Source organism: Oreochromis aureus, linkage group 2 (genome assembly GCF_013358895.1).
Source record: "Oreochromis aureus strain Israel breed Guangdong linkage group 2, ZZ_aureus, whole genome shotgun sequence".
Lineage (NCBI taxonomy): Eukaryota > Metazoa > Chordata > Actinopteri > Cichliformes > Cichlidae > Oreochromis > Oreochromis aureus.
This window is the reverse complement of record NC_052943.1, coordinates 21,245,195-21,533,552: the sequence shown is the minus strand read 5'-3', so window position 1 is coordinate 21,533,552 and position 288,358 is coordinate 21,245,195. Positions and strand designations below refer to the sequence as shown.

Genomic DNA, 288,358 nt, shown 5'->3' with positions numbered 1-288,358 from the left:
ATAGAATTACTCATGGAGAGCAAACTGAACTGCATGTATGTGTGAAACACTTGTGGTTTCGTGTTATTCCACTCTCGCCGCTTAGACCAGTATCAAATGCTTTGTCTCTGTATCAGCTGCAAACCCTAAACACAGCATGAAGATTGGTTTTCCACCTCCAGACTTTTTTTTATTTATTTTTTGGTCTTATCTAAGTTGACTGAGCGTAAATTTTTCATTAGAGCCATTCAACACATTTACCTGTAGGAGCAGCTGAGAATAATTACAATTCGCTGGTCAGGTTGGCACATAAGCACACACAGGAGGGAAATTAAACAGCAGCTGCTTAGAAACAGGAGAGCGTAGCTGACTCACTGTCACCATACCTGCACCATTTTGCCTGCCAGTTAAAAGATTTGGAAAAACACTCAACCAAGTGGCAAGGTGCACTATTGAAAGAAAAATCACCTTTTTAGCCTTTATTTATTTCCAATTTATTTTCTTAAAATTATGCTTTGCTGTGTAAGTGATAATGTTGTTGCTGGAGTGGACAGTTTGTATGTAGCAGCCTTAGCTGCTGTAAGAAATGGTTAAAGACTGAAAAAGGAGAATAAAAGACAGTGATGTAGCCACAAGCTAGCTATATATATATATATATATATATATATATATATATATATATATATATATATATATATATATATATATATATATATATATATATATATATATATATATATATATATATATATATATATATATATATATATATATATATATATATATATATATATATATATATATATATTCATGCATATGTTTATGCATCTGCGTGTGGGAAATGCTCTTCTTAGGGTAAAATGAGCATGTTCTAAAACGTGAAGGTTTTTATATACAGTATATAGAGTATACAAAACATATCCATATGCATATAAAGTACCTGTGTAATATGTGTGTGTCTCTGTGTGTAGTTTGTAGTATGGCGGTCTCACCTCAAGTCTGAACCCAGTGTAGCCGCTTGGAGGGTTGGGCATTTATGAAGGAATTCTGTAATTTTCAAAACTGTGGTTTGAGTTTCACTCTTTTTAACAAGCTGGTTTGGGCACTGATAATGGAAAACGGCTGCAGAGAGAGGGAGCGAGAAGGAGAGCAAAGGAGCGGGAGAGAGAGGCTTTTGGCAGCCTTTTCACTCACTTCCCATTTCTCAAAATATGCTTTTGCAGTTTTCTCTTTGGGGACTTTATCATTTCTGGGCTATTTAGACAACAACCTTGAGACTGCAGAAGGAAAAGTTACAGAAACAGATATAAGAGGGCATGTAAACCCATCAATCCCACTAAGCCCTCTGAACATGGTATCAGAGTCTTAACCCCAAAAGCACAGCAAAGAAAAACCTAGCGTACAATCTGAAAACATCTTTCATTATTTACAAGAAGGTGTTTAACTGGGATGAATCCCTTAAAACAAGGTTTAAACATGAATTTATTTTCCATAAAACATAAAAATAACAAGAACAGCTTCCTAGCCATCTCCCAGATGTGACCTTTGAATTCCTTATTAATTAACACCGGTAACAACTAGTATAATGAAATCAATGATTTCTTACATTGTAACCAGAGCAAATGCAAAATTTACTCAATTCTGAACCCTGACTGTGTGAAAGCCACGGATAATAAATCGCCCTATTGCTCAGTTTTCAGTTAATAATGGCATCAAACATGAACTGTTGTTGAAAATTTGCATTTAAAGTCGAATATATTCCCATCAGCCACACATTAGAACCACTGATGGGTAAAGTGAGTAATATTGATTAGCTTGTTACACTGGCAACTGTCAAGGGGTGTGATGTATTAGGCAGTAAGTGAAGACTCAATTTTTGAAGTTGTTGTTTTTGGAAGCAGGAGAAATGGACAAGTGGCAGGGACTGAAGTGACTCTGACAAGCGGAAATTCTGATGGCTATAGATGACCAGATTAGATCATCTCCTTAACAGCAGGTTTTTGGAGTGTTCTTCATCTGGTTGTTAGCAGAAAGTTATCCCTGGAAGGAAAAACAGTGAACTGGAGTTAATGTTGCATTTGGGAAGTGATTATATCAGAAATGCTGGTTATGAGAAAATCATGTCAAAGACACACATTGCATTGTTATAGCTAAACATAGAGCTGCATAATTCCATGATAATGCCTCAAGATGACTAAAACCACCTACAAGTGGGTACCAGATCTTAATCATAGAATGATGGAACTGGTCTGATGCTTTTTAGCATTTCTTATGATAAAGAAATGGAGCTACAACAGAGCGTTGTCTTCAGGTAGAGGACAGTCTATAATCAAAGTATTCTAGAGTCAAACGTGAGGCCATTTCTCCAACATCTAAAGTTTTGCCAAAAATAGGTCACGCTACAGGAAAGTGATCACAAACACAGCAGAACAGCAGAAAAAGAAAATAATCAAAGTGCAGCAATGGCCCAGTCAAAGTCCAGATCTCAACCTGACTAAAACACTGTGTGCGTAACTGAATGAATTGAAGCAAAGTTTTAAAGAAGAGAGGAACAAAAGTCCTCTATAATAATATGAGAGATGGATACAGTCATACAGAAAATTTTTATTTCACGTTATCACTGCCTGGGGTGATTATACAAGCTACTGTATCATGGGCTGGCTAGTCTTTCACAAGACTGTATAAAGTCCTGTCCTGCGTCACATTACATTGCCATTACAATAGATTGGAGGCACACAGGGTCACTCTAAACTGTCACCACCAATGTAATCCTGCATAAGAAGTGCTAATTGTCCCAAAATAGAAATGATCCTTTAAGCAGCATTTTCTCTCCTCTTCTCTTTTTTCTTTGTAGAGAAAATCTTGAACAGCGACAGTTTGCAGCCCTCTGAGGTTAAATGGTTCTATTCATTTTCATTTCTAAACACCGAGCAGTACCAAAGGATGTGGACTGGTGTAATTAGAAATGCGCTTTGTTGTCCCTTTAATGATGCCCAGCATGCCGTCGCAAGGTACTTGAGTACAAATCTCAATGCAGCAAGATGAGTGGTTAAATACCTGGAAATGTACAAAACAAGGATTTTCAGGGGGTTTACGCTGTAGATAAATGAAAATCTTAAATAACAAACCCTGCTTAATGAGACCATTACCACAGGACGCAGCTCTCATCTTTTAAAGTATCTTTATAAAAAGCAAGTCTATTTATTTAGAGTTATAAAAAAAACTTATTTCTTAATGGAATTTGATAAACTTTCAATTGGTCCTGTGATATGAAGTAGTATCAGAAATGCTGCATATTTGTCTTCTTCTTCTTAGTAGTAGTAGTAGTAGTAGTACTAGTTGTAATGCTACGTCTATAATCCAGCTACTCAAAATCCCACTGCTACCATGGTCCTGTACTGGAAATGTTGATCCTGCTGTTATTAATTCACTGCAGTCCACAAGAAATAAAAATGGCTTCTATGAAGTTACAGATAGTAGAAGAAATGCTTGTTTCACAAAAAGAACAGTATACATGGAAACAAAAGCTGTTTTTCCAAGCAGAGCTACTGTTTCAACATCTGGATGCCAGCTAGCGCTTACATTGCCACACACTCACTCTACACACACTGGTCCAAGCGGCCAAAGGGGCCTGTTAATCTACCAAGAGATATTTAACCCCCCCAGACGGGGAGAATATAAAGAGCGTAATGTAATGGATCCAGCTGTAAAAGCACACAATGATACAGAAGAAAATACACCAGAACTTTGCATAACTCATTGTGACTGTAATCTGACCTGAGAGTGGACAGTTTCAGGGTCAGGGCTGGCCACAGTGACAGCATCAGTCATAGACTGTAAAGGACTGTATGGAATTTCTTAATGAAAATGATCTATTGAGCGGTGTTTGCTGCCCACAATGAAATTGAAGGATTTGTTTTGTTTCATGTGTTTAAATTTGGTGATTTTTCATTCGTATAGATTAAAATCAAGCAGCTCTTTTATAATGCTTTCACAATAACCCAACATGTACCGTTTTTATGTATGACCCGAGGATGGCTGGACACGTGAAGCCCAAGGAGGAACATTCAGGAAATTTAATTTTCAGTTAATCCAACCTGCAAAAACTGTGGGAGAAAACCAAAGCAGAAAACCCACACGGTCACAGGCAGATCATGCAAACTCCACGGGCCAGACCCAGGAAGGAAACGACAGTGCCAATCACCCACTTTCATGGCTTTGTAAAATAGTTTGAACTGTATAAATTTCAAAATATTTTGAAATTCTCAAAACCCCCATTTAGCATAAGAAAAAGAAGCCAGAGCTGTCAGAAATGGTTTCTGTTGAGCATTTAGCCTTTAACCTCTTTTCAGCCAACTCAAAGTAGCTTTGCTGTATTTATGATCAGCGTGCCGGTGGCCAACTACAACATGTAGAGAATGAGGAAAGGCTCTGACTGCATATACAGTACAATATTTTACATGCCAGCTGTGCCTGTGTGGGCCACTAGTGCAGCCACAGCTAGTAGCATTTAGCACTTTTAGTGCTGCTGTAAATAGTCTGCGTGTCCATGTGTGCGTGGTGCTGGTGGCTTTCTGACGTGTTGTTTGTAGCGTTTTTCTCTACCTTCCATTAACTATTAAGTTTTCATAGGAGCTGTATTATTAAGTCTATTTCTCACCTCCTCACACTCTGAGGTAATGCAGAGCAAAGAAGGCTTTTACAAGCACTTAACACTAATGTTTCACTATTGCTGTAGTCATGAGCTCATGTTCTTAGCCCCCCCCCCAGGTTTCACACTTAGTCCATATATATCTCACTTTGTCTCACTCCCTCTGCCCTCTTAAAGATGTTGAACTTTGTTACCACCTTGGGGTGTATAGTTTACAAGCCATCACATACTCTGATTTGTAAATGTCTTGATAGTTTGTTATTTAGTGTCAGAAATATTTTCAGGTGCTTTTAAGGCTACACTGGAACAATGTAATATGTGCTGGTTGCAACCTGGCTGAAAAGAATGTGATAAAACCAGGGTGGCTAGACATAGTCTTAGGATGCTGTTAACTTGTTTGCTTAAATGAAGTAAATAAACCAAAGACTAGTACGAAACGCAGCAAAAACCCTATCACGGGTCTGGCAGGGCTGCTTTATGGAGTCCTGAACCCCATCTGCTCAGGTGTACTGCATCCTAAATTAGGTCAACGCCACCCACTAATTATCCAAAAGAGGCTAGACACAGGCCACAAGGAAAACAAGGTCAGCCCTGTGGCTGTCACAGGGCTTAATTATCATGCATATTTATGCTAAAAATTACTTGGGATATTTCAGTTTCTGCAATTTGTTTTTTTTCTTACACCATCAGCTTTTCATGCTTTTTTTTCCTTTTTTTTCACTTTTCTGCTCTTAGTTGCTTTGCCACTACCACATTTGGCTATGTAAATAAAAAAAACTGCAAATGTAATATCCTTTTAAAAATATCCATGTATAAAAAAAGAAAGAAAGAAAGAAATAATTTTAACATTTTAAATTCCCTGCTCTTCTACTAGTTTTATTAATTTTAGACTTAAGTAACATTGTTGATAAGTTGAAACTCACCATCTTCAACACTGATATCATTCTTCCCAAACTCTTGGGACCTTGGAGTTTAACCTTTATAAGAACATGTTTAGGCATAGGTCCTGTTCTGGGATATTTTAATCCCTAATTTACATTTTTGGCTAAATTTCCGGGGAAAATTGTCTTCCAAAAGTTTGAAAGGCAATGATGAGATTTTTGAATCTGGACTTTAAAAATGTTTCTAATGATCTATTATTCATTGCCAGTGCTGGTTACTTAACCGTACTTGCATTATATGATCTTATTGCTGCATTTGACACAGTGGATCATGAAATACTGATTTCCCAACTTCAGCGATTTATTGGTTTCCCTCTAGCCCTGCAGTGTATCACACTGGTCTATTTTTGGGCTCTATTCTGTTTTCAGCTACTCATTAGATCGATATTTTAAAAGCATAATAGTGTCTGCTGATGATATGCATCTTAATCTAGCTCTAAAACCAGATACTGACACCTCAGTAAACTCCTTAAAATGTTGTTCAACTGAAATTAAAACTTGGCTTTTGCAGAATTTCTACACAATGGGAATAAAACTGAAATCCAGTTATTATTGTCAGGCCACTCAATATTACTTTGTTTCTTAGTTAGAAGTTTTGATTCTGTTTTGAAATTAGATTTGCACATTAAATCCATTGTCAGAGCTAGCTTCGTAGCCCTAAGTACCTGTCAATCACTTTTATGCCCCTTCTCAAATGCTTAGGTTGGGGTTAGGGGTCAGCTGTCCAGCAGCTGCTAATAGTTCCAGGTACCAGAACGGCTTCGACAGCCAATCAGCCGTTTGCAGTCACAGCTCTAAAACTCTGGAACAGCCTCCCCCTCCAGATCAGGTTGTCTGCTTCATTAACAGTCTTCAAATCTCAACCTTTACCTTTTCATTTGACTTTTAAAAAAATTTTCAGCTGTCGTTCTGTAAACACCATGGGTTGATATTTTTAATTATTTATAATTATGTATTTAGTTATGTTCACTTACTGTCTTGTAATTTTACTTTGTTAATTGTTTGTTTGATTGTTGTGCAGCACTTTGATCAATATCTGTTGGACTTAAATGTGCTTTATGAATAAACATGACTTGACCCCAAAACAAAACAGCAAAAAAGCCACAACAAAATCCAAGAAATATATGGTGAAAGTAAAAACAGGAAAAAACTACAGGGGCACTCAGATATCAGGTAAAACGATATTTTAAGTTTTCGTCAAGCAAAAAAACAAAACAAAACAAAAAAAAACAGATCGATGTGGAGTAACACTAAGTCATGAGTAAATACAAGATATTCTTGTACGATAAATATCTGGAGAACCAACAAACTCATGAACACAAGACTTTTACCAAGGATGTTTGGGGTCATGTTAGCATTATTGTTTTCCTTCTTGTCATTTTTGCTTTCCAATGATGTTTGGTTGTCTTTATGCTACAAAACTACTTGGTTAATTTTAGAAAAAGATTTGGGTTTGGATACTTTGATCACACATTAGAATCTTCTTAATTATTTGGTTATTTGGATCGTAAGTTAAGGAGCATCAGTAATGACACTCGTCTCCTTAAACAACAGCATAAAAAATAATCGGTAAATTCTTTGTTCCTCGATTTTTGTCTCTTTTCCAGACGAAGACAAAAGTCACAGACCCTCGATGGGACCGGGAGTTACCTTGTGTTTGTCCACCTGTAAATCAGAGTCAGGGGTTAAAGTTATCAGTCGGGCTTAACAGGCTGTATTTATTGGCTGTCAGTGTTTCTACAGGACCACAGGAATTCCACCAAATTACTGCATGTATGACTTACTGCCTAATACTCTCTACACTTGCACACTTGCGAGTTCACACATGAAAGTATATAAATGTAGGTGAAGTCACACGCATGAATCCACGCAGAGAGACATTAATTTTTATACTGTTTACCATTCCTGCAAAGACTTAATCAGTAGATTTACAGGCTCCCTCGGCCTGTATGTATTTCAGCATTCTCCTTTTATATTAGATTCAGGTTTCTGTTATAGGTTACACTGTTTTTATAGGCCAATTTAAATCTAGTGAGGTGCCCCCTGTTACTGCTTCAGCAAGTCCAGCCTGGTACAGCTTGTTTATATTAAAACGTTTTTCTTTCACTCCTAATGACAGAAAACTGTACAACTAAGACCTGCTGCTGCTGCTCCACTCAAACAACAAGATCTATCAGTGTGTAGAAGCATTACAACATTTACTTTAATAGCAGTCAACACTATGATTTCATGGTGAAAAATTCAGCCAGCTTTTCCCAGCTTTTCAGTACACACGTGTGTCCCGGCACCAAAGGTTTCCCATTATGTCAGGTGCTCTTTGTACAGAACATAATTTTTTTTATGCTGTCGGAAATGTGACAACATGAATCCGTTTTGAATTAAGTCCGTTGTGCAACGGAAGGTTACAACATAAAAATTACCTTATTGCATTTCATTGCTTTATTAAAAAGCGTGACCCTGCGGCCTGATGTGTTGGCTACGTCCTCACTTTCTCACCCTCATGAAAAGATCTTTTATGAAGCGCAACATCTTGCTTCCTTCCTTCAGTTTATTAAAAAACCTTCTTTCATCAACTGTGAGGCTGTTTTGTAAGAACTCACACCTTAAAATGATGAAATGTCTTTGACATAATAAAATGTACAAATCTAAGCAGGATGGAAATTATGTTCTCCCTGCTTTTGCAGAACAAATAATAATAATAATACATTTAACTATTATTGCTTAAGATAAGAAAACACAGCCTAATAATAACCTATCAAAACACCATCATCAAATCTATCCCTATCCCTGCCCAAATACTGTTGGTAAAATTCCTGGTTTGGATAGAAGCTTGGGAATATTGCTACAAAACCATTTTTGCTATAAGCTCAATGCTTCCTACTCTGCTCAGCGCTTGAGGATTTTGATGTCCTTGTGAAGTGAGGTAAAACATAAAGCCGTTTTAAAGCTTGTTGTGGAAGAACTGGTCTCTGTTGAGACCTGACCTCAAACCATTCAGTTCCATTTTGATGAATTGGAAAGCCAACTAGGAGCCGGGTCTTATTGCCCAGCATCAGTGCCCGACCTCACTGATGTTTTTGGACCCATATGAGGGAAAATTCCAGCAGCCAGGTTCCTAAATTTTGCGGAAAGCCTTCCTGGAAGGATGAATGGGGTACCTTTTATTTATACCCGTGGTTTTGGAATAGTATCTTCAAAAGTTTCATGTATTCAGATGTAATGTTCAGGTGTCTACACACTATTGGCCATGTAGCGTATGTGTACACTACATGGTGAAACATGTTGAAACTGATTTTCCTTCCTAGTTTTGGATTTATTTACCTGTTACCTATTTTATGAAAGCTTCCTTTGTACTGTTAAATAATTTTTTTAAAAAAAAGGCATGAATGACATGATGCTTCACAGCCTTCCCATCTTTTTTTTTTTTTTACCTCCGATCCTCATCTTTGCACAATCGTGTACAAAAACAAACACACCCAAAGCTCCTGCATCTCACTGAAACACAATGTTAGAAAACACCCAGAACCAGCTCTGTGGTTAGATGAACATCCCTTCCCTGATATAATCCCTATTTTCTCAGAGATCAGCTTCCTTAACGCCACACCTCTTACAATGGAGCTCCTGTCTGAGGCACCACAGGTCATCACTACAGTGATAGTTCCCAAGCAACAACAATGAAAACATCCCCTTTCTCTGATGGTAAAGGTGTAGTGAACCCAGCAAATCACACGATAGCATCTGCATAAACACAAACATGCATTGTAGTGCCATAAAGATAAGAGAGAAAGGTTAGACCACCAGCTACTAGTGTTGAACTTTTGTAGCAGAGAAAAGACTTTGCATGGGCGTTTTGGCACATTAGGAAAGAGATGGATAATGACAAAATATTTAGAACAGGATTATTACTGAATGTTTTGTTTCCTCTTTTCTTTAGCAATGACCGTAGTACAAAAGAAATGTACCAGCGAATATTTGATTCTGATAAAAAAATTAAAAAAGGCAATTTGTGGTTCAGGCTTAAGGTAGCCTACAACTCTGCAGTTATTACAACTTTAATCATACGCAAAAACAGCAAAAATAAAAGTACTTGTAGTACTGTTTGTTTCCAAGTCTCCGAGTCTCTCCTGGACAGATGGACCACCAGAAGATATTCCCTCAGTTGTAGTTTTGATGATGGTGATGATCTGTTCTTTCCAAAACACTCCAAAATCTACACACGACCCAGCATATGATTCATGTACTTTTTAAATTTAGGGAAAAAGAGTGGAGATACTCCAAAATAGCATATTGTTGGCTGCTGTTGATGATAATTCATTGTTACTGGGTTTTTAAAAGCCGAGCAGCCTCTCAGGGAACACACGCACTCTGATAACCCAAACAGATGACAGACTGATGAAGATAAAGAAGCTTGCACAGTTACTGATAACATATACACGAAAGCTCAAAAGGATCCCGAAAAATATCAGTGCATTTGTTGTGTTTCCATAGCAACTGTTTGTTTTAACCATAAATGAACGCAAGGACTGAATATTATTAGGTTAGCGCTACATGTGCTAATATCTTGTATTGTCATTCTGTTTTAATATTTTACTAAATGTCTTTTCCTGATGTACTCAAATTAAAAGTTTAATACTTATTGAAACAGAGCAGCGTGTTCACAAGCACCAGATATGGAAGCAAATGCAGCTTCATCCAGTTAACTTAGACACACCCCTCCTCGATCTTCCATTATCTTAGTTCAAAACTAAATGATAATACAAGTCCTTCTTGATGTTAGGTGTCCCAGCCTTATCCTGTTTAGTGTTGAAACATCAAAGTCCTGAATATAACATAACAAAAATAAAACCTTAAATTAATACCACAAAATGGTTCTTATTACTTATGAAGCTTTTCAACCTTTTCTCTTCTGTCAAGTATAAACTTCCACAGTAAACAGTGTCCCTTTTCTCACGAGAATGCAGGATGTAACACATATAGTGGGAGAACATGAATGAACCTGCTTCTGTGCTGTAGGTACAACCAAGTGCCCACTAGACAGTTGAGCCAACAGCTTTGAGCAACCCACACTTTGGCATGGCCATTATTGGAGCTTTATCGACCTCCCACTGTGAAAGACATTCCTATACGCTGTAAATGTTCTCACTCTTGATTATTATAACTGCCTTCTGACATACCTGAATTGTCAGAGCAAATTATTACTCTGGCTTATGGTGGAAATTGCATTTGGTGTTCTGACAAAGCAATGACTACTGGGTGGTTGGCCTTAGAAAGAAATCATTTGACACCACCAAAAAAATCCAAAGCATAACTCTTACTTTTGACTTCACAGTTGGTAAGTAATATGTAGGGGTTGGCAAAAGTTGGCCGTTAGTTTGAAGCTCCAGACCTGCGTGCTTTGAGAGATCTGTGACAAATGGTCATATCAACAAAAGCCATATCCCTGCAGAGTTACTCAGACATTCAGAAAAAACATTCAGAAAAACACTGATTTTCGAATATTCAGGGTTTTGGTTGGATGTACTGAAAGACACTACAAGCCAGAAACGTAGAGTGAATATACAATGTCTGGTTAAACAAAATCATGCTTTCTGCCTTTTAAGTCTCCTTCTCTCCGTGGCGGGGTTTCCACATGTTTCTCTTTGAATATGTGAGGAATCTTGCAGCAACTATTTAAAAACAAAACTTTTTAAAGCTATAAAATATAATTTAAGCAGTTTTTCTTTTATTCAGTCATTCAGTCCTCATTTCATTTTATTAATTTTAAGTTTAAGGCCACTCTATTAGGTTGTTGTGATATGGTTGTTGGTTCCAGATGGGTTTGTCTTTGTGTTTCAGGAACTGCTGATCTGCTGGGATTTTTCCCACACAACCATCGCTAGAGTTTACAAAGGATAGGTCAAAAAAAGTGAAAACATTTAGACAGCGGTAGTTCTCTGGGAAAATAAAATGCCTTGTTGATGCCAGAGATCCACAAGGGTTTCAAGCTAATAGAAAGGCAACAGTAACTCATATAATCACTCATAACAATGAAGGTATGCACAAGACCATTGCTTGAAGCAGACGGGCTACACCAGCAGAGGACCATACCAGGTGTCACTACTGCTAGGAACAGGAAACTGGTGACATTTGGTTCAGGTAGGTTCAGAATGTGGAATGCACAACATGAAATCATGGACTCATTCTGCCTTTGGCTGGTGGTGGTAGCATAATCGTGTGAGGATATTTGGCACACTTTTAGTATTGTTTGACCACAGTGTATCCATCCTATGATGTCCCTGTCACAAAGCTCAAATTATATCAAAGTAGTTTATTGAAAACGACACTGAGTTCACTGAACTAGTAGCAGCCAAATCTGCAGAAAGACAGTTCTGAATGCAAAAAGGGGTTCAACCTGGCAAGGTGTGCCTAATGAATTGACTGGCGAATGTATTTAACTCAAAAGGTGACAACACCAATTTATGCCTATTGCTTCGCCAGTTTATGTTACATGACTTCACTGATTGCCATTCTTTTTTCTAACAGCCCTCATTCTCCTCACTCCTTTCATCATTCCTCTTTTTTCTCCTTTTCCTTCCTCCACACGAGTTCAAACAATTTCTTCTGCTTCCCACTTTTCCTGATTTTTCCCTTACCTTGTTGCACTCTTACTGTTATGGTTCTTGACATCGTTGCAACTATTCCCGACATTACATCATGTTCTTTTGTTTTCTCATGTGTAATACCTCACGCAGTCATGCTGCTGCTTTGATCACGGTGTTGTGACATTTCACGTTTTTTTAATAAATGCATCTATTCTCTTACACTAACCTTTCTTCTCCTCCTGCTTCATTAGACTTTGGAATAACTGTTGTTGCGGCAGTGCTGGCGGTTGTGCAATTAAACTTGTGTATTTTAATGGCCAAATGCTTCATGAACCATTTGTTTATATTACCTCAACTCTCACAAAGCATGAATTTGGCATGCAAAACTTCCCTAACTAATTAGACCAAATGTTACCCTCGGCAATGCATTTTGGATTAGCAGGGCCTCCAAGGAAAAGCTATGACATACTGCATTCTTGGATTTATGTTATTGCTGTTGTTCTAATTGGGCTAAATCTGGTTAAAAAAAATCTTTTAAAGTGTATCCACCCTGCCGCTGGAACTCTGAGTGCTTACATATGAAGGTAATCTGTTGTTTTTTCTTTGATGGTGACAATCAGTGGAAAGCAATGCGACCAGGGAGAAAGAGTGAGAGGGGGAAAAGAGAGGGAGGGAAAATGATGATGAAGGACTGCTCAATAAGGTTTAAGAGTAGAGAGAAATAATACAAAACAGAAGAAATAAACTGATCGAGTGGATTTCAGAAGAATGTTTTTATGTTTTGAACAGGTTCGTCAGTTTTTGAAATTGACTCTGGGTTGATTATTATGCTTTGTATTCTCTTTATTTCTGTTTTGTGCTGCACACAGAAATAATTTTGCACTCCAGCAGAAATATCGGAGCAGAGAGGCTGATAAAATGAGAGAGAGGGGAAAAAAGGGTGGAATTTGAGCTCATGTGTTACTATAATCTGCATCTCCAGTTAGGTAAATACATCTGTACAGAGTCTTATTCTTTCTTTGTTGCCAGTAATCTGTGACACCTGACAAAAAACATAAAGAGAAAAGTAATTGGAACAGGAAAAGAGGAAAGAAAAATGTAACATGAGCCGATGATTATATGTGTAATCTGAATATGTAGCATATGGCGCACAAGCAGGTCTCCTTCTTTATGCACCAGCAGCTGCTCATACATTTAATCATTTAATGTTCCTCCTGTTTCATGTTAAATTATGCACATTTGTTGTGCATTTACATGCATGCTTTGTGCCCGCAAACACACACAGGCAAACAAATGAATTATACTCAATTTTCTTTCCTTTAATGAAGCATAGACATATGGACTGTGTTTTCCTCTCTTGGTAAGATTTGTTGCTGATGAGCCACTAAAAGCAAACAAATCTTACAGCGTCATCTCCTGCCTCATTCTTGTGGGCATGCCAACAATAACCAGGATTACATTTTAGCTAACATCATGTAAATAATAAACTGACCACTGTCTCTGTCAACCCACATGACCTGGAGAAAGGCATGGTTTCCACTTTATCTGATCTTAGTGGGCAAAGTGCCTTCTACATCTTCATTTCTCTGTTTTTCTGTGAATAAGCCTTTGTGGGATTGTTAACATCTTTCATGTTCCCTCTTTTTTGGGCTGGAACTTTTCTATCCCCTAAAAAAATTAAATTATAGACAGTTAACTGCAGCATTGTAGTATGTAGAATGAGTCTTCAGTAAGTGTTTTTATATTTTTGATATGAACTTGTGATTTTTAAAGATTTTGGATTTGGATATTCCTGAATTGCAACTATCAGACATGTAATTTACAAAACTCCCACATCATTTAAATATACAAATGGATTAAAATGACTAATATGGCCATGAGGATCAGAGATGGCAGGGTGAAGAGGGTCAAGTTGGCTTGGATGCAAACTTGTAAGCCTCTAGGTGTTGAAGAACCCTCCGAGGGAATTTCAGTGAGGCAACCTGCCTCACTGTTGTTCTTGTATTGAGAAAAAGAGAATGAAAAACAGAGTTTGGCGTGAGGGTTGTGACAACTGAGACAAATGGGACAGAAAAGGATTAGACAAGCCTATACAACTGTTTAAACAGGAAATCTAATTAGGGTGAGATGTGGTCTTGTTCCTGAATCTAAGTTAATCTAAGTTATAACTTCATAAAATGAAAGCTGAAACTCTGTTGTATTTTTTTATAATTCATAATCATAATCAGCTGATGTTAAAGTGGTCTATAAATTAATTTTTTTGCACGGACACAAGGAAAAGAACATGAAGAGTGCATAAATGTGTACCTAAGACAGAGACATCTATCTGATGCTGCCAACGTGACATTGATTCTTTGCAAACATCTGCAAAGACAGCACACTAACACAAAGCTAGCAGAGGAGAAACCTGAATGATATTAAAGCCCTGACCAAGCTGCAAGAGCCTTCAACGGGTAACAAATCAGTGATGAGAAGTCGGGGTTTTAAGCCCTGTAGCTTCTACTTGTACCTGTGCAGGAGAATCACTGTGCAGATCAACCTAAAGCTCTTTTTGGGATCGTTTTCAGCTTTGCAGCTGGCCCATGTGTTTATGGAAAAAAGATTAAAAGAAAGATCCAGTGTGTCACAGTTTACATTATTTTTGAATTATCTTCTGCTTCTTTGATTATTATTACTTTAATGTACTGAGTAAGTCAGATTGCCAGCATGGATAATCTATATCTTCTTTCTTCCATTCTTTCTAAAGGGACATGCGGCACAAGAGAAGATTGGTATTTTCTTAGACATCTAGTCCTCTGTTGTGTATGGCGGAAACAGACAGAGTATTTCTATTAAATACTAAATTTCCTCTTTCATCGCAGTGGCTGTGTGGTCTCTGTTAGCATCTAATCCAAAACCTACCACAAACAAATCCGGTAATTATAATGTGATAAGAGATGTTACGGGAACATGTTCTCCACTACCGGCTCCTAATGGGCAGCTGTAACTTCTACAAACATGTTGGTTGTTGTATCAAGAATATGATAAGTTCTTTGGTGTACCAGATATTTTCCGAGATACTGGTGTAAACTTACCTCTCTAATATATGTGAGTCATGTTGTATAACTGGTGGTTGGGTGGTCAGGAATCTCCCTGTAGGAAATATCTGATATTTGATAAATGTGGCAGAAATCCGGGTTCATATCTGGTTGTTTCCTCTCATCATTCCTTTCTTTAAATTAAAGTACATCATTAAATGATCTCTTTTAGTATATTTTCCTCTATGCCTTTCTTTGCTTTCAATATTAATTTTCCTGGATGTACGTGGCCCTCAGAGATATTATTTCTAACTAGTGAGCTTCACAGTTTTTGCTGTTTGTTGGCTTGTTGTCTTCCTCCGTTCTGTTTATCACTGCCAATCAGATTGTAGGCTGTGGAGTGAAGTACCAGCATTAATGATTCCAGTAATGCTTTGCACAGTTTCTTGTGAAATGTAGTGAGAAGTCTCATTTTCTTGGATACACAAACGCTTAAATATAGTGTCTAATGCCCATGAGAGGAACTGGAAGAACATTTCCTGCAAGCTGATTATATCACTTTCTGACATAATCAGTAGCAGAACTCAAAACAATACATCCTGGGCAATTTAGTCCTTTGCATGTTGTTGTATAAACTATTTACTGCATCAATTCACTTGCTTTGAATGTTATCAACCAGTTAAAGGACCACTATCAGCTAATGCTTTACTTTAGACAAGCTACACACACTAGTAGGCCACTAGGGGAGATAAACACATTGTAAACAAAGTTGCGGTTTTGACTGAAAATTGTAATTTTAAAGTGTAATTTTAGTATTTAAACCTAACCAAATAATGAGGGTTGATTGGGAGTACAGTCCTTATATCCTCTATAGTCACCCATAACCATTATTTAATGAGATGATAACAGAGGCGGAGGACCCCTACTAGCTATTTCTATGGTAGTAATAACTACTCATAGTGACCACTTTATGGGCTGATTCCCTTTGGAGGAGGTGGTTCAAACCTAATCAAAGTATAGTTTTGAAGTATATAAGCTCTTTTCCAGTTCTCTCCAATGTATTTGTTTTTAGAGGTATTTTTTTAACACTTCATCTACAAATTTTGTGTCGCTAACTGGGGATTTATGATTCCACAGGAAATTTACACCGTAGCCACATCATAACCGCAAAACCTCTCTGAAATCCTGCACAGCAGCCTACGGCGTAACCGGTCATGCACGTCCCTTGAAATGTAGCTACATGTATGGTCGATACGGCCTGCAAGTATTGTGATTGGCCTGTTCAATAGCCTTGATTCTTCTTGAGCACTTTCAGCTGCTTTTATCGCGATCACATGTCCGCTCTATAACTAGGGCGGATGTTGTTTCTATTCCTCAGACGTCTAAATCGTGCCTAAGCCCTAAGGATCTAAAGCTCCTCTAAGTGACAGGTCTCGCCGCTACATAAGCAAGTTTATTTTTTTTCTGATTTTTCAATTTCCAGGGCTGTAAGCTGTGATTTTTACTTGTTTTTGTAATAAGCACTTCACAGAATTATTCCGATTGCAGACAGACCATCATGCGATAACCACAGATGTAACCTGGAACGACTTCGCAAGCCAGACATTTAAACTAAAATCTGAGCTAAACAACACAATTTCAGACAAAAACAGAAGCAGCTGCGTTAAAACATAATCATATCAGGAAACATAGCAGACAAGTGTGTGGGGGGAGAAACCTGTTTATTGTGTACTTCACACCAAAATGAATGTATACAGGAATGAGCACACGGTGTGTGCATGATGCATTAGTTGGTGGTATGTGTGGGCTTTTGGTTTGACTTTTAGTGATTCAGCATGGATACAAAGCAGAAACATTGGCTTCCTATGTGGTCTATATCACTCAACACATGAAGAAATAGATTGGAACTTCATGTCTACACACGGACACTGAATCGTGTTATTTCTATAGACTAAATATGTTTTTGCATCTGTGCTTTCACTCTTATTTGTATATATCATACGTGTGCGAATGTGTACGCCTGCATTGTGGAGGGTCTAAGCCTCATTTATGTGTGCATTTGAATGAAAACCTCCCTTCTAAACAATCAAAGAGACACGGTGTGTTGATAAAACTTTGAAATCAAGCCAAAATAATAGAGAGGGGAGAAAAAGCTTTTAAATAATTTCGACTACGACGGAGACATTAGTCATTCAGACATCAGTGCACATTAAATCTTACTTTGGGAGAGGAGGGCAAAGGAGCCATCGTTCTTAAAAACATTTCCCTGTACAAATGTTATGACAGTCATGTCATTCTTCACATATTTCTAACACTGCAATAAGCCTTAAATATTCTGTCTTGACGAAGATAATCTGTTGGTTTAAGTTTTTGATTACGTGCTTAAATTTACAACAGCTTTGACCTTTCTCGCTGCAGTGACTTCTGTATCTTGCCTGTTTACCTTTACTATTCCAACGCTTCTCTGTTTTTCACCCTGCTCATCTCATCCCTCCTCTGTTTTTTTACCTCTGCCTCCTCAGTAAATCACTCCCACATTTTGTTCATCCTTTAACTGTTTTTTAAATCATCTTCATTTTTCTCTCAAGGGTTCATTTCTTCAGCTGCCTTTTTGCTACATTCTCACTGAAAATTTTATCTGGTTTTTTTCCCAACCAATTTTTCCCATTAACATAAATGGAGTTGGCGTGACTAAAGAAGGAAAATATTGGAGGAAATACAAAGCAAAAAAAGCCCCCAAAACATTTAGAGACAAATGCTGAGATGAAACAGGAAGGAAGGGCAGGATGAGCAGGAGAAATGAAGATGAATTTTAAAATAGAGAAACATAGAGACACACACAGAGAAATGAGGCTCGCTAGAGAAGACAGATGTGAAGATAATTTCTCCTGGGATAAAGGGAGGCAATCTGTTATAATCAGAACTGTAGATATTTAGAAGAAGGTTGGAATTAAAGGTATTAAACAAATGTTATTGAGAAAGACAAGCACTTGAGTGGATGCAGAAAAAGATACACAAGTATATAGACAAAAAGAAAAAGGGCAAAACCCACAAAGACAAAAGCAAAAAAAACTAATTAATCAGAGAACAGTGAAACTTTTTTGATCCTTCCCAGGCTGCGGCAAGTCTCCCAGTAATCTGAGGACTTGATGGAGAACACTTCATTTGATGGGTGTAATGCTAGCCTCTGTGACCTCCCAAAGCACTTAATGAGGAAATGACCGCCACACTCTGGGTAATTTGTGCCAATTAACTGCTATGGCAACCACTGATGTAAGGGTATCCGCTGTCCTTTAATCAGGCTGCGGGACTCATCTCAGGTAATGCTGAGAAACGTGAGAATTTATGTACACACACTGACTCATAAAACCACACACAGGCATACTTTCTGTTACAGTTGGCATTACTTAAACAGCCTTTCTGCGGCAAAGCAGACCGATGAACGTAGATTTCCCGTGGCCCAGGTCAAGTTTTCCAGTTGTCCTGGGTAACAATGAACCTCTTAAACAAAAATCTCGTTTTACGACAACCTGGGCCTTTCTTTTAGTTTTCAGCACCTCTTAATGGTTGCAAGAACATCTCTGTAACAAATGCACCGAATTTCAGTGGGGAGTTGTCCAGGGATGATGCCTTATGTAGGCTTTTCCTGTAGGCGAGTAGCTCATTTTATTAGAATTTGAAGAAAGCATCAAAAAGTTATTTAGATTTGTCATAGAATGAGTAAAACGTTTGACCAGGTTGTAGCATTAAAGGGAAGCTGATGCAATTTTCAGGTTAATTAAGATTCCTCCTCTTCTGCTCCATGAACATTCATAAATAATTGAAGAGATATTTCAGGCTGAAACAATCCCATCCATAAAACTCACAGAGGCTTGAAACACCTCACACCAGCCTGATTATAGCTATACGATAGATAATAAGACAGACAAGAGCAAAAATGATTGGACAGTAAGCGAACCATATGACCATAAAAAATTCCTATGCCCAGCTAAAATGTGATGCTCGGCATATAGCACGAGGGTTAGAGTTATTCCACATTTTATACTGGATGTTGGGAAGATTGCGTCTCTGCAACCAAACCCACCAGGGATGCCATGAGTAAGTTCCTTACTCTACAATTTACTGTCGAAACCCAGATTTCATGATTTACAATTCAAAAATCATTAGAAAATTATAGAACAGTAATTCCATAAACAACCAATGCCTTGGAAAAATCTGTGAAGTATATAAACAGCTTGGTTTCCTTATGCTGAAATGAAAAAGGGCTGCAAGCTGTAATATAAGAGCTGTTTTGCTGTGCAAATATTACACCACTGCAATTATTCAAAATGACAGTTAAAACCTCTTGGAACAAGTTGCTGCTGTTATCAAGGGCTGTTACTGGCTCATTACCTTCTTTTTACTTTTCAAAACACATTCAGATGGCACAGGAAGCAACGGGGTTTATAGGAAATGTGGTCTTAATTTTGAGAAACAAAAAAATGTTACAAGTAGCACCTTTAATAACCTTTATGAGCGCCAATTTAACACCATTGTTCTTACACAGTAAAGCCTAGCCATGTGGTTTGTAGCTGGAAGGACACCAGCTTCAATTCACATATTCACTGGGGAAATCTGGCTCAGGAAATAATCAGAAATGCCCTCATTCTTTATGATATTAAGATGAGAAAGGCAGGTAAACTCTAGCAGTATGCAGTGAAGCTGAATACTTGCTGTAAGATGAGGACTGCGGTTGCGGGATCTGTCGTACGAGCTTGAAAAAGAGACTGCGTGTTCAGCAAGCTTTCCCTGAATAAATAAAGGTTAAAAACAAAGTCCACATCCCAGTGTTTCCACCCCACCCCTGACTCATCTCTGCTGGGGTTAGTTGTCCTTGTCAGCTTGCCTGGTGTCTGTTTGGTGGCGTAAAGGGAAAGCAGGCTGGCAATTCAGCAGTTTTGGCTGCTGCATCCCTCCTCTCTTCCTCCTCGTCTTCCACTCTTGAGCTTTCCACATGGTTTTCATTTTCTGTGAAAGCCACAAGGACAAAAATCAGTCCATCTATGGAAGTCCACGATTGCAACAAATATGTTTTTTCTTCTGTGTTTAGGCTGTTTTTTTAGTTTCTAATCCACTACTGACAGATATTTAACAGACAGAGAAAAAGAGACCCCTAAGGTTGTTCCTGTCTGGGTTTATCTCCTCTGTGCTTCTGTCCATTGTAGCAGAGGGGAAGTGGTTTGTGCAGTGTGGGCCATGGTGGCTACAAACACCAGAGACAGACAGATAATTATACTGTCAGACTGGGGAAATCCTCCAATTGTGTAATGCCTGCGTGTATGCAGACACATTCTCTCTAATCTGTTAATTGTTTTTTAGTGATATAATTTATCTGTGTTTTACTTGATGAAAAGCAACATTTTCACACTCAAATCAAGTTTGAACAAACACTTTGAATCCTTGTAACCTGCTCTTGACTCTGGTCTTTGTAGCGCTTCAGACAGACATTGGCTAAATCCCAACAGGCTGGATTTCCCGGGGAGAACTCAGACGTTGAACCGCACTCATGCTAAACACTAGAAGGATGAGCGCTATGCCTCAGAAGAAATGTCCAAGACAAGCTCCCACGAGACTTTCTGGAGCTGTGCATAATTTATGTGGCTTTTCAGCACATGACAGTCAGTGCTTGACCAGACTGGGTGGCACTGTGAGAATAACTACGAGGAACACTTCAGTGCTCTATTGCGACACTCTAGGGACAGTTTGCTTGCATTGAATCCAGTGGTTACATGTCTTCATTAGTATAAAAACAATGTTTATAATATTTTATAATGTTTGTTATGTTTATTGTTATGTAAAAGTGAACATATAATTTAAACCACAAGACAGTGGGTGAGGAAACGTGGGAACAATCAATAATAGCCTAATGTGCCTCAGGCGCTTAATAGTGAACGAGAAGTTTTATTGTTTATTGTCTAACAAAAGACTGGCCACTTAACTTACATAAGATGTGTGCAGCTGTAAAAACATGAAATTAGGAGTCGCTGTGAAGCACAAGAATGCTGAGCAAAAAAACCTTTTTGCTTCGATTTTAATGTAGAACAATTTTAAATTCTCCAAATGATTATACGACTTGGTCTAAATACAAATTCAGACACCCGGAGGCAAAATATTAACTCTTAACCCATCTCACAGAGATTTTTTTCATATGTTTATGTATGATTTTGAATTCAATTTAAACATATTACCCTCAGAAAACTAAAAATGGTAAATCAGTTGGATGAGGGTAGCATTCTGCCCAGAAGCATTTTCTTCCATGAATAAAAATCTAATACTCCACACAGTTAATAGGTTAAATCCCTCAACAATTAAGAGTTGAGCAACAAAAAAAAATCAACCTTTAAATAATTTTGAATATTTTTGTGTTTTTTGTGCTTCTTTGCTGTCTAAACCCTAAATAAGTAAAGCAGCGGTAATATTGTTATTCTGGTTAAGGCTGTGAAATGAAAGTTGTTGAACTATCTAATCTCAGCTGTCATTTGTGTATCTAACGCCCAGAAATGCATTTTTTTTGCCAAGCAATACTCAGCTCTAAACAATCGTCTCCTGTCAGCTTGATCAAACATTGGCAGGAAAACACGAAGTAGGGAGTTGGTACTTTCAGTCCTTACAGCCAGACTCAGTTAGCGAAAAGACAGAAAAAAAAAATCAGGTTATGAATAATAACAAAGCAACGAGGACAGAAGCAAAATAAAAATAATTAAGGACAAGGGTTTATTGTCCATTATAGTTTAATCAAACAGTTGGTCAGTCATCTGCAGCATGCCATGTTTTCATATCTCATATCTGCCCTCTGACTGGTTCTTAACATCCTCAACCTCTAGGCAACCACAATGACAAGGTGACTGCACAGGTCACCTGGTCAGAGACAACCTTTCTTTAAATAACTGCAGTCTGACTTGCAACAGACTTGATTCAAATGGTTGTATGAGTAAATGTGTGCATTTGTGTCTGTGTGTGTGTCTGTGTGTGTAATGAAAGCCAAGCTTTTTGATAGATTTTTCACAGTAACCCCGATATTATCCCAAACAGATTGCATGTAATTTCCAGCTTAACCTCATCCTATCACAAACTGATAGCAGACGGATGGATAGGGACTCTGTCTTATAGCTGTTTTATCGTTGAGTTGATGCACCAAAATCGCTCCACTGGCTGACTGGCAGGGGTTGCGGACCTCGTCCCTGTTTTTGAAGCACTCACTCGATAGCCACAAGTTCATCATGCATTGTTGCAATCCTTTTGGTTGTGCCATGGTCTCCAACAACTATGACTTTAGCATAAGATGAAACAAGTCTTCTTTATGCAGCCAATCAAAGAGAATAACATTTTTTTGAAAAACAATTTAACCTCAGTCAGAGCTCCAACCACAGACAAACTGATAGTCATAAATCCTTTCAGCATTTGTTTCAGAATAACTGAAAGTATTTGCATTCACTGGGAAAGACAAGTAATGAGGAACTGGAGCAAACGCTAATCAAAAGCACCTAATATGTGTTGGCATAATAAAGTCATTACATTTTCTTATCAGCTTTGCTGCAAATGACAAAGACATTTACTGCTTAAATGCTTTACACAAATATAAACAGATGCGACAGAGATTCAGTCTTATATGTTGCCTTTTGTTTTAGAGCATTTTATTTTTGAGCAGTGTTATTTCAATTATCAAAAGCTATATAAATATAATCTATAAAACTGGTTGTTTTAACAAGATTTTGCTTTTTTAAATCTTTACAAAAATAAAATATACCTAATAATAAAACATTTTATGTAATTTTGTGGCATACTTTACAATTTATAACTCAATAAAAGTAATACAGTCACATTAAATTTTTTTTAATCAACATGCTATGCTGAGGTGCAAATCTACAGTCAAGGTAATGTTTACTTGGCATGAGATGAGCCTGGTTTGTTTTTACTCATACTTTTGGGAAAAATATTCAAAAGCTTTGATGCAAAATATAATGGAGGAGTGTTCTGTTGGAATGCCAAATAATTTGCATATTTTTCTCATTGTTTGAGGGCTAAAGAAACCATGCAAACAGAACCCAACAAGCACTGACAATGGCTCCACTTAAAGCTACCAACCCTCTGCCTGAAGACTCCCATTGTGCATTATCATGTGTGGTTAGCAGGTCTTTGCCCAATTCATGTGCTATGCATGGCTCTGTTGAAGCTTATCTCTTGTATTTATCCAGCACTGATCCACTGTAGCTCTGCCTGGAAGCTGTTGCCTAGTCAGGAATTCAGGGTTGTGACAAGGTTTACGTTGGCTGAACTGCCTGAAACTAGAGCTCAGCCTTGCAATGCAGTCAAATAAATCATCTAAAGAGAGGGATGGTGCACAGAAAGACAAACAAATAGCTTTTTTACAAAACAGTTTTTCCAGGGACAGCTTTATTTCTAAGAGACAGAGCGAGCGGAGCAGAGAGAGACAACGTTACAGATGAGCAGAAAGCGATACGGCAGGGTTTAAAGATGCTACATACATGTCAGTCAGGTACTCTCTAAGTTCATTTATAGAAAAGGCCTTCATTGAAGATTACATTCCTAAGTATCATTATGTGGTTTGTGGTTTCATTCATAGCCTTAAGCTGTACAGCACCAGAAAGACACCCAATCTTAACTCTGTTTAAACAACGGTAGATTTTCTCAGAATCAACAACTGCTGGGGGTCGGAAGGAACAACGGAGACAAACAGAAAAACAGATGAAGAAACATAGAAGAGAGGGGACCAGGAGCGAATCTGAGATGCTGATGTGGCTTCACAAAAATCACACTGAGGCACTTTGTGCATCTATCAAATAACAAGAAATGAAAAATGAAAAAAGTAAGAGGGACTGACGGACGAGAGAAGGAAAACTGAGGTGAAGACTGAAGATGAGAAGGAGGAGGAAAAAGCAAAGCGTTGTGAATAATGCAGCACAATGAGAGGGTTATTGGAGCAAATTGCTTCTCTCTTTTCCAATCACATTCAGCATGAAAGAATCTGTTCCCTCTGGACAGCAGCCATCAAGAGCACAATGCGGACATCAGAAATGCTCTCCCTTTCCTCAGCAGTCGTTGTCAACATGTTCATATTACAGAGTTCTGACTGTAGAACAAGTCATAAGAACAAGAACAAGTACAACAATACTGTGTTATACAACTCAGGTTCAGATGTATGTCAGCCTTGCTTAAAACACAGAGCACTAAACTGTTTTGCTAGCTTTGTTACTGGAGAACCATAATTGCTGCTTGGATCTCTGTGGCATCACTGTGACATCTACAGCACAGAAGGTTACGCTGCATGGCTGGGCATACAAAAAGAGGGAGGTTTGACCCCAGCGCCCTGCTCTCCAGATGTTGCTCGGTTGAGGCTTCTAACCCTCTTGGTTGTAGCAAAACACTGGGTTTAAATATGGAAAAAAATGCAAATGCGCAGAGCTTGGTATTGGTTTCAGTTCCTTTAGGTCAACAAACAGATGCAGGCAGAAACTAAACCAAAACACTTCAGGGATGGGTGTTATCAATCATCATTTTTCACGGCCGTCTTACTTCTTCTTACTACAATACACAACTCCTTTATGAATGTCTTGCCCTGTCCTCTGCCACTGCTAATGACACTATAATTCTATTAATTTAAGAACATCTTACTACAACAACTGTAGCGTATGCTTATAGATATGTCTGTATCTCCTCATTCAAAAGTGTACTAATCTGAACCAAACTTTGTATGAGCATTCTCATGAATACAGCAACTGTTAAATTATTTATGTTTTTAAAAAATGTTATAACGTCAATTCCCAATTGGCGTAATTTCTAGGTGATTATCACTGGCCATACGAACACAACAGTTTTCCACATCAACATTCAACCCAAGGTTTACAGAGGTTTACAAATTAGGCTTTGCTTGTTTTTAAAAGTAAACAGAAAAATAATGAATAAATCAATACAATGTAAAAATGATAATAGGTTTAAGCTAGTGATGTTACCAAGTCAACTGTCTGTGTCCTGACTCTGACTGCCCTCAACTTCACCTCAACAGTGTCACAGCCGGGTCACTTGGTCATGGCTGCTCGGTCACATCATGCCCCCGCTGGCACCAGGCAGTTACTTGCCATGCCTGGTGGCTAACTGAAATGATGTTGTATAGATGTATTACCAAAGTGAGAAATTTATTAAAACACAGAGATGCTACATTCAGTTTTCTTTCTCCTTTTACCACAACCATCTGAGAACAAAACATGCCGGAGTAGTAGCAGCAGAGATCTTGTTTCTCTGCTGTTCATTCCTTTATTGTTTTTTTTTCTGGTCTCATCTGTACAGAAACTTAAACTTTTCTCTAATAAAGACATTCATTTAAATTTAAACACCCAAGATTAGTGTTTAGCCCTCTTGAAATATTTCATTTGAAATTTTAATAGAATTAAACACATATACATAACCACATCACCAGAAAATGCAATTTCAATGAACTTGGTAACACAGCCCAGAGATATATAGATTATTGACTAGATATCTGTTCTGGGTGGACTCCTTATGCAATGTACCTGTGAGATTTTTTTTTTTTCCAATAAAGGGTGGACAGTAAAAACCTATAAAAACTGAAGTGTGAGGAGACATTTCTAAGAAAGGTTTTCCTTCCAGAAGGTGAACTTTAATTCAAGCCCCGAGGCTGTGTAGTTCTGTCCAGTTAGTTCTCAACTATAGTTAAACAAAGTCTGATTTTCTAAGAAACATCCGCTGATGAGGGTCCAGAGAGACAAAGATGGACAGTCTGACTATTCCCAAACATGGTTCACTCCACACCCAATTTGGAAGTGATCTGACCATCTGTACTGATAGAATCCAGCTACAATGTGTTCTGACCCATTTTAAATAAAGCAAGAACCGGAAAGAGTAATTGGTCAAATAATTAAACCACAGTAACTAAAACACTGTACAGATGTTCTCAGCACATATCTCTATAAAACTTATATAAAACCATATCACAGTTGCTAACACTATCATTACACTTTTTCCAAATAGCACTGTCTAGATTTTTTTGCTTCACAAAATAAGTGAACTTGGCTTTAACGTGTGAACATTTGTTTTTTTTAGGTTGAATGTACATTTTTTTCTCTGTCCATCTACAGAGAATAAACATAATAGTCTCCTGGTTAATGTGAATACATGAGTGTTATGACTGAGACTAATTTCGCAATTACAGACTCACAGAAATCCTGGTCTCCGACCACAAATGCACTTCCTCTGTGTTTTTTTTTCTCCTTTTTCTTATTTTAATCATATCACTCCCTCCTCCAAGCCAAGTTCTTTCTCCCTTATTTTCTTTTTGTTCTATATGAAAAACAACTGTAACATTTAGATGTTTTTTACACTGGACTCCAGGGTCTATAACACACATTTACAAACATACATGCACTCAGTCGATACTTTGTTAGGTACACTTTCCTTTTACTTCCAGAACTGTATTAATTATTCGTGACAGAGATTCAATAAGGTGTTGGAGATTTGTCTGTACGGACATGACAGCATCACACAGTTGCTGCAGATTTGGAAACTGCACATCTGTAATGTGTCCTCCCAGTAAACCACATCCCAAAGATGCTCTTTTGAATTGCGTTCTGGTGGTTGTGGAGGGCATTTCAGTGCAGTGAACTCCCTGTCATGTTCAGAAACTATTGTGAAATTAACTGAACTTGTAATGCATGCAATCCTGCAGGCCATAATGAGATAGCAATGGTCAGCAACAATACTCAAGGCTTCATGTCACAGTCTTAACATCTTCATGTCTCATAATCAGACAGCATTGCTCCAACCTTCTATTGTCCAATTTTGGTGAGCCTGTGTGAATTGTAGCTGCAGTTTCCTGTTCTTTCCTGTACTGGAGTGGTCTTCTGCTACTGCAGCTGCAGGTGTTGTACATTTGGAGACAGTTGTTTCTATGCCTTGGTTGTAATGAGTGGTTACATGAAGCAGTCTGACCATTCTCCCTGACCTTAGGCTTCAAGAAATCCCATTCACTGGATATTTTCTCTTTTTGGACCAGTCTCTGTAAACCCTAGAGATGGTTGTGAGGGAAAATCCTTGTAGATCTGTAGTTTCTGGGATACTCAGACCCACACACATCTGGCACCAAGAACCATGCCATGTTCACAGTCACCTAAATCACCTTTCTTCACGATTCTGATGGTTTGTTTGAGTTCGGCAGGTTGTCTTGACCATGTCTGCATGTCTAAATAGTTTGCGTTGCACGTGATTGGCTCATTAGATAGCTGCATTAATGAACAGTTGAACAGATGTATCTAAAGAAGTGGCGAGTGTTTAAGTCACCGCTATTAGTCACTTCTTCTGTGTTTATTCTAAGCTCCTCTGAGCTTCACATCTGGTCCAGACTAGCTCAATTCAGGACCTTTCTGAACAACAACAACAACAACAACTTTCTGAACTCTTGGAAATGAGATTTTTAATCTCAATGAGATTTTTACCTGGATAAATAAAGGACTAATAATAACAGGACAAAATAAAACAATCTGAGATAAAGTATTGGGCTCTTCAGCTCACGGCTTAATCATTGGATTTTCTGGATTTCTTCTTCCACCAGAGGAAATGGTGTTCAAACAGCTATTCAAAGTAATTGATTCTTGCCCCAGGAATGTATAGTAGTATTAGAGAACATGAAAAAGATTTTAAAAATACTGAATCTTTAATATTTTTAAACAAAATAAAATGGTAATACAAAAATTAGTTCCCTTTAATCTATAGTGAAATACACTGGCGGTATAAAAGCTGCAAAAGTTTTACTTTTTCATTCCTGTTACATTGGAATAAAAAGTCATTGTGATAAGTAGTTGCTACTATGTTACGCTAAGTGTGTGTGCAGATCCATTCATGGCTCTCTTTTCCTTTTTTTAATTGGTACCAACAGACTGTCCAAAGCACAAAACATTCTACTCAATTAAATGTCATTACATGCGTGTAACTAATAAAAGTTAATAGAAAGTGTGATTAACTCAGTGTGCAACAGGACTCTGACTGTGGTTGGAGTCTGACTGAGCTGTAAACTCAATTCAAGGTCATGCTTTGCAGGCAGTGTTTTAGTGGAATCTGAATGTGGGTTGAGAGTCTGCGCAGCGACTAAAAACACTATTTATTTGGAATTGCTGATTTTTCCTCTAAGAAACTGGCTGATCAATTAATCAAACAAATTAGTTTGTTCTGGATCACAGATTGCTTTGGTTCTTGGCTGACACGATGATCACACAATCCTGAGATTTGCTAATAGTAATTTTCTTCACTTTACTGCCTCAAAACTCTCTTTACAAAGTCTGACATTACTGCGCTTGTAACGCCAAGTTTTTCCCATTATGTGCACAGAGTGTAATATAAAAAACTGTGCTGTACATCTGGGTAAATGCTGCATCAATAAGAACAAGAGCCATCTAGGCTTATGTGTTATTACTGGTGTAAAAATATTGTAAGTTCAGCGAAGAAAGTTCAAGTAGGTGAAGGGAAAAAAATCACTTTATTCCACAAGTGTTGCATTAAATTCACTGTGTAACTCTGGGTGGAAATGAGGCTTACAAGAGCTTCGGCCTCTGCTGTCACAGGAGACTACCGTGGAGCCAGAGTGCATTTAGCGTTTCTTTTTTTTCCTCTTTTTCTGCTTTCTTTTCACGCCATTTCTCCTCCTAACTCAAACCATTCCACCTTGGCTGCTGGCTACCAGAGAACAGAGGTCGTTAATTGTGCTCTATTATTATAGGAACTCGCTGCGCACATACGTGCACAGATGGAAGAAAGGGGGCAAACACACATACACGGAAAAGTGCGTGTAGGCATATGCATTTAACCCACTCACACACAAACATGCGGCAGAGTGATAGTAAATGAAATACTAAGTGTTGGGTATCCAGGAGTGAAAGCAGGAAGAAGGTCTTAAAACTCTTGTCTCCTGAGCATCCTAAAATTCATTTATTGACTTTAATTCTGTGTTTGTCTGTGTGAGAACAGGAAAATATGCATATATAAATATTTTTTTCCTGCGCAGTGTGTTCTGGCATTGTTCATGTGCCCATGACAGCATTTAGTTATAAAATATGTACCAGAAGAGCTTGGTATTGTTTGAGGGCTAAACAAAATGTTTCCCCTAGGATCATGGTATTGACTGAAGAGCCTGGAAGGGTAGCTAAATTACAGAGAACACTAGACAGGCCTCATCCTGGGGTGTAAAATTATTCTGAAAACAAATGATGTAGCAACATTTTGCGTATTATGAACCCGCAAGCATATGGCTGCAGCCTCAAGGAAAGTGCCTACAGTTCATTTATTAGAGTATGAAGAAAGCTTTTCCTGCATGAAACCACAGTGTTTTCACTTTTAAATAAATAACCTTATTTGTTTCCCAACAACAGCGCGCACATTTCCAAGCAGCACTCGCAGGCAAGCTGATCATTAAATTTTAAATTTACACAAACACACACACATATATTACATTATGCCTCACATTTTCACAGATTTGCAGTTTCACACTTGCTAACCCACCAGACTAAAATACCGTCACTACGCCCCACACAGTGCCGCAGTTTCCGTTATTAAGGGAGGGGGCAGTGGATTACAGAGACCGGTAATCCACCACATCTGAGCAGGCAGGGGCTCCTGGGCAGTACCAGTAGTGTTGATTATGATCTGACTCTCCTGTTCGCTGCTAACTAGAAGCATACCTGATACAGAGGAGGCACTTCAGCCACCAACTCTTGATCGGAGACATTAAAAACCTGGTAATACTTGTCTTCTAAATGATGTGATCACAAACACAAGAATGAAAAAAAGCATCTAATTAAACATCAGTTTCCACAAACATGCACCAGAAAAGCATAAAATTAAAAAAATCCACACAGTTTTATGTGCCAGATTTATACAGTTGCAGTTCAGCAACTGCATCTCGATTCTCTCGGGCAATCATTGTGAATTTCGGGATCTGATTATAAAAACATTTCGACAAACAAATATTTCGACATCCCACTTGCTCTCATTATTTTATTCTTCTCCCGTGGTTGTATTTAATTAAATGTCCCGCCACACTGCTTCTTCCCACACCTTCTTCTTGTTTACATTCTATGTCCTGCATGATGTCTGCAAACATGACTGTGTTTTTTTTTATGGAAGAGAAAACAAATGTCTGCTATCACCTCCGTGCAGCCGCTGTGATAACAAACATTTCTCTACAGTTTATTTGCAAGAATATGAGTTGTGTTAAAGTTTTTTTTTCTTTTTTTAAAAAACACAGACACAATTTTCATTATACACAAGAATAATATGTTCCTACCGGGCAGTTTTTGCCTCACATGAAACAAGGAAATAATAAGTTTTTGTTTACGCTGTTTTTCAACCATTTCCCACAGTATTTCAACGCTCTGCAGAAAGCATCGCTATCTTTAGTTCAGTCTCAAACAAAACAAAAAAACTCACAAACCATGAAGGCATTGCTTTAAACATAACAAATATTTGTATATTTTGTTCATTTCAGATTGAGAAATATCACATGATCATCAATTACAAGCAAGCAGTGGTGATCTGGGGGACTTTTCTCCCCCTGGACTCTTAGTTGCAATACAATGGCACTAAAGGAGCAGTTCTTCATTTTGGAAACTATGCTAATCTATGCTAAGCAGGCAGCCTTCACAGCACAAGGTCCAGATTTCTAGAAGGTTTTTCCATTTCACACATAATAAGGTGATTCTCCCCATTTCTTTAGATGGAATAAACTTAAATAAAATTCAGCAAGACCTACCGTAGGTGCTGCAGGCTTACCGTGTCTTACCTGCAGGCTTGCACTGTCCATTTCACAATTTTGCTTTTTGTTTTAGTGCCTTTGTGCATTACTTTTGTCACAGTGTAATAATAGGCTTTAAGCTCATCCACCAAGCATTAAACAGATTTATCTACACACTTGATGACAAATCTAAAAAAACAACAACCAAACTTTAGTTTTATGACCGCACAGACAACTATGCAGTACATTTAAAATCTCTCTTATCTGTAACCAAGGTCATATGATACTTCATGGGGAGGTAAATATCCCCTGCTGGGTGGTTTCATCTCATGGAAGTTTTTAAAATTCATCTACCCATGACATGTGAGTCAGTTTTCTAGCTGTGGCAGAAATCAAATCTTATCTTCACTTAAAGACTACCCCCTTGCCTAAATGCTTTGCTTTAAACTTGGTTGATCTGATGGGATAGCAAAGGGAGAGCTGAGGTAAATCGGTGGATATAGGTCAGGGAATTGTGTTTATCTGGCTAAAAATGTCATTATAACTGTGCTATAGAAGAAACTACTTTCAGCTACTTTCAGCTTAATCACAAGGGGTTGCCACAGCAGGTAACTCTGGATGTTTGGTTTGACAGATTTTTACACTAGATGCCCTTCCTGTTGCAACTTCCAAAGGATTTCTGTCTCCTCTCAGAATCTAACCACAGATCTTTCACTTGGTAGGTGAATATGTAAACCACTACACTGTAATGGCTCTACAGACTTAAGGGAAAAAAACCTTCCATCCTTTTTCTTCTTCTGCACTTCTAATTCAGGGTTGCTGGAGCCTACTGTCACAGGACAAAAGTTTTTTTTTGTTTTTTTTAATTGAAGGACTTCTTGGTCTGCATATTTCTATTTCAGACCTGAGCCACGGCCTTGTCTTCCTTGACAATACAGCAGTGACAAACATGTCACTTTAGGCAGTCATGGTGTTGGCCTTGAACACCAAGTCCTTCAAACTTATAATATTGAAGAACTTCAACCAAATGCAAACAGTAATACCCCATGTTAGAGTCAAATGCTTTCTCCACCCATCTATCCACCCCGAGCTCACTGATAAGTTGTTATTTAATAATTTCTGTAGTTAACTTTATTCTTTGCTTTTAGCCCTTTCCAAGGCACTAGGTGCAGCACGCAGCCACTGTAACGGCATCAACTTTAATGATTTGACTTAGCGAGAGAAACTGGAGCTCCTAGAGGAAACCCACACAAGCCCCACCCTGGCCAAGGTTTGAACCCAGGGCACCCTCTTGCTGTAAGGCAACACTACTAACCACCAAGCTGTGGCTCTGCAACACCATCACCACTCTTCATTCTTTGTTCCCATCATTACTGGTATAGACACCAAATGTGCTGTAACTTGAACATAAAGGTCGTTTTTAAGGGCTTCTTCTTAATAAGTATTATCTTATGGCTGTATCACTTGTTTGATGCCTGCATAACTAATGATAACCTGCTTGAACAAACAACCTTTGGGTTTATGCATAATGTGAGGACAGTCTCCTAATGTCTGGAGCTCAATTAGTTATGAGATTATGAGTCTTATGAGATTGCTTTTCAGTTTCCTCTGTTTCACTTATTAAAACAGGATAATTGTACTCTGCAGGTTAGAAACACAGTAATAAAAGTGTGTAGTAGTTTCACTAAGACATCTAATTCCTCCACCCTTTAAACATATTACAGTAACATAACCAAACAGAGACACACTTTCCAATTCTGGGCTAATTTAGTTTTATTATTTCATGGGGAATTCCCCTTCATTTTTGTGCAAGACTGTCTGAATATAATCAAACACAGCAATGCCTGCAGTTGTACCATGGCCACTGTAATTACTTGTTTCTTTTTGGCTTGCAATGCTGTTATAAAATTGTATGTCAGTGCACCCTGAAATCATTCCAGTGAAAAACTGTTTTAAATCAGTGGAAAAGACATAATCCAAGAGTTTGATTTACTTCAAGTTTTACTTGTAAAAATGATGATAAGTCGAGCACATAATATTATTTCTTTGGTACGGTGCCAAATTATGAGAACAATAACACACTTTGAAATGCCATGATACTGAAAGGTGACATTTCCAGGGTTGGAAACTTGAAGTCTTTGCTGTTTGGAGTCATTGTAGGAAATGTGGTATTTAACACGGCTGGCATAGTGATGCATTACCACTGTTGCTTCATAGCAAGCTGGGTCCTACTTGGTGTTTGTATTTTCTCCCTTTTCCTGTTTGGGTTTCCTCCCTTAGTGTGAAGACATGCATAGATGTAAGTTTGGATGCCAGAGTGTGTGGTCTTGTGATGGGAATATCAACCTGTCTTGGTTGTACTTGGTTGACTGCCCTATATCAGCTGGAATAGATTTGATTCCCTCTCTGACCCTAAGCTGGAGAACTTGCTTAGACAAAAGTCTGTTGTATGTATACAATGCTATTTGCCATCATTGTATTTTCCCACTATCCAGTAAATGCTCATATTTTTTTCAGCTAATGGAGTCTCAGAACCCAGCCTGAGAAAACCCTGCTGACATCTTCAATGTTATTTTTTATTTTTTTCCCAGGAGAAACAACTCTTGGAAAGATTTTGTTATGATAAATTGCGGATATATAGCAGTCATGGTATCCAAGAAGGTAGGAGAAGCCATTTATTTTTAAATGGTTTAGCTCACTGATCTGGTCTCCCATGCGGCATAAAGCTAAACTCCTGGATGCCACAGTAAGTACATTCTTTGATTTAGCTAACTGGTAGGATAAAAAAAAACTATAACAATTCTTTATTTTTATTAGGGGACCACAGGGTTTCTTTGACGTACCTTTGATGGGTCCCTAGACTGGAGAGGGATGAAACACATCCACCAGTAGTGACATGAACATACTCAACTGGCAGTTTTATCCACACAGACAGAGTTATCTTACATAAAAGAGTCAAGGCTTTGTTTTAGGTTATCAAGATATTAAGTTTTATAAATGGTTCTGTTACGTGTGGCTCTTGAACCATGGTATAACCAAGTGCAGGTGGCACTAGCACTCAGACACATGTGACAGTAAGGTAAATGTGTTTAAATATAAAAATCAGGGAGTACACATGGGCCATAGAAGGTGAGGCGGCACTAAAAACACACATACGCACCTTCCTTTGCTTTCAGTGCACATCTGAAAGTAATTCTTGGTGTGTGTGTGTGTGTGTGTGTTGTAAGAAGCTTGTTGGATTCCAGGACGACCCCCCCTTACCAGGATGGTGAAGAAAAGGGGAAGAAGGGTGGGTGGTGGTAGTAGTGGCGGGGATGGTGGAGGTAGGTAAGCGTTTTGGGAAACGTCGAGGGAACAGCAATTAAAATCCCCTTTTCTCTGTCCTTTTGATGGAATTCCCAGTAGAGTCAAGTCAAAGCGGGATTAATCAGCAGCCCTCGTCCCCCTGAAACTTCAATCCGTGCTTTCTCTCGTTCTTTCTTTTCTCCTTTTTTCTCTCTTTCTTTACAAGTGTGTGTCATTTCCTCATTAATATCCTGGGAAAGGAAATTGAGGGCTCAGGCAAAGCAGTGTAAACTTTTTTCCTTCTCTACTCCTAAATAATTTTAACAAATGTGTGGCTGAAACTGTGAAGAGCTGGGCTTCCTCTGCTTGCCTCAGTAAACTAATGCAAAGATTATCACAGAGCCGAGCCTAAATAGTCATTTGTAGAAAATGTTAGAGCGTCTGTGTGAACCCGACAATGATTTGTGTGTGTATACGTGATAAAGACTTGTGTGCTTGCACACGGGCATGCGCCAGCCCTCTGACTCTTCCCCCTGTATTTGAATGGCCTTGTTATCAATGTAAGCCATGCATTGTATTACAACCTGTAATTTAGTTTACATTGTGCTTAGGGAGGCAGTAAATTACATGGGTTTCTGCTCAAAATGAATAGCCGGCCCACTTCACATTTGAGACAAATGTCTTTACTTTTGCTACTCCGTGCAGATTTTTTTGCTAACAGTGCTCTGAAACATATAATTTTGTCCCAAACTCCTGGCTTTTAAAAGCAAAGTCGAGTGAAATCTAATAAGCCGCTCTCTGAAGGGCCTTTCTCTTGCTCTGTCAGATGAATGCTTGTTATTTAGCTATTCCCGCTTACTTTTTGGATAATATTTCTGCTTTCGAGCCCTTTCACACTCATCCCCTCCATCTGTCTTTCACTCTCTCACTCTAAAACAAACATACCAACAACCCCGGGGAAAACACTGTTTGGACGTGCATCCATTTCATCACTTCCAATAATCGAGTATGTGACTCACACACTTCCACTGATCTTTAACTGTATCAGTTAAATTTTGCCATGAGAAAAAGAGACTGCTAATACACAGTTTTACTTTCTTATTAACTTGCACTTTGGGAAACATCATGTTCATTCCAAACACAAAGGAGTGCAACATCTGGAAGAGAAATACAAAAGTAAAAGAAGTTTTATGCTTCGAAGTCATTTAATACCTAAATATGTAAATGAAATAGTAATAATAATAATAATAATAACAAGGTAATTTATCACCCCGAACCAAAAACTTTGCTTATCACCTTAAAACTTACTGACTGATTAATAGAAATGTATTTAAGGTTGTACAGTGTCTAGAGATTTTCTGTATATTTAACTCATTGCATGCCAATTAATTTGGCTGCTTTCATGTTCCTACAAGAATAGCAATACTAATTTATCATCAGTTACTCCAAATATTAATACTAGCAGAAGCTTTTGTTCAGTTATCTAAACTTTTAGCACATTTGCACCCAAATTTCACTAAGTCTGAGCATGCTGTCAGTCTTTGAACGGTTGCAGCTGTTTCTGGAAAATTACAAGCATAGGACTGAAATGCTTTGAGTTTTTCTCTTAGTTATTTGGCCTTTTTTGATTAGGTTTTTATTTATATCTTATGTATTTTTATTTTTTAGTTCCAATGTATAGCACTTTGTGCCAGCTGTGGTTGTTTTAAAGTCCTTTATAAATAAAGATGGATGGATGTAACAGCATGTTTCAGCGCGCACAAAAATGGCCCAAAATAAACAACAGGATAAATTGATTCTCGAACTGTTCGACTGAAATAGTCACATTGTGATGATGTGTGTTGAAAGAGGGAGGCACACAAACAGGGAGAAGTGAGATACTCTTTTCAGTTTGACATAAATTTAAAAAACAGGGACAAGAGCACCAGAGTACAATTATATGAGCAAAAACGGACAATCCTGGGTGCCAAATGGAGACTATCTGGCATGGTGCAAGGGATCAGCCCTTGTGTGAAAATGGCTTTAAGTATGTACTGTGGCCCACAGCCTTTTTGGAAAATCCCATATATTTCCAGGACTGTGAACTGACCTTTGGCACAAGACTAGCTCTTTCTTCTTTGTATTTCCTGCCTACATTAACTGTAAGATAAAGCAAACAAGGATAAAAAAATTGACCACAAAACATTGCTTTTTGTCCACAAACCTCAAACTCTTTAAAACTACTGCCAAACATTTTTATCCTCCAATCAACATACTTACTCTGGCTGAAATCTGCCTCACCAGTCACCTCACCTCACATTTACTTTTGCAACTCTGGATTATCCTCTTCATCCTCCCATCCCTCTTTCAAACCTCCCCTCGTCCCTTGATCCACCTCTCAGACTTGTGTATGCATGATCCTCTCAGACATTTAAATCCTCTCTTTCTTATTCCTCCCTCCTGTGTGCTATAATTTCATCTCTATTTTGACTTTATCTGATCACTGCTATCCCTCGTTCAATCTCCCACATCCCCTCCCCGTCACTCTTTTCATTCCTCCATTCACCCTTCCAATTCTACCCCGGCTTTTCTACCTCTCACTTTTAACACAATTCATCTCCTTGTTCTATCCTCACGAAGCCCCCCCCCCCCCATATGGATTTTTCTCTGTTGTTTTCTCCATCTATCGGTCTAATCTAATTTATTTCGAAAGCATTACCAAGGAAACTACTTTGTGAAAGTTGTCTTACAGATTAACACATGACATATTTTCATTCATTCCTCCATCCTTTTCAAAATCTTTCCATCAATCCAGTCATTCATCCATCCGCGTCTCCTCATTGTTTCACACGAAATATTTCCCCGCCTCAATGAGTGCAGGTGCTTTCCATTACATCCACACATATACGGCACATACAGTACGAGCGCACACACAAACTTTGAAGTGCTGGGCTTCATCAGATCCAAACCACAGGAAGGGAGATGGCGGATCAGAGATAAGCAAGCAGCGTGGAGCCGTTCATGTTCACTTGTGTGTGTGTCCTGCCATGGGAGACTCCTGGTGAGTTGGTCTTGCCGTTTACCAGCAGGCTTGTTGCTTTGATGTTATGACTTCAGCATCTCAGGATCATTGGAGTGAAAAAAAAGTCCTAGTTAGACTTATTTCATTAGAGATCAGTCACTTTATTATTTCAAACAAAAACGGAAATCATGTTTAAATTTCCCAAAACATAAAGCACATAGAAAAATGTAAAACTTTCATGCTTTCAACCAAAAGTTGACCTCTTTTCTAACTTCAAAGACTTGGCTGTGAGTGTTATCAGAGTAAATGCTTACATCAGGTCGGGTCATGAAGCTACGCTGGGGCAGTTATAGTAAAAGCAGTCTTTACATAGATGACATCGGAAGTACTGTAAAAGCATTTGTCCAGTAGTTAATTGTTCTCTCTCTGTACTGTTGAAAGCACTAATTAAAATGATTATGATATTTAAATGGGGCAAGCAGTTAGACTTGGACACATTTAGTTTCAAGTATCAAGTCAAATGTCTCAGATTTAAACTCTGTCTCAGCAGCTGTGGTATATTGATTGAAATCTTGGTGGTTTTGTCTACAGCCTGTCATTTTCACTTGTCACTACATAACTGCTTGGTTGCTCAACTGCCATCTGTATTTGTCCACATTGATGAAAGATGGGAACAATTAACTGTCTTAGAATAAACTATGTGCAGTAAATGAAAGTATAAAGTATGAAGTACTGTTGAGGTGGCATGTATAACGCTTTTTTCTATTTTGCAGCAAGTGCTAGAGGTAGTTGAGGCCTATCAGAAAAAGAAATTGTGACGTTTTGATATCAAAGTCAAAAAATGTGTACTTCAATTTCAAGCTCACAAAAGTGTTGGAAATCAGCCCGATCAACATCTAATTTTGTTGAAGGTGACCTTTGCCCTGCCCCCATTCTCCATTCCAGAAATGGCTGGAGGATATTCACAGAGGAACAAGGGTCAGACATCAAACTCGTATTCACACCTGGGAGGTGCCCAGTTCAAGTGTAATCTTGTAGTGTTGACCACAGAGCAGCTCCCCTGGAGCACCCTTGGGTTCAGTGTTTCGCTTTAGGGCAATTACATTTTGTTCAGGGGTAGAAAACAGCTTTTTTTCATGAGGGAGAACAAAGAATTGTCCTTTCCTGAATCTCTGTCCTCACCTGAATACTTCTGCTGAGTGTTTGACAGTGTCCTGGGACTGAAAACTATCAAATGTTGGTTTTTACACACTTTACTTTAACCAGACAACTAGGGCTGTCTTCCACTTTCCTCTGTAAACCTCTGTGAACATCCTTTGAGACAGAAATCCAACAACGTGCTGGAAACATTCCTCAGAGATTTTGTCCACACTGACATCACTGTGTCACACGGCTGCTGCAGATTTGTCGCCTATACATCCATGATGCAAACCTCCTCTTTTTCCACAATTACTCTGTCACATCAAGACCTGGTGACTGTGGAGGCTACATGAATACAGTAAACTCACTGCCATTTTCAAGAAACCAGATTGAGAAGATTTCCGCTTTGTGACACGGTGCACGTGTTGTGTGTTCTGCATAAACTGAGATCAAAAGCAGTCTGGCCATTTAACTCTGACCACAGACATCATCACAGTATTTTCACCAATAGAACTCCCACAGAACCATTTTCCGTAAACCCTAGAAATGGTTGTGTGGGAAAATTCCAATCCAATCAGCAGCTTCTAAAATTCCTCAGATCAGCCCGCCTGGCACCAACAACCATGCACATTCAAAGACGCTAAAATCACCTTTCTTCCCCATTCTGATGCTCTTGTCTTCAAGAACATGTGGAGATGTGTCTCGTTCTTCAGCAGGTCGTTTTGACCATGTTTTATACCCGAGTTACAAGAAGCTGAACAGATGTACCTAATGAAGTGGCTGTGAGGAAGTTTACTGTTAGAGTTCTGACTAACATCAGGAACTTACTCAACCTGCATTTTTTAACATTTTAACATTCAACAGTACAAATAAAGGTCAAGCTGAATGGCATTATATTTTGTCATGATTCAAACAATGTAAACTATTTTAATATGCCATTACCACCACAGCAATTGAAGTAATAGAAGCAGTCGCTCCCTACTTAAGAATAAGAGTGGCCACATAGCAAAATTGTGTGTTTTTTTTGTCATCTACAATAAGAGCACATTGAACAAATATTTGTAATATTATGATTAATTTTGATTTTGAATATAATTTAATATATATATATTTAATATATATATATATATATTTCAGACTACCATGAGGAAATCTCCTGGCAGAGATGAAAGGAAGCACACACACTGAGGTATGCACCTCTCATACCAGGCAGAAAGCCTGCATGTTTGTAATCATATCTTAATAAATGGAACAGATAGCATCACAGGTAGAGCACTGGGGGTGGAAATGAGATGCTGATAGGGTAATAGTATTACCCTAGATTCTGTAACGCACACACACCCACAGTCAAACACACATATTCCCCCACACCTGTGATGGTATTCCCCCAGTGGATCAGGTAACATGCAGTAAATTAGCCAGTGATCCATGCTGGCAGTTGAACGGGGTAAAGTCAGCTCAAATTTGTGTCAGAGCATTTAACAAGTGCCTACTTTCATTAAAGGTTTCTCTCTTCTGAAATGATTTCTTATGGTTTTCGTGCCCTGTGTGGCCTGTTTATGATTAAATGTCCTGTATCATAATTATTCTTTTATTGTAAAATATTCAGAACTTATGGTAGTTTTATGATATTTTTTAATAATGACAGATATCAGCTAAGCTTAATTCACTGTGAGTTTAAAAAAATTAAGACTTGATTCTTTTTCTTTTTTCAGTCAAAGGACCTTAAAAGTTGAAAGTGTTTCTCTTGTATCACACCGACATTTGTGTGTATAAGCACACACACAAAACATACACAGACACACACAGGCGCATACTCTCCCCAGCTTTGGCTTTTATATCCCACCGCGATTTATGCCTGTTTTGATTGGCCTTCAGAGCAGAGTCAGCCGGGTTTAGAAGTGGCGAAGAGGAATGTGTCCACACCAAGCACGCACTCACACACGCATGCACGCACACGTTTTTGCATCACCTTCATATCTCTAAAAACATACACCCACACTTTGCAAAAACAGACCCGTTCTTTCTATTTTCCTGTGACACAGGCGCAGACTGAAACATATCTGAATGAAACGCAGGCACTGACGCTCACTTCCACACACCAGGCAGGAATGTGTTGTTGTTATACGGTGTAGTTCTGGAACTGCTCGTTACTCAGCACCTCCACACTGATAAGACTACAGCTATCAGATAGAGAAGAATGTAGACACAAACCAAAGGAAAGTGCAGAGATGGATGGAGGGAGGACAGACAGGGAGAAAGTAGAGAGTGAGGGAGATAGGAAGTAGAAGGACTGTTCAGTCCTGTCTTTTTACTTCCTGGGCAGATAAGTTTATGTAGATTTTAAACTGAAAACCTTTGAGCTATGCTAACATCTGACTCAAGAAAGCGCAAATACAATCAAAGTGCTAATGAGATTTTCACGGTGAGAAGATTTAAGTTGATCTATTGGTCTTTTGGCTGAGCTATTGCCAAATTTGAGCTACTATTCAAAATAAATGACTGCACCACATTTCTCAAATGTCAGATTTCAAACTCTAAATATATGGTTTCAGAGACAAAGACAGATTAATAACACTTTGGCATAATTTCATTAATGACTCCATACAGGTGTGTAAATCTACTGTGACAGGAGATAGAATGATGTTGAACATCAATATCAGTATTGAAAGTCGAGCTATCTCATGCTGAATCGCATCTTGGCTCTCTTATTTGCAACTCTGATGCAGGTTTCTGTGTATGCAGTCATCACAACAAATGATTTTTTTAAACTTTATCACAGAAAATTACTTATTTTTAAATGTGTATTTACTTTCATATTCAGTGAAAGAATAGTTACAATAATGCTTAATGTCTGGTAAATTGTTTGATGGCTTTTATAGATCAAATGCATCAATATCACAAATAATATTGTTGTTACTTAGTAATGAAACCACATTTTGTGACATTGCCCAACTCTGCTGTGTGCTGTCAGATGGTTATTTATAGACCTTATTAGACATCTGGCATCCAATCAATCTAGCGTCTCCCTTCCCTGCCTCCTCCTACAATTTATCCTTTCATCCCCCTTCCCTCTCTCCCTTCATTTGTATCGTGACCTCTGACCATTCCTTGTTAGGGCGGAAAAGGAAGAGGTTAACCTCTGCACTGAATACACACACGCTCAAACACATGCACACTATTTTAGTGTAATAGAGCCTTTAGAAAGGTTCCTTGAGGAGTGTAGGTTTACAAATCAACATCTAAATAATTAGCTTTCACTTCAAATTAAGTGAAGATGGCACAGGCTTCTGCAACACACTTTAAATTATATAGCATATAATACATATAATGATATGCACAGAAATAGCTAGTTGTATATAGCTTCAATTAAGGCATTATTGGAACTTCATCCTCATTGTCAGATCAATTAAAAGTTGCTAAGTTAAACATATTTAAAGCCTTAAGGATATGGACACATTTTAAATGGTTGAACACTTTATGTCTGTCTTGTCCATTTGTCGTCTTGATCTTTTGTTTACTCAGCTCTGTTTTTCCTGTTAGACAAAGGATTCTGTGTCTCTGTGTGTGTTTGTGTGTAGGAGGCTTTTTAGTGACTGTGGCTACCGCACTCACTGTGAATAGAAATATTTTAGTTGGTTATTTGCCACTCAGAAAATAACTTTATGTATATCTCTCTTTCTTACTTTCCCCTTGCATGTTTTTCTCTCTTTTATCTCCATCTGATTTTTAACCTCTCTTAAAGAACACATTCATACATCCCATTGACATAAATGTTGGACCAAGTGCTAAAAAAATAATAAAACAATAAAGAATTAACAAACTGAGTTTTAGTCCTTGGGCAGCATTTCTGCCAACAGTGAGGAAATGGCTAATGTGTCTAATGTTTGTGGCTGTTACACATAAATGTGAGCACTCATGGAGACCTTTTTCCTGCTGTACTGTCTGCAGACAAATGCTGTTGTGCCTGTCAGTAAATAGCTTAGGGCTGTGGTACAGCATACTTACACACACATATGCAAGGGGTCAGCTGTGCAGATGTGCTGCTGCTCAATCAGTAGTTTAATCACAGAGGTTAGAGTTTAATGACTTATTATTACTGAACCTTAAATCACACAAACACATGGCTGCCCAGCCATTATAGGTGGTGTATGTGTGTACTGTACATGCAGATCTACAGCAAATAACAAATTGCTCTACAGAACTGTGCGGCTTTTCTAAGTGTTTCCAGGTCTTGTGTTTCAAGAAATGCACAAAGGCGAGATGTTGTGGCCTAATTACTCAAAATAGAGAAATATTTCCTCTATACTTTTGAAATGCATATCACACACTAAAAGAAGGAAAGTCAGGTTTTCTTTCAATATTTCTGAAAGAGTAAAATACACTGTAAGAGTATCACTAACTCAGTCTGTCCACAGACATTTGGATCTCCCTGAGCAAAATAGTCCTTCTAACACACAACTAGGGTTTCAGTTTGATGGCGTGTGTCTCTGCGCATGATTGTGTGCATCAGTGTGATGTTCTAGAAAATAACACCATCAATCAAACACAACACGGAAAGCAGCAAGAGAAGAAATATCTTCACAATGAAACAAAGGTGGTGAAGCAACATATGGCATTATTTAACTGCACTTTGAGAAACACAAGCGTGTGTGCTTAAGAAAAGAGCTGTGCATTATTTAACTTTATTCAGCTTTAAGCTGTGGACTTTATGGGGACAATGGTCTATTAGAGGCCCTGGAAACTTTTTCTTGACTTTCATCATAACGTACAGTCCAGTCAGAAAAATTAGTAAGAGTTACTGTTAAGCTGAATCGGGCTAATGGGAACAGATAGTTTAAATTAGGACTCAAGTAGGTGTGGTAGGTTCAAGGTTAAAATATGAGTTAATGTAGCACATTTAAAGTAAAAGAACCACAGGAGGAGAGTTAAAATGAAGTCACATCAAAGATAAAACTAATCAGTGAGTAGTAGAAAATATTATCCTGTAGTATATTTAACTGGATATTGTGTGCGGATGCCTAGGTGAGGAAAAAATATAATATTTAAAAGTAACTCTGAATCACACAATGTGCCTTTGATATGTTGGAGGTGGATGTGCCCAGTCCAACAATCAACTCTTCTTATTCGGAAATTAAACTAAAGCCTAAAAGAGCATTCACCCAGGGAGAAAGTGGTGCAGCCAAAGATCATGGAAGTCAACAAATTATAATAATACGCACCAAACTATAAACATAATAATTTGGGGTATTGTGAACTGGTTGGTTAACTAAATTAATCTTTATTTTAAGGGTAGCAGTTAAACTACTTTTCATAGAGTGCACATAGACGATGAACGTATATGTGATGAAACCCACTGATCTGCAGACTCCTTTTAGGAAGTCTCAACCAGCATCCTTTCATTGTTGCCGTCTTGATGTTTTGAAACCACGTGAGAGCTGGATTGCATGTTGAAACTGAGGCATGCTGCATGTTGTTTTGGGTAAGGAACTTGTTAGTCAGTGAGCATCCCTTCGTTTGGCCTCCTTTTTGACTTGAAGAAGAACAAAATGAACTTCGTGCAGTTTTGAAAATGGCTTGAAACTAGTGACTAACCACATGAATTAATCAGGTCCTCTAGTGACCAACTACACAGTGATGAACAATGTTCAGATCCCTTTATATGTGAATGATGTATACGTGTTTATCCTGTAGGAATTTAAGAAAGCAAGTAAAGCCTTAACACCTTCCCTGCAAGAGTACTGCAACAGTACTGTTTTAAACTTATGAATCACTCGACATCTCAGAATAACTTCATTCTATGAATAGGGGAAAGTTTGATTTTTAATATATTTTTCAATTATATGAAAGCACAGAATATTTCTTTATTAGTGCACATTGCGTTAAGTATGTTCTAAAGTAAAACAAAAACTGAAGATGGATACAATTGAGGCTGGCGTTAGACTAGCTGTCCTAGAGTGAGAGCTTAAGTTACTCCTGAAGTAGTTAGATGAAAAGACGAGGATAAATGAGGGATCTCTTGGTCAGGGTTTTCCCTACCCCAGCTAGGAAAAAAAACTCGCATGTGGTCCATTGTGGGTACACACGAGCATAATCATGCATGTGAGTGTTCAAAGCGACATGGGGATGTTATGATAGCCCCCTTCGAAAGTTGGCTTTCTCTTCTCTCGCCCTCCATCTCTCTCTCACACACACAAAGGAAGTGTGTACACAGTGTATGTGGAGATAATAGCTTTGCAGGGGCCACAGCAGAGCTCAGCCAAAGATCTGTCTGGCTAAAAGATCCATTAAACCACACGTTCTCTTGCACACACACACATATGAGGATGTACTTCATCACAGGCATGAAAAAAAAATGTTAAATTAGGCCCACACATCACCTACATTAATACCCATGGGCACTCACACAGCATTGTAGCATGAACCATTAATATGCCATCAGATATCAGACCAGTTAAATTGATGGGGCCCAGTGTGAAGAGAAGCCCAAATTTTCCACCAATTATTCTCTAATCTATCGAAAGCTGAGGAGGTGGAAGAGAGGAGAAGAGAAAATGAAAAGTCATGTGAGGAGAAGCGAAAAGCGAGAAAGGGCAGGAAGTGAATATCCCAGTATTTGCAACATTATAAATTAACTTGAATGTATTAACTATGATCAATACTTTAAAAAATGCTGTCCTTAATTTGTTATTTATTTATTTTATTACATGTTGTTAGGTAAAATATTATGATAAAGTCAGAATAATCTAGAGTCACTACTTCGGGCTTATTTTTACTTTTTATACCACTAATACGCAACTACGTTCATCTCATGGCATTTTTATATTGCAAGTTAAAGACGCTACAATAATAGAGAGAAAACAGACAATTGGCCCTTTCACATAGGAAGCGACATGTTTATTATGGAAAGAACAATTAAAGTGTATTAAAGTTGACAACGTTGAGAAGATGTTACTCATATTTCCTTAAATCTAACCAAACGACCTTCCATGAGCAAGCACTTGGCATTGGAATATTTTGTCTTTTGCATGTGCTGTTGGGTTAAAAAAAAAAGGGAAATTTCATGTGGCAGCACAATATTAATGCATACTTGTTTACCTCTCTGAGCATGGATGCGTGAAGCTGTTGCTTTCCACACAAAGAACCACAAAAAGATGCTAATTAGTAGCACATTGTTTTGCAGACCATAAAAACGAAAACATTGGTACAAGAGAAATGAAGAGGGAATTACATAGAAAGAAAGATGATGGGCATTTGTGAAGGAAAACAGAAATATATGAGGGATGTGGTGAGACTCAATGACTTGAAGAGAAAGAAAGGAAGTTTTGAGATTAAGAAGCAGGCAGAATGAGACGCAGGGTTGAAAAGGGCACCAAAGGAATGGCAAGAGAAAGAGTGAGAAAAGAAAGACAAAATGGAAGAAAGAGTGGCCCTAGTTATGTGGTGTGAGAAGTTCAGCGGCAGCCAACTCCATTCACTTTTGAAATGCTTAATGTCTCATTTTGTCAGGCACTCTGGATGTTTTTGGTTTTTCCGCTTCATGCACTACAGCGGGGACTCCAGGAGAAAATGCTTAAGAAGGGCTCATGAATCAAAGGTCCTGAACAAAATTTTAAACCCTCAACCTCAAAAGTTAATGACATGCATCTTAGCGCAGAGAGCCCAAACAAAGCCTTCAGAGAGTGGTTTCATAAGCATTGGTTTGTCCTAGGAAAAATAAGATAGTATCTCCTTCATTTTGAGTGTTTCAGTGTGTTGTTTTTCTGATGGTTGATTGTTATTTATTTGTTCACACAGCTCTTGTTGCCTTCAGCGACAGGACAATTTCCATTGAGTAACAATGGTAATCATAGAAGGTCAACCCAATTAACATGTATGTAGCATTTTCAATGGGGGACAAGTCTGAATTGCATGTGTCACTTTAACGGAATCGCACATGCATAATAGGGTTGTGATTTTCTCTCAGGGTCTCTGTGAGTTTCTCAGCTCATTATAAACATGCATTAGATAGTTACCTATGATGCATTTTTGCTGTTCCTAGTCCAGGAAACTTCGCTCTGTTGAAAGGTATGCCCAAGGGCAAGTGTAAACTATCACTCACTGCAGCATCGGGCAGTGCACGCACCAATGCTGTGTTGGAGTCCGTGCCACAACTCCGTCGTTTCCATCATAAAAAGATTCATTTTGGTGACAAAAAACTGGCTCAATAAAACTGTTGGGCTCGATGTTGGAGCCATTGACGTCAGTGGCAATGGATGAGGCTTCCACAAGAAGTTCATCAATTATTGGAGGATGCAGTCCACAGATTCTGTCCACTGTGATTTTCTTTCCATTGAAATTACTCTAAATTCTGCTAGTAACACTGTTTAATAACAGGATCTCAGACCTATCAAAATGTGGGCTGGTTTTCAAAAGACACCAAGGCAGAACTGGCGCTGAACCAGTATTGGCACTGTGTTGGTAACACACACACACACACACACACATAGAACCAGCTCTTCATCACAATGAGGGAGAGACCAGACATTAGACTTAACTGGATTCATGTTGACACTTGGTGCCACAAATGCAACAAGTCTTTACACACGGCCTTCGGAGGACCCGGCCCACGTAGACTGCGAAGGCCGGGTCCTCAGGAGGATGCAGCCTATGAATTTGGACACCCCCTTAGTTGTCACTTATAAGATGCTTTGAGTTTCACTTCCTCCCCTGTCTCGTTACCTTGAATGTCTGCACCTGTGTGTCTTCCCCAGCTGTGTCTACTTCCCCTAATTAGCCTGTGTGTATTTAAAGTACGGTCTTCCCTTTGTTCCTTATCAGAGCATCTGTTCCTTGTGTGTGTGTGTGTGTGTGTGTGTGTGTGTGTGTGTGTGTGTGTGTGTGTGTGTGTGTGTGTGTGTGTGTGTGTGTGTGTGTGTGTGTGTGTGTGTGTGTGTGTGTGTGTGTGTGTGTGTGTGTGTGTGTGTGTGTGTGTGTGTGTGTGTGTGTGTGTGTTCCCTGTCACTTGGATTCTGTTCGGGTTTCCTCTTTATTGAATTTTGTATTTTAAACTGTTTTCAAACCACAATTATAAACACTCTTTGTTAAAGGTTGAGTCTGCATTTGGGTCCAAGACCTGTGGTTTGACAAAAATTGTGTATGTCACTGTAACTGTCAGCACTTTTGTTTGCCTGAAGGAAGTTGAGGAGTATTAAGGTAAAACGTTCTATGTTTCCAGTTGTTCCCTGTTTCTATTATCATGTTTAAGTTGTCATTATTTGTCTGTGATTATATCTTGTTTTATCTTAAAGTTTTGTTTTCGTTTTGTTTTGGGTTTTTTGGGTTTTTCATGTCATTTTCCTGCTTTCCCTCCTTGATTCCTCTTCTCAGCTTCTCCAATCGTACCACCCACCAGATATGAGTGTTTTAACATGTTTTAATGCTTTGTCTTATTCTATTTAATCTGAAAAAAAGTCAGTGATCACTGTTGGCCACTCCTGGTTTTCATCACTATTCATTTTAAAGCTCAGTTTTTAAAACCTTACGATGTAACTACAGCCCAGCCCATGCAGCAGTAAATTAATGACTAACCTCGTATTGTGGATGGATTATCTCAGTTGTTCTCCTGACTGAAGTTTGGTCCATTTAGAGGATTCTGCCATGTGATTACATTTGTCGTTAAACATCGGGAACCCTTGCGTTCACTTTTACCGAATGGAAAAAAGTTGGCGTTCATCCTCCAGCTTCACTATGTTTATAATGTGCTAACCATAGCCATGTAGCTAGCCACCATGTAGAACATCATCATATACCAGCTAGTCAGCAATCAAGGAGGGAAAGCAATAACCCTACAAACATCACTGTTTAGTTTTGTCTTCATTTATGTCTGAAGCGATATCACAGCTGTACGTTTTAATTTTTCAGAAATCTCTCAGTCAGAACACAGTATATTATGTTTGGGTGGAAATTAGTGAGCTAACTTCTAACTCCATTAAATTTCATAAATTCTGTTTTCGTGGATGCCTGGATGTTAATTAAACTAAATTGTTACGCCTGGTAGAGCAGCCACACTGATCATTTTATTAAAGATGAAAGAATTTAGACAGTTAACTCTCAGTGATGTTGCAGTGTTCATTTGACTTTGGGACCTGAAGAGTTTGGACCCGGAAATGGCTAATGATGTCAAACTTAAAGACCAGATAGCCCAACTACTGCTGTATTTTATTTATTTATTTTAATCTAGGGTATAACAGTGCTTATGACTTTTTTTTTATATTAAGGGCTATAGTGCATGGCACTGTGACAAGATATCATACCTGTTAAACACACACTGAAACAGTGAAGGTCAGAAAGTTTGATTATATTGAGTAACGAAAACAAGATGTGGATAAATGTGACAAACTGTTTAGAGTCCTCCTCCTTCCTTGGTTTGCTTAGCCACTCTGTCAGACACTGTGTCTTATATGGTGAACATAAAAATACTTAGCAAAGGATGTGCCTGTGCATCATCCATGATTGCTCCCAATGCGAGCCTTCTGTCTCTTTCCTTCAGATGCTTGTAAGGGATTGAGACATTCTTCATCTCAGTGTACTGATATTGACTTCTGGATCACAGGTAGGAGGACAAAAGAGGGGGAAAAAGGAACAATGATGAAATGAAATCAGAAAAGCCCAGTGTCTATCTCATTAGTTTAATTTGGATTTAAGTTTTTTTTTTTTCTGTTATTATACACCCTTGTCTCTTTTTACCTGTGTTTCATCATTAATCTGCTCAGTAAATGTAATATAGTCTTGCCTATCAACTTCTGTGTTGTCAGATCATCTGTTGGTTCTGTGCGTTCCTCATTCTTGTACCTTTTTTGTTGAACACTGTTTTATTTTACTTTTTGATCAGCCAATACACCCTTGTTTTTTAGACTTTTAACAAATGCCAGCACAAGACAGGTCAAAAAATCTGTTTTATTTATTTAAATGTATTGAATTTCCTTAGCCTTGTTAGATTAAGAATTTAATAACTGCTGTCACAGGTAATTAAAGATTGTTAGCAGTTTTAAATGTACTATAAAACGCCATTACCATCTCAGCCCCATCTAAGCTGAAAGCACAGTGGTGTGTTGCTGAAATCCAGAGGCAATTGTTACAGATTTCATGTTAATTTACCACGCCTTAGGTCTGTTAGCTCTGCAGCACCAACATCTTTCACCAGTATTGATGACTTTACTAAACTAATGACCAATCAGAACAAGAAATGAATAGTTTTATTTCCCATTTTTCTGTTTTGTAGGCTCAGCCTCTAAACTTTTCTTTGGTTTGGTTTGCCATCCTCATTTTCTGTTGATGGAAAGGGCTCTGTGTGTGTGTGTGTGTGTGTGTGTGTGTGTGTGTGTGTGTGTGTGTGTGTGTGTGTGTGTGTGTGTGTGTGTGTGTGTGTGTGTCTGTGTGTGTGTGTCTGTGTATGTGTACCTTATTGTCACAAGAGTAAATGGATGCACGTGTGGATACATGTGGTTAGGAAATTTAGTGTTGATACTCTTTTTGTTTAGATTATGCTGAATTTAAGGGTCATAAGTCATTGTCATACTTACATCCCAAAATTTGAAAGTGGGTATTTTGCTAGGACAGGCGACTGACTCTGAGGTTTCTCTGTGCAGAGGCTTGGCTTACTTTCTTTAACAGAATGCTCACTACTGTGCCCTTTTGGGTACATCCAGCAAGGAGGAAACCTCTGTGTAGGCCCAGGAAACTCTGTCGGGATTTGGTTTCCCTGTATGCCAGAGGGCACCTGGGGGAGCCCCAGGAGGTGCCTGAATTAGTCACTACAAAGCTCCACTGCTCTAATGACGCAAAGCTCACTTTCAAAGCAGCTTCTTTTCTTGACATCCCAATCCTGCACCCACACCCTAGATAGGGGTATTAATATTGCATAATGAAGTGTTCATACAACAGTGGTAGGGTCCAATATCCCCAGTCTTGAGCAGAAAGACTGATGATGATGTTTTCCACCTCAGTAAATCTATTAATGCAAGTTTCTGCAAGGCACTGAAAAAATAGATGACTAACTGTGAATCAGGCTGTTTCTGGAACTGAACAAATACCAAAAAGCAAACCATTAAAATTTAAATTAGATATGGGATGGATTTCTAAAAGCTTTGGGGAATTTTTGAAAAACCTTCACAGTAGATTTGTTTACAGAGAATTAATCAAATATTAAACTAGTCACAAGTCTCCCTTTTGCTCCCACTGGCAGGAAAACGGATGTTTTAATTAGAGTGAGACTTAGAATGAGATATTGAATTGCTCAGTTTGAGACCTAAGTATTACAATATTTATGAACTCCCCACTGCTAATTAAAGACTGAGACACTGCTGAGAAAAAGCTAGTCAGATTTTTTTTTTTTGGAGATTTGGAGGAAATTTCTCAGAATGCACTGGATTAATTTAGACAACACTGATTCAATTAGAAATGAAATTATTTTATAACTGCAATTGATGATAATCCACCTTTATTTCCTTCTACCAATAGAGGGCAGCAGCACTACTGCAACACTCTGCAAGTCTTCATACTTTATCTGCTCTGAAAACTCTTTTAGCCTTAGTCCTGCTGTCTGCACCAAGAGCTGTGTGTAAGTCTGTGTAGTGATGAAGAGTAGTTGGACTATTAGCAAGAGCTTTAACTTTTGCCTGTGGCCACTAAGTGTTTAACTCACCTTAAATCCATACTTATTAATATTGAGCTGATTATATGTATAAATGCATTACCTGTCACAAAAAGCCTCGTTCCCCCCAGTCATTGTACACTGTGTGGATTTTCCAACACCATAACAGATAAGTTCAGCTTAATTAAATGTGATCAACTATGACTGAGCTGTCATCCAGCATTTTTGTCATATGCTACTTGTTAAAGCATCTATCAATGAAGTTGACACACAACAGACTCCCGCAGGATGATGCATGAGAAATATGGCTGAAAAAAAAAAACGCGCCTCAAAACCAAAACATGATAGCAAGTTCATTAAGTTGATAAATGGGCTATAAAAATAAAAGAAGAGCTGCTGAGAAATCAGCTAAAATGAGTACGCTGCTTCCGTGGATAGAGTTTACAGACTTGGGGAAGATAAAGGACGAATGAAAGTTTGTAGAGCTTTCCGACTCTCCTGACATCAACAGAGAGAGAGAGAGAGAGAGAGGGAGGGAGAGGGAACGAGGATTTTGGGGGAAAGAAACCTAAATACAAATCTGTCTGCGTCTCTCACTCTCACAATCGCCAGGCGAACCAGTCTGTGTTGCGCCACTGCGCTTTCAACTTTTTTTTGTGTGTGTGTGTGATTATAACTCCTTTACTACTCTCACTTTTTACTCCCTGGCAGGGATGTTCCTTGGAAGGAGGTTACACCCCAGCTGAATATTCTCACCTTGGAAGGTTTAGAAGCTAGGCTCATAAGTTCTCGGAGAGTTTGGGAATGGAGAACATTTGGGGAAACTTTTACGCATTTAGCTGAGTGACGCACGAATAGATATTTAAATTTTTTATCTAGCGTGTCATATCTACGTTGTTATTGTCTTCTTCGTCACTGCCAAAGGGATGTTTTAAGTAGACTCGTAGTTACCGAGTCTCTGGAGAGAAGTTTTCTGAATTCGTGCAACAGCGAACTTAATTTGATTTCGGCTTGCATTTTTCTTTCTTTTTTCCAAAAATTCTGCCACAGAAAAAACGTCCTCTTCAACTTACACAGGATCCGCACTTCTACGGTGTCTCCTTCACCCCCCGCGGATTTTCAATTAACGTCTGTTGGAAGTAATTTCGGTGGATTGCTATAATGCCTCCGACCACGCCGGAGAAGCGCACCGCGCTCTGCCGGGTTTGGGCTCTAGCTTTCGCTCTGCTGGTGTGCGCTACATCGGTGAATGGATGCCCACATAAGTGTAGCTGCTCCGGATCTCATGTGGACTGCCAGGGTCTGGGTTTGAAGACTGTGCCCAAAGGAATACCGAGGAATGCCGAGCGCCTGTAAGAGCAGTTGTTTTATTCAACTTATCTGTAATTACATCCATTTAGCCAAAGTTGATCATAGAGGGCACTCTGACCTTATTATTCACCTTTTCTAACCTTTGCATTACTCCGATGCTCCGCAATGTTGGGATAGTGCATTTTAAACTTAACATGCTCTGTAGGAAGACTGCACGTTTTCGCAGATTTTTCTTACAAACGAACAAAATATTCCCGCTCACTTGATATTTGGACATATCAAACTATGTCTGAACACATTTTTAAAAAACATCTCGAAAACTTAGTCGTGCATTCTTAAACTTTCATCACTTGCACATAACGGTACTTATTTCTTACAGCAGGCTACTGTAATAGCATCCATGTACATCAACATCCCATTTAGTTTAATATATTCATGTTTTTATATTATCTTATAAACCCCCGTCCTGTATGTAAAACTCTCTATTTCTGGTACTTTTTATCTTTCTTTGTTGCCATGATTAGTACTCAGGCTATATAAAGTTGGGACATAACTTTTATATAAAAGTGGATAAAGTTGTTTTTTTTGTTTGTTTTTGTTTTAAGCGGATGACTGGCTTTATGTGGCTTTTAAAAATCGTAAGGAAACTATTGCTATTAAAAATCCTGTCAGCATATTACTCAAAGGGTACATCTTACTGTGAAAAGCTGCAATACCTTTAATTTAAAATACTGCTATTTTATTCTAGCTTAATATATTGCATACACAAAAGTGACCTAAAATCACCTGCGACCCCCAATGAACAGAGGTGGTTGAGGAAACAGTCATGAAGTATCTTTTAGAGAAAGCTTTTGAGTTTTTAAACGGGTCAAAAAAATGTGAGAAAATTGCCTTAAATCACTTTAAATTGTATTCTTTCACATGCCTGGGTAAGACTTTCCAGAGTTTTGTAGAATATGAGTAAAACCGGACTAGATCCTCAGTGTTTTTCACTTCAAGAACTACTGGTTCTTTCTTTCTTTATTCTTAGCCTGGGTGAGAGTTTAAAATCATATTCATTCAGGGACAGAACTCTGACAGGCACTGCTGCCACCTCCAGCTTGATCTTGACACGTATACATCAGCGCAGCCACACACATGCACTCACAAACACACACCTTTGCTGTTAAGGTATGGAAGTGATTATGCATGACAACAGAGCAGCCAAAAGCCCTGCAGGGGATCAACAACAGACCTAACCTGAGACAACAAACACAATCAGTAGGCTGCTGAGGAAAGTGGGGGGTCATGTTTGTGAATATGTGTGTGTGTGTGTGTGTGTGTGTGTGTGTGTGTGTGTGTGTGTGTGTGTGTGTGTGTGTGTGTGTGTGTTTGTGGATGTGGGGGGTACTGGTGGATATGAACATGTGATTAGCATGTGTGTGTGTGCAGATTTTTGCTTGGCTGAGTTGTTTCATATGTTTGTGCCTGCGTGTTTGCACTGGCTGGTGTGATTGCTTTTCGTGTGTGTGTGTGTGTGTGTGTGTGTGTGTGTGTGTGTGTGTGTGTGTATGTATGAGTGTTAACAATGAACCCCCATACCTCTACTATTCCATAGGGCTGTTGTGACCTCCTAGGACCTGTTGGCTTTTGCACAGTAATCCCCCGAAGACATTTAGACCCAAGAAAAATAAATAATTAGAGCAGGTTGTGATGGGGAGGTGGGATAACGGGGTCTTCTGCGTCTCCCTGGGGTCCCCAGGGTGGAATATTTGGGGTAGCAGCGCCCCCTCCCTCCCTTTTCAGTCCAGAAACTCTGTGTTTATGTTTCTCTGATTTATCCAGGTCAGTGTTTCAGATGTGACTTTGGCCAAGAGTTGCTCTTTGCCTCCCTCTTTTTCTACCTTCATCTCATTCTCCCTCTGCAGATATATTTTAGGGAGTCTGAGTTGGGAAACATTAAAATGGATGAGATTCTGGTCCTAAAGGTTACAACAGACACTTTGTTTTAGGAGAGATGAGCATTATTGCCCTAAGCAGGGATTTGAGTTTGACAGTTGCGATAAAGTTCATGTGGACAACAGATTCTTGTAACAAAAAAAGTTAACTTCTAAGTAAAAGTTGTAAATTTCAAAAAGTTTCTCAACTATAATTGAATACTTCCACACTTCACCACTGACACATTTACAGATTGCAAAAGCCTAAGGTGTTGATTTCCATTGGCAGAGATTCTTTAAGACTATAAGTTTTTATTTTTCATCCATATTTCAAGACTTTCTGGGCTTTCTCTATGGTATGCTAACACACTCGTCATTGTGGCTTGACATTATGGTATAACAGACTTTTTCATGGCGGCAAAAACTGGCAATAAACTTGAGGTGAAGTGAAAAGTCACAATTAGGCATAAAAGTCCTTAGGATTTGGGTTAAAAAAAGAACTTTATGAATTGTTCATGCTTAAAAGAGTTTAACTGATAATTTTAAAATGAAATGGACCATATACATTTAAATCAACTCCCATCATCCTAGTGTAGAATATAGTTTTATAACTATATTAACTTTGCTTCTGTCACACTTACTATGGCCAGCACTGTCAATATCCCATTTTAGATACTGTCTTTAATTCTTTCCTCTATCATCAATAAATTGGTTAAAGAGTACACAGGATTTCAGTTTGCCAAGATTTTCTTTCTTTGGCTACAGTCCTAGTAGTTAACTGTGTAATGTTAACTTGGTAGAACACATTTTAACAATGGTTCTTAAGGTTTCAACCATCGGCATAACTTTATGCGGAACTTTGGGGGGGTCAAGATCTCTGTCTAAATAAATAAATAAATCTGGGTAAATTCCCAGATGATTAAACATGCAACTATTTTGCTAGTAATAACTAAAATGAGTAAAGAAAATCAACAGCCTACTTATGCAAGATAATTCATTATTTTATTGGTGGGGTTATATTGGTTGGGTCTGATTATTGGGGGGGTCATATCCCCCCTAACCCCCCTGGAAATTACGCCCATGGTTTCAACATTGCTTTAAATATTGTAGCATGGAAATCCTCCATCTTTTTTCTGATTTTAAAGTTTTCTTGTCATTCTCGCTGAAATATTAGAAAATATAATGTGTTGTATCTGTTACCTCACGACACTAGAACATGCATCAAGGCCGCAAAACATGTAGCATTTAATTAAGGCGAGGCTTTGACCTTATCTTTCCAGGAAAATGTTTTTCAACTTCTACATTGCCGCACCCTCTATAGACACATGTATCGAATCAAAGTAATTTAGAAAGATTTCTCAAAGGGTTATGAAACCAAATGTAAAAATTCACAGCAGAGTAAAGCAGAAGTACGTGACACATTGAATTAAGAGGATTTCATGATATACTGCCACATTATATAACACTGAAACATTTCACAGTGGTAAATTTCCTGAGGAACGGTGGGTGCCTGGAGTGAAGAAAATCAGTCAAGATGCACTGTAAAGCATGAAAGCACTGTAACGCTCATGTAGCTTTCAGAATATGCCCCCACTTACCCTTTTTATTACACATAGTGCAAAAGTTTGAATCTAGTTTCTTTCTGCTACATGTGAAAACGAGGAAGCAAGAGCCACAGTCCACCTGTCATAACCACAGAATCAATCTCTTTAAAAGCCTAGTCTTCCTCACTATTGTAAACATTTGGAAAGGTTAACGAGAGAAAAACTGTGGTGGCCCCAACTGTTCACTTAACAGACACACTCACATGCTGCCAGCCTCAAAGATTACCTCGGGCCAGTCAATTCCGTAATGTTCTACTTGGAAAGCCACTTGAGGCCTCATTTGCATCTAATTTGAGTGGAGGGTTTTTGGGGGTGGCTTAACAGGCTTAACGAGGTTGGGTAAAGTGAATTGAAACATAAGAACGGCTTTTCTCTCTCGGGTTCGGTTCACACCTGCCCTACAGGGTCTGCATAGACACACATACAAAAAAGCACAAACACTTTTTTTTTAAGATTCAAATTCCAAACTGTTGCCTCAACTGCTGTGAAATGTGGGAGAATCAAATGCCGTAAACTCCAAAGGGAGCTTCCAATCGCTTGAGCTGCAGTTTGGTTTTTTTCTGCATGTGTTTGTGCAAGCTTTGCATGTTTTAATTTTGTCAGAATGTGCATGTGTGCATGATTGCATCCTCATATATGCACTGTGTTTGTAGTTGAATGGCAGCAAGTTTCCTCAGCCAGCTTTGCACAAGCTAAATTTGAGTTTAACAGTCTAGTTTTCTGTTCCCTCGCTAACACCACTTTAAGTAAATTTTGGCAAGATTTGTACAGGCAACACCTTCTGTGCTTTCTCTCTTCTCAGCTAGCTCTTTCTCCCCTTCTGCTCTTTAATTTCCCTTCCCCTCCAAGCTTTTTATCTTTATCCCACCTTTGTTTTTTCTCCTACATCTCTCGCTCTTTCTGCCCAACTTCTTTTCTTCTCTACTTTTCCTTTGCTTCACTCCTCAGTTCCACCACTTTTTTTCTGACCTCCACCTCCCCCTCCGACACACGCACTCACACACACCATCAGTTTGCCAGCAGCATCTCTCCAATAGAGTTTTCACAACCCCCATTTCCCCTCAACGTGCCAACCTACTGTACCACAGAGCGCATAACAGTAGGATCCCTGCTGCTGCTGCTGCTGAGTGTGTTTGTGTGGACACACACACTTTAGCCGCTGCTTCTGGCTCTTATCAAAGCTTAGTGTTGATTGGCCAGTGGACGCTCTAACCACCACACCCTCGGCTATGAAACGGCATTTCATGGTGGGGCTGGAATTTTGTGTGTGTGTGCGAGATCTCTGAATACTTTGGTTCTATCCTGCGCATGGAGCAGACCAGCTAATTTGTGCTGACATAGTTCTAGTTCCCTAAATTTAGAATAATTTGATTGGATCAATCTGCAGTGACTAAAGTACTGTGGTGTAGACTTCCCAGCTACTTTTGGCTCTGTCTTGAATATTTATCTGACATCATTGCAAATAACAGTGTTTTGTATACAGCTGCTAGCCCCACCCAAAGAGTCTGATAATGTTAAGTTCAAAATGTGTTCCAACAGTTTTGATGTGTTCCATGAATCTGAAGTTGTACTGCTTTTGTTTTATGGGAACCAGGAAACTAATTATGATGTTTGTGCAATATTTCTGCATATAAATGAACACAGCCTTTGGTAACTGTTGAACAAAAGCCATCGTTAAGTGAAGACCGTTCTTTACTGTTATCGTGGGTATGATGATGATGTAATTTGTCTGAAGAGCAGCCGAGTGTTATTGCAATAGCAGACAGGGCTAAACTCAGAAGTAAAAACCACAGTGAGCTTGCTGTTTTCCAACAGCCTCTTAATGTCACGCCTATCATCCATGGCCATCTTGTGGTAATCACTTTGTGCCCTTCTAACTATGTTTGATTCAGTTATGGTATGCCAAATGGCACAAGTGAGGCTAACCAACATTTAGGCTCCATTTCTAGGTCAGTGGGTGATATTCTTTTCCTCAAGTTTCTCCAGCATGCGGGCACATGACCTTTCTATGTAATTACTTTAAGCCTGTCAAAGAGGGAGCCAGCTGGCGTTGATAGTGGGCACTGCCCTTCTGGGAAATGGATCAAGCCGGATGCTACATTAAAACATACAGACATATTCAAATGTAACGAACAAATAAAACACACAGAGGTGCACATATTGGAGTGTACTGCACTTGTGAGGGCTCTTACTAGCTACAGTAGGCTCTTACTCTAACCTTAATCATCAATACTAGAAAATCCAGTTTTGAACACAAAGTTAATCCTAAAACCTTATTGTTGAAATGTGCGTTTCTTTTTTTGCTTTATTCTCAGCACATTACATACTGTATCAAATTATGCCAAATGATTGCTGAGATGGATGAACATTGTTTCCTGGGAATATAAAAAAAGCTTCTATGATGACTCAGGGGTGGTCAGTCCATTTTCTTTCACATGAGAAACTGGTACTGATATGAAGGACAGAGCCAAGAAGCTTATAAAGAGATAAAATTAATATTAAGCAGACTTGAGTTCCACTTGCTGAAACAGTCCCAGTTTCTCATGTGACCCTTTGGGAAAATTAATTACCTACCCCTGGACAAGCCATCAATAACTAACACATTTCATTTGGAGTATAAAATGGAAGAGAACATGCTTTAAAATCCTTCTTAACCAAGCTGGACCAGAAAAGGTCTGTTAACTGTGATGGATGTGAACAGCGTGGGTGTTTATTTCACAGTTTGCTTTCATTTCCACTTGAAAGCAAGTTTTGTTAACCTGGGGGTTGCTTTAACACCTGTGTGATTAATTGACAGCTTGTATTTTCTTCTTCTTTTTGCAGTACTAATGTCTTAGGTGACCTCAGTAATTAACTTGTGGTACTATTACAGAAGAATCATGATTTGATGGTGACTGAAAAAAATAGGCTGTATGTGATTTTCTTTTAATCTTCAAACAGCTATTTGATGCAGTAAGAACCAGCCGAAATGTCCTCGGTGTTAAAGTCCCAAAACGGGTCCTCACAAACTTAGCGCAAGAGAACACGCAGGCATGAAAAGGTACATAATTTAAATGAAATGCATATTCATGAAGCACATAAGAATCTAGCCTGCAGTCCCACACATACAGTGCACACTCATCATTAGGCAGGCACCAGCTCACACAGTTCACTCTCATGCATTCACCAGAAATAACATGAAACTGGTTAGATGGAAACTTTGACATATAATGAGAGAGAGAGAGAATTTGTGTCACATAGAAACAACCCAGAGTCACGAATGACCTTCTGTGACTTTCTGCTGAATGAGAAGTCCTCAACTTGGAGGACTTCAGAGTGTGTGTCATACTATAACACTAGTATAGATTTGTGTGTGTGTGTGTGTCTATGCAGTGAGCTTGGAGTTGTTTGATGTTAACAAGCTATGCCACTGTTTTGTTAGGCCACTGTCACCAAAGCAACATATTATTTCCCTTCTGCAGGGACTTTATTTTCTCAGTGTGGGTTTCTGTGTGTACTCCTTCACTACACCTGTGTATATACATTTTTATGTAGTTATCTGTGGGTATGTGGCAGAGTAATAGAGTGACTTCCACCACAGTGTTCAGTTTGCAGGCCACTGCTTAGATAGACTAGTTATGTGAGTCTGCAAGCTTATGGAGAAACGGGTCACTGCACTGTGTATGCATGCATCAGTGTGTTTCTGTGTCTCTCTGTCTCTGTCATTCATGTCCTCTTTCAATCTCTCATTCATCCTAATCTCATTTTCTTATTTTCTTGTTCACTCATTCTCATTTTTTTTCTGACTTGGACCCCATTGAGGAAGCAGCAGGGCTTGTTCTTGTCAAGTGGCCTCTCAGCAGCCAAATTACCCCTCCACCCGCACCCCAGCCCATTCACTTACAGTACAGCAGTAGTAAATCTAGACAAAAGCAATGCAACCCTATAAACTCCTGCAAAGAAAAGAGCTAACCAAATACAGGGCTGGTTTACAGCCCCTTTGGCTTGTGACTCTAAAAGAAAGGGATGCTTTCAGGCGTCTCCCTAATGTGGTCAAGCCTGTGTGGTTAACAGCGACACCAAACTATGAAATTTCTCGAGGTGGATCAGTATTAAGATAGAATATAGACTATGAAGGAAGGGGAAATAAATTGGGACTGACAGAAAACAAACCAATTGATGATGGAACACACAAGGAGATGCATTACTCTCTCAGATTTCAACAAAATCTAATCAGTCTGGGGTATTAAATGTGAAAGCTGCATAACAAACAATTTAAAAGACTGAGACATGAATAGGAGAGAAATGTGGTGTAAGAGATGAAGATGACTTTAAGGGGAAAAACAAATCCAATAAAGCTAAATCAGAATGAAGCAGTGTTAAAAAAGAAACCCCCCCCCAAAATGAAAGCACGGATTAGATAGGAGGGAGATGTATTTTGCATCATTCAGACAGGATTCCCCTTTATGGAGTGAAAGCGAGTGTCCTTCAGTAAACAAAATATTTAACTGACTAATGGCTCTTTTATCTCCGGTCTCTCTGCCCTTGTTTGTACCTTTGTTCTCTTTTCTGGTGCTCTTCTTTCATTATTTAGTTTCACTTGGCATTCCTAGAATTCAGCAGATTGCACAGCTCTAAAAAAAGCATATTTATTTGTACAGAGAAGGATTACCCAAATATGGGTTAGCAGGCATAACTTAAAACTGCTATCAAAATTTCCCCATACTTCTGAGAAGTATACACAGCCAGCAGAGTCTAATAAGCCCCTTTTCCATTAGTACCTACTCAGATCGACTCGTCACGGATCGCCACGACTCGACTTCTATTTGTGGTTGTCCTCATCACAACGCATCCGAGTGTCCCGTGACGTAATTAATACCCTACAAGAAAGGTGGACGTCGAAGAAAGAATATACCTGCTGCTCTGTCTCTGGCTTTTCATCAGACTCGGGGAACATGGCGTTGTTTTTGTAGCCATTTTCCTCATTCCCTGGTTTTTAAAAATGGCGGTTTTAATTTTCGTGAATGAGATGCTCTCGTGAATCATCAAGTGACGCCACTGACCAGCCAATCGGTGACATGCAGTCAGATGATGTCACATTTTAGTAGCTGCTCGGATCTCTTGGAACCCTAAGCGAGCGGGTACTAAAAAAGTACCAGGTACTATGACCTAATGGAAAACCCTGAAAACCTTGGCGAACCGTGTCGAGTCAATCCGAGTAGGTTCTAATGGAAAAGGGGCTATAGTGATGTCTTGCTCTAGCTGCAGGAAACCTATTGTAGCAGACAAACTTTTGATTTCTTGGACAACCAAACAACAAACACTTGATGCAACGACTGTAGTTATGGATTTAACAAAGAGACACATAGAAAAGATGTGAAATATATATAGAGATCTAATGATTAAGGCAGATGGAATGCGAAGCACTGTACTTGGGACAAATGGAGCAAACCAATGAGATACACTTACAGATGTACAGTACAGGCTTTTGATCATAAGTTAAAAAAAAGCTTTCAAAGCAGAGCCAGAATTTTAGAAAGTTAAGGAATTAAATACTAATTAGCCTCCTCTGTTATTTTTCTATATATTTTTTAAATTTACAGCGTTTTTAAACAGATAAATTAGGCTTCAGTGCTTTTGCTGACAGATATAAAACAACGCTCATGCTGACATATTGAATCTTTTTATTTCTCTGTTTGCCTGAAAGCACAGCCTTTAAACAACCTGCCTTGTGTAATTGTAAAAAGAACTTGATCTCAGCGCTCTCAAAGGTACTGTAGCTTGCGTTTGCACTCATTACTTACTTTTTTTTTTTTTAATTGTGTGTATATGAGAATGAAGAATATGTGAATGCCTGGAAAACTCTTGAGTGATGATTGTTGTATATCCCCGAGAGCAGCTTTGTAACAGGAGACGGTTCATTGCCTATTATCATCACTATGACAAAGATTCAAAACAGCAGTAAATGGTTGCACAGGGGACCAAATGTTCCACAAACTCCCCAAGATTTCCAAAACTCTGAGTTTTTTGCAAACTGTTGTAGGTAATATACAGACCATGTGTAGGCCGGTGTTGATCAGGTTTTTCTTTTGAAAGCTTGCCATGGCTAGATCTCTCAATTGTGTTACTGACTCTATGTTGTACATGTAATAAGTTAAAGAGGAATTCCTCATAGTGAGCACACTGCATAAATGAAACAGTTAAACAGCACACACGCATCTATCATTTTGCCAAGCATATTGAAGATCTGGACCATATAGGTGCTCCAATTAGCTGCTGCATGATAGTTGATTTTTTTCCTTTATTATCTAAGATATTGCACGATCCCTGTTACTCTCTTGATTACTGTTGGGCTAAGTCTGTTTCTCATTCTTGTTAATTATATACTCTTGACTGTATTTGGTGTGTTTAATTTGCTCTACTGGCACATGCACCAGTCTATGTGTGTTGATCCAGTTTCCTATTATACGCAAAGATTATACCTTACTTTTGGTCTAAATCTATTTATGGCATCTAAATTTCTTCCTCATATGCTACCACTGAATTTATTTTTCACTACTGCTTTCACAGTTCCACAAAGGCTTCTAGTAAAGTCTGCATAGGCCAATTAATCTTCCCCCTTTATTTGGTGTACGTTTCACTTGCTACATAAATGTGCTCCTTAAAAGTGAGAGCAGAAGAGAGCACTTAAAGCTGCCTTAGTTTGCATTGGCCAAATGTAATATCTAAACATTTGAAGTGGATGGATTTCAGCTATAGCAGAGCCAATTTCAAAGCGGCATGACACCTGGCCTGAGTGTGGCGAGCACAGAGCTTAGAGGAAAAGGAAGAGAGCAATTAGGATTCCTTGTGTAAGTGGTAGATTTAGAGAATGAAATTGAGCATATCTATCTATGAGTGAGAAGGAGAGTAAAAATGGAGGAATGAGAAAGTGAAGCGGCACAAGAGCTTTTGGAAAATAACATGAGATTAGCACAGGAAGTGAATGCATTTGGAAATGAGGTGTGGGACAGAGGTCAACAAAGGATGAAAGTGAGTGAAAGAATGGAGGGAGAGAACGATAACTATGGTAAGCACAACAAACATGTAATGCTTTATGGAGGGAGAGGAAAAAAGGGGAAAGAGGAAATGTCACAGTGTCCGAGACTGATAAAACAGAGAGAGGAAACTTTAGTGCTTTATCTTTATTCCCTATTGTCCCAGATAGAGGGGAAAAAGAGGACAGAGTTCAAGAAAACAAAAACAAGACAGACAGAGATACAGGGTCAAGGTGAGAAAAAGAAGCACAGCTAATTAGCCAACAACCAGACATGTCAAAACATTTAAGCTCAACACTGAACTCTGCTAATCTTTTACCACAGTGGCGTTTTTTCATTTATTAGTATTTTGGAAGTCGCCTGATATTTCATTTTTTAACATTCCTTTCTAAAAGTTTTCTCTCTGATTTTTCTCATTGCCAATGGTGTAGCCAACCAATAACATTGTCCTGAAGGCAAATCAGTCCTGCTGCCACCTCCACCTCACACACACTATGCATTTGTCACCGTAAAGTCAACCCGTGTGTCACCCTAAGGCAGTCAGACTGTAAAGTTCACTTCTCAGTGGTCTAGAGTGAGATGTGGTGGGGGCTGTCTCTGCCTGTGTGTGCATGTCTTTGTTGAATGGGATATTAATTCCCTGGACACCTGCTGTTTGCATTCTTGTCTTATCCCCTAGTCGCAAACACACACACACATGCTTGCACGGCTTATTTCTGCCTGTAATGGAAACAACGGTTAGGGCTTTTGTGCTAACGTATTTCATTAGTAGTCTGAATGCTGGTCAGTTAACTGTTGATGCTAAGTTAAGCTTTACTGCCAGGTGGGCTGTACACCTAAGCTTTAACAGACCAGGTGCATGAGAATGGCAGCCTCATCAGCTTTCGTCACAGTTTCTTTGTCTTTGCTTTGTTCTTAATGAATTCTCTGTGCACACATTTACTGATTCCAAGGAGCTAAGTGAATAGATTTACTAACTCATGTAAAAATACTGTGGGTAGTGCATTTTATTTATTATTTCTTTAAGTTTTTGAAGTGTACCAGTATCACCATTTAGTTATAATGAACAGAATTCTTTTATGAAAGAGGGAATTATTGTTTATTTAATATTATGCTAGGTATTACTGGTTGTCTTACCTCCTAACAATGCTGTGCTTTTTTCACAGCTTTTTCCGATGACATCACTGCCAAGCAGTGTGCTGTGCATCCAAGATTTTCATTTAATTTCATGCCACATGTCTGTGTGTTTTTATGGCAGCGGTGTAGACTCCACAGTTTTTAGGCAGTGAGGTTTGATGGGATTCTGCCATTGTGCTGTACCTGGAACTGTATACTCAATAATTGCTTAACTGCAAAGCAATCTCCTTAGTAAGAGCAGAAGTTTCCACTGTGAACATAAGAAAGATGGAGATAAGGATTGAGAGATTAGAGAGAGAGAGAAAAAAGAAAATAAGGGTAGGAAAATTGTAGCCAAGTGTAAAAGAGTGAGAGATTGAGATAAAAGAGGAGAGATTAGGGATGGAGAGGAAAAACAGATGAAGGTGAAGAAAAAGTGTTTAGTCAACTGTGAAACAGTGAAAGATAAGACGTGAAAGATTGAGACAGGGGGAGACGAGAGGGAGATTACTGAGAAAGAGAAAAGTGGAGAGTAAGGCTGGGAACGCTGGGTAAAGCTGGCTGTGAAGGACTGACAGACGGACATTAGAGAGCAATGATCGAAGAGAGATTTGAGATAGATGAGGAGGAGGATGGAGCGTAAATAGAAAACTGAAAGATTGTAACCAAGGGTAAGCTATAGATTCACTAAACACTTCATTAGGTACACTTTTTCATTATTGTGGTGGACCTCTTTTTGCCTTCCGAGCTGCCTTTGCTCTTCATGCCATACATTCAACACGGTGCGGGTGAGTGTGGAGTCCTTTTGTGTAGAGTGAACTTATTGTCATATTCAAGAAACTAGTTTGAGGTGATTCAAGAGAAACAGTTTTACTTACAAGTGCATGTTTGGTGCACCTGTTTGACATGGTGTGCTGTCCTGCTGGAATCAGCCATCAGACATGGGTCATAAAGGGAGGGACAGGGATGGTCAGCCACATTACTCCCATATCATTACACAACCATCAGCAGTCTGAACCATTAGTAGAATAAGGTTAACCCGTGTGAGAATTTTAGTCACGGTTTCCTGTTCTCAGGTGACAGGAAAGTGGCAACTAGTGTGGCCCATCAACCCATCCCACTTGTCACTTAGGCTGGTCTTATCTTACTGTCTGAAAGATAAGGGGAGATAGCAGAGGGTACAGCCAGATTTATGGTCAAGCAGTGGTAGCGCATTCGCTGTCCTTTCCACTCAGGGGATGCCCATCTGCCTACAGTTAGCTCTTGTCAGATGGAGGCAGTGTAAAAAGCATGTGGTACACCCAGTCTGTAGGCTACTCTTACTTGTGCTGTTGTTGGTCCATCAGCCGGCTGTGGAGAAGAGAATTTTTTGGTTTTTTTAAAGCTTCTTTTAAGGTTTTTTTTCACTGCTCTCCCATTGCCGGTGAACCTCGCTGTTACCCTCTTCTCTATTCCAGCCCACTCAACCAGTAAACATTTGTCAGATACTTATGTCATCCGCTTCCAATGATGCGCAGTCAATATCTTGGAGGACTTCGCAGGGCTAGGGTGAAAACCTCTCACCCTTCTGTACAGCCAGACTATAAAACCAGCTTCAGACAGAGAGGAGAGGAAGGACAGAGGTAGTGTGGTGGAGTAACAGACATGAACAAGAAAAACTGTTTATTTCTGAAGCAAATCAGCTCTTTCCTCATTTTCAAATTAATAAATCAAACCTCTATTGAGTTTTTCTCCACTTCCAAGAAGGCTTATAATTGTCAGTGCCTTGCATTTCAAGGAACTGGCAAAGCCAAAAACTTGGAAAGCTTGTGACAAGAACCAGCAGCATATAGTCTGGATAGTGAAGCAGCTCACTGTCAAAATGTTATCTGGTGTCTCGAATGTCTCGAATGAAATGTTAAGATGGATGAGACTCGGCATCAACGTGAAACTTCATTCTGGTTTCTTTGTCTTTCTCAGTTCATTGCTTTAGTGAGCTATACATAAATGCAGAAGTATTATACCTGAGCAGATGTAAGTGTTCAAACAGAGGAGTCTTGATTGTTTATGTCAAGCTCATTTCTCAATATGTCAGTTTATTGTCGGAAAGCAAAAGTTAATTTTAGCAAGAAATGTGGGCTGCACTCAAACCAGAGACGTTGTCAATAAAATAGTGGTTGCTTCCAAACCCCTGGGCATCTGACAGACGATGAATGATTTAAAATCTATTTTAAACATGCAGTGTTATATCGTCCCACAAAACTATACAGTACACAGCTTCATTATTGTTTACCTTCAATCAACTATTTATTATTATTTATTGTTCGTTTTCCTGATCATGTGGTGGCCGTTTTGTTCCAGCAGTCACGAACAACATTGCCACAGTAACATTTTGGTCTTCACCAACACCTGAGTAAAACAATTTGGTTGTTTCTGTGCTAAATGCTCTTAAGCATTCATCACCTAAACATCTACTTTGTCTTTTTTGCTTTTCATTTTATGCCATTAAGTGCTGACGTGTTTTATAAACACATTATTGTGGAAAAAAAGGCATGTCTGGAAAAGAGGCGGATGGCAGGGGTGAGAATGAACTGAAACATTTGCGGCTGTAAATCAAATCCACTGAGTTGAGTTTCTACAATTCTCTGCAGGAGTTTTTAACTTTTCATTAGAAACGCTCCCCCGCCTAAACCACACAAACCTTTTTCTAGTAGTTTGAATGGACTTTTTCCTGCTGTGTGCCATTTATGAGAAAGAATATCTGTGGAAAATATTTGACGTTCTTGTGTGAAAATATTGTGTGATCATGTGCGATATTGCCATCTGATCTATTGTTTGGATAAAATATTCACATTCAAACCCTTTTTAGGGTTTCATATTTTTGAATGTAAACACAAGTGCGTGACAGGGATCTCATTTCTTGTTGCTTATGATTTAAGCCAGCTTTCCTACACTTCATCTGACGTGCCGGGTTGGATCAGTCATTTTTGTGACATCCCACTGCTACATATGAGATATTGTAGTTATTCATTACTCTGGAGCCCTTTCAAGAACACCCTGTTGGACCAAGGACCCCATTTTGGGCTTTGGAGGACTGGTCTGGGCTATAGCAACCCTCTCTGTCACAAGCTGGGGAATGGCTCTTATTAGTGGCCCTTGCTATGTCAGCTTGGGGAAGCCTTTTGAAACCTAATATCGTCTTAAATCAGATTTATAAATGTTTAGGTGTATTATGAAAAACACACATGCTGCCTGCGTTGGCAAAACCTAGTGCTATTTGTGTGTGTGTGTGTGCGCATGTGTCTATGGTTCTGAGAGCGAGTGAAAGCTTTGGAGGAGTTCTGTGTGTGAAATAAGAGAGAAAATTGTGTGAGTGTTGTCTGTCTGTGCCCTTTCTTTCTGTGTGTGCGTTTGTTTTTTGTTTTTTTTTGTTTTTTTCCTTGCCCTAATTCCTGCAGTGCGACAGCGTTTCAATAAACATCAAACCCGTATAAAGGGAACCAGTCTATACACACATACACTCAGGCAGTCAGTTCATATTGCAGTATGTATACATTGTGCACCCATAGTTAAAACTGATTGAATGACAGTCAGGAAACATGATAAGCTTTTAAACTGTGATAATGGAAAGAGAAAAAAAAATTTAATTGAAAAATTTGTTTTCCAGTAAGCAATTGTGCATCAGAACAGAAGTTTCTCAGTGCTTGGTTTGCTTGTGTTTGTATTTGTATGCATGTGTGTGGGCCTATATGCTGTGGAGCATTCTCATGCCCTGTCCTTTTGCCACTTGGTGGGCGCTTGTTTGCTTTCACAGTTGTGTTAAAGTTACATTATACTCACAACTGAATGTATTTTTGACTGAATAAGTCATTTTTATCCTCTGTTTTTCTAGGGATTTGAATAAAAACAACATCACCAGAATCACTAAAGTGGACTTTTCTGGCCTCAAGAACCTCAGGATTCTGTAAGTTTCTTTCCTTTTTTCAATTAAATTTTTAGTCAGTAAAACATTAGGCTTTGCTCACATTCCCTCCAATTTATTTGAGGACTTTAACTTATTTTAAATCAATCAGGATGTATGAAAATGTATTATTCAGATTGCAGTTACCTGAAGTATTTTGTTATGTGCTGAAATCTTCTTGATGTTGCTTCTTTGAGCTGTATGTGAGAATACAAATGTCTGATTACACATTAAACAGTGCCTTTGTACTGGCTAGCTGTGCCACTAGTTCCCCAGTACACAGTCTGTATAATGTCTGATTGCACCCATGCGAGAACAGAGCAGGTAATTGTCTAGTGAACTTAGAGCGGGCCAGTGGGAATTATGCATCCTGACTTCTGTATACTCTACCCAGGCAGCCGCTTGCCTAAACTAACCTAAATTTTTCTAGCAGAACCCTCTGAAGCTGACTATCTCCTCTTATGTGCTGCATGCAAGGAACCAGCACTTCCAGATAGTTGCCATCATTAAGTCACTTTACTTTTTCCTTCTTAGGTACTAAGTTGGCTAATAAGTTGAATCTACCAGATACAGTACCATCAGGTCTTTTAATCTGTCCTCTCTTTAATACCTAATTGTGACTTGTATTTGTTTCTTTACAAGGAATCCCATTAACAAAAAAGTTCCATGCTGTAGCAATTAAGCAAATGGTATATTTACCTAATGGGCCCGTATATGGCTATAGGGGGAAACAAGTCTCTATAAAATAAAGTTTCCCATCCTAATGAGGGCATTTAGAACAAGAGTGTACAAGTGTACTATCCAAGGAGTTGAATTTTGCAATTACTGAATATTTACAAGGTTAAATAATAGAGTAATGGTGAGCTGACATGCCAGCAACAAGCAGCATGACTTCCATTTACTATACAAGCAGCACAACAGCGAGATGTTGACCTGGTACGGATACGATGATGGGAAACTAAGTGAAGCAATTCATACTGAAAGAGTTACTCACTGTTCCTATGAAAAAAGAGAGATTTCAAATTCGACTCTCAAGTCTTTCTGAATAATTCTGGGGAATGTTGACTTTTGCAATTCTGGGAAAACCAAAGCCGAAATTTCAAAGTAGTAGCATGATTGCTTAGAGGTAGGCAAACAAGCGAATTTGAATCATATCTATTAAACTGAAGCACAAAAATGATACAGATTAATTCAAAAATACTGCTGGTCTTAAAACAATACTCACTCATATGTAACAGAAGTTTTTTGTTATGTACACACTGACTAAAAACTAGATTGCCTGTAGAGCATTAGGGATGTGCAGCCTGAACCAATTTCATGTGCATCACTGGAGATTTCAACCGTTCTGATATTTTATCTATTCGGAAATGATCTTGTTTCTGGTGCATGAAAAAGGGAGCTAAAACATCTAAACCACTCTGGCCACCATTACAATTACCAAACACTGAACAGGTCCCTGTTGACGTATGAAAAACTTTAAAGTATAAAGTGTATATATTGTATTTTTTGCCTTTCTGGCTTATCATATCTAAATAACTACACTTAGTCCAGATTGACTGCTCACGTTCTCTCAGTTGTCCTAATTAAGTTCAAGGGCTCTCTCGCTCCTTTTCCATAAGCGGCTGAAATCAGTGTGTATGTGAGAACTTTAATAACTATAATCACCGCTGGCTGCATGCAGCTTCCCTCCACACTCTGTTTTAACCAAACCAGCAGATAAAAATACACTCCCAGTACAAATCCACTAAGGAATGGAAACGAGTTTCTACATGTGTGAGTGTTTGCGCTTGTATTGGCATCTGTTTATTCATATTCCTAAATATAGGACCAAAGTGGAGTTTGGAACGTATGTCAGTCATTGGGTCAGGATTCATCTGTGCTCGAGTTTTCTTTAAGTAAAACACAGAAAAATTAAAAATGTAAGTGTTTGCATTCTGCATGCATGAAACAGGGTTAGAAGGACCCACAGAAAAAGGCAGTGTATATGTGTGTGAGTTGAGTGTGGCAAGCCAGCAAGTCGTTTCATGTGGTTTGTGATAAACTGCTGTGACATTTCTCCTCTCTAAATCTCTGAAAGAAATTGGGAGGAGACGGCTTGGGAAAGAGGAGATGGTCGGGAGAAAGCACACTTTCAGAGACATACATATTCTAGTATTTTGGATCCTACAGCACACATGGTCACCAAAAATTGTCTTATCTTTGCTTTAATAGGTATCGCTGTTATATACCACAACCCAATCTCATTCGTTCTCTCTCACAGACAAACATAAGTGCCTAGTTCTGAGATTCCAGTCATTTCAGCCATATGTGCCTCCTATGGGAGAACTTGTTTAAAGCCGCTAACATTTTTCCCAGGGTAGGTTACAGAAAAAAACCAGTATAACTCCTAAATACCCCTGCTTACATCTGAGCTGTAATTACCGATAATTTGTCCTGCAGAAGGACTTGTCTGCCCTCATGTAATCTCAATTCTGTTTAAAAACATCCAAACAGCTAAGCGATCTGTTTTTGCATTCGCACCACCAAAGACCACAGGGTGCATAAAAGAAAAATCTCGTAATTAGACTGATTTGCGACGCTTCAAACCTTCCAAATCAATCGATCACACGGCGTGCTGTTTTCCGATTAAACATGTAATATTGTTTTCTGTTCATGCGAAAACATCGAATTTGATTCAGGGGTTTGGATATTCTTTAAATTTGCACAACACAGCTTGCCTCTGCATGCACGCTACGTGAACAACACTTAGCCTAATATCTTTGGCAACCTCACTTTGCAAGATTTCTTCCAGATTGTGGCGAAATTGAGTAATTCCAAACAAATTTAGATGTAGGTGAAAACTTGTACTTGATATTGAACGCTTGGCCGGGGAAATTCAGTGTGGTTTCACCCATTGTGTGTGTAAATAATAAGTGAAGTTAATATCCCCTGAAGTATTTCCTTATTTCCTTCAGAGGCCGAGTTCTCGCAGTTTGCTATAAGGTAGCGTGACATCATTGTTCTTTTTATAACCGTTGACTGAAGTTAGAGTTATTAGACACTCCAGTCCCCACACACATGAATTCAATTCTTGTTTGCTCTCTTTTTTCCCCCCATCGTTCTCCAATGTCTCTGTGGATGACTAATGCTTGATACAGACCAATATAAAAACAATACCTCATCTGAGCGATATGCCAGCATTGACTCCCCGCACCATGTGTTTGGCTTAACATCCACGGCCTTTCTAAACTTCATTCAATAAATCAGCGTGCGGTTGATCTCTCATTTGGACAAATAAACTTTGATAGTTATTCAGAGTTATGCGTTGATTTAGCTTTCCCTGGAGTACACAGGAAATGCTTTTCTATAAGGACAGAAACAAAAAAAAAAACAAAAAAAACACTGCTATCCTGGAATGAACATGCTGGATTAATCTTGGCTTGATTGTAAATTATGATTGATGCCGGAGTCAGAAATGTGCACATGCTTATGTGTGTGTTTGGGAATTCTTGCTACCAGCGCATAACTCCCTACCTGCGTTAAACGATTCCACACATACCCTATCATATGTGTTTGGGGTGTTTCTGTTTAGAAACTGATTCAGAATACTCAATAGCTGGAGCTATTTTTTTTAATCTATTTCAGTTAACAGCAAATATTACTGATGATTTTTTGGAAAACATTTATATAAATCAAAAAATGCTTCCTGTAACCAAGAGTTATTTTTCCTGGAAAATGTTTTGTTATACAAAATGAACAATATTGTGAGAATAAGCCAATTACCATCTCTTGGTGCGCCAGTGCTTCGAAAGTGTTTCAAGATGCTCTGACTTTTTTATTTATATGTTTACATACTTTATATACATGAATGTGCGAGCGCATTTGTCTGAGTCTGTTATCTTTCATCCAAGTCCAACATATCTCTGTGTCTCTGTGTAGAGTCAGTATGACAGGCCATGGATTAATGCCTGGATATGTAAACGTTTTGTTTGAAAGAATATTTAAAGAAGAGGCGTGCCAAAACAATTCAAAGTCCACATGTTAGGCCAGACAGGACTCTTTTTGAGATGACTTCTTTTGTCTTTGGTTGTCTCTCACTTGATCCAGCTTGTCACTCTACATCTTGCTGTTTATATCTGGCTTGTATCTTCCTTTCACTTTTCTCCACCTTTGCTTTTCAATGTTTTTCCCCCCCTTGTTTTTTTTTCTTCCTCACATCATCCACTTTTTTCCCCCTTCAGCTTCTTCCTCCCTGTCTTCCTCTCAGGACATGTCACTCCTAACATCCTCAGACAGAAAATATAAACACACATATCAGTTGAGATGTTTTCTCTCTATTTCTCTATCCCATCTGGAAAACCTTAGTTTGCCCCCAAAACATGACAACACTGAGAAAGCAATGAAGGGGAGATATGGGTTACACTGAAAGCACCGCAGAAACGACTTAAGCGAAATGGAGAAGATATCAACGGAAGAATGGGAAAGAGATGGTTTGTTAATTGTTTATTTTGGAGTGGTAGGTTGTAACATTTGTGAAATACTTTGAGTCACAAAATGTTTGTTTCATGCCAGATTCATGTGTTCAGTGCACTGATTGCTTGTTTATGTAACCGCTTTTTTAATAGTGCAAGTGTCTGTCGAGTTGTTTGCGCTGGCCAGAAAAATAAATTTATCTGCTGTTTCTGGCTGGAGATGGACATTCCCAATTCCATGAGTGCCTCACAATTTGATATTTAAATTGAATCATTTTAAAGACATGCCTAATGAAACTGTGCAAAGTTACTGACGTAAAGATCGGCACTTGGGATTTTTCCTGCCTTGTCATGATCACAAAGAGTCACAGAGTATATTTACTTGTGTTGCTTTTGCATTTTTAAAGTTACAAAAATAACTACAACATATTTTCTTTCTGTTTCCTTGCCTGTCGCCACAGTCATCTTGAGGACAACCAAATCACTGTTATCGAGAGAGGAGCCTTTCAAGACCTAAGACTGCTTGAGAGACTGTAAGTATGCCATTATACACTGCTTCCTATAGTGCATATGTGAAAAGAGGTACCATACTGCAAGGTAAATAGGTATTTTATGCATGCAAAGAGCCCCATCATAATAATGTGATCTGTCACAAAACTTTTTTGCTGCTTTTCCACTTTGACAACATTGTACACACCTTTGATTTACTGCTCCTTCCTTGCTGTTCTGTGCAGCATATTCACTGACAGAGACTTCACCTGATTGATATCCAAGTCCACTTCACACACTACCTAGGAATGTGTGTATCTGTCAACTCACACCAAGGCTTTAGTAAACAGAATCAGGGTGTTAGTGTACAACACAACACTTCCCACACATACACACCTGCATGTTTATGAGTCCTCGTTAGAGCGATGATGGGAAGACAGGTTCCAGAAAGAGGATTCCTTTAGGTGAGACAAAGACAGAATGACACAATTTGAGTGTTAGATGATTTTTTTAGGAGCGGCATCCTCATAAAAAAATATTGTGTACAGCAATTCTAAACCCAAGAACGGGCTTTGTAATGAATGTTGAATTCATAAGCTGAATATTTCTTCATTCAATTTATTTCGCCATTGATGCAATTTTATTTGCTATCTGAACACTGTTAATTTGTCATTATCTTCTTTCAAATTGCTTTTGCAGTCTGAAAAAGAATGCCACCACATTATTTATTTTGATTAACAAATGTGTGTCTGTTGTAAAACCATTCATTAGAGTAAGAATGGGAAGGAAGTCTGTTTGCACAACCAAAATTTACTTCACACATGGATGGTGTTTTTCGGTATACATGCTGCAGAGTGGAGAAGAGAGATAAAACCGTTAGATCACTGCAGCTGTCAGCGGAGCTCTCCTAAAATCCAGATATGCTGAGCGACAGAGACGTGTATATCTTCCCTCTAAATGGAGATCACACATATGATGTGAAAGCAGAAGGTCACTGCCCACTTTAATGTTAAAAGGCTCTTTAATGCAGTATGTCAGGAAGGGTGAGAGGTTACAGATGAGGGGGAGGGAGGATGTTGGGAGTCTTAACAGTTGTGTGCCGGAACTCACATAGACAGCATTTAATTTATCTGAGACATTTCAACATAGGTTTTTATGCCATTTTAGTCTATTTATTAAATCAGAACCTATTAAAATAAATGATAAAATTAAATATCTAAGCTTGTTTGAGGATGACATTTGTTCTCCAAAATGAATCTTTCTAAAGAGGGGAAAAAACTGCTGCAGTAGATTAACGGTAATAACAAGGGCCTGCATTTTTTACTTTACTGATAGTAAAATGGTTTTTAAAATGCTTCCTTGACAGGGTCTCTGATGTTGTGTCTGCCAGGGTGAAAGGTCAGGGGTGAGAGGCCCTGACGCTGAGTCCATGTGATTTATGGAGTCACAATGTGAAAAACATGGGGCTTATTTTGTCATCCCCTTGGGTCAGAGCATTCATAAAGACTGAAATGCCAGAATTCATAGCCATTTGTGCTTTACTCAGTTATAAATGACGGATATTTTGCAAAATAAACGGCATTTGTTAAGAGGTGTCGTTTCAAATTATTTCTTTTGTTCTTTATTTGAGAAAAAAAGCCCTGCTCATTATGATTAGTAAGGTTTAGTCTCCAAACTCTTTCGTTTTTTCTGTGATTCTGAGTAATAGGAATAATTTGCCAAAACATAAAATATGAATGCCACAGACATGTGGTTTGGTGTCATTTCAAAGGTTCTAAGTAGGAAGAAAACCTCATCATTAATGCTTAAAAATACACAAAGAATTATTCTCTTGAAACTATATCTGTGCTCTGAGCAAATGTCCTTTAATGACTCGTAGCTGTAATAGTAGCTGTGCTGTACTCACATACTAGCAGGTATTTTCTACCTTATTTATTTCAGGTGGTGGGCATCTTCGTTTTTTGGACTGAATTATTCTTCCCATTGGTGTACACAGGAGTGAAAGCCACTATCTTATTATCATTATCACAGGGTTAAAAGGTTGGTGTCTGTGTCTTCTCCAGCACAGATCCTACTTTGTGACCCTGCGACCCTCCACCCTTCTTTTCTTTCCTTTTTCCCTTCCACGCCTCGTTTCTCAGTCTAATGCTTTGGTAGCCTGATAACACTTTCACTCCCTCAGCTTACACTGTCTTCATTTATCTCTACTTTAGCCAACCCCACCTTTCGTGGCACACATGCATACACAAGGAAACATCTTTTACCCTAACATGCCTCGTTCTGCTACTGTCTTTTTGTTCATCTACCTGAATTCTTCCACTCTCCTCTTTATGGCTTTTGTAATTTAAAGTCATGTGTTTATCTAATTTTCCACTGAAAATACTAAAATAAGGAATGCTATTTTGTATATAAAGTGTGACTAAAAAGGTTTTTATCCCACAATAGTCGAGAAGACGCAATTAGAGAGTTTTGCAAAAGATTGCAGAGATTATAAAACCATCCACAGGTGGCAATAATCAAACATATGAGCAACGATGTGGTTAAAATTGGAATGTAAAAAGATTCTGTATGCGAGAGCAACACATATAGATGATCATAATTATGTGGGTGCCTTTAACTTGTTTTTATTTCTTGTTATTACTTTTCCCTTGGTCATAAATCTCTGTAGAGGTAAAATTTTTCTGTGTAAATGCATATGTTGAAGTCTTTGGTCACATTTATTATATTTTAAACAAATATGTATAGCGTTTTAATTACCTTGTGGTTGCATCCCGGTGTTTAATATGAGGCGCCAGACACGATAAAAATGAATAAAATGCTAGGATTTCTTTCCCCTCTTGCCTCCCCACTCTTTGTTGCGGTCATGTTTTTTTTTTCTTTTTCTTTTTTCTCAGAGGCAAATATATTTGTCTCATTTTCTTTGCATTCCCTCGCATCCATTCAAATGGATTAGTTTTGGCAATCCCACTCCAGAAATTTTATAACAACTGTGAGTCCTTATATTGAGAAAATGACTGTTATTTTTCTTACTGATAAATTCAAAAACTGCAGCAAAAAAGTACTGCGGTAAGACGGTACTGAACAGGCCAGCCATAATAGTGTAGGACACAATAGTTTGTAGGATTTCAGAGCAGTTTGCAGTTCTGATGTACCCAACTAGTGTAAATTTAACACAGCAGTATAAATCCTCTGTAAGTTTGTAACTTTATGAAACACTAAAACATGCTTGTAGCCCAAAATTGGTCCATCTCACACTATTAGGTTAAAGCATATGCAGTGATGATATATTGCTAATGGACTTTAAGGAGTCTAGAAACTGATGACCTGTATACACAAACCATAGTGTGATAACCTCTAGGCCACGATCACAGGAAGTCAGAGGCTTTTCCATGAGTTTAAACTTGCTGACCTTTAAGGTCATTCAGTCAGCTGTGTGGTGATTGTTCAGTCAACACAAAAGCACGGATGCGACTGATTTATTAGACAATGTTTTTGCCCTTTTTCTCTTCCCAGTGACATGTTTTCCTTCATTTTCCTTCTTCTATTTCTCCCTGCAGTCGACTGAACAGAAACAAGCTCCAGTTTCTTCCAGAGCTTCTCTTCCAGTCCAATCCCAAACTAGGACGACTGTGAGTACACTTTGATTTTCTTTTTTTTCTTCTCCCCATTCATGATCTCTCTCTGACTCTCCTCCGTCATTCTGTTTCCCCTTTTGTGCCGCTTTTGATGTGTTACGTGATCCATTTGAAAACACGACCATGGTGTCAGAAGTTTTATCCTGGTTGAGGGTTCAGGTCTCGCGCCAGGTGACACAGTGCCGCTCTGTGCTCCTGTCGAGAGTTGAAAAAGGCAGTGAGTGTCAGATGTGTGCGTTTGTGTGAGTATGCTTGATTTTAAGAGGTGAAAGTGTGCCTGGAGTGAATGTTTTGCTTGGACTCGTGTGGAATTTTTATTCAGGAATATTGAGTTTTCCCAGAGTTTCAGAGTGTAAGAGCAGGTCATACTGATGCAGCAAAGCCTCCCACTTGTCCTCCTCCTCTCTCGTTTTCATCTCACATTCCCAGACATACTCTCTTTGTTTTAGTCCCATTGGTGCATCCATGCCGTCTCCCCATCTGTGCTCTTTCTTTCCACTCAGGTTGTCAGGTTCTCTATTTGTTTTATCCTCAGAGAGGATAGTCAGCTTAGGTTGAAGGTTGAAACACCTTCTAAACTTTATAGCTGTTTACATTGGGCTTCTTTCAAGAGAACTTGGAGTTAGAGCGTGTGTGTGTGTGTGTGTGTGTGTGGGTGCATGCCTGAATTTAATTGTGTGTATAAGTATTATTGGGTACGTCTATAAGTTTGTATACCCTACTGGATATTTTTTTGTGTTACATGTGTCATATTGATGCTGCGTTTCAACATATCAAGTTTATGTGTGTTCAGCATGTGTGTGCATGCCTATGGTGAGAGGTGTTAGGATAACAAATACCAGCGCTAGGACATTAATCTTCTCACTTCTCTCATTCTCTTTTATAATGTTTCCATGAGGCAGAACACATTGGAAGCTACTGTAACAGTTCTTTGTTCAAAAGATTCTTGTGCGTTTTCTTTCCATGTTTTTTCACCTTTTTGAAGTGTAGGTTGACCAAAATGCAGAAATTAATACTCCAAAATCACAAATTCGCTGGCGAGAACTGAAATGTAGATTGAAAAGTTTTGAGCTCCCTCCGTCACGGAGAATGGCAGCTATAGTCAGCTTAGGTTTGCAACACTTAAAGCGGATTTGAGCAGCGAGCCAGAGCCATTCCAGTGTCACAACATCAACATGTCCAAAGAAATGTCAAAAATTACATTTTTTTTTTTCCACGAAATAAATTAAATGTACTTTTCCAGTGCATATATTCACATCCTCATACTTCCAAAGCTTTGCTGAAAGTATCTTGGGCTGGCACCGGAGAAGTGGATTGTGTTGCAGGAAAGTTTCTGTGGACATTTTATGACATTTTGATTTGTTGGTCCACTATTCAAACCCTTTCTTCCATAACCGCTGTGACTCAAAGAAATGTTACAAGCTTTTGCAGCAACCTATCAACCTACAGGCAGCAACTATTTAATACTCAAAAATGGATTCCTGAAAGTTGAGCTTTATAAGGAGATTTACTTGCTGTTTACAATCTGAAAGACTGGAATAAACATTACGTGCACAGTACATCCTGACTTCTGTCCACTGCAGGCTTCTGCCACTGTTAACATAGGTATTAATTAATATACTGCTATCTATTCAGCTTAAATCAATGCTTATTTATCATAAGAACGTTTGTTCTATACTACCTTGTTTAGAATAAAAGTGATTTATAATGTTGTCAGTTTCAGTTTTCCTCCTACTTTCTCACCGTGATATATTTTGTTGGACGGACATATTTTGTGTTTCATATTTTTGTGGTGATGTGTGATATATTGCTGAGGCAGAGTAGACTGCTAAATTGTCATCTATGTTAGCTGTGGCTTCCAGGATCACACACAGTTAAAAGTCCTCATAAACGCCAGGGACACACACAGTGACAGATGCAAATGGAGACGAATACAAATATTCCATCACACGCACATTTTCACATGGCATTTTTTTTCAACCCTTTTTCCTTTTTCTTTGTGAATGACAGTCTTATTTCCTCCACCTCCTGGCTTACAACTATATAAAACCCCTAATTGCTCTCGAAAGCTATTATTTATCACCGGTCGAATATGGATCCCTATAGAGCTCTCAGACAACTCAGGAGAGTGGAAAGGGTGAAAGTGTTCCAAACTTAACATTATAAATCTCATGTTCTTTATATCCCTACTTTGCCATCAGCACAATCTAAATTACAGTGTCTGGAGTTTCCTCCGGCACTTTTTTTCTTTCCACTTTTCCTCTTTTTTTAGTGCTTTTTCTCCCATCCTCACTGTGTTTTCTAAGGAAGTGGTGGTAATGTAAGCACCAAGGTATGTAGAAGAGAGCGTGTGTATAAGAGGGAAGGGCAAAAAGAGGAAGAAATGTAGGTAGAATTATGGGATAGAGAGAAAGTCAAATGGTGGGAGACTTGCAGAGAGAGTAACAGCAGGAGAGTAAGGAGGAGGAGACAAGGAGGTTTGCTGGTGGCTTTCTGGTTTGGGTTCGTAACCTTCCTCTCTGTCAGCCTTGGTTAGATATTAAATGATGGCAGTGTGATAGGAATTACCTCTTAACCCTCCTATTAAAGCTCTGTGGTCTGAGGTTTGGAAAAGGGAGGAGTTGGAAGGAGCTGGACTAGCATTAAGTGAAAATAGCCATGGGTTAGACGCTTTTGCTCTTGAGGAGGGTGCAGGGGTTCGGATAAGAGGTATCAGACTGGATAATAGTTTTTAGTCTAGTCTTTAATCCTGCAAGACTATGAATCAATCGAAGTGGTTGTCTCTTAATGGAAACTTTTCTAATTTAGCCTTAAGTGCTGTTGCTGAGTGCCTGACAAAGACGGATGGACAACACGTATAACGGAGGTCATGAGAAGGGAGGGAGATGGATGGATGAAGGGATGCTGGTGGAAGATAAAGGTTTCTTGTAGATGGATGAAGGAAGTGGAGTCTGTGGTCCCGCTAGGTGCTTGGTAGGGGGGAGAGAAAACATAAATGGGAAGGGTGAGATGGATCGTGGACTGGAGTCTGTGGGTTTCAGTGTGTGCAGTCTGTGGTTGTTTCCCCCCACAGTTTGCAGAGACTGCGGTCTCACAGCACATGCACACAGACACACACGGTTGCACATAGTAAGCTCGAGCTTATTTGCGAAGAGTGTAATGAATTTTTGGTTTGAAATATAACGTATTGATGATATCTCAAATGGAAAAATGAAAGCTACTGGTTACAGGGCTTTTGTGCCTCAGTGCACATTGCACTGAGTCAGGGAGGTTTACTTTGTTAAGTGACTTGATGGCTGTTGGTCTCCTGTCTAATAATGCTGACCCAGACTGAGCCTCATCCTGTTATCTTCGCTTTCTCCTCTGGGAGTTTGTGTGTGTGTGTGTGTGTCTGCATGCTTGTTTAGTGCATAAAAAGGACTTGAATTAGCTCTGGCTCACAGCCCATGTTACTCATGAAGCAACAGGATCTCTCCCCCCCTGCCATTTAAGCAGCTCAGGTTACATTTCATTGGTTTGCATAAGGCAGAAGATGAAAAATGAGAGTAATGTTATACTAAAGAGATATTTCCCGTTTTCTTCATGAATAAATCCCTAGAGCCTCAGATGCTGAGTATTTCACAGTGTTGAAGGTGATCTTTGACCATGTTTCAACACTTATGGGCTGTGAAATACTGTAGAAGCTTTGCAAATTTTAATGTAGCTCCTGCCATATAATGGATATTACAGAGTTAGTCAGCAGACTATAAATCTCTTCTGCTTGTGCTATTTCTAAACAGTATTTTTGGACACAGTGTGGCAAAGCTAAAGTACATAAATTACATCACTTTATCACATAAGCAACCAGAAAAGATGTGCTGTAAAATGAATGTTCACTGCAAATTTACAAAGACAAGATTGCATTAAATTTGTGTCTGCAATAAAACAAAAATGACTCAAGCAAGAAATAAACTAAAGATTTAGCTGGGGATAGAATCTAACTGTCAGATTATAGTCGGTTAGCATGCGTCAATATGAAGCTTGTAGTGATTATCTTTCATTCCAGTGTTATAGATTGTTTGCAATACACCTAAACAAAAACAGATAAATATAGTAACACACTACACATCCAGGTAAAATCCCAGATGCAGTGTTAAGCAGCTTCATTCTGCTCTCTGCTGACGGAGCACTGCTGCTGGGCTCCGTCATTCTCCTTACTGCACCCCATAAACTGCATTACAGCAGGATATCGGCAGCCAAACATTCAGACTAAAAGGATCTTTTGGAGGCTTAATAGAAAGAAGGAAATTTAGTTTACGTCCAGAGGGAGGCCGGTAAGGAATTTTATCCAATCCATTTGTCCTTCAGAATGCTTCATCCCTACATGTTCACTGAGTGTTTACCAATTTGCATTACAAAAATACCTATAAAGGTTTATAGGTATAGGTTTAGCTAAACACGAGGGGGGAAACCTGCGGCTGTGGAAGAGTAAAATTCAGTGAAGCAAGATTAAAAGAGAAAAAAATCACCCGGATGACTCTAATGATCAACAAATCATGGCATGGAAGGTTCCCACTTTAAATCCCTGCACTGATGACTGGATGGTAATGAGATATTTTCTTCAGCACCATTAGGTTACTCTTGTGTGAAGCAGTTTACCTCCAAATGCTTCAGTGATTCTCCCAGATGTGAAAGTGTGGTCTTAACTCTCCACAGTTACTGTAAATACAATATATGAGTTAAGCCAGGGGAAAAGACGCTGCAGAGAGGGAAGAATGAGAACGGGAGGGAAGGCTGGAAAGAGCAGGGGGTCATTCGAGATGTCTTTTCCTCCTAATTAAGTTAATGGAGAAAGACGAGGAGCCTGCCTTTAATCTTGGCTAATTGTCCATTTAGAGGCGACTGCCATAGTTTACCTGCTGGAATGTTATGGTTAGTGTTACAGGAAGTGGATGAACCTTGTGTCCAGTGATTGGCTACGACAGACTGGGCCTCACTGGCGATTGGTTGGAACGATATGGAAGGGTGAGAGGTGAATATAAACAGTCTGTACTTACATGTGTCTCCTCTTTTTGGTTATTATCTCATTCACTTATTGACTTTATTCCTCTGTCTTTTTTTTAGTGTGCTCTGTTGCTGTTAGGGTTAGGGTTAGAAATACTGAACAAGCAGCTTTGATGTTTCTTTTGCTCTCTGGGAGTATACGATTGTTTTCGTGTCACTAGGCTCCAGGCCTTTTGTTTGGTTTTCACGCCACTGTGTGCTGGTGAGAAACAAATAAGTCTCAGATATATAAACACATAGACGCACACACAAATCCATCTCTCTCACGCCACCTCTCCTGCTGATTTAGAGCGCTGGACATAGAAGTGTGTACTCTGGTCAGTCTGTGTGTGTCAGACTTTATACTGAACCACAGACCCATGACAGAACTTCCTAATAATTAAACATGACCCACATGTACAAACCGTGGTATGTAGCTGGACCACAAAGCTTGTAGGACCTGACACACAACTAAACACCAGGGCCAATATTCACCAGTAAAATGCATGTGCATTTCTAACATGTACATCAAGCTACCTTTATATTTTGATGAAATCCTTTTTGAAGCAATTGGCACAAAAGCAAAAAAGCAGAGGATGTTCTTGGATAAAGCAGCACCTGGAGGCTCATAGGCCCCGGGAAAGAGCTGCACCACTGGGCCCATGCTGGTATTCACTGGTATTCAGGGAAGGAAAGGCTTTTACTGAGGGAACCTGACCAGAGCTCTTCTAAAATAGGTCTGCTTTTAGTGGCTTGTGTCTGTGTGTGTGTGTTTCCCACAGCCCAGACGGCAGTGCGATTTTGTCCCAAGACATATTTAGATAAATACACACTGCTGTGATACTGAAAACCGAAAGAGAGAGAGAGAGAGGGAGAGAGAGAGAGAGAGAGAGAGGGGATGATAGTGGGATAATTTGGGAGATTTGGTTACATGAGGAGAATTTACGATAATTCTTTCATCCTTTCTCTGTTAACAATACTTTCTAATTTGATGCACTCAGCGTGTTTGCATGTAGCTAAGTAAATGGTTGTGTTACTGTTGGCTTACTGTAGCAAACTGCTTTAAATAAAATCTCACCAGGAAATTATATTTTTGTTTTTGGTTCACCATTTCTGGTGCACATACTCATACACATGGCTGGGTCTGTCATTTCTTGTATGTGTTTAATCTTTGTTTCACCTTCGTGCTCATGCTACCTTATGTTGAGAACTGTCAGGCTTTAGGATTTCCTACATAGAGAATGAACATATGAACAACTTTATATTGTTTGTATTTTAAACTTTTCCTAAATTGAACAAAAACTACTTAAAAATAAAAATAGAAGAATGATTTTGATCTCCAAATTCATTTTTTTGTTCATAATATTTCACTCCATTGTACAAGTGTTTATATTCATATAAAGTCTCTGACACCAATTCTTAATCATGCAGTTCAAATGCATAAAGTGTTTAAGTTTGGTTCTCTTGCTGTGAAAGCGCTGGAAAGGCCAAGTCATAAAGTGTGTGTGTGTCTAAGCCTATGTGTATTTTCCTTTGCAGACGTGTGAATAAAATAAGCCAGAGTGTGTCTTAGTGGGGCAGAATGCACCATCCAGGCGGTCTTAAAGTTCACAGCAGCAACACCTTTTCCTTGTAGCTGCCTACTTCAGCAGCTTGCCAGTTAGCTAGCATGCTGCAGGGCCAGAACCTATGAAAAGTTCGTGGGAGGTTGTGTGGTTGTTGACTTTTTCTTTCTTTAAGTTTTTACATAGCAACACATTTTATATGTTTGTACTAAAATAGCACAGGGACTGCATGTGGTAGTAATTTCACCATGCAAATAAAGATGATTTGATGGGGGATGTAACAGTGGAGCAGCTAGTAAACTTGGATAAAGATAACTGGTTTTCCCTTTGACCTCCTTACTCTTACAGAGGAATGGTATGCAGCCACATACTACATATTCATTGAGCTCACTTGTCTTGTATGTCAGCGTGTAGGGTAAAGCATATGCTCGTGTTTACAGTCTAGGTGTTAGTTAATATGCATGTAGGGATGGGAATGGAGAACCGCTTCTTGTAGAAACTGGGTCCCAGTAGTCCAGTTCTTTGGATTTGTTAGTCTCGATCCCGCTTCGTGCACTCCCACTACAATCAGCTGATTTCAGTTCCCGTGTCAGAGGAGGAAAATAGCGAGGTGTACTAAAGCATGATATGGACATTTATTTTTATTGCACAAAAGGAGAGATAAATGGCAAAGTGGAAAACCGCATCCAGGAAAGAAACAACCGCTTTATGCCGCTAACACAACTTCGGTTCTTTGCCAGCATCTGCCAAGACAGCTTGCTACCGCTAAGCTAGCCAAGAACCCAGAGTGAAAGCTGCCGACCCCAGCAGCCAGACCCTGAACTTGAACAGGTAACAAGCAGATGCAGTCAGGCTGCCTCCTTTTCCACCTGTTCATGTTTCTAAAGCAGAATCACTGTGGGGATCACTTTTTTGTGCTCGTTTTCATCTTTGCTTTGTGTGGTCAGCTTTGTTTTCTGCTAATGGAGAGACGTGTGCCTTCATTGAGGATTTGTGTTGGTGTGTGGGGTTGTGGCCCCAGGTTTATATTGTTGAATGGTGACTATGAGAAGTGTCTTTTAGCTATTTTACAGAGTAACATGAAAGTAATGTAAAGAGTAGTATAACAAATTACTTTTTCCTGTGAGTAATTAAGTAGCATACTGCATTACTTTTCTGCATTACTTTTAAGAAAGGTGTTCTGTATAATTATGGCTTTTTTGTATAATGACTCCAACACTGACCACAACAAAGAGGGGAAATACCTCAACAAACATGCACAAACATGTGACGCACAGCATGGAATTAATTTCATTTCTTCATTGCTGCTTAGAAACGGTGGTGACTCTCAAAACAGAGCCAATGAGAATCCAGTGACAATCCATAAGTAATCGAATCAATGAGTGATGTCCATAATGGGATTGGAATCAACTTGACCTGAGCTAAATATGGCAACACAGGATAGTAATTTATGTGACTGCATATTTGCTTATATGTTCGTATATGTCCTATTTTCCCGTGTGTGTGTGTGTGTGTGTGTGTGTGTGTGTGTGTGTGTGTGCGTGCGTGTGTGTTGCTCTGTCAATCTGTACTTGCATTTAAGTAGAGGCAAACTTGATATAAGCCCAAATACACTCACACAGTGTTTGTTTTATCCTAATTTAGGTTTACATGAGAGCACTAATCTAAAACAGACTTGGCTCACTGGAACGATGGAGGAGGATGACAAGGAGATGAAGGAAGAAGGGGAGAAGATAGGAAGAGCAGCAGGGGCACATGATAGAGAACAGGAATTATATGTTTAGTGGGAAAAACACAGGACTGGGTAACAGGTGAAGATGGTCGAGTGAGACATAGCAAGGTTGAGGAAAGTAAAAATGGAATGAGACAGAGATTAGGGTAGCTGGAGGAGAAAATAGGGCTGTAGATACTCTCTCTGAATAGGCGCTTTAAGAAAATAGAAGCTTTTGTTGATTGTTGACCTGCTTTTTCCCCCCTTCTTACAGCAAGGACTAATGATCTGGCTCTGATTTGAGATGCTTTATTTTTCCTAAAGGATATTTTAAAAACCTGGCAACTAACTTCTGGCCTTTTCTCTCTCTCTCTCTCTCTCTGTATGTGTATGATTGTGTGTGTGTGTGTGTGCGTTTGTGTGTTATAGGGTGGGTTTTTGTAGTAAAAGCACAATGGAGTTGTATACACCCGGCACTTCATTACTGACAAAAGACAAACCACTAAACAAATATAATTCCCTCCCATAATTACATTCATGTGTATAAGCTGATAAAAAGGACAGATTCTTTCCTCAGCACTGTTCACTGCTGCATTTTTTTTTAGTGAAACTCCAGACTTCTTTTTTTTCAAACATTTTTACATGGCTTCCAGGGCAACACAGTAATATAAATGGGTACAAAGACAGGCTCATGCTGTAAAGGTCAAACTGAAATTCTGTGATGATTACTACAGAGGAAATAAAAAGTGCAGCAGTAATAAATAATCTTCTCGTAGTTTAGAGTACGATTATCCCATGAAAGATTTTTTTCACATTTTTGAACAGGTTTCTTGGTGTTAGCTTGTGTTTTAGAGATGTCATGGTTTTAGTTAATGTTACGCTATTAATCATGTCATACGAACATCTCATTATAACTATCTGATTTCAAAATAAATCTCGCAAAGTGTTATAGCAGCTGAAACCTGACCTGCAGAGTAACTGTTGTTGTAGAGTTACGGTGATGTCATTTGAGGGTGTCTGTCTTTAATCTTCTCCTAAATTCTGGGAAAAACGGTTTCCAGGTTATTTACTGTAATCTGACAGGTGGGGGGAGTTAGTCGGTGTAAATTGAAGCTCCAGCCTTAGTGTGGGGCCCAAAAAAGTGATGAAATATCTCAGTGTGTGATTACACGTGCCTGCAAAAAGATACTAAGCAACTTAAGATTCACCACTGCTTTGTGGGCTGAATTCTGTGCTACAGGTTTAAAGTTGGTAAGCAACAAGACGCAAATAAGATTTTTAATTTAAGCCCACTTTCAGTAATCAATAATAATATAGAACGTGATGTGACTTTTATGAAGTGAGGTAGAAAGCAATCATGTGATGGATGGCTGTGTGGGCCTGCTTGACTTTAAAGCAGGTCACTTGAGTTTATGGCCTGTCACAGATCTGGGAATAATGGTTTCCTCAACTATAAGCTTTACCTAATAATAAATGCAGAAATGCTGCAGAACACAAAATCTTTGTTGCGAATGTTAAATAAAAATAAGAAAATGCTATAATCTACTGTCTCCTGGCTCGCAGTTGTGCTGTCTGAAAACATGCAGCTGTCAACAAAACAACCAAATTATTAAATCACTGTGGTCATAAGGCTTTACATTTTAGTTCATATTATAGAACCTAAGAGTGTTTCATTATAAGAAATGAATAAATATTGAGATCATTATTTTTGATTGGATTTCTGGAAGTCTTCCCTCATGTCACTGTTTGCCGGTCTAACTCTGTAATAGCAACAAAATGAAAATTCCATATATGGAAATTCAAGCCCGCTCAGTTTTCTTGAATGTTAATCCCACGTGAGTAAAAAATTGATACTTTGTGCTATTAAACCTCTTCAGACACCTTGACATACTGCAAACACAGTGTGCAAAGTGATTAACATCAGGATTTTGTGAATCGGAGTGGGTGAGAACGTCTGAGTTTGTGCGCGCGCGCGCGTGTGTAACATTTCACTTTGTGGGAGGTCTGCATAGCTCTTGCTTTCTTTGTTGATCATTTTTATGGCTACATATGTAGAACTATATGTGGAACTGGCTAATGTCTCTCACACAGACACACACACACCTGCAGACACATGGATGTATCTCGAGAGTTATGCTTTCTGTATATGGGCTCACAAATGAATGTTTGAACACGTGTGTCTTTTAGTTAGACTTGTGATTTATTCTGTTTAAGTGAGGTCTGATTGTTACAAATGAGCCAAAACTGTTAGTATTGCTCTGGTATAATCAGAGTTATACACACGCACACATATGCACAGAATGGCCCAGAAACGCTGGAGATATACACATTGACCCACACACTTTGGAGACGCGAGTAAACACAAATCTCTTCATCTGTCTTGCTGTCACACAAACATGGTCATTCAGTGACTAAGAGCTTTGTAAGGTGGTGTTTCACAACTGAATGCCAAAAGAAGAAAAAGATTTTTGTCCTAATGTAAATCCCCAAACTGTATTTAGAGTATGAAAAAATCACCAAATTAAGCAAATTTGCTCGGCAAAATAAAAAATGAATAAACACCAGCATTTACAATGTATTTACAAATTGTGAAGTCCTTCTGTTGCAGATTTTATCTACAAGAAAACCATACACACAGTAACTAAAGCCAGAGAAACATTTTGGAAGTAATTACTTAACTACAGTGTCATACAGTGACCTGCGTTGTGTGATTAACTCAAGGTTTGTCTGGTTGTCATTATGTTATTGTGTCGTAACATGCTGGCTATAGTGAGCTAAATAACTCTGGAAGGTTTAACATCATCCATGTATGACTGCAGATGATTCAATAGCAAAAATAACAAACATAAGCTGCTACATGCAACATTTTGTCATCAGTAAATCTTAACCATACTGAGGCTGAAACATTTGAATAAACACAGCAAACAAGAATCCTGCCAAGACGATTGGCAGCCACAACCCATCCTCAGAACTGAATTGTTTGCCACCTTTTTGATTTTGTTAGAGATGTGTTAAATTGCTTTATTATACAGAACTAGAACATGGTGCTGCTGCCCTTCACTGCAGATTAAAGTTTTCAGCACTTCAGAATACACTGAGTTTGATGAATCACTTTCACCCCTTTAAATATTATCATTTGTTTACATTTCCATGGTGGCTATACAAAGCCATTTCAACATTTGGCATTATAGAAAATGTTTTATGTGCACATTTCAATTTTAACCTTGTACTGCAGTTACATAAAAATTATGGTACAGCCTTTAACAGTTTGGGTTACCGGTTGCCTTGATTTTGCTTATATTTCTACACAGCAATAGTGAAGCATATTCTTTTACAGATGTGTATTCCCCAACAGGTTGATGAGTGCATGCTGGTTGTAGCTGGCAGCCTCTTGGAAAGAGGGTACTGTACTAAAAACCTCCTTGTGATCGATTTGGTAGCTAGTTTGCATGAAAGACACAATTTGTCTGCAAACCGTCTCCAACTACTGGCTGAGCAGGATTGAAACTCTGAAAAGTTTGCCTGGAATTGCAACTGGAAAAGGGAACTGGCTTCACAGTAAAAGTTGGAACTTTTGAAATGTGTAAGGCACAGTGTTGGTCAAGTAATTAGTTACTAATTACTGATTATTTCTCCAAGAAATTAATCCATTACTTTACTGATTACTTATTTTCAAAAGTAATGAGTTACTTTATTACTTAGTTACTTTTTAAAAACATGACACACAGCCAGAATACGTAATAAAGCAATAGACCTTTCAGTCCAATTCTATGTTTTTCTGCGTAATCCATCATGTAAAATGGAATCAAATGAAAAAGTCTCTTTTCAAAACTTGATTTATGAGTTTTAATCTTTTAACTTCATGCACGTTGCATCAAGCAAAAATGAAATTATATGCAACAGTCTTTGGCTTGAAATTTGTTTAACATGAATTTCATATTCCTGTGGCAGCGTGCTAGGTGCTTGCTCAGATTTGAAGTTGTAGAAAGAAGTTTTCTTCTCATGCAGAGTGTACAGCGGACATGTTTTTGTCACTTTTTAACGAATTAAACTGAAAGTAATGTCAGTACTTCCACGCTTTGGACGCTACATGGTCGTACTCATTATCCATCGTTGATCTACACACATCTGTTGCTACCATGGATGTTGCACGCTCATACGTCATTGTCATGAGACACTCTCACAAACAAAATCACGGTTTAGTAACGCAGCATGCTTACGGGAAAGTAACAGTAATCAAATTTCTTTCTTTCAATAGCAATCCCTTACTTTACTCATTACTTGAAAATAGTAATCGGATTACAGTAACATATTACTTGTAATGCATTGCTGCCCATTACCGGATAAGGCACAACTTTTACTTTGAAGGTGAATGGTCTCCATTTCTGGGCTGCACTGGCCACAGCAGCCCCCAGCAACCACAAGCCAAGTGGTTCAGTGTAAGCATTTTTCCCTGGTAACAGTTCTTTAGGCCTCTGTGACCCAGGTCTTACACTGCGGATTACGTAATGTACGGTTTTACTGCTGTACTGCAAGGGGTCATCTCTATGTTTTATATCATTCATAGTAATTACAATAAGGAAAAAATAAGATGCTTTTGAAAGCTGTTTAGTAGAGTTTTTGTGCAGATTTTTGAAAAAAGAGGGAAGAGGGAGAAAGCTTAGACAATGAATGACACAACATTTTAGATTTAGATTACATGGAACAGCACCAGAGCTACGAACAGTCTGACTGTGAGACAGAGGAGAGGGAAAAGAAGATATAGCAAATGAACGACTCAGCAGAAACAGAGAGAGAAAGAGAGTGAGAGAATGAGCGGGAGAGAGAGAGAGAGAGAGACAACCACATGAATGGGGTAAGTGGAGATTTAACCAGACCTCGTCTAAATGCAGAACACCACAAAGCCACTTTAAAACCTGTACAGATATATTTATACATCACATACAAACGCTCACAGCAAACACTGTGGACTTGAAAACACACTGAGATTATGAGCAGATAGCGCACGGGATAGACAGCCCCTTTAGTCGGGTTCAAACATGGTTTTTCAGGTGTCATTATGGAACTTTAAAATGGACCTTGATTTGTTCGATTTACTTTTACCTTAAACATTTACTCCTACATTTACATTGTTTACAAATATTATAATTGCGCCTCAACTCATGTTAGCAGTGATGCATTTGAAGCTATGTTTATAGCCAAATCTGTATCCAAATCTACAGTTACGCCTAAACAAAGGCATACTTCAACAGGACAATGAATGAAAAGCCAGCTCAGTGGGAGCATGTAAGAAGTGCTTATTTTTAGGTTTAGAAAGATAATTAAAGATCCTAAAAAGGCCATGACAGTTTGTGTATGTTGCTCAAATCATGTTACAAACAGCGGGGCTTATCTTGTTTGTGTTGAACATTCTTCTCACGGCTTAAAACGCTTACAGACGTCATCGTGTGTTGTCAGTGTGTGCATGTGTAAGACAGAAAAAGATTAGAAAAGGAAGGAGGAGCACATCTTTCTTTCTATGAAAGAAAGATATTAGGTGTTTGTTTATGCCTGTATCAACTAAACAAAGGGAACAGGAATGTGCATTTTTGTGTTTAAACATAGAAATATGAAACCATGAAAAAAGTCCAAGCAGCCTTCCTTTCTTTTCATGTCTTTTCTTCCCTTTTCTTCTTTGCTTTGTTTTGCCTTTTCACCCTTGGGTTTAACATTTGACATCAGAGAGAGGCTAATACTATGCAGACTTTGGATAACCTGTCAGGTGTTTGTTCGTCTGAGGGGCATTTGCTTTTTTGTATGTGTAGAATTTATGTATAGGTGTGCTTTTTTAGTGAGTATTTGTAACTATCACCAGGATCCAAACAGGAATGTGTCTTCCTCAGGTATCAGAAGTTTTCTTGTTACTTTTGAATATCTTCTTCAAGGAAGCTCAATATGAACTGAAATGTTAAACATAGTCAGCTGACAAATGAAAAGCGGGTATCTGAGAGATGGGAAAGGTAATAGAAATAAAATAAATCCTTAGAAATTAAAGTAAAAACAAGCACTTTTTGCTCAGAGGCAAAGAAAGAGAGAATGTATGCTCTGCCGCACACATCGTTCTCTGTAAAATTGTCATCCTGAATTTTGGTCACTTTTACAAGCACAGCGTCACGCTCGTGGTGTAGCCCCATGGCTGTGTGTTTCAGAATGCCTGTGATACGTTTCTGTTTCAATCAAAGACAATAGGCTCCAGTGGCTTGCCCGCAAATTTGTAGCTTCGCTTTATAAGGCCACCGAGCCACCACATCCCCTCCAGTATGAAACAATAGACCTGCTTCACATCCAGCATAGATTAGCTGTTGATTACTTTGCTTTTATACTACTTTTGCAAAGCTGCTATATAAGCTTTTGAAATCCTGCAGGGAATACAAAGAGAAAAGGACAGTATTTCTCAAGTTTAGATTCAGTGATGTTGCATGCATACACACAAAGTTAGGCTAAAACTCAAATATCAGCATGCTGTTAGCTATAATTATAGCATCACGCTTAGGGTAAATTGTATAAGCTTGCATGCATTTACACAAAGTTAGACTAAAACTCTAAGCAAATATCAGCATGATGTTAGCTGTAATTATAGCATCACCCTTAGGGTAAATTGTACACTCTGGACATGCTACACCACGGTACTGAGATACATCATGTACCAAGTTTTGCAAAAGTTGAGTTGCTGATTAGGTAAAAGCACATGGTCAAGAGGTGGATACATAAAACAATGGATACATTTTATATAATCAAATAATGTGTTAGAGAGGGTTTCTTTCTTTCTTTTTTTTAACTCAGTCAATCATTCTGTTCACCTCAAGCACAGACCAGACTGTTCGTTATATTTTGGATTAAATAAAAACCTTGTACAGTCATTACCCAAGCTTGAAACAAGCACAAGTTTAGTGCCCTGTTAATGAAATGTGTAGATTTTGATGATCAGGGGAAACACTGACTTCTGTGGCAGCAAATGGTAATTGCAGGATTCCTGTGCATTCATTTCTGATGAGCCATTAACCTAGAGTGGTGAATATTACTGGAACACACAATTAATCATCATAATCATCAAATGCTCCACAGCTGGCAATCCAGGGTTACATTAAAAACAAAACGAAGAACACAATGTTAGCAAAGTTTGTACCATTAGGATGTGGAAGCAAATCAAAGAAAGCTGTACTTCCCCACACCAAACTAATACTTAAAACAGTTGAAAACATATAAGTGTCGAGGCAAAGTGTTACAGCTTGAGAAGATGCTATCTCTTTTCATCAAAATGTATAACAAGAGGCTTAACCTCTGCTGAAATGAATTGACTCTGCTTAAGATCAAAACCTCGAGCGATGACAACTAAGCTAACACAGCCTATGTCAAACAAGTGCCACAGAATAAGACACAGCTGTCAGCATTTGGCTGTAAGATATACTCCAGCCACTGAGCAGTTGTTGATGACCAAAGAGCAGCTTAGCCAGTAGCCAGCCTATCCATGCAGAGATAAAGCTTGTTCTCTGCCCAGACTGAAGGAGTTCAAGTTGAGAAAGTTGGAGGAGCTGATTGGAGGAGGTCTAATTCATGGATCCAGGAGGCAAGTAACTGAAAAGAAATATCTAGCTTGCAAAACAAGCAAACCAAAGTCTAAAAACTGCTGTATACAAAACTGCTAGCATCACAAGAAAAAGGAGAAAAGAAGAACAGGAATCAAAGGTAGCAGATGGGTTTCTGAAAGCAGCTAGGTTGTGCAGTGGGTTACCACATGCGCACACACCTCTGTCTGTTGGGAACGCAGTTGAATCAAAAACGAATGGAGACAGAATCTGTAGGAGAGAAAGAAAAATAAATTTCAAATGCCAGCAGGAGATGATACTGATGACAGAAGGATGTTTGATGTATGGAAAAGTTTGTCTCCACCGCTGAACATCAATAAACTGCCGTCTGCAGTAACCAATACTGACAAAAGAGAAATAAACTGTGGAGATAGAGACACATTCCGAGAGAGGGAGGAAGAGGGGGAACAAAATTAACGGAACAGAAACAAAGACGGGCAGGGAAAAGAAAGGGAGGGGAGAAGGGCAGCAAAAAAAAGAGGGAGAGAAAGATGAGAAGAAAATGACAAGAAAGGAGAGGCGAGATGAAAGAGGGAGAGGCTCGAGCCAGGCAGCGAGAGAGAGAGACATTTACATTCAAAAACCATGCTATGTAACATATCCTAAACTCAGATAAAACACATCAAAACTCATTTAAAGTTTAAAAGTTGTATGTTGCAAGTTCATAGTCAGGCTTGGAAACCTATACATGACTTTAAATTTATGCCTTGTCCTTTGTGTATAGCGTTAATGTACTGTGCTGCTTATTTAGAACTAAAAAAAAAATCTTATCGGGGGCATTCATAAGATTTTCCTTCTCTTTCAAATGCTTTATAATTTCCTAAACAAACCCAGCATAGCAGGTGATGTCCTCCTTTTAATCTGACTTTGAACAAAAATAATATTCATATGATGACAAGTTATACAGAGGACATAAGGCATTCATAATTAAACACACACACACAACAAAAACACAACAGGAGGAAAAAGAACTAAGTGACTTAAAAAAACTGAATAAGAGCACGTGATAGCCAAAAACACACAGACCAAAAGAAATAATCATGCCGAGATGAGACACATGCTGTTGTGGGGCATAGAAGAAATGACAGAGTGAGCTTGTGAGGCGCGACACTGAGATAGAGAGGAACCCAAGAGAGAAATTATGAGACGGCATCAGTTAGTATCAGAGAGAGACCAAGCTAAATAAATGGCCACAGGCATCAAGTGGTGCCGAGCGCTACTGAAGTCCACACTACCCACTGCCTGGTGGTCACTTTCATGTGGTCACTTAAAGATGATGTCACCCGGCAGCTCCGTGGCTGTGCACTGCCCTGCTGCAACATTCTCAGCTCTTCACTCTTCTGGCTTTATAAAAGAACTAATAGGCTTAACCGCATCAGATTTGTTCAACTAAAGGGATTCGGTAGCACCCGAAGGTGCTATGTGTCTTTAGCATCAATTAGTGGTATGTAACATAAACCCATGTGACCATCAAAGTGCAAAGCTGGCATTTTCCTCCATATATATCTTCTGATTTTGGAAAGGATCTTTAATATTCCTGCTATATTGAGATGCTGAAATTGGAGGCATAAGTTGCATGTTACATGATAAAAATTTCGTAAGCAGACAACTGATCAACCTAAACAACTGTCGTGGTCATCCAGTTGTCAGTCACATGCCAGTTTTATGACACTGTTTGGGAAGCAAAAATCTTCTGACACTTTGTGTGCAGACACAGCATCTGTTCTTTACAAGCTGTCGGACGCTGCTGATGAACTGTTGGCTGACAAGTGCATGAACATGTCTGTCTAAACACACACATAAATACACACATGCATATAAACGTGTTCATGTCACCTCACTGACAAGGTGCTCACTGATCCTCCTGTCTTTTATGCATGTGTTTGATCGTGTTGCTCCGCAATGCCCCGTGCCAGCCGAAAACGAAACATGTGTTAGTTTGTCTGGGAGATTACGCATGCATTCATAGCCAATGATATCACTCCACAAAGTCAGTTTACATCATGTTTACTGACGGCAACCGTACTCAACAGCCATTTTAATAAAAATGGCCATTGTTTAATGCGTAAAATTTTACAGCAGTCTTGAGCTTAACTTTATTTTATTGGGCTACTTATGCACTCGAGATCTAAAACTGTAATGTCTGCAATTAAGTTTTTATATATAATTATTGTAACTGGTAGTCGGTTTCGCTCTCTTTCTTGTCTCTTATTTTTGCCCTCTCTCTGACATATCTGACATTTCTTTCATATTTGCTGTGAGTGAATCAAGTCTGAGTCACACAGACATGTGGCTTTCATTAGACCGTCTTTGTAGTGTTATTAAGATGACCAGACGCACATACGTGGACACGTGCCCACAAATACACAGACAGGGGAACATATGGATGTACATCCTTTGGAGTCTGCAGCGCACGTGGTCATAGTTTTATGAAGGGGGTTCAGACGCTGTTGTCAGGATAAACTTTAATGTGTGTGTGTGTTATGTTAAGTTATTTTCTCGTCATTGAGCAAGCAATATATAAATAGGGAAAAGACAGAATTGTGCAGGCAGTAAGCTTTCTGCTTGATTAGTTTTACTTGATTTTCTGTTTTCTTACAAAAGCAGAATAATATAAAATGGACCTAAAAGGCGAAATCTTAAGATATTTGTTCATGATCTCGTAAATCTGTTCTCAGAACACAGTTTCTTCTTCCTTGTGGCTGCTGGAGGTTAAGATGGCTAAAACTTCTCTTTTGGGAGTTTTTCGAATCTTATTAGTGTACTAATTTATTATTTATGGTAGCTGTATTTATTTTATTGTTTGTTGGTTATGTTTCCTCCCTTTAATTCATAAGTAGTGATTGGAGAAAAACATAGATGAAAGGAGGAATCAGACTGTTGCATCAGTGTGAAAACTTTAAACTGTTTTGTTTATAATTGCTAAAGCCACCCAAACTCCAGCAGCACGGTGGCACGGTGGTTAGCACTGTTGCCGCACAGCAAGAAGGTCCTGAGTTCAATTCCACCATCAGGCCGGGGTCTTTCTGTGTGGAGTTTGCATGTTCTCCCCGTGTTTGCGTGGGTTCCCTCCGGGTACTCCGGCTTCCTCCCACCGTCCAAAGACATGCAGTTTGAGGGGATAGGTTAATTGGATAATCCAAATTGTCACTAGGTGTGAATGTGTGAGTGAATGTGAGCGTGAATGGTTTGTCGTCCCTGTGTGTTGGCCCTGCGACAGACTGGCGACCTGTCCAGGGTGTACCCCGCCTCTCGCCCTATGACAGCTGGGATAGGCTCCAGCGCCCCCCGCGACCCTGGAAAGGATAAGCGGAAGCGAATGGATGGATGGATGGAATGGATGATTGGAGAAAAACATAGATGAAAGGAGGAATCAGACTGTTGCATCAGTGTGAAAACTTTAAACTGTTTTGTTTATAATTGCTAAAGCCACCCAAACTCCAGCTGTCATAGGGCAAAAAGCATGGTATACCCAGGGCACCAGTGTGTCACAGTGCAAAACAGAGAGACAGACAACATTCACACCTATGGCCAATTTAGAATCACTAATTAACCTAAACCACATGCGACTGTGGAAAGAAGCCAGAGTATCCATGAGAGAACCCATGAACATGCAAACTCCACACAGACAGGTCCCAGTCGGATGGAGGTTTAAAACTCAGGAACTTCTTTCTAGGAGGCAACATTTGTAACCACCACCCACTGCGTTGCTCTGGCTAGAGGCTAAGTTAAATTTCAGCATCATTTCATGAAAACTTCACAGGCTCCATTTGTCAATTTCAGCAGCTGTAGAGTGGCTACTGATTGGGAACTGAGACGAAAATGTTTTGTTAGTTGCTTTTCCACTTTTGTCAGGCTCATATCACGGTCAGTGTGCACCAACACTGACCTTACCTTGACCCAATCAAACAATCAAATCGCACACGCCTAAAATCACCAGACTGCAGCACAGATTGTCATTGTTGTTTGATAAAGTCAACAGTGATAACCAGACAAGGGCAGAAAATCAAGAGGCGTCACTGACGTCACCGACTCTCAAACACAAAGGATTGTGGGAAGCACAGAGGCGGGAACGCTGTCGTCTCCGAGAGCCCACAAAGATGCCAGAGATTTGTGTGTAAATATTTGTGTGCATCATATTTTGTGCCGTCTGTGTGTGCGCGCTTTCTTTGCTTGTGTTGAACAATTTCATGTGCAAATCTGATGACATGAAATAATGTCATGAAAGGCGAACATAGCTATGCTCTGAAGCTGTTCTGATTTTAATTAGCGCTGTCTCGTTAACACACAGACTCGTGCGCACACACAGTTACACACTTCTTCCTGGAACACTGCAGACCTACCACACTCATACATGGATTATGTTTTAAGTGACGGGAATGAGGCTTTGAACACACACACAGATGCACACTTGGGGGTCCCGATACCCGCTTTCTTTGAAAGTGTTCCCAGTTCTATAGTGGCACATGTACATGTACTGTATGTATCCGCGCGTGTGTATGCTATGGTCTTTATATGTGTGTTCCATTCTCATCATCTAAAACATATCAGGGTGTCTAATTACAGGCTTGTAGTCGGCCAATAACATCTTCTGGAGCCAACTGCAGTGTCTAAGTACCCAATTTAGAAAACCAAACAGTGTGCTTTAGCACAGAAGTCACGATCATCACTGTTTTACTTCATCCCCTTTAGTTTAGTTTCGTTGTTTCCTTTCACTTAAGCTAATTTGTCTTCTGCTTTTTAGCTAAAATTTGCTAACTGCTTATAGATTACGACTCAGGATTTGTTACCTCACAGATTTTCTGGGTTCAAGCTGAGTGTGGTCATGTGTTTTCTCAGGAGGTGCTTCAGTGTCCTCCCACAGTCAAGAGACATGCTTGTTAGGATGATAAGCCATTGGTGTGGATATGAACATAAATTTTGTCTTAGTCTGCTGGACTGGGTGGACAGAAGAATAAATTAATAAAAGAACATTAAGCTTGACAATTATGCACTTAGTATGGGTCTCCTGTTTGAGACGGGTGCTTTTCTATTCTGATTTTGCAAAATGGTATTTGTTTTCAGTATATAATGTAATAGTAAGATATGAAAGAAAACAGTATGCTGATTTAATTACTGCAGTGTCGTCTTAATGTCCCTGTAACCTTTTCCTATTTGCAGTGTGACAAACTTAATTTACAGGGGGATGTTTGTGTGTGTGTGTGAAGACGAAAACCAAAATGAGAGCACCAGAAAATGAGAGACAAGAGAAAACAGAGGGCCGAAAGATAAATGGCAGAATGTGGTGAGGGAATAGAGAAATGAGTCTGAGAGACAGAGAAAGTAAGTCGACAATCAACACTAACATAAATCACATCCTACTCTTCTTTTTCTACTCCCTCTCCTTTACTCGCAGATATCTGCTGTCAAAATCCGACATCCTGTGGAGGCGCTGGTCACCTCCTAAACTATGTTGTCCTGACATTTCCAGAGTTATAGATCATGCTGGAAATACAGTCACACTCACAAAAGCATGTCGTTCGAAATATATTACCTTAAAACAGGAGGTGATTCATCATTGTGGTCATGAAGGAGGCTTTTACTCGAGATCTGAGTATTATTACGTGCACATACTGCTTTGCCATCAGCCTGAATGCTGACAGCTCTGAAAAACCTTATTTTTTTTCAGCACTTGTTCTACACCCCAGCACAGATACAATCCTTTCGGTTGTCTCCTCTGAGATTTTTGGGATAATTGGAGTTCCTTCCAGTCAATTGTCTGTCTGTCCAGTTCAAGAGGTTGAGTCTTTGTGTCCGACAGCATTACAGCTCTGTCAGTGAGTTTTTATGAGTGCTTGTCTTGTTCCAAGTCCGGCTCCCATTCCTCTGTGACTAGTACAAATTTTAATCAGAGGTATAAAAACCATGCATGTTTGTGTCAGACTGAAAAATATTGCCACCACTGCTCCTTTGCTCTAATGACTTCCTAACTGTAAGCAGTTTGACTGTCACTGCTGAGTACCATTCATTTGTCTAGAGAGACTATTAGTGACTATTGTAAACAAGGACATGTGTTTTCATGTTGTTTTTAACCAATGGAATAAAAGAGAGCTTGGAATGCCACTTATCACAAATACTAGTTCTTTTCATGTATCCCTTGAATAAACATAATCTAAAGTTTAGATCTGGTAAACTGGAAAATCGGTGGCTTTCTTCTGTTTGTTTAGATTCTGAATATGACCATTAGTGGCACTAGCCTTGAGTTACTCTGTTAATCATGCTTTCTGTTTGAAGATAACTGTAGTAGCAAATTCTTAAAAAAAAGAGAAATCTCTGGATTTATACAAAAAAGGCCTTGCCACTAAATGGTTCACTTTGAGGTTTAATACACTTAATGGGCAATAAAAGGAATGGTTCTCTTCCCCGCTGATAATCCCTCTTTTTCTCTAAAGTGTTTCCTTTTCTTTCTTCTACTTTAAATCACTTCTACCACACACACACACTCTCTGCAGACACACTATGCACACAGTTACAGACCTTCTATTAATCACCAGTCTAATTCTGGAGGTAGATGTAGTAATAATAGCAGTTTCAGCTTTTTGGCCGTGCTCCGCTGGTAAATAGACCATTCTGCCTTTCCGGAAAAGCCTTCGAGATGAAAGACTCCTCGAGGAGCCACGCTAATGAAATTTGCTGAGTGAAAACTGAACTGGGAGGAAAGGCCCTGTACCTGCAAACGCGCACACACATATACATGGAAGTAAGATCCTTGTAGGTAAGCAGGCATGCAGATGTACACACAGAACATAGGTTTTCATTCAGACATATCGTGACACGCATGTATGCACACACAGACACACCTGACTGTAGGGTTGAGGGAGTTCCCTCACTCAGTGTCTTCAATGGGTCACTGAACACTAGCCATGCAAAGACAGGTATAGGCTCCCAGTCTTTTCTGCTGAGTGTTTTTGGGCAGACATTGTTAAAACAGTCCCTCGAGACCTGCCTGTTTTTGTTGAGACTCCATAAGTTCGATCATTATATTTGTGAGTTAAGACTTGGTATCATATTCGCCTGAAATATATGTAAGTCAGTATACTGTTCTCCAAAATGATGGAAACTGTGTGTGTGTGTGTGCAGTTAGTGTAGTCACTCATTAACAGAGCTTTAAATGCATCCCTTAATTAGCCTTCAGCCTAATTGGCCTAATCACAACTCTCACAACTTCAGCTGTGGCAACAGTTGCCATGGCAGCGCAGTCAACACTGCCAGATACAGTATCTGGTGTTTTATTTGTTTACTTCACTAAGAAAACTCAAAGGAAAAATGGCACGGCATTTGCCTGAAAATTAGGAAAATTCACATAAAAGTTTAGGTTGCAGAAATATGTTTATCCACAAGGGCTACTTCAACCTTAAAAACACAGACAGCGTTGCATTCTCTTTTGTTTAAACACTTGTGTCATGTTTCTTCTGTAGTTGTAGTTGTGTATTATTGAAGAATCAGATTCCACCACTAATTGTATACTATGCAAGAGCACTTGCCCAATCATTTCCGGCTGTTTTCCTTACTAAAACTATAATTTACCTAAAATAATCTCCCCGTGGTTCCTAAACAGGTACACTGATATTTGCGGGGTTATCGTTTTTGAGCATTGCTTTTAAAGGTTTAGGTCAACCATAAATGTATCAGTGCGGGTGTTCTGTCATTTTCTCTCAGTGTTCTCTGTGGACTGCTGTTATTTTCCAGCGCTTGAGTTTGACCTTTTCAGCAAGCAGTTTTGGATTTTAAATCGTAGTAGATTTCTGTGTGAGATTCTGACACATTTAATTCTTTCCTGGTGGTGGAAGAAAGGTCAGAAAACTGATCTTCTCGCTCATACACATACGTTCCAGCATTGCTTTCTATGAGAGAACTTTGCAAAAACATCCTGCTGTTTCCTCACAGCCTCATGTGGTTTCCTTGACTAAACCTAACAGAGCAAAAGAGGGTAAGGTGTTCATGAAAACTGGTCATGGTCTCAGATGGGGGGTAGAAATGGCGAGTGGTTAAAGGTCAAGAGCAGACAGCAGTGCAGATGGCAGGAAGGTAACATATGACTCCCTGGTTTCAAGACTGACCCAAAAAGCTATTAAGTGGTGTTTGCCTACTTACCTGACAGGGGTGACAGACACAGGAGTGTGTGTGTGTGTGTGATGGGTCAAGTTTTTAGTAAGCTGGGGCTGTTCAGCTATTGTGTCTAAGCGCTCCTCCAGATCTATAAGGTTATTTAACTTTAACATGCATGTGCACATATGTGTATACCTGAGTCTATAATGGAGTTGACTGCACTTACAGGTCTGGGCACTGAGACAAGGGTTATTGCTTAATTTCTGAACCCTGAAACAGCTTGTCATCTCATTTCGTCAGTTCTTTTTTCCCCTCTCTTCCCCCTTCATTCGTTATCCTCCCTTACGCATTCCTTTCTTCAACTTCCATCATAACCTAGAAATGTTTTCCCACTTTTTTTGCACTAGCCTTATTCTCAGCGAAGTTTAAAGTTTGTCCAATAAACAATTATGAATGCATCTCAAACATAAGTATCTAGTTTGCTTTGTTAGTGTATGTCAAAGGCTAACATGCACTGACTTATCCATGTTTATTAGTTAAGATGTGACCTCATTATGGTCATAGAGATAGTTTTGCATTGTACAGCTTAAATTATGTTAGATACAACTGCTGAAATCACTCAATGATAGCTTTACCTGAACATGTGCTTCTAAATCTATAGTCGCTTCATGTCTTTTCCATTAATTATGTATTCTTTCCTCTCTCTCCCCTCATCCAGTCTCCACAGACAGCCAGAAACTCATTTCTTCTGACATTTGTTTTCAATCTAAAGCACCGTCCTTACTTTTCCACTCTGTGGACCTGTAATAATAGAATTAACCTATGTGCAGGAGTAGACCACAAGAGAATATCCCTCTGTCGGTTTTCTATCCTCCTGTCCTTGCCGGTGCTCCTCTTCTTGGTTTAGCTCATGGGTTATTTCTCTCTGTTTCTCACTTCAATTTATTAGGCAGTTTTTAACGCTGCTGACGAATCTCACACTGAAAAAAAGGCCATGTTGGATTTACTTGATTCAATAGTGGACATCGGTTGCACACAAATGTTTTGCTTTGGCAGAAACTTAAACAATTGAGTTCAATCAACACAACTTTTTCATATTCAATAAACCTGTGCATTTTGTGTTCATAAAACGCGATTGAAACATGTTTAGATAAAGTAAGTTGAGCTCTTGGAATATTTTAATCCTTCACAATTTTGTCATTTTATTTCAACAGTATTCAATAACTTTTACCCCAATACTACTTGGTACTTAAATACTACATGTTCTCTTCATATTATATAATGTTCAACAAAGTCTAGATCCTGGTTACCATAAAAATTGAATGGATGTACAGCAACTACCATCCTCCCCTTTATCCTGGTTGCAGGGGAGCTGGGAAATAACCCTGAAGTGATAGGTTACAAGGCAGGGTACACCCTGGACAACTCATAAGTCTATCACAAACAACCATTTGCACTTACATTGACAGGTAATTTAGAATCACCAATTAACCTAACTCTAACAACTGCATGACTTTTAACTGTGGGAAGAAACCAGAATACCCAGAGAGAAACCAGTGCAAACTAGCCAGACTGTGGATTTGAACCCAGGATCTTCTTACTGTGAAGCAACAGCACTAACCACCATGCCACCAATCCAGACTTAACAAAAGTAGGAAAGCTATGATTTCAAGGCTTGATGCAGAATTTGTTTATACGTTTTAGTCCTTGACAGGTTAAACCACAGTAAATAGCAATAGCATACACGTGGTGTGTGTATAATTGTCTGCCTCTTATAACTCCAGTGATTTTCCTGCAGTTTGACATCTCGTGCGATCTTGTGAATTTCATGAGTTCAGCAACTAACCACTCTTACTAGATTGTATCATGTCATCTCAACAAGAACAAATTAAGTTGTTGAATTTCATACAGATCCTTCATGATTTAATTACGTTTATAGAAACATGATATTATTGTGTTTAAATTACAAGTTAGACTTTTTTAATGTAACAACCACCCAATTTCTTCGATTTGACTGAGATGGATGCCTTCCTGAAACCACGATCCAAAGCGTACGAGACTGAAAGTTATTGACTTACTTCATTCGAACATGATATGAACAATTTAATCTAGCCTCTCTGCCTATCATGTAGTTTCTACACTATATAGTTACACTTAACTTTAAAGCATGAGGCACTTATGTTAAATACACGCAAGATGTTTACGTAAATCCAAGAGTTGGCCAATCCCTTTTTTTCAGTGCATTTAATAAATCAAGGACATGAAATAAGTAATTATTACTAAAATAAGTGGTTGAGTTTTTCCAGCTTTAATTGATCCTGTATTTATAAAATAACAGAATGTCTTTGCTGACATTAAGCTGTAATGTAAAATGCATCCAGTATTGAAAGGCTGCTAGTTATATTAATTGCATAATTTTAAACTTTGTGGAAGATGTACTTGCATCTTAGAAAAATGCCTTTGATTTCCCCCCCATCTACTACTGCTGCCCCTCTGTTTAAGCCTTCAGTATTAAAAGAAAAGGACACGACTTTTAGATCTTCCTTCACTTTTATCTTTTGTATTTCCTCCTCTCTTCAATCTGGCTCTGTCCTTTCCCCTTTGTCTTTTCTTGGGCGTGTGCAAAAGATGCTAGTTTGAGCATTTTCATGTACCTCTTAAGGTATTTCAGCAGTGACATGCCATCTTTATGAAGAATGGGAGAACTTTTGGTGTTTTGTGTTCTCTTTTTTTAAAACATAGATTTCAATCAGTAGTTTTTTTTTCTTTAAAGTTGTATTTCATTATCCAGTTCGAAAAATGGGACTTACAGTTCCTATACCTTTGCTCTATAATCACTCTGTCACTCACTGGTTGCTCATAAAGTGGCTCCAGCTTGTAACGTTGTGAGTGTGGCTTCTCTTCCCATCACCTTTAAGTTCCTGTTTCCAAATCTCAAGTCAACTGTCCAAGTTCATCGACATAGCAGATGTGAAATCTGTTTTATCTTGGAAGAGGTTCCAGCACAGAAATATCATCAATTATCCTCCAGCCTTTCATCAGATGACCTCTCTCATTTCTGCGGTGCCTGACAGAGCAGCGTTGCGGTCTCTGTGTACGTGTATGTATTTGCCTGCGTACATGTCCGCCTGTATTTGTACTCAGCTTCGCATTGAGGTCTTTTTTGTGTGTTTGTAAATGCACATTTGTGTGTCAGCAAATGCATCTGTGCATGCGCAGTCTACGTGTATTTAATTTAGAACAAGCTCCGTCTATTTATATTTTTTTCCAGTTTGATCCTGCCGTCATAGATTAATGTGTCATTTCTTCAAGTCATTTAAAACCGTTAGAAAGAAATGAGCACTTTTCCCTGTGGCTGACCAGCACATTAACAGCACAGCAGGAGACTCTTAGCCCCCTCTAACACAACACGTCTGGTAAGCTCATTTGCAGAGCTGCTATTAGCATATGCAAGCAGTTGATTGAGTAATAAACCAGACACGGAGACTGATGTCAAAACCCTATTCTTGGAATGATTTTATTGTAAAGTGTTTAACTATTATTAAAAGTTAAATGGATTTTTTTTTCCTGGCTCTTCTTTTCCTAGGACACCGGTAGTTCACTTATCTTTGTAGTTTTTGAAATCAGAAGGAAAATCAAGTCACAGCCCTAAAATTCCAGGTATAGCAATGGTTATGTCATACCATTTATTCATTGGACTACATTATACATTACACACCAAACTTAGCAGACACATCTAGTAATAATAGACTTTTCATCTCTTATCTCATTTGAAATCTCCCACAAAGCATTTCTTAAATGTGATATGCTTTTGGTTATTTCAAGCTTGGGGTGCTTAATAAAAAAGGAATTTTTCCAAGTTAATAAGGGTAAACTTAAGAGTTTCCACCTTGATCATCAAGTGTCTACATTTCTGTTCTTATTTAGGGGCATTTTCCCTTCATTCAGGTAAATGTTCTGTTTAATTCAATAAAGGACTAATGAGCCGACTCTTTGCAGAGCCAGTGTCTGTCTGTGTGATTAAAGCAGCGGATTCTTTATTGGAGCAAAGGAAAAGACTTGTTGTGGCCAAGAAATGGGGTTTAGAACCCTCTGCAGTGATTAAGTTGGTATTAAGTTTGTAATAGGACCATGAAAGTGTGTGTGTGTGTGTGTGTGTGTGTGTGTGTGTGTGTGTGTGTGTGTGTGTGTGTGTGTGTGTGTGTGTGTGTGTGTGTGTGCGCTACCCAATGCTTAACCCCACCAACAATGCATTTTTGAGGGTGGGTGTGGAGATGGAATTTCTAGTTAGAGGCCTTATTTAAAAAAACAAAACAAAAACCCACTATGGTCATTTTAAGGGAAGACGATCTGTATATCTGTCTGTTTGTTGTTTTTTTTCGGGTATCTGACCATCTATTCAGTAGATGTCTCACACTTTCACATGTGATCTTCTTGCATGTTTTTGCCTAAATGCACATCTGTGTGTGTGCACTGATGTTGTCAGGAAGTTGGTTCGTGAGGTATTGTTTATGACTGTGGAATGAGAATAGAACAAAACAAGAAAATAACACAGTTTGCATCAGTGTGTTTGTGCCTCTGTGCGCGCTTGTGTTTGTGTGTATTTTCTGGCAGGCTCACCACTGGGCCAGATGGAGAGAGTTTTCTGTCTGCCCTCTCTCTCCCAGTGTCTCTTTCTTTCTTGCTCTTTCTCCTTTCTCTCTAATCATAGTTTTCCTTTAGCTGTAAATAGGCAGGTTGGGAAATCTATATGCACACACACACACACACACTCTGCTTGCCGTTGCTGCTGGCTTCATGTAGCATTTTTCAACCTCCCACGCTCATATAATGTGAAGGCAAAGCATGCACATACTCAAAACGCACACACTCACAGAGTCGGCTCATCATACGCTTGGCCTTTTACTCACCCATGATCAGAGCAAGACACACACTCACACAGACTCAAACCACATAGAGAGTACAGAGAGGAGCCGATCACCCACAGCTTCCTCTTTTTACTATCCACTAAACTGAAATTACACACATACACATAGACTCTGCACAGGCAACTGGGATTTTGAGAGAAAAAAGGGGGGTAACAGTGGACCTAAGATTTGTAGTCTGTAGATGTAATGTTTCATGTCTGATGTAATTATTTACAAAAATATATAATTTGAGACACCTGGCAGCAGGAGAACTTTCTCCTTTTGGTGAATATATTAATGACACAGAATTGTTCAACCCCTAACTAAAATCTGAAAATGCAGCACACACACATCATCAGTAAAAGGAAGAAAAAGTTGATGCTACTGGTGTGCGTTTCTCTAAAAGCTGCTCCTAGCCATCAATCTACAGCCCTCAATTATTTCCACCTCCCACTGGTTGTGGTAAACTTGTACATTAATAATTTAAGCATCTTTGTGTGGTCTGATGCTGGATATTTTTTGTGTGTGTCACGATTACAAAGATGCTGGAATGGGTAAAGTTATATTCGGTCCATAGTTGCAAACAAAAACACTCAGTGAAAACGTGTAAGCTGCGATCAGTAAACAAACGTCACACACAAACCTCTGTAAATACCATACAGGGAAGGAGGCACACGGCTTCATTTACTGGGATCAACAGCAAACCTTAATAAATATGTGAAAATTATTCAGCTCTGTCAGAAGTTTTACAGCATCGGTGAATGTATGTTTTAATTGTGACAAATGGAGTGAATGATGGGGTTAGAGCTGATCTTACTTAGGAGTGTGGCCGTTCCTCTTTATTCATGCCACTGCATCCACAAACCTGTGCCAAAAATTTCTTCACTGCCTGCATCAGTGTCTGTATAGCCTGTCTAATGGCAAGTCAGACAGCAGTCCCGGTGTATAACTCCAATCCGGTTTCACACACTGCAGAAAAATCCCCGAGTGATGCACACATCCCATCCCGGTTTTATCACTCCCTCGATGCATCAAAGTCCATTAAAGATGCCAGTATTTCCGAGTAAGGGGTGATTTGTTGATACTGTCAGTATGATCAGTAATGCTACTTTGAAGCTTGATAATAAAGTTTGAATAAAACAAACTTTGCTTTCAGTTTCACTCCATTTGGCACAACAAATAGTTTTTAGTCATTAAACCTGCCTGTCTTGATCTGTATGTCTGTTTTTAGTGCTAATGAACATAATTGGGCAAATTTTCTCATCATAATGGATAGGACTGTTTGGCCAGGCTGTACTTTCTAGTCCGTGACATCAAAGTTAAATGCGTTTCATCATGTCCATTTTGCTGCTATTTTTAAAGTTAATAAATCAAAACTGATGGAACTGAATGTTACAGTCCTGGGAAAATAAAATCTCTGAGTCCTGTACTTCTCCAGAGAATTAAAAAGAAAAAATCTTTTGGACGTTATCTGAATTCTGTCTGTCTGTCTCTGTCTAGTTATTGGGTCTAACCCTCCTTAGAAATGTCTTGTTCTTCAGTTTGTTTAAAAGCTTTCAGCCCTTCACATAGAGAGTTTATTTCATTTAGCCTGGAGGGCCTCTGTTCGTCCGTGTACACACACTCACTTTCATTTGACTCTTTTCCTTTTTGTTGTTTCTTTCACACCATCCAACCCACACGGCTCCCTTTTGTCCGTAGACGGCCCTTTTTCACCAACCGATTTCATTTCATTTGTTGGTAACTACAGAGCTAAGGTCCCACAATAACAATTTCTCAACTCGAACAATTTCTCACTGTATGTGTGTGTGTTTTAATATAGTACACATTGAAGGGTTGGCATTATTTTAGAGAATATGTGAGTGTATGCATGTGTTTAAACCAAATGGTGTTTACATGTATAATATAAATACAATTAGAGAATTTCATGAGCATATTTTGTCATGCATTTGACATCAACTCAACCACACAGTGTTTTCTACACAGTGATGACAGCTTGCACGGCTTATTTTATCTATATTTCTGCATATTTTATGTTGTGTATCTTGTCATGTTAGGCTTAAATCCTAATATATTAGCTAAATATGGTAATAAAGAGCAAGATATATTCAATTAATACAATTTTTATTTTAAAAAATCATCTTTTAGAGTGATAACAATTTTTAAATCTTTCCTGATTAAATATTAAACAGTTTAAAAAATGCAACTCATGAAAAACCAACTTTGTTTGATTGCTGTGTCTGTATATATGTGTGTGTGTGAGTGAAGGCTTCTGTGTTTGTTTCTGGCTGTGTGTACTCGTGTATTTGTGTGTGTGTGTGCGTGGGTAGCAGCTGTGTCCGCCTGGCCTAGAGTGAATGGGTGTCCTCTTTAAGCTTCTCTAAAGACTGACAACAACACGACTGCTAAACGACTGGGAAAACTAAGTACCTCCATTCTCTGTCATTCTTCTATTCTCTTCGCCTCCCATTCCCTCTGTCGCAGTGTTTGGTTTTCGGCAGAAGGACTGCAAGCTGCCACCAGCTCTGTTTGAGTTCCCTCAACTTTTAATGAGCAACGAGGGAAGCTGCTTTCTTTCCTTTTCTTTTTTTTTTTTACAGACTAGCCCCTATACTACTTTCCGTCCGTCTGTCTTACTTTCACCTTCATTCACCACATTTCTCTTTCCTCCCATCTCTCCCTCTTTGCTTGCTCTTGTTATCTATCCACCGTTTCTTTGTTTGTTCTTCTCCCCTCCATTTGTGGCTGCCAGCTGAAAGCTTTACTGTATTTACCAGCTTAGTTTCCTAATCTCAGTACAAACTACTATCGCTAATGAGTTTCTCACTGTATGCACTATGGGTGGCAAGGATGCAAGAAAGTCAGAAAGGAAGACAAAGACAGAATGAAAGAGAATGGACAAGCTTTTCATTTGATACAGTTGAACAGTGTGTGGAAAAGGAGAGCATTTTTTTTGCACAGAGCAGGTAGAAAGAAAAAGATAGCACAGCAGGTAGTTGGTGCCCAGTCATGCATGTCCCACAAAGTGTGTGTGTGTGTGTGTGTGTGTGTGTGTGTGTGTGTGTGTGTGTGTGTGTGTGTGTGTGTGTGTATTTCGGAGACCCTGTGACCTCAGGTGCCCTGCAGGTGTGTGCTTGTGCGTAACGGGGGGCAGGAATGTTTTAGACACACATGCACTCACACACACTCTGGGAAATCCTCATCAGCTGCATTCCTTGCTGCTTTGGCGGGGGGAGGGAGAATAGTGGATAAAGAAGCGGTCTGTAAAAGATGGAGAGAAGGTTTAAGAGAAAGGAGGACCCTGTGATGCACTGAAATAGGTGGACAGATACAGTACAGACATTTGTTTTATGATGGTGTTAAACAAGTTGACTTTCAAAAAGGATGCAAAAGCTTAAATTAGTCTTGAATTTTCCCCACTTGTCATGATGGTCTTTCACAAACGCTCAAAAATTACAGTTGTTTTACTCATGAAATTTGCAGTTTAATTACTAGAAACATTGAAAGCATGTGAGAAAACTTGCAGAAAAAAGGAGTAAAGATGTGGATGAGTGAGTAGAAAAGAAGTGCAAGAAAACTCAACAGGGAGTGAAATGGAGGGGAAATGAGAGAATCAATTGAAAGGGGGATGAGTGCTGCTTATTTCCGCTTCCTTCCTCATGGTTCCCCGTCCTGTCTGTCAGCCTTTTCATTAAGAGCTAACAGGTGCCATCTTTCAATAAATGCGCTCTGTCTGAAAGTCTCTCTGCATGAGTATGTGCAAGTGTGTGTTTTGTATGAGCTCACTCTTCCATTCTACGGATCTTCATGTCTGCATGAACTATGCACACATGCTTGTTGTGTCAGTATATCCATACACGAAAGGAGAAATGATGAGAACAAGATTGGCAAACAAAGGAGTTGTACTGTACAACTAAAATGTGAAACTGCTTTAATTGAAAGGAAGTAGAATACAGAGATGGAAAAGTCTACCCCCCTTTTTTTTTAATTGTTACATTCAAGATAGTCAGCACTAAATGCAACACTAACCCACCAATATGTAGCCACACATCTGAAAGCATATTGATTTGCTCTCCTGATATTTAGACTGTAGTATTGATATTTTAACCTTTGCGTACTCCTGATATTTTAATCAGGAATAGAAGCCACTAAATGTAACATTTAAGATGTTTTCTTGTTTTTTGTTTTTAAATTTATGTAGAACTATTAGAGACTGAAAGTGAGAAAATATGCCCACCTATGGTTTCTGTTTTTCCACATTTTTGTCTGGGTGTTCTACAGGGAACCTAAAGTCATTAGAGAAGTTCGAGCTTGTTAGATTTCGCTTTCGTGTGAGATGTGTGACCCTTTCTCATACACAGTCACAGCAAAATGCGCACACATGCACATGCATACGCCCACAAAAAGCTAAAGACTTCAAAGGCATCTCAGAAATGCCAATCATGTTACCCTTTGTAACCCCTTCTGCTATATCTCTCTGTCTTCCTTTGTGTCTCTTTGGCTACATTTCCATCTAGCTGTCAAGTGAATTTCATGCCACAGACTGAATGTTCCACTAAACAGACTTTTTATTTATACTTTTGGTAAATGAAATACTTTATATTAACTACTTAACTGTATTAAACATACCATAAAAACATAAAAATCTAAACATAATAAATATAAAGGATATATATATATATATTTATAAACTTACTATATTACTATATTTGCTATGAAAACTTTTTTACTAAGCAGTTGTTTGGTTTGAGCATATCCACTATTTCATCATAAACCATTTGTTTCTCACCGCTTGGTGAATTAGCTCAGTATTTATTTGTCTTTGCTCTTAAGTTGGAGCTTTAGCTGCTCAAAGCTTAACTATTTACACTAAATCAGTGCTACATTGGAGATTCATGTGGGAATCCCGTATATTCATGAAAATAAATCCTCGCCAGTTTGTAGCTGAACTGAAACCTGAACCATCTGAAAGTGAATTTTTACTTGGACACATCACCCTGAGTTTGCTTCTGCTCACAAAGAAGCCCACAGCTTATCTTTCACTCTTGCATGGTGAAGACGACAGAAAGAGACTTTGTTATTCTGCTGTTGTGCGGGCTCTTTTGTATGTATCACGCATTCAGGGATACACCTGCACCAAGCCATCTCTGAAGGCTAGGTGTCAGCGCATCTCCATAGCACTGGAAGTGAGGGTTTGCATGTACATGACACATGCACACACACACGAACACACGCTCAGGCACAGAACTGTATAGATATATGGATAGAAAAGCTTCACACGTTCCAACCTCTGAGAAGAGAAAAGAGTTGTATTTACTTAGTGCCACACTTCTGTGTATGTGCATGTGTGAGTGTGTGAGCAAGAATAGGAAGGTGTTGTGTGTGACTGTGAGCATGCTTGCATGTTTAACTTTCCCGTACTTTGTGGTCCCAAAAGGGGCTTTGATATAAATCTTTCGGACAGAAACAGGCCAGAGCAAGCGTGATGATGTGGGAGGCTGTGGCGTAGTTTACTTTCACTACAGTTTACTGTCGCCAGGACTTGGATATCTGTTTGTATCAGTGTGTATAATAATTTTATCCAGTTGGACAGAAATAACAGAAATGTAAATATGACCATGTGTGCCAATATATTTGTCCCTGGTGATTCATTTTAGTAGAGGTTAGAGGTCTTTGCTGGCAGATTATAATGAAAGTTGTACTGTTGGCATATTACCTTGTTCAACTAAGCCACCATCATCGAAACAGTTACCTGTGGAGAATACACTCAAAACTTGGAATAGCTTGGGTACGTTTTCTTACAAGCTTTGTGTAAGCTTTGAAATTGCATAACATACTTGTAAATTTTGGACCCTCTTGAGTATAATTGATACCATAATACTACATTTTTTAAAACCAAATAGCCAATTTATGTCTTCTAGCCAGTATGCAATTAAAGTAAACTGTACTGAATTCACAAACCAAATTATCGCTTCATTTTTCAGTTCTACTCTTAACCATATTTGATTTTTTTTTACACATACACTTCTTTCTCCTCTCACTTCTCTCTTATTTCCACACTCATTTAATTTTCTCAGTTTTTATCTCACTTTCTTACTGTAATTGTCTTTATTTTGTAACTAAGGACAGCCTTTTTAATAGTATGTGCATATAGATAGCTTATTACTGTTAACTAGAGGCATTAACACCTAGGTGATGTATAGGTATCTGATAAATGCATAAATAAATCAGTAGCTCTAAGAAAACTTAATTTAACCAGATTGCCTTGCAAATTTGTGTTCCGGACCATTAGTTTCTTATTGGATGAGTTTGGAGGCTTTCATGTCTTTCTGAAGAGATCTGATCAAAGTAGTTGTATGGTGAATCATGTTAAGCCAATGAAGGGGTTTTAAACTTTAAAATCATCGGGCAGTCAGGAAAGGACAGTGCATGATATTCAGAAATAAAGGTGATAAAACTGGGAGGGGAATTCACCTCACACATGCTGAATAGCCACATGAGACGAGTGCTATTTTCTTTCTACTGGTTTTGTTTCCGGCTTCCTCTTTTTTTTTTCTCCTTCCCACACACACACATATGCACACGCTGACCTAACTACTGGCAGACCTGCTCCCATTAGATTAGTAATGATTTGTTGCTCTCAGATCCAGGACTGTCAAGCTCCGACAGTTGGAAGGTGGATGGTGTATGACAGCCAATTCTTAAACAAAAATTGCAGCTACACTGCAAATCTTTGGCATGGGAATTAACTGGTAGATGAGGAAAAAACATATCCCAAGTTACTTAGTTAGAATGGAAGGCTAAGGTGCAGATGTTGGGGTAAACACCAACCCCCAGGGCAATTTTAGCCTCTAAGTACACGGATAATAACACAGCCGTCTGACAGACTAATCTTTTTAAAAAGGGAATTCAAGCCAAAAATCACAACAAATAGAAAATAAGAATAGTATGCTTTAAATTAAAGCAGCTGTCTAGAAAAAGCCAATTAAAAAGGTGACAGTTTGGGGAAATTAATAATTTCTTTTTCTTTTGTTATCTTTAATACGCAATGTATTTAATATTTATTTGTTATTGTGTTTTTTTCTTTAAATTTCAGATTTCAGAAGATTGAATTTCAAATTTCAATCTTTTTGCTCAAACTTATTAGAAATCACCAAAATTTATTATTTTGCATTTGGGGATAACAACGTACAAAATAGTACTCAAGTTTCAGAAAACAACAACATATCAGGTACAAGCATTTCTATAAAATGTATTACACACTCATTATCAGTATGGCCAGGTTTACATTTCCAGCTACAAACACTAGCAGAGAGATTACTGTAATCCCAGTATATGAATTGGTTTCTTAGGCCTGCAACCACATTAGTATTGACTGTGAAGTCCAGTGGCACTTCATAAATTGTCTAGGAAATAAAGGTTTGTTATTGGAAACAGGATTAGTTGGGAGCTTTTGTCTACTACACTTCCTGATTTAAGGCACACACGCACGCATACACACATCTTAACCTGTGTAAGGCTGACGGAGGTTGTAGGTTAGCATTTTAATTGATTAGCATCCGCAGCTCTGTAATTAAACTGGTAATAAATCTGCTTCCCGGTTAATGAGAATGGCTGAATGTGACAGCTGAATCTCGCTCACAAACCCACACACTTCTCGGCAGTGGTCTCTCCCTCTCCTTTGACCTTTCACCTGAACTGATGCCGACACCAGCATACCTCGGTGTCACAGAGATGACCCGTCGTTACCACAGTGCCCTGGGCGGTGCACCAATCACAGCTCAGAGTAAGATTCCACTCAAGACGGATGTTTAAACCCTGTAATAACAGCCTGCCCAGCTAATTTATGATTGGTTGATTGGACCGCTGGGGCTCGGATAGAGCTGACGCACTGGGTCAACTGATCTATCCATCGTTCCAAACTGCTTTTTGTCTCTTCCCGTAAGACGCATTAAGTTCTGCTGCCAGGAACGACAGCTGATTTTTTTTTTTTTTTAATTGTATAGTTTTTGTGTCACTGTAGAAAGCTCTTCATCATCATTTAATCAGTCTTCTGTTCTAAATAATTTTAAATGAGTCTATTACGAAGGTCTTTAAGAATATCTGTTGCCAGAAAAGTTTTTAGTTTGGCAGTTTTCTAGCTGAACAGCCTCCATCAATGTCTCTGTCCTTTTAAATGCCTGTTTTCTACTTTCCCGATTATGTGGTTATACTTAAAATTATAGGTTTGGAAGTGATTTAATCCTAATTGATTTCTTTAGCACTTCCAAAATTCTGTCTTGAAAGCTTGCAGACATTACGCCAGAAGACACTGTTATCTCTCATGTACCATATACTGATTGCTTTTTGATAGATTTTCTGTCAGGAAAAGTGGACAGAAATGCGGTACGAGTCCTTTACGAGCTTGCTGGTGCATAAACCAGACTTGCCTGTCACAAAGCCCTACGTTGTTTTTCGCTCCAACTCCTCGTTCCCTCTGACAGGTTTTGAAATCTCATGTCGGGTTTACTTCGTCCGCTTTTGTGAAAACTTGTAATTTCAGCTGAACTGCGTCAAGATACTGAAGCGAACCAGCAATAGAACAATTGTCAAGTCACTTAAAGGTGATATTTTCCTTGCTTTTGCAGTTGCCGTAAGACATGGCAGGTTTATAGTTTTTTATTTTAACACAATATGGGCTCACAGCTTTAAGAAACATGTGGCAGAGTGTGTGCCAGGGAAAACAGAAACAAAGAGTAGAGTGGAAGGAAGGAAAAGAGCCCTGATTTAAAATATTTTTCAGGCCTTCCTTTCCCAGAATTTTGCAAGAACTGTTACTGCTGCATTCAGAGGAGCCACTTGAAGATCATTGTGTTCAACAAGTGGATTTAATACAGGTTTGAAAGACTGAACTTAGGTATGGGAGCACAATGCCTCCTTAGATTACTGCAAGACACACACACACACACATAGGATGACAACTCAAGCAACTCAGATGAAGGTTTTTAAAGGAAGAGGAAATGTCAGTCAACAGTAGGATTTAGAGACTCTCACAAGGATAAAGTCCTCTCCTCTTTCGTGTCCTTCTTAATCACATCTCTTTATCACTATGCCGCCTTCTGTTGCTCCTGTGCAGTTAATCTATCAGTTTTTCCTTTTCCTTCCTTTCCTCTAATGATTTCACACTCTTTCTTTTTAATCTTACATTTTTATCTGCCTTTCTGGGCTTTCCTTCTTAAAGATTTGTTTAATGATCAAACCTTCCTTCAACCCCGCTCTCTGTTCTGTCACTTCTTTCTTGGATTTCTCTGTGTAAGATTTCACTTCTCCGCCTTTCCCTCAGTGCAAACATTGTTGATGTTGGGCCTCGCACACTTCTGTTGCACAGCTTGTCAGTGGATGACAAATGACTGTGTGTAATGCTTCTTTTCACTTTTCAGGCAAACATGCATTAATAGTATCACTCTGTCACTTTTGTTGGCGTGGCAAGGTTCAAGCAATTACTTATGTTGGCAAAGAGTCTGAAGGCAAATGTCATCATCGTACCCATTATAGCACCAATCGGAACACAGCCAAGGCACGAATCAAGGCCAACTTTTAAACATTCAGCCGTTACCGGCTATTGACCTTCACAATAGATGGACCACCACTGTAGGTCACTTAGTTACATTTGAAAATGTCAGAATTGAGTAAAGATGTATACAGTATAATTTCCTGTTTAATAAAACAAGGAAAGCTTTGTAATGCTATCAATCCACTAGAACTTTGTGTTTTGGTGGTTCTCTCACTCGCTTGCTGACCACTTAGCCGTTTCAGGGTCACAGGGTGTGTGAAAACTTGAAAAACAGAATTATTATTTTAATTGTTAAAGTCATGTTCAGACCTTTCCTGTCTTAATCATGTTCACTTTTACTTAAACTGAACCTGTTATGTGTATGCAGTCTGTAGATCCATGTTTTCCCCCCTTTTGTCTCCTGATTATATGATGGCAAGAAGTTTCGCCTCCGACTCCTTTGTTATGATTCCTCAGGTTTTAGAAGTTGAAGGGGTTGTTGGAGGAAGAGGCAGGGTTAAAAGGGAGGATGAGATCAGCTAGATAAAAGTACCTGACATGGTGGGGACACTTCTAGACAGGCGAATTCTTAGCATTCCCCAGTGCTGCATTAAAAACAAGCACACATATGCGCACAGATACAAGCACACACACAGTATGTACAAAGAATGACAGGTAGGCTTCCATAATCACCACAACAGATGTGTCTCTGGGATATCTTGGATATATTGGATATTTGGCCCAACTGGAAAACTTTCACCCCTGTCATGCTGGTTTCTGGCCTAGCCCTTCACTTGCTCTTCCTCTAACTGTGTTCTGCTTTTTGTTTCTATTTCACTGTTAAACTGTCTTTTTTTCTTTGTTCTCGTGCTTCTCAACATGTCAGCAAGAAAATGTTTGCACCTGAATGCCCTAATGCACCGTCAATATTCAGATGTCACAATATATGTCACACAATCAAACTCATACAAACACAAAATGAGCTTGATGAGTTCTGGTTTAGAAATTAAATTTCCTAAAAAACTTTTTACTTTTTACCTTTTTTGTCTTCCATTATATACAGTTTTCCCCACATTTTTTCTCAACTCATAGACTTTTAGCTAGTATTTTGTTTTTTAACATAGGAGATTAAACTATTTTTAAATCCAACAGGGCGCCTTCGCCAGAAATATACCTGGGTGTCCGGGCTTTTCTCGTAGGAACTATAAATTGTAGTTTTGAAATGTTCTATACAAATAACGTTACAGACATTGCTTTACAAAATTCATGAAATTATTTTAGCAAAAAAATGCAAAATTATCAAGTTTTTATGATTTAAGGCAGCTCTGTACGGAAGAGGATTAGGGCCACTGGAAAAAAAAAAGTGGGCACATCATCTTTTTTTTCTTCTTTTCCTGAATTCTGAGAAAAAAGTCAGAATTCTGAGAAAAAAGTCAGAATTCTGACTTTTTCTGGAAAAGAAGAAAAAAAAGATGTGTCCACTTTCTTTCTTTTTTTTTTCCCAGTGGCCCTAATCCTCTTCCGTAGCTCTGTCTATAACTAAAGAACAACCAGTTTCAAACTGGCCCGCAGAAATTGACATAATGCAGTTTTAATTTTAGACCATGTCCAGAGTTATACACTAATATGTTATTATAAAGGGTAACCTCTTAAAGTGTATATAAGTGATTTTTATGTTGTAATAGATATCTAGATGATGTTGACACTGTGGGAACAAATTATGACAAAGCAAGAAATTGTTATTCAGGTAATCTGGTAAATGGTAAACCAGTTTAAATAATTTAATAAATGAGAGAACCAGTTGATATTACTCTGTAGCAATGTAATTGTGTTTCTTAGTACCAAAGGTTCTGGTCAGCAGAGATATCATTTTAGTAGTAAGTAACTCTGTGGCTATTACACAGTGGATCTAATAATGCAGTGAACATGTGTGTTTCCCATTTGCAGCTTTTACTGCTGACGTTTTCAGATGTGTTACAGGAAAATCATATCCACTTATTTCTTTTTAACTCCTGACTAGTGTTTTAACAGTCTACTTCAGACAGAGAAGACAGATCCACTTCCACTGTGGCATGAATATTGAAACAGATTAATGATGTTGATGTAATTACTCCCACCGGTTGTCATCATACATTCAATATAGTCAAGAATGAGAAAGAGAGGTAGAAAGTGTGAGGAAGAGAGCGATTTCATAGATTACCACTTTAATTCACACCAGGACAATTTCCGCTTGATGATAACACTCATCCAGTGTCTCAACCAATAAAGAAACACGGACAGAGATGAAGAGACTAATAAAATCACTCACTTTACCACTATTGCGCTTTATTGTATCTTTAATTAACAGAGCTCAACTTTAGGCGGGAGGCTCAATTACTGAAGAAAGCTATCTAAAAAGCTATCACTGCACAGTCACACGAAAAGATCAAATCTTCGTGAGCTACTTCAACACACATACACACAAACGGTAGTGCGAATATGCAGCATTTACCAGACAAAGTTGCAACTTAATCTGCTCTGTTTATATTCATGAGCGTAAATGCATGTGTGTAAACAGATACACCAGCAGCGATGCAGAAAAACGCAAACCACACCCACATAATTCGGATTTTTCTAATGTTCATATTTGCAAAAGAATGTAAATATGATACGGCCTCGAACATGCACGCACTCACACAAACATACACATTCCAGCCACCCATTAAAGCTTGTGTTGGTTAGCATAGGAATTTGCATTAGTGTGTATTTGCTTTTTGTTCAGCATATTCTAAGTAAAGGCATCCTCTTTATGTGTGATTTTGTGTTTGGGTAGTATGGAATGAAGGATACAATTTCAACCATGTTTTTGTGCCTGCCTATTTGTGTGTGTGAAAGAGTATGATTGTGTAGTAGGCTGGCAATAAAGCCCAAAACACCTTGGCGTCTTTTCATGCTTCTCGTACCTTTTTCCTCCCATCTTCTGATCCTCCTCCTCCTCCTCATCTCTCTTTCTCTTCTTCTCTACCCACTGCCATTGTCTTTCTCTAAACACCTTGTCATTCCCTCACTTCTCACCAGCTGCTACTTGTTCACACTCTGATCCTCTGTGCTGCTTACACACTCACACACACAGATGTATGCAGACACGTGCACGTATCTACACTGATGTAGTACGGGGAAGCTTATACAGAGCATATAGACATGGCTGCTGGCTGATTTGTAGCCTGTTAGGGTCTAAAACAGAGACAGCTCTCTTTGCTGTACACATCCACACAACATCCATTGTACACATGCTTATACTCATACGGACAGATTTGAAAGACTTGTACATATATAGAACCATATGATCTCACGCACACACACCCGTGCACACGCTCATTTTCGACTGTTGGTCCAGAGCCAATCACATATTTCCTTTGGTTTGGATTTGGTAAAAAGGCTGCTGGGACATTTTGCTGGATAATGGCTGCTCTCATTTCCTCCCTCTCCATCTCTCCATCTCTCTTTTCTTTACACTCATCCCGCTCTCTCTCTCGCCCTCTCTCTTTTTGCGTATGGTTTTAGTTTTCATCTCCCTTCTCCTTGGGGCATGCAAGCTGCCCAAACTTTTTGTGCGGTCTGTTTTCAAGAATTGCGTCTGTGTGTGTATATCTCCATGTTTGCATGCAAGTGAGACATTTACTTCCTGTTTGAAAGAAATATTGTGGATGTGTTTGATTAAGAAAGAGTGAGGAAATGGGAGCAAGAAAAAGATAAAGAGAGGTAAGCTCTGTGAGGTCTTCCATATTAGTCCCACTAACCGGTCTGGTTGTGAAACAAGCCAGTTCACTAATCTGACATCTCTTTGGGGAATACGCTCTTTCTTTTTATCTCTCGTCTCTCCATCCCCTCCATCGGCTTTCTCTCAAATTTCCTTCTGTAAAAATGTAGAAATGCCTCATGAATGTGTATGGAAAAATGAGAAACATATGGCTTCTTTAGAGAAACTCAACCACCTCCCCACTGAACGCAAATGTTGGCTTTAGGGTGTAACACATACTCACAGACCCACACCAGTACCCACTGACATACTTGGGCACACACAAGGAATATATGCGTACTCTGTACAGTATATACCCTAGTATATACGCAGTATTACATCTGCTTACATGACACACACTCTTTTTAAAAAGTTTTGACTATGTACAGTAACAAACACAAATGCATGCACAAGCGCACACACAGTCACACACAGTGACGGCATGTTTTATAGTTCCATAAGTTGTGCAGTAATAGGAGTTAAGGTGCTAATATATGTGCTGTGTTTTAACATAAATATCACCTTAGCACCTACAGAGAGTATCATGAAACATGTGAGTGTGCGTATGGGTGTACGTATCCGGTTTTATTGCACAAGTGAGGACCTTATTATTAGCTTTTTAAAGATACTTTTGTAGATCTTTTGTCTGGCGATAAGGGTCCAGGGATTCAGAAAAACCATAAAATCAATCTGCATGTAGCCTTTTTTTATGAGTGGATATTAACACTCCTTCTTGCAGGACTCAGCAGCCTTTATTGACCTCTGACCTTGTACAGGATCAGAGACCTTTGCAACTCCTTTGGCTTCACTCTTGAGTGCTACAGTGACCTCAGTTCAGAACTCACATATAAACTTGTTCCTCATACAGCATAGCGAAATCCATGGATTTGACAATAATACCGCTATACTTGCTCTGCTCCATGTCATTCCTAATGAGGGATTTAATCCGTCTTAGCCCACCAGCAACAAATGAAAAGAGACAACGTTTTGCCATATCAAGTCAAACCTTAATCCAAGGAGATAAGGAAATAAACAAAAGGAAGATGATCCTGGATTGTGGAGGGGAATCCTTTAATCCTTTGCACTCATGCTCACATCCTTTAAAACATTATTTTGTCTCTCATCCAGTTCGCCTTGGATCCATGTGATTATGAACTGTGGGGTGTAGTCCAGTGGGTGTGTCAGTGCTGAGTCTCTTCTAAACACACACACACCCACAGAGACACACACATATTTTTGATTTTTTTTATATATAGATATATATATATACACACACAAATATAGTTACTAACTTCTTTGTTAAAGCATTGAGTTTAATTATGTTTAAAACTTAGAAAAAGAACATTAACATCTATTTAACTTAACTTTTCAGGTCTATTTATCATCACCTACAAATGTGCTTGCTATACATATATTCAGTCTCGCAAACAAACACCAGCTCTGTGTCATCACCATGCATTTTCCCCCCAAAATGACATGTTTTTAAAAGTGATTGGAAAAAATTCACATCCACATTAACACCTACGTTTTCTGCAAATCTACATTCAATATATACAGTTTAAATGTATAAAACGATGTGAAAAGGGAGACAGTTCATTGAATGTGCTCTCTGTCTTTTAGTTTCAGAACTTGAGGAGGAAAAAGCATTAGTATTACTTTACACCCAGCATTGGTTGCTTTAGTGGTTTCCGGCAGGTTCTGATGATCCTGACACCTTGAGCATTCTCCCTCTTTGATGAGGGATTCCTGTGGACATCAGGGCAACTATTGCTCAAGGGGAGAACACACATACAGGAAGACAAATTTAAACACATACCACACCACAGTCCTGGACGCACTTAGAAATGGATAGCTCTAGGGGCACGACACATACAGGGAAACATTCAGACACACAGAGGACATGTCTAGGCAGGGAGCAGAGCAGATGGAAGCCGACTTTGATTGCTCTGTTGACCTCTGACCTCAAGGTGAAAAGGTACCAAAAGGGCTGAGAAAGACAAACACACACACATGCATAAACACACTTTTGTGCAGATACACATATATACAAACTCTCTTTTTTACACACACACACCCTTCAGTATTTTGCAGGAAAGTTTAGCTGCCTACTGTGTGGAGGTGAGGGTCACTACCAGCTGGTTTCACTTTGATGTAGAGATAGGGAGAATGCAACTGTCACAATCTATCATTGGCTGATTACAACAGTTAAACATAATAATGTGAATCATGGACCAAGTTGTCTGGCATTGAAGACTGGTCAAACTTGTAACAGGAAAAACATATTTATTAGTAGTGTCGTTTTCAGAAGAACAGTTTAAAGTATTCCCATTAAAAGGTTTAATAGGTACCACTGGGATTTTCCTACTAGGTGACTTTTTGGCTTGAAGCAAGAAATTCAAGCAAATTTGCAAAATTAAAGAAGCAGTTGTGGGAGAAATTAAACTTTTAGTCTTGAATACGTACCAAGCTCCCATGACTCTAGATCATCCATTTCCTGCCTTCTAATGATTGCTATATATCTCTTCATTAAAACCTCATTAGCTACTTTTTCACTGTCCATGTCCTCCAGTTTGTAACAGGATTTCTGTTAGAAATCTGAATAACTTGAGGTATTTTCTTACATTTAACATAGCTTATTCAACACCATAGGGAACAATACAGAGAATGACTGTTATTGAGTGGTCCTCATAAAGAGTAAGCTGATATTTATCAATCTAGTAGAAACTGGTATTGATACTAATATTACAAGTTTGGTTGAAAATCAAACAAAAAAACAAAAAAAATCAATCAGAACAGAAGCAGCTGAACCAGAGATTTTCTGACTTTAAGTATGAAAAGCAGAAAACTGTTTTTAAACCAGTGTTTGTTATGGTTTGAAATCAGAAACGCACAAGAGGAGAGACTGGTGGAACACCATCTCGTCAGTCTTGCTTAAACCTTTAAATTAATTGTTTCCATGAGAGAGATTTTCTTCTCAGGAAAAGATCCGTAAGCCATTGATTTGATTGGATCAAGGCACTGAACTGGTTTTAAATTTAAATGAGTCCAAAGTATTCAAAAACAATGGGTGAAAATGATGTTGAATATTCTTACACATATGTTTCTGAAATGAATACAAACTGTGTGTTTCTGAAAATACTGAGAACAGGCAGAAGGCAAGGAAATGATTTGAAGTTTTCTCCCTTGCTGACAAGAACAATCTCATCGTGTGAAGTGATTGAAAAAATATGCTCGTTCTTGTTAAATATGCAAAGTATTCACCCTTTCCTTGACACGTATACACAAACACACGCCACAGTTTACTGCCTGCCCTTATAAAAGCTGTTTTTATACCTTCACCCGGATCTGATTCAGAAGGTGTGTCATGTCCACGGACCAACTCCTCTACGAGCTGCACATGGCTGTTGTTTACCAGCAGAGGCCCATTAAATTCTTCTTATAAAAGTTGAGCGCCTCTTTTCATCCCTCTCCATTTCGATAAGTAGCCAACATCAAACGGAAACGGAGGTGACTTTATGACCCACGGCGTGACCCGACAGACACACGAAGCTGTCTGGACTGTGATGAGTTGCTGTCTGTGTGTAGTGGTAGTTTGACTATGTGTTATTGATGGAGGGATCCTCTAACTTACTGCAGCTGTGACCAGAGCAGCATCAGCCACCCCTAAGCTCTGTCTTCATTAAGAGTTTGATTTATGTAGAAATCCAAAAGAACACAGATTTACTTTTCATGCTAAATGAAGCTGAAATTTCCTAAAGTTAAAAAAAACTTTTGTGGTTTACCCTTTCATGCCTGTTCATTTGGCATTTACCGTGACTAAACAATACAGATGTTCCTACAAACTTTGCTTTGACAGTGAATTCAGGTTTCACCTACTGCTCTACCTGGGGATGTTCAACTTTCAAAATTACACTTGCTACAAAAAGAAAAGGTCTTTTACTTTTCTCTCCATCAGTGAGTTTACAGTCCTTTATCTGCGAAGTGGTTAAACTCTCTACTTAAATCCTGTGTGGACTCAGAAACTCAGACTACATGTTGGTGTAATCTTAGCACAGTACGTGTGTCAGTAAGTGTGGACGTCTTTCAGCAGCCCTGCCCTGCAGCAAGGCGAGTCTGATTAGGTTTTTACAGTCAAACTCTCTCCATACTCTGTTATTAGTGTCATTTTGCTAATGTTTGACTAAAAATACCCATAGGAGTGTACTATTAAAACACAGCAGGGCAGTGTTAATTGTCTTGAAACACTAAACCCTATTCTCCCTCACTCGGTCTTCGCTGTCAGTCACTCGTGCCCTTTCACTCACTCTCTAATACTTCGGACTTGTTCTCTGCCATGTCACACAGACTTTTTCTGAAATCTCTCCTTGTCTGCCTCTCGTGAGTCCTATTACAAGATGCTATCAAGCTCTAGCTGAACGTGTCCCTCTGCTGCCTAATGGTTGAGAGACGCACACACACAGATGCACACACATAGAAACATGAGCTTGAATGGTGTGAGTGTGTATCTACACCGAGTTAATTACGATATATTTTGGGAGGGATTTCTGTATGAATCATACCACTGACTTTAAGCAAGCTGGCCATCATTATTATTGTTGTTATTATTATTATTAGCTCTATGTTAGACCATCAGAAACACGTGTTTGGGCTGGATGCCAAGGAAAAGAAATTTCCATGACAACATGCTGCCCCAGTCTGTGCTAACTGTGGCTGTGTGTGGCTTGGGTGCGTATTTGGCTAGGAAGCTTTGGTCAGTAGTTGGTGGAATCTATTAATTTACTATGAGAGCACAACTTTACCAAAGTTTATGTTGCCATGGGCTGATGTCATTTTATTTTATGTTGAGGGATGAATATAAATACCCGTAAAAATAACACTGACAGTCCCTTTTTATGCTGCTCATGTGTCCCTAAAATTAAGATACACATGAGGACAGCATGCTCATATGTGTCTGTGGATATGATCTTCCATATCTGGTACATATTTTTTTCGTGTGTGTGTGTGTTCTGTCCGTGGAGGTGTATGGGGTAGAGGGTGGAGAACTTTTGATGACACACACAGTGTACACAGCTGTGCTCCAGATGTACTCTGCAGAGTCACGTCTGACTCCCATTTGTTGTCTTTACGGATGGTGAACATCGGCACCCGTCTCATCCAACACTGCTGACCAGTGGACTCCCCGACCCCTCAGTTTGTCTTCTGATCAATCAAAGTGTAGACCATGCCATCTATAGCCAATTAATACACAACAAAACGGTTGTAAAAGCTCAGAAGGAATACCTTTCACCTTTAAAAACCTATTTGTCAAAATCTATAAGTCATAAAGATGTTTTAAAATGACACCTGTTGCCTATAAGTGCAATAAAGTGCAGTATTTTATTAATTTTTCTACTATAGATAGAGCTGTTTATGTCAATGGATTGTGGCATCTGCTTTTAACTGTGGTGTTACCACACACACACTCTCTCACACACACACACACACACACACACACACACACACACACACACACACACACACACACACACACACACACACACACACACACAAAACAACCCAAACGAAACAACCATATTTCTGTTTATAGTAGGTGTGCAGTGTGCATACCAAGTGCATTTTATTCCTCAAGAAAATAATGAAAGACATTTTTTGTCAGACATCCACCTACATAAATTACAACCATATTTACATCTGCTGCAGTAGTTTTCTTTGTCCCTGAATGTCTTACACAGTCTGTCAATGCTACAGTCACAGTCAGACTGTGGCACGACCAAGCTTACTGCAACTGTGTGCAGTAAACTTGTATTGTAGTTACCTTTCAAATGGTTGCTTTGAATTCAAGGACCAGGTCTATGACAACTCTGTCAGTGTTGTCTTTGGACTGAATGGGCTCAAGTGGCAATGCATCCTATTTGTGAATATGCGATGATTAACTGTGATCTAACCAGAATCCAACTAGTTGGCAACTACCTGAGTCGAGTCCTCTATTGCATCAGTACATGCCACAGACAAATTGCTCTCATGTACACAGACTAACTGATGACAGATTGATTATAATGTGTTGGTAATCTGTCTGTGTTTATAAATTAGATGGAAATTATTTGCAAACCTTCTCCAATCTGTCAGAGATTGGTTGCGGTGACCAGACGGTGATAGTTCAGAGACGGGCCACCTCCCACCTGTGCAATTGTGCAAAAGGCCACCTACAGGCTGAAGGTGTCACATGCTTCTGGGCGACCAGTAGGCTGAAACAACTTGATTGGTCACTCACAGCAAAAAGGCACAGGCAACCACTAGTTTTTCTAGTTGCAAGGAGATTGCTTTGCTGTGTTTACTCTATTACGACTGAGCCATTACATTTCACAGTGCTGTAGGGTCGCCATCTGCTGATTAGGGAAAATCCACATCTGCAGAAATCACAGTGCATCTAGAATGCGCATAAATAAATTGGTTTATGTACGTGTGTATTATTACAGCACAGAATAAATGTCTTTCGAAAATTTCCAGCCTTCTGAGAGTGAATTTAGCTGTCATGCACAGGGATGATATGATGGGTCACAAGGTTCTTTTAGAGGTCAGTCTTCTGCTTTACTAGAGCACTGGCCCACCCGTTGAACCCGTCTGTCTCTCCACCTATCCATCTGCCTTTCCCCCCAATTTTCTCTCTTTATCTGACTGATTGAGCTGTATGTAACCTAACACCCATCTGTTTTGTGTAGGCAGTTAAAAACCAATACGGCCCAAATTAAGCTGCTTCACGCTATGTCTGACTGGTATACTGAGCACATGGACCAGTGTGAAATGGCCCAGAATCAATGTCTTGCGTAGGATGTTAAATACCGACTTTCCTTCATGCTGTGTCACAGTTAGAAAAAGACTCCACTAGATACCATTAGCGTGTGATTGCACAGAAATGACACACACACACAATTCACTCTAATATTCATATTGAAGCACCGTCTTCCAGTGGTGTATGTCTATATATAAGGCAAATAAGATTCCCATTTGTCATAAACCAATTTTTTAAGCATGTGGCAAGTTGTCAATGCTTTTGATAGTTGCTCCATAGTGTAGCAGTGAAAAGGATCCCTGGTTCAAGACTTGAAGCAGATAGATATCTCTAGGAAAGCGTTGTCAGTAAGGATATCCAAGTGAAAGAATCTGTATGTTAATGGCAATTGTTACTATTTCATTTGAATAGGAAGAAAAGAAACAGAAATGCTGTTGGCATTTTGTAATTCAACAGCTTTTGTAGTATCCACAATGGTCAGAAATGTGTTGAGCGCTATCTGTTGATCATGCATTATTTGTGTACCATTCATTGAGTTTTCATGCCAAGCCCTTTCTTTTCTTGACAAGTGTGTTTGTATTGTTTTTAATTGTCACTTGGGTTACTTATCAAGATAGTAAAGGTCTTGTTCTGGTTTCATGCCTTATCCAGTAGATTAATATTTGCAACATATATGTTTTTGTTTTCACAAGCCCCCAACTTCATCTCTCTCCCTCTGTTTCTTCTGAGTCACTTTGTCTTCATCTGTCTTTCTCTCTAAGGCAACTTTCTCGTCTGGTAGTGATCATACATGCTGATCGTTTCAAAACCAGCAGAACTAATGCATAGCAGAACAAGAGCTGTGATGTCGATAGAGGAAAAAAAACACAGAGACCGAAAGAGTCAAAGACAGGGAGTTAATAACAGAGAAAGCAGGATACAGGAAGATTTGAGAGAGATTGTGTGTTGAGGTAATTCATTGCCTAAAGAAAACAGGCGGGTGTTACAAAGGAAATAATAAAACAATGACTGTAATAATCCAAATATTTGTCTGCTTGGAGGAAAAGGTTGAGCAAGTGTGATTGTTGCACTATAAGTGGGCCATTGGGTTTTTATTTCATGTGCCAGACAACAGATGGGACCGTGCTGTACGCTAATGTCTATCCGTAAAACAACTACAGAGCCTTTTCTTTGTACATTTATCAACATTATGATAAAGCATGCTCTAATGTACCGTTGCTGTGAATTGCTCCTCTGTTAAATTCGACATCTTACTCCATCCATTCACTCACTCTTCCAGCTGTTAGTCGTCTTTTTCAACCATTTGTATTCTGCAGGGGAGTTGATATGCATTATCTCTCAATCATTCACTCCTCTATCATCATCCCATCCGCAAAACACACCACACAGCTAAACCAGTCTTCATTTATCATATCCTCCACATACGTTTCTTGTTTTCCTCCTGATACTCATTTATCTGCCCATTCAAAAGTCTTTTTATCTTCCTACATTTTTCTCTCTGTTCTCTCTGATGTCTTCCAGTTGTGTTTGTGTCAGGACACCTCAAAACCTTTTAAAACCAAGATTTAGTGTTGGAATACTATTAATCAGAGAAGTATACCTCGTTGATTCACTGCAGGCTTCACCTGTCCTGAAATGTAAAATAAGAAATCCATATAAACAAAGGATACACAGTATAAACAAAGCATCTTCATAATGCTAACACAATAGCATATAATCAGAGTTGCAGTTTCCTCATTTTAATAGCTTTGCCAAGTATGTGTATAAACTCAAACAGTTCTAAGTAAGTTCAAAAATAGTAGCTGTTGCCCACCAGCTGTCTCCTCCAACTCTGACACAATTTGCACAGTTCAGTTGGCGGCATTTGAAGTCCATGAAGAAGATGAGTACAGAGGAACAGTACTTCTACTGTTAGCTAGCATTTTGGGGGGGGTGTTGTACATTTACACAAATATGAAAAACATCTTGGTTGAATTTTGATCTTCAAAAAACGTTTTCAGTTTGATTTAACTTCTACAAAAAGCTCTGTCCAGATAATGTGTTTTGACTTCTGTTTGAGTGAGAGCATTAAAAGGTCCTATTCCCAGGTGCAGTTTTAGCAGTTTTAAAGAAAATGTTAAGGTTATATTGTTATGAAAATAAACTGAAATTTCTACTGAGGAAATGTTACATAAATGACTGTAAATTTTAGTGCCAGTGTAGAATTGGCAGTTTTAATGTTGGAATGTGAATAAAATGACATGTAGTAAGAATTCTGCTGATATATTTCTATGCCTCTATCTGTACCACCACTTCTATCTACTGTTAGATAATCCGTTTGACAATAATCATCCAAAATCAGCTGTGTCCTTTTATCCCCCCGGACCTATTTCCAGGCATCCTCCTCTTTCTTCTTCATGTATTAATATCTAGCTGTTTTCCATTAGAGCTGCTGTGATAAAGTGGTGAGGCCTGACTCTCTTGGCTTTTAGCAAAGGTAATACAATAGGACAATGACTAGCACATGTTGACAAAGACTGGGGAGAGTCAGAAAGAAAGACAAAGGGCAAAGGGGTGGAAAGTGAAGGAAGAGTAAAGTCAAGATTCTTATCAGGCAGTAAAGAAGAAGAGTCAGAAAGGGAGGATGAGAAAATGATCAGATTCAAAGAGATGACGAGATGTTGAAAGTTGATATCACTCGTTCATATTGCCTTGCTGTAGAAATAGTTTCACTGTTGTAAAAAGTCAGTTATGCATACCAGAAGGGCAGGTTTTCATTCATTTCTGCATTCTTTACTTGCCACATATCTGTCTTGCTTTATGTATCAGCCTCTGCTTTGTTTCAGTTGTGAATTCAATTTAGTAATTGTTATACTGACATGAAAGAAAACCCTATTTCTGTTCATTTTGTCTGCCTATCTGTACTGTTTTCTTCATTTTTACTTTCTAGAACTATTCTTGCCTTGCCTTCTTGATCTTAGTTCTCCCGTTTTTGGTCTTTTCCTTTGGAGTGTCAGCCTGATGACCATTGACATATCAATCATCATGGCTTTGTTCTCGTCCTTTTAACCTGACCTTTTTTGTGTGTGCATGTGCATGTTCATAGGTGCGTATGTAGGTACATGGATGTGTAAAAATATTAACACGTCACCACACTCCCCACACTGCTGTACATTGATGGTGATTAGTAGCAGGTGTTGGCTCTCAATTCAAAAACACTTACAGAGTCACACACAGACATACGCACACACACTTATGCTTGTACATGATAGCTGTGATTTATGGGACTGAGACCCCTGGGTTGCTGGAACAACATGGTCTCGCCCTCGAAGATAACATACAGAACATGCACATGCATGTAATGCACACATATGGCATAAACACAGATGGATACATACATGTACATGGTGCATTTTTGTCTGACATAGCTGGCTCCTTTCAGTCCAGAGGTGAGATCAGACATTAAAGGTCTTGTGATGAAAACAGTCCTCATGGAAACTACGCTTATTCATCTTCAGGAGATACTGGCCCTTCACTGCAACTTTTCTGGCCTGTTAAGGCACCTGAAATAGCATTTCTGGACTGAGCAGACATATTTTAGAGCCAAACTCACTTTCAGAAAATGGCTTGTGGCAGGATCATTAATCCTTTAATCTTCAGACAGTTGGAAAAGAGACCAAAATTGCCCATAATGTGCTCATGTATGGCATGATTTAATACAAAGAAGTCCAGTGAGGAGAATTCTCCGAATAGTATCAATGATCGTGGTGAAGTATTTTACGCGGGTGCTTTATTCACCCGTGCTTTAACACATTGTCTGTCACTGTATGAATGAATACGGATGTAGGCTTGTTGAGCCTTGTTGTGCAAGAGTACAAGCGACTCTCTAAAAACAGTTCTCATCAATGTTACAGATCAATACCACTTGTAAGGTTTTTATTCTATTTTGTTCCGTCATTTCTTGTCACCTTTGACCTGAATACATTTTCACACTTCTTATTTTGTCGTTGAATGCTTTAACTAGAAGGTTTATCAGGAAAGGAGGTAGAAATTAATACATTTTACCTCAATCGAGTTCTTTTAGAACTTCTTCTTTCTATTTTTGAATATTTAAATAAATACTCCAGACACCTATGTCTGTTGACTTAAGGCTAATGTTTGTCTGTAACAGCTTGTTACAACATTGAATGAGAATGACAAAAATTTAGTAGATCTTTGGAAAGTTGGCTAAATAATATTTGACTCTCTGTAGCTTTTTTTTCCTGCCTGACTGCAGGCATAAACGTGTTTAGTCTCAGAAGACGGTATTCTGTTGTGCTCAACAAAGACCTTAGTAAAAACAACACCGCTTTTCAGCTAGACAGGGTCAGTAAGTAAACTAATCTGGCTCTTGAAAAATGTGTTGTTGGTATAAAACTGAAAGGCGTAGTATTTTTGTAGCTGGTCTTATTGTCAGTATGATTGTTGATTTATTTGTAATGAGAGGTGGAGAGTTTATCAGAACAAGTGTGCTCAGAAGTCTAATCACTGCTCCCAAGTTGTTCTGGTATTTTTGAGACAGCTGCACTAAACTAAACTGAACTCAATGAGAGTTATCAGTGGTAGGAAGGTGGGGATTGGTTAATACAGACAGGCAAATTAGGCTTTACTGTGAGCAATCGGTTTCTAGAGACCACAGTAATAATTATTTCATTGATATGTACAGAGGTAAATATATTTTCTGTTCTTCTGCAGATCCTGCAGATCAACAGATTTCAGCAATAGTTTGTCATGTTTATCTACTGATCTCACACAGGCCCCAACCATTCCAAACAGAGCAACTCATAACTGAGAACTCACTTCAAAAACAAATCGATTCTGCTTTAGCTCCATCTCGGTGATCGGAAGTACAATTTCCAACAAGAAACACATTTGTGAAGTCTGCATAGACTCAACAGTTTTGTTTTAGTTAGCAGATTACGGGCTTCTTTGTTTTTGCCCGCCAGTTTGTATTACTCTTAGAAAGCGGGTCAGTATTCAAATAAACTGTTTGCATCTTTGTATATAAATTCATGGCTTGTTAGTGGATCACCAGCCAATTTTTCCACTTCCGCTGGTCCACTTTTGCAATAGCAACATCATGCTAATTGTAAATCTTTTACTCTGGCCAAAGTAAGTCAGACTAACACAAGGCATCAACGAATCAGACTGCAGTGTGAACTAAAACAAATTGTTCAATATTAATTAAGATAATACTAAATGTGTTGGTGATTTTTTTTTCTGAGATTAGCAAAACTAATTAATTTTCATCTAACTTTTTTTTTTTTGCTACTGATACAACCAAATTTCCCCTTGTGGGACAATTAAAGGATTATTCTATTCTATTCTATTCTATTCTATTCTATTCTATTCTATTCTAACTCATTTGCATTTGATGTTGAGCAGCACTTCAGAGGATTTCTTAACACTAGAATGCAAGCTTACTTATAGGGAGAGAAAGAAAACATAAAAAGAAAGAGAGTTAAACCCTGGAGTCCTTTCAGTGAGTTCCAGTCTGCCGAGCTACAGACAGACCATTAGTACTACTGTCAGTACTAATTACACCCCATAGACATCAAACTACTCTCCAATTCTCTTTGTCCCGACTTTCTACACATGCAAACTCTCCTCAGTTTGCCTGTTTTCCTGCTTCTTTTTCTGTATCTTCTTGTTACCTGCTGCCTCTGTTTATCCGTGGCTCTCCACAGGATTCAGAACAGCACAGTTTGAGGCTGAAGTTTGAATTTTTTCCTTCCTACTAATTCGTGTGTTTCATTTTTTCCCCTGTTTTGTTTTCTTCATTTCTATTCCAATGTTCTGTATCTGTTTCGTTCATCAATAAAATATGTTCATTAATTCCCTTATTATGAATTTTGAAAGACAATGCACAACAAAAACAGTCGCGCTGCATGAAAAAAAATTATTCATGCAATGTACCACACACATGCTTTAGTATTCAGTCAGTGCAGTAGAACAACTTCACTTTATGATTATTTTTTGTTTCTGTTGAACAATTTTAGCATAAATTACCTTGATATGAAGGCACAAGATATGAGTTACCATGGCATTGGTTACAATTTATAGATTAAGCTCAAGAGCGAGCCAACAAATAAAAACAAACAAACAAAAAAAACAGAAGGAATCACAGAACACGAGTCTTGAATGGAAATGTGGTTTAAAAGGTGACCTGACATACAATTTAACTTGCTCTGAGCAGCCACCTATGATAGGACGCTTTAGAGATTATGGTTTATATGTTTTATACATGTAAACCATCCAGGGCACCAATGCTTGTCCAGTGCTGCTTCTTTGCATTATACCGTAGTTATGATGACTTTTTGCCATACAGCTGTGCTATATCCCATAATATTGATGCTAAAAGTTGTCCACAGTAAAGAACAACCCTGAGCAGCAAACAAGATTTTGTTTTTAAGCTGTGTCAGATAGAGTGGGTGTACATTTTTTACAGCTTCAATGTGTTTTCAGCTCTGGAAGTTTTGCATTGTTAGCTTCTGTACTTAAGAAGCATCAAGGGATCAAAAATTTCTACCCCGACACACTTCAGAGGCATGTGACTCTTGCATTTTACATGATTTGAAGGTAGAACTTTGCGTGGCTTCATTAAACAGCCTCAAATTAGTTTTCAGCTCATTCTGAGGTGGTCGGGTGGGACCGTCTGTAAATTTTAATGATTTTATATGAAATGACCCAAGAAGAAGCAAAGCTTAAGGTTATGTGTGTGTTCACTTACCACACACATAATAATAAAAACTGCTTTCTAAAAGGTCAGCTGTGTGTATGTAAATGAGGTAAAACAATATTTATGCTTCAACTTGATTAACTATCATTGTCTACTTTTAATGAGCCATGGCGTTTCACAAATTATTTACATTTTAAACAAATATCTTCAAAGTAATGATATCTATCCATCATTGCTAAAGAGCAGTATATCTTTAATGGATTGTCACATTTAGCACATATTGCTAAATCAATCATTAAAATGAAGAATGACTAGAGTAGAGAGAGTTAAACTAGAAAGGAGGATTGAAATGGAGGTAATTATCTTTAAAAAGAAAACTGACAAATGATATGGGTATAAAGAACGGTTTTGCAACACTGACATTTTGGCTGTGAAAAGTCAAATTTAACTTCAGGATTTGCAGGCAGCAGCTCTGCATAAATGGATGCCCACAAACCTCAAATAACTGAAGCAACGTTTAAAGACAAGAGGGCCAAAATCTTTCACAACTATGTGAGAGAAAGATACAGTTATAGAGAAAACTATTTTAAATTATTGCTTCTAAAGATGGCTACTAAATCGTGAGGTGTCCTTAGTTTTTTGCAGGACTGCGTGGAGGCTGTGCTTATTCTCTCATTTCTCTGTGTTTGAAGGGAAGAAGTCTTTTTCATTTTTTGATTGTCTTGATTTTCCATGAATGAGTGTGTGCAAAATTTAAAAATTTTGCTTGATGCTTAAATATAAATACAGTGATGTCTAAGCTAATTATTTTGTATGTCTACATATTGACAGGCTAGAATAATTTGGGTTCTCATGGTTAGCATAAACAGGTGGCCTGAGGTAGAATCAGTGCAAGGAATATTGTTGCAATCAACCCTTTTTTAGGTTTTCTGTGTACAAATCAGTGTATAAAATGTCATTAATGCACATTAAAAGGCTTAAAAGAAGCTAACTATAAAATCATTGCGTAAATAAGATTAATTGCCTTCAGTTCTCATAAATTAAATTCTGTGGGCCAAATTGTGTAGGTGTGCTGTTTTTTGGAAAAAGAAAGGGAGAGAGAAACAAAGAAAACAGTAAAGGGGGAAGAAAGTGGAAAAGAGTGGAAACTTAACAATTAGCGTGTGTAATGAGGCAGGCGGTTTGTTTGGTGCTAAAGTGAGCAGGGCTTTATGGATGGTTGGTATTCAGCTATGTGGGATTGGCAAGGTGGTGGAGAAGAAGAAAGCTTTGAAGTCTGAGGAAGAAAGCAAAGTAAAGAAAGTAGAGGAAGTGATAAACATTGTGCCATTTAGTAACGTAAGATAAGTGGAAGAGATGAAGAAAGAGGAAACATGGGAATTGCCTTTAATATCTTGATCATTTCCTGAATTTGAAACTGTAAACAAGGTTATTTTGAAAAATGTTCCGTTTCTCAAGTTCATTGTGATATTACAAATTTATTTATTTTTTTCCCTGCCACCCACCTCTGTTTTTTCCACACTGATACGTGAGAACAGTATCCACCGTGTAAATGACATCATCAGGCAGAATTTTTTATTTTTTTTTATTTTTTTGTTTTGTTTTTTCGGGCAAGACACCACCTCTTCAGCATGTTTCCTACCAAACTGAATGGACTCAGCTGTTTAGTTTCCACAGTGTGTCAAGGAATGGGTAAAAAACAGAATTGTACCTTTTCTAATTCTTTTAATCCCTATCAATGTATATGTTCTCTTCAGACACCAATATATCTATCCCTGGCCATATGACTGTGTCTTTTCTTGACAAGTACTATTTACTGTATAAGATAGAAATAAAAAGGGGGAAAAAAGCAAAAGTCTATGAAAGTTAAAAAAAAGAAAAGAAAGGAATAGTGATTAGTTTTAATACCACATTAGAGATATCACATTTTCTGTTTAACAAGTTTTCCAAGGTAACACATAACCCCAACTTACACAGTTTGACGAAAGCATCAAAATTAGCCTAATAACATTTTAGAGTGTGTGTGTGTGTTTGCCAATTTGGATACCAGCAGCATCAGTTTTGTAGAGTAAATGTACAGTGAAGCCTTTAAATGAGATTTCCACCACTTGCAAAAACGAACTCATGTCTAGCCAATTTTTATGAAAATTAAATCATCTGACCTCATAAATCATTTCAGAAAAGTATATATTAGTGGCTGCTATATTTGAAGTCTGTTGCCTATTAAATGCTAAGCTACGGTCATATTGATAGGAATTTTTTAGATGGTAAATTAAAAGGAGTGAGTTTGTATTTATAGTCATATTTTCTAAGCTGGGCGTGAAAAATACAGGATTAATTTGATGGCTTCATCAGGTGGTGACTTTCAGTTCATGCGGAGGTGGTGTAAAGTGGTGGGAATTGGAATTAGCGCCTTTAAGTCTGAGGCCATGGTTCTCGGCTGGAAAAGGGTGGAGTGTCCACTCTGGGTCAGGGATGAGTTGTTGCCTTAAGTGGAGGAGTTTAAATATCTCACACAAATGAGAGTGCAGCAGAATATAGACAGCGGGATCGGTGTGGTGTCAGCAGTGGTGAGGATGCTGTACTGGTCTGTTGTGGTGAAGAGATAGTTGGTCGATATGGTTGATCTGCATAACCATCCTGGCTACGAGCTGTGAGTTGCGACCAAAGCAAGAAGATCAAGGTTACAAAGGGTGAAAATGAGCTTCCTCCGAAGGGTGGCTAGGCTTTCCCTTAGTGACAGGATGGGGAGTCTGGTCTCAGTTTTGACACGGAGTAGAATCACTACCCCCCTCACATCAGAAGGAACAAGCTCAGGTATTTCTGACTAGTATGCCTCCTGGGTAAGATGTTCTTTGCATATTCTACTTGGAGCAAGCTCTGGGGCAGATTCAGGACACATTGGAGAGATTAAATCTTTAAACTGGCTTGGAAGTCTTTGAGTATCCCCCAGGATGAGCTGGAGGAGGTGGCCGGAGAAACAGAGGTCTGGGCTTCTCTACTTAAACGGCTGCCACCACAACCCCGGTAATTGAAAGAAAATGGGTGGATGACTTTCAGCATCATCTCAATGATCCAATCAGTCCATCTGCTGGACCAGAGGTTCAGAGCACTGGAAGGATTTAAGAACATATTTCAGGAAGTATTTATTTCCCTTAGTGAATGTGTTGTTTTTGCAGTGAAGCATATTCTATATTCACTATAAATTCTCACTGAATACCATCAGTAGAATTTGATGCCCTATCTGCCCACTACACTCAAAAAGCAAAGATAAATCCATCAGGTTTAGCCTTTCCATATTCAGCTGAAGCAGATTAATAGTCCTGTACTGGGACATGCACACACACGTATTCCTCCAGATAGTTAATCATGTGCGTGACGGTCCAATAGGGAGGAAAAATCTGGAATACCAGTTGGACTTCTGGGTCATGTGTGTCTTGGTGTGTGTATGATTTGGCACTTTGCCTATCCTTCCACGAGCCACACAGCAAGAGGTCCTACTTGGGATTATCCCCATGAGTCTTGCGTGGATACACACAAACAGTCGCTAACCCTTCCAGTCCACTGTGGGTCATTTACTAAACTGCCTGTCAGCCCTAAATCCCACCTCCACCTGTCAGAAGCTTCCTGTCCACTTCCTGTTTCTGTCAGATGCAACACAGAGGCCTTCTTTTGCACATAGATGTACTATTCATTCGTCGCCATTACCATTCATTCTAATAGGAGCTTCCTGATATAATGCTTTTTTTCTGTACTTTTTTTGGTGTCTTTCATCATCTGCTACTACACACAGTCTGTGGATGCATTCATGTGTGCTTGCTGAGAGAAGCCAGTGTCACCAGTATGCCCAGTATTGTTTAATTGGTATAATTAACCTGTTATCATGGTAATTAACCTGGGCAACAGTTCTGTCAACATTATAATGACAAACAGATGGCACCACTGCTGCCAACCCTGACACAAGGACATTAAGATGCACTATCTCCTCCACATGCACATGTGCACATAGGCAGGTTCTCATACAGGTTCTTTATGTCCTTTTGCACTTTTGTTGTGGACACACTGAACCCTACACACAGTTATTACACAACACCTTCTTTTTCTTGTCAGCTTTCACAGGTTGTACATTTAAGAAATCTAGCACGACTACTTCAGGTTCAGTTTCCATCGTGAGTGTGATTAAAGCGTAGCATACCCTCAATGGGAATAAGGCAGACTGGAAATTCACACAGCGGCTGCCATGAAAAGTCACCATATGGAAGCCAGTATTAATTGTGTGAGGATTTACAGTGTCACTACCACAGCTTCCCCTCTGTTCTCTATGCTGTTATCTCACTGACAAGCTGCATAAAGGCTTCCAGTGGGAACAATAGAAAGTAAATGAATCTAGACCAAATTGTCAGGCTGTGTAATCAGTGGAGCATGATGGGAGCTTTTATTTGATTACTTCCTGGTGTTTTGGGCCAATCAGGATACATTTTTTACTGGCATTGCAGTGTCTGATCTGATCAACAGAAGGCCCTGTCAGAGTTATGAAGGGGCTGTTTTAATAGTTTATGATGGGAAGGATTGAAAAACATAATTCAAAAGGACTGAGAGACAGAGAGAAAAGCAGAAATCGGAGAGACTGAGAAAGAGAACCAATGTGGTGCGGATAGACAGGATAGACCTGGAGAAAAGGAGGGTTATCTTGATGAAAAGCAGAAGCCTGTTCGATCCCCCATGTGTTTCTTTCTGTGTGTGCACGGATGTGTGTGTGTGATAAGTCTGTATAGGGACAGTTTGATGGCTGTTGGAATAGTTAATAGTTCCATTGCCTCCTTTCCTTCACCTCCACCATGGCGGTCCAATCAATTAGTTCCACCCTGACAAAAAGCAGGACACACACACAAGCACTATCAGTTTTCCTTAATTACGGCAGGTTGCTAGGGTAGTAGCTGCTACACACATTAGTTGTGTTTTTTCATGTTTGTAAAACCCCTTCCAGACTATATTAGGCTCATTGTTTAATTATCCAAAACACACTTAGTTTTAAGTCAGAGAACTATTATTTTAATGAGCGTTTGCAAAAATTGTTTTTCCCTCTTCAAATTATCTTTAAATGGTGACCAGTTTATCACACATCATGGGTAAGAGCTTGGTTTTGACTGGCTAGTGTTGCTTGGAATGATCAAAACTGATTTATTGTGCATGGAGCTCTGCTCAAAGTTTCAGTTATGAAATGAAAAGGCTTAGATTGGCTTCTTACAAAGTCTTTTAATTTCTTTTTAAGAGATATATGTCTATCTTATTTCAGTTTCCACTTTAGCAGTCAGCAGTAGATACCGAAACTAAAACAAGAGATTTATTCCTCATATATATGTAAACCGCAGATTTAGAACTCGATTTATGCACCATATTCATGAGGCGAGTCACCTTGAATTTAAAGCCAGAGGTGAGCTCACAAGTTTGCGTGGTGATGACATGATCTACGCACAACCTCTCTCTGAGGGTGTCTTTTGGGAGCGTTTGTGTCAGTTTGGGTCATGACGAGAGAAAGCGCCCACAGGGACAGCAAAGCGAGATAGAAAACAGACTCTGCTTCAGATAAACACAGTTATTGTAGTTGTCAAGGTCAGTGCAGGTACACAACTCTGTGTATGTGTATACCTGCGTATGCGTGGTTGTATAGTTGCTGTGTGCTTGTGTGTATGTGTGTGTTGAAATGTGGAAGAGTCATTGAAGGCACATCTGGAGAAGTGTCATGACTTAAAAGCTGTATAACTCTCTAACCCTTTCGCTTCCCCCCCGTAGCAGCAATTTGTTTTGTTTACAAATGCCATTGCCCCATCTTTACATCCTCTTAGCGGGAGTAAACATTGGCCATCAGCAATCATTAATGCAAACACCATCAACTTTGTCCAAACATACTGTGATTGTAATTGAGGTGTCAACAAACAAATGAAAATGTAATGCTTCCTCTCATCTTGGTTTAGACTTCTCTCTCTCCTCTGTTATACTTTTTATCATATGTACTGTCAGTCATTTATAATAAAACCCATATGCTGAAAACAAAAGAATTGTTTTACATGACTGGCTGTTTGAAAACATTTGGCAAAAGTCTTTAAAACCAACAGCTTTTCTAGATGGTTCTTTCATAATTTTGAAAACTGTCTAATTGTTCCATTAAGAAACCACAAGGTCAACACCATAACCTGATGGCTTAACCGAGCTCTCGCCTTATCCGAGCCAGGGCAAAGTGCTGAACTTTGATAGCCAGTTATATGATTAAAAGCCACCTTTTATGGTATTAGACCAGGCAGCTTCATAGCTCGGAAAGCGTATTGGTGGTTGTTTGTCCAGCCAAGCCGTGTTGACAGTATAAAATCACATAAATATAAAAACAAATCTCCCGTGAGTGCTTATGAGAGCAGAAGCCAACAATTGTCACTGTGCTACACTTATTTTGCCACCAGGTGGCGCACTGCTGTAGTGTTTCCAGCCTCTCTGATGTGGGGGGTACAGGTAGGGCAGAGATTATGCAGCAGTAAGACAGTGTTAGATGTGCTTTATCTCACATCCCTGGAGTTACACAGCTGTCAGTGAATATAGAGGTGTTCCCACTGCAAACCTCACTGCAGTCAATCATAATCACTTTAAAAGATCTCCAGGTTGTTGATTGTGGCTGAAACACTGAAGAGAACTAAACAGCAAACAGATGCAGAAGCTCTAGTGCTGGTCTGCTCCCTAAGCCTGCATGGAAAACCACATGACCCTCTCGCTCTTGCTGTTACTGAGTTGTTTTTTATTGTTTCTCTACTCTCTGTTGTTTTGCCTCTTGCTCTTTTTCTTCTTCTGGCAAACTGCAGGACCTTAAGCCTGGTTAATGCCACGTCATGTAATCCGTATGTAAATATGAAACACAATTATACTAATACCTAATTTCAGTGAGCCTTAAAGAAGCCAGCATTAATCGAAACAAGGCATTTTCCTTTGGTGCCTCACGTTTGTTTTTCTATGTTTGGATATGTGGATTTCTGGGATTTACCCTTCTCGTCATACCTTCATTTCTCTCTGAACATGTGTAGGTATTTTAATATGAATGGGTGTGCATGAACTCATGGAAATATTTGTCAAACTCAGTTGTCTAATATCTTACAGACTGAGGCCTAAAACTCAGTGTTTCTCTGTGCAAGCAGTCAGTTGAGTTAGCTCAGGCAAAGTGCATCTTTAAACTGGACATTATATGCTTGTATAAAGTCCATTTCTCTGCTGAGCACATCTTTGAAGCACATTATGAGCTCTGAACTTAAAATGCCCTTACTCTTCCCCAAAATCCATCTGAGTCTCTTTCACTTCGTTTTCTCTTCCTTCTTTGTTCTTTTGTCCTTATTTCACACCCCTACCCTATCCATGATTCCTCTACTTCGTTAGGTTTTGTCATACAACATATTGAAAGCACACTTTAAATCTTATATATTGCGCATATTTTGTGTACTGAGCAAAGTCCAGATCTATAGTTTTCAACCCATGAAAAGATGTGTGCTTTTAATGGTGCAGCATTCAAGAACATCTTTGTGGAAGCAGGGATTTCTGTTGCCTCGTGAGTGCTTGTGACACGCTTTCACCACGAGCATTAGATGATATTTTTATGGGAATAACAAAACTCGCTATCAGACATTTCCTGAAAGGCACACTCCAACTGAGACTGGGGAAGGAGAAGATGAACAGATGGACAAATTGGTAGGCAGGCAGACAGGGTGACAGAGAGTGATAGCTTCCACACAGCAGTTCTAAATTATAGTGAAAGGAAATGAGACACAAAAAGAGAGAAATGATGTAAAAGATAAAAAGGAGACATAAAAAGACAAAGGGGAGAGGAGAAGAGCTGGGGATTTCCAGGAAACTCAGTATGGATTCCTGTAGTCTACAAGGAATTTGAAGTTAAATAAAATTGATTGATTCAAGGTGAATGTGCTTAACTGTTGGCAGAAGGAAAAATATCACCCATTTTTTTCAGTTTTGATGGTGGCTTATTTTTTTTATTCAGTTGAATCTGAATCAGACTTTCTTCCATTATTTTGCTCTCTTCTTCCCCTTTCATCTTTCTCTCGTGACACCTACACATTTTATTCAGCGCACAATTGTGTACAGTGTGTTCTACAAGAGAAACCCCCAAAAGAGAGTACCCAAATATATGAAGCACTACAATGCACAGAGTTCCAGTTTCAGTGAGACCACCCCCTTGTTTCTAGGATTGGAAAAGAAGTGCTTGTTGTGATGCACGATTTAAAATAAAACTAATCCTGGCTGCACAGTTTTACTGTTTATTTACTGCTGCTGTTGAGCTATTCAACTTTATTGTTTCACAGTTGCTACTGGGAAGGAAATCAGAAGAAGTGGTCAAAAATGCCTCAGAAAAACACAGAAACTGAATTGAATAATGAATAATAAGGAAAACTGACTGAATGTCAATGCTTCTTTGCCAAGACTGTAATGGCTTTAAATGAACTGCCACTAAAACTGCCGTGGGACAGTTTACCCCAGAATCCGATTTTATATATTTATACATTTCCACCCAGGCTTCTGGTTCTATTAGTTCTAGTTTACTGAACTGCTATGGACAGGATGACAGGATGCAATAGTTAATTAATGGCGTCCCCTCTCAGCTGTAATGTTAACTAGCTGAACCTTTCATTTGTTTTGCAAGGTTGTTTTGAGAAACAGGGTCATTACTTCCAGAAAGAGACATATTTATTTATTTATTTGTGGCATTTTCAGCACCACAAGGAAGTTGGCTTTAGTGTTGGTGTTTAAGAAAAGCCAGCATGTGTGAAACAATTTGGTGTAGTATTTAGATGAACACATAAAATTACATTCCCAGAATGACAGATTGATTTGGTGTAAACTGTTCCTTTAACAGCATCTAGGTGATCAGCCTAAAGTCAAGCATTTGCGTAACTATGGGGAAAAAATGCAGTTAAGCAAGAATGTGTACTGCCAACCTGACAATGCTATAAATTCTCTTTAATGTATTGAAATGTTAGAAGCATAAAAGCGTATTTGCCCATGTCAATAATCATCGCAGCGTTTCTGCTGGATCACCATATGTTTCCCCTTCTCCTTCATCCATCTCATTTACTTTCAATCAGTGCACTTTGTTTTGATCATCAAAACACTTCACTGTTATGGCTTCAAGATATTTCTTTCATGTTAAGGCTTGGAATTATATTTTCCACATGATAGGTAGGTAGGTAGGTAGATTGATAGATAGGACCACCTGGAGGGAAGGAGAGAAAAGCAAATGAAATGAATTGTAATAAAGGAATGAACCAAACTAATGAAAGGAATAGCACTTAATGCTATTCGGTCTAAAAGTTTGATTAGAAGTAGTTAATCTAATTAAAACTCAACAGTACCAACAATTTTGATTTGAACTTAATAGTCTGATGATGATTAAAGGGTTTTTCCATTAAAGTCAGAAAGCCACTAAATTCTTTCTCAATATTTATTTAATGTTTCTTTCTTAGTGCTTTTTTCTCACTCTTTCTCTCACTTTCTTTCCTGCATTTGTCTCCCTCTGTCACAATGCCCTCAGCTGAGGTCCCTCAAATACATGTCTGACTGAGTTTTGGACCTCACACATCATAAAGTTGTTGTGAGTGAACGTCATGCCAGCCCAGATCAAAGTTCTTTTTGCCCCACAAATAACACCACATTAGCACAACTTCAGACGGAGGCGAAGCAAAAAAGGCTGACATGTGGGCAGAGGGATAGACAGACACATGAGTAAACACTGCAGATTCCTGGATAAAAGAACCATCCTACCCTTGTTGTAACTAATCTGAAATTTCTGCAAAAATAAAGTCAACTAATTGGGTTGTGTTTCACTGAAGTTTTTCAGTGTGTAGATTCAAGTTTCATTGCTTTCCACAAAAGCTGCTGCTTTGTTACATCAGTTTGTTTATGTCCTTTGATCTATTTCTACTTTTTAAGATTTTCTAGCCTTTCCGATGACATAAAAGTGGGGCTTGGAGATGGAGCACTGAATAGCTGCAGTCAGGAGAAACAATTGTGTGTGTGTGTGTGTATGTGTGTGTGCGTGCATGCATGTGTGGGAGAATGTGGTCATACTGGGTGAAGACAGGTATGCAGCCAACTAATTAGTTCTGAGGATTAAGCTGAATGATGATTGGATTTAATTAGTCTTTTGTTCCAAGTCTCCCTGTCTTTCTTTCTGTCTTTCTTTATCTTCCTCTCTCTTGGTTAGTGTAGAAGAGTTCAGAAATTATCATTCGCATATACTTTTTTTTTATTATCACACCATTTGATGCTTCTCAGGTAACTTCCACCTCAGCAAGTGTCTGTGTGGAGGTGGAAGTGTGCCTTAATGGTTCCATCACTCTCCTTTTAGGAAGTAGGTGTGCCCAGCCAGCCATATCCTCACTTCCTAAAGGTGGGATGTTACGCCAACACATGAAATAGAGTTAAAAGTTGTTCTGTTTAGTCCATGCCAATGTAGGTGTGTGTCCATATCTTTGCTTCTGCATCTCCTGCGCACCTCTCCTCCTTTTTGTTGTTCATGGGTTTGTGTATGAATAAAGGTAGTACACCACCTTGGATGCAAACACTTCTCAAGTGTTTCCGACAGACATACATATGCCAGTGCAGATGCCAGATATCCTCCCCTGCTTAATCAGTCTTTGGTTTGAAGTACCCTGACTTCATAAGTGTGCGTGCGGACTCTGTTATGAACTCATTTAAGTTATGATTCCCTATTATTACATGGCCTTGGTCTACCACCCACCAACAGTAACAGTATCTGTGGTTAAGTTGGAGGAGGTGCTGCTGGAAAATGAATCCTAGTTTGCGTAATAATGGGCCTCATCGACATACGTATCAGTGGAAATGACTCACTCATGCTGGTATTACAAGATAAGTTATCACATTTGGCTCTGGAACAATTGTCACCACATTGTAAAGCAGCATTTAAAGTTTAACAGTAATATTGGGCCTGTTATTCCTTTTCACTATGCTTCTTATTACACTTCCACATACATCAAAACATACCTTTGTGTATTTCTGTGTACATATGTTTTTCATGTGATTTTTACATTTAGGTTTTACCTTTAAAGGTTTCCTTCTTTGTTTGCGTTCTGTTTTTTTTTTTTTTTGTTTTTTTTTGTTAGCTTTTTGTGTTGTGTGTGTGGGACTGTATGTAAACATGTGTGTCTGTGCTGTAAGCCTAGTATTTTAGTTTCAGATGGAGAGGCTGATAACAACTTCTGGAGGTCAGCCAGGCTCGAGTCCTCTCTAACTTTTTTACCTTTCTTGGCTCAGAGAGTGTGTGTGCGAGTGCGTGAATGTGTTTTACCCTTCTTGGCTCAGACTTGAGAGCAGTGGGTGGTTTTCTCTGTTTCTACTCTCTGCCAGCACTTTTTCAATCCTTTTCTCATCTTCCACTTTATTTACTTACTCTGCCATGTGCCTGTGGATGTTTTTAAGTCTTTACATGTTTTCATCCCTCTGTTTAATGCTATATGTGTTCTTTATGCTTTCTTTTTTATAATTTCAAAATGAATTCCTCTTTTTCAACATGTTTTTCTCTTATTTTTCTCTAACATCACATGCGTTTCTTATGTCTTCTCAACTGTTTCTGTCTTCCTCCTTTTTTCCAAACCTCTTCTCTCTGTCTCTCTCTCTCTCTCTCTCCTGTGTCAGTGTCGCCACCTTTTTTAATGGGTGTCACCTGCTAGACTAATGGCTGGGGCTCAATGTGCCATAGCAGTAATTTAACACTGTCACACGTATGCACACACACGCGGAGGCACACACGGTGATGGATTACTCGGGGGACTGCTGCAGAAGTGCTGTATGTAGGATGGCCATGCGTGGATATGACAGTAGTAAATTAGAGTGTGTCTTTTTGTGTGTGTATCTGTGTGTGAAACAGAAATGACCACTGCAAGCTCAACATGCTTCCAGAGGAGATAGCTCTTACTGTGTTTTTAAGTGGTTTCTCAGACAAGTTGGAGTTTGCTGGCTTTGTTGGTGGTCACTGGCAGAAAAAATAAGTAAAGCAATACTCTGTGACATGGTAGTAAGAATAAATTTCTATTTCTGCTTCTTGCCATCAACATCTGGTTTACAAAAACCATATTTGAGCCAGTTTATGAAAGATTTATGCGTTAGATCATGGCATAATATATTGAAATCAAGAGGTCCAGAATTGAAACTGTGTATGTTCTAACACAAAAGATAAAGATTTAAGATAAAGTTTCCTAATTTTCTCATCTAAATTTGGCCATTGGTACACAGCCCAGTCTCAGGACACAGTCAGGAAGCACTGCAACAAGGACACAAATTTTCCTTAAGTAATATGTCTTAGATGTATCTGTTGTGTAAAGAGCTTTGAGTTCTTGGGTAGAGTAGAAAGGTGTTATATAAGAACCACACCACTTACCATTTTGATTGGAGGATGCTTGCATCGCATTACAATTTTGTTATCATGACTTCACGTGTACCTCTGAACCCCCTTCTGGAGTAACACAAACACCTGCTCATTGACCACAATTTTACTGCTCAATCTGTGTTATGAGGACCAGATTCTAGTGCATCCAAAATCTACTGGCACACAGTAGGTAGCATATTTCTAGCTGATGCACATGTTTTGTTTTAAAAAGTAGTGGGGAGCTGGAATTCAACTAAAGAAAAACCATGGTTCAACCAACTGAAAAAAGTGCAAACTGTTAAAAATTCAGACCTGGTTAACACAAAAGGCAAGGAAAAAGACATCACACTGTGTAACAGACAAATGTTCTCTGGGAAATGTGGTGCAAAAATGCCAGAATAAGATGCTGAGGACTGCCACTTTCATTATTTGCCCTGGCTTGGGTCAGATGATTGATGCAGGGTTGCATCTGAGTTTACCCTAGGTTGAGGTTGCAAGAGGAAGGGAGCATTATGTGGCTGTTGTACTGTAGGTGGTCGCAAACACTGAGAAACACACGGAAAGATCAAAACTTCGAAAGGCTTCGGGTCATAAACACCATGCACACACACGCTGCCTCAATTTGAAAGCGGTGGTATGGTGGAATAGAAATGTTTTATGTTCCTTTTCAATACCTGCTTGGGAAAATGAGCGAGAGACAAAGACAGACACACTGGAGAGACAGAGAGAGAGAGAAAATGAAGGATGGAAAATGCTTGGTGTGCCCATATGATACCCATGTACCGTGCAGTGTTAATCCGTCCATGCACATCCTTGGACTTCTCCTGCAGAGTTTGGCAAGACCTTAGTCACTTACACACATGAACACTCACAGGCAGGACTTCTGAGGTAGAGCTCTTGCATGTGCGCGACTGTAGGTTTCTCAGTCAATGGTTTTTATGCATGCAAGTATTTCTTTACGTGTGTGTTTTTATGATTTGGTTTGTTTATGCAAGGGTGTTGAGACCAGTGTGGGTGTGAGGGCTCAGTGTGACTGAATGCTTTCAAAAGGGTTTTGACAGTAGATTGACAGTTGAGGAAGATGGATGGGTTTTAGAAACAAGACGGTGGGAAATCGGACGGGGTTGTGTGTGTTTGTGTGTTTGGTTGTGCATGAGCCAGAATCAATATGCGTATCTGTGTGTGTGTGCAGGGGGGAGGGGGGGACACCTGCTGAATGATAGACATTTTAGACCTTCAGACTTTGGCAAGAAGAGTTGAGATGACCGTATGTGTGCCATAGAACTCCAATTTAAATATGCATCCCTAGCAGCAGTTCAGCGCTCCATAGAAAAACATAGAGAAACAATGACTTCCAAGTAGCACTCGTCACCGTCAGCTGTTTCCCAGTTTCTGTAATGTACTCTTAAACAAGCAATCAGTGTGGGACTTGAAATAATAAGATACTGTTTTTACACCAAGTCGTTGAGAAATCTTTACCCATGACATGTGAAAAAACCACTGTTGACATGAATCTGGCAGGTACCAAGTTAAGCTAATTTCAGCTTTAACTTTTAACTGCCAATGGGAGCAATGTTACATATACCTATGACATCTACAGGAGGGTTACATGTGCAACTATGGCTTGGAGTGCCCACTAGAGACAGTCTGCAACAGAGTGACAGTCACTGAGCAAATTGCTCTATATGTAGGTGTAGCTTTACTGTGATTAGATGTAGGGTTGCTTTAAGTTGTAGTGTTAATGTTGTAGACATTAAAATATGTTGATTGAGAAGTAGTTTTTACCTATTTGTAATATACGGAAATGCAGAAATATTTTTTTAAATTCATTAATATACTTTTTTAATGTAGGTACAGTTTCAGTGACCCACTTTTTACTGGTTTGATCTTGTCTCATCAACTGCTGCTCTGAATTTTAGTAATCAATTGTGAAATTAGAGATATGTGGCTTCTGTCTTCTGTCTTCAACAAACTGACAACATGTAGGTTTCCTTCCAAAAGCTAAACATTTCTCGGAAACTGTAGAGGAATGTGAAAACTTGACAGTGCTTGACAGAAATGAGACATTTCCAAGTTTTATCAAAAGAAAGACTATGTGTATGAGCTCAAATGTGTGTGTGTTTGTCTGTGTTATTAAGACAAGCTTCTAAATGAATAGGAAACAATAAGTAAGGAAAGACAAAAGGAATAAGAATATGGCAGCACTTTCAGGAAAGTGTTACATTTAGGAATATACTAAAATAAAAAAAGTAAATTATGTGAGTTAAATAAAAACAGCAGCCAGAACAAAATTACTCAAAATTTTGCTTATATCTGCAACAGAAATAAACCAGCTCAAACTAGAAATGACACATATTTACTGATCTGCATGTCCAGATTGGTCATATGTCAGGTAAAGTGGACCAAAGCATTGATATAATTTTGGAAGAGCTCCAAAGTTAGTCAGCAACAGAAGATGTAATCTTAACGTTGGCGTTCAATTGCAAGACAGTGGGTACATGTTAGTTTGAGTGCCCCCGCATGTTTTCTGATGGCTAAACACATATTTAACAATTTCAAAGGGAGATAAACCTAAAGCAATCTTTAGACCCCAAAGATGACAAAACAGTATGGAACCTACAGGGTCACAGCGTTTTTGGACGAGTGAGCTACAGTATAATCCCAGCTTTCAAGTCTCTCTCCTGTAAATTGTTTGGTCATTCAATTCCTTTACTCGTGTTATAAATATAATGGGAAATAAGCTTGTGCCTGTGAGACAGAAAGATCCTGATAGTCACATACAATAAATTATATTTGGGTAAACTATGAATTAAAGTTGTTTTTAAAGGTCACAAGGCTACAAAATAGTCTACTCTGGCTTCCTCTCAGTCACATTAATTTCCTCATAAACACACATGTACACACACACACGCTTATCTTGCTAAACCTGCAGACCTACATGGTGGTGTTGGTGAGGTCAGAAGTGTCTTCCAGGAGAATTTGTGGCACTGAGATGAGAGATCAACTTCATGAGTACATCTTGGAGCCATTGGCTACCTATCATTTGTAGACCACAGATGGAGGGTACCCCCAAGAATTACGCACACCACACTGCTGCTTGTCCATTGATTGTAGATCACATGAAAGAAAAGGAGCGGTGGTGTAGAGACATGGCCTGTGAGAGGAAGAAAAACTGAGTGTTAGTCGAAGAACAGAGGTCAAGATGAAAAGAACATAGGAAAGATGGACAAAAGATGGAGGGCAGAGGAAAAATTCCAGCCAAGTGTGGGGTTGAGGTTAAAGAAGAATGGATTGGGATCCTGTCATCTCCATGCCTGAATTGTAAGCCACATTGCCCCTCGAGTTCACTCACAGATGAAAGGCTTGCAGCTTCATCCTATCCTCCAGACACACATGAAGACACACAGCAGCATTCTCACACGTACAAAATGATATGCGTGCTCTCCATCTTAACACGTACACGCACATGCACAGGTCCCCCCCTGCTGTTTTAACTACTGCTATTGTTCTTTGCAGTGCTTCTCTCTCCATATGACTTCCAGATGGGGGAGCCATAGCTAGCTGTGAAAACTACTGTACTTCAGCTCCAATCTATATGACTCTATACAAGCCCCGCATGGGTCCTGCTAAGGTGTCAAGACCAACGTACTACACATGGTAATCTGACCTTCACTACCACCATATTCTTTATTTCTCACAGGTGTCATTCATACAGGCCAGGCGCAATAGTGAAAGCCATATGTATGAAGTGCAGGGGTGAAAAAAATCAGTAGCAGACAGCTGAAATAATAAAGGTGCATTAAAATGTTTCATCTGTGTCTGAGAAGCATAAAAATGAATCATTCCATTTTGGCACATTGTTGCAACCACCTGCTAGCTGTGTGTCAAATCACGCTATATGAAGCTCACCTGAACTCTTCTTCAGGCTATTAAAAACATTAGAAAGACACGAAATCAGGTTGTATACTGTGTCTCTTTTATTTTTTGAATGTGGCAACCAAAGAGTGGACAACAGCTCAGTATTCTTTTCACAGTTGTCTTTTTTTTTTTTGAGGGGGGGTTTTATTTACAACAAAGCTGCACATTGATGCATTTCCCCAAGGCTGCTTGAATCCTTAATGTTTGAGCATCCCGTTGATGCTTGCTTGCCATGACATAAAAGAGGAAAATACAGAGTAGAACGTATACATGAAACAGTCTAAAATGTATGTAATGTCATGCAAAATACTCAAGTGCAGTGTTGTTTTATTACATGGTGCTTTACATGCAAACATACAGTCTTTGATAGTAGAGGTTAAGTGTCCAAAGCTTGAGGTGATTAGTGGTTATGTTGATGCTGCTGGACGTGGTTTCTGCACTGCTACGCCTCTAGTGCGGTATGTCTGTGTGGCCATATGCGTTCCATAAAGGTGTCAGGTCCAATGCAACACATGGCAGCCTATGTTTAGCCACTGCTGTGAAATCTGTAAATCACTTGCGGAGGACTTTTATTCACAAGACTGGTTAGCTTTTGGATTTTGAGTATTTTCCTTTCTTTGGATATGCTAAATAATTCCATTTTTTTGTAGCATGTTCCACTGAAGTTCAATTCTTACAGTTGATTAAACTAATCCTCATTGGGTTTTTTTTTTCCTTTTTAAAATCCTGCTCAAGTTTTAGTAGAAGAGGTTTTGAAGAAGATTCAGGACACAAAGATCCACAAACACATTCCTCTGGCAAAGTGAGCAAATGGTGCATGCAAGGTCAGGTGTGTATTAAGTTAAAGTTAAAAAGAACAGACAAGAGCAGCAAAACTACCTCAAGTCGTTTCATAAGGCTAAAAAAGAAAAGGGAGAATAAACAGAAAGTGTGCAGATTTGTTGGTTTAACTGTGCACCTATGCTTTGTTAATCTCCATACTAAACAATATTACTAGCCCGCTCTGTAATAAAAAAAATAGGCTATTTAAAAAGCAACAACAGCAACAATAAAACCCACTAACCATCTTTAAGTAAAATGCAGAAATAGAAGGTCAAAGCTGAAGGAATGGCAGGGGAAATACTGAATAGAAATGTTCCTAAAAATGGGTAAAGAAGCCACATAAAAAAATCATAAAGATGTGGAGAGATTGTGGATATGTTGCATTCTTTCTCGTTATTTATTTATAAGTGTCAGCTGCCTTGGAGTCATCCCCACCCTCAAAGTGTGCTGCCCCAAACTGGAACCAGATTTCTGAGTGGCTGGGAGGTGGTGGATGTTTTTTTCGTGGGTCCTAAAGGAAAGATTGGATCAAGAAGAGGGAGATTTTATGCTTTGGATTTCTTTTTTTCTGCTGAAGGCCAAAGTTTGACTGACAGAGAGTGAGCTTCAGAGTCTCCGTCTTTCAGTCGTTTTTATGAAGCAATGAAGTAAAGGCACTATTTTCAGGAGTTGAATTATTTTATTTGCCAGGTACAGTAAACATGTAAGGGTTTAATTTTCAGATGTTCCACTAACATATTATAGCTGGACTTTTTTAATAGCATTTAAGTGTTACTTAAGAACTGAAGTGCTATTTACATAAGCACCGCTGTGCTCTAGGGTTTACTATAGAATAATGACAGAGCTCTTTTAAGTTGTTGTGACTGTTTTAAAAGAAGTCTGAGAATGAGAAGCTATTGTATGAGTTACCTCAGCACAAGTTTCAATTTTCTTGCTGAGTTAGTAAAACTGCAGCAAGTGTGTTGTAATAAAGGCCTACACAGACACAAGCATACACTGGCCTGTTCTCTTATCTTTAAGTGACAAACAGACAGATGTACATGGTAGTGTATGGGAGATTAAAAGTGTCTCTCAAGAGAATCTGTGGCACATCTGTGACAAATCACATCAATCAGTACACTGGCTGGCGTGTAGAGCATTGATCCCAAGAATTACACATGCAACACTACTGGTTATGCATTCATCATGAATCACTTTATGGAAAAGGGGCAGTGATGTAGACACATGACATGGGAGAGCAAAAATGGAGGGCATTATGAAAATAAAATTGATGTGATGGGCAACAAGGACACGAAGAATATTTAAGGGTGTGGGTATGAGGTTAACCAAGAAAGGATTGGGCTTAGGTCATATAACCAAAAAAGAAGTATGAACTAAAATACTAAAAACAAGGAATCACAACATGCTTCTATTAAGTTTTCTTTTTAATTATATTTGAAAAAGGGGAACATTTTGAGCCTACGCTGGCTTACCTCATAAACAGTAAGTGTAAAAATAAATATGCCTTTCACTTATGTTATAACACTGCGACATACAGTATGTTTGAGAACAGAACTGCAGCTCAGATGACTTAAGAGGTTTTCTCGTGGAACTGACTGTCCTGTGTGGAAGAGTTAGTGAAGTTCTGTTGGCTCAGTCTGACACCAGTGAACTCCAGTGTGGTTTAAGTGGAAGCAGTAAGTGAGAGAGAGGCTTAAAATCACCCCTTCTTCAGTCAGTAGTGACAAAAGAAGAGGCTTTTCTTTTCTCCTCATGTTTCTCTTTCTCCTCCACCAAATTTCTGTCCTTTGTTTTCCTCGATCGGTTGTCTTGCTCTTCAGTGTATCAGCAGATCTTTGTTCCTGCTATATGTTGTTGATTGATCTAACACAGCTCCAGTCCAGTACAGAAGTGCTCCCCAGAAATGCTAAAACTACTGTGATACATAGATCCAGAAAACATTTTTACATTGGTTTCTGGATTTATTTTGGAACAGCAGTTTGTGTAATGCCTCAAGGATTTGAGTTACATGTAGCAGGTAGTAGAAGGCAAAAATCCCTACAGCAGTGATTGTTTATCAAAGCTCATATTCAGTCTGGAAAGCTTTCATCGAATTTTGTATAACATTTGTGTGTGCAAAGTACAAATGTTGAAAGGGTTACCATTCAGCATTTAAATGATTAACAGATGCTGTCAAATTTTCTAAGGCTCATTCGGTTGATTGATTTGGATATGCATAATGCAATATGTAATCTAATTACTGCTCTTATCCAACAACAGCAGGTAAGTGAACCTTGAAAAAAGGAATATAATTTTGATGATAAAAATTTCAAAAATGAGAAGAAAACAAAAATGAACTTTAGAATATGCAGCAAAGACCCAGTGAATACACGGTAAATGGAAAACTACAAGATGTTCTAGCTACATTATAAAAAAGTCAATCAACCCAAATAAGTACATTTAGTGATCCCAATGTTTTATTCATCAATTTCCAAGGTTAATCTGTACTTCACAAAGTTTGTCAATTTCGGATCTGCTTCATGTTCATTTTTTTCAAAATGTGAACTTTCAGGTCTTTTCTCCTCTCCTTGTGCAATTTCTCCTTTTTAACGATGAAAAGACAAAAAATTGACAGAATCAGATCTGATTGTTACGCAGTTAGTAGCACAGGGATGAATTGATGAATGAATGCATGTTGCATGTTTGTGTTGGTGTTTGTACAATTGTGGCTAAGGCTGTGGTCCGTGTGTGTGTGTGTGTGTGTGTGTGTGTGTGTGTGTCTGTAATCCTTGGATCATAGAACAGTGTGTGTGTGTTGGCTGAGGTTAGGATGAAATGAGCCGTTTTAATGAGTTAGTTACTGTAGCTGTGCCTGCATATGTGTGTGTGTGAGAATGTGTCCTAAGGCCCACATGGCTCAGCATGAGTAGCTGTGTGTCCCATGCCTGTACACACAGACAGACACACACACTTTTCAAACATCAAATAAGTCTGTGCGGAAGAGTTTGTGAATGTGCATGAGCACTCCAGCAGCATTTACGCTTCGAGTGCTGTGTTACTGGCTCATTGTGAGACGACCGCCAGACTTGTAAAATTATGAGTAAAGAATAATGAACATTTACAAAACTGAAGATATGATGATTTAAACAGTCTATAACAATTATTTCACCGCTTTTCTCTGACTTTATTACAAAGCGAACAGCCAACTTCACTTCAAATATGAAAGGAAACCTTTTACCAATTACGAATCTGATGGCAACCAAAGCAGGGAAGTATAATTTCTATAAATATGATAAAAGTTTTCTAATAGTGGCCAAGACCAAGACTTGAAATATAACTCAGCGCTGCGTCACAAAAGCAGGCAGAAACTTAGAACTTATTTTCAGTGCAGCTCCCAAAAGTTAAAAGGAGTTAAATTAGGAGTGGCAAAGTGGTTGCATGGACCTAATTTATGTGGACAAATGCTTTTTTAAAGAAGAATTGCTGCTTTCTCTGAGTCAAATAAAGCTACAGAGAAAATTACTTTGACTTCCTGATAGTGAATCTTTCATCTTGGCGAAGCAGTCTATCTACCAAATCTGAAAATGGTTTGTAAAATATCAGAATGACAATAAATATGTTACATACAGGTATTTGTTTACCTAAATGTATGTTGTTGATGACCTTTTGTCTGGTGTGAGCTGGGATACTTACAGCCAATTGACAGCACAGACGCTGAATAACTGATCTAGATCTAAAATGGATTTATAAAAATATGCACCTAATCTAAAACTACTGCAGCAAGTTTCTCTGTCTCTGACTGTTACTGCTGCTCTTCTACATTCTACTCATATGCGTAGACATAATGCATTAGAGTGTTCTCAAACATGAACACACACACATACAAGCAAGATCAGTGAAGTGAGAATAGAGGAGGAGGGGTGACCTTAGTAGATAATCCAGTACAATGCACCTGGTTATAACATAAATGGATCTCATAGCCTTACAGTTAATCATACACTTAACTGTAGGACATGCTTTGCATGGGTGTGTGTGCCACCTATAGGACACGAGCAAGCTGGAGGTCATACATTCATTTTCTATAAACATACTCTATTATCTTGTGACTTCCTTTCTCCTCGTCTTTAATTTTCTCTTCTGCCATTATTCTTTCTCCATGGTTTTGTTTCCTTCAACATACGTGCCTATTTTTAACCCCCCCCCCCCCCCTCCCAAATTGCTTGAAGTTTGTTTGAGTATGATCCTTGGCACAGCATGCATATAAATCAAGCCTGCCTCATGATGTCGTGATCACTGACTTGACTGAGGTCACCTCACACTGAGACGGGCTCCTGAGGTCTCCTCACCCTCAAAGCGGTACCTTTTTCACCATGTGTGTTCTAACTATGCGGATTTCTATATGTGAGCAGACAGGCGGCACAGAGGGACCCATGGAAGTAGTGCAATAGTTTGTCATTTTAGCGGCATAACTCTGCCTGTCTCATAATCAGCTGGTTCACTTAGCCTTTCTAACCTCTCTGTAAGTGACACTGAGTGTTTAATCGGCCCCAGAGGATATTTGGCTGTTTAAAGAAAGAGAACTATACCTACAATGCAGGAAATTTTTATTTTTCATCGGGTAAATTTCGACTGATCTGCTTAAACGTCACATCTTCTCCCTTGGTGCTGCCTAGCATTGTGGTGGGCCACTTTCTGGACCACTGGTAGGCTAGTTTCTCGCTTTATTTGGTGAACCGACCCTTTAAGAAAACAGTTTCTCATTGAATGAAATTACCCAATCCGTCAGTTGTCCCTGGAACGACACAGTATGTCTCAGAGTAAGCAATCAAGAGCTTGGCTGTTTGACACAAATGATATTTGGGGAGTTATGGGTTTAGAAATGGGCTTTTATTGAACCACCTACGTCTAATTCAGAGGGTCCACTTAACCTATTCAAACGTGCCATTTGGCACCAATTAACATTTAGATGGAGTGATTTATGCATGCCTTGTGTGTGTGTTTTTCATAATCTTAACTCCCCGATGTCCTCCCCGTTTCCATCTCCTGCTCGCTCTCTCCATCCTCCCACATTTTACAGGTCAAGCAAGCCTGGTCAGCTCTTTTCCATGCATTTGTGTTGCGTGCCACCCCCTCTCTTTCTCATTCTTTACCAGCCCATTGAGAACTGTCTCAAGGATTGTATATCTGATTAGCGACTGTGGCCAACGGTGCCACATGTATTCTTAGTGGCTTTATGCCCTCAGCCTGTCTACGACAAAAACATTAACATTCAAACTCATATAGAGACAAAGAAATGCAGATGGATGCTGTATGCACAAAAAGACAAACCTAGAAAACCTACAGAATAGAAAAATACAGACATATTTCTTTTTCACTGTATTACCAGTCTTGAATCGTGAAGAATAATGCTAAGAATAAAAAAGATCTTATCATAATGTATATGCATTAAAAACTCGTAGAAAGATTTTGTTTGTTTGTTTTTTTGTTAAATAATGTCACAATTAGCAGGAAATTGTGTGCCACAAACATTAATCAGTGACTTTGTATGCTTGATTTAAATATTCTACTTCATGTACAGTATTTTTTTGTGCCAGCCCAGTTCTCAAAATATGACACCAACCTTCCTCACTTCATGAAAGTACCCAATACACTCTACAACTAATGTGCATGCACACATATAAAGCATCCAAGAGAGAATTCATTTTCTTAGATGCTGTGGAGACTCCCTTGCATTGTATACTTGTTATATACTATTGTTTGCCTTTTGTACTTCTTTCAAACCACATTTTATTTGTAATTACGGCCGATATGAAAGTTTATTTTGTAAGTGTACATTCTTTCTCACACAATCCACATGCCACAGCCACAGTGATGTGATGCCACATGCTTCCAGTGGAACTAGACATGAAATCCAGCAGATTGTTAAAGATAGATTTATTTGTTTCATAAGTTTTCTATGACAAGATAATGAAGTGTTTATCTATATAGCTGCGATTTGTGCCGCGTTTATTTTGTTGTCGTCATGGTGACATGAAAAGAGAGAGGAAAAGATGAAAGAATGGTGCAGGGAAATGGCCGTACACAGATGTCGCTTATCCTAAACAGTTTTTCATCACAATGCCTGGGCGGTTTCTTATTGACATTATTGTTCACTATTGCCTTAGCCTGTCATGCATTTGTCTGTTTCTAATTTACTGTCTTGTAAGTAGTGCATTGTAGTTTCTACTTTTGATATTTGGAAGGTCAAAATCTGTTCACATAAGTTAGTCACAGACATCTAAATATGCCAACTTGAAAGTATTTTGCTTCATAACAGAACAGATATTACATTTGTCCCCAGCTGACTGAATGTTGTAAAGTCTGTTTGCTGGCAAAGTCCTTGTAAACAAAAGTAACACATTTAACGTTTTCAGAAAAAACAACAGAGCCATCCATCTCACGCAGGGGGGCAGGAGCTAATCCCAACAATCATATGCTGAGAACTAGTGTACGCAATGGACAGATATACTAGCTAAACTGGCTAGTTACCATTAGTAGCAGTTTTGACAAAAATAAATATACAAACAAAATGGAAGTTGTGACCACACCATGTGTAACCAGTGATTGAAAATGTTTGGTAAGCAGATTGATCCCATTAGTATGTTGCTTTGTGTTTTAAAACTGGGCAATAGCATAAATTACTTAAACTCAGGGATGCCAAACTCTTTTTGCACTGACGTCTACAAGTATTTGAAGTAAAAATGTCAAAGTGTTATTGTAAATTTGCAGACTTTCAGCTTCAATTCAAGGGGTTTAACAATTCCATGACAAATTAAGAAAATAAAAGAGCTGATTGCTAGTGCTAAACTAGCAAATTAAACCTCAAATTATCTATATGAGGTCAAAAGCATTGTCAGCTACGCTGTTGTATTTTTAGTTTTAGTATTTTTATTCATATTTTTCTGATTTTATGTTCAGCACTTTGGTCAGTGCTAGCTATTTCTAAAGTGCTTTAAAAATAAAGTTGGCTTGGCTATCATCTGGCTATCAAAAAAGAAAAACAAACTCAGAGAAAACAAAAACTGCCTTGAAAAGAATGAATACACTGGAGAGCTCAGCAATGCAAAAGACCTCAAAAAACACAAAGGACAAATAAAATGGATCATTATAGAATCCTTTCCTTTGTTAAGAAAACACCCTTCACAACATCCAGACAAGTCAAGACACTAAATGTTTTCACATTTAATGAGCCATCCTTTTACAAAACAAATAATGATCAGCTTGGGATGTCTGCAGACAAGTCATCACATTTTAAACAATACGTCTACTTTTTATTACAATGAAACTGTAGTGTCATAAAATAGGCACATCAACACAGCCCATTGGCTTAACCATCTTATTTTGATGTGGGCTGGCAGGGCATGGGTAATGTGTCATGCAGGAAGGCTGTTAATCTGCCATGATTCAGATCTCTGAGTTGGATGAAACTACCAGTTCACTCATTGCAGATTAACAGCTTGCAAGACCTCCTGGTGCAAAATACTAAGATCCCTTTGGCGGATTGGTTTCAGCCCACAAGCCATATGTTTGACACCCCTGCTTTAATGTTTTGCATTTGATGCATTATATATCTGTTACTGTGAAGATGGATTGCAGCTGAAACATTGAAGATCCCCTCTGTGCCAATAGATGGGTAGACGAGATTAATGAACAAAGGTACAGTGAGATAGCGTAACACAGCAGTGTAATACAGAACAAAATTAGGTAAGTACCTTTTTTTTTTTTTTACCAGATGGAGGTAAGGGAGCAATACAGGAAGGGATAAATTAATAGACATATAAAAAGAAAGCAAAGGAGGGATTAAAAGGAGAGGAGGAAGATCAGTAATAGGTCCAGAGGAAGGTGTGGAAGAAGGGGTGAAAAGAAAGGCAAAGTCTCCCTGCTGAGATTTCATTTCCAGCTGCCTGATAATGCTGCTCTTCTTCTGCCTCTAATCTCTACAAAGAGGAAATGAGAAACACATACACGCACTGAAACACCCTCTTGAGTGTCTGTCAAAATACACGCAGGTGTGCACAAAACACAACTACAGCATGCAGTAGATGCACACAAAAAAACAGTACATACTGTTTGAACATGTGTGTTTCGAGTCAGGGCCCAGAAACGAGAAGCTGACACTGAAGCATTCACTAGAAATGTAAATGTAGCGTTACATGTATAAAGATGTATTTTTCAAGTCCTTTCTCTGTCTCACACACAAACACACCCACCTTCCCCTTTGGGAGCCTATTAGCTTCTCTGTGTCACAAGGTGAGCAGAGGATAATGATTCACAGATCCCTCCAATCTCTGTCTTTCTTCTTTGTAGAAAGACAGATGCAGATGGACTGACAGACAAGAAGAAAAGAGGATAGAGTGAGCGGACACACAACAGGTGTGGAAAAAGAAAAAGGCAGACGTCCCTTTTCTTTCTTTGTTTCCCCGCACTGTGCCAAGTCTGCCTTTCATCAGTCCGCTTAATGAATGACTTGTCAGTTTGATTCATGTCTGGCTATGACAAATTTGGAAGGCATTTAGTGGGAAATAGGGAAATTATGCAGTGCTGCATTCAATATGTTTCCCTGTACCTAAACTAATGAAACATCTAATACAGATGACAATAACTTTAAATGTTAAGACACAAGATAGACTCTCTCTGTCATGCCTTAATTTCAAATTTATGCAGCCAGAAGAGTCTTTACTGGTGTCATTCGTACTCACATCAACTCTTAAAACACTTTGTGTATGCTTATGAGTACATTTAAAATGCATGTGTGTTGCTTTGGAAGTTCACCGAGGAGAGGAACGGCGATTAATCATGTTTGAAAATCACTCTTGCAAAGACGAGTGTTTAAGATTTATTCCTTAAAAAGGGGGAAATACCAGTGCTTCGTGCCAGTGGTCTGCAGGTACTGATATTTACGCACGAGCAGGGTATTTGATAGTGATCTGCATGCACTGATTGTGCAGAGAGGCCAAACAGAGAAGCATCACAGCACCATCTACTGTCTGGAAACCCCTCCTGTTTTTTGTACTAGGCAAGGTGTTGCTTTGATACAATCAGCCTACCTGCAGGGTGGGGTTTGAACTTCACTGGAGGGCACCCCATTTTCTTCCTTTAAATGCTGTACAGCAAGAGACTGATTTTGTCTGTGTTTTTATTCAGGACTATTTGAACATGAGAAGCAGATTTTTGTTTTGATTTATTCAGTGAATGTGCTTTTAACGGCATCTTTTTCCCTCATCTGCTTTGCCTCAGCTGTAACTTTCAGCACTGTAATGGCTCTTTGATTGCAGCAGTACATCTATAGCTTAAATGAGTCGGGGAGCACAGTTACGGTTGCATGTAGTCAAACTGTACATTACCTCATAAACACATGAGCCACTGCAGAGTTTCAGTCTAATTTGGTGTAATTGTTAGCTGCAGTGTAATGTTGCATTTGTGTTTTCTTTTACTGACCTGTGAATCAAATGGGTAAGCACAAGATGTTATAGCTTGACATTGTATCTTGCTGCTGCTCAGTATCATGGCCGACATAATGGCTAGCTGTCATCTAACTTTGATTTACAGGGAGTTTGGACTTATTTTCCTACACTCTTAAGGGCTGATTGAAAGCACTTTTGGGGAAGTCTTATCGCCAGTGACTATGAAGAAAGTAATTTAATGGTTAAAGTTGCATTTTATGCAATCAAGTTTGTCTGAGGTAAATTGCTGTTAAGAAAAGGAATTATTGGACAATTTTACGATGTTACAGTAATGCACTAATACAATACCATGTGTGTTATGTTTTGGACCCCTTAGGTAGTTGTTGTGTGTTGATGCTGTAGCTTAGATACCGCAATTTACAGAGCTGGGGTCCTGTTTACTATCAAGATAATGGAGCTGCCATGCGTCTCTGCTCTGTTTGTGTTGCTCATAGCAGATTGTTGAGGTTTTTGGTGAGGTTTCACAGGGTGTCTGGATTTTAGACCCATGCACGAGTTGGCTCAAGGTTCAATTTCCAACTACAGATTGTATTTATAAACTCAAATGAACACACATACATGACTCATAAAAACAATTATGATATGATATCCAACAATAGAATAAAAGCTGCCTGGCTGACCGTATCTTACCTCGTTGAATAGCAGGCCACCCACCCAGCCTGAATGGGGTGATTTTACCCTCCATTGTGCAGTTTTGTCTGAATGTGGAGCGTGGGTTATAAAACAACATTTGGGGGGAAAAGCTTGGGATACAAGCAATCACTATAACCGACAAGTGATGTAATAAATGCCAGTTAATAGTGCTTTTTCCATTTGATGCTGTAAACTGCTTATATGTTCTTAACCTTCAACAGCAGGCTAACCCACAAATTAACTATAAACATTAAGTTGCTGTGACAAAATCTGCATCTCATGAAGTTGTTGCTTTGCATATAAAATGAACATTTATTCTTTTTTTAAAAAAAGGTCTTTAAAGTAGGATCATGAGCTGTACTAAAATGATCAAAGTGAATTTTAGGTTTACCATTATTCAAATTGCCTTATTCATGCCCTCAGGATAAGTGTTGCAGTATTACATTTAGAGTTATGCATCACTTTCTTAACCACTTGTCAAATTAAGGGTTGCATGTAGGCATTGGTACTGAAACCTGGTTTTAAACAGGCCCCGGGACTAAATTATTTAAGACCAAAGTATCAATAAGCTCTGATGTTATTGATACTACTTTGGTACTACTCTTTCACATTTTTTCTGACCAGCTCCCTCACTGATTAAGACATTAATCTATGACGCAGTTTTCACCATCCAGAAGAGAACTTCCTATATCTCTTTCAGAGCCGACGTGTGAAGGGGAAGCAGCGTCTCTCATTCAAGAGACACAGACCCAAACCCTAGTTAGTGATGATGGGGCAGAGTATTAAACGCTCAAAGTGTGGTTGCACTTTGCTTGAGTCGATGTTTGCAGTGCTGGTAGCTACAAGTGCAACGGGCCTTTCACTATTTAAGGCAGCGGCATTAATCAGTTGAAACATTGAATGAAAGTCCATCGTATTTAGATGATAGAGAAGTGCACAGTTTTCAACTGTCAGGGGATCTGTTCTATAAAGTGAGTTCAACATACCCAGGGTATCTTTCCATTATCTGGATTCACTTATCCTAGCACTGGGGATCAATTTAAGCAGTCACACGAAGATGGTTATCATCTTGCTAAGTTAACCCAGGGTTTCCTGTGCACGTTCACATGAAAGGGGTGGTATTGGCGGCATCTAACCAATCTAAAAGTAGTTTTTAGAGATCACAGAACTTTTTTTCCACAGAAAATTATCCGTATGAGTGCCACCTAATCCTCCTCCAGAGATAGGATAGAATAGAATAGAATAGAATAATCCTTTAATTGTCCCACAAGGGGAAATTCGGGTGTAACAGCAGCAAGAAAGACACATATACAAACAAACAGAACACAAGACACAGAACAGAAACATACACAATTTTTACTATAAAATTGTGATTAAAAGGCACATAAAAACATGTATCAGTAAAATGTAACACTTGTAAAAAGGACAAAAGATGAATACTATAGCAAATTATTAATTTGGTGATTTTAGTGCACAGAACAGTAAAATAAACATATTCATTTCAGTTACTGCACTCTGATTGCTTCTGTTTATGTCTTTATTGTGACAGCTGCACATTAGAGCTCTGATATTATAAACTGGAAACATTTAAACATTTAAGGTTACTACCCCATAGCATTAAAAAACCCTCAAAATATCACTTTAATTTCTCAATAGATCAAAGTGAAATTAATTTTGATTGAACAGGGCTCTTTGTGTGAGTTCTCTCTTCTAGTGGTTGCAATTCCAACAATGCAAAATAGACTTAGAAATAGACATCTGAATCAAGTATAACAACATTTCATACATTTTCTAAAGCACCAAATAAATACATGGACATTCATGTGACAATTCAGTGGTTTTAGGATTGTATGGCTTAAAAAAACTGCACATACAACATGTATTCTGCCAGCAGAGGATCTATATAGTGCTTAAAATGTTTTAACCAAAACCAAAAAGGGATGGTGGTGTTATTTTTTTTGGGGGGGGGGAGCTGTTGTCAGGAAAAGGTTTTAAGTGAAGAAATAAAGAATCGATGACAGGCTTTGTAAGCACACAAGCACACCCTTTCAGATCCGTGCAGTACACTCTTAAAACAGCAGTAATATCCTTAAAACTGTAAGACTATATTTGTTTAGCATTGCCATAACAAAATATATGTTGTAATTTATTTATTTTCTGTTTCACTGATTCATTTTTTCTAGGAAAACCATAAAATATCAAACAGATAAGCAGTACTGTACAGTAGTACTATTCAAATCTGAGCAATCTCCAGCTCTAGTTGTGCACATTTAGGATTACTATTAAATTATTTAATACACAAAAAACCAAGAGTTCCTCTGTTCAGCAGAACTGACATTATTAATAGACAGGTCCTCATGAATTCTTCTTCATGAAGTCACGGTGCTTTCCATCGTGTTCAAGGAAAAATGATTAGGAAAAACAGAAGGGGTCATTTTTAAACAATATCTCTGCAGCCATCATGTCTCACTGGAAAGATAATTTGGAAAAAAAAATTATATATAGTGCATATAGTATGCACAGCTGGATGCTGTCATATCAAGAAGACAAAAACGAAAGGTAAAGCACAAGAAAACAATGTAAATGTAAATACCACCCATGGAAATCCTTACACTCCATCTACAATATGTAAAAAACAATATGAAATAACCTTAAATTTTACATATTACGCACACACTAAACAGGAGTAGGCAGAAGTTTAACACTTATCAAAACCTACATCTTTTTCACACAAAAAAGAAGAACCTCAATGAATACATTCATCTTGTGTTACTGTAGCAATGATCAGTAAAAATGAGGGCACGGCTTCAATAGAACACAATGAGACAAATCGATCACTAAGAGAAACATTTCCTATATTCATGCAATTTGTTGTTTTGGAACAAACATGTGAAGTTATGTATTGATGTACTTTCTGTTTTTCACTTCATCTGTGCAATTGTTCCATATATTAACTCCTGTGACTGTAATATTGTGATATTTTACATTAGTCCTTGCAGCTTGCTGGGTCTAAGGATTCATCTCAGGTCATGTTTTGATCCTAAGTTCTGAATGTTGTCGGGCAGAGATTGGTTTGCTGCTTTATACATTATTTATGCAATTCCAAATTTTTAATTACAACAACTCCAGTTGCTGAAATAATATTGGACACATTAAATCTCGTTCTAGTTTCACTTCTTTTATCTTGTGTGTGTATATGCATTTGGGATGGCTGTGATGTGGTTGTCACCCCATTTGCTGAGGTAAAGACGTAAAGTCGTGAGATTATCATGGCCTTGTAAAGGCTGGTGTAGTTTTATCCTGGAAAGCATTAACAGTCTGGGGCAATTACCTCTCAATAGCTGCCTTCTGCTGAATGTGAGTCTATAAGAACGTGTGTGTGTGTGTGTGTGTGTGTGTGTGTGTGTGTGTGTGTGTGTGTGTGTGTGTGTGTGTGTGTGTGTGTGTGAGGCAGAGAAAGTGACAGTGAGCATGGTCTGGGCTGTTTATGTTGTTGCATATACGTCTTGTAAGGAGGAGTGTGTTCAAACTTTGCCAGTCTGCGCATGGACAGGACAGAGTGACGATTATGTAGACCATGTGATATCGATGTGTGGCGATTGCCCTCTCCTGGGTCCTGCCCTCCTAATGCCTCCGCACGAGGTTATTTCTCTAACGCATACATATGCAGCCCTCTCACTTTTTATCATTTCAGTATGTTCTTGACTCTTTTTTTTTTTTTAATATCGCCTTCCTTTTTGCTTACTGTTTATTCTGATTGTGTGTCCTTCTTTTTTTTCCACCCCTTTCTTCCCACATTTAACTCCCCTCTTTTCTGGATAATGGTAATCATCTGCATTCTTTCACCTTGCTTTCTTTAACTGTCCTTTAGTTTTTCATTTCATTTCCATCCACGTTTCCTTTTTTCATCACTCATGTTACTCTACTTAGACTGTTCCCTCCTACTTTGCCATTCTTACTAATGTTCTCTTCTTCTTGCACTCATATTCATTCCTCTTTATCCCTTTGTTCCTTATTGTCCTTCCTGCCCTCCGTCCATTGCTCTCTCTCCTACCTTCACCTCCGAATTCGCTGTCCTTTTACTTCTTCATCATCTTCCCCTCCTACTCTCTCCCTTCCTCCCCCCTCCATCACCCTCCCACCCCACCCACACCTCCCCTCTCCATTAGCAGATTAGATTTAGTCCCATAATGCCGCTGGGCACCATGATTTTACCAGCTCTCATTACTCCTAAATCATCTTTTCCTTCTCTCTCTCTCTTTCTCTCTTCCCCGCACTCTCATCTCCCAGTATGCTAACACACACTTCTGCACAGATACGCACACACCCTATGCCATATGCCAAGGCCTGCGCTGTGCACCATATTCCCCCGTGAATTAGCGGCAAGGCCAGTGATTTGTGTTGGAGTGTGATTGGGTGGGAGGGGAGAATTTGGTTCAATTTCTGTCTGTCTGCATCCATCCTTTATTCTCCTCTGTATATTCCCTAGGGACATGAATGATTTTCATATCCCAACGTTTGAGGTGGACTACATTTGCTGCATGCTGTTATATGAGGTGTTTTCGGAGCTGAATTTTCTGGAATGAAGGATTGGCATAATGCAATTTGAGAAGGACAGGTTTTCTCTTTTTTCACTTATACAGTAACTGACTGGAGTCGAAGAGACCGATGTGAAATGTAGGTGTAACGACAGACAAGCTGAGAAAAAACAAAAGAGTCATTACAATTATGCATGCATGCGAGTGTTCATCATTTTTGAAGTGTCAGCATCTTATCGTTTATTGTGGCAGAAGGTGAGTTAGCTGCAGTTTTACCCTCTGTGACAAAACCACTGATCACCACGTTCATTTTAATCATGTCACAACACTCTCAAGCACATTTACAACATTTTTCATGTTGCGGGGAACGCCTCGTGTATGGAATGAAATCACTTACCAAGGTAATGCACAGCCTTGGAACTATATTGGCCTAGAATAAACTATATGCTGTGTGTTAAGTGAAACAAATATCCAACATGACTTCTTGCCAGATTGTTTTGACTATCCCATCTATATCCTTTTTTCAAGAAAATGAATATCTTCCAAAAAGAAAGAAAAATCAGCTACACCCTATGTACCATTTAAGCTTGTGTTTAAACTGTAACACAAAAGTCTTTGAACTAGAAGGAGCAGCAGGGTTTTGTAGCTTAAAACCATATTTTTCTACATCTTAAATACTGAGAATACCTGTTAAATGTTATAATTCCTCACCAGCGACCAGATGTTAAACACAATTTACTTTTTTTCTTGTCTATTACAGTATCGAGCCAAGCAGTCAAATTAACTAAAATCCATTTCCTGCACCTGTCCTGTTCTTTTTTTCTTCTTTTCCCCCCCCCAGTCCACAGAGAAAGCCTGCTGAAGAGGAACAATAGCGCAGAATCTGGATCCACTCAATCTAATCTCTCAGCCTTAATGGGCACTGCTGCTTTTTAGACACACCCTGCAAGGCACACACATAAACCACACACACTCAGAAAATAATACAACAAGTAGATATGCTCGCACATACAACAACATTTGTTCAGCCAGTGCACAAACACTTGTGTTTTCAGGTAGATAGTCTTAACAGGCGTATGGATGCAGTCGAAGTGAGACACACACAAACTTCTGCAAACGCACACACCCGCATAGATCCCTCTCTTCCAGTTAGCCCTGACATTAGCCACTTGCTGTTTCTAACTGGATCATGGGGCTTACTAAAGAGATTAGGGCCTAGAGACAGCATAGCAACCACACACACACTCTCACAGACACACATAGGTACACAAAAGTGCTTTCTTTCCTCTAATTTTGTCTTTTATTTCTTTCCTTTTCTCCATTTCCCCTTTTTTCTCTTTTTATGTATTGCCTCCTTTCTCTCAAACACACACACACACACACACACACACACACACACACACACACACACACACACACACACACACACACTAGACAGGCCCTCAGGCTAAGAAGACAGCAGCCAGCAGCCATTGTGGAAGACAGTCTGTCAGAGGAATTAGCCTACCACTGCATGGGAAGGGAGGATGACAGTCTTCTCTGTTTGCCATCACAATCAATTTATTTCACCAAGAACACTCAGACAGATACAAGCATTGTAAAAGCCTCTCTTTCCTTCTCTTGCATTTGTCCAGTACTGTGTTACGAAAGACCAAAAAAAAAGAGTTTTAGGAAAATTCAGATTTAAAGTGACCTCTTTGAAACATTTTTTCTGTATTAATAGTAATCCAGCTCACACATTCGCAAATAAACTCAATTACTATCACCGCTGTTAGCAGATACTGTCAGAAATATGTGGCCTGTAGGATGAAGCCTAGAAAAATGTTCTTGCTAAAATTTGGCCAAACAAAAAAAAGTCTAAAACAGTCATTCATTTGAAGCTAACAGTTAATCAGTAGTCAACAGTATCCTTTGCTCTCATCATGTCACACACCGATATGTCAGTTGTCATTGCTTCAAGATCCAAAACTTCATTATATTTCTCTTATCGCTGGGATGAACTTTCATCATATTTTAAATCTAAATTAATGAAAATCTAAATAATACAATAACAAACAGAAAACCCAGACAATCAAACAACCCCGTTTTAGCAAACACTTGGTGACAGTGGAAAGGAAAAACTCCCTTTGATAATAAGAAACCTCCAGCTGAATCAGGCTGGTGGAGGGGCAGCCAACTGCCACAGCTGATTAGAGGTGATGCGAGAAAGTTGTACAGCTGTGGTACCAAATGTAATACCTAACACAATATTGCTAAACAGTAATTACATATTTGACATCTGGTAATTTTCTTATAAAGTTTCAGACATTCTAATATGATTTAATAAGAGTTTGGCACTTACTTGCTTCTCACACAGGAACTGTGTCAACCTTTACAAGGGAACACATTATGTCATTATCATCACACACACAGGAGCTCTTACTCACTTCACCATTGCTGTGCTCAGGTCACAGACTCAACCTCTTTTTCTTGGCATAATAAAGAGCTGTGCAGCTGTGTGCCAAACACAGAGACAACAATAACTGAGTAATTCATTTCTCTCCCTTTCTTACTTTCATAAATGTCTAATTTTGTCTCACATCTCTCTCTGCTTGTTGATTTGGGAAAGAAAACATAGGCACATGTGCACTTTCTTGCTCTAACTTCAGCACCACTGAGACGCTACACTTTTTTTTGTTCTGTTTCTGTGCTAAAAGTTAATTGGCCCACTGGCAAAATGGCCTGCAGTAACCTTGACGACGCTGACCTGCTGAGAGACAGATCGGAGCCCAGAGAAATGCTTTACGTATACACAGGCAACATACACAAGCCATGAACGCAGACAGCTCCAAGGACACACATGGTACGAGGCTGAACGTGCATAACAAAATATTTAATACCCTAACCCCTTTTCTGTCCAATCTGCTAATTTGCTGTGTATTATTTATGGGTGCTGAGGTGCTCCCAAGATGCTTGTAAAGGCAAAACGACACAGTCAGCTTAGTTATTCACACCTCTTTCTCTCTCCTTTCTTCCTTTCCTACCACCATGACTTTCTCCCACCCCTCACCTATTTCCGGACTTCTCTGCTCCCTTCGATGTTTCCTTCTGCCCTGCGCTGTTGCCTTTATCCTTCACATTTATTTCACCTGTCATCCATTTTTCTTCCATCACCTGCCAGCTTTAAACTCCCCTGTTCTCATTGCTTCGAGTTGCCTCCTGTCAACACTTGTCTCGTCTCTCATTGTGGTTTCTTCTTCCTTTTAGTCGACCTAACAACCCATCTTCTTCAAAGCATATCCATCTGTTTTTCCGTGTAGCTGGTTTAGCCATTCAGTAAAGAGTCCATCAGAGATTTTAGAGAGATTCCCTTATTCTTTGTTCCATGCTGCACCTATATTCTATTCCACCATCAATCATTTCCACCCAGCCATTTAATAGACACAATAAGGAGTTTAACCGTTTATCCTATTATTTTAATACTTGGTAAACCTTGCAGATAAGGTAGAATGAGCATATCAAGTCAAAATTTTTGACAGTGGTCTGGGATTAAGGGGATCTCTAACAGCCTTGTGTTGGATGAACAGTTTCCCAAAGACAAAATCCATTTAGTCAAGGCACTTTGTCCGTTCTAAAAATGAGAATTTTCAGCCCTAATACTTCACCCCTATTATTCTTAAAACCATTTCTTTCTGCAGATTCTTCCTCACTTTTTCATTTATTTATTTTAACATGCAGTAGTCCTTTGCCTGCTTATTATATTGATGCCAATTTATGGCCTAGCAATTCTCAGTGACTGTTACAGAGTACATTAGTCAATACTCCATCCATCCATCCATCGTTGGACTAGACCTTATCGCAGCTGTCACAGGACAAGAGAGAGGGTGTAACCTGGACAGGTCACCAGTCACACTGACATTCACACCTATGGCCAGATTAGAGTCATAATTTAGCTCAACCCCATGCTTGGCTTTGGACTGTGGGAGGAAGCTAGAATACCCAGACAGAACCCACGCAGACACTGAGGGAAACATGCAAACCAAAAAAGAGAGGCCGCACTTGATGTGGTGTGATGGAGCAAACCCAATATCATGTAAATTTGATCAATATTTATTGTATTTAATAACAATTGTTAAGAACACCTGGGCAAGTTAATCCTTTTACCTGTAATGAAAAATTAACCCATTAAGATTCCATTGAACCCTAACATCCAATGACTCCCTGAGACCCAACAATGCTTGTTGACCATAGCTGGTTACCTGCTACCAATATAATATATTTTCTTACTTTTTTTCTTTCTTTTTATAAAAGATTATAATCACACAACTCCCTGATTACTACGGTAGATAAAATTGCTGCTTGATGTGAGTAGATAAAATATCCCTGCCCCTCTGGTAAAACCCACTTTTTCTAATTATCGTGTTTCCATTTTAATTGAAGGATTACTAATCCTCTGAGTTGGAAAAAACATACTCAGCCTCTTTGCCTTTCAGAGTGCACTGAATACGCCAAGAACAACAGCACTTGATAAAGAGTGAAATCATCTCTTCTAAAACAGCTGTTGTCATGTCAGTAATGAAAACAACTGACTGATATTAAAACTGTTTTATTTAGTTTATTTCTATAATTTATATGTTTAGCAGCGTTTTTGTTTACTTTTTTTGAAGAAGTAAAAACATTATTTTACCAAAGTCTCAATTTTGCTCCTGTTTAGGTTTTGTTATATTTAAATTGGTGGTTTGGTCAGGATTGCTCAGCGTTTAAGTGGTTCGGCTTAGCTCTCTGTATACTAATGTGGGATTGCGTCTTTCTATAATGTACCTAGCCTCCCTATCCCTTCGTCTATCGCACTTATAGTCTGTTTCTATCTTTTCTCACCAGCCCGTTAATCCATCCTCTTTTCCCTCCATTTATCTTTCCTGCCTGCATCCATTCTAATGTCCTCTCTTGATCCTTTGCTGCTCTAACTTTTATTAGCTCCATAAATGTCCCTAAGAGCCTGCAATATCGCTTAGCTAAAGGAAGAAGAAAAGGAAGAACTAAGAAGAAAAAAAAAGAGAAGGAGGCAGAGTAGTGATATTGCTTCGTCCCGTGGATGACAATTCAAATAAGAAAATGTATTAAAACAAAATGGCGTCAGGGACATTAAAGTGAATTAGCCAATAACAAATGACCATGTGTGCGCCCTGCTGCCTTAACCTCTACAACTATTTTTTTTTTCTTTTGCTGATAGTAACTCATCTAAATTTGCTGGACGTCTTATGGGCATGGGGCCAGAAAAGCTTTTATATCCATAAAGGCCTATGGATCACAGAGAATTGCATTAAGCTGTCCAATTTAATTACAGTATCGACAAAACATAATAGATACTTACAGCCGTACGGAGAGCGATGGATAGAGGAAGGGAAAGAACAGAGGGGAGAGAGTGAGAGAAACGAAAAGTGCAGACAATGTCCATTTATAATGCTGATGCAGTGTATGTATCAAAGGAGGCGTTTGAGGAATGTGTGCACGCGTGTGTGTCTATGTAGGTGTGTGTCTCTAACGAAGGATTTGCAAGGGCCCCTGAGAGCTTTTGAGAACGCTTAGTTTGATTTAGATGCTACAGCTCCCCGAAGGCTGGTTCTCCAACAAATGTGCCCACGGACACACAAGCACACAGACACTTAACAGTCGGGATACACACCCACTCATAATTATACGCCATGTCACTCACTCACCTGTACATACACACACACACACACACACCTATAAAATCCACACACACACACTGAAACACACACATAGACATACTTACTTAGATCCACGGAATGGAGTGAGTAAGAAGAGTGGCTGTCCTGTCCCGTTACAGCCAGCCAGGGCTGTCAGCCTCCCATCCGCCATGATCAATAGATGGGGGCAATATTTTTATTCATAAAGGGTCCACTTAATTAAATCACTGGGAGTGGAGTTGGGGAGGGTAGTTGAATCGGGGAGGAGGGATGGGGCGCCGTAGCAAGGGCACCGAGTCAAAAGACTGATGAAGAATTACAAAGAATGGAAGGAGAAAGGCAAAAAGGAGGGAGGGATGGAACGAAAAACCATTTATTGTTGTCCATTTATAAAATGCCAGAATACTGAAGACAGATTTTACGGTCATATGTGTCTGATGGGAAGTAGTTTTATTTATCTTTGCAGCAGCATTTCCCAGTTGCCTAAAACTGACATTTATTCTATTATGTAAATACAAGGCTTTCAGGGAACACTTGCAATCTAGAAGAAATGTACACTATGGATAATTCTGCATTTTGGAAAGTATACTTCATACACCTCTTGCCAGGAGCTAGACAAGAGAAGCAATACAACTGTCATATCAGTCTAAAGTGTGTAGCCAGTTTGTTGAAGAGAAAAAGAAAGAAGGAATATGAATACAAAGAATGAAGCAAAAACGTGCAAACTTGGAAAAAATGAAAATAGATCATTTAATTCCGTTCAACATAATCATTTTCCATTCGACATGAATTACACAGCTTGACAATGAGAAAATTCATTCTGGTTTATTTTAAGATTTCAAAATATGAAAAAAATAAAACCTCCACCATGCATTCCCATGCTGCAGTCCTGCTGTCTGCAACACACTGCCAACACGTTGAATAATATATCCCCCATGTTTGTTGCTGCAAGTCAGAATCATTCAACTAAAGCCGCTTGGCAGCCGCGACTTGAAGGCCGTGGTTATAATGGGAAGGTTCCCATTATAACCACGGGCTTAAGTCCAGTTTTGAATGCACCCAGATATATGTTTGTGGCACTGCCAATATGCAGTGCTTATAGCCAGCAAGTTCTCCCAGCGTACAAAAAAAGATGCTTTTAACCTCACCCAATACATCGGTGTTGAGAATATCATATATACAGGCTGAAGCTATATAAATACACAGAGTGACATAAAATAAAAACAAATATTGATCATTTAACATTATAATATGAATTTAAACATTTTTTGCAGCCACATGAATATGGTTGAACTTTCTAGCTCACAATCTGTGGCATCAAAACCTTAACATATATGAACCGTGACTTAGGTGGAGGACTTAACGGTAAGTTAAATGGTATAAAGGACACCTTAGTAATTCAAATGTTTACAGATAACATACGATATTAAATCACACATGCTTAAACACGGTAAGCACTGGAATACCTGCTGATTGACTTTGGTCTTACCCTACAGTAGAGTGCCTTAAAAAACAAGGGGAATATGAGCTAGCCAGCAGTCGATATTTATTACTCTCTTTATGGAACAATATTAAATGCAGTTACAGCCCCCAAGGGAGAGAAAAAGAGACAGAGAGAGAGAGAGAAAGTGATATAGCTGGAAGAGGTGAAAAAGAAAGTGAGAGAAGAGGAAGAGGCAAAGGGAGAAGCGAAGAGGCTTGCACTAACCATTGAAAGTCTCAGGTTTCAAAAAATAAATCGTGCCACTTCTGTCTTTCTACTCTCTCCTTTTCTTCCTCTCCCTCAATTTTCTACCTATTCTTCCCCCATCTCTTTTTCATCCGTCCCCTGGAGCCAAGCCAAGGGTCAGTCCACTTTCTTTTTGTCCGCTACACTCCTTCATCTTTTAATAAAAGACACACACAGATGCATATACATTGTTGCCCATCCACTCTCACTTGCCTGCTGTTTCATTCACACAGGGGCTCACAAATTCTAGCTGACACACAGATACACACCTTTGCTGCCCTTCTCGTCATCTCTGTCTAACTAAGACCTCCTGTGATGCCATCTGACACAAAGCCACGTGAAATCAAACAAGTCTGCTTCTACTCCCATGTTATAGGTTAATAGTTCAGGGCTGAGTGGCCCTCACTCATATCTGGGCGAGCCTGAGGGTGGATCCATCTAATAACTGGTGACTTCTGTTACACAGAGCAATGCAGGGGGAAATAGCTCAAGAAAAAGAACACTTTTTGATTTTTGTGTGTGGGAACAAAAGACGGAAATACTGTTGTTAATGCCAGTAATTCAGACTATTGTGTGTGTGTGTGTGTGTGTGTGTGTGTGTTTCTGTGTGCATCAAAGGGTTAAGAGTAATATCCGAAGTGGTAAAGGGTGACCTGGTGAGTGTTTCTTCTCACATGAATAATGGAACTTAATATGGAGGAGTTGATGGCTTGGAGCATACACACGCTCATGCACACACACTCACATGCACACACACTCACACTTCTACCCCAGGAGGATCTTGGTGTCATTCTCAATCCCTCCAGACTTTGAGGGGCCACAGAGAGTCACCATGCCCAGAGAGGGGAGGTCTTGGCTGGAAAATGCTAACCAAGAGTGGGGGGTCTGTGTAGTTAAAGAAAGGAGGTCTGGAAACATTTGGTCAAAATTCTATCAATTATACAGTACGTCAAGCGCCATAGCAAACACAGAACGGATAATGGAAGACTGTTTCTTCTGCTGCTGCCCTTTGTTCTCATTCTTCTGTTTTTTTTCTTTGTAGTCTACTTCGCCACACATCTTTAGCATCTGCACCCACAGATACTAAAGTTAACATGCGTGAACTTTGGTGAACTTCGTATTGTTTGTCTTATCTCTATCCAGTTCTTCAAATCCTTCTCTTTCTCAAAGATATGCAGTTGTTTTCATAATCAGTATCACTGATATAATTTACAGAATTTGTCATCTTAATGAAACTGATGCATAATTCAAACAGCCATCCGTCTCTTTAATAGAATTCTTAGGAGATTAATCGCTCCCTCCCTCAAATGCTGTGGTATTGGAGGAGGACCAAAAAAAAAGGCTAAATCCAATAATTTAAATGTTGTCCAAACCATTCCACTTTCCAAATGAGGCTGGTATATGCTGGGGCTTTGTGAGTTTGTGCCTTTGTAGCTGCCCAATCAGTGAGTGTCCTTTTCAAGGGTCATAGGCCAATCTTCTGTTGATCATAGCCATGCTCTACTCAAAGGTTGGCAGGTATGACTCACAAAGATGAGAGGAGGACAACAGTCTACATGATGGCATAACAGAGCTATGGATCATGAATGGGTTCAGATTTTAGGAATGCATTATTAGAACATTTTGGGTAATTTTTAATAACTCTCAGTACAAGCTGTCTGAAATGGCAGAAAGATGCATCTGCTTTATTACTGCCGAACTCTTTTTTTTTTCTTTTTAAACTAGGTGTCTTACTATAAGTTATTGGGCTCCGATGTGAATGCTTGATTTTAAGTAGATTTTGCATTGATTTGAATGGTTTTAAATGCATTACTTCTTGTTGAGTTATTTAACATTTCTTTTAGTCTTTTTAAAGGTCTGAAAAATAGTATGTAAATGTAAATGATAGCATCACAATTCTGCAATGCTGCAACACTTACACTCCGAGATGATCGTCTATAATCATCACAATGTCTGTGTTACCAGCAAGTACAAAACCTCATTTAAAAGGCAGTAGCAGAAATTATGTTCATTCACTGAATTGTGGCGTCAGTTTGTGTGTGCGATTGTATTATCGTTATTTCAGTGTCAGTTCATTAATAAGCTCTGTGAGTTACTTCTTCATCATGTTTCCTATACTCTCATTTATTTCCACCGCAAGGAATAATACATATAGACCTGTTGGTGAAATCTGTAGGGGGTGTAGGGGGGTTTCATTTTGAAATATTGATGTATATTTCATTTTGGGATTTTTTTACTGTTGAATTTCTCTGCTCCGGTCTGATAACTTTCTTTATATTTTTTGCTTTTGTTTTCAGTGTTGCAGATTTTTTTCCAATGTGCTAACTTTATTTTTAAATAACACATTTTCACAATTAAGCTTTGAATTATTCCCTAAATTACATTATACTGTCAATCAAAGCATTTGCTTGTATAATTTCGCTGTTTTTTTTGCCAGTCATGCCAGTGATCAAGCCTATTATCAGATTTCAGTTTGTCCAACCACAGCATATCTTAACCATGCAACACACAGTTCCAGTTTTGTTACCCCTTAAATAGCTTTGTGGTTGCTAAAATCATATTGTTCATCACTGCCTGCCAATATCAGAACTGTAAGGATTTGAAGCCCAGCATATTTATAATGAAAGAACCCCCAATTTGAGATTCTGGATTGGATGTTCTTCTTCTCTATGCTGCTTGCAAGATCATCTACCGTGACCAGTTTGGCAATGGGTCAGTGATGGTCTGGAGAAATCACGTTGGAGGGTCGCACACACCAGAGAGCCACATTATGACACAAGTTGGAGCAGACTGTGATTTCATTTTTTTTAAACTTTGACTTTTGGTGTAAGTTTGAATCCAGCTCTCAAAGGATCGATGGTTTCCACTGACTGACATACATTGTGAAGTTTGTTACGTCACTGTGTTCTCAACAAACTACACAATATATCTCAGTAAGAACTGTCAATTTGCATATTTCATTCTTAAATATGTGAATATGTCAATTCTAAGCAGTGTAAAAACCCATTAAAATTTGCACATCACACACTGAATCCTGATTTACTTGCTAACATAAAACATCCTATTTTTCTTCTCTCCAATAAAATGTTGATGAGGTGTCCGTCTTTTATTTTCAAATCCCAAAATGTCACCAAAACAGTGATGCTTCTGGAAGCAGTATGGCTAGTTTAAAAAAAAAAAAAAAAAGCGACCCCTAAAATAATTTTCACAAACGGACGACCAGAAATCATCCATATAATGAAAACTTAATTCAGGATCTTGTCACATATGAGTTTTATTATTTGGGCCTAAACTATGGACTGCTGGAGCTGGTGTCAGTCACTCAGCTGGAGTCATAAAGGCCGACAGAGAGACACACAGTCTCATAATAGCTTTTATTTGACTTGGATGGTTTTCCTTCTGTTAGAAGAAATAACAAATAAATATCATGGTGGGTAAACAAAACGATAAAAGATTTATTAGCCATGGAACTCATCTGATATATGACTTTTTAATGCTTTTTCCTCCTTTATCTTGTTCTCATTCTCCTGCTTTCTTTTTGTTTTTATTCTTTGCTCTGTTTGTCAGCAGTCCACAGAGCGCAGGGCCATATGAGAGAGATGCAAATTAAAGAGATAAACAAGATAGATTTATGGATATTGTTAGATAGGTAGATGGATGGAGAGAGTGATAGATACTAGAGAATGATAGAGAATGTGAATGTGCAATAGAAAGCAAGACTGATAACAGCTTTGCATTCTGCTTCCTATTTGCTCTGTCAATGTCAGTATGGGAACACCAAAGATGGAAAAGAAGAAGAAGAAAATCTCTTTTCAGTAAAAAGAAAGAAAAAACACGGCTATACCCAAAAAGTGTCAAAACCTTCAAAACAAGAAGTGTAAACACAAGGAATATTTTCCGGCTGTGCTGCACATTAAAATATCATAATACCATTCCTGTCTGTCAAATGTGTGCTTCCCCCCCGCCCCCCTGCTCTTCGTTACCACAAGTGCTGAGCAAAATTGCACATAAAAGCACACATTTTCTTTGCCTAAAGACTACACAATGCCAGGCACATACTTTTCCCATCAAGGCCTGCAGAGACAAAACAGGGAACACTCATCTCTTGTCAAACAAAAGGAATGAGCCAGAAAACACAAGGCTGAAAGGGAAACATCCAAAACGATGAAACCTTGTTAGTTTGAGGAAATGAGTTTTCTGTTTTCTGAGCACGGCTCGCCAATTAACATTCACAGCACTAATAAAAGTTGATTGGCTCTGGAATAATGCACAGCCAATTTTCTTCCTGTGTAGGCTACATGAATGCAAGTGTGAGTGTAAATTGGATAGCTTAAGCATATACGGCATGTATGTGAGCGTGGCATATTTCTTTCAAGATGTGTGTGTGTGTGTGTGTGTGTGTGTGTGTGGGCACATGTGTTTTATTGTCTGTGTGAAAACTGACAAGTACGAAGCAGTGTTCCTTAATTGTGTGACAAGAAAACATTATGAATGTGTTTGTCACCTTCCTTTTTTCATGCTGACTACTTATCTGTATGCATGTATTTATGTCTAAATCAAACATAAAGGTCCAGAGTTGTGCTGCTCTTTTGTGCTGCTTTGTTGTGATTTTCTAAGTGTATGTTGACTATCTAAAATTCACAGCCGGGTATTAATGTGCTGATTGGCTTTGTGTAGTATATGATTGTTCAACGCAGGCCTAGCTCGCAGTAATATAAGGCGATCAGCCGTGCGATATTTCATACCTTTCCTTTTCTCCCTGTAATTACGCTGTGCTTTCTGGATTCTGATTACCTGCCAGGCCTTCTTCCCCGCAAACAAAACTAATAGATTTAAGGCCTCTGAGTCATGTCAAAAATCATTTGGCTCTATTGAGCAGGAAGAGAAAAAAAATTGAGAATTGACGAGAGTGTTGTATGTAATCCCATGTTCACTGTGTGTTGAGAGAATGAGGAAGAGAGAAATCCTTACAGGGGAGAAAAAATAAATAAATCGCTTAATGACGGTAATAAAATGTGTGTGTGTTCTTCTGTTTCTCAGAAAAGATATGATTGCTTCATTTTAATGCCAGAGCAATGAGGCGCTGTTGGAGGGCTCCAGTAAAGGAGAAAAAAAAGAAAGAAAGAAAAAAAAAAGTTCTACATTAAAAACATGTGAAACACACAGATGCAACACACACACACGCATGCACACACGCACGCCTTTTACTCTGATTCTCTCTTCATAGTTTCTCATTCTTTCCTTGCATTGCCTCTCCATTAATCTCTCTTACACACGCACACACAGACACACGCACACACAGACACACGCGCACTCTTCAAGGCAGCAGATGGACTCATGCCAGCCATATTTCTTATAGTTCCTTTTGTCTTTGAAGCTCTTTGGACCAAATTGTTCCACTGATCATAAATGTCATATCATCCTTTCTCTTTCTCTCACTCTCCCCCTCTCTCTCCATCTCTTTCTCCTTCTGTGCCTTTGTTCTGTAATTGACTGTGTGTGTGTGTGTGTGTGTGTGTGTGTGTGTGTGTGTGTGTGTGTGGCTGCGTGTGCGTTAGATGAAATGGTTGTGGCTTTGTTTATCATTTGACTCCTATATATCTTAAGTGCCCTGTATACCTCAACTAATGCCACTTCTTCGGTCACTCTCTCTCTCTCTCTCTCTCTCGCCCTATCTCTCGCTCTCTCTCTCTCTTTTTCCCATTCGCCCTGTCTGTCTCTCATCCTCTTGTCTTTCTCTCCTCTCTCTCCAGAGACCTCAGTGAAAACCAGATTCAGGCAGTTCCAAGAAAGGCTTTCAGAGGGATCACCGGTGTCAAGAACCTGTAAGCACAATTATTATAATTCTCTTTTTCATCTTCTCCTCTCCACTATCACATATGTATCGTATATTATTGCATCAGAAAATGTTAATAAATACCTAAACATTTTTGCATTTTCTCGGGGATTATTACCCATCGGAGAGAATCACACAATCATGAAGCACAAAATCACATTTAGACTTCATCCATTTAATTGCTCCTGTGTTTATATATTCAACTTCATTAAATGTGAACAAAATACAACTGTAATAAAAACAGGATGATATAGTTCATATAATAGGTTATTTGTGTACTCTATGCTAGCATCAGATGACTTTAAGTTGAATCCAGTAACCTGCATAAATGGATTTTTTTTTTAATCCCTTGTACTATAATGAAGATATCTATGGTGTTTGAATTTTACTGCATAGCTACAATAAAACAATGTCATTCCTACTTAAACGAGCTAATAATTAAAAATAGCTATTCCTTAAGGATGGTTTATCACCTCCTTTAAATCTCTGAGAACTGGCAAGACTAAGTGCTTTATAGAATTTTAGCTGCTTCACCTTTTAGGATCTCCTTTTTCATATTTTTCAGTTCGTAATCTTTTAAATGTTTCTAAAGATGACAGCTCAGGACTGTAGAAAGGCCACTTGTGCACTCTGTCTTTGGCACTGTCTTGCTGATATAAGCAATGGCTTTTCTGTAAATTATGTCATATGCATGGGTGCTTTTATTACTTTAAAAACAGTGTATAGTTTCGTTTGGCACAGATGTGCAAGTCATCCATGCCTTGTGTAATGGCCTGTCACTCTATCAGGGATGCAGGCTAAACTGTGGGCTGATAAAAGGCCAGATTTCCCCTCCGCTTTAGCCTTGTTGATGAAGCTTCCATATCTCCTCTTCAGCAAGAGTTTAAACTTACATTTGTTGATGCATCAACACACTGAATTCCATGACCCCAATTTCGTTGCAATTTTATGTTGCGAAATGCAGTCCAAAGCATTACATTCTATGTATGTGTTTTTTATATTTTAAACAGAATCAGAAACTTGTACCTCCTACTCCGTACATCTGCTACAACCTGCTTCTCCGCTGCCTTTCCACTCTCCTTCTTTCTCTTTTTTTTCTTGCCTGATCCCATATTCCTACTTTTCTTACTCTCCCTGTTAATTCAGCTTGTCTCCCTTACCACTCTTCCTGTCCACAAAGGTTTTGTCCTCAAATCAAATGCTCAATATCCCCCTGTCAAATATTCACGATCTCCTAATCACCAATAGTGAGATCAATACGCTTCCCAATCAATGCTTCCCATCAATAATAGCTGATCAATGCTGCCTCTAAACTACCAGACAGGCTCTTGTGGAGATGTTCTAAATGAGAAAGGATTCGGAAAACATTAGATAGAAAAAAATAGAAATTTCGTTCTGCAGGACACTTCAGCTTTATGAAAAACAGGCGACAATAAAAGTTGATGTTGCTGTGGAAATCATTAGATTAGGCCAACAAATCTTCTCTGTGTAAATTGAAGTTTGCTGCCATGTTTCATCACATATCTGACATGACAGAGGAGATGAAGAGAGGAAGAGACGGAAACACATAGCAACACATAATAACTACAAGATATGAAAAGATAAAAACCCATTCTTTGGCGATTCTTATTTCGCTACCATAGATGCTGACTGACAGACGAAAGGAAAAGTGTATTCCTGGGGCTAATGAGATGGAAAGAATTAAATCTAAATAACCACATGTTTTCTCTGCATATTTCAGTTGTGTAAATAGTGCAGGTAAAGTGGGTAAATGAAAAAGATGCAAATGTTTCCGAAACAGATTTTAACTTGAAAGTAATGAACCATAATCGCTTCAGTGATGCAAAGGTGGATCATATTTGATTGCTCGCCAGTTGTATCTCTCATATATATCCTCTGAACTACCGCTAATGAAGATAAGTGAAAACAGATCACCATGTGGTTCAATTATTTCATTTCATTCTTCTGATGACGGGCATATTATGGGCTCTAAAGCCCCACAACAGCTGCTAAATGGACCTTGAAGTGAGATTTATTTTCTCCACTGCTGCTGAAATTTCACGAATGAACTTTGAAGTTCTGTTTTAACTCAATTCAGACAAGATGAACATTAATAGGACAATTACAGATGAAAACATTATCAAACACCCTAAAACAGCTACTAAATGAACCTTACTGGTGAAACTGTTTTCTTAACCATAAACATGCTGTTTCATTAGATCATTAACAAGTGCTGCTAATCGACATTCAAACATTTAAAACCCACATTTACACTGATATCTTAGCAGATACCTTCAGCTATCGCTTTAGCTGTCCTTTTCACATGAGGGTTTTGGTACATCAAACTAATGTATAGTTGTGGGCTGTTATATTCATCAAAACATTTCAACCCATGAGTAAAATTACAAGTTAGTGAGGCTTGCAGAGCAGAGAGAATTACAAGTGTTTGAATTTTTTTCAGTAGCTCTGTATAACAGACCAAATATGAATCTGTCATCCCAAAATGGGAATGCGCGTATCCGTGAATTAAGATCTAAGTTATGTGCTTTTTGTACTCTTTCAATGGGTAATCTGTGAGTTGATTAATATGCATCTTGCCATAGATCGGTAATTCAAAGTTAGGCTACAGGCAAATGTGCTCCTCTGCTTAGTTTCCTCTCCCAAGTGTGATGTAAGTTCAATGTGGCCGCCAAAGTCCACAGGAGATTATTACTCTTAAGTTAAATGGGCCTGAAACTGTCTATACTCTGTACTCTGCAGTGTGTGTGTGCGTGAGTGTGTGAGCATGTAGGCGAGCAAGTGTCAGTTCCCATGGCTTAGCTCCAAACCTTTGAGTTCAGGTTGGCCTCTGATCATCTAATCCACTCTCGCTTCTCAATCCAATCTAAACGTTACACACCACCTTACCTCTTTCACCTTAGACTCACTCAAGAATTTCACAACCATTTGAAGATCAGTGGCAGAAAGAAAACAACTACTAGACTATCATCCCTTAGCTGTGACCTTATGGGAACTTATGGGCATTTTTATATTAATGTTTTTAAGCTGGACTTCAAATCCACCAAAGATGTGCTGAAAAAGGGGAAAGCTCTTTCCTGGCATCTCACACTTGCACCTGAGTGCTCCCCAGTATAGCCACAGTCTGTCCCACTGGAGCAACATGCACAGTTGCAATCCAATATTTCCAGTTTCCAGATTTTGAAAATAGAAAAGTCCTACATGCTCCTTTTACATTTGGAGCTTCATTTTCTACCAAAGCTATAATGTCACATAAATCTCAATGGATTATAAATTGCGTCAGCCCCTTTTAAAATGTTTTTAACTAAATAGCTTTGACCTACAAGGTGAATCATTTTATTCTTTTTCTTCAGTCAAACTTGCGGCCGACTCAGCTTTCTCAGGATCATTCATTTCTTCCATCTCCTTTTTTTGACATCTTATAACACCTCCTCCTCCCTGTTTTTTTTATCTTTCTTTCTCTAGTTTATCCTCCCATCACTGCCACCTCCTTTTATGCTCAGTCCATGATTTCCTTCTCCCCCTCTCATAATTTCCCCTTTTCCCTATCTTTCTATCCTTTTTTTCTTTTCTTAATCATTCTTTATTTTCATTTATTCTACTCTTCAGCTGCTTCCCATCGTCATTCTCTCCTCTTCGCTTTCTCCGAAAGTTTTCAGTCTCCAACTTATTCCAATTAGTCACCTCCCTAAATTCCCTCCCTCCCTCTTTTCCGGTGTTTCCCTCTCTACTCTCCCTTCTATCTTTCCATCCCTCCCTCCATTAGACAAGGTGACTCCTGCAGTAAAAGGCTCCAGCCCTCCATTATACCACGGAGTAAAAAAACCTTCATGACATTCTGTCCCTGGTGGACACAGCATTGATTTTCTCATGTCTCTCTCTCCCCCTCTCACTTTGTAGCCATCTCTCCCTTGCTCTCACCCTATCCTCTGCCTCTTTCAATCTCAGTCCATGTCTTCCCATCTTTTTTTGTCTCACTCTGTTTCTCAGAGGGTAGGGTCTCTATCTTTCTCTTCTGGTTCTTCTCTTTCAAGCGGCCCAGTGGCAACCACAGCATTGTCATTTATTGAACTGTTTCCTTTACATACAGGCACAACACACACATACACAAGCACGTATACCATGCACACATAGACACAACAGCCCTTTTGACCCCACTATCACATGACTGATTTGCTGAAACAGCCAAGAACCTGGCAAACGTGATTACTACAGTCTTACGCTAACCTAAGGAGACAGGCTCTATGCTATACCTCTGTGTATGGATGTTTGAGTGTATATGTGTGATCGCTCCTATGCATTGTGCTGACAGAGAGTCTTGTCATTCCCTTAAATCCTACCTGTGAGTCAAACTAGAAATGATAAAGGTAGATTTTCGAGTTTGGACACATCTGAACACTGTGCCAAAATTTGTGTATTGTGTTCTGGGTTTATGGTAGTATTTGTATTAGTAATACAATCATATCTAAAGATTTTGTTTAAATGAATTCTTGTCATGTTAACCAAAGCTGTTCATGAGCATCTTTGGCACTGAACATTTGCGCCTTCATATGTACAGTCAGCTACTGTAATGCTTATTAACTATGTTCTGTATACATTTAGTTATGATCAGAGTGTATGTGCGCTACTTTTGTTGGGAGGCAAGCCGCTGTAGTTTCGATTACAAAGACACATAGGGCATCAGATAAAATACAGCTGTTTCATATGCCCTGACATTACACCTCAGTGCCCACACAGACATGCCTCTTTATCTTTTGCAGCCATCAAGTCCTCATATTGTACCTTGTTTTCCATCTGCCTGCTTTCTCACTGTCCTACCCGTTTTTTTATTGTGATAAAATTTAATTCATTTTACCCGCTGGGTCCACCTATGCTCACTATCTACACATTCATAGTACCACCAGGTGCTTTGGAAGAATGTATTCAGAGAGTATAATATGCAGGTTTTCAGCAAAATACAAAAGTATACAGTACATCAGTGTAAGAATAAAAAAAAAGAAGTCCCTTCATGGCCTCCTTTCTTTTTTCCCCTATAAAACATCTCCATGCTTCATGCTTCCCTACCCACAATGCAGTGCAGGATAGCCGTTTGTTTGAATTATGTCTACACTGCCTTGGAGAGAGGTGAGAACATTGTGTCGTTTACGTGCATGTGCACACACACCAGTATCGTAGTGTGTCTCCGCCAGTGCAGATGTTTACTTTCAACTGATTTTATGTTTACCACATTTCCAACAATGGACAGCTGGAGCCAGGCATGAAAATATACAAAAAAAAAGACTAATAATGGTCTTCCTTTTGAAAGCAGAGCGTCCTTATATCAAAGTGCCGCAAGAGAAAGTAGGATGAAGACATGACAGCCAGCTTTCTGACAGGGTTTACTCAGATTCCCATGATTCTTGGCTTGAACCCAGCCCCCACTGCACATGTCCTTAAATGGCAGGATGTGGCTAATTCATTAAAGGTCTTGATCAGCAGAGACAGTAGGTAGATGGAGGGGTGAGGTAGAAAATGTCAATTGTTTTGGGAAAGGATTTACATGGCTAGACTGCATTCACCTAAAAGTCCTATTTTTTTTATTTTAATAATAGGATTTGTAATTTAGTTTTGATGGTGAATTGACCTAAAATCACATACAAGAAAACAGTAAAGTATGATCAGTTTTAAAATACATCAAGAAATTAGATTTCCGGCTTTCTCGGAATTGTTTTTTTTTTTTTTTTTTTTTTTTTACTGGAACTCTATCATGTCCAGCTCTTTTCATTGTTCTGTTCTTTGCTAAACTTGGTCTATAATGCACTTCAAGCTAAGTCTATTTTATATTCAGTTAATCTATATTATTATGCAATAATAATAATAATAAAGAGAGACTTTAATGGAAGCTTGTTGATGTCCTTGATTGCATTTTTTTGTGGAAAAAGGTGGACAATAAAACCATAATTTATTCCTGTACCCTTGAACATTACTAAAAGCAGACTTATCATTAGCAAGTCAAATCCTACCCTGTATTGTTCAAATCTAAATGGACATTAAATGCAAATATCATTCACTTTAAATGACACAAAAGGCTTTTAATTACCTGTTTCAAAAGATGTCCACCAGCGTTGGTACCTATGTGAAAGACCGACTATAAGTCCAACCAACCTAATAACCAACTATTAGTCGTTACAAACACACACTCCTCTAAAATAGCTTTTTTCACCGTTTTAAATTAGATTTTTGTTCACCTACAGGTGTTTCCAATACACAGCCTAATCTATATGAAGTCCCTGCAAGTCAGAGAAAGGTAACTAAGAAGTAAATGTAATCCTTAGTTTCCTTAGTGAATGATTGTCTGCATTAGTGCTGCGATGAAATGCCTCTTGCCCCTGTCCATACCCTTTGATTGGGCAAGCAGTTAGGAAAATGGATGGATGAAAGCTTTTAAGAATTTTAGAAAGTTCAATCATTCCTTTTTCATTCACTTAATGAGGGAGGAAAAATAAATGGAGGAACCAGTAGTCAAAATTCCAGCAACACTTAGAGTATATACAAAAAAATTATTGGTAGATCGGTGCCATCTATATCTACTTACAGATCAACCAGTGAAACCTAAATCAGAACATTCAAAGTAATTGTTTAAAGTATCTTATAATAAAAAGCAATAAGAAATTAATCTTTTTTTCCATTGTCTGCTATTTGTGTCCATCACTATTCATTGTCTACTTTCTTTACCAACAAAGACAACAAATGTTTGCAGTTTTTGATTGCCAATAATTTAAAATTTTGATGAAGGGTGGAAACACAGTTATGGTCCTCCTTCCTTCCTATCTTCCATCCTTTTATTAATTACTCAGTTAGTAGTGGTTGCTCACTGATGATTTCATGCAGAGACAGCATGTGTGTGTATGTCCATGTGTGCTTACCTCTGCTCCAGATGGTAGCAGAGGGAAGCTTTGAATCAGTCTGCCAATAGGCCTTATGATAGACATGATTAAACACACTAACTAATTATATGGAAGGAAATTAAATTTTGGACCCCTGTTCTATCTCCTGTAACAAACATCTATGACTGGAACACACAGGGTTGCAGAATACAACACAATGGTACAGATATAGAGCGCGCACATGGATACACAAACTTGCCCTTACCCCGGACTGATACCAATCATGTCACCATTAATCAAGGTGCTTGGTGTAAAAAGCTGTCAGAGGAATCCAATTACATTGTAGATGATGAAATTGTTTTTTGTGGATGAATGTGGAAGCTGAAACATAGCTGCCAGTGTAAAAACAAGGATCTTTTCTCCGTTTTGCGGAAAAGCAGAGTTGTAAAGTTTCTGGAGGCGAGCGGTGATATGATTGAAAAAGTGATCAAAAAGAGAACTAAATACCTGAAGATATTTCAGTCCTCTACCCATAATGCTTGTGGGCCATTTTATGTATGCATTTATGTATCTATTTATTTACTTACTTATTTTTTGGCTTCTAGTGTAGCCACTGGGTATTCAATTCAAGACACCAAAGATGACTGTAAGATTGACACTACCTGAAAATGCAAACCAAATAGTGGTTAACTGTCATTTCCAATGTAAAAGTGATTAATGTGACATGGGGAGTAGCCTAACATACAGCTCAGGTCAATGCCAGATAAAAAAAAAAATTCCTTGAAGGGCATATTGCATAATACAATTTCTCTGAGTAACAGGTCCTGTCCAGTCCAGCAAGCAGAATCATGGATAAATGCTGTGTTGTGCCAAACACATTTGTTTTTCCAATATGTGGGTATTTTGCCCAAGTACACGTGGTCATGAAGGCCAGGATGGCAAAAGATAGGAGAAGAATTTGGAGGAAGGGGGATGGTGGGAAAAGTCGAGGATGAAGCCAACAGGTTTGGTGAAATTTAGGGCAACCAAAACTAATTATTAGGGAAGTATATGGTTAGGATTGAGGGTTAGAAATGCTGTAACAATATCAAGCTCCTTCCTTTTGATACTTAGAATATACAATCATTAAACTAATTTTTATATCTCTTTAGGACAGACAGTCTGTGGGCTCAGGAAAGTATTTTTTCTTCTTGCATGGAAAATCTACAGAAGATAATAACTACTTTTCTTTTATTCCATAGATTTCTGGACTTGTCTTTAATTCTGTCATAGAATCCTAGGAGGTCAAGTGCAAGAATACAAATCTTTGATTAATTTTGCAATTAGAATAACTGAGTAAGCCAAGGGTTGTCCAACTCCAGGCCTCACGGGCCGGTGTCCTGCAGGTTTTAGACATTCAAGACATGTTGAGGAGGTCATTTAGCCATTTAAATCAGCTGTGTTGGATCAAGGACACATCTAAAACCTGCCGGACACCGGCCCTTGAGGCCTGGAGTTGGACACCCCTGGAATAAGGCTTCGTTAAATTATTGCTTTTAGGTTTTGCAAAAATTAAACAAAGCACATAATCTATAGTTAAAGTTTCCAGCAACGTTTCTTTAAAGTGCCACTAGCCCAGATCCTTACACAACATTTATTTGTGTTATTCTAGACCACAGGGCTAAAAGCAAACTAACAGCTTAAAATTTAACCAGCAACCAAGAACTGTTACATTTAGAGGTGAAGTGTTTTTACGAAGTGTTTCATAGGTATTCTTTTTATTTGAAAAGGTAGCTTTGGAAAGATGACGTTTAGCAGCTAGACATATTTCCACTTTAAGGTGAAGGCTGAACTGGACCCCTGTACTGTGATGTCAGGCTAACAAGACACCAATACTGGCTGATTCACCTAGGCTCCAAATTATGTTCATTTGTAATTATATTTTAAATTATTTGTTCATCTTTATTGCTATAGCTTAATTTAATTGGTAACCTTTGTTAAGTTATAGGAGCAGCCCAGGTTAGAACAGCAGGTGTGGGATGGAAAGTCCCTTCAGACAAACACGTGACACCACATGAATTGCCATTCTTCACACATAGATTCTGATGTATGAATAGAATGACAAAGACCTTAATTTGTTGTTGGTTGTCTGTCTCTACACTTTATTCCTCGACATTAAAAGAACAGTGCCGTGAATAAAAAGCCTTTAATAACTAGTCAACTTTAGCAGTGCCATGCATCTCCATATGGCTGTTTAGGCTGTGCGCCATTCTTCCTTCCCCCCAAAATACATGCCTTTTAATTACATAAAGCAGAAAACATGGCACAACCATATGCTGATGATCCCCAGACTCACTATATTTTAGACTCAGTCATTTAACAGATGCTTACACTCGCGGCTCTCATCCAACAAGTGGGCAACAAAGAAAGAAAAATAGCTTCAAGACATGACTTATGACCAGAGCACAAACCCAGACTATTCTTTTATGTACACTTTCATATACCATCATTGTTTAGTGCTCCGTATTGTTGATCCTGTCCAATCTTTACAGATCGTGCTCAGTTAATGAAGTGCCGCAATGGCAAGGAGGTAAACAACTTAACACTAAATCACCTTTAAGATATAATTGCATTGCTTCAAAGAAAATCCAGGCATCTCATCACTCTGTGGAAGCCTTTGGAGGGTTGAAAATAATTATGTCGTGATCCAAACCTGGCCTGTGGGTATGGATTGGTTTGATATTTCCTCTATTTAGTTCAAACCAAAACCATGCCAATTGTTAACCACTTGCAGCTGGTCAATACCAGGTAGAAATACCTGAAATACACTTTTTACTACACTTTGCCATGAACTCATTTATGTGACCCTGCTGCACATGTCAGCACCGCCTCAGAGAGTATAATGATCAAACAATGAAAAGTTACAGTGAGCTTTGTATGGTAGCTTTGCTGAAGCCTTGTCTCAATAGAAATATTTCTGAGTTTGCTTTGCATGTTCTTGTATAAAGAGCTGTGATAAGATAATGACTCTCTAGTACTGCTATGTGCTCTAAAACATTTAGTTTGTACATTTATCTTGCCTGAAGATGGTGCATCTGGGGCCTTCTCTGGCCAGCTGCCTCTTGTTGATAAGCGGATATACAGAATATTGAGGTGTACCTGTGGTGCACTGTAGTAAATACAATTTTCAGATACTCCGAGGACTTATATGTCTCTAAGATTCTTTACACAGACTTGCACTGTGGACATGTATATACAAAAACAAACAAAAATTCGCTGCTCCTGAAATTCTGATGTGATATCTGCTGCCCTACAGAGAGAAAGAAAACTATAGCTCCCTTTTTGGGATGCACCTTCCTCAGGGTTAAAAGCTGACATGACTGATTTAACAGGTGTTGCAGTGTGCCAAGCAGACACCAGGGCAAACACAGAAGGGAAAAAAATAAATTAAAAAGCTTGATGAAGGAAAGCAGGGAGACGAAATTGATTAGAGATGGGTAGATGAAGAACGAAAGGGAAAAAGTGAAGGGGGAATAAAAGACAAGATGAGAGAAAAACATGGATTGTGAACTGGGAGAGATGAAAAGTGGAGAAGACTGATCCAAAACAAGAAGAGAGAAATGAATATAAGATGGTTGAAGTCAAAGAAAAAGTGATTAGCAATGGAGGAATCCAGCGGAAGGGAGATTGGGGGAAGAGAAGAAGACAAAAGATTAAGGTGTAGTGGCTCAAGAGCAGACAATAAATAGTTTGATAGTGTTTCTGTCAGTTTGTATGTATTTTATCTTTCTGTGCTGTGTTTACCCTATTAATCTACCTGTGTCCACCTGTCTGAGTGCGTTTGTGTGTGTAATAGGTTAAATGCCACTTACAAGGGACATGAAGACACTTCTAAATGTCTGCCCTTTGTGTATTTTCATCTGCAGTCCATCCTTACTCTCCTGTAGATGAAGAAGACGAGGTAGGAGGGACAGAGGGATGAATGGGTTGGAGGAATGGAAGGAAGTAAGGAAGGAAGGGAGGAAGTGGACTTTTCAGGGTTGCTGGGTTCATGAGGGGTGGATGATGTTGGTGGGGAGGGGAGCTGAATACCTAGAGCCGAGCAAATTAAAGTAAAAGCAAAGGATGGATGGCAGTGGGGTACAGGGTGCATCTGGTAGTCCAGCAAGCAAGTCGTTGAGCAAGCCTGGAAATGGAGGAGTTAGTGAGAGAGAGAGGGAGGAAGGAAGGAGAATGGGAACAAGAGGCAGAGTCGTGACTGTAGGTTGATTTACGGAGGCTTTCCTTTTAATGAAATTGTTTCAGTGACAGAGCCGGTAAAAGGCCCTTAATGGATTGGCTGGCCTAATGTAATGAAATTACTCCCTCTTTCACTACAGAGAGAGGAAAAAAGAATAAAAGAGGACATGGGGGGAGGGAGAGGAGGAGGATGGGAGAGGAGAGATGCAATTAATATTTACAGAACAGACAAGCAGGGTGGGCTTTAGTAGCAATGGCTCGCTCGCTCTCTTCTTTATTGTGCCTATCTCTCTCGCCCCTCTCTCTCCCGGTGGCCAGTGTGCGCTGGGCGTGCGGCAGGGGAAGGAGGTGATAGGCTGATGCCAGGCAGGCCACTTCAGCGCACCGGTCTCTTCTCTCGCGCTCTCCTTTTCCTCTCCTCTTCTCCTTAGGGCTGGCCATATCAGCACTGAGGTGAGAGACTTAACCTTAGCTTGTGTGCTATCATCTGGACTAGATATTCCTAGAGTGTGTGTGAGTGAGTGCATGTTCGAGAGAGAGAGTTAACTCCGGTGTCTCCTACCTGCTACCTTAAGCCCACTACTTGGGTATCACCTTACACACATATCCACATGCACACACTCTCATTCAAGCAACCCATCTTTTGTTAGTCCCTCCCCCAGCTGAGCGGACCTTGCAGACTTGCGCCTGACTCTCTCCCATCTCTGTCTCATCTGTGTGTGTGTGTGTGTGTGTGTCTGTGTGTGTGTGTTTGTGTGCGCGGTGCAGGCAACTGGACAGCAACCACATCAGCTGCATCGAAGATGGAGCTTTCCGAGCGCTGCGCGATCTGGAGATTCTGTAAGTAGAGAAAACCCTGGTCCTCCATCTCTCTCCTCCTTTGCCTCCTCCTTCTCTCATCAGTTTCCTCTTCTCCTCTCTTCCCCTTTTCATGTTTTGTCTGTGAAACAAGGATATGTCCTGTACTCTCCTCTTCTCATTATAAGCTTTGCTTTATGTCTTATTCAGTTTCCTCGCCCTTTCCTTTTTTCCCTTTCATTTAAAAGGAATTCACTTCCCTCTCAGTTCTGTATCGTCCCTCTTTCCCCTTCATGTACTTTTCTATCTTATCTGTCTTTTATGTCTGCTTTGTGTCTTTAGTATAAGAAAAGCTGTAACTTGAAGGTGATTTTGTTTAAAGATGACAGTTTCTTAAATGCTTCTGCGTGTGAATTATCCTCAGTTATATCCTTGAATGACTGCAGAGGTGGCTGTATAAGTACTTGTGCGCATTGCTTGCAAAGATGAAACCTACCTGTTCATCAGCCTGAAATTGTGTAGTCACTGACTCACATTAAACTGATACACACCCAAATACAACCACAAACAATGGGATGGGAAACATTGTATCTGCCACCTGCTGTGCTCTGCATTTCTGCGCTCCATGTGTGTTATCATATGTGGGTGATTCCTGCTGTATATGGGGATACATTAATGTTCTTGCGTGTTTGCTTCCAGCTGTGTGAGTTATTGAGTCTGTATGTGTGTGTTTGCGTGAGTGTGTGAGGAAAAATTGTGTGCGTCTTATCTGTCTACATTTCCAGAGCTCCTCATTTGTCACTATACTCAGAGGTGTGACCGGCCACTGTGCAATGAAAGCTATATTAGTAAAAGGTGTCTACTTTTTCCGCACCTGTATGTGTGTACAAATGCATGTTATTGTGCATGAATGGGTTTCTATGTGTGTCTGTTGCAAGACTTTACCGTTAGTACAGAATCAGGTTATTATTTTTTTCCTCTGTTCCCTATATTTTGTGCTAAAATAAATAATATAAAGGTTATAGTGTAAGATCTTGATATTAGGAAAAAGCAGCTGGAAAGAAGTTTGTTCTGTGATGGTGGCATTGCTGATAGCTGATAAGGTTAGTGGTACTGTTTCTGATTATCTTAACGAGGAATAATCATATAGGCAATCAGGCACAGGCAAAGATAAAGAAAGATTAGCTTAAAAAAACAGGCAAAAAGAAGAGAGAAAAGAGAGGGGGGGGGCAGTTAAGGTAAAGATGGGATGAGAAGAATAAGCAAAAGAAGAAAAGGTGATTCCACTTTTTCCAACCTGTCTGTCCACCTTTGGCTACATATGACCTGGAAAAAATGCTGGCAAATTATTAGAACTATTAGAAATTGTTTGGTTTCACAGAGATAGTGATAGTTGAGTTAAATGTTGGAAAAAAAACAAGAACGTGATTATTCTTATGTTTTTTAGGGTTTCCAACACATTCTGACAATAATTAGGTATTGCAGTCATCAACTTGAAAGTCTGAGATAAAGTCTCATTGTCACATAAATGTCTACTATTTCACAAATAATATTCACAGAGAGACTATTACGGGCAAAGCTACCAAGTATACATATTCTGTGATAAGGATGAGAAGCCAAAGAAGCATTGGAAGTTGGCAGAATTTAGAATTTTAAAGGAATTTTCTCCGTAATGCTGATTCCACTTTTGTCTGCAGTGTATTTTTTACTTTAAATGACCCATTTAAGAATCATGGGATCAAAAATGTGATCAAATTCAATACTCATAAAGATGATATACAGCAGGTAGCAGGTATGTGATGCAAAAGCTCAGAGAGATTCCCAGCAGTATCAGACACATCTTGATTAGTATCCTGCTGAAGTAGGTGTGATTGTTCTTGGTGCAGTCTGGTGCTGCTAATGTGCTCACATAAATGATTAAATAGAGCAGAGGATACTGTGGTAAATGGTTCAATGTGTGGCAGTGTAGTCCTCATCCAAATCAAAATAAAATGTAATCACCACTACTATAAGTAATAAAATCAATGCAGGTGTTCATTTTAAATGATGCTTCATGACAGTATTGTAGGTTTTCATTAAAGCCATCGTATCCTTTATCTCCACGTTTTATTTCCTTTTATAAGTTAGATTTTTTTTTCATTCCCTGGCCTCACTTTTGCTCAGCGCACAATGAAAGTGATAGGGGCCAGATAGAGGGGGATCGGCAGTACGAGATACAACATATTAGCAATTCATAAGACTCTGACAGCTGAGTGCTCGGCAGGATTTACAATTCACTGTAAATACGCAGCCGTTCCATTCACAGCAGACAGCATGACAGCACACAGTATATTCACTGAATGTGACGTTTTAATAAAGGCAGGTGTGTGTGTGTGTGCGCGCGCGTGTGTGTGTTTGTGCGTGTGTGTGTGCGCGTTGAAGTGTTTGTGTTCATGTGCAAAGGGCATGAATGACAGTAAGCAATTCTGCTGCTGGACTGATCTTCATTTCAAGCATCTTAACACACACGCACAGACAAACACACACATTCGCCACACAAACAGATGCATGTGTATTCACACATATCCGCGCACACACAAACACAGACGCAGTCCCATCTGTTCAGTTCTTGGGGTTGATTCCGTGATCGTAGTACAAAATGGATGATAGAGATAACGGTGACTGGAGGTCATGTGACTGCACCATCAGGTAGGTGGATGTATTTTTGATTGTTCACACCTATGTGTGTCTGTGTGTGAGTATCTTCTTGTGCTTTTGTCTTTTCAAGGATCGGTTTAAGTCTTAAGCCATCGGCTGTTCAAATGGCTGAGTAGCACTGAGGTTAGGATGATTAGGTTTAGATTAAAGTTTAGTGCAGTGTTTCTATTACACATTAGTTTATCCGTCAAACAGAGGTTAGGTCGTTTATCAAGCAGAAATATCTCCAGCCTGGGGACTTGACAATTTGAAAATGTCATCTTGATCTCTGGGAAATTGCAAATAATATTTTACGTGTTTTTAGACATGTTATAGGGTATGAGTCAGTCAAGAAGATAGATCGAAATTATAAAGAAAACATTTTTTTAAACTTTAATCAAGTCCTAGTTGGAGTAGGATCTGCGATCCACTTGGTCAGGAGTTTTCTATATTTTTCTTAACTGCTCAACTACCTGTATTCATATTTGCGCCAACTAGCCTGTACTTCACTGCCGTTATACGAGTTATTTTGATTGTACACTTAGATATAGGCATTTTTGTATATTTCTGGCATGTGCACGTAACATTACACCTCCATGTTTATGCAATAATTCTTTTGCTATTACGTGAAAGGCTTTTTCTCTGTTCTTTGCAATAAATGACTCTCAGCTTGCTTGAGTCGCACTTTCAATTTGTTTGATCCAGCTAAATTGCTGCCTCTGGTTCCGATCCAGAAATCTTTTGAAGAGGGCCAAATTTCCCTCGGAAGGGCTGTTTGGTTTCCAAGTGCCGCTTCAGCTTGCTTGACACTATGTTAGCATTAGCCAACTTTTCTCGACAGATGAAACACTCAAGGCTGATGGGTTGTTGGCGTCCTTGTCCAGCTTATATGTGATACTTCTAGTGCCAGATTTTTTTTACTCATTTCTTTAGGTGGAGAGTTAGTTCTAGCTTTACTTAGTTCTTCCTCTTACAAATGTCACTATCCCCGCTGTTTTTTATGTGTGACATTCGGATAAATCCAACCATCCGGAGACTACGCTTAAATATAGGGATTCCCTTTGCAGCACTTTTTAAATTATCTCTGGGTATCTTTGGGCTGCAAAAATGGTAAAAATGGTAAATGGGCAGATATTTTACTATATAGCGCTCTTCTACGCTAATTGAGCAGTCCAAGCGCTTTCTACTACAAGCCTCACACATACTGACACAAGCACTTTTTTTTAAACACCTAAGCGCTTTTATCTCACACACACACACACATACACACACACTGATGGATGCATTGGGGGTGAAAATGGCAGGCTGGAGGAGCTGAGGATCAAACCACCAACCCGCCTGAGCCACAGCTGGCCAAAATGCTTGCATATGAATTATTGGTGTAATAAATATAAAATACAGTCATTACTTTCCGTAGGAATTTAATATTACTATAATAATGTATGTTTTCCACATAAACCAACCATAAGATATAAGAAAGTACATAGGTTGCAGGCAAATAGATATTTGTGTGTATTTTAGTAATTTGTGTGTGCGCGCATCATGCTAATTGAAAGAAGTGGAGCTCTCTCTCTCTCTCTCTCTCTCTGTGGCACTAATGAATCTCCACTTTAATTAATCTAGTCATTTTTAATTAGCCAATGTTTCTTGGTAGACTAGGCTTTATCTGAGCCTAATATGTTTCACAGGAGCTGCTTTGACTCGTCAAAGCTGAATATTTGGGTGTCTGGCTCATTTTGTAAAAGCTAAATGGATTTTAGTTTGTTAGTTTCATTAATCTTGTTATAATTGTTCTCTGGAAATGAAAAGGAGTGATGGGGCTTTTTTTTTTTTATAAAGTTAGACAACGTGTTAAAAATTCAGACACATTTAAGATAAAATATTTGACCTGTCACAAATTGAAAAATTTGCGTATGCCTTGACTAAAAGCTGTAATCATTTCTCTTTGCAAAAAAAGAATGAATTCCTCGTTTTAATAATAGGAGTGTACTTTTAATCATTGCATTTTTCAAGGTTTTTTTCCCCCTTTAACACTCTCTGTAAATTTTGCCACGTATTGTTCTTCAGCATCACAGTTTGACTCACGTTCGCCTCCTAAAGAATCCTACAGGAAAAAAAACACAAACAAAAAAGCATACTGCACTAGTCAAAGAGAAGTAAAACACACGAGAGTGATGGCAGCAATTCACAACAAAGAGCCAATTTCTGTACTCTAAGAAAAGAAGAGTTTCTATGATGTTAATGGTTTGAATGCTGCTTCTTTCTCTCTGGGTTTGACAGAAGAGTTTTACTTTCTGAAGAGGCTTAGAAAGAAAGACAGATGTGACTAAAGAGTCTTTAAATTCACCATTTCCTCTGATATCCTTTCCCTTTACTCATATGTCCTTAGATAGTCTCTTTCGCTCTTGCTTCCTCTTCTCTCTGCTCTCTCTTTCATGGTTGCCAGGATGAAAGTGGAGGATCGGTGTTGTAAAAGCAAGACAGTGCTGGGCTATGATTTATTTAGACCCAAAAGGACTGTGGTTACTATCCTATCCCATCCTTTTTGCCAGGAGAGACAAGAGACAAGAGAGATTTGGGGAGGTGGAACGGGTAGGGGGGTGTTAGCAGAATGGGGGAAAAAAAGGGACAGAAGGAAGAATTTTAGGAAAGAAGAAGAAGAAAAGAAGGCATGTAATACTGGTGCTGTAAAAACAGCCAGTTTCCTGGATATAATTTATTTATCTACTGTTGAGGAGAGAGAGAAACAAGGCAATACAGAAAAGAAGGTAGAAGGGAAAGTGGAGAAATCCATAGATGCAGAGGAAGACCAAAAAGATATGCAGTGTGCAAAGAAAAAGAGCAATAAAATGCAGGGAGAGAAAGAATCAGAGAAGGCAGACATAAGAGCAATAGACAGATACTACTGTAAAACTGATGCAGGACAAAAACAAACAAGAAGCAGAAAAAGGGAGGCAGGTGAAACCTTGTCCATTTGTTGCAGATAAACAAGACCAGAAGAAAGAGATGTAGGACAGAGCGGTATAAAAGACATCAGAGTGAAAGGGAGATGAAATGGCAGATAGAAAAGAAGGAAGAAACACTGATGTGACATTAGCGAGTAGAAGAAACTCTGATAGAAAATAGATTGAAAGGATCAGAGGGAGGAGAGCAGGGAGGCATTAATTATTGATGGAACAAATGTCTGACTGACTGACTCAATTTGGCCCTTTGTTGTTTCCAGACCACCAAGGCTGTCAGATAGACTCAGAACAGGGTTTCTCAAAGTAAGGACGGAGACCCCACTGGGTGGCTGATGTTTTGATTTTCCGGTTTTTAGTTTTTATCAAGATTGGTTGGCAATATGTCTTAATTTTAATTAAGTAATACATGTTGCCTCCATTGCTTAGATAAACATAACACAAAGATGTTATATACATGCATTTATTATCTGTTAATAAGAATGCCAAATACCAGTATTGTGAATGGCCAATCTAAACTGCTGTCCTAATGCGTTATTGCATTGGTGCTGTTTTGAGATTGACCTGTGCTGTAGGGCATCTGCACATTGTTGTTAATATCCGGATAGTCATTTTCCACTGCCAAGTAATGAAGACCCACTCTGATACTGCCATCTTGGAAAATTAGCATTTTGCAGTCATTTTACGTAAGCTTTCTCTGCTAGAAAATTAGAAGAGTCTTTAGGCTGGGATGCTGCAAACAAATATCTGAAATTAACTTTTTAGCTTGTCTGCAATGGCTGGTATACTAATAAAACAGTGCCTGAGAGGACTCACTATTCATGACCAAAATAATGACAGCTCAAAGGGCCACGGCAAGTGGAGGCAGAGGCAACAAAAAACTGCACCTTGAATAACCGGTTTGTTTACACCGCATAAAATCAGCTGCAAAAAGGAGATGTGGTGTGCATGGCAGTAAAGGTCTATGTGAGTGAGTGTGTGGATGTTAGTGGGAAAATGATAGTGAACTCAAAGTAAGTGCATAACGAGTCTCACTGAAAGTAGACAGCTTTTATAGTGACTGGCATCACTGGCCCAGGCGCTCCAAGCCAGCTGAAGTGGAAGACTCCATCAGCCAACATGTTTCTGGAAGAGACGCAGTACAATGAAGCCACAATACTCTCTGTTCTTTAGTGCCTGCATTTTTGATAAAAAAAAATACTTGTGTGGAGCATAGAAACAAATGTGCATTCAAAGCCACTTTTACCTTTAAAGTTTCAAAGAACACGACCAAAGACGTGTTGTTAAGGTCTTAAAAAATCATTTTAAAACATAAATCAGTGAACTAGTAAATTATATGTTCATTTTGAATTTACTGTTGAACTTAAAACATGTTGGGTAATTAAAAACCACACATTGGTTGACGAAATACAGAAAACAGGTCATGCAGTGTATCTCTCAATCAGGCATCAGAGATGCCCTTTAGCAGGGTATATGTGGTCCAGGGAGACTCGGCTGAAAGGAGTGATCAGCCTTGCAGTTCTGGGACAGTGATAAACTTTTATTGGAGGATTCTCCCAAGCATAGTTTGTGTTACAATGTACCTTTTTTTGTAGAGAAGCAGAAAGTCATTGCTGAGCTTAGACAACTACAACACTGGGTTAAAGTTGTTGGATTAGGGCATGGTCCCATTTAAGAGAAGATTGTAATCCCATGCCAGGGGTAGCAGCGATTGTGTTACGTAAAGATAGCAATTATTTCACAGTTCTGGGTGAATACCAAAATGCCTAAACAAGCCTGGGATCGTTTTTCTATCACACGTGAAAACAGAGGCAGAGTCACCCTTGATTTGTTCTTTTGTTTGTTCTTCACTGAAAATCAAGAAAGAATGCACACCGGGGTGGCCTTATCATATTCGTCATTAAACACCTATCAGAATCAATTAGTGCTGTGGAATAATTCTAAACAAGTGGTTTTCCTAATGGCACACATTATGGATGCATGTCACTCTGCTTTCCCACTAAACATTAAACAAAAAGATTCATCTTAATTACTTGACAGGTCCTTTCATCTCTATGCAAGCTTTGAAGGTTTCAGATTAATATTGGTTATGCTGACAAACACATTTTTCAAGAGTTCTTCTTTGGATTGTTTGCATCCTTTACAAAAGTCGTTCTAAAGCATATCCTGTTCTGACCTGTATGTTACAGGCATCCTAAGTGGGGTGAAAACTTGCTGTTGTTTTATCTCTCAAAAGTCAAACTACAATGGCAAATACAGCAACGGAGACTGAACTATGACTTTTCTTCAGTGCATTACTGTGAAGAGCACCGTGATCATTAAATTCAGCAATCCCACAGTCGGCTTTCCTCCTAATACTTTGATTCCACCGTTTTTGTATTTTTTTTTTTGAAAGCCTTTGATGGTCAAAGCTGTATGTGCTCAAACTTGTAAGGCCAATAAACACAGCAGAAGTGGAAATGTAATTATGTGATAAACACAGTCTTTATATTTGGCAGAGGAGCTGCTCGATCCACTTTGTCAGTTTGATTCCCGAGAATACCTCGTCCTCGCAATCACGTCAGCGCAGATGGTAGGCATTCCTCCTGCAGCGGCTAATGACTGTGTGTGCCAGCGCACGAAGTGTGTTTTTACTCAGCGAGAGCTAATTTAATGCTGAGTGCCAGTGCTGAATGCAGCCAGCCTCACACTGCTGTACCTTGTAGTCTTTCCCATATACTGTTCTATTCCTTTGTATCAACCAAGAATTCAAAGTAGCAGACAAAAATGTCTTCTTGTTAGCCACAAAACTTGTTTTAATTTCTGTCCGTGCACTTTTTTTTAAACTTGTTTTGACTTATTACTGCATGGAGATGTTTTTATAACTTCATTAATTACTGTAGAATATTAAGTGTGGTCTTGGGATTAGGGTTGCAAGCCTGTAAGAGTTTTATAACCTTAAGGTTACAGTTTAGTTTAACCTATTAAAAAAAATATATTGTAGATCGTAGCATGTTGATTTGTTATTCACTGCTTTGTTGCATTTGTTTTCAGGAGGGTGCAGTTTACGTGGTTTACATTCGCAAGGGCAAACCAATCATTTCTAATTCTCGACAATGTCTCAATCAATAATATATAATCTATTTTAAAGCACTTACCACATAGCTAACGCCTGATTTTGAATTCCATTGTGTTTTGGCAAGTGTGTCTGCGTGTCTTTGAATGAGTTAATCCAGTTAGTGCATGTGTCTGCCAGGCCACATCAGAATAAATGATGGGTCCCTGTGTGATGATGAATGGTAATTTAGATTTAACATAACTGGACTAACGAGCGCACTAATGACTCCAAAGCTAGCCTGGACAGCTCTCACTCTACAGGCTCACGCCTTGCATCCCAATGAGATGGGGAAAGGGCACCCAACTATGCGCACATGCAGCGAAACACACACAGAGTAGAAAAAAAACATGCAGAAGTGTCTTAATAAATTCATGCATACGCAATCATAAATTCATAAACGGTTCTGGCAGCGAAGCACATCCCATACACAGATGTACACATGCACCAAAACCACACACACATACCACATAAGCTAAGTATGTATGTTTCTGAGAACTCATTGAGTAGTTGCGAGAAGCGATGTCAGGCGGAGAGGAAGCTGATTAATTAATAATTATTCATCGGCCGGTTTTCAACCAGTTGAATTAGATGCAGTTTTTGTTCACTGATCTTTTGACTCGCTTTTTTTCCCTCTCTTGACAACGAAGATTAATGAAAATAAATGATAAGTACTTGATCATTTTCAGATATAAATAGATTTAATCACTTCATTAAAAAGAGGGTGAATTTTCACTTAATCGTTTATCTTAAGATCTGAAAGAATTACGTTTTTAAGGTGATGAGACTTTGTTGTGTGTTTCACTACAAAGTCACTGCACTCAATTACGCTAATGAACCTTGCCATTTTAATTGTGCTGCTTTTTGAGAAAAAAAAAAAACACGCTCTTGAGACAAAGAACCCCACCATTAACATTTCCACAGGCCAGTAACACGTACAACTGCTTTATCTGTACAGCAGCCGCCTGTTCATCCGAACTATAGTTTCTCTGTTGAATATGATATTCCTATGGTATTCAAGCATGGGTGGGATGTTACACCCACATAAAGTGAAAAGCCAAAATCGGCATGCAGTGCTCCTGAAGTGCTAGCCTGGTCACTCATGAGGAAATTAATATGGAATTAATAATTAAAAAATGCAGAAACTTATTGTCTGTAATTGTTTTGGTAAGTTTATGTTAACAAAGTGGTACAAACAGCATCAGTTGCAAGGCAATTAACAGCCTCTTTATTAAAATGAAGCTAGTTTAAAGGTATGTTGCGTATCATTTGCATACATCTTTTTAAATCTAAAAATGAATATATTTTGTATATTTACAGCCACAAAGAGCAAATATGTAAAATAAAACTGAAGCAAAAACTGCATATTTTTAAATAGTGTAAGTGGTCCATCTTTCTGCTGATTGCACGCAAAACTTTCAAGTACGGATGGACGGGGGAGGGGGTTGAGAAAGGACTGAGCTTTAAAGATGGCAAGAAGCAGAACAGGTGTCGTGGCAATGATGCCCACTGAACTGAATTTTATTTCTTTAAACAGTGATGTTTTTATTAATTGCAACCAAGACCGATAGAAAAATCGACATGTGCAAAAACAGACAGATGAAGGCGGGAGAGGCAAAATGGTTTGAAAGAAAAATCAGAAAGGAGAGCGAGAGTCCGCCATTTACATGACATGCCCATATGCACATCACAAACACACAGAGAGCTAAGAGGTCTGAGAAGCACTCAGAAGAGCTGTGGATCAGCTGCATATTTTATGATCACTTTTCTCGGCGAAGCACAACTTTCTGTACCGCTAAGAAAGAAAAACGAGAGGGACAGAGTGAGAAAAAGAAAAGTGAAGCGCATGTGTGTGTGTAGCATTGAGGTTTTGGCCGACGACTGTCATAATTCATAAGGGAAGACGGACAGAGTTGCTCAGTGCACTGTAACTTCACAAGGTGACTTTCACTTTGCCTGTAACTCCCTTTTTCAAACACAGACTCGGTTATGCAAACTGTCACATATTTCTTCATCTAAATGTCTTATTACCTGTTCCCTTTGTCTTTATACTTTTCCTCTTCTTTTTCCCAGTCATGTATACCTCCTCTGTCCATTTACCTTCCTTTTAATTCCCGCTTCCCTCTCATCTTTTAGATGATTTACCCGCACCTCTTCTGCTAATTTCTGTCATTTAAGTGTTTTGGCTTTTTCAACCACATCCACCCAACCTTTCATCAATGTTTATAACATATATAAATAAACTTATTTCCATGTTAATGTCAAATAATGGTAAGTCAAGCTGTGAGATCATGTATTTGTGATAGTTTGGTGATAATTTTTACAATCACAGAGACCAAAGTGACCTATTTTTCCTACTTTTTATTTGTTTGTTGCTTTATGTGTACATCCAGCTTGAAAGCAGGAGGCAATAAATTATGTTTCCACCTACTGAGCTGTTGACCTCTTCACTGATTGAGGCTCCGTACTTGAATCAGTTTGGCTGCAAGCTTAAAAACATAAGAAATGGTGAAATAGGAATCGTGATGTTTCCAGCAGCACTGTTTAAGGAAATAATCTCATGCACTGCACTGTGCTTTCTTTATGAGAATGATGTGTCCTGGCTGAGCTGATCTAACACTTTAATGCCACATTAAGGTGAAAAGGCATTGTCTGTGTTGCACACTTACACTGTGTTATGTTATATATGTTATGTTATAGTTGATTAAAACAATTAAAACATCAAAAATAAGAAACTGTTTAAAAAAAAATTGTTAACCCATGTTTCATTTGGCAACCAAACTTTGGGAATTTTATCGATTTATCTATATAAGTGCTGTAATATAAAAATACCCATGTGGTTTGACTTAAATGGCGCATGATGCATGAATATCTTCATCTGCCTTCCAGCTTTTCTAATGGTTGCTTCAGCTGAACTGAAAACAGTCACAAAGCAAAATAAATCAACTCTTTGTTAAGATTAGTTAACGGAAAATGTTTGGTCCACTGTACATAAAGTAACTTTTGCCGTGAGTGTAATTTAAACCTAATGCCAGTCCAAATAAAGCAGTTGTTTGTACAGCTCCAGTGGTACAACTGTCAAAATTAAACAACAGTTCGTGGGTACAGAAAACCACGTGCACATGTGTGTGTATATGCGCTTGCCTTACATGTCAGAATATCCCCGGTGCAGTTGGTGTGTCTCTAGCCTCAGTGCCCCCAGTAACGATTGCATTGCTGTGGTTGCCTCCTGCCTCCAGATCTGTCTCGTATCCGTGACGCGTGGGTGCTGGATTGAAGCCCCCGAAACAAACCTCGCTCAAAACTAAAGTTTAGTAATACAGAAAATGGTGATGTGTGTAGGTGTGTGCGCTTGTGCATACTGCAGATGATTCAGAACCAAATTCCCCATAAGTGGATGCATGTTTTCAAGTGTCTTTGTCAATGCTTGTCCATGTTTGTGCACACGCGTGTGTGTGTGTGTGTGTCTGAGTGCGTATATGCACAGTGGGGTCAGAAGAGAACAAAGCAGTGCAGCTTTCTGCTGTTCAGTGATTTTGGTTTGGCTGGCCTTTCGGCTTCTCTTTGAGTCAGCGGGCTCAGCAGAGCCATCACACCCTGGCAACAACCAGCACCCTGGCGAAGACAGAGGGTCTGACCTGAAAGAGAAGGATGAGGCACAGTGGGAAGGAAGGAAGGAAAGAAACAGAGAAAGAAAGAAAGGCAGCGGGTCAAAATGAGAAAATGAAAGAGGGTCAGTAGCAGTCAGAAACTAAAAGTTTAGAAACAGCTGTATAAAATGTACTGGGAGGGTGGATATGGAAAGAAAAGAGAGAAAATCAATGGAGAGGAGCTGAGCTAAGTATGCAAGGTAGCTACTGTTTTCAAAATAACGACTTTTTTTGGGGGTGGGTGGGTGAAAAGTTGTGGAAGAGGAAGAACATGCTGGGAGGATATAGAGAATGAAAAGCAGGCCTTCAAAAGAGAGAGAGAGGCACTGTGACGGCTATTTTTCCACTGGAATGGCAATAGTGGGTTTGTGAGGAGCCAGATTTGCTTTGGGAGGAAAACAACCCTGAACTCTTTAAATTATTTAAGGAGTTAAAAAAGAAAGGGTAAAGTGAAAAAGGTGCATGTGATTAAGAGCAAGGAGGGAAAAGTGAATATTCATAACATATTTAATGACAAAAAAAAATAAATCTTAATACCATATTACTTGTGATGTTACAGAATTTAGGGTGTAACTGTCTAAAAAATTCAGATTTTACATGTTGGTATTCCCACGAAACCACAGCAACCATGATTATTTTGTAATCCTAACCTAACCAGTCCAGTGAAAGTAAAAACAGCAAGCCTAATATCTAAAACTTTTAGTCCTACAGGGGACTTGAACTCAAATCCCGTGAGGGATGGTTGTGTGTTGGATTGAAGCTAACAGCACCTCCCAGCGTGAACTTTGTTGGCCTTTATGGCTGGCTGCAACATCACCATCAGGGGAATTGTGTGTCTCCCATAACAGACCTCCAAATTCACTTTCCCTTGGCATTGCTTTAAAGGTGCCAGCTCACTTTAAAAAAAAAGAAAAAAAAAAGATTTATTTGGGTCTTTTTAGCCATTTTTTTTCAACGGGACAGCAGAGTAGACAGGAAAACAGGGTGAAAGAGAGCAGGAAATAACTCCAGGCAGACTCAAACCCAGGCCCCTGCAGTAGCCTTTTGGCATATGGGTCTCCTGTGCAGTCCGGTGAGTAATACCGGTGGCCATGTCATCACAGTTTAAACAAATTAGGCAACACCAGTTCTTTACTGCTTGACATCATTTGACATATTTATATGATATGATTTTGGAAAGAGGAATAGGTGGCAGTAAAAACAAGTAAGGAGCACTGACAGTGGCTCAACATTTTCACTGGCCAAATACAACCTACCAAATCTTGGTTGGTGATAATTTCTTTTCACCTTGTTGTCCATTTCATCCAGCTGTTTTACATATACAGACATTTAAAACTAAATATACATCATTTAAATATCCATTTTTTAAATATTTGTGCTGCTGAAATGAGCTGAAATGAGACATTTTTAACTTTGGTTTTGGTTCTGTTTAATAAAAGATTGCATAATGAAGGAGAGAGGAGGTGAGGCAGTGTAAAAAATTTAAACAGCCATGCAGGTAACACATTAAGTCAGTACCAGCCGATTTACACAGAGGGAGGGAACGGGTAACGCAGAGCTTATGCAGAGGTGGGACTAGCTTCAGATATCGGAAGAGCTCGATGCCAGCAGCCTGACCCACGCACAATTAATCACATCCCACTGGGTGGCAGGACAGGAAAGAGGAGGAGAGATGGTGATGAGAGAGAGGAGGAAGAGAGAGTGAAAGGAGATTTAAGATGGAAGTCAAGCAGGGCTAGAAGACAATTGAGAAAAGATGGGAGGAAAATAAAAGAACAAGGGAGGAGGGGAGTCAAAGAAGAGAGGCAATCTGCAATCTAATTTGTTGTCATTTAAGGTGTAATGGTCTCTTCAGTAGCTTTTTATGTAGATGTCTTCCAACCTTTCTAATACCCAATTTTCTTCCTTTTGTTTTTTCTTTCTTTTTTCTAGTACTCCTCCAAGATTTTCATTTTAGAAGCCCATATTATATTGCATTCATTATTCGTTTTTAATACAGGGCTGAATGATTATGAAATATCACAAAGCAAAAACCTGGCATTGTGTTCTTACACACACATTCACATACACACACACAAATAAGCCCCTGAGCTGCTCACTCTCGGACGCACACATACAACTCCCTGCCAAACCACATGGAATTGTCCAGTGATGAACATGATGTGGTCCCGTTTACATAGTGTCAGCTAATTTGATTAAAATCAACATCATCAGTTTGTGGTGTCAGGGAACGGTTTTATAATCTTACCCCACATGCGGGCTTTCAATTACACCCCACTTCAAGAAGCCTGGATGTTTCACCAGGATTTCCTTACTATTTCAGTGATTTATATAACTCTTTTCCAGGAATTTGGTACACTAACAGGCATAGTTTTTTTTTCCCCCTTCGTCCTTCTGAAAAGCTTGCAGCAGTCAGCACCCACTGGTCTCAGTGAGGAATAATGCAAACATCATTATTCAGTTAATTCAAGCACCAATACGGCAGCCTTTTCTTCCCTCTCTTCCTCTTCCAGCCTGTTTTTGTGCAACTATATAAAAATAACAGACCATTTTTATAATGTCAACATTTCACTCAAAAATGATTTGTACTTTACTGTTTTGTACATCAAATAAAAAGTGGTCACTCGTGTACTCATTTGTCATAATTTTAGACTTAAACAAAATTTGGTTAAAAAATAGCTACTAATTTTCTCAACCCCTCAGTGCTTTTTTGGGTTGGGTTGTAAACAGTTCAGCTTTCCCAGAGTGGTTTCCAACAGCAACACTCTGGAAATGTCAATTTTCTCAGAGATGAGTGGGGTAAATTGAGCGACTTTGGTTGTTCAAACACTCGAAAGTTTATTAAACCAGTCCGCTTAGCTCGCACACACACATGCACGCATTTATGCGTTGAACAACACGTATACACAAAGGACCAAAAGCTCACACACACACATACTTGACAGGTACAAACAGAACACACATGCAGGATTTAACACCAGGCTGCCAGGGTAAAGTAGGCATTAAATCCCGTGGGAAAGTTTAAAAAAAAGAGACAATTCAAGTACAAAAAGCTCTTACTCAAAGAGCTTTACTTCTTTTCCAAAAGCCGTAAAGTCTGTTTGCAGACGTCATAGCCTTTTATAGATGTGTTATAGTGTTAAAGTCATAAGGGTCAAAAATCACTTACAAGTAAGAATCTCCTCATCAAAAGACATAGATACAAGGACAGGAGCATTCATTGATATATTCCATTTCTTTCTCTGTGGCTGACACTCTCAGCATCCTCCCACACACACAATCTAACACATACACTTATGAAGATACTCTAGTTTTCATTCAAAGAGTTGCATCCTTGAAATCCCTTTGTCTGCCCACAAAACATACCCACAGACAAAGCAATAAATGCAAAACGCAACATTGCAAGCACAGATACACACACTCCCACATATGTGCACCTACGTGTGCAGAAACATTGCACAGGGCTGCACCATTGCGTGACTCTCTGTGACTGATTACTTCAAGGGTCGGTGGTCTGACTGTCTGACTCAGCTGTCCAGCCCTAAACATACACCTGTGCACACAGACATGTACATACACAAGCATATTTATCTCTAGATGTCCCTATAGACAGACCCCTCCACTTGTCTGTCTGTCATTAGGTGAAGGAGCAAATCCTTAAAGGGTTAAATGGACATGACCTATTTGATTGACATACATTATAAGGTCCCTCCTTGTTGCTTCTCAGTAATAAAAGTGTGAGGTATGTAGAAGGTAGGCAAATGTGGCATTGAAGTGTCCGTGCATTTCATTTTGCCTTCTCTCCTTAAAGCTGTAATGAGGTCTGGGGGAAGATGTTGAGAGCTCTTCAGGCAACTCAAAGAGTCTTTTAGGCCTTTCGATAGTCAGCCCCTTTACAGCGTCTGTGTGGGAAAGCACTCAGAGGAATAAACTCAAGTCAGAATATATATATTTATATATATATATATCCCCCCCAATCATCCCAAATCAGCCTAGGATCACTGAAACATAATGGATACATATCTCGTTTTTAATCTGTACAAAATCTGTCTGTTAATGGCACAGTGTGGAGCAGGTTACTGTAGGTTTTGGCCAGATTTGTCTCATTATTTGGCCTCCTCCCTGTGATCCTAACCAGCTGGCTGTAGCTTTGTAAAAACATAATACATATATTGCACCACACGATATATTTAAATATGGTATCATGTAGTAGTTACATAAATGCTTATGTGAGGAGATAAACAATATGTTGTAAATACAAGGAGCTTCCAGGTCAGAGGCTGAATTTAAACCTTTTAACACTCCATACTCATGCAAAATCAATGCTTACATTGGCTTTGCAGTTAATTTTAATACATGCTTTGAATAAGAATCAACATTCATCTCTGACACAAATTGTACTTGCTTTAACTTATCCACCCCATTTGCTTTTCAACTCATTTTATTTTCAGCCAAATAACATTTTACATTTAATCTGTCCAATCAATATTTTTTCAGTCACGGCACTGGAATTCCAATTTCATCCTGAAAAGATTCAATTTAAAAACAGGCATATTTGCTTGATTGAACCTGATAACATTAACAGCAGAATAACCTTTTTTTTTTTTTTTGCATTTTATTTTAGGTATTTATATAGAATGGAATTTCACTTAGGTGTAGACATAGTGTGCTGAATGCAGGAGGTTAGTTGGAGGTCACATTACCATATTTGACAGTATCCAGCTGGTAAAAAGTAGAACTAAATCTTGCTCTAATTAAATTGTCCACTCCTATCATTCTTACGGTTTCTCTGTATGTAATCCTTTACGTTTGTTTAATCTCTGGCAACAGCTTTCAGACCTATTAATGTCCAAAGAAGGGGCATGAGAACTTATTGTGCTTCTGCTACAATTGCCAGACGGGCAGGCAAATAATAAAACGGAGAACAGTAAAAATGAATAGATTAGAAGTGATGTAGTAAAGAAAGTTTATCAGAACTTTACATGCCCCACCAGGCAAATCCCCTGATAGCAGTTTTTAGGGAAATAATTTGATTTTGCAGCAAAATTGTTCCACTTTAATTGTTGGTGTCATCAGACCTCATGCTTTCAAACCGTTCATATTATGCTCTTATCTTTTCCGATACTTTTCTTGGACAAAAACCAATAAAGATCCCTGATACATCTCAGCATATGCAACAGATGTTAGAAGAAAAACCATTTACTCAACAAATTGTCAGTATGACATTAATGGCATTCATCTAATAGGACTCAGAAAAAGGAATTTGTATTCTCATATATTTGTCATGACAGAGAGTGCTCTATAATGACTGAGCCAGTTTGATCAGCTTTACTAACAAAGCAATCGTAAGCAGAGCCATACAGTTACTTTGTTATAGTTTCAGTTAATGGTTTCTTTTCATTAACAACAGGATATTGACTTAAGATTTCAGGGTAGACTGGAAAACTGAGATAAACTGTGGTATTGCACTTGCATTAATAAAGTAGGCTCTCCCTGAGAGCTTAATAAAAAAAAAACATTATTTACCACCTACACTTGAATTGCTGACAGATTATACGTTGTTTTTATTTTTTATTATATATATTTTTTTAAAGAAAATTAAAGTTTGTAAAGAAAGTTTTCAGATTTAAAACATTTTTTTCATATAATTCACTTACAAGGAGAAAGTAATTACTATGTTATGGCAAACTTCACATCCTGTTTGGTGATTCAGTCATCACTCCTCCCTTTTTCACAGACCATCACTAATGTCAGTGATTACAGGAGAGACTAATCATATTAAATGTGAAGTCAATATTGGTTGTAATCACAATCATAAAGTCACAGTGTTGTGTTTTAGTGGCTGTAGTAATTCAGACATTCAGACAGTGTATTGATCTGTGTCTGTTAAGGCTGATTGAACACAATAAAGACTAATAGAAAGTTCTCTTTATTACATACATAAACTTGCACAATGGCAGACTCCCATGTACAACTGATTATGTATGAAAATACACCCGGGCAAACCTGAGTTTAATATCTAAAAATTCTTTTTTTTAGTTATTCCCAAATGTATTTGCATTTACTGTACTCGAACAGTACGAACCTTGTGGTTACATCATTCTAAAGAGTGAGGGCATTTTATTCAATTTTAATTTCATCCCACAGTATGTCAGATAAAAGAAGACCTAGAAACACATACAAATTAAAATATTACATTGCTCTTAAGAGTCCCAGAGGCTTGTGTGCATGTAGAATTAGAAGTAACATGATTGATGAATCTATTATTCCTTACACAGCTGATTTGTGCAACGATAGCCAACAATCTTTTTTAATATTGCCTGATAAAAAAAGTCATGGAAAAATGGGGAGAACAATATCAGTTAAGTTCAGTATGTATAACCTTAATTTGATCTTGCTAGTACCAGGTTGGATTCTCTCTTTGCTTCACAACTTCCTTAGTATTTTAAAGCTTGATATGTTGTGCATTCAGAGATGCTCTTCTTCATACCTTGGTTGTAATGAGTGGTTATGTGAGTTACTGTGGCCTTCCTATCAACTCAAAGCAGTCTGGACATTCTCGCCTGACCTCTGGCATCAACAAAGCATTTTCACCAGAGAACTGCTGCTCACTGTGTATTTTCTCTTTTTCGTAGCATTCTCTATAAAGCCTTTTCCCCTGTGTGGGAAATCCCCAGTAGATCAGCAGTTTCTGAAATATTCAGACTAGCCCATCTGGCACTAACAACCAGTCACTGAAATCACCTTTCTTTTCCATTCTTCTTGGGCTGAACTTAAGCAAGTTGTCTCGACCATGTCTACACACTTAATACATTGGCTAGCTACCATGTGGTTGGTAGCTAATTTGATTTTTGATATTTCCGGTAACAAGCAGTTGAACAGGTGTACCTAATAAAGTGTCCAGTGAGTGTTTTTGAGAATGTGCGTTCATGGGGGAGAAGAGATTGACGAGCTAGGCTTTGACCTCGGTGTGTAGGCTGCGGCAAAGACACATACGATAACATCACTCTCGTTCACACACACACAGATGCATACAAACGCGAGCGATAGCATCTCCCTTGTGGGTTGCCTCTAAAGAGTCTCCTCCATCACTGACTGCAGAAACCCTTTTACTGCAACAGAGAGATCACTGCATCGAAAGCACGCGCCTACTGAAACACGCAAGCATGTATACTACATGCTGACTCAAGAATACACACATAAAAGGATCACTCGCATGCACACACACGTACAAACACGTAAAGACTGGCAAACACTCACACATACACAATTTCAAGAATCATGGATCTACTCTGCAATACCACTGCAGCGGTCACTGCAGCCTATCTCAAATTAAAAAGGAAAAAAAAGCTGAATAGGCATTTTATAATAGAAACATTGTGTGTTGCAAACACTATTGTTGGAAAAGTCCTTGAGCTCTCTTTTACTGTGACTGCAAACAGTAGCGGTTTTAGATACGGGCGACACGGGCGGTTGCCCGGGGCGGCATCGTGGTGGGGGGCGGCATCACGGGCATCGGCAAAAAAAAAAAAGATTGCTCGTACTCATGCTGCCCCGACATCATGCCAGCGCATATTGGGAATGTCAGCACCGATCGGTTTTCTATCGCCCATTTGCTGGGAGTAAGGGCGCCCTCCGTTTGCGAGATGCGCCTGCTGCTTGCGGCACAGGGAGGAGAGGGCGGGGCGGCGGGGGATTCTCTGTGTGGCTGGAGCAGCATCTAATAACCAACTCGCAAAATAAAACAAAATAAAAACAAACCAACTAACACGAAAACACCAGACATTATGACAGAGACATAACTTGCACCGATGTTTTTTCAAAATTTTCTATACGCGAAAAGTGAGCACGAGAGCCCTCGGTGTGCCTGCTTGCTGCTGAAGTCAAAGTAAACTTCTCCGCTACATACAGTCCAGTATATAGAGAGACGAGACGACGAGGCTCCAGTTACAGCAGTGCAAGTAAACGAACAATAAATATTTAAGAGTAAAAAAATAAATATACACTTCAGGACTCGGGGTAAAGGGATCAATAACAATTAAAAATGTATATTTTATATTTTGTTGATTTAAAGTCTCACACACAACCCGTTTTTAAAGTTTAAAAAACGAGAGAAAAGGAGTGTAGCGAGAGGTGGAATTGCTTGCTTGTTTATTAAAGTGCTTGAAAAGTTTACAGAGCAATGTGATCGGCTCGCGATTCAAATTCTTAAAACATCACAGGCTCTAATGCAACAAGGGAAACTCGTTGTGCTGCGGTCAACAAAACTACGGCTACCCAGCCCTCCTCTCTGTCAAAATCAAACCAGTGAATGACAGACTGACAACGCCCTCTTAATGTCACCGCTACCACCCACGTGACTCCCGTTACACATCACCATAGCAACCAAACAAATGAAAACCCAGTGATCATTAAAATTCAATACATTTAATTATGGCTCTACAAGGAGAAACGAGCAAAAGACACAGGTAAGCAGATGTGTCATTGGATAATGGCAGGTCATGTATCCTAAAACATTAAGAATCAGAATACTTTCTTAAAAAGGAATTATGTGGGTTACAGTTCCTACAAGAAGAAATGGTAAAAATAGTAACAGTAACAGACTAAACTCCAAACAATATATACAATAATATAACATTAATTAGTCAGTGTCAATTGTTGATTTGTCCTGTTCTCATTGTATGATGAATAATTATGTCTGTTTAGTAGCCGTTTCCATACTATGCATATTCTGTCTCTCTTCATGTGTGTGTGTGTGTGTGTGTGGGTGTGGTGTGTGTGTGTGTGGGGGGGGGGTGGGGGCGCCAGAGGGGGTGTTCGCCCAGGGCGCCAAACAGGCTAGGACCGCCACTGACTGCAAAAACAAAATGTGATTTTTCTTCCAAACTGGCTTTTCATGTATAATTAACCTAGAAGGCAGAAATGTAGGAAAACCAAAAATCACATTAAAAGTGATACACATGAAGAGTTTGTTTCTGATGGGCGGCAAATACAAGGATAAAAGTAGAAGAGTAAAGTAAATATTTCAAAGTAAACAAATGGTGGACAGAACAATAATAATAACTAGCTACTAACTAACCATCTTCTGGTGGTTTTTAGTTACAAGATTATAAAAAAGATAGGAATTGAGACTACTTGGAACTACCAACGCAGGTGAAATGATTTACACATATTAAATAGCTCTGTTAACCTTCTAATATTTGTTTACCTCACACAGACTTTGTACAAAAATAGCAATACATGACACTGAAAATCCAAACATAATCCCACTTTGGAGAAACATTGTAACCCAGAATGCTAATAGACAGTGCATAAACATGTTGTCTTTTACTGAACATATAGCATCACTTGTGAAGGATTTGTAACTGGGAGCCTGATTACATAGCCGGTGTTCCCGTTTGCACTGTGTTTTTTGTGGTGTAACCATAGTATGGTTTTAAGGCTGCAACCAGTTCTGACTCGAGCCATTTAGTGCCCTAATGGAACTGGCCCTTTAAATAGTCCCTGAATACAATTATACCTCAAACATTAACTTAAATGTTAAAGCACATTTTAAGCCATGCTCAGTGTGCTTTTTCTTAATTACTATTAATAATTAGAGATTATTAAAACACAATGGTAATGATACTTTAACTACAGCAACTTATAATATATGAAACTTGTTAAGTAAACAAAATCTTCTTGTTGTCAGATTTTGTTTACTTTAATTATTACAGAAATCGTAATATCTTCGAGAGTCCATCAATAAATTAACTACACAGCAATTTTGACTTAAATAAACTACTGAGATTTTTACTAATAACAAAATTGATACAAAAATAAGGCAAACAACCTGATTATATATATGTAGGAAATATTTATTATGTATGAAATATTGTTCAAGTTACCACTGTTCCAAAAACAAAGAAACTGTCACTATGATAGAAGTTGAAGAAACTTGTATAGAGAGCGAGCTTCACTATTAAGCTGAACGTATTTAATAAACTTAGAGAAAAGCCTCCCTCAAACAGCTGGAAGCAACAAAATCATTGGCCAAACATAAGTAACTTAAGTAAGTAAGCAAAGTGATTTCATATCTTATCTAACAATCACTCAGCGTCTCACAATTCCTGTCTTTGCATTTTTTTAAGATCCCTTCAAATCAAGGAATACCTAATTGTTTTTGCAGGCGTAGTTGTGGCTTAAGGCGTGTAAAATACGCTGGGAAACATGGCCACAATATAAAACATAGTCATGGACTTTTAAATGATGTATTTAGTGTTTACCTTGGCGTAAGTCACTTCAGTCACTACTTTATTAAGGCAGAAAGAAGTGAAGGGGGCTGAACAGGGTGAGTGGGAAAATAACTGACAGGGAAATTGCAGGGGGAAATTATTGTTATTCCACAATTAAATTATATATACTGGGTGGAATCACCCCTGACAGGGCTGACCATAGCAGTGCTCCTGATGTGTGTGTGTGTGTGTGTGTGCATTTGAGAGTGAGTGTGAAACTTTATCCGTCTACCAAGGCCACTGAGGCTATACTGGCAAGGAGGAGGATGTGGAAAGAGAATCGGAAGGAGAGAGAATTAAAGAGAAAGAAAAGTAGTAACATCAACAGAGTGAAGCAAAAACAGTCTATTTTAAGGCTGAGTGGGTGTTAGTAAAAACACAGCAACCCCCCCCCTGTAATGAACCTATTTGGACCAGTGGTGACGACAATACAGTATTTAAAATAAACCATCCTTGATTTTTGTGGCTGAAATCAAACCTGGGTGACACTGTATGTTTAAGCATATACATAATGCAGATGCTGTGAAAAATCCTTTCATCTTGAAATTCGGCCATTTCTCAGAGAAATTTGACCTCGTCCTTGTCTTAAAGCATTAAAAACACACTGTCAAACATGAAAAATGAACGGGTTTCAGATATAAAAAATGACCACTCAGTCTTCATTCTTCTCGAAACAATGACTCTTTGAATACACAAGGTTTCGGGTGATATGTAAAGTAAACTAGGCCCATTTTCTATCCAGTAAAATTAATGATCCATGAAACTTGGGGAAAAAAACAAAGAAAATGGTTACACTGGCTTGTGTGGATGTTGGCTTCAACAAGCCACCAGAAAAATTATAATGTAATATAAATTTTGGAAATCCCGGGTATTCTATTGTAACAAGGATCACTCATTAACTCATGACTTCACTGTGTACTTTGTCCCGTGAAAAATTGACTTCAGGCCATTTGAACAGTCCTGCATGTTCTGATGAAGGGGGTCATAATTTTTTTTAATGTTCTCCCCACATCGATTTGGAAGTTTCTGTCTATTTTGATTATATAGAATCAGTGGTACAAAATCTGTTTTTAATTCAATGTAAAAAGAGGATTTAGAAGTAAAATCTTCTACTTTTAATCTTCTTATTTTACCTTTCTTACAGTGCAAGCAGTTTCCTGTGTGTAAATGTTGAGAAGATTTCTGGGGGGGGTTTCTTAGTGAACCCATTATGTAAATTTGTCCACTGTTGCTTCATATTGTATTTTAATTTGGATGAACTTGTGGATGCTTATTTACAGCTTAATTATATGCTCTTGCTCTTGAGTAGTCAAGTCCACTTGAAATCGCCATCTGGGAAGTGAAATTGGTACATTGTGATGTAAATTCTTAGTGGATAAATTTGTTGGGTCATGAAAAACAAGCAGGTATCTGAACATCCCTTGTGCTCTCCATCTAGTGACGAAATTTGACTTGGACCCAAGTCGACCCTTGAAGACTAGTGGACACAGAAAGTATAATTAGGGCTTTAGTTGTTTTAGAAAGGTGACATATGAAAGGGAAAAACTGAACCCTTAAAACCTAATTAAAGACATTCATGACTTTGTTAGGCTAAGAGGGCATTTTGCTGGCATATTTGGCTTTACTTGTCCCCTTTAGAAGGAAAAATCACTGCAAATCAGTACAAAATTGTTCTGAGTGATCACCTGCTGCTAGTAGAGTTTCAGAGTCTTATAAAGTCAATAGTAGGACACACCAGTGTTAATGTGGTTGCACAATATCAACAACAGTAGTTTTCTTTTTTTAATTGCCACATATCTATATCCTGCCTACCACATGTACTTTGCTTTTAGGATTAAGACTGATTGATCACTGCTATTTTCTGCATTTTTCTGTCCATATCCTTACACAAAAAATTCAGAGAATCAATAAGTGTTGTTTTTCTTCAACACACTGTGTGTATGTGTGTGTTTGGCTGTAATGACAGTCAGGCTTGTTTTTCATTCCGCTTTATGTCGATACTACATATGAGACACAGTGTAGTATATGAGGCAGCTAATAGGCAGAGACAGAGGTGACCTGCTTATGAGATAGGAGAAGAGGCATTGAACAAAGGAGTGTGGGTTTATATGTACATGTATTAATAAATAATGAGATAACAGTATATGCTCTGTATGCATGTGATGGCGTTGCACATAATCAAAAGGTCTAAATTCAGACATTTTTTGCATTTTTTTCTTGAAGAGATTTAATGAAATTGATGGCTTTTATTGAGCGGTTTCTTTATGTACAAAAAAGAAACAATAGACCAATAAGCCGTCCTGTGCATTTTTTTTTCTTAGTAAACTGACTAAATATCTAGCAAAATTCATTGTAGTTCAGTTATATAGGTGAAATAGGTTTTGAGCATGTCCAACTCTGGGAGTCAGTGGGGCGGACCCAGAACACGCTGGAGAGATTACATCTTTCAGCTGTCTTGGGAAAGCCTCAGTATTCCCCCATAAGAGCTTGAGGCAGTCGCTGGGGAAAAGGAATTCAGAAAGTCTTCTTAGACTGCTTCCTCCACAACCCGGACCCTGATAAATGGTGGAAAACAGATGGATGAAGAAGTAAATTCTCACAAACATTTAGAGTTTCAAATACTTGGTAAATGTAATAATTTCCTCTTGTTGAGCTGTAGTGTTTGGTTAAATATAATAGTTGAACAACAAAGATTGTTTTCCCTCTTATAGGTCGCTTTTTGGAAGAACTCTTTATTCTTTATTGGAACTCCTCAGATGTACTTTGAAATCTTTTCGGGGTCCTCGATTCACAGCTCTGAAACCTGTTTGAAGCCTGTGTCCTCTATCATTTATTAATTTTTTGAGAAGTAGTAGGAGTGCTGTGTATTGGCACTGTGATACTTCTTTATTTTAATACCTGTGTCACATATTTTTTGTAGCTGTCTGTGTTATTTTTATTATTTTTTCATTCATTCTTGTGAGTCCAAAGGAAACCGTATTTTGATCGCTTACATATTGCAGAACTAACAATAAAATGACTATGACTTGGATTTAAACCTTCTATTGCAGTGAAATATATTCTGACAGTTTTAACTATCAGACCAGTGAGTTGCACCAAGATTGGCTTTTGGTAAGAAACTGTATCTCTGATTTCCTCTCCCTCTGTTTTTGTGTGTCCAGCACTCTCAACAACAACAACATCACCCTCATCCCACTGTCCAGCTTCAACCACATGCCAAAGCTGCGGACACTGTGAGTATTACACACTCTGACATACACAATCAACCACAAAGAGAAATCTTCAAACATATACTGTAGACACTGATACACAAGGACTCTGTGACTGTTTTATTACATATTAATATGCACCTTGTACATTTAATGCACACGACTCAACTCAAAAGTGAGCACTACATAGGTGATGCTTAGTTCCATATGCATACCACATAATGAAATGCACACATATAAAAGATGGAGGCAGAGTGTGTGATTGGCTAATCTTGCCATAATAAGAGACTGACTCTTCTATTGTTTCATGACTGTGAATAATCATGTGGCCATTACGTACACACAGGCACACATAAAGACTTTCAGACAAATACACAGAGATGAATACAAATATGTGCATGTACCACACAGACACACACATGCACACTTGAGTAATGGTAACCTCATTAATGCCACAAGAAAGACTTGTTTAGGCTCTATAGTTCAATCTGCTTTGATTCATTAAAAGAAACCTCCCTTACTGATGTTACTGACGTGAACACACACACATACAAACACACTATTGTGGTCCAGCAAGAACCAAAGCCAAATTATCATCTCTGACTGATTTAAAGGGGGCTTTGATTTGTTTGTGTGTATGTGTGCATTATCTGCTTAGTTGTGTGGACGAGATCTTTCAGTTGCCAAGGTGATGGCACAACATCTCGAGGGAGTCTCTAATCGTAATCTCGTGGGACTTTCTGTGAGACAGACCGTGGGTTGCATTCCTTCTGGCCACACTGGGGTTGAATTCTGCCAAACCATGGCATGCACCAAATGGGATTTCCTCCCCGAATCATCATTTTCTAAGAGGCTCTTGTGTGGTCACACCGCTCTACTTAACATTTTGAAATGGGGATTTTTAAACATAAAACCCAGCTAAATACAAGCAGGATAACATTTACACAGATCCATTTATCTTTCACAGCCATTTTTGTGCTTCAACTTTTGACCGACAACGACCATCAATAGCCAATCACATAGCGGGGTTTCCATTTTTCCTGCATGCTGCTGCAACTCTAGTGGCAATACAGCTTGAAATCAGGCTTTTAAAATTGGATTTCAGGCAGCAGCACAGCTACACAGTTGCCAGCAGATTGAGTACAGAGTTACCAATATCCAATATCTTTTAATCAGAGACCCTCGTCCGCTTCTGTTTTCTGTCAACACTGAGTGACTGTCTCCTCTGATTTCCACGTTCTTCCTCTTCCCTGTTTCTGCTTCATATTTGTCCCATCTTCCTCCGATGTTCTACAGTATGTCTCATATTCCGAGTCTTTTTTTTAATCACTTTCTTCCCTTCATTTTTCTCTAAAATGTCTTTACTCGCCTCATTATCTCCATTGGTTTTCTCCCTCCTGGTATAGTCTGGATCCTTTTATTGTTTCCTTTGTCCTTTCAATCTTTTTTTCCACACTTGTCTTATTCTGTTACTTTTCTTGTCTTGTATTTTTCCTACCACTCCCTTTCTTTCTGTGCCTCATGTTAGCCCCCTACCTCTCTACCACATCTCCTTTATGTCCAGTATCCATCCCCCTCTGCTTTTTCCCCTGTCTTGCATCTTTCGCTCTATTAAATTTTTTAACCGTTCTCTTTTGCCACCCTCAGATCTCAGTATTGAATTTGATGCCTTTATAAAAATGACTCATTCAATCAAATCTTTAGAGATGTCCCTGATATGATTAGCAGAGAAGTTCTGGAAGTGCGTGTATGTGTTTGTGCACGTAAAAACTTCTTTGAGGAAAAAGTGGTTCACCTTCCCTGAAGCTATAATCCATATTGCTTTCTCTTTTTCTTCAGTGTCCATGTAGCCTATTAGTAGTAATGGTATCACATCATGGTATCTTTCATTCACAAACTTGACCCAGTGGAAAGATCAGAACTCCTACTGCTACTTTTCTGTGTGGGTGTTATTTGGGGCACAACTGTTCTCAAGATGTGTCCAGTAACCCCCCAGCATGACTCTAAGAATAAACACACACATATGTAGACACACATTCATTTACATAGCCAGCTTGCACAACGCCTCTAGTCACTTGCAACCAACAACACCAACAGATGCATTCAAACTGACTTTGAGCTATACACAAACAACAGTCCACACACACATAAACACAGCTCTCTATACCCCCTGCCTGTTCCCATTCTCCCCTGTGTTTTAATCCTACTTGTCAGTAATTAAGGCTGAGCCGGAGGTGGGCCAGGACGTGGCTATCTCCAGGCGGGGGTTCAACTATAAACTGGATTTATAATGGGAGAACGGTATTAAAACCCACTGCCCCCGCTGCTAGCATCAATGAGACCATCTCTGTTCCATAACAGGATTTGTCCTCTGCTTTATTACAAAAGGAGGCCTGTCTTCTGAAAGGCCAGATATCCCGGCTGGCATATAATACGCTGACAAGACATTCTGCTGTTCATCCACCCTTCTCCTCCTCCTCATCTCTCGCTCTCTCTCTCGAGGTGCCAAAACAGTCCAGCCAGTGCAGCCTGTAGAGAGTGAGCTCTGTGAAACAACACCTGATGCATTCTATAGAGAGCAGAACCTTTTAATTAACGCTACAAGTGAATTTTAAAAAGCCTATTAGTGTGACAAGTTTCCTTAAATAATTTAAATGCATTAAATATCACTTGAAATTAATTCTCAGTGTTGTCACCCGATAACAGTTCTACTTATCTTTCATGTAATTGAGCATAGGTAAAGTGTAAAGGTCAGTTGAATAGTCGTTATAATAAGCACAGCAGCCAGCCACAACATTTCCTCTGCAGTACCCACTAGGTCACTAGAACAAAAGACCTCTGGGGTCTTGTGGGTTATGGAGTAGGGTCCAGGTCAATTTACAATTGATGCACGATCAGGTTGAGGGTCAAGGTTTCCCAACAGAATTGTAACATCATTATTATATATTTTTTTAGCTTGTTAATGGTTTTTAGGAATATGGCTTATTGGTATATGTGTTCTGTCAACAACAAAAGCATTTTGACTACAGCTACATAAAATAAGTTGCCACTGATTTTACAAAAAGAAAAACTAAAACATATTTTAAATGCCGTCTCAAAAACTGTCACAAAAACAAGATCAATACCTGAAGACATCACAAAAACATCACCAAAACCAAATAGCTGCTAAAAGACTTTATTCCAGACTCTTTAAGATCAATCACCTCTATAAAGGGCATGTTCATGTTAATCACATTTTGTCATTCTGAGCAATAAAACAAGCCAAAACAACCAAATAATGCCATATTAATAACTCTTGCTTTTTCCTTGTAGTCCACTCATAGTTTCTAATTATTGCTTGACCTTTTTTTGGTCTGTTTGTCATCTGATCAAATTTAATTTCTTCATTTTTTAAAAAATCTGTCTCTGTCTTTCTTTTGTAATTCCTTATCTTGTGTTTTAGGGTTTGTTTTTTTTTTTAAATTTCTAAAGAAATGTTGATTTAGTGTTGTGGTTCATCACTCTAAAGGGAGTCATATTCCCACAGACCTTAGAGAAATGAGGGTTTGTCAACATTACTCTGAAAGTATGTGTTGTTGTGTTTCAGCTAAAAAGTAGCCTTATGATCCTTTTCAAAGATGTGTAAAAAAAAAAATCCAATCTGTTCTATTCAAATGCAGACTCAAACACTCTTAGTGATTTGTTCTTCTGGCCTGTTGTACCCAGAGTTGTTAAGAATTTCTTTTCAAGTCAAAATAGATGGTCACATGTTATTTTGGATTGGATAATAATTGTATTTAAACACAAAAATCTATCATGTTTTCTTTTCCTCCATCTCACTTCAGCCGTCTGCACTCCAACAACCTCCACTGTGACTGTCAGTTGTCCTGGCTCTCTGATTGGCTCAGAGCCAGGCGGGGCTTGGCTCCCTTCACCCAGTGCATGGCCCCTGCCCACATGAGGGGCCTCAACGTCCCAGATGTGCAGAAGAAAGATTTTGTCTGCAATGGTGAGTTGACAAAAACAAATTTACACACAGCGCTTCAGTGACAGATCTTTACACTCAGATATCACTATTTTTAATGGTGGTTAGTCTATTTTCATTGACACTGAAATAAAACACTTTTAGGTCCTTCTCTTTGCTCCGCTGCAGTTATATCATACTGATGCGTAAATATAGCATTCATCTCACGAAGTTAACCTGAACTTTTGAGGAAGAGTGATACACGGGTAGTACATAATTTAGAAATGAGTCAGTGTTCACTGTAGAGCTGCTGGCAGCTGACTCTGTACTGTTGAGGTATACAATATAGAGAATATAGTAAAACTAAAGGGTGGTATTATATGCAGGGTTGTTATCGTCTCCAGACAGCTCAGCATTGAGTTTATAACACTGACAGAATTACAGCATGTAGAGCGTGTAATCAGCTAAAAAGCCAGAGTAAGAGCAGTAGTGTTATCAGCTGCAGATAGCATAGGCAATGTTTACAGGCTTCTGATTCAGCTTTCTGCGCTAATAGACTGCCAGGCTGTGCTCTCTTTATTAGCCTTAAGTCTCATTTTTTTCTGCCTACAAGCTACACAGAAAAGCACCTCTCATTGCACTTTTCTCCATTCCCCTCACTTACTGTCAATAAGAGACCGCTCTTCCTCTTTTTTTTATTTGTTCACTATTTTTATCCCATCTTTCCACTTTTCACCATTTACCTGCTTTCCCCTTCTCTTCTCTGTATGTCTGTCCTGTATTCCTACTTACTCTAGCAATATTAGGTAGGCATATCTTGGCCAGGTAATGTTTAGCAATTAATCCCGTTTCATCTCAAAAGATAGCATCTACTGAAGAATATAATGCAGTTGCTTTAGAAACCAAACAACAGCATCAGCTTTTTTTCATCCTCATATTTGGCTGATTTTAATTGCATATTAAAAAAACAAAAGATAAAGAAACCAATCTCATATCTGTATATTGCTTTCTACAGGTCCAGCACAGACAGAGTCAAGGACTTGTGCTCCTCAGGTAACCGTTTGCCCACCCAGCTGCAGCTGTAACAACAACATAGTGGACTGTCGTCGTAAAGGCCTTACTGAAATTCCAGTAAACCTCCCTGAAGGCATTGTGGAGATGTAAGACTGCTTTACTTGCTAATTCTGCAAATTCATATGTATATGTGTGTTGTATCGTGGGTTCATTCTATTGCAGATGGGAATAACTTGCGTTTCCTGGACATGTATGTATATGTCTTAATATTTCTACACTTTTACTATGTGTTTTGGAAATTGCATTCCAGCCATTTGGTCATGTTTACGTAAAAGTTTACACCAACTCATTTGAGCCTTATAAGATATAAAATGATGAATTAGACCCCCAGCTGTGGCACATTGTGAGTTTTGCTGTGATATTTTGTTTTAGACTACACCTAAGCTCCACACTCTTCCTTGTCTTTCTCTCACGCTCTTCCTTTCTTTTACACACCGATTTAAACACACACACCCGCCACAGGGGGACGTGTTTGATATCCGTATTGATCGCTGTACCCTGTTTGTTTGCACAGAGGACAGCTGGTTGATTGCTCTGTGAGTAAAGGAGCAATTCTTGCCCGCAACTGCACACCAATACCGTTATACCTCCCCAGCATAAGTAATAGATTCTCACAAAGACACGCACACACCAGCCCACACATATGCAGACACAGAAGTAAAGTCTGTACTTTGAAAACACAAACCCCAAAAAACACACATACAGGTATGTTTTTGGATTGAGCCATAAGTACAACAACACCGTATTAAATCTCTAGGGCATGCACACACACACACACATACACGCACACAGCATTAGCATTGGATCTGTGATAATGAATGTTGCTGCTGCAGCATGAAACAATAGAGTATAATAGGATGATGTATTGTCATTCCTTTAATAGAGACAAGGATCACTGCTACATGTCTGCATCCTTTTAGAGACATTATATAACTTTACATTTTAAGTATCTTAACATAACTTTTCAAGTTAAATATAAAGCCAGTGGAATTCTAAAATGTCATGTTTGCCTCAACAAATATGACTCCAACAGACGTTAATGTTTGTGCTCTTTTCTACATCTCTGTATACGTGCACAATCAGCCCATTGTTAACACACTGGCTCACCTGCCAAACTCATCTCCTGTTCCAGTTGTTGTTTAATTGCCTCCTAACCTTATAGATTTTTTTTATATAGCTTTTTAAAATGTCTCTCCTTTAATACATCCTTTGATATTGAGCCTCTAAGTGTCTTTGTCTAAAGCTTGTTTAGCTACTCCTACATGTAATTTGTAACTTGTTGTGTGTGCAGATTGTCTTTGTCAGTATCTATACATCATTGATTTATTTTGACCCCTGAGCTGAAATAAAGTGCTGTTGGCTGCCAGGGAGTGAAGTGATGAAATCTAAAGGGCAACACAAGCCAAGAAACAGGCATCTGTAGTGTAAGACCTGTGCTGCATTTAAAGTCAGGACAACTTGCGTTGTCATAAAACACAGCGGTCACAAATTGGCACAACTAAGATAAAGTTTATCCACATAAAATGAGATTAGAACCTGTCTTTGAGTCCATAATATCATTTGTTATTTAGAACTCTGAATTGACTACAGTGGTTCAAAACAGTGATTTTAAACACAGAGATGCACAGATACAGTTGCCATCAGGGAAGAAAGAGTGGGATGGTGAGTTAAAGTAAGGAGGATGACTGGGTGGGAGGCTAAAGAGAAGGATGAAAAGAAGAAGAAGGGTGGATTAGTTTCCATTTATCATCCTGACAGCTGACCCTGTGGCTGGCCTTGGGACCTCACTGCATCCTCCTCTTTTCTCCTGATTTTCCCTCTCCTCTCCCCTGTTGTCTCCACTTTTCCACCCCTCTGATTTCCTTTTTATTGCCCTCCTTTCCCACTCCTCTCCTATGATTTTCCCTTTCACCTTTCGTCTTCTCTCTTTTGTCCACAATTTTTTGACTCATTTTCTATCTTACTAATGTGACTTTTTATTAAATACTCATTTAATAAAACGGTAATTAAGGGGGTTTTTTGTTCATTTTTCCCTCCTTGTCATAAAAACACCATGGAGACATGAAGAATACATGAACAGTTGAATGTGTTTCCTTGACCATCAGGAGAGCAGAAGCTAAACTGTAGTAAATTTTCCCAAATGTCGGCTGTGTGCCTAGTTTTGATGGCTCCCTATGTGATAATAGAGTATTACTACCAGTATGATCTAATAGGTCCGCAGCCTTCCAGAAAAAATGATGGAGTTCCCTTTGGCCCTTTTAAAAAAGCTGAGAAATCTTCAATCTGTTTGTAAAGACAGTGCGCTGCATTTACAGAGGAGAGTGTTCGAGGAATCTATTGGAGATTCAAATTTAAACTATTTTTGGAAAGATTATACTGTCCCACATGTAACTATGCTTTAAAGCTGTTCATGGACAGCCATTGATCACGTATGTATATCTCATTACATACTGCCCTTTTGGCCTTAATTTCATTAGAAGTACAAGTTTTGTTGTCAGTAGTCCAGATTTTCATCTGAGTCTTTTTCTTCTTCTACACTCACATCAGAATGACTCTATGTAAACGCATTACTGCTGAACTGCAAAACTCCAGTCAACATTTCACACTGAGCGACCTTGGCCCCCATCTGCTATAAAGCACTGACTCACCTGCAGAAATATTTTGTAGATGTTGATTGGAACAGCCACCTTTTGAACTTTTTGTACACTTGTGTTTGGCTTTGGTGGTGGGGTAAACAGGACTTTATTATAACCTTGGAAGTAGAAAAAAAATGAGCTTACTGTGTCCTGTTGGTAAAGATGTATTGGAAATGTAAATGATTTTTTTTCAGCAATTAAATAGTTTAAATATCTTCTCCCTTTCTCTATTTTTATTCCTGTCTCTCTCTCTCTATCCCTCTCTCTACAGTCGTCTGGAGCAGAACTTGATTAAAGGTGTCCCTGCTGGAGCCTTTTCTGCCTACAAGAAGCTCAAGAGGATGTGAGTCTGTCTGGATGACCTGCATACATCTAAAGACATGCAAATACACACAAGTATCCTCATAGTTAAATAATAATGTTTAATATAGTAAACCAGTTTTAGGGAAACTACATTCTAAACAAATTTCTACTTTCTAAGATATTATTATGATTGCTAATCTTAGTGTTATTATGCCATGATTGACTGCTATAAGTGTTGTAAATAGATGGCCACTGAAGCTAGGCCTGGAAAAATTGCATGTATACACAAAGGCTTTAAAATGCCCACTACTAGATTTTCAAGCAAGATTACGAAATACCAGAATCATTTATTTTATTATAGTTAAGACATTTCCATTGTTAAGGAGCTTCCATCCCCTAAGAATGCTAGTTAACACTAGTTAACGATTTAACTACGGACATTTACAACACTGCTGAATGATCACATTCTCACGGGTCCATTAGGCTATCTTGTATCTATGTTGTAGAAAGATTCATGATCCTCAGCTAAAGAAAACTTTAATCTAGGCCTTTATTCACAAACACATACACAAGATAAGGGAAAACCAAGTGCTTTAGCACCAGCATGGGCTGCTAGAAAAGTTTCAATGTGCTTTGGCACTGATTCAAGTCTCAACAGAAGTGATGGAACACCATTTTTCCATGTTAGTATTTTGTTGTTGGGGAATGATTCAAATTAAATTCAGCAATTAGTTCGCTGTCAGTCTCACGTCAAACCCATAGGTGTTCTTTTGAGCTGAGATCCAGTGACTATGTCGGCCTTAGCCTTTCATGCATATCATTTTCATTCTTATCAAACTGTTCAGTTGCCCTGCATGCCCTGTGGAGATAACTTTATATTGATTTGCAGTTGCCTTTTCCTCTATGGGAATGACTGAACCTTTAGCACACCAGAAAAAATTCCGGCAAATTATACCTCACTATAAGGACTTCTGATTGAGGTTTTTCCTCAACCATCATCTTACCAAATTGTGACAGAAACTAATATAACTCATAACTAATATACTATGTACACAATCATACAGATATAAAGATTAATACTGGAAAAGTTGTTATCATGCAGATGCCTGAAAATGCTAAACACGTGCAAGGTTACAAGGTTATTCACCCACCTACTCACAGTGTTAACCTCTCCTCAGCAGCCGTGTTGAATAATATATCTTACAACAGTCAAATCTGAATGACATGAACTGCACTTAACATGCCACTGCTTCCATTTTCTCGGTTGCCCTCATTTACTTACATATTCAGTCCCCTCTTATACTTTCTTACTATTGTCCCCTTGCATGACCTCTGCTGATGTACTTTCACATAATCATTTTTCATACAGTTCTAGGACATTCGCACAAAAATGAACCCCATTGCTGTGTGTTAGAGTAATCTCTCTCTCTCACACACACACACTGTCTCCCACTCTTTCTCCCCAGTGACTTGAGTAAGAACCAGATTTCTGACATCGCTGCCGATGCTTTCAGTGGCCTTCGCTCACTCACCTCATTGTAAGTATGACACATGTGCATGTAAACGGACACAGACATGTACACAAACACACGTCCAGACAGAAAAGTAATTGCATTTCCGGACATTAAGCAAATAAAAATGTTGTCACAGTCGATACTGACAAGTGGAACACAGTGCAGCCGAATGTGTGTATGTGCTGTACGTGCATCTGTGGATATGTTTTTGTGTGCGCAATTGTGCATGTCTGTGATCACTCACTATGTCTGTGTGTGTCTGTCTCTGAGGGTGAAAGTGATAAGAACATGAAGGACAGTTTAATTTGAATCAATCTGGAGCATGAAAATGAGACAGACAGACAGACAAGAAGGGGCAGACAAGGTGAACCCTACTGGGTGTTACGACTGAACATGTACATGCACAAACAAACACACACACTTACACACATACGCAGGAAGCCCAAATGTACAGGAATGTCACTGGGAGGCTAAACCTCTGCACTACAGTCCTGCTCAAGGACAAGGTTGCAACACTTGAAACTGTTCCAGTGACTTAAATTCTGCAACTGCAACTGGAAGCACATCTCAAACCTAATTTCGGTCTTTGACTATTAAATGAGATTAATTGTAAAAAGCAGTATGCATAGCGAGAAAAGCCGTAGTTTCAACGTGACTGTGATGTGCATGTTTTCATCTGACAGAAGAAAGGTAAAAAAAAATGGTTTCCACTGGAAACAGACAGCTTTTTGTCTTTGATTGCAACACATTTTCAGTCCTTCCAACTAAAATAGTTTTTCCAGTTGAGTGAACATGATGACTTTTTCATTCTGAGGAGATACACTGAGCGTCTTTCTTGCCTTTTGGAGAGCTGAATAGTTGTAATTTAATGGAAGATGGGTCAGGCTAAGAAATACAATAATAACAATGAGGGCATTTTAGTTTACAGTGTAATTTCAAGTAGTTGGTGAAATGAGTGTATCTGCAGATTTGATTATTTAGACGTTTTCAGGTAGACTAAGTGTTCTTTTCTGTTACTGGCTGAAACAATTTTTCAATTCTTAACCTAAACACACAAAAAACCTGTAGCTCTCCATTGAGCAACAACATTAACACAGTGAAAAATATAAAGTATTTAAAAATTGGATATGAGTTAGGGTGATGTGTCTCAGAAAGGTGTGAATGTATAAAGGATATCTTCTTTCAGTAGCAGCACCAAAACTCCCAGAATGTTCTCAAAATAAGAGAATCAGCAGGGAAACTCTCTGGAAGACCAATAAAAGTATTTTATTAGGCCACACGTCCGACTTCACATCACATAAGTCTCAAGGCTTTAAAATCATGTCATTTAAATTATGTTGCTTTGTCCATTTCAGGGTACTATATGGCAACAAGATCACTGAACTGCCCAAGGGAATATTTGATGGACTGGTTTCCCTGCAGCTACTGTAAGTATTGTCTGCCTGGTCTGTTGTTCTGTGTGTGGCTGGATGTATGTGTGTGGTGTCAAAAAATACATTGGGCAGTATATAAAATAATAAAAATACGAAATCATAATAACACCCCAATAAAGGATGAACTAATGAGGAAACATTGTATACAGTTTGAGTCAAATGTTCAAACAGCTTCAGTTTCTTTTACTAAATATCAACCAGTAAAAACATATAAAACGTCTGAATTTTACTTTCTTCTTGTTTTTTCTTTTCTTTTTTTTATTGTTTGAAGCCAAACCTGACAATATTTGGCCAAATAAACTATAAAAAATAAATAAGGAGCGCTATGCAATTTAAAAGACAACTCAATTAAAAATACTTAAAATTCACCAACACTGTGAATGAGGGGTCCAGTTCAGTGATTTGAATTATCAGCGGTCAGGCAGTAGTTGGCTACAGCCGGTTTAGCACACCTGGCAATTAAAGAGGCAATGCTTCTAACTTTAAGCATTATTGGAATACCTCCAGGATGCATTATAAAACAACCACAGTCTGCAGGTACGCAGGTCTGCAGGTCCCAGTGTTTGTCACTTCAAGTTGACATACTTCTGAAGTGGCCATCTGTGGAACTGCATTTTTTATTTTTTATTTTTTTGCATTTCCAATTGGCAGTAATTGGTTTCAGTGGAGCATAATGAGCAGAAATGACTACATTTATATGAAGTGTACTTAATTTTCCCTGGTTATGGTGATTTACTAATTTGGCATCAGCAATCCGTATCCACCTCTGGACAATTATCACAGCTAAGGCCAATGGTATGGGTCGATGCTATTCACTATTGCACAGTAACAACTACTATAGAATGTTGTCTTCCACGATTAACCTTTGAACTGTCATTTATCTGTGTATGTCAGAATAAAATGCTAAGCATGAAACAAACAAATTTGTGTGCTGCAATAAAAACTGTAATCTCCCACAGTTCTTGTTATCTTACGTATTGTGGGGGGAAAACTATTAATTCTGAATAATTCCTCATGGGCAGAGATTCAAACTGCAGCTGCTGGTTCAACATGCAGTAAAAAATTCTATAACAGCTACATAAGTACTGTATGTGGCATATGGTCCTCGGAAATGCCGCAGTCCACTGCAGAAACAGCTAATGTTCTGGGCTTTTCCATCGTAAAGTGAAGCGAAGCAAAGAGAATGAGGACGAGTGAGCCTAACCCACAAACACCTTTTACAGGCTTAGGTGGATCATTTGGATGCATGGTGCATAGTAAGAGAGAAAGAGAGAGGGAAAAGGGGTGGGGAGATGTGGATGGATGGATAAATTAATGGATGGCTGGATGAGGAGTGAAACTGACGTAGACATTGGAAAGAAGACCGATATGAACAAATGCATACATGCAGGAAATATATTAGAAGAGCAGAAATAACTACTGGGAGATAAAATTTGTGTCAACCAGTGTATGACATCAATGAACAAAAATTTGAAAAAGCATTTCTCTCTGACCTCTTGATGCTGCAGGTTTAAAATGTTAAAAAGCACTGAATGCCTTATATTTCTTTATGCATGCTTGCATTATCCATGGATGATTCAATCCCATTGTTGTGCATTTGTAGCGTTTAATTTAATGAATAAATAACGAACTGAACGATTAGCTAATACTTATGCATTGAAACATCACGCGTCCATTCTACAGATGCCACCTAAGGTTGTTAGCACTCACTCAGCAGGTGAACAGAAGAAATATGTCTTTCAATATTTCACCACTGACACAAAAACCTCTCGTGTCTCTGAAGTCAGTCAGTTTGTCAAGAATGTCAAGATTCACTCATATAGTGTAATAATTCTAAATTACATTTGGCTTTCACTCTTGAATAGAATAGAGCATCATGTTAACCTATGACTGCAAAGATGTGTTTATTACTTTATATAGCTACTAGTCTGTTTATAATCTCTGGGCTGCTTTGTTTTACTGGTGCAGTTTCAAGTAATTAGTTCCCCCTGTGAGCCGCCTAATGAGGCGTGGATATGTCGCAGAGCAGCACGTGTGCATGTATCACCTGTGAGTGTGTATGTGTGTGTATATATGCATAAATTGGATGTGCCAGTACAGGCACTCGTTAGAGTGGTTTGAGACTGAACTGCTTTACCAAGCACCAAGTTAGTTACCTGTCAGGGAAAGAAAGGGGAAAAGTAGACTGTTTAGTGTGTGACAGAGGCACAGAAACAAAGAATGTAACAAAAGACAAGAGGTGGTGAGGGTGAATGAAGAGAAAAAGTGGAGACTGAGACGGACCCGAAGCAAGAAAAGAGGAAAGGTGGAAGTACAGGGAAAAGCTGACAACTTGGAAATATCAGCTAATGACGTGTAGATATGAAAAGACAGCAAGATGGAGAGAAGGTAGAGGTGAAAACTTTTTCTGTCATTTACTTAATCCTTCTATCACATTTCTCATTTCCCATTGCCTCTCTCCTCCATTTTGCTTGTCAGCCACGTTCGCTTAAATATATATATCTGTGTCAGTCCAAATTAAATTTTCACCTGTCCCTTCACTGTCTCACTCCATTATTTCCACCACCCTGTCTCCATTCTTCTATCCCCTCTCTTCCTCCTGCCTTTCCCTCCTTTCACCATCTGTCTCTCCCATCAAAACAAGGTATTACACTCACACACCCCACAGTGGATATTCCCCTCCTGCTCCAGAAGAGAAAGTATAAAACTGCAATTTTCAGATTTATGTGTCACATCCAGAAAAAATATAATCATGAGTATGTAGGGAAGGGAGGGGTGAGTTTGGTAAGGGACAGAGGATGAAATAGTGAGTAGAGGACAGGAGACGAAAATAGGGGTTTTGCATTTGAGATGCATCTGAGAAAAATGAATTCTCATTATCGATGTGTGCGTTTATCTTTTGTTTGTCTTGAGCACAGATAATACAGCTAAATAAACAAAACAGAGGCAGATGAATAGCAAATGTTAATGGCTCTTTGCATTTCAGATTGCTCAATGCCAACAAAATTAACTGTTTGAGAGTCAACGCCTTTCAAGACCTACAGAACCTCAATCTCCTGTCATTATATGACAACAAGCTGCAAACCATCAGTAAAGGACTGTTCACCCCTCTGCGCTCTATCAAGACTCTGTAAGTTCATATATGTTGTTTTACATCATTTTGGTGTCTTAAATAGAGCTGCTGCAATCAGTTGAATCAATAATTAATCTGCTGACATAAAATGAATTGACAATAGACTGCTTAGATGCCTTACTAGTGAGATATTCCATGCATGTTCAGATGGAGGAGACAGCAGGGTCGATGCAGATTATACAGGAGGGACTATGTGTCCCTTCAGCCCTGGGAATGCCTTGAGATCCCAGAGAAATAGCTGGAGAAAGTTGCTGGAAATTGCTGCACCTAGATTGGACTGATACGTTGGCAAGTGTTTTGATATGTGATTTTTCATTTTTACATCAGAAACTGGGCTACACTGGGCTTCTGAAATAGCCAGCCACTTTTTCACCGAGGGTTTTTACTGCAAGAAGTCATCTATCGTTTTTCAACTAATATCAGTTTAGACTTAAGAATAACATTTTCACTGGTTAGTTGACACGGCAAACGTAAAAACAGGGCAGTAATCTACTTGACTAGAAAGAATCGACAGTTGTCTGCTGATTGCATTGAATTTGTTCGTATTCAGGAAACAATTGCAAGTAGTTGCAGCACCAGTCTGGTCACCCAGAGGCTGAGCATGTAGCACCCTCAATCACTAATTTCATCACAAACAGATTTCATGTAATTGCAAAATGATTGCATACTGACTCTGCCTTTACACACCAAAGCCACTTTGAAGACAACGGGTGAATGCAAGTGGTTGCAGACGATTTCCCATCTTCAAAGCAACCATTTCAAAGGCAATGAGACTGAAGTTCATAGCACACGATTGCTGATAACTTTGGTCGTTCTATGATCTCCAGCCACTGTTTCCCCTACTGTGACTGAACGAAAAGATACACACACAGATGCATAGAGATGATAATTGAAAAAAATCTATTTAGAAAACTCGGCCTTCATTAAGTATCTATGGTCTTCTGCTGGTTAATTAATGAAGGTTATTAGTGTTAATGATAGCTATAAAATTATTCTCCTCTCATAACGCTCTCAGCTGCTTGAAACTTAAAATAACCCACTTAATGCAAGAGTAGTTCTCTTGGAAAACATGTGCCTTTGGATGGGAAAAGAAATGCAAAAAATGATGAGTTGAATTGTAATTTTTCTGTAGAAGACAGTATTCAGTATATTTATACTAATAAAAGTATTACCCGAACCCAAAATCTCAGGCAACTGTAGTAAGCTTGAGATCCTTTTCTCTAAGAATCAAGCTTCCACTCTATCCTTGGTCCTTTTTCTTTTTCAGTCATCTGGCCCAGAATCCCTTTATGTGTGACTGTCACCTGAAGTGGCTGGCAGACTACCTGTTTGACAACCCAATTGAGACAAGCGGAGCACGCTGCAGCCACCCCAGAAGGCTGGCTAACAAACGAATAAGCCAGGTGAAGGGAAAGAAGTTCAGGTGCACAGGTAGGAGATGACTTTACACAGACACTGCTATACAAGCCAATCATGTATCCAAAATTTGTACACAAAATTGTTTTGCAAACCTAGCTGCTGGGTGAATTTCCCTAGATTTTTGCTGTGTAAATGTAAACAGAATCTATCTAAGCAGAACACACAGCTAATGAAAAATGCAGGTAAGCATGCCTGAAAAACAGGTGTAAAGCAATCAGGTTAAACTTGAAATGTCACATTTCACATTTAAAGCATTACAAATATATGAAGTATTAAAAGTGCATAAATAAAAACAGAAATCGACTACTAAACAGACACACACCCACAGTTCTTGTCTCTGTGGTAGTGTTGTCTTGCTGTTATTTCCTTTGATAGGAGCCATGGGTTTCACTAATTACAACACAGACCAATTCAGTATGACGCAGCACAATAACTAACTCAGCAGGGACTGTCCATAGACTGTGATTGCTCACTTGTGTGAACGAAATTATGTGCGTGTGTATGTGCGTCTATCTAGCTGTGTGTGGCTACACTAAACATTAAAACTGCTTATCTGTAGTGGCTTTTTCCACGCTGTTTTTTCCTGTCAGAAATACTAGTACTGGAAAAATATAATCCTCTACAAACTGTTGAAGCTCTGTTGTGTCAAACTGGTTTTAGGCAAATCACTCATTTAGACACTATAAGTAAAGCATATACACTGTAGTGAGAATCTCCTTTGCTTTTTTTCTAGCAGACCAGCGTTGCATACCAGCGTTATGTTATCAAGGGCGACACCCTATTAGTAATGCTTTGTTTTATATCTAAAACCTAAAATTTGCAGAAAACAGAAGAGCTGAAAAAAGTTGATCAAAAAACAAACTTTTAAAGCACCAGAATGATTGTTTTTACTGCAACCATCACAGCATCTGTCAATGTGCCATAAAAAGTGTGCCTGTAAGAGTGGATATTTTTTTACATAACATATTCACCCCTTCTGCTCTGTAAAATGGTGTGTTCCCAGGATCAAATGGGCACACCATTAACAGCATAACCAATACCATTAAATGGCAAGAGGTTTTATCCAAAGTGCTTGTGGTGGCGTGGGCACACATGCTATATTTTTAGCTTAAGATCTCAGTGGTATTCAATCTCTTAATGTTTGTGCTCTGCCCATTGAGGTAATCAAGATAACCAGATTACAAATTCCCCTAAACTTGGTTATGGCTGTCGTCTTTGCTTTGGCCCTTCCTCTCTGCAGTCCCATGCCTCTCCCTGCATCTCCTCTTCCTCTCTGGACCTTTGTGGATATTCTTGCTATTGGTGGGCAGTTCTCTGATCCTGCCACCCTCCCTGTGTGGATCTGCGGCTGTCTGTTGCCTCTCCTGTCCTGTATGGACCCTGCCCCCTGACTGATTGGTGCAGCTCTCTGTTGCCCCAACTTCCTCCTGTGTGGACCTGCATTTTGATTGGTTCTTGTGCAGCTGTCTCTTGTGCTTGATCTAACCATGTGGCCCCGCCTACTGTAACATCACATGGTTCCGTCAAGCGCCAGGGACCGCCTAGCACACACCTACCTGCCTCTCCCAGCCAATCACACACCTTGGAGCAAAAACTGGGTCAAACATTTAACCTTTGTTTGCATTTATCTGTAGGGCTTGTAATATGTGAGTATGACTGTGGTTGAAATAAATGAGTCATAAACTGACATTTGACATTAAAATACAATCAGGGCTGACTATCAACACCTACTAGTTTTCTCCTGCTTATCTCATTGTGATGCCCTGTGGAGTTTTCTTGTAAACCAACACAATTCAAGTGGGTGTTTATTTCCAAGTATTATCTGTTTGTACGTAGCTTTCAATTTATTCTTGGTCTTTTCCTTTTTTTTTTACTTTCTTTATTTTTTTGCTTGCACCAAAACTTAATTGGTCAGTAGGTCTGAACTAAATTGCCAGTGTGCACCCATGTGTACTCTTGATACTGTGCACTTGCACAACATAAACCAGAAGTGGACACATTTTTAAATGAAATCTTTATGGTGATACTCCTGCTCAAAAACTCCACAGGGTACATTTAAGTGAATTGAGAAACATCCACATTTCGCAGTTCACCTTGATTGCAAAACTGCAAGCATAAATTTGAACTCTAAAATTGCATTTAAACAGATGCTCCTACTTTTGTCATTGTGCTTTTGCTTTGGAAACATCTCCTTGTAATGCTTCAAAGCACATTAAAATGAATGCTTGTTTTCTTCACATTTAGATTCTCCGATCGCATGTCAGTGTTTCAGTGGTTAGCATGGCTTATTGTGCATTCATGTGCTCCTTAGATAGTCCCATTTTCCTCTGGTTTTTGTTTGTTCTGCCAGCTTTGATGTGTTTCTATGATTTTAGGTTGGAATGTGGAAACAAAACTGATGCTGCAGACAAGATTTATTTTGTCGCCCAGTATGTAGAAACAAGACTGCTTTCTCTTTGCAGTATACAACTCAAGTAGAGTAGAAAAGAACTAGTCCCTTTTCCAGTGTCTAGGTCTCTCTTCAGTTGGATACCAGCAAGTAATTGCGACCTTATTAAAAATTTAATGTAAGATAAAAAACCATACACAATATTTAAAATTTCTACTGTTAAACTTTCTCGACTGCCACCAGCCAGATATGTACTTTATCTAATATGTATTTGTGTGTGTGCTCTGCAACGAAATTATCTCAGACTTTACATGTTCTTTCTCTAACTTGACGAGGAGGTCCATGTGAAGTTTTTCCAATTTTTCCAATTATTCCAAAGCCACATGATTGCACAAATATTCCATCACCTCTGTAGCCCTACACACCTCTCACCCTTGTGTCTGCTAAGATAAATTCAGCCATTACTGTTATTAAGATGATAAAAAAACCCACCTTCCGGTCTTTGCTTAATTCCCCTTTATTATTCTCTTTCCCTTTCATCCGAACTTTACCTTCCTCTTTGCTCTCTGTCAGCCTACCCAACTTAACCAACAAGGTTAGAGACAGCCCAGAGACATCATTCCAAAAACATCTTCCATTGAAGGAAGCTAGCCATGTCTCTCAAAAGACAGACATCACTTGAAGGGCACTGATCATTTGCTGAAAAAAGAAAAGAAAACCTTCAATAGGTGGTCTTAGTTGTTTAACAATGAGCAAATGAGTCATGAAAACAGACCGGAGGCAGAGAATACTTTGTGCCAATGTAAGAATGAAGAGTAGTAAAATGAAGGAAAGATTAAATTGACAGAGAGCAGATGGATAAACAAAGAGAGAACAGGGGGAAGAAAAAGAGATAATGATAACTGCGTGAACTATAATGAGAGTACAGTATGTGATGCATGAACGCACGCGCTGCATGATGCAAACCGGGTCTATTCTACAGGCACTCGCAGTCATAAATAATATCTGCTCATATTATATCTAAATAACAGAAGTGGTCTCTGGCTCACCTTGTTAAACAAAAACATCCGGGGTTAAACCACATTTATCTACAAGGTGATTCCATAAACCCACCTGGATATCTGTTCGTTAACTTGATTTACAGCAGTGGCCATGCAGAATTACTGCTCCCTGAATCAGCCCGGTGCCTGCTTGCAGTACAGAGCTGTAGCAACAACTGCAGCCTGCTGTTTTAAGTAGATGGAGGAGTTTTGTTTTGGTGTTGCTCATTCTGGCAGGTTATTTTATAACTTTTTCACAGCTGAATTGTGACCGTGCAAGAATTTTACAAACAATGAAACTTCTCAGGAAACAGTTCAGCCAGATAGCCTGGGAGAAGAATAACAAAAATGTTGATTTTCTTTTTGTTTTTCTAAATATAAAATGATGTAAATGATTATATAAATGGGATTATGTTTATATAAGTTTGAATTCTTGTGTCCATGGTGTCTTATTTGAGCTTTTTTCCTCTTTCCTTCTGTCTTTTCCTCCCTTTGTGCCTATTCGCTATTGCCATAATTTACCTCCTTTTTTCCATCCCTTCTCTTCCTAACTGTTTTTTCTTCTGTCTTCCTCTTCATTGTTATTCCTAGTTACATTTTTTTTCTTCTTTTTTACCCCAAATTCTGATCTGCAGGTCAGGAGGACTATCGCAGCCGTCTGAGTGGGGAATGTTTCCAGGACCTGGTCTGTCCAGAGAAGTGTCGCTGTGAAGGCACAGTGGTTGACTGCTCCAATCTCAAGTTGACCCGAATACCGCCACACATCCCTGAACACACCACAGACCTGTAAGTCAGCTGGCCTTACTGTTTTATATAGATATACAATATTACATATATGTGCAAGCTCTTCAAAAAGCTGTAAACAGTAAAACAAGACACACCCTTTGACGTACCACAAAATCTCAAAGAAGCTTTTCATGTTTTTAGGAGCATATGCAGAGACTAAAACACCCACTTATACATATGGCAATCATGTGCCATTGAATAGTAGTAAAGTTTTTAAGGCCTGTGTAGATGGAAAGTCAAAAACTCACATATACACTATGCATGTCCTTTTTGTCTCTCTCTGCTTCTCTCAGTGCAGTATCATGAATGTCACTTGATTTTTAGCTCTCAGACCAAAATGCTCCTCAGCAGTCTTTTCCATCTCCCTTAAGTCCCAAAGGAGCCATCATCATGTCTGGTGAAGGGTCTCACACTAGAATACTGAATAGTCCCATTGATCATTCACTTTCCAGCTTAAAAATGAGTAACAGATAACACTACAGGAATACTGTAATATCTGTATGATTTCATGTGGGTTTTAAAACACAGACAAAAGAACATTTACAACAGTTAGACTGTTAATCTGTAATAATTACCAGAAAGGTTATTTACAATTGTTTTTTTTTTTAATTGTTAAAGCAATTCCTAATGACAGGTTCTTATTAGTTGAGGTTATTTTGATACTTTTTGAATAAAATCACACATTTCAAGACATCACCATCTGCTTATGGAATGTGGTCCAAATCTACCTTGATCCATGCATGGTTTTTCAATATGCCACCATGTCCCAATAGGCTATTACAGCATGAAAATTACTGCCAGCTTAATGGAAAAAAGGAACTTGGATCAGCATATCATTATATTTTTCACTAACCAGGAAAAAAAAGGAAACATTTCCTTCAACTCACTCCTGATTTTTTTGAAAAAAAGCGAAAAAAGTGATGATATGAAGGTTGTATCTCTTCAGAGAGAAAGGTTAAGTAATTTAATAGAGATTGTCGGGGAAAAAATAGCAAAATTAACATAAAATATAATGATGTGATTTGAAAAAACACAGCTTTTAATCAATAAAATACATGACAATCTTTGACTTTTGATTCAGAACACAAGAAAAAAGTGTTGTGCTAAAATCAGCTCATTTTACTTTCAGCACCTTGACTAATCTTAATCACATATTCAGTAAGTTAAGGAAAGAGGAAATTGGAATCCAGCCAGAAAAAAAAGTTTTACCTAATAATGTTAAATCACCGGCAGCTTTTTTAATGTAGGAGAAGGATGGAGAACTTCTGCTATGGTTGTCAGTGTGATAGTAATGTAGGAAAGCTCCAGGGGATGGGGATACTACAGCATTAAGGCACACACAGGATGGTTGTCACAGTATTACTTATGGAGGTTAGTTGTATGATGGTGAATTCAGCCACGGCTGCCACTTTAGATAACTAATAATGCCAGCACTACACAGACCATTAGCCCCCAATTTATCCGTCTCTCTTTTTCTCTTTGGTTCTTTTTCTCACTGTGAGCCTCGCCAATCCTCCCTCCTTTTCTCTCTATCCGTCCCCAGGGTACGTCATGTCAGAAATGTATACTTTGTCCTTTATGGTTGGTTAGAGGGCACATCAGAGTTTCTAGTATTTTCTACACCCTTTCTCTCTCTATCCTTCCTTTTCCTTAAGAACACAACCACCCAGTATTTTCTGAAGGCCACAAACGTGAGCACACAGTAACAAACACACAAGCTGTCAGTTCATGGCCTGTAACCTGCCTTATCAGGGGAAATCAGGGAAGGCTGTGGTTCAGCTGAGGGCTTATATACTTTTTGCTCTCTTTGTCTCATCTGTCTGTCTTTGGGACTCTTTCTGCTAGTCATAAAAATCCTTGACATTGGCCTTGGGAGCATTTAATAAGTATGACATCAGTCTTATGAGAATTATAGGCACTTTATTAAATGTGCTGTACATTGTCAGGCCACATTGGGGCCAGATCAGATGATGAAGAGATCAGATGTGTTTTTGATACTGTCAAAATATGCAAATAAACGCACCAATAAAAGAGGCATCATTCTCCTACCATCAGAATCTACTTCAGGCTTTTCAGTGTATTATTTCAGTCTGTGTTTATCCAGGCCGATCCATCTTTTAACCCCCTCATATCTCGTTACAAATTGTCCCCTTGAGCTGAACTTTCACTTTCTTTCGTGGATTTTTCTTGCTCTGCTGCTTTCACACATACACGTACACAAAGTGCATCCTTTTAGCAGCACCCTTTTAGTACAAATTACCTCAATAAACCAGATGTCTAGCTTCCTATCTCTCAAACTGTTTTCTCTTGGCTTAGGGCAGTGTGGCTATTGATGACTACATATAAAAGATTCATTGCTCTTCTCTTCTCTTCTCTTCTTTTCATTTTTTCATCCCTCTGTTGTTTTGTGCTGCATCATATTTGAGAAGTCTCTGAAGTCCTCTCAGCTTACATGTGGCCATCCCGCCCTTATTTGTTGCCTGTTTTTTCTCGGTGTATGTGGAAATTCACTTGTGTGCACTAAAGCAGTTTGTTTCATGAAAGAATAAACATCTAACTCCCTTTCTCCATCTTCCTCTCTGTAGGCGGTTAAACGACAATGAGATTGCTGTCCTGGAGGCCACGGGGATTTTTAAGAAGCTGCCTAATTTGAGGAAAATGTAAGTTTTTTTTTTTTTTTTTTAAAGAAGCACTTCCATTATATGTTTCAAGTCCAGTAATTTCTTACTCCTCTAAAAATTATGTAAAGTGGACCTGGCATAGAAAATGGAGGTATTATTTATCTGAAGATAATAAAGTAGGATATTTGGCTGTGTTTTTCTTTTTTTAGTCTTTTTTTGCTCTTTATGTTGATAATAAGTGATGAGATTGATTCAGTATTCATGACAGAAATAAGAAGGTGTTTAAAAGATGCGAGAAAGAGAATGAAACTGGAAGCCAAAAGTAAAACTGAAGAGAAAAATGAAAGAATAAAAAAGAGCAAAGGAAAAGAGGAAAGTAAAATAGAAGAGATACCGGAAGAAGATAGACTGAGCACAGGCAAGAGGATGGGAAGAACACAGAGATGGAGAAAAGGGAAGGGTGGATTGGAGGTACGCAGGAAGCAAATATGAAATGGAAATAGAAGATGGGCCTTCGTTCAGATTTACAGTCAGTTCTTATCTACAAACTACTCTAGGTTTGTGCTTGTGTGTGTGTGTGTGTGTGTGTGTGTGTGTGTGTGTGTGTGTGTGTGTGTGTGTGTGTGTGTGTGTGTGTGTGTGTGTGTGTGTGTGTGTTAGGGAGAGATAGAGAAAGACAGAGCAAAGACCAGAAGTTGATTTATTGGAGAGGAAATTGCTAACCATCTAGCAGTGTCACTGACAATATAGATTGGCGAGCTCTCATTTCCATTTTCCTTCTCTCAATTCCTTCCTCCTGTTCTCCTTTTCCTCGCCTCTCCTCTCCCTACCTCACATTTTCTCTTATCCTTACATTTGCTATCACACTTTTTTGTTTTTATTTTATACGTTTTTTTTTTTTAAACCTGTCTTTCCAGTCTCATCCTCCACCTTCTCTCATCTTCAGTAAACCCGATAACAGGAAACACAATTGACCTATGAATGAAAACTACAGTATGTGTGATAGCTATCATCCCCAATTATTGTCTTTGAGGCCAAGCACTCGTCCTTTTCATTTCTCTCATTGTGTCCATGGAAGAGAAAAAGGAGCCATTTTTAGCTGTTTTGTTCTTTTAGTTTTATGTGAACACGCTTGCTGTGTGTTTTATCAGATATAGTGATGGCAGGCTCTGTTATCTGAATATCTAATGTCCAAGAGAAGGATATTAAGATGAAAGAAAAGAAGGTTAACATTTAATAGTTGAAGGGACATGATTAATTACTGCAATTAAACTGGGAATGCTTTGCATGCAGGTCTGTGTCTTCAAAATGCTGCGTGCCTGCATTTCCATTATCTTGTTGCTCCTGTCGGTTGTGTTAGAAAAACGTGCATGATGGTTAAAGCAAACATGTACAGGTAAAATATCTAAATACAAAAGTAAAAATGTTATGAATGTTGTGTGATCTTTCCTGCAGCAACCTGAGCAACAACAAACTGAAAGACATCCGCGAAGGGGCATTTGATGGAGCAGGTGGAGTTTTGGAGCTGCTGCTAACGGGGAACAAACTGACTGCATTACAAGGACGCATGTTCAGAGGCCTCAGTGGCCTGAAAACCCTGTAAGTATAGTTCTCAGCAGTGTATATGTGTGTACTTGTTGTGTAATAAGTCTTAAATTTTACCACGAAAACTTCATTTAGAAGTTAGAATGGGTTTAGGATAATGGAAACGCGCGTCTGTGTGAAGAAAATTGATTTTATGCTAGGATGTAGGCAAATAATTGTATACCACTGAACACAAGGGCCCATTCTACAGTTGCAGTCCAACCCATGAATGTGAAAATAATCTATGCACACCATGCTTGAACATAGTTTTTGTGTAAATGACACCTGTTCTGAAAAAATATGTAAACCTAATTGTTTAAAATGTGGTTCAAAAGTATTATTTTGAATTCAAGATCCCACTCAAATGACATTTTTTTAAGGTCAGTCCTGTTTGACATATTTTATATTTGTCCAATCTTTGGAATCAATTTGTCACTCTAATCAGCGCAGCCCTGTTATTCATATTACCAACAGAAGACAAATTTTTATATGAAAGTTTTTTTTTACTGTATTTATATAACAACATTTATTCTTGGCTTTTAAAGGCTATTACATTCTACTTCTTCATCTTCATCTCTAATGATATTTAAAAAGATTTGGTCTCTGCGTGCATGTTTAAAAAGAGGGCTATTCTTCTTTTATAAGATCAGTCAGTACATGTCTTTATTTATTTATTTCCTTTTTTTCTTTGTATAACATCAGTACTAGCTTTCTGTCAAAGACTTCTAACAGAGTACAGTTTGTATTAGCACCTGACATAGTAGTGCGTTTTTCTTCCCTGGACTAAAAAAGAAAGCATTGTTTACTCACTCACATTGAAATTAAGGCTAATGACAGCATATTGTTGTTCCTCCAATTTGGACACCCACTTTAAAGAGCCTAGTGTCCAATTAGGGGTTACAGGGTAGTGTATAAAATCACGAACTAATGTTGTCTGTGTATACTCAGTAATGACTAGCTAATCTTATCATGTATATATATGCTGCCTAATGACTCTCTAATGGTATCATGGCTGTCTCTGTATTATGTAAAGAGGGCTCCCTGCTCCAGTAATAGCCTTGCTAACTAGGTTAGCTTGTCCCAGAGATTGCTAATGCTAACTAACTCACTTAGCATGATCCCACATGACTGTATGTCAAAGGCTAATGTCATATTACAGAGTCTGTCACGGCTGTCCTATAGGGACTGGTTTAAATCGACTCCTTTCTCTTTTATCTTTTGTCCATGTCATTATAGGTTGTATTCGTTTATCTCGCTGAGCTGTCTCTTTTTATCTAGCCTTCCTTATTTTATTAGTACATTTTTTTAAACTTAATATTAAGTAGGTTAGAAATGTGAAACTGGATTATTTTAAGCCTTGACTTTAATGTAGTTTGTGACATTGATAGTTAAAAAGAGCAAGTAGTAAGCATTGTGTTTGCTTTCATTTGTTAATCTATTGTATTTGTGTTTCAGCATGCTACGGAGCAACCAGATCAGCTGTATTGACAACAGTACCTTTACAGGTCTGAGCTCCGTCCGTCTGCTGTCACTGTATGACAACAGGATCTCCAGCATCGCCCCGGGATCATTCTCCACCCTGCACTCCCTGTCCACCATGTAAGGCACACCCGTCACAATTTCTTCTCCTTTTTGTCGCTTATTTTCCTGTTTTGTTTTTTCATTTCCATCCCATCATTTATCCCATCTCTCAATTTGTGTCACTATCTGTTTGTCTCTGTCTTCCAATCTCACTGCTTGTTTGTCTTTGCTTCTTTCTTTCTGCCTCTCACTATCTTCCTCTATCCCCTAATTTTTCATAGCCTTGCTGTGGGAGTTGTCTTCCAAGCAACACACACACCTCACATTCCCGCCCCAACGTTTGCACACATGTTGTTCTCTGGACACTATTCTCCTCACAGATGCTCTCCATCATTATCGACTAGATTGGTCTGAATCCCGGGGCATTTGTTATCAAAGCTAAATATTTTTCAGCATCTGCACGCCCACACCAACATTGGCACACACAAGAGCAATTGCAAGCTTGCTGTTATCTTCCCAAAGATTCACACCTGCTACGACAAGACATGAATTCTAGAATCGCTGTATTTGTTTATTCGTTTATCTGCTTGGTGCATGTTTTTTTTTTTTTTCAAGCATGCTTTAATTTGTGTGATGCTGATTGGTGTTAAGTCTTTACACTGAACTGCAGATAATAACTCTAATCCAATAAAACTATGATAAGTACTAACCGGCCACCTACCATTTTTCTCAGGACAAAGAGATTGGGAAGCCTGAGAAGTGAATGACTGTTTTTTTTTCTTCAATCACTTGACCACTCATGTTGTAAATAATAGATTTTATCAGCTTAATAAAACATGAAAGGTTGATTCTTTTTTCCTCACAAGGTAGACAGACTTTGCAAAGAAAAAAAGTCTTCTCACATCCTCTCTGCTGTCTTTATTTCTCTCTGTGCTTCCTTCCCTTGTTCCACCTTTTGTTCTTGCTCTCTGTCCTGCTGTGTACCTGTCATCTCTGATTCAAGTTCCTGCCTGACTCTTTTGGGAACAAGGATGGAAGACATGAAAGGGAAAATGTGGACACAGAGGATGAGGACAGATATATTTATTGTTGCATAAAGTCAGAGTCTCTCAGTGTTAATAATTATAAGATATCAAATTTCCTTCATCCTTTGACACATTCATTCTTTGTTTCAGCGTGTTTTTCACTGGCTTTGTAGTAACACTTGATTTGTATTCAAACATCTGCTTGCTGTCTGGCATGAAAGAAAGATGGATCGTTTTTATTTCTAGACCCTCTGTTCATTCCCCCCCTATCTTTCCTCGATTTCTCTCTCACACCCGCTCTTTCGAATATCTGTCTCCATTCTTAGTGCTTCGTTTCCCTATAGAGTTTGTCCATGTAATTAAAAGATTAACACGCAGAAAGGGAAGGAAGGGATTTAGCTTAGGTTTAGTTGCCATGCAGTGAGGTCAATTCATTACAAGGAAATGAGTAAATAACTTGTCCCTATCTGTGGCAGCACCCCATTAATATTATAGCACATATAGCAGCATTTAGGTTTATTAGTTTAGCAGAGGACAAAGTGAGCAGCAATGTGACACTTGCACATCTTTAGACACAACACGGGGGCTTTCTACAATACCAATGGTTATACTTCACAAAAGTGTTTCCTTAAATTTTCTCATCAGTTGAGGCTAAGGTAGCAAAAGAGAAAGCAATGTTCTTTTCTCTTCTTGGGTGCACCACCTACTGTAACAGCATCCTTAAATCTCTTTTTCTGTGTAGCTCACTGTTGATATTTCTGAAAGACATTGCTGAACGCTCCTGAATCTAAATCATTGGCGGTGAGCTGAGAAGAAAATGCCAGGGGCCAAAACAAAATCGGAAAGCAACATTGTCAAGCTTCAGCTGTTACAAAGTTGCCCACAAATATTAGATGAGTGCCAGGATTTGTTCTTACCTTTAATGTTTGCATTCAACACATTGGTCACACATTTAAGAATGAACTTTTAACTATAATAATGATTTTAAAAAGCCACAACAAACCTATAACTTGGATGTACCACAAGATTTTAGATGCCCAGAGCAGCTTTGGCTTAAGTATGCTGCCTGTCTCGTATGTGCTGCTAATGCGTCCTTTCCACCCTTTTCAGTTTAAATATGGCTCAGCATAAATATTACATGAACTGTGTTACAAAAGCAACAAAATGCAGAGAGAGGTGGTGATCAAAAATGAATAAAATGAGCAGATAACCTTTTCTCTTTTCTTTCTTTTTCCCTATTTCTCAATCTGCCACTTTTTCCTTTTCTCTCTCCATCTCCCTTGTTCTTTGCAAAATGAATAAAAACAACCGATAACCTTTCCTCATTCCCTTCCCCTTCCCCTTTAGCCCTTGGCTTGCTTTGTCTTCTATCTAAATTTATTCAAATGTATCACTCACCAAAATACCATATAAAGCACTGCCATTATTATCCCTCTAAACGGCTTCCAAAATAAATACAAAACAAAGTCTGTTTTGTCGTTGTTGCTTTTCTCGCTGTCATTTTGTTGTGCTGCTTGTATGTCACAGTCTAATTTGGGGTGTGCGAGGTGTCTGGATGCAAAGTCAAGGAAAATGTTTGTGATGATAAATACCTTATATTGTAAGAATGTTATGTAACTTTGTGCGGTAGGATTTTAAGAGAATTCCCATTTTGGCGTATATTTCTTCTCTCTTAAACTCACCCTGATTTATTTATTTCCTTCCTTTTCTCTCTCTTGCTCTCATCTGTCCTTCATTATTTCCTTAGTAATCTTCTGTCCAACCCGTATGTGTGTGATTGTCACTTGGCCTGGCTGGGTCAATGGCTAAAGAAGACCAGGGTGGTGAGTGGAAATCCCCGCTGTCAGAAGCCAGCCTTCCTGAAGGAGATTCCTATCCAGGATGTGGCTACACCAGACTTTACATGCGATGGTGAGACTTTCTATTTTCCATTCTTTGCCAATAAGCCAAGTATTTGTTTTTGTTTTAGTTAAGTAGAATTAAAACCACAGTTCTTGGTGTTTGGTCTAGTCAGCCACACAGGATGTTACAACTGATATACCAGACTGTGAGGAAAACAAAAAGGTCATAGCTTTAAACCTGAAATAAATGACATGTGTCAGTCAGCGGCTGTGTGTCCCGTGCAGATAAAGGATGAGTGAAGCAACTGAACCAAATGTGTCCTTGAATCATACTAATAATAACTGAGGGTCTTCCTGACTTTCAGAACCCTACTTAGGAAAATTGTTTATTCAGTAATAATGTCAAATATGTATTTGGGCAAGGAAAATAACAATAAAACACATGAGTCGTCCATGTTGTAGTTCATTCAAAATCTTAACTTTAAGTTTAATCCACTAAAAGCAAAAAGTGAGAACACAGATGATTACATATACGTGGCACTTAATTAGCACTACATTCAAGAATTGTCCACAGCGTATCAACAGATGTCTGACCTCACTCCCCCTTGAGTCCTAATCACAGCACAGACTAAGCCTACTGCTACCAAAACTCATTCTTAGCATGTATATTCATATCACAAAATCCTCAGATATGCGCAAACCTTGTGGTTTGGATGGGAATAGATTTGGTTACAACAACAGTGATCCAGATTTAACAGAATTACCAGATACTCTGTCATTTCATGCCTTCAGTCTCACTTCAGTAGGGTATTGTGAGGACAGAACGATCACTAACCACTGGCATACGGCAGCCTCAGATGACATCAGCTTGTGGTTGCTACAGTGACGTTGTTGTTACCACGACGATGCCTGCCTATAGCAACTTAGGCCGTCGGCTTGGCCGCCAACTTTGACGCCATATACAAAGTGTGGTTTGGCTCTCGCGTTTATTACATTTGTCTTTATTTTCCCTCTTTTGCTTTCTGTGTAGCTTTTACACTTTAAACTTTTTTCGATCGCCCTTTTGCTCTCTTTCTATCTGGTAGTGCCTCTCTGTCCCTCCTCAGTTTTTTTTTTAAATTCATTACACTTTTCTAATTTCCTGTAGCTGTGCTGCAGCCATTTACTGAAAATGAGTTTGGAAAGTCGTTAGCTGGATTGGTTCAAGTAAGGAAACTCTAAGATGTTATCAGATCTTGATATTCATTCTTGCATCTTGCACACACACACACACACACACACACACACACACACACACACACACACACACAAAACTACATTAACATTCACTGAGCTGCACAAACATGAATTCATGTCCTCATATCCTTGCAATTGTCAAAATGTAGCTATTTCATTCTAAAGTAGCAGCTCTAGAAGAACCCATTCATGCAAAATGGTAGAGTTAACTGTTAAAATATAGAATTTGATTAAATGACATCTTTTTATTGCATTTTAGGTTGAGATAGTCGAAATCTTGGATCTAGATCATTACCAGCTTCAAGTGAGTTGTCCTTTTGGCTCAAGGGCAATCAGCTCACAGAGGTTTGAAGGCATCCTCCCTGCCTGCCAGGCATCCATACTATTAAGCATAACCTCTTGGTAATGCTAAAATGTTACACTTGAAGGTGTAATTCTCAAAGCGGTTCACAAAAGACCAGAAACAAAGGGGCACACATACTTACACACGAGCATGCCGTCAACCAAGGTCCCATGTCCAGTCTATTTATAGTTGAGTAAAATGGCTGTTAAGGTGTCCAGAGGCAGCCGGGGGAAAGGTAAAGTTAATTGAATTTGTGAGAAGATATTTAGCGCACATTTAGATGTTAGTTCAATCAGCCAACTGTAGAGTGAGTCAGCCCACGGCTACACCTCCCGGTGGACTCACAAGGTACACACATCAGATTAGACACGCAGATACACATGCATGCACTGCTCTACTCACTGGCACGTAAGCGCCCATTTACTTGACATTTAGACATTAGCACAATTAGAACACTACAAAGTGAATGAGAAAATGGCCATAGGACAGGGGGAGGCAGCTATTTAGGAAGCTAAATGTGCAGCAAAATCAGGATGTAGATGCACTAGCATTTAGACATGTGCGAGTATTAAATCAGCATTCAATTCATTCAAATTGAATGCTGCAAACTGTACATGTGTAAACTAGGCCTTTCTTTTTACTGTTCCTACTGCTCTCTCCGGTACTCAAGCACACACACATATTGAGATTGCAAGTTGTGTTGTGATTGGCTTCATGTCCACTCTTCATTATCCTTTATTATGGTTTTAACTCGGCTTGTTTTACATTTGGGACCACAGTTCAACTATTTACATACTGCATTGCTAGATAAAAGCTGTGAGTGTGAGCTTTACATGCCAGTCAAGGAAATGGGACTATTTCAAGCCAAGAACAACACTCTACTCTAGTTTCTGACCTTCCTTATCGCTTAATGGTAAAATTATTACAATCACTCAGATTGTTTTTTTGTCCCTACTGTGTGTTATTGTGCCTGTGTGTGGAGTATAGCTGAATGTTCAGAACTTAAACCTTATAACGTTTTGTGCTAAATACTTTGACAGCAAGGCTAAAAAGTGCCTCAAGAAATTTTTAGTCAGATATATTTTGGGAAGTAACAAAATTCTTAAAGCTAAAAGAGAATGTCATTAAAAGGATAAAGAAATTTAATGTCTTACTTTTTGCAGAAATAAAAATAATTAGATTTTAATTGGAGGATTCAAATCTTGCTTTGCAATGCAAGTTAGAGTTAAAACTGACTGTAGAGGTTTCAGCTTTCATTTTGTTGCTGCAACTGCCTGTCATCCTTTCAACATCTGCTCAGTTTTTTGTTTTAGTTTTTTGTTTTTTTTCCAGAATCGTCTGAGGATTTTTAAAATCTCTGTGACCCAGCTGCATGTGCTGAGCCATATGTTGAAATACATCCCTGTAGCTTTTAGCAATATCTGGTCTGAGTACTTCTAAAAAAACATTGAGTTGATTTGAGCAAGTGTCTTACTTATTGTTCAAGCTGTATCTCTATCTGTCCCTTTTTCTCTCTTAGCTCTTTCTTTCTCCCTGTTTTGTCCTAACTTTTTTTCAAAAGCTGTTTTTCTCCTCCCTTTTCCTCTCTTTGTTGCTTTTTCTCTGCACCTCTATTTATCCATCTATCTTCTCCTCCTCCTCCTCCTCATGCTAATATCCTGCTCTCTCTCTACTCCCCTCTCTCCAGGTGCTGAGGATAATGGTTGTCTTCCTGCGTCTGGTTGTCCTGACGTCTGCACGTGCTCAGACGGCGTGGTGCGATGCAGCAACAGAGGGCTGCACTCTCTGCCCAAGGGCATTCCCAAGGACACCACTGAGCTGTGAGACAGGCTTGCTTGCACTGTAACACACACACACATGCATACACAAGCTTCACTACATGAATGTGCATACTCAAACATTCAGACACAGACATCAATTATAGCATGCATATACAGTCACAGAAAAAACTATATGCCTTCAAATAGCATGCAAAAGTTCCATAAACACACATAGTCCCACTTTGCTGCAGTGCATTAGTGATGCTGCAGTTTGCTCTGCTGCTTCAGAAACAAGCATACCAATTAGTGAATTACGCACATGCTCCTGCTTTCTTTCTTTTTATGTCTTTAAGATTTTAGGTAGAGGTACTTGTGCTTGTATATAATTACATGCTGATGTCACAAATCTATAAAGCAACCCAGTTATTAAATCTAACTACCAATACACAGTAAGAACTTATATAGTTGAGAGGTATTATCATGAGTGTCCTTGTGTTATTTTCCTGATACCATCTTAAAAATTGCGTTATAACTAGTTTTAATGCTACAATGTCAATTGCTTCAATACACATTTTTCTCACGTATAAAATCTCGCCAGAGCAGTGACAGTTTTTCATGCTGTTTCCTATAATAATTAGGTGTAATCAGAGTCATTAACCTCAATAAAACGTCCTTTTTAAAGAAAAAAAAGAAATCTTATTTTAGAAATAATGTAAAAAATATGAATAATTGTTTGTTCGCTTTATGATTAAATTGGTGCTTCAAGAGAATTGCTTTATATCTTTCATTCATTTCAAGCTATCAGGAATCCTTGTAATAAAGAGACATTCTTAATGATCGAAGATAAAACAAGGCTTAATGTTAATCACGATTAGGAAATTTAAAAAGAAGTAGGAACAAAGTAATGGTGAATTATTGCACACACATGTACATGCTCATGCACAACCACATGCACATACACAAACACAGAGGAACCCCTCTAGCTGTGAAATAGGCCTGCTCCACAGGGTCAATAGCAGTGATTAGGTATTGATCAGGCTGAAGAAGACACTCCATCATACTGTCCACATGACCTACTTATGACCTGAGAGAGACAAACAGAGACCAATGCATCATAAAATATGTGTATGCTTGTGTGTATACCTTTATTTTGTTTCTCACAATATTAGAAAGCAAGAAAGAAACACCAGAATGTGAAAATTCTGTGTATGTCTAACACAGAACGTTGTTTAAAGGGAAGAAAAAGGGGAAAACACTGTTACATTATGTTATATGAGCATAGTAAAAACACCGACATCATTAAGATGCAATTATAAAGCTCAGCAACCCAACATTATAACAGTCTCACAGTAATTTAAATTTGGCCATCTCCCCGTTCAATGCACTACCCCTGGTAAGCACTGCACCCCTTCTAGAGTGGCTGGTGCCTTTTAATGTGGAATTCCCCTTCTGATCACCTGCATTTGTGTCCTCCTCCAGGAAAGAGAAGTACACATGAAGGTGTTCTAATGAACAGGGATGCTATTGAATAAAGAATTTGTTAGTGTAGCCAAAAATTGCCTTTTTTATTTGCTACGTACCAGCACATGTTGGCTAATGTTCTCTCTCTAATAACACCTCAGAACATTACAGTACACCTCTTGACAGACTAGCCCTGGGAGACAAAAGACAAAACAAAAACAGATCACAAACACACACACACACACACAAACCGTCAAGCTCTCAACCTGATGCGGCAACTTCTGGCTGGGATGTTGCAGATCCTTCCATTGAAAACTGTATTTTGTCTCTGAGTCTACATAAAGATTAGGTCGGTTTGACACAGATGCTAATGTCTGCTGTCTGTGGAAGCTTGTAGTCCATAGGGAAATCGCAAACATACACGTGCAAATGATCTGAAAGGAATGTCTGTGGAGTGGCCCAGAGCTGCACAACCTTGAACGTGTGATGTTCATCCATCCATTTCCTTAATTGCTTGTTCAATTCAGGGTCACGGGGAGTTTGACAAAGACAGACAACCATTCATACTCACATTTACACCTACAGCCAGTCACCAAATAACCCAATGAGAGATGAATGGGAGATGGCCAGTTTTAAATAAGTTCTTTTGTTTTCTTCATGGTCAATGCTAGTGGATGAAAGAAGCCCATTCCTGTTATGCTGGTTGTTATGCACTACATGTCATTCATTCACTCTTCTTACCAACAGCACAAACTTATACCCTCCTCTTCTTGTCTGCTTTCTATATCATTCCACACTGTTGATGAGACAAGTTACTAATCCAAAACTTTTACTTGCTCCCTTGGCATCAATTCACCCCTCCACATGGCTGTATTTGTGTATGTAATAAATACTATATTAAGTATGCATTTTTTTCTTGCAGTTACTTGGAGGGTAATATGCTGACATCTGTGCCCAAGGAGCTGGCAAACCTGAAACAGCTGTCGCTGGTGTATGTACCTCTCACATAACCTTGAACAGAATGCACATATGCCGAATAATTTTCCAGTTTATGAAACCAATATGGATGCATGCAGTATGTGTTTGTATGGGTCCCTCATGTAAGTTTCTGTCTACACAGGGACCTGAGCAACAACAGCATCAGTGCTTTGGCCCCATACACCTTTAACAACATGACTCAACTAGCCACACTGTAAGTTACCATGGCAACATATGTACCTATTGATGCATAAACCTATATTCACCCATGGCTTAATACTGTACATGTACGTGTACATGCACATGTATAAGGTTTTCAAAGATGAGTTAAACTAACATTTTCTACTGTCCATTTTTTTTCTTTATATTTTACTGCTTCTTTTTTCCTTTCCATACTTTTGTCTTCCTCCTAATTTATCTTCTTCCTTGTTTTCATTTTCCAGTCTCTCGTTTCAGGTTTATAGCTTCTTCATCCACCCCCCCACCCCCACCCACTCATCTCAGCCTCCTCTTCTATCTTCTTTTTCCTTTATTTTTGTTCTAACATACACATATGTTCTTTTTTTCCCCAATGCATTTTTCATATTTAAAATATTTTCCTTTCTGTCTCCACTTAGTGATCCTATTGAAATCTCCTGTTGAAATGTTGGCTCCTCTTCCTACTTTTATCCCATCTCCCTCTTTTTTTCTTTTTTTCTTTTATCTCTGCAGGAATTTTTATAAAGTTACATAAATTATTCTCTTAATTTATGGAATTAACTTTAGTTTTGCCTCTCTATTTAAGCTAACAATCTATAAACACAATGGCTTTATATCAACTTACTTTTTTTCCAGCAACGCCCTGTTTCATATTTCATAAAGTCACGCTGATTCACGCCTCCAAGCTACCTCCTGCAACTACAGATTTCTACTCTCTGCGCCTAGATAGCACCAGATACAAATCCTGTGCACAGTTCCCTGCTCAATCACACCTAGGGAAGATTTGAAGGTAGAGGCAGAGAGGCGTGTTTCACTTTCCACATCAGATTTTCCAGGATTCATTATTCTTGGCTGTTGGGATCTTTTTCTCAAAGGGTCCAGGCCACTGGTGAAACAGAGAAGATGAGGATTAAGCTTCTTGACAGTCAGTAATTATCATTAGGCATTGCTTCATTGAGCATTATGCTGCGGAATAATCTTGGCTACTACCTTGGCTACTATTTTTGTGAATATACATCTCAGATAGTGTCTGTTTATTACATTAGGATCATTATTAGCCACCATGAAAAATTGTGTTCAAATAATAATAGCATCCTTAAGGGACACTTCATTATCTGTCGTTTGGTGCCAAACTCAAATTATTCATTAGCAGTTTTAAAAGAAATAACATTTAACTGTGGTGTGGGGGTTTGACTTTCCAGACTTTTCTTTGACCTTTGCCTCTGGCAGGTGTTTTTATCTTTAACTATTTTTTTCTAACGTATTTAAAATGTGCCCCTGGTGTTAATTTTCATTGTCTAGCCTTCAGTGGCAAAAGGTTCTGTACCAAGTTTTTATAAAAAAAACCTACTGTGTCATCTCTTTAATATTTTTTTTGTATTTTGAAAAAAACAAAACAAAACAAACAAAAAAAAAAACCAAAAAGCCTCCTGATGTAGAGCTAAATCTTGTGACCTTGTTTGTGTCCTTTGTCTTACAGAATTCTCAGTTATAACCAGATTCGCTGCATCCCTGTCCATGCTTTCGATGGGCTCAAGTCCCTTCGCCTGCTGTGAGTAGCAAGCTTCATCTTTAAGTGCCGCAGTGGATTCAATATTCAACACTCCCCTTTGCCTGTTATATTACAGAGTTAAATCAAAGTTTAATCACTCCCCTGATTTCAGGCTGAGTGCCATATTAAGACCCACTTGCAAAATGAGTCACAGTCCACCCAATCATCTGTTGTTTCAGGGTACTAAAATAAGATAAAAGTCACAGTCTCCCATTTCTTTAATACTGCCTTTCTATCTGAATTCTTTGCCTCTCGCCATGCGCTTCTCCCTCTTGCTCTCCTCTATCTATCCTCTCCTCCTTTTCTCTCCCTCCGCCCAATGTTGTGTTTGATGAATCGACCTTCAGCCTCTGTTTCTCTCAGTCATCCATTTGGCTGTCCACCCTCTGTCTCACAAACCCACATGCGTGCCTACACACAGTGTGCATGTGACTATTGCTGTCTGACCAGCTTGCCTCACACATAAGGAACGAGCTGCATACACACAAAAATATGAATATACTATCCAATCTGTGTATGCGGTGCACACAAGTGTAAACATCTACATAACGTACTTGTATAACAGCAAATCGTATTGATCCTTAAGTGTGGGGTTGCTTGAGTATCATAAATCACAATTTATTAGTGTCAGTTTTGCTGTGATACCTCGGTTTATTAAGTAAGAGTGACACTGGTGAATATTTTAAGCTTTCATCAGAGATAATGTTAAGCCCTATTCCCTGAATAAAGCCTATAAGAATCACTGAAGGTTGAAGCTGGTTATCCTCGAAAGCTTTGTTTAACTTGCAGTGCATGCAGTAGTTATGTCACGGCTCCTTGAAAACACCCGTTCACTATAATGAGGTCTGAAGTTAAAGCTGTAAATGAAAAAAATCTCAGAATGTTTATGTAAAGGTCATTTTTTATCGCCATTTAAAGGGTCAGTTTACTCAAATTACAACTTCTGACAATATGATAGTGATTAATGGTATTTTTTTCCATTTCTAATCAACAAGTGTGATGTCAGAAAGCCAAGACAATAGCAGTCTTTCCAATAGTCTTTCCAGCATAGTCTCATTACCACATCTGAATTCTGCAGGAGAAAAAAGCTACAAAAAAGCAGAGAGAGGCGGCTAAAAAATGGAAGGTTTTAAGCTTTTGTCGATGAAAAACTACACTGGCCTCAACCAAGGCTGCTTTTCTCTTTTGCTTTGCTGAATAACTTTGAATTTCTGCACAGCCTAAGTGGTCTTGCTGTGGTTAGAGTGGTAAAATGTTTTTTGTTTCATAATCTAAAATATTTAAACAATGGCAGTGTTGAGGCTCTTAATCTTGGTACAACTCCTGGCTCAAAATATACTTTCAATTTCATATTAGTTAGCTTTCAGTTGGGATTATTGCGAGCAAGAAAAAGTCAGAGTTTCACTCTCAGAGAAGTCAGATTTGTTTTCAGGTCATTTCTCTTTGTACTGGCTGTATCTCTTATGATGCTTTCACCTTCCAGAAGTTAGTGACCGCTTTTTTTCTTCTTCTTTTTTTTTTTGCTTTCTTGCTTTCATTTTAGTTGATGTTACCGTCGGGACTGATCCCTCTCTGCCCCCGCATAGCAACTGGTTGCCAGGCAGTCATCACTGTCACTTCCTCATTACCCACAACCCCCCTTGGGCTAGTCATAGACGGGGGCTGTTAGACCACCATACATTGCTACACAAACGCACACAGAGATGCACATAAACATTTAAAGGCATTAAGCAGCGATCAAACACACACACACACACACACAGAAAAATCTAGTACACATACACACACATGCACAGTATTTCCAATACTGGTGGTTTGATAGCTGTCCCCTGCTACAGCCCTTCACTCTAATGGAATGTGAACTTCTATCCAGCAGGCAGCACACTCCAATGGATAGACACACAAAGGACACACACACGCACACTCTCAAGTCTCTAAGCCCTTAGAGACAAAAAGTTTCAGACACACATCTACAGACACGAACACATACATGCAAACCCAGTGGTACATAACAAAAATGCGCACATCGACACTAATACGCTTCTCGGCCTGCAGTTTTCTGCTGTGACACACATGATCGCTCGCGCACCACCGTCTACGAGATGACCATATGAGACAGTTTATATTCCATTCAGAGACCCGAACAAGCTTTATTGCACAACAATGAAAAAAGGCTTTCTGTTTATTTTGTGTTATTCTTTCATAAATATTTTATTTATTTTCCATTATAGAAGGGTATTATGGTGTGTCTGCTACTGAGGAACCACAAATAAATTTGAATAATTTAGCATGCAGCTATAAGGGTTAGACTGGTGTATTAGCTTGCTCCAAATTGAGTATTAGGCAACTGGGCAGTCACTTTCATTTAGCTCTGATATGATGGATGTGATGCAATAGCTTTTCCTTGGATATAATCCTTTTTAACAGTGGTCAGTATCCCATTGCCAGCTATGGTTAAGCCTTAGCTACATCTTTAAGATACAAATCTAATTATTAAATCACAAGGTTAAAACTAATATCTGTGTATAGTGTATGTACACTCAGTGGGCACTGTGTTTGGTACACCTTGTTTGGGTTTTGCTCAATTAGTAAGAGGAGCAAAGTGTGCCAAGAAATTAACCTCCACTATTACACCCCACTAGTTTATCTACTAGTCAAAAGGTCAGTGGTTGATCCCTGGCTCCACAAATCTTCTAATTCTAATACTTGGATTGATTGTCGGCGGGTTTCCTTGACTATGTCAGCAAGCCTAAATGCACTGACTTGCTGCCATGTTATTGGCTCATGTTTGATGCTAGATATGTGATTTAACAGGTAGTTGTTTTACCTAACAAATTGTACAGTGAGCCAATTATTATATCTAGTTGGAACTCTATGCAGAAATATTTAATCAAGAGAGTCATAAGTAATGCATATGTTTAGATGTTATTTATCCCACAGACTTCACTGTACCCTACCCTACCTTTCCATCAATGAACACAGTGAGGGTCAGTAGAATGTCAACGTCCTTTTGTCTCAAGGCACCAAAATAGGAAAATATCAGAGACCCTAGCAAAGATCCTGAGGTCATCTACAGAGTTAGATCACCACGTCTCATAAAGGCTCTCTACTGTGTATGACCTCTTGAAATTGTACCATATGAAGGGAGACCAACTAAAAAAAAAAAGCATTTACTGAAGTAGTACTCACATAATTGGTCATGTTGTGGTGCAAGTGGATAAGGACGTAACAGTACTCTGTAACAGCATCTTGGACTGAGGTCAAAAGCTCTCACTTTTTCTCCCTTGCTACAAAAGAATGATTATAAAGAAACACAGAGTACCTAATTAAATTAATTAACTACAGAATAACATTAACAGTGGGTCAAAATGTTCCTTTTTAAATGCGTAACAAGGTCGCCGGTATGATTAATATTTATATGCTCTTGTTTTGCTCTCTATTTCTCTCCTCCAGGACTCTTCATGGTAATGACCTTTCAACTATTCCAGAGGGAGCTTTCAACCACCTCAGCTCTCTTTCCCACCTGTAAGTACAGCTTTGGTCCGTACTGCATCTGCACTTCTACATATGTGTATCCACAGAGTAAATGTGTATTGGTTTATGCTTTTAACTTTGTTTAGGGCTCTTGGTGCCAACCCATTGTACTGTAACTGTGATCTGCGCTGGCTCTCTCAGTGGGTCAAGGCTGGCTTTAAAGAGCCTGGTAAGAAATCACAGTCAATATGCTTGTATTTGTTCAACCAAAAACCTGTGTTCACCAACATCTAATGCTGCATATAAGAAAAAATACTGAATATCTTTTGACTGATAAACTGGTATTTTAAGGCATTGCTCGCTGTACTGGACCTCCTGACATGGCTGACAGACTGCTGCTCACCACACCATTAAACAGATTTCAGTGCAAAGGTAAGTACACATATTTTCATAGTACTCAGTGCAATATATTTTACTGTTTTGGTCTGTTTTACCACTCATGTAATCCCTGGATCTAGACTAGATTGGGCTGTGAGTCTGAATATTTACAGACTGAAGTGTATTTATTTCATTGTAGCTTTTGTTTGCAGTTTACTTTCTTCCCACTTCTGTGAGTTTTAGTTTTAGGCCATTTGGGAGAAAACGTTATGACTTTAGCCTTGCCTTAGATTGAGTTTCACGGTTTTAGATGAGAATGGCAGCTCATGGTCAAAAATTGACAAGCTTATATGAAATGCAGATTATTTGTTTAGGCTGCTGAGGCTGTTTTTTCTTCTGTTAGCTGGGTGGTAAGAGTAGTGGCTTAAAGCCCAAACATATTAGTCTGACTGATCCATTTTGAGTTGCCAGACACTCAAGCCTTTAGCTTGTTGGATCAGCTTAGCTGGTAATACATCATGCTATATTAGAGGATTGACCATAGATATAAATATATAAAATAAATCCCCTCTACCTCTTGGTTGGATTCTGTAAATTCATATAGAATCAGCAGACCTCTAACATCACCTCATCAAGGGCTTCTCTGCTATCAGACCAGAGGGGAAAAGAACTGAGAGGCAGACTTCTTACATAGATAAAAGAAATATCATGAAAAGTGTAATCTGCTAAAAAGAATGAAGCTGCATTACATGACCATTGTTTACTATGTTTGTGAGTTTATAAAGTGGGCTGGGACTCCCTGAGCAAACCTAGTGCTGTATCTTTATATATCTTTTTACATCATGTCATAAACTAAATCTGATCTCCTCTTACTCTACTTCTTGCCTCTACATGAGTTTGAGAGAGATCACACTTAATCTTGTTTCTTAAACCACAAGGCCTTTTGTCAGTGCACCATCCTTTAAAAAGAACCCGTGCCTTTTAGCACAGTGTGTCTAAATACATGTACACATCTCTGACACTTTTCCTTCTTCTTTCTGCTTTCTCCTGCTTCTGTTATCATTTGTAGGTCCAGTGGATATCAACCTAATGTCAAAGTGCGCCCCCTGCCTTTCAGCTCCCTGCCAAAATAATGGTACCTGTGTCTCCAATGCTGCAGGATCCTACCACTGCACCTGTCCATATGGATTCAAGGTGGCTGTCAGAGATAATATGTTTGGCTTTTAGAACTTTTTTTTCTTGGCCCACATCAGAAACTATAATATAGCCACTAGAATATACATTTTCCTTTTTAAGTCGGTGTGTACTTTAATATATAAGTTTGATTAAACTTGCACTCCATCATGGTCTCATAAAAATGTTATATTGATTTATTGCAGTCATAATGCTTGGTTGTTATCAGGCTTGCCATACTTGTTGGTGTTTTTGGAAGCATTTACAAAGTGATTTATCAAAAGTGAAAATATATTTCCGTTGGTATGGAGGCAGTCGAAATCAGTCCTTGAACCTCACTGGTGCCGTGTTATCCTGATTCCCAGCGCCTCCAACCTTGTAACTGCGTACTATTTAGTGGTTCCTTTTTATTTCAACTCTTCTGAATTATAGAGTGCATCACGCAGCAAAAATTTTACTTTTGCTAGAAATAGTTGCTTTTTTGAAAGGTGTCCTAGATGGCTAGCCAGGCTGCATAATCCCGTGGCATTAGCAGTATTATCAGGCTTAGCTCTGGCCAGTGTTGGGAAGGTTACTTTTAAAATGTATTCCACTACAGAATACTGAATACATGCCCCAAAATGTATTCTGTAACGTATTCCGTTACATTACTCAATAAGAGTAACGTATTCTGAATACTTTGGAATACTTAATATATTATCATGCTGTTTACAACTACATGAATGTCCTATTGCTGTGATTTATTACTGTTACTGAAGGTCCGCGGCTCGAAACGTAGTAAAGGGACCTCTGGCTAATACGTCGGGTTCGTGTCGGGCTGGTGGCGAAACTAGCTTTACTTTGTTGTCTGGGTCAACTTTGCTTGCGGGAGACAGAGAGAGGCGTTGAAAGGCTTCTCCAACGGAACTTATTTTTTCCGGAGGAAAACACGAACACAGTGTACAGTTGAGTCTTAATAGCTTACTTACAGCTGGGCTCGTCAGGCACTCTTCTTGGCTGCTGTGGTTATTATTATATTTACATGCTTCCAGCTCCCGTTTTTGCTCCGTGACAGCTCGGACTTTTCCTTTCTCTCCCTCCCTCGCTCACAGACACATAACGGGTATGGTAGTCCATTCTCCCTGCAGCACGGACTACACTGCCCATCAGGCTACATGCTTTAGAGCTATGCCTGTAGCATTCTGCCTTTTAGCTTAGCACAACAACAACAACAAAAAAGCGCTCTCTCACCCAGGAAACACGCAGAGAGAGAGCGCGTCACCCTGTAACCATGGCAACCGTAACGCTGCCGCCTGGAACAACAGAACGTAGCTGTCAAACAAACCCAAACAATCCTGACCCGCGACAATATGAAACAGGGAAGTACCGCCGTGTATTCCATTTATTTCAACAAAGTAACTGTATTCTGAATACCACCTTTTTAAACGGTAACTGTAACGGAATACAGTTACTCATATTTTGTATTCTGAATACGTAACGGCGGTACATGTATTCCGTTACTCCCCAACACTGGCTCTGGCCTTGTATGCATAATGTATCTACTTGTCCATCAATAGAGAAATGAGGACTGAAGCTGACTGCACTGTAGGTACTGAATGATCAAAAGATAAAGGGTGTTATAGCTGTCAATATTCATAGCTTGCATTAGAAAAGACATGCACATCTTCTACTCAGTGCAGTTTGCATAGGCGAGCATATTAGTGGTGTCTTACTGTACATTGCAAAAAAGAAAATCATAAATAGTTGTTTATGACACTGATTTTAAAGGTGGGGGTTGTTTTCATCCTGTAGCATGAACGGAGGATCCAAAGTAGAACTAATGGTGACTGAAACTGTACTCATTGTACTCATCGGCATACCCTTTATTTGCATATCTGTATTTAGAGATGCTTGAGCTTCTAAAGAATATACTGTGTGCATGTCTGTTTGTGCTTGTTTGCATTTATATGTGCACGTGAGTATCTGTGCAAGGACTTTAGGTTTTACTAGAACACATGCTGCATAACCTTTGGGCTTTTACAGGAGAAAGCCTTGGTCTTGCTTTTAATTAACACATCACTTGCCAAGGTCACAGACTGGGAAGGACTGCTGGAGTGTGCATGTCTGTGTATGTTTGTGTCTGTTTATGTACATGTCTATGTGTATGTTTTTCTTACTGGCATCCACTGGGACAACATTAATTAAAATGTGTGAAAAATCAAAGAAGCAACTAGGAACATAAGGACTGAGAATAAGAGAATAGAAAGTCAGAGGGAAGACATGAGGAATAAGCAACATTTAAGTACAAAAGATGGGATGATAGAGGTGTAAGTTAACGAAAAGAACAAGAAATGTCGTAGGTAAGGTGTCGTGGGAGAAATGGAGAGAACACATAGTAGAAAGGAACAGTGAGAAATATGTTGAGAAATGAATGAAGGAGGCTGTGAACACAACATGCAGTTCTAAAGTAAAGAATAAAATAGAAAAGGAATAAAAAGATGGATTTAGATTAAAAACAAAAATAAAGCGCTTTGATCAGAAGAAGTGGGTATATTGGCTGCCAAAGGTTTGTCGGTGTGAAGTTAAGACTGCATGCTCAGCGAAAGGAAGCTGATGGATACATGTGTTCATGCCATTTATAGGTCTCTGATGAATGAAATTTCTTACCAGGAAAACTAATGAATCAAAGAAGCAGACATGTGCGTTTATAATTTATGTGTGTGCGTATTTATGAATATGCCCACTACATTTGTGTTGCTGAAAATTCTTTCTCCAGTCTGTTTTTTTTCACTACACCTTAAAAAATCTGTTGTCCCTAAAAGAAAAACTAAAAGAAAAACTACAACAGCACATCAGTGGAACTATTTAGATATAATATATATGTGTGTGTGTGTGTGTGTGTTCTATTTAAATACATACATATATATATATATGTATATATAGTTGCACAAATTTTGCATTTCCCAAGAGGTGTGTTCAATTTAAATACATTTCAATACAATTAAGAACTCTTAACTGTAATGTACAGGACAGTAAAAGTATGTCACTAGTGAAGAAGTTTGATGACAGCTTCACTTATTTCAGTAGTAACAGAAGACATAATATTCAGTTATTAACTGCTTTGCCATGCCTTGTCGTCTCCTCTCCTTTAGGGTCAAGCCTGTGAAATACCAATCAATGCCTGCATTAGCTTTCCTTGTTCTAATGGAGGAACCTGCCACATTCATCCTGGCCATGAAGACCACTTCAGGTACAATGGTTGTTTGTTATTAACTGTTATGCTATATGGAAGTTTTGTCAGTGGTACCAGTTGTTAGTCTCAAAATTACAACTGGTTTCTGAGGTCTGCTGGCTGACGTTATATGGAACTGCTTGCAAAGATGGCATTTAGCAAAAAACTCCTGCAGATCTTGCAGACAAGGGGGTATCTTTTATACCGCCACTGTAAACTACTCGCAACCAAAGTCATTGTAAGGAGGTGCAGTACCAAATTCACCTTGTGATTGTCGTCAACCTCCAGCAACCACTAATGAACCACTAGGAGAATACACATTTTGCACTAGATCAGTCAGAATCACATGTCACATGTAGCACTGAGAGGAATATAACAATGAAGAGTCAGTTGAAATCCATTTAAGCTGTGGGTCAGATCTGATTGCCCTTTCTACCCTGCTGCCTCCCTCTATTAGCAGAGGCATTTTAAGAATCTTGCCCTGTATTCTCATCTGAAGGGAACATTAACTTTACACTTTTATGCTAAACTATCACTACACAGAGTTAGTTTAGCAAATTTGTAAATGCAGAGTTTACCTGCATTTAAGTAAGATTTAATTAAGACAGCTTTAGTTCTTTGACTACACCAGTGCAGCTCTAGTTTTACTTTCAAACCCTTGTGTAGCTGGCACATTTTGCACTAAAAATCAAGGCTATGGAAGAATTTGGTGTTAAACCAGGGATGGTTTTGAAAATGTGTTTTTTCATCTTTGACCAAGACACTGACGACACCTTTGATACTTTAGATTCTATCCAGGTGTACTGGTCTCTCACCTCATGACCCCCTGACCCTAAATTGTCTGAAAAGTTAAGAAAATGGAGGAATGGATAATTCAAGGAGGTTATCCATTATTTATCTGATCCTTATATTCATGTTTTCTCTTAGTCAAAGCATGCTGAACATGCTACCTCATTTTCAAGAACCTTCCTATTTTACATTCATACACTTTCACATATTCAGATTCAGGAGCTGCCCAACACAATCATAGTGTGTGAGTCCTAGCTGCAGTGCAACTCCAGTGGTCAAGAGCCTTTCAGTGGTAGTGCTTTAGGGAAAATAACATTGTGCATCACCCATTCACTTTCCTACCCATCTTTTCCCAACACATTTAGAATTGCAACCTGTTTTTGCACATGCGGTGCAGCTGAGGTGCAGGTTAGGCGAGAATGCGAATGTGTAATGTCAAATGGTTTTTAACCCGCTAGCTTTCCAGTAGAAAGTCTGTGTAATTTCTGATTACATGCATAGGAGAATAGCACAGGTAACTGTCCAGAGAATTCACAGAAAGCAAATGTGTATTAGCTGTGCTGCCTTCTGCACCCTCAGTTCAAGCAGCATAAGCCTAAACCAAACAGAGTACTTCCAGCAGTGAGAAACAGATCATAAAGCAGGGTGTCTGTTGCCGTCATTGTGTGTTATATGTGACCACATGATTTCCTCTGGGATTAATTAGTATTCTGATTTTGATTCTGATAATATAGGGCATTATTCTCACCTGATCTTCTTGGGGGTTTTTTTGAATATGCTATCACATCTCCCCCAACTAGTATGTTCAACAGGCTGTTATCACCTCATTTAGTTGTTGTTGTTGTTGTGCTAGGAAAACATATATGAGGAGTTTTTCAACTTTAAAAAAGCAGCAGAAATCTTCATATGTAGAAAGTATCTCTACATATGAAGATTTCTCTCTGGCTCTCTGTATCTCTGGCTCTCTTCCACAGCATGTCTTTTATCTTGTCTTCCTTCTCTCACCCCAAGCGGTCGTAGCAGATGGCCGTCCCTCCCTGAGCCTGGTTCTGCCGGAGGTTTCTTCTTGTTAACCCTTTAAAACCGGTCAGAGCGGGCACGCTCCATTTTGCACAACTACTTTAAAATCCCTGTAGAACTGCGACCACGTAAGCTTACTTTTTTTGCATATGAAACCGGAGGAGTTGCTCTTACACCTTATGCCATCAGCTTGTCCTAGGTCACAGTTTCCTTCCACATATCAGTTTGCAAAAACTGCATAAAAAGCACTTGCAGCAACAAAAACATAATATTCCAGAAACACGCTTTGCCGATCCGATCAGCTGTTCATAACACTTCCTACGTCCATCAGCGCGAACTGTCGCATGTCCGCCATGACCTGCCCAAAACCGGAAGTGACGTCATTTTCGCGGAAATGTAGTTTTTTACCATCAGGGCCTTATGAGCCTACACCGGTGTTTTTAAAAGTTATGTTTGACTTTATGACTTTCTGTGTCATTTCTGGGATGCTTAGAACTCAAATTGCACAGCTGGAAATAGTTTATTTTGATGCATATGCTGCTTTTTTGCAAATTTGCACTATAATATTTATTTTCGTTTTTCCTGCAGTATATAAAAATTGGTGCATTTCAAAAATAAAACGATGAAGACACTCAAAATAAATTTCCTGTGGTGGGAAACTATTTTGTGCAACTTTTTTGTATTTACAGTTTTGAGGGATAAGCCTCTTAAATTTCTCTAACTAGAAATATATGTTAAAAAAACAAAAACGATTTTCAATTTTTTTGTAGTTTATTGCACCTTTTTGCAATTTATGTAATTACTATGCACTTAATGCATACATATTATTACAATTTGGGCTATAATGATTGTATTGATGTATAGCAACTTGAAATGCTCCCAAAAATGGCACTACAGCATGTAAAAATATAATATAAGCTCTGGCGAACTTGGTTCTATGGTAGGTCTTAAAGGGTTAAAAAGGAGTTTTTCCCTTCCACTGTCGCCAAAGTGCTTGCTCATAGGGGGTCATATGATTGTTAGGTTTTTTCTCTGTATGTATTATTGTAGGGTCTACCTTCCAATATAAAGCGCCTCGAGGCGACTGTTGTTGTGATTTGAAAAGTATTGCATGTTAGAAAGCTGTACTTTCTAACCTACCAGGGTAGAGACTTCAGTGGACATTTTACTTGACCCAAAGATGCCCTATATAATCTCTCTACCTTTAGCAATAATTAGATAAATGATAATGCACCTTCTGACCCACAGACGGCTACAGGAGGGCACCTGCTAGACATATCTAACTGCAGAGGATAATGTTCATTTAATGGGTGGATAACACTCAAAGCAGATGTTTTACTTCTGAAGTTTTGCACGCAACTTGAAATATTGAAAGTTACATTGCAGAATTGTTTAAACATACTTAATAAATTCTTTGCTATGACCTAAAACATTGAGAACTGTGTTTCCTTAAGCCTTCCATCGCCCCTATAATCTTAATCCTATTTGGACTAAAAAACTAAGGCCAGAGTTATTTTGTGCTGAAAATTATGGCACAAGCCGCAGACCAAAAGTAATCAGACGGCCAACAATTGTTTAGAAATGGGACTAATTAAAAGCAGACCCTCTGCGGTAAGACTTTTTAATGTGGTTCATTTTAAGCAAAACGGCCCTTTCGCCATTAAATTGAATCAAACCGCATCAAATACACTATATTTCACTTAAGAAGTCTTTGAGACTTGCTAGTTGGATTTGATATATTTTAGAATATAAATTCAATTTTCCTGCTTAATAACCGCCCATGGTAGAACAAATGCAATCTGTGTGTGTGTGAGAATCCTCGACCGTGCCTGCCCGGGTAATCAGTGTCGCTCCAAAACGTCGCCCTTTGTCCAAGTCTTGTGACAAACAGCGGCTGTAATTGCAACAATTGTCATATATCTTTCTACCAGATTTGTCTCCTTCTCAACCCCAGTAACAAGGCCTTTGCCCTTTGAAAAGCTCTGATATCCTTCTGGCCTTTAAAGGCTTGTGTGGTAATGTTATTAGGGGTCTCTTTACCCTTTTCAGATCATTCCTTAATGGTAAAGAAACACAGGTAGATCCCCGTGACCTCCGAGAGAGACAGAAATAAAGGGAGAAAGACAGTAAGGGAAGGAGACCATGCCCCTTTGACATTTTAACATGGTATATAATCAGTTGGGCATATTCAGGAAGTCCAATTAACGTTGGTTCTTAGCACAGCTCCATTTGTCAAACTATATAATTTAAATGTCAGGACTTGGATTTGATTGGTGAAATGGTGATCCTTGACCCAGTCAGTGGTTTTCGCATTTTTATTTCTTTTTTTTTTCTCATGGGGAACAGTTAATATCTTCTTCCTTTCTTTTTACTTTATCACTCCTTTTATTTTTCCTTTATTTTCTCTTCTTCTGCTTCATTAAGTCATCTGGATTGGGAGTGGTCCCTTTGTCTCTGCTGATTAAGTATCCCACATTTTTCTGAGTATTTTAGCCCGAACAACTTGCAATAATAGGCTCGTTATATCTTAGAATATAAATTTGTTTTTATGTCATTTTGAGTGAAGGCTTAAGTGCAGGTTTTCTAAACTGGAAAACAGATAGGGAGGTGGAGATACATGAGAAAAAACTCCTTACTGTAGGTACCAAAGCTTTCATTTCAATTGTTTCGAAATGAAAGCAGTGAAAAAGAACTAAACACATTTTGTATGTACAAAAAAGTGGGAAGGACAAAGCATTGTGCCACAAATAAGAGTTAATGGGTTTGTGTGGGTTGATAATTGTCACTGACAAGCAGCTATCCCCTTGCTTCATTTATTGTGTGAACTTAATGTAAAATTCAGTTTTTCCCAATAAAAGTAATTTAAATCAATCATGTCTAGGAGATGAACAGAAGAACAGAGAGTCGTGAGAGAGAGGGCAAGTTGTCAAAGGAAGCTGCGGTTGGATTTATTAGACTTAGTGTGTTTGTGTGTGGGTGAGTGATCTTCACCTAAAGGTAGTGTGCGTGTTTGTGATCTGTTTGAAGGAGTTATCCTGACTGAGATACAAAGGGTGAAAAGGGGGAAGAGATCAAGGGCCGACGAGAAAAGAGGAGGGTGAGGGAAAGACGTGGAGGAGAGGAGGAGGCTTTGATAATTCCTTTTGAGTGGTCCAGGTGGGCGGCGTCCAACCGTAGTGGCATCAAACTAAGCTTATCTCAGCGTTTTTGGTTCTGTTTTGTTTTTTCTTCCTTTTAGCTCGAGGTGGGTGTTTTGTTTTCAAGTTTTTTTTTTCTTTAACCGTAATAGACAGCAGAAGCCTGAGGAATTTTGACTGATATTTATTAATAAAACATCTCCCATCAGGAAAGAGAGATGACATGAATCAAAAGGCTGTGTTTGAAAGGGAGGATTGATTCTCCCTAATCTTTATCGCAGAAAATAGATTAACAGGAAGTATGTGTGCTGCAGGAATAGCTGCAACGTGTTGGAATTTAATGAGACATGAAGTGGAGTCTCTAAATGAAAAGGATGTAAGAATATAAACCAAACTACAGATTCAATAGTTCTTCTTTGAACTTCTCTCATAGGAGAATTTAAGAGGAACTGATGATGAGTTCTCAGATCTTGCCCGGTTGCTAGGTAATAATACACATTTTGTGTGTTTTTGCGTGTGCAGCTGTGCGTGTCCGCCAGGTTTTGAGGGCCAACATTGTGAGATAAACCCAGATGACTGCGAAGACAACGACTGTGAGAACAACTCCACCTGCATCGATGGGATCAACAACTACACCTGCGTCTGTCCTCCAAACTACACAGGTAGACACCCACACAAACACACAAAAACTTTCAATAATGTACCCTCAGTCTTTGCCCCTGAGAGGCTGGGAGGGTCACCAAGTCCCACACATACAAAATCATATTTTCCAGTTTACTGGATGGTAAGTTAGTAATAGACAGGCTCTCCGCAGTGACCTGAAACTGTTCCTGCAGGAGGCTTAAAGAGCAATCACATGAGTGAGAGAGAGAGAGAGGGGGGAGACAGAAAGAGAATGAGAGTGAAATGGCAAAGATTGACTGTGTACTAGAGGGAAAGGGAAAAATAAACAGAGCAACGGAAAGGGTAAAGAAATTGCCGATAAAGGTCAAAGGCTGAGAGGAGGGAGAGCTGCCCTGGCAGAGTCCAGCACGCTGAAGCTAAACTGCTGACTCTGAATTTAAGTTTTTCTGTGTGTGACATTGTCCTCTAAGACACACATACGTATGCACACTCACAAACATGAGGCCCCCTTTAACACTGGACCTCAGTCAATACACACTCAGCAGCGCATACACCATGTCATTATCGTTGTTGGCTCTCAGAGTCCTTGCACACTGCCAGCCACCTTACCACATACAGCTGTTGCACACACACACACGTTCATGCGCACAGCTGGTTCCTCTGGCACCGAACTCCCCACTTAGCTCAGTGAACCGCAGCGTAATCATCAGGTGTCACATTAAGAGGACAGTACTTTGCTAGTCGCTCTGCTTTCTCCAAACTCAGCAACCAGGACTGTCACGTCATATTTGCACCACAGAGAGAAAAATCCAGATTTAATGTCATAAGACCTTTTAAACAGCTGATTTAAGGTTTCTTTAGTATGTGTTCAACAAATTAAATGTCACAGTAGCATTTTGATTATGAGAAACTAGCCATTTTAGACAGATGATAGAGGAAAGGTCAGGAGGTCACAAGAAAAATATAATTAATCCTTTGTGAAATAAAAAAAGGAAACTGCAATCCAAAAAGTATTAAATAATTTGGTGTAGAAAAAAAGGCAATAAGATAATCAGTATTTTAAAAATTTCTTGACAGTCTGTTCAGATATGTTGCTCTGGACCTGTGCATGTCCCCAATCCAAAGAATATGTTTCAGTTTTCCACCTCCTGAAATAAGCAGCACTAAAGCACAAAGATCACATACCTTCACTTCATTCCCCTCCTTGGCAGAAGATAATCTAAGTTACATAAATGTAGTGTCAACAGTTTGTGTCTTTATATCTGTTAAAATCGCTTTTGATTAGAAGCTTTCCCCTACATTTCTCATATGATCATATTATTGTGTAAAATAATTTTAAATCAGGTAAATCATGTCTAACATCTTCTTCTGTAGCACAGTTTCATCTGCATATGATAATTATTCTAGGGTATCTCAGGTAATTCCACATTGATAAATTAATTTTGGCATCTTTAACAAAGTGCCTGAAGTGTGAAATAGTCTGCTTAGGGAGCTCAAAGACTGAATAATTAAAATTTACTTTCACAGCATGCTTTTTTTTTTTTTTTTTACAACTCCAACATCATTTCAGAAATAGCGGTGTACTGTAGCTCAAAAAACCTGTGCCTAAAAGTGATTTGAGAAGAGGGTATTGGAGACAGACAGGGCGGGAAGGCAGCAGGATTAGATTAAAGCAGGCAGAGAATGATGGAAATGTGCTTGACCTTTCTCAATACCTGCTTCCTTCCTGCCACTAACTTCAACTACTGCTTTTAAACACACTGTTAACCCTTCTCACCCTTTCAGCATGTGTATGTGTGTGTACATCTTTAGACCGCCTCCACTTTTACAGAGAGCATTAACCCCCTTCTCCATCAGGTCTGAGAAAATGCTGATAACGCTATTCCCTTTGTGCATTGGGACATCCACTGCACATCTAAAGCCTTGACCAAGATGCTTTTTTTCCCCCCGACTGCTATTTGAAGATTACAGAGAGTACGTGTGAAAAGTTTAGTGTGCCCCCCTCCTCCCATCTTTCTTCTGAAGTGTCATTTTTCTGTTTACCTTCACAGCTTTTTCCCCCACATAAATTCTGAAAATATTTATTCAGATCATTCAGTGATGATGCAGCAGGCATAAAACATAAGCCTAAAATATGATTAAGCCTCACATTTTCTAAATTGCTGACAGCAAGTGTTTTCTTTTTCATCAGGTGACCTGTGTGACGAGGTGACTGACCCTTGTCTCCCTGGTTTTGATCCCTGTCAGCATGACTCCAAGTGCCTTCGTGTTGGCCGCGGTTACAGGTGGGCAACAGTTACATATGGAGGGATCATTGAAAAACACTGTGTGAAAGTGACAGTGAGCTCACCATGTTAAAGCTAGCTTTTTATGATACAAGTGAGAGCATTTTTAGGGAAAAAAATGTTATATTACACTGAAAGTTTGTGTGTTTAGACTTTTTATACAGTATAAACCTATAGTAAATCTTTTATAAATAATTAATTATTATGCTATCAGATTAAAGGTTTCCATGTTGAAAAGTTTCGTTTTTTAATAGCCTAAATTAATGTTTCTTGCAGAATCCTTTCACACTGGTCTATAATAATTTCATAAGTATCTAAATTAATTAGTAAGTTAAGATCATTATAAAGTGTTCACTTAATGCCGATTCTGTTTGTTCCTCATTACTGTGTGGAAAATGTTTTATGAATGTGGAACTACTATAAAATATTTTTACACAAACATTTCCCACACTTATCCATGCGAAATTGGGAAATGTGGTATAAAAGTAGAGCTCTGCTACTGACTGAGCTGTAGAAATGAACCAAACATGTCACCTCTTCATGCAGTAAAACACCTGTAGGCAAGAGGAAAAGTCTGTTGCCCACACACTGTGTAATTTTATCCTTATTTCCATGTCACTCAAGGTGTGAGTGTTTACCAGGGTACGTGGGCCAGCACTGCGAGCAGGACTATAATGACTGTCTGGAGAACAAGTGTCAGCACGGAGCGGAGTGTGTGGACGCCGTCAATGGCTATACCTGCGTCTGTAAAGAGGGTTTCAGGTGAGAGTCATGGAAACAAATCAGACACAAACACAGTGAAAGACTGGCGGGCCAGACTGGGAGGGGATACAGATGGCACTTCATAATCAGAGACTTGACTGTTTCGACCTACTGCGTGCATCTGTGTGTTTGCGTGTGTGTGTGTGCTGCAGATGCAGCACCATGTGGTTAATTATAGCAGGGACTGTTGGCGAGAGAGAAACAAATTCATCACAAGAGACTGAGGGGAAAAAAAACAGAGAGAAAGTCATAGGTATGCAGAGGAAAAGGAAAGGAAGGGAAGACAGAGCCATTAGAAAATGACTGTATGGGAAAAATAGGAACGTTCAAGGAAAAGTTCAGTTTCACAGATCCAGAAGGATCCAGGTGAAAACAAGAAAATATACTGAATCTGTTTGGAATGTCATGCTGAGGAAAGGTGTCCGATTCAATATTTCAGGATTATTAGCTTTCTGTTTTAGCCACTGCAGTCTCCTCGTATAATTCAGAGAGACAAATTACAAAACAAGCAGTAAACAACTTTTGTCACATAATAGAGATAAACAAATCATCCAATTAATGCTCTATAAATAAGTTATCTTCTGTTTAATCTACTTCTGCCTCAGCGGGCTCTTCTGTGAGAACCCACCACCAATGATCTTGCTGCAGACCAGCCCCTGCGACCAATCCGATTGCCGAAACGGCGCCCAGTGCCTGGTGGTTGCTGGGGAGCCCATCTGCCGCTGCATGCCCGGTTTCTATGGCAGCAAATGCGACAAAATGGCCACTGTTCACTTCCTGGGTCGCGATGGGTATGTGGAGCTGCCAGCTGCAAAACTCCGCCCAACTGCACATATTTCGTTACAGGTAGGGTTAACCTTTGACCTCAGTGCATTCATTTTTGTTTTCCAAGGTTTACAAATCCAACAATCAGGTTTTATTTTGAAATAAACCCAAAAGTCCAAACTCTATATTCTGTAACACTCCTCGTAAAAGATTTCCGTGCTGCTTGAAATAGAGCTGTGAGACATTCTAATCAAGCTTATAGAGTTAGTGCAGACGAAGCAAAGCAAACATCTGCTCCACCCTCTGTTTCCATGGCACACTGAGCACCGTGCCCATGCACACACACACACACATTCACACAGACCATACATTTTGGACACCTGAGAGTCATGTCCTAATGGAGACATTTTTTTTTTTTTAATTGAAATGAGAATTAAAGTAGGCAGAGAAAGAGAAACAGGACGAGGATGGTGGTTTAATTGATATTTACCACCTGTTTGGAACCATGGGGGCTTGTGCTTGTGTGTGCGTGTGCTTTTGCGTTCTTGCCAGGACTTTTCAATGTCAGTGCCAAGGCTGTTAAAACTCTACCAAGAGGCCTTGAGTCAGTGGTAAGAGAGAGAGAAATAAAAGAATGAAAGAGCCACTGCACTTCATAAATTACTATATGCTTTTTTCCCTCTCTGTTTTTTACTTTTTTCTTTTCTTTAAGGCTGCATCCAAATTCTCTGTTCATCCACTTATCTGCATCTTCTTCTTTTCTCCCACCTCCCCTTCACTTGCTCTCTCACTCTTTGTACTTTACATCTCTTCCCCCCTTTTCTCTTTTTGGCCTGTGTCGCTTTCTCTTTTTTCCAGCAGCTTGTTAGCAGGTGTTGACTTGGCTATGCTCCATTGACGCCAGAGTGTTAAGTGCTTGGCCCCATGGCCCCATTTCCACTTGCTAGTTAGTTAGCGCTTAAAAGAGCACGTGAGCAAGTGTGACATGTCGAGTGTGTTCCTGAGACAAGTGTGGTGGAATTTTCTTTCTTTTTAATTGTGTTACAGTTGATGGTATAAAATAACCACCTTAAGTCAGACACCCATTTAACCTGCTTTCCATTGAGTCAGATATGCATCAGCAATCTTAACTGAAGCAAAGTATTAGCTTTTCACAGAGTAGATCATTTCTGAGGTCTGGAAAAAACTAAGGGTACAGTGTAAATGAGGAGTGTCAAACATAAGGCCCAGGGATCAGAATCGGCCTAGCTAAGACTCCAATCCGGCCCACTATATGATTTTGGAAAAAGTTAAGGAGGGTATAAATTTTGCACTTTAATTTTTTATGCATGTTAAAGCTTTTTTTTTTTTTTTTGCTGAAAAAGACCTCTTCCATTAGAAAAACTAATAAAAACTATTGAAATTGCAGGTCTTTTTCTTGTGTTAAGACAGCTAAATGTGTAGTTAAACAGAATGGGCAGTTTCACCTGTCCTGCCCACTTAAAATCAAAATGAGCTATATGTGGCCCACAATGGAAAATGACTTCCCTGACATCCCTGGTGTCAAGATTTTACAGTGCAAACAAAACTAGAGGGTAAGAAAGGGAAGAGTGAAGTGAGAAAAGCTGATCCATATTTTTTCAAATTTATAAAAAATAGTGCACATTTGAGTAATTGCAGTCAGCAATTACTTTGTAGTTGAACAGGGGACATAATCTTGTTTTACTAGAAAAAGTTCCCACATCACTTACATCACTTGAGTAAAACAAGTTCAAGTGAGCTAAGGTTATCTTAGCTAGTTAGCTAATTTAGCGAGTTAGCTAAGATTAGCTTAGCAAACTTGAAGTTGTTTTACTCAAGTGATGTAATGAATGATCACATGATGCAGTTGATGATGATGATAATGATGATGCTGTTCTATATGTTGTTATACACACATATATAATAGCGCCATATGGACACAAACCCTGTTTTTATCTAAATAAAAATGAACAAACCAGGTCCATTTGCTTCTAATATGCCACTATGACTTTTAAGCAGATGATTAACTGAATTAAATTAAATTAAAACAACTTGTGACAAATTGTGGACGGTGTATCAAATTCTGTAATTTCTGACTGCTGCATTGCTCCATTACTTTGACAAAATTATTACCTTATAGTATGATCTTAAACTATGTTTTTTGCTGTTTTTGTGTCCAACATTTTTGTCTCTCCAGGTGGCTACAGACAAAGACAACGGTATTTTGTTGTACAAGGAGGACCATGATCCTCTGGCAATTGAGCTGTATCAGGGACACATACGTCTTATTTACGACATCGCCAACTACCCACCAACCACTGTGTACAGGTAGGCCACATAAAACAGAAAAGCTGTCCCTCACATTCCTGGAATTCACATTCACTTATTTTAATCATTTGCCGCATTGTGAAGGTCAAGTTTAAGCATGCCTTAAGTACCTAGGAGAGAATAAAGGTCCATCCACTCTTCTATCACTTTTATCTCGCTAATGTCAGCAGACTTATTATTAAATTTACTCCGACGTGGAAATACATCAATTAAAATGATTTTGCTTTTACATTCCATTAAAGTTAAAACAAGCATTGTGTTGATACATAGATTCAAATTACTTTAAGCACACTTTGAAAAATAAAAAGCACATAGATGCATACCTTCCCCGAGAACCATGAAGAAAACAAAATTCAATTACTAAGGTTCAAAGAGTAAACAGTAGGTTAAAGATTACAAAAACATTCACTCACATAGACATGTATTTTTGAGTTTACAGCCACTTGATAAACATCACAGGGATTCAAAGTGATTAAAAAAACTTACAATAACAGAAAATATGCATATATACACATATACGTGCTAAAAACTAAGGTCACCAAGAAAATGGATTTTAGTGGTTTAGTCATCCACACACAAATCTGCCTACATATTTTTACAAAAACAGCAAGTGCGTCATAGTTTCTAGAAAAATTCACTTATAGTACTGACAGGACAGTCATGTCCATAAGAAAAAACAAAGATAATCAAGGAAAAGAACATGATAACATTTTTTAGCAGTAATAGAACACTTTTGTGAGGCCTTTTAGTGTCATTATACTTATATTTGGTTACTGTATCCAACTGGAATAAGATACGTAGTGTTTTGTAACACGAGTCATAAACTTCAATTCAAACGCTTAAATAACAAGTCACTTGATACAATAAGAAGTCACTTAATGCAACCCTGAAGTAAGCAATGTCAAATAATGTATCCTGTTTCAAGCAGTAGCAAGTGATGTAAGCTGTTGTTACACAATTCACTAAGTGCCAATAAAGTTTTTTCAACTTCTCGTCTGAAGGCTACAGGGTGCACTGTAAAATACACTGAGGGTGATGTCATCCATAGTTTTATTTCATACACACATAAGAAGAGGCTAATACAATGTCAAAATCACAATATGAAAAACTGCATACCATATTACCTCAAGTGGTTTTTATAACACACAGAGAACAGTATACAAGTGGTAACATGGGCTCATCAGCACAAAAATATGTGTATTTATGTTACTACATAATATCAAAAACAGCTAGTGGGTGTTTGTAATGAAACGCCATATATTAGACCAGATATTTACTGTACATAGACAGTGTTTACTGCACAGGGTAGGGTGAGTGCACCACTCGGCTAATCCAAGTACAATACTGTTGAATTTTTTTTTTTCTTTTTCCAGTGTATTAAAGTGAGCAGTGTGTGTGTGTTTGTGTGTGTGTGTGTGTGGGGGGGGGCTTCATTCACTCTTCATTCTCCTTGCTGTATATTTCTGAGTGATTTTCTTAACATCTTCCTTTGTGGGGTTTTTTTCACACTTTCTCGGGATAAAAACAAGGTCATAAGAAAAGGAGACGGTGGTCTTTGGTTTTAATGATAATATGCAGCCCGTTCATAATGAATTTGAGTTTAAGATTAAGATATTACATCATACTACAAATCCCTTATGTAACTTAAGGAGAAGAAAAGTTAAGCCACAGTTTACTAGGTCAAGGGCAAGACTGGCTCTGCATCAGATATTTCAAATTTGAATCATTTACACCGTCACATTTTTGTAGGAATTGTTCAGAATAATCTACCTACAGTAAAATCTGCATACATTTGAATTTTTTCTATTTGACTTTAGCTTATTGTTTAGCTTTTATGCTTTCATACTTGTTTATTAGTTCTCATTTACCTCATGTTTTTATTTTGTTGTACTAATGTAAAGTGACCTTGAGGATCTTTAAAGGTGCCTATAAATAAAATGTATTATTATTATTATTATTAATATTATTATTGTTATTATTATTAGTATTGCCTGTTTTGCTTCTATGTCATTAGACAAACTTAGATTTGCCTTTCTCTGAAAATCAGAAATTCAGGTAGATAGATGTTAATTACATTTATTTTAATTCTCAAAATAAAGCAAGAAAGTCTTTGCATGTAGTAGAGTTAAATTGTAAAGACAATATATGCTGCTTTATTTATATGACATTTGGTGTTTGTATCTACTGACATGATTGCATGTTTTTCATCAGATGCGATTTCCATATGGGTTAGGCAATGTGATAAACATTGGGTCTATTTAAACCTTGTATACAATCTGTGCCATTTGGGTGGAAAATAAGAATTTGCCTTTAGGACAATATCTGTCAGTGTTTGTTTTTTTTCCATGCTGTGCCTTTACCACTGTGTCAGGATTCAAAACACAGAGGGCCATAGCTCAGTAGAGATGTTGTCACTGTTAGATATTTAGCAGTTGTTTAGAAGACTCATGTATTGATAGTAATCAACTTTGTTCCACACCTCCACCAGTAGTCATTCAGCTCCGCTTCAGAGCTGCAGCCCTTTATTTAAAGATGTTCTTTCTTGGTTGGAAAGAAAAACCTACTAACCTATCATGTTTGACTTGTTTGTTGACATTTGTGTAATCTTTTGATTTCTGTGGTGCTATTCTGTTTCTTTTGGTAGGGTGACATGTGGAGGCCACATATTTCAAATATGACCTTAAACAGAATATGTGCTTGTGTTTAACAATGAATGACATATTGGGAAAAGCAAGGAGAATACAAGAGGAATGGATCATTAGAGAGGAAGGAAGGATCAAATGAAAGACTGAAAATGATGGGATGAATCTAATTAGGTATTGGCACAGATGGGGTGGGATGGAGGCAGGGCTGAAAGGGTTGACTAGGAGAGGGGACAGCAAGAGAGACACACAGATGCATAGAAAGACAGATTGATCAGCTAACAGTCTGATAATGATAGAAAGAGACCCAGAAAGCCAGATGGATGGACTGATGCTGGATGGAAGGCATGAATGAAAGACCAGACGACACAATAAACAGATAACTGAGTAGAATACATTGCCCGCCAAAGGAGGAAAACGGAAGGGGTAAAACAGATGGATAGAAGCCGTCGAAATGAAAAGACCATGTAATGCAGCTGAACTGCAGGATGGATGAGAGAGGACTGAGGGATGACCGAGGGATGGAGTGAAAGAGGGCGAAGAACAGAGGGAAAAAGCAAACCACAGACTGAGTCAGGGAATTATCCTTGTCTGGTCTTGTTAACTTGACATGAGCCACGCCTGGAAGGGAGACAGACAGACACAGTGCAAGAACAACTGAGAAAAGTGGAGAGAGACAGATGACGACAGGGTAGAGGGAGAACGTATACCGTACTTTAAGAACATAAAAAGCAGAAAAAAATAAAGTGTCAAATGGGAAGAAACAAATCCGGATATGGGAGTGACAGAGTATGAAACAAAGATCCATACAATGAAGTCATGTCTAAGCCTACAATGCTATAGCTCTCAGTAAACAATGTCTCTGAAAGGAGACAAGGCAGAACTCCAGTACTGAGGCTTATTTTACCACAAGCTGCTTTGCATTGCCATTTTTTGATTACATGACTCTGACTTTTGCAAATGGTCTATCTTATCTCCCCTAATTTAGAAATACATTGTAAACTGACTCAAACCACATGGCTGGGCAGGCACCGCAAAACACCCTGCCACCACTGAACTGATAGTGTCCAGAATGGCGTAACTGTTTAACCACCACAATCTTAGCACAGCAATTCTGGCAGATCCCAAATATGGCACTGTCTATACAGCGGTTGTACAGCCAGGGCCAGAAACCAGTGCCAGTCCCTGGGATGTTTCTGAGTGATCCCTGGGTTAGTTATCTTGTGAAGAAACTAGAGAGCCTGGGCGATATGTTCAAGCCAGTTTGGCACAGTGTGCTGAAATGAAGCAGTCATGGCCAGATAACACAGACCAGTGTTAAATGAGAAACCAGTCAGTCTGTGGATTCTTACAGATTACATGTAAGGTCCCCTGTGGAGTTCATTTGTCAACAAATTTTTACAGTTTACAGTAATAGCTATTAAAATAACCATTACTAAGAGCCATTAAGACACATTGTGTGCAACCTAAATGATAGCAAATGTAATAATTTCATTTCTCTTTCCTCATAAAACATGCACAGTCACTTTCTGCATTCTCCATACATGTAATTTAGTTAAGAGGCCATGCATGCATTGCTATCACACATAGATATCACCCACTGACAGCCTGCTTCACCAAGTGGCAAGCTCAGTATGCAGTTACCACCTCGTTTAATGATGGCTGTGACATCTCACTGATCATGAATGATGTTTCCACAGCTCAAGAAATATGCTGAAGGAGAGAAGAGAGTCGGCCGTGGAATAAGTCACACAACATTGACCTTCAAGACTTGAGTTTGATACTCGCCATTTGGGTTACATTTCAGTTTTGTTAAAGTGTAGCGTTAAAATATACACTTTCACAATGCTGAACACAGGTTACCATGTGATGGGTGACAAGTGACTTGTATCACCCTGATAACCTGGTAGAATACAATCAGGAATTTATATGCACTTATTCACCACCACTATATATTTCCTACATAATATGGGTCACTATAGGTACAAGAAGTTGACGACTAACCAAACTTATGAGTAATCACAACTGATAACAGCTGTTCAGTGTTATTTGCTATAACAATAATGGAGCTAACAACACAACAAAAATATCAACAGCAAAAAAAGAATAAAAAGAAATAAAGGATTCCAAAAAGGAGTAGAATTTCAACAGGCCTCACTAAAGAAATGCAGAGGCAGAAACCTGAGGGAATAATTAAAATGAAATGAATACAAGGGATGTGTCGAAGAGGGGAATGTCTCTTTTTGTAGTTAAAAAAAAAATCGAGATGGAAGGCAGCAACAGAAGGAGAGGCAGGGGAAGGTGTACAAGTCTTTCACTGAGCCCTCATTAGCACCAGATGAAAGTGTTAAATGAAAATGTGTGCCTTTGTGTGTGCACGCCAGTGTGCAGGGGAGGGGGCACAGCGCATGTGTTTGTTGTGTATTCATGTGGTGCCCTTTACTAAATGTCACACTAATCTCCCATCAGGTCAAAGAGAGCACATCTACTGTTATTCATCAGCAAGTGACAGAGAGAGTGATGCAGGGATGGATGGGTACTTGAAAGGAGAAAGGGATCGAGCAGTAAAGGCAGCACAGAAAAAAAAGGATAGAGGAATGGATGAGTGGGCAGAAAGGAGACAGAAGAAAGACAGGTAAAGTGTTGAAGGATGATGATGACGGATGGTTGAAGAAGAGAAAAGGGAAAGTGATGCAAAGAATGGAAGAAACATTATAAATGGCCATAGATTTGAGCTTATGTCAAACATAATCATTTCTGGAGGGCATAACGTAACATAACAGTTGGACTTTATAACATTGTGCAGGTGTTCCTTAATTGTAACTCACTTAAATATACAGTGTATCACATACACCCAGTATGGAAACATACATACAAACGATTGACCATAGCAAGCAGTTTCTATTCAGATACAGGGCTTCCTCAAGATTTTGGACCTTCATTTGGGTGAATAAAGTGACTCAATGTCTGACCTGAATCTGGCTCTTTAAAGCCACAAGGCTGTGGTTAAAACAGACAGACAATCCTTGAACATTATAGGTTTAAAATTCTCAGAGGCTATTGAGACATTTGAATACTGAGTTCTTAGAGGCCTGAAACAACAAGTCCTCATTCCTGAGACTCGACATCAAAACGCAGTGAATCCACTCCTGAAAAGTACAAATTTCATCTGAACTGGCCAGCCTGGTTTAGTGAAAGCTGAAAAAATAAGGAAGGAAAACAGTGAAGGAGTGCTCCATTCTCCAGCTGCCGTCTCAGTAATGACTAATTGAGGTTACCACAGCAATATGGAACTGGGATGTGTGTCTGCTGAGCATCATTTTAATCAGACTGGGCTGTTTAACACACACATACATACAGTCTCACAAACAAGTTAGCTCACTCGAACATACATCGATATTGCACAAAGACTACATACTACTGTAGTTGTATAAACTTGTAGATGTATAGTTGTTAAAAAACATTCACACATGCACGTTTGCAAGCTCACATAGAGACGCAGCAAATGTGCTTCAGAAACACCGTAATAAATGATAGGAGTGGCTAATTAGATTTAACAGTGTAAGTGGATCTCCATGGTTATTTCTATTCCAAATATGTTTTGGTTTTTTTTTTCAGTTTGAGATAAAGTCAATGACCTGTAATTACTTCTGGGTTTGTATTAGAGTCTCTTATATGACAGAAAGCCAGTTTTTGGGTTTGGGAAGTTTTCTTGGTGAAGTTTATTTGTGTGTTTATGTGCTCATTCAAGATTTTGGACTGACAGGAAATTAGCATCCCTTGTGGCTTTGGATGAATACAGTGAAAGTTAGAGAGAGAGGCAGTTTCAATCTGCTACGGCTGTGTGTTTGTTTTATTGAATTCTATAATGGACAGTTTCTTGTACTAATACACAGGGCTAACAGAGTCATCTTTAGAAGTATCTAAAACATACATAATTGTGCACACATTTGCAGGCATACACTGTATCCATCCATCCATTTTCGTAACTGGCTGTTTAATTAATGGTCAGGCTGGAGCCTATCCGAGCTGTCATAGGGCAAAAGGTGGGGCACACACTGGACAATATGTATATGTATCTCAGGGCTAATACCGAGGGACAAGCGCTCATTCCTGCTCACATTCATACTTAAAGTTTACTTACAATTTAGATCAGTCATTTAACCTAATATGTATGTCTTTGAACTGTGGGAGGAAGCCAGAGTACCTGTTGAAAACCCACCTAAGCAAAGGCAGAAGATGCAAACTCCACACAGAAAGGCTCGAGCTGGCCAGTGTATTTAAACCCAGGACCTTTTTGCTGTTATATATTTTAAATCTGCAGAATAATTCATAAACATGCAGGCACAGAAATCATGGACAAGCTATTGAAAATATCCACTTTAAAAAAAATAAGGAAGTTTAATGTCGGTAACATTCAAACTCACACACCCACCTGCAGCGCTGCCAGCTGCTCAGACTCAGACACGCTAGTCTTTAGTCAGCTACTTCCATCTGGTGGATTTTTGGTTTCACAACAAGTCCAGTGCTGAGTTTTACATGTCCATGTATGATGGGTTAAAAATGTGTTTATAAGGTTCCTGCACAACAAATCAATCTGAGAGTTTTCAGCTTTGTGAGCAGCTCCATTTAATTTAAGAAAGCAGGCAGTTGAGCAAATGAGGGGAAAATGAGATGAAGAGCTTTTGGAATTAAAGCAAAGAAGCTTTAGAAGATGAATAGGGTAAAAATGACTATTAAATGACATTAGGGCTAGAAAGGTGATTGAAGCAGAGCAAAAAGAGAAAAAGAGAAGATATGGGGAAGTGGACAAGGAAGAAGATAAGGAAAGGGAAGTGATGAATAAAGGGGAAAGAAAAAATTATATGTAATGCAAAAAATGAAAGAACTAGAGTAATACAAAGTTAGGTTTGAGAAGGAGGCTGCTGAGGTACATAACTGATTTTTCAGGCTAGCAGACCATCATTTTGCTATGTTTTCTAGGACTGTTCTCAGCCTTTATTAAATTACATGGTTCCTAATGGAAACCATGTATGTGTCTGTACTGAGTCTACAGTTGTTATTTTACAAGCTTTTAGCTGCGTGCTAAACACGACAGATGTCATGACAATCAAATGGTTTTCACATTTGTTGATGGACAGTCACATGTCCTTGTAAAACCTTCAATCAAGCACTTTCAATTAATAAAAACTGGTTAAAAAAATAGATTGCTAATTTTTATCCAGTTGTCGAGGACACTGACACATGAGGAGACAAAGCAAATGAGTCGATAATAAATTCTTGATTCTTTTTAAAGCCTGTTAATGTGTTATAGTGTATGTTGTAACCCATACTGTTCTTTTGTCCTTCTGAATGGTCAGCATTTTTATGAAAGTCACACTGGCCCATATCCAGAACTCACAAACCTTGCTCCATTTGCTGTTAATGTAACATCGCTGTAATCTGAACGCTCTATAAACAGCTGTCAATCACAGCTGATTTAAGGCTCCTTAGCTAGTTAGCAAATAAGTGGTTGCAGACAAAGGGAAGTATTGTCCTGATGTTTCGCTGTGGGAGTCTGGAGCAGACCACCAGCAGAAAGAGTAGCTTCACTTGTTCATTTCTGTTTTTGATGTTCTGCAAGAACTTGGTTGAGCGGAGGCACGGTCAACTTTACCACCCCGCGATTTACCTCTCTTTCCCTCTCTGTCTCTCTTTCTCGCTCTCTCTCTCCTTCTCTCAGCTTTGCCAAACCACTGTCTCTATAGCTGTCTGTCTCCCCTCCAGCAAAAACCACTTAGCAGAGAATCTCAGACACACGCATTCACACATGAACACATACACTTTCCTCCCAGGGTCAAACATGGTGCAAAAGGTCATAATGTTAGTTCTTTGCAGACTTCTCTTCAATGGAAACATTTATTCTTCCAAAAAATATCAGATCTTTACCACAATGGTCCAAACTGGTTGAGTCCGGCTATTAAATTGTAAGAATCCGGTTTTGCCCCGAGGCTTAAGCTCATCAGAACAAACAAGCCCATGTGCTGCTAGAAAGTACTGGGCCTCAACCCCCATGTTAGGAAATCATGAAATAGATCAAGCCCACATTATAATCCCTTCCAAAGTAACACAGTATTGAGGATGTAATCAGTCTGTTTTATGTCTCAGGATAGCATTTCGACACAGATTTCCCTAATTTCTTTTTCATTTAGGTTGGTCGATTTGCAAACACAACAAAACAAAGAAAAAAATTGTTTGACTCGAAAATGTTTGGAGTCTGTTTTGTGTCTGGCATTTCCAATTTGCTCTAACAGTTTTTCCCTTCTTAATTCTCCTGTCTGGTCTAGAAAGCAACGGTAATCTATCATAATCATGCACGTACTGAAATTATGTCCTTTTTTTCTGTTTGTGTGCATTTGTGCGTTCGTTACAGCGTTGAGTCTGTGAATGATGGGCTTTTCCACACAGTTGAGCTGCTTATTCAGAACCACTCACTGAGCCTAGTGGTGGATAACAGCACCAACAAGAGCCTGGGAAAGCTGGCGCGCCAGCCCTCCGTCGACCACAACACACAGCTTTACATAGGAGGTACGCACACACATTTTTTATAAACACGATGCATTTGCCGTACACAGATGTTACTTTTGCCTACCCTATTTTCTGTTTGCTATGCAGCGCATGGGTACATACGCGTATAGGCACACACAACACGCACGCAGACTAACGCGCACTAAATCACAGCAAGGGTTGTGGTAAGGAAGTGGAAAACTGTTTTTATTCAACTTTTCTTCAAGAAAGAGAAAGAGACACGCCTCTGAGAACAGTAACTCCTTTTTTCTCGAGTAAGAGAGACATACTGTTATTGTGCAATAGTGAGAGCTGCAATGGCGTATTCTTGTTGTATTTCAGTGTAAGCCAAGCCAGAATGAAACCAATAAAGGAAATATCTTAATCAAACATTATGCTATACTTTCCATTGTTATTAATGCTCATTTCTATGTTTGTTTCTCGTTTTATTTTCACCAATTCCCAGGAGTGCCATCCCAGGTCGTGGCCTCAGGTCTGCGTCCAGGGCCCGAACGATCCCCTCAGGGTTTTAGCGGCTGCGTCCACAATGTCCAGATCAATGGGGAGCCTCAAGACCTGAGTTATAGATCCAGAGGAGCAGGACAGCTACAAAGAATTGAGGGCAAGGTAATTACACAACGGATAGCACAGATTTCACAGCATTTACTGGAACGCACAGTAGCATGTTAGAATTAAAGTATTATAAGTTCATTCAGTGCTGTTAAGAAGCCTTGAAGGTTTTATTGAGAACTCTATGGCCTACATTGGTTTTGTAACTCATAATCCCGTAACTCTGTCCTGTAAATTCGCCTATCAACATATCATCAAAGAAAGTTATGTTTGGCAATAGTAAGAGGACATCTGGCTGAAATACCATGTAAAAAAATCATAGTGAAAAACCTTATGACAGCAGTGTTCTGTTTTGGGTTCAGAGCGAGGATCCAATCCAAGCAAGCATTCACTTTCATAATATAAGCCACTGTAGAATAGATTTTTTCAGTCTGATGAGTTTTAGGGCACTTCAACAAAGTCAGTAGCTGCTATGGAAAAGTATACACGTTGTCTTTCCAATTTGGAGACATATTTAATGTGGACCCTTGAAGGGCTAGAGCATTAAGGCAATATCAAAACATGTCTCTGGTTGTGCCACCTACCTCCATGTTTGTTGTTTCTAACACTGATTTCTTATTTTATGTTCTGTCACTAGGGTGATGGCATTCTTGCGGGGTGTCATTCGTGCAGTGTTTGTGCACAGGGTGCATGCAGAGAAGGAGGAGAGACGGGAGTAACTTGCGATTGTCCTCCTGGACGCAGTGGGGCTCTGTGTGACCAGACGACAGGCACAAACCCCTGTCAGAACAACAGGTAAGCCAAAATGGCAGAGACATTGTATGTGAGGTGTGAATGTGAACTTGCAATTACTAACTCATGGATATGGGCACACTTAAGCACATTCTGTAAAGCGTGCATCCTGTAAAAGTTTAAGAAAAAGACATTTCTGATTAGTCTTGCTAAGTTATACTGATAGGGGTAAAGAAATGAAAGAAACCCTCGTGTAAGACCCTTTGACCACACACAGAAGCAAAATTTCCCTGGTCGAGCTTTATTTTCTGTTTGTCATATAAAATGAATAATTGCCACCTGTTTGTGATGTTTCTAATGCCATTTTGTCATACGAGCCAGGTCTTTGTTTAGTATAGATTTCGAAATCATGTGGGTTTAGTGGTTTTAAAGCAACCATGGATGAAACCACATACCAACCCCAGTATAATTCTCTCCTGTAACATGTTTTCCTTCTGTTCTGCTCTTTCTCCAGATGTTCTCATGGCCAGTGTGTTCCCAAGGGTCAGTCTTACAGTTGCCAGTGTAATGAAGGCTATCAGGGTCAGTTCTGTAACCGACGACAGGAGCCTCCAGCATGCAGGGGGGTTCGCTGTGGGCGTGGGGAGTGTCGGGTGTCAGAAAGGGGAGAGCCGTTCTGTCACTGTCAGCCAGGGTTCACTGGGCCTACTTGTGACACAGGTAACACTAAAAGATTATAAAAAGAAGAAATGGAAATGAGCAGAGAATGAGTGCATATTATGATTTAAAATATGTGCTTTTTTTGTTAACTCCACCAACATGCAGAAATCACATGTCAAGGAGAAATGGTAAGAGAACAGCTGAAGCGCCACCAACCCTTAAGAACATGCACATCCACCAGCAAGATTCCCCGCATGGACTGTTCCAGATCCTGCCAGGCTTCACCTGGTGTTTGCTGTAGCGTCACCAAGACCAGACGGAGGAAGGTGGTTTTCCGCTGCACAGACGGCACCTCGTACTCAGAGGAGATGGAAACCGCTCTGGAATGCGGCTGCTCCAAATGCCCGTTGTAACAGCACAGCAGTTTGTTTTGCAGCACTCACCGCCGCCATTTTGTGAATTCCACACATCAACGAAGTTGTCGCTCTGAGAATTTTCCACATTGATGAGCACCAGCATGACGCAATTTTTAATTTCCACATTTTGTTTGACCGCTGCCAATTTGCTGCCAAGAAACGACAAACAAAAACAAAAATGGGACACGTGTGTGTGTTTTGACAGAGAGAAAATATATTGTAAGATATAAGTGAGAAAAAGCATAGAAGTTATTTTTATTATGGATTTTTTTTTCTAAAAGATGATAAAAGGACTGATTTTTTTAATATGTTGATTATATAATGTGTTACATAGTATAAAAATGTTATTTTTACCTTGTAAGAAGTACACAGCAAAATAGATTAACATTCCTTAAAAGTATATGAATTTATATATGTGTAAATCTATATAAATATTTACCCTAACCCAATGAATTTTATATCTTCTAAGTGTATTTGCATGATGTTAATGTGAGTGCCAATGTGTGGGACACTGGGAGAGAAGAGCAGAGAAGAAGAAAGAGCTCTGTTGATTCCACACAAAGGAAAAGGTGGCAGGCTTTTGAAGTCCTCCTTCTTGGAGGCTGAAAGCGAACTGTATGTGCCTAGCTAACCTGCTTCTCTATATAATGGACATTATCCTCACATGTGAGTTCCCATAAAAGACTCTTTTCACAGAGATGATTTAACAGTTTGCTCTAATATTGTGTCATTCTTGTTTGCTGTTGCACGCCACACTTGGAGCCACATAAGGTTTGACATTAAATTGAAAAGGCATCTGCTATTCATTGGAAAATGTTATGAATCAGAAATTCCCATAGAAATCAATAATAATGAAAAACATGCTGTAAATTCAGCATTATGCTCACTCTGAACTTGTTAGAGTTAGACTGCTGAGATTTAAAACATACACGAGTGGAGACGGGAAGACATCTTTTTTGAGTTATCCTTTTAAATAACAAGGAGCTTTCTCAAGAGTAACTTACTGAGTGTAGCTGGTTGTGCTCCAAGGTATTTTTTACACCCTTAACAAATGGAGTGATGTCACACCCTGCATAATACCTATACGTCAATGCTGCAATGTGAGATGTCAAACTTGGTATAAATAGCAAATAAGCCACTTCTTGCTGTTTGCTATTCAATTAATGCTTAACAAGGACAAACTGTTTTAATAACAACAATACACCAAAGTCACATGTTTTTGCCTTAACAGATAAGGATGTCAGAAATTATTGAAAAATGTTGCTGATTTATGCAAGTTCACTACTTTTGATGTGCCTGTGTTGAAATCCAAAAGGTTTGCTGCAATATTTTCAACAGCTGCTACTGAATAACTCGTCGTTTTTGGATAAATAAGCATCATAGTGTCACATGTAGCAATTCACACCAGTCCATAACAACAATCAAAATAAATGTGTGGCCTTACGTGGTATACCTCTCCCTAATCTCTTAATTAGATTGTATTTTAAGGTCCTAGGAAATGTAAAAACCTCAAATTAAGTAATATAAAGCCTTAACCACGTGGCAGTTCTTTCAGTTTGAAAGATTCTCTGTAGAAAGTGCCTCATAGCTTTGTGATGAATGTGAAACTGCAGTACCACGTACCAATTTCTGTGTTTTACCCTCTTTTATAAAAATAGAGCATTTGTTGTGTTACAATAACAATATATAAAGCAAGAACCAATATTTGCTTTAAAATGCATATGGAAGGAATCATTTTATTGTAAAGGTGAAGATTTTGGTAATTCAATAATGGTTTTAATTTGAGTGTTGACATTGTAGGTGGAGGTTAAAAACAATCCTGTGCTCTTGTTGACCAAAATGTAATTTGCTTCAGTGTGATCACAGCAAACCTCCACCATCACAACTAAAAATAGCTTCTGTCAGTTTGTCACATGAGAGAATCTGATTACATGCAAGGAACAACAACACGACTGAACAAAAATACATCACCTGTGCGGTTTCTTATTGCCCATAGTTGACTAACACAATTAAAAGTATTAATATGATGTAACTACTACTGTACTGTTTACTTTATACAATGTTGCTTTGTTTACACAGAGGCAAAGTATCGTCACACTTTTGCAGTAAATTTACAGCTCTGCTATTAAAGGTTTGCAACAGTGTTAAAATTATGATTTTCTACACTTTTGTTCTTTTTGCTTCTTCACTCTGAACCTTTTCCTTTCATTCCCTACTTTTCTTCAGTCTTCAAGAGGATATTATCTTTTCCCCACAGTGTCTCCTTCATTCACAACCTATTCCCTTTCATTTTCCTACTTGTTAGCTTCTACCCTCATTTTTACAGCAGTTCCAGCCTTTAACTGTCCCCTCTTTTCCTTTTACCCTTTGCACATCTTTGTATCCCGATACTGATTGCTTGGCTTTTCATTCTGAACAAAATAAAGCACCTCAGTTATTAGTTATTGACGATGAAAATAACTGTAAAATCAAACACTTGTATATGTCCTAGGTTTAAAAAACATGATTATGTGAGTGATAATTGATACTTATGTTGAATGTTAAAATTAAACTACCATTGAAACTATAGTAATCTTTCATGTGTGAGTTTTTAATACATTTTTTATATTATCTTCAGTCACTAGAGCTCAATCCAGTAGAGCACCTTTGGGATGGGGTGAAGTGGGAGATTCACAGCTGTCTTACTTGCAGTATGATGCTGTCATTATATTTATGTCACCATACAGTATGTCAGTATGGAATGTTTTCAGCACCTTGTTTAATCAATGCCATAAAGAATTAAGTCAAGAAGTCAAAAGGGGGTCCATCCAGGTTCAAGCTTGGGTCCTGTACCAGAGGCCTGGGAGCTTGAGGGTCCCGCACAGTATCTTTGCTGCTCTGACTTTACTCTGGACAGAGATCTTGGATTTTGTTCCTGGGATCTACTGGAGCCACTCTCGTAGCTTTGGGGTCACTGCACCGAGTGGTCCGATTAACGCTGGGAGCACTGTTACCTTCAAACTCCACATCTTCTCGAGTTCTTCTTCCACTCTTGGTACTTCTCCACCTTCTCGTGTTCCTTCTTCCTGATGTTGCTGTTGTTTGGTACATCTATCAATATAGCAGTCTTCCTCTGCTTGTCCACTACTACTATGTCCGGCTGGTTAGTCATCATCTGTATCTGGAAGTCCCACAGGATCTTGGCTCAGTCCTTTTTGACCACCCCAGGGGGCGACTCCCATTTTGACCTCGCAACTTCCAGGCCATACTCGGCACAGATCTTCCTGTATACTATACCGGCCACTTTTTTTATGGTGTTACATGTATGCCCTGCCTGCTAGCGTCGTGCACCCTGCTGTTATGTGCTGGATTGTCTGAGGGGATATCTTTACAGGGCCTGCACCTGGGGTCTTACCTGGTGAGATAGACCCCTGCCTCTATGGATCTTGCACTGAGTTTCTTCCTGTGTTGCCATAATTTGTGCCTCTGTGCTTTCTTTCAGTCCAGCTTTGTCCAGCCATTGGTAGGATTTCTGAATGTCAACAACCTCCTCTATCCGCCGGCCTTCCATGATGGCTCCTCCTCACTTATAACTCACCAGTTATGGTATTAAACATATTGCTGCTCCTGGGCTGGTCTGCCATTGCTCTTGGGTTGTTGCTTTCTGATGGTGTGTTGATGCTGATGGACAGTTGACTGCTGCAGTTAAGACTGATTGCCTCTCCTCGAAAATGGTACTCCATTTGTATTTTAAGTTCACATTTTTCAAAGGTGTTGGTTGCTTGATACCGATTTGAATTGTAACTTCTGAATTCTAAAAAGTACACGAAAAAATAAGGACAAGTGGCATTCATTTTATTTGATTAAAATTACATTTAGCGTTTGTTTCATTTTATGATTCTAAGTATTTCTAATAGGTTTAGGTTTTAATGAACACCTGACCTTACCTGATTGGAGATAAGACGGTTACACAGAAAACTGGGTGTTTGTTATACAGTAAAGGTAGGAGTATGTGACAGTTGCCAACAGCCATTATTTGGCAGCTCTGTTTTTTAGAATAAAACATGAGTACATTCACATTCAATTTTTAATGTATTAAAGAAGTTTAACATCAGTAAGCAATGACTCTTTTTTTTTTACCTGCAGGGGCAAAGTTACATGTGGACAGATATGGATGTAATGGTTGTAATTACCTAGAAGTGATAGGAAGCTGTGTTTCCCAGGATGTTTGTGGTTTTGAAGTTAAAAAAAAATGTCACAATAAGCCCTTAATCACTAATTCTTAGTGGTTGCAAAAGGTGCAAAATGGATCTGCACAGAGCTATGCTTTAGTGGTCTTAAAGAAACTTAGAAACTCACAAAAAAATATTAAATGTTTTTAGTGCATACTATTAACATCAATCCAGAAGAATACTTATCTTTGAACTGGTCCAACAGGACAGGTCTGCAGGTAAAAACCTTTCATTTTAGGCTCTGAGAAATGTCTTACTTTCAGAGAAATATAAAAGTGTTTAACTCTGATAACATGAAACCCACAGAGTGTTTTGCTATTATTTTTTTTTACAGATCACACTGTATGTTATAAGAGAGCCTTAACAATTCCCCAATGTTATCTTTGCATGGAATCCATCCCTTTATACTAATTAGCATGCAGACAGCTGAGGAAGTCAAAACATCCTGACTAATGTTAATTGACCAGAATGTTTCCCACCAGAAGATGGCAGCATTGTACAGACAGAGAGGACATTGCATGTTGATAATTCAGTGATTGGAGCCTACTGAACAGTCATTTTATTTTTTCATAAGTGTGTCATCTAAATTTATACATTTAAACAGTGCTTAACACAAGTCAAGCCAAGAAAAGAAACTAAAATGAGTTTGTCCTGGATCAGTTGACCACTTCTTTATTTTAGGTGTGATTTTCACATGTTTTCGATGCTATTATAAGAGAGGTGGGGGTGGGACCACAAGCCAACCTGCAGCAGCACAGTCTAAGAGTAAACAAAACTCACAGTTTGGGACATCCCACGATTGTGGGCTCACACAGTTGCTCCAGATTTCTTGGCTGTACATTCATGTTTCACATTTCTTATTCCACCATATCCCAAAGGTTCTGTGCTGGCTTTAGATTTGGAGAATTTGGATGCCATTCGAGCACAGTGAAGTCATGTTTTCAACACTTTGTGTGCTCAGTAGCTTGTGTACTTCTTGGTACACAATGTCGCCCACACCATTACACCAAGATCAGGCTGAATTGCTAATGCAATGCGAATTAGGTACATGGATGTGACCTTACAATCCAAATGTCACAGCAGCAATGGAGACTCAGACCAGGCAGTGCCTAAACTTCTATTGTCAAGTTTTGTTTAGCTTGTGCAAATTACTGGATCCGTTTCCTGTATAGCTGACAGGACAGACACCTGGTGTCCTCCTTTGTTTTAGCTCATCTGCTTGAAGGTTAGAAGTGTTGTTACTTCGGGCGTTTGCTTCAGTGTGAGCTTCACTTGGTGGCTGTTCAATGTTTCTGTGCAGTGTGAGAAAAAAAGTGTATTATGTGGTAATACATTGTATAAGTTTAATATAGATTTTCAGAACACTAAATGCAAAAGGTAAAAATGTATTTAAAAAAATGCAAGGTAATGTTTTTTGCTCGTTTTTGTCTGACCAGCCAAAGCCCATAGCATTTGTCCTCTTTCCCTCCCTTCACCAACTGGTCAGATCAGCTAGTTCTGCTGGACGTTTCTTCCTGTTAAAACTGAGTTTGTCCTTCCCACTGTCACTCAGTTCTTGCTCATAGTGGGTTGTCTGATTGTTGTGGTTTTCTCTGAAGTATAGTAGGCTCTTTACCTTACAATATAAAGCACCTTGAAGTGACTATTGCAGTAATTTGATGCTATATAAATAAAATAAAACTGAAAAGTCTTTACCTCACAATGACTTAGAATGGAGTTACCTAGGAAATCATGTCAAGTAAATTTATTCACATTTTGAAATAACAAGCATTAACCAAAGTGCTGTACA

At 38.9% G+C, this 288,358-nt stretch overlaps 1 protein-coding gene across 1 annotated transcript; it reads left to right on the top strand.

The window, feature by feature from the left end:
• The first annotated feature begins 51,562 nt into the window (after window positions 1-51,562).
• Window positions 51,563-284,926, top strand: slit3 (slit homolog 3 (Drosophila)). Its single transcript, XM_031732754.2, has 38 exons — window positions 51,563-52,374; window positions 67,857-67,928; window positions 72,838-72,909; window positions 76,423-76,494; window positions 177,211-177,282; window positions 189,164-189,235; window positions 215,009-215,080; window positions 218,881-219,044; window positions 220,015-220,159; window positions 222,981-223,052; window positions 224,479-224,550; window positions 225,882-225,953; window positions 228,946-229,089; window positions 230,360-230,523; window positions 234,576-234,726; window positions 237,312-237,386; window positions 238,803-238,946; window positions 240,387-240,530; window positions 243,225-243,388; window positions 246,585-246,717; window positions 249,041-249,109; window positions 249,239-249,310; window positions 250,775-250,846; window positions 254,300-254,371; window positions 254,467-254,549; window positions 254,672-254,752; window positions 255,768-255,892; window positions 259,003-259,100; window positions 264,551-264,690; window positions 266,844-266,937; window positions 267,562-267,699; window positions 268,305-268,545; window positions 270,662-270,792; window positions 279,847-280,001; window positions 280,447-280,607; window positions 281,188-281,345; window positions 281,797-282,002; window positions 282,108-284,926. Exons 1-38 carry the CDS (start codon window positions 52,184-52,186, stop codon window positions 282,353-282,355), a joined length of 4,611 nt encoding a protein of 1,536 aa, XP_031588614.1. The 5' UTR covers window positions 51,563-52,183; the 3' UTR covers window positions 282,356-284,926.
• Window positions 284,927-288,358: the final 3,432 nt, after the last annotated feature.

Excerpts from the sequence above, each read along its gene's own strand:
- slit3 (XM_031732754.2), top strand. The coding sequence starts at position 52,184 with ATGCCTCCGACCACGCCGGAGAAGCGCACCGCGCTCTGCCGGGTTTGG. Across the intron at positions 76,495-177,210 it reads AATCCCAAACTAGGACGACT|AGACCTCAGTGAAAACCAGA; the intron begins GTGAGTACACTT and ends CTCTCTCTCCAG. Across the intron at positions 249,311-250,774 it reads ATGACTCAACTAGCCACACT|AATTCTCAGTTATAACCAGA; the intron begins GTAAGTTACCAT and ends TTTGTCTTACAG.